The sequence below is a fragment of the Pithys albifrons genome, chromosome Z (assembly GCF_047495875.1).
Source record: "Pithys albifrons albifrons isolate INPA30051 chromosome Z, PitAlb_v1, whole genome shotgun sequence".
Taxonomy (NCBI): Eukaryota; Metazoa; Chordata; class Aves; order Passeriformes; family Thamnophilidae; genus Pithys; species Pithys albifrons.
This window is the reverse complement of record NC_092497.1, coordinates 26,237,870-26,474,888: the sequence shown is the minus strand read 5'-3', so window position 1 is coordinate 26,474,888 and position 237,019 is coordinate 26,237,870. Positions and strand designations below refer to the sequence as shown.

Genomic DNA, 237,019 nt, shown 5'->3' with positions numbered 1-237,019 from the left:
CTCTCAGAATACATCTTTAAAACACAGTGAGGCACTTAAAAGAATGACAGCCTGTCTGAGTAAGACTAACAGGAGATAGTGACATTCAGACTGTAAATGCCCTCTTATGTTTCCCTACACTGAGCCAACTTTACAGTAACCAAGGATTTCCCTTAAAATATGAACTCTCCAAATAACTGCTACTTAAGCATTCAGGGAAGTCTTTGTTTCTCTAGTGCCTAAAGTAAGATCCATAGAATGTGTCAGAAGTAACAGTTTTGGTTTTATTGGCAATATGCCACCCTTAGTTTGGAATTGTAAAGATAAACATGATTTGGTGTAAATTGCAAATAAAGTGTTAGTTTGAGCCTCCAATCTCTCCTTTCTTTATCTCTCTATTGTGGTCCTCATTTCTCAGTTAATTTTTGGTTGGAAATAAAAGGAAGGGACCAGAATGCTGAAAGGTTTTCTCCAGCAGTGTGTGTATATACTTATGTGCATTATGAAAGCCTATGCTGATTGCAACAGCAGGAGCCAACCTCAGGGAACAAAAGCTGTTTTCTCTCCCAGCCATTTCCTCTTCAGGAATTAATCTTTCATGAGTGAGTGTGCGCACATACACATACACATGCATAATGGGGTCTGGAATTCACTACATAAATGTGTTCCTCAAAGCTCTGTGGGAGGTAATCTCAGCTGCAATACTCTTTTTTTCCCTTTTCTTTTTTTTTTTTCCCCTCTTCCAACTTTTATTTTCAATAATCTTCTGATTTTGTGTTTCGGGAAACTTTTTTTTTTTTTAACCTAGAATATAATTTATTCTAAAGCAGCAAATCACTGATTCTTCTCAGACAGAAGGAGATGTACATGTTTTTCCTTTCTTTTTTGATGAAGTTTTCTGTTTGACAGCCCAGAATGAGAAAGTTAAGATAAAAGTGCCATGAATCAGCCTGTTAGTATCAGGGGAAACTGGAGAGCAACATCAAAACGAGACTTTAGAGATGTGAAATGTATCACTTGTGGCAGTGTCCGAATCAAATGAACACTGTTAAAACTTCCATCTTGAAAGGCTATGTGTAAAAACTTGCAGGCATGCCAACTATGCCTATGAAACTACAGCCATGTTGACATTCTTAACACAAATTTTAAATTTGTACTTCTTCAGTTAATGTAATGGTGAAAAATCTTATGTTAATGGCAAACATTAAACATTTATGGACATTAAGATAAGGCACTGAATGAGCATTTCATAGGCGTTCAAGTTCAATGTGTCCTTTTGTTTGAAGTCTTGTTCCATACTTGGGGTGGAAGGCTACATGTGCAACTGGTACTGGAGAAGAGACAGTGAACTCTTCCTTTATAGTTGTAGGATTAATTAAAATACAAAAGTGATGGGCAGGAATGGTGAAAAATAGCCTGTAGTAACTGAAGGACCTTGTCCTCTGAATTCTGGGCAGGATAATAGTACATGGGTTTAGTTTTTGCTTTTCAGTGGCAATGTGCATGAACCTTTTTATGAAAAATTTAGTCAGCATTTCTACTTCCACAAAGGCATCTGTGAGTGATTTCTTAAAGCCCTGAGCTGTAATAGATAGTACCTCTTGTGGGTTTCTTTTGTTACTAAAACTGACGTTCCTGATGTGGAGAGAGATGAGAAGGAAAAAAGGTAGTAGGTACACCAAAAGATTCTCCTTGCTTTAAACAAGAGATGAAAAAGTGGTGAAATTACAGTATTCAAAGGTGCTGCTGCTTTCAGCTTTTCATAGGGCATTACAGGTGTTTGAAATCCATCCACAAACTGATTTTTATGATGTGAAATGCGGTTCTGCAATGCAGCTTTTTTCTTTCTCTAATATAAGGCACATGGGAACAGAATATTAACTAAAGATAGCTCCAGTATTAGTGTCAAGAAATGAGGCTTTGCAGTGAGGTTGTGTAGGAATTAGCTTGTTGGTTTCCAGTTGGGTTTTGGAAAAATCTGCCAGCCAGTCCTTGGTCAAATTGAAATTGCAACCAAGGGTCTAATATCTTTCCTATGAACAGTTGCTGGAAAAAAAATTTCTTTAGTCTCAGTTGTCTTACAAAATTCACTTTGTCAACTTTTGCAGTGTGTGATGCCAACTGAGGATTTCTTGGCTGAAGCAATTAAATGAATTATAAAATGAATGTTTACAAAGGTTTTTGTTTATTTTCTAGCATGCTCACATATGTCTGTGTTCAGACTTCCATCTGATAAGAATCTGAATGTAGAAAAGAGAAAAACTGAAAGGAGAACATACTGAGGTTCTGCACTTGTAAAAGTGTATCTTATGTTGTCTATCAATTTCTGCCTCCCCTGTAATCACCTGCCTCAAGTGGAAATTTTCAAAAACTATAGTAATGCAAATTATTTTTATCACTAGAAAGAACCTGAACAAATTCTTATGTTATACTGGGGACAATTTACTTTAAGCATATGAGATTTTAAGGAGTATTTTTGAGTCATTGCTGAAGAGTTTTTTCAGGTTTATATTTTCCCACTACATTTTAGGTTTAGAAATGCCCATTCAAAACTTTTTAGTGGCATACTGGTAATACAGTTTTGCCATGCAGATTGTGGAAGACTGGAACTAAATCAGAATTCAACTGCTGCTGGTACATTTAAGGAAAGAAAAAGGTGAAAAGTGGGCTGTAAATTGAAGAGGGAGTTCTGGAGAGTCAATATCTCAAAAGAAAGATTCAAAAATTCTATTTGTAGCTACTAGAGGAGATAATTTTCCTTCCTGTCTTTCTCCTAGTAGTAGTTGCTGATTCATCTTTCAATGGTTGTAGCAGTAATAAATATTTTTCAGGGCTCAAATCAACTAGGAGAATTTTACTGTCTCTTAACTTGTCAGCTTGAAAGTTTGTTTGTGACTAGCATAAGTCCTGCATTTATATCTAACACTTTGTTTGTTTTAGGTTGGTTAGTATACATGTATTGGATAGGTTTTACCTCATTTTTGATGGATCAATTTGTTGCAGGTTGTACCACATACAAATGGATATATAAAAACATGTCCTTCTTGGAAAGTGCCATTACTTGTTCAGCTAGCTAATTTGATACTGTAACAGGGTTCATTTTGCCCGAGGCCCCCTTTAAAGAAGAAGTGACATATGCAGGGTCAAAAAGTAGCCATGTAATGGGGTGCCTAATAGCAAAAAGAATATGTACTTGTGAAAGTACTTCTCTTGTCATCTGGTTCCCTGCTCCTATCTGGTCCTGCTTCTGACCTTTTCAAATATGTCTCTCTTTGAAAACATGAACATGTCCAGTTCCCAGTATTCTTCTTTGTGCTATCTGTCAAGGTGCACTGGTATTAGGTTGCTCATATCCATTAAAATGTATTAGTTTTCAGAAATACTTCCTAGTATTCAGAGTGTAGTTTTGGTAGAATTAGGCTCAACCTTTAGCATTTGTATTAAGAGTTTTTTGTCATGTCTAAATTTTAAAAATTCTTCTTTCATCTTTGTCCTGCTACTTTCTAAATTTTCATGGGCCATTTTTCAGACATGGTGGATTGATCAGAATATATCTAAAATTAAAATTGGTTTACACAGTCCCCAAATTTGAAATATTCAGAGTAAGTACAGTTTTCTGTGGATTATTATAATATCTTCCTGAAAAGGACCAAAATATTTACCTTCTAAATAGTTAGATTTAATTTTTTTTCCCCTTGGGGAAGTTCTGACTGTCTTGCAGAATAACGGGGAAAAGATAATCACTGTAAATTATATTACTTCCCTGAAGGTTATAAAATGTATTATAATTATCATATTTTTAACTGATCCTTGTACTGAGTAATAAGAAGAGATTCCTCTTGCAAAGGAGAAACCTCCTTTGCACAATGTATTCTTTTTTTAATGTGTACACATTTTTGTTTGCTCTAGATTTCTTTCCCTGATCCTTCTTGTTCATTACATATCAAGTCCAAGTAAAATTTGGGCTTCCTTTTATACCTCGAGCTCCTCCTGTCTAATCTCAATAATAATAATATGTCTAGAACTTTGTTTTTCTGGATCACTATGAAAATTTAAGTCCTTACCAATTGGGCAAAGATGTTAAACACTTGCAAATCTGTGAAAAAAACCCCCACCAAACCTGTTGGCGAATCTTCTAGGAAAAAACCCCATCTGATAGAAAATGTTGCAAGGTTTTCCAGGTAGTATGTATTTCCCTTGTCTGTGATGTGTCTCTCTGCATGATGTGTAGCTGTAATTTTCCCCCCAGTTTTAAGCATTATCACAGATTGTGTTTTGATTTTCTTTCTACCAAGCATATGTATTGTTTGTTCATAGTCACGTTACTTGTGTTGATTTTAAGTGTGTTTATATAGTCCATGGAGATAACACAAGTTAACCTGAGTCACTCTGAGACTCAGGCCTTCAGGGAGACACAAGCTGAGAAACATCATTTTAAAATTCTGAGTGAAATACTTCACTCAGAAAAGAATGCAGCAAACCTAATTCATCCTTCCTATGATGTAAATGAAGTTCTGTCACAGAAGAATTTGGATCAACTTGTCTCAAAAGTCACAAGATTATCTCCCACCCCCACTGATTGTAGAAATATTCATATGTAATGGAAACTATGAAATGGCAAGAAAATAAGTTTTTAATTAGTCCCATATCAATACTGAAGATTTTAAAGTAAAGCATTAATGGTACACTACCCTCTCCATCTTTTTCAAGTTGTCTGTTCACAAAACGTTTAGAGGAAGGTTAAATTTGACCAAAAATGATGGATTTCTTCAATGTTCATGTTTTTGTAGTATTGTTTGGCAAGAAGTATTCCTGTACTGTGCATTTGAAGATGATGCTGTGTTCTGTCTCTGGCATCTTCTGTTGCTTGTGCCTATGCCTGAATCTTATCTTCCCGTGTACTAGCAGAGGTCCTGATTTCCTGTTTACTAGGCAGTATATGGTCCAGTTCTCTTTCAGCCAGCCCTTGCATTCAGGCCCCTTTTGTCACAAGGGAATGGGACAGGAAGAGTCTAAAAAGTGACATTTACTGGAATCTTGCCCCAGTGTGGATTGAGGCTGCAAAACTCTATATGTAGGCTGCCAGCACTCGAGAATACTTATGTGTTCTGGTCATTTGGTATAGCCTACTATGTAGTAAGAGAGAATACTTTTCCATTATTCCTAGTCCCATCCAACGTGCTTGTTGTTCCAATTTTTGTTATCATAGTTCTGTATTTTACTATTCATTATTTGGAAAGTAATATTCTTTTTCATGCTGTTGAGCAGAGAAATAATATCTTTTTCTTAAATTGTCTGGAAGAATGTTTTGTATGTTTAAAGGTGGCAGTTCTCACATTTAATTTCTGTAAACAAAGTGTATGCTCTGCAAAGAGACACTTTACAGCCTTGTTCCTGTGTATTATGTTGTATTTTAGATAACTGATTGACCTTTTAAGTAGTGTGACATTAACAAAGCTGGAGAAGGGAAGAGACACATCTGATAATCAGGACTGCTCATTAAATGACTAATGTGCAGCTAGCACAGAAAGTGTATATTGACCACTTGTGAGGAATGCTTTTGTCTTCCTGCTCAATCTGTTCTTACTATTCTTTTACCCTGCAGAGGCGCAAGTTATTTGAAAAACTTTCTGGAAGTGTGGGCCCAGTTTTATGCCTCTAGTTCTAAAGGTGTAATAAATTTGGCTGAGTCTGGCTTGGATACAGAATGAACTGAAGGCCTCTTTAGGAAAGGCATGTGGTTTTAGACAGGAAAAGGACCACAGATTTGATTAGACATCACTTCTGTATGAAGTGGAACAGAACTAGTGCATATTAGAGAAGAAATCAGGAAATTTTTGTTTGTTTATTTGTAACAGTCTTGTAAATAAAACTCACCATTCCCCTACTTTGCATGACTGTGAGAGGTTCAATGCAGTTTTCACCCAGAAAACTGCTTTTGGTAAAATTTAACTGCTACTATTTTTTACTGAGCTTTTTCTGAATGTTTCTTCTTAGGTATTGGAGATAGTCAACCTTTTTCAGGTTTTGGAGGCTTAATGTTCTAATGAAATTTAGATTAAGATTGTACTGAAAGAAGTATGTAGATTTCTAATTGTCAGAGTACCTTTCACTCTTTAAAAGCATTGCCATGATACTAAAAATTAAATTGTTTAGAAGATGCCATATTAAAACATTATTTGTGCCTATTATTTGTTCTTATTATTCATAAAGAATCTTTCTGTGAAACTGTGAACTTTTAAGTACATAATTTATTCCTTTCTCTGCGTGTGTGAAGTCTCTTATTCTCAGATTAATCTAGTCATTGAACCTACTTTCCAGCTCTACTTCTGCAGGGTTCTTCAAGGTTTCAAGATTTGAAAAACAAGACCGAGAAGTGAAAAGAGAGAGAAATTAATAGTATGAAACCTCTAGTCTGCTTTATATGTTGGAGAAATCCCAAGCTCCATCTGGGACTATTAGCCCTCAGCTACCTATCGATAAAATGGATTCTCTGTAAGTCAAGTGAAATAAACTCTAAGCCAGAGATCTAATGCTCTGAAAAGACTCAATGCTCAATTTGTCTTCCATTCTAGGTCTAATGTGGTAAGAAAAGCTTAATGTTGAACACCAATAATGCATTTTTTCCCTACAAAATCAGGGTTTGGAAACTAAATAGAGGAAAGCAGGGAAGACACTTTCCAGGATCTTTTGTTTCATTGTTTTCTCCAATTCACCACCTGGGTTGAGAACATAAGACTGTCTTTGCAACAGCTGCTGTTGATTCACACGGCTAGCTCATCTCTAATTAGAATAAAATACTTTCTCAGCAGCGGTAAATCTGTAATAACTTAAAAATAGATAATGAAAGTAGAGAATGAACATATGTCCTGCTGCTTGCTCTTGCTCTGGCCTTCTACTATTTAAGGAAATACTTGAAAAAAATTATTCTACTGGTCATTTCATAGCAACAGCTGTTACCCAGATGTTTTCTGTAGGGGATACATCTCTGCCTCACTATGAGTTAACGCTACAGTTCTGTAAGTTTAAGAAATTTAATTTAATGCAATTAATCTGTAAAAAAACTCAGCCACAGTGGTTTTTATTTTATAACTATTTTTATACTTTAAAGAAAGTCTTTCTGTTAGTATGTTTGAATTGGCAACTTATTCATGACATGAAAACAACAAACACAGTAGCCATGTGTTTATCATAATAGAGTTGTTACATATCTTGGCAAAGTTAACTCTCAGAAGAGTCTCCTCAGATGCTTTAAGTCACAACCTAACAAGTGAAAAAAAAGTGCAAATGTCTAGGGTAAAGGCAACACTTGTCATCTAAGTATTTCTACTAAGGAGCACCATTTTCACTTCTTTGCGGCATCCAGAATTTTCCATAAAAGCAATTAACCTTGGAAAGGAGACAGAAGTTGAATACGAGTTGTGCTGATGAGGCATTACAGGGCATGGATTTGTATCATATACAGATCATATGTACTTAATAGCTGTAAGAAGGAGCTGACCATGAAGTGCTGCCACTAAAAGAGAAGGAATGAAAATTCTTTTGCACTATATGGAAGATTGTAAAATAGGGTTAATTCCTCTTTAAATTTTTGAAGTGGACTCTACTCTCAAAAATTGTACAAAAAATGTAGTAGGCTTTTTTGTGTATGAGGTATCTTTTTGTCTTGTTAATCCATTCCTACTCCTCTTCTGGGCCCACTGGTCACTGGTTACTGACCATTCTTTATCATTTATTTGCATCCTTTGAACATGCAGCCATAGGTGATTCCACTGCCTTTCCTTCATAATCTCCTCTCTCTTGAACCAAGCCCTCTCCTTTGTAGAAAAAAGCACATCATTTATTAGTATAAAAAAGGATGGAAAACACTGCTGTTCCAGGAGTTGAAAAGAGCTAATTTTTTTTCTGAATGGACAAAGTTGCATTACTCCAGTAATAAGGAAAAGTAGTTAAGATCAAAGGATTTTTTTCTGCAATCAGAGGAGGAAAGACTGGAAAGGATATTAAATGAGCTCGCAGATGACACAAAACTGGGAGGAACTGATGACTCTCTCAAAGGCAGGGAGGTCCAGCAGAGAGACCTCGAAAAATTAGAGGGGCTGGGCAATCACCAATCATATGAATTTCAATGAGGGCAAGTGCCAGATTTTGCACCTGGGATGGGGCAACCCTGGATGTTTGTACAGACTGGGGAATGAGAGGCTGGAAAGCAGTGCCATGGAAAGGGACCTGGGGGTCCTGGTTGATGGCAAGTTGAAAATGAGTCAACAGAGTCCTGGCAGCCAGGAGGGCCAGCTGTGTCCTGGAGGGCATCAGGCACAGCATCACCAGCTGGTTGAGGAGGTGATTGTCCCACTCTGCTCTGCACTGGGGCGGCCTCACCTTGAATATTGTGTGCAGTTTGGGGCACTGCAATATACGGAAGATACTAGTTACTGGAGAGGGTCCAAATGAGGGCAGCGATGATGGTGAAGGGCCTTGAAGGGGAGCCGTGTGAGGAGCAGCTGAGGACACTTGGTCTGTTCAGCCTGGAGAAGAGGAGACAGAGGGGAGACCTCACTGCAGTTACAACTTCCTTGTGTGGGGAAGAGGGGGGCAGGCACTGTTCCCTTCTCTGTGGTGACCAGTGACAGGACTGAGGGAATGGCCTGGAGTTGTGACAGAGGAGGTTTAGGTTGGATATTAAAAGGCGGTTCTTCCCCCAGGGGGTGGCACTGGAACAGAGTCCCCAGCGAAGCAGTCACAACACCAAGGCTGACAGAGTTCAAAAAGTGCTTAGATGATACTCTCAGGCACATAGTGTGACTCTTCGGAATGGTCCTGTGCAGAGTCAGGAGCTGGACTTGATGGTCCTTGTAGGACCCTTCCAACATGGCCTCTTCTGTGATTCTGTGAATGAAAAATAAGAATGAAGCCCATGTTCTAAAGACAAGCAAAAGTTGATCTCATTTCTTTATCTTTCGGATTACTTAGTCATATTAGTGGTTTTTTGGGTTTGCTGCAATATAGAAGAAGATACTGCCTTCATTTCCTTCAATTAACTAACTAATAAGCAAACTATTTTCACATGTGTTATTTCTTTTTGGTCTAGACAAGGGGAATCTATTCAGGAAAACCGGGGGAAAAGACAGTACAATAAAATAAGGTGTTTTTACAAAATTTAAAATTTTGCTGTTGACAGTGAGAATCATGTTGCCTGAGTATATATTCAAATACTTTTGTCATCATTGTAGCAGAGGAATCAGTTCTTTTTATTCCAGTCATATTGATAAAAGTGCAGCAATATCAGCTTTTAGGATTTCAGGCTTTTTCTTTTTTATTTTTTCCAATTTGATTTTAAAGTAAATGTCCCCTAATCTCATGGTTCTTTTAGACATAAAGATCATGAAGAAATTAAAGAAGTTGTCAAAGTTAATGGTTGAATTCTTACTGATTTAATTTACACTTAAATTCTGCCACGTATTCAGAGAGTTTCCAAGAATCACCCTTGGGAAAGTGTTATATTATTATTTATTAGAAGCCCAGAACCATAGGCCCTGGTCCCCTAATTTACCATGTATAGACTGAAGGTTACATTCATGCAGAGCCTTAGTGAAGTTAACAGTGTTTCATGCTGGCACAGCAATCTGCCCATCTTCCATAACTGCAGGATCAAGACAATGACTTGTAAATTACAAAATTGATGGGCCAAACAGAAATGCTAGTTCTACCTCTGACACTATGGGGGAACCCAGTCTGGTCTTTACCCAGACAGCTATGCAAGAGATGCTTGTCCAGCCTGGTAGTGATATTTTCATGGTAAGTGGTTATTTATTTGGAAGCATTCTTACTGCATTGTATGACTACTCTGAGATATCCTAATATTTCAAACTTACAGCAGTTATTTAACCTCATCAGTGTATGTAGGATATAATTCCTTTCTCTCCTGTAGGACGTAGCACAGGAAAGAACCGGCATAATTCAGCACTTCTCTCTTCTGTAATGACAGCCTGTCATTTCCTGTACTCTGCTAAGGATTATGATAGACAATGTATGCAGGCTGAACATAGTTGCTTGGTAACCATCTTTTTTACTTTCTTAAATGTAATGGCCTGTCTTCAGAAAAACATCATTTAGTTTAATTTCTTTTGATTTTGAAGCAATAAATTTGCTTTTAACTCCTCTGTGTATCTCAGTAAATAGAAGGGAGGCTATTTATTGAAATGTCAAGCTATTAATTTGCTTGGACTTTTTAAGTCACCTAATAAATGCTAGTGTGGTCATCATCATAATCAGATTTTTTTCACTCAAGGAGAGATTATATATAACATACAATAAACTTTGGAATTATTATAATCTGGATCATTTTTGTGATACAGGAGTGAAATGTGCACAAATTTGAAAGCCTTCTCTTTAAAATCCTGTTCATTTACCACTGGTATATTATGACTGCAAAACCACAGAGATATTTGCAACCTACCATAAATGTTAAGGAAAGACACCAGGTTAAAAAACTTGGAATTAAACTCTGAAAGCTGTGGGAAAGAATTGCTTAATCTGATGTATTAAAAGCCCTAAGATGTTAAAAGCCTACTTCCCAAGTTTAGAAGGAGTCAGAGGCTGTGGTTCAAAGTGGCAATGCTCATGCAACTGCAATCAACTGGAAATAAGGCAGATCAATCAGAGAAGTGAGAAATGCTTCTTAGCTGCCTTCCAAGATGAAAACCAGAAGACCAACCACATCAAGTGTATGCACAGAGCCAGGAAACAAACGCAAGGGACTGGAGCTCTACACCTAGTCCGAAAGTCATACGAGTAACTGTAACATGTTGGGACAACTCATCTGACTGGAGGATTATGATAGATGGCTATAGGGTGCTTCATAAAGACAGGATGGGAAGAGCAGGAGGAGTTGGAATCTATGTATTCTATATATCTATTTATTGAATGTACAGAAGTCATCTATGGGGATTGTGGAACCTCTAACAAATGCCGCTGGGTCCACATCAGAGGGGTCATCTTCAAGGGGAAGTCTTACAGTAAGAGTCTGCTGCCCATCTCCAAATGAAGGCAGTAAGACCAGTGCATTAATATTTGGGTCACTTAAGCAAGATTAATCAACAGAACCTGGTTCTTATGGGTGACTTCAGATGTTTCTTGGAATAAAAATAGAGCAACTCACATGTCACCCATGAAGTTCCTGGCATACATAGAGGACTGCTTCCTCATACAAATGTTATGTGTGACAACAAGTACTGATGAGTTGATGGACTTTTTACTTATAAACCAAGGAAGTATGCTTTATAATCCTTCATTTAGTGGTAGCCTTGGCTGCAGCGATCACAGTATTGGGGTGTCTGGAATCAGGCTGAGCATGCAGGTTAGTACTAACACCAAGATTTTAGATCTAGAAGAGCAAAACTGAGTTCACTCAGAGTTCACTTGGGAGGAATTCCATGGGAAACTGCCATGTAGGACAGTGGAGCTTGCAAGTACTGGGAGTTTTTTGAGAACACTCTCCTGCAAGTGCAAAACCAGTTCATGACCTTTCATGGTAAGAGAAGTAGGTGCAGCAAGAGACCCCTTGGCTTAACTGTGAGCTCCTGGGTGTGCTCAAAACTGAAAGAAAAACATACCAGAAATGGAAAAGTGGAAATTACCAGAGTGTGTAGAGGTGCAGTTAGAAAAACAAAAGCTAAGTATAAATTAAAATTGGTCAGAAATGTCAAAAACCACAAGCAAGTGTTCTTCAGGTGCATTAATAACAAGGAAAAACTGAAGGACAATACTGGCCTGCTGTTGGACAGGAGAAATGAATCAGTCTCCAGCAATGTTGAATGAGCAGTCTCTTAACACTTCCTTCACCTCCATCTTTATCTGCACTGCTAGACCCCTGGCCTAGGGTGTAACAGTCCAGGTTGCTGCAAACCTGCCATCAGAGGTGAAAGAGTGGTGTGTGAGCTATTACAGGAACCTGGTCTCCACACATCAATGGACCTTGATGATATCTACCCTAGAGCATTACAAGAGATGGCTAACACTTTTACTTCAGGTCCTGGGAAAGTTATGGAACAAATCCTCCTGGAGGCTACCCCAAGTCAGAGGAAGCATGTGAGCAGAAAAAGCCAGGACTGATTTGCCACAGGCAAATCACACTTGACAAACACAGTCACCTTCTATGCCAAAGTAATCTGATTGATGTGGGTTGATGTGGGGTGTACATTGTCCACCCAGATTTCTCCAAGACTTTCAATACGATTTCCCACAGCTTCTTCCTGGAGAAACTGTTGTGTTGCGGTCTGGACAACTGGTCAGTGTGGCGTGTGAGCAACTGGCTGACAGGCAACACTCAGGGGTGCTGGTAAATAGTTCCTTTTCAAACTGGAAATCTATGAAAATTGGGGTCAATATTGTGCCGAATGCTGTTTAATATCTTCATATATGATCTGAGAGATGGGATGAAATATTCCCTGACAAAGTTTTCTGATGATTCCACACTGAATGGGGAAGTGGACACTTGGGAAGGGACACCCACCCTGCAGGAAGACCTGGATAGGCTGGAAGAGTTGGGTAACAAGAACCTTATGAAGCTCAACAAGGAGAAGTGCAAGGTCTTGCCCCTGGAAAAGCATAATCCAGGAGTGCAGCAGAAGCTGGGATCTACTCATTTGGGGAGCAGCTCTGTGGAAAGGAACTGGGGTTCCTGGTGGGTAAAGCTCAGTGTGAGGGACCAGTGTGCTGCTGTGGTTCAGCAAGGTGACAGGGTGGGTGGCATCAGGGCCATCACCAGCAGACATGAAGAAATCTTTATCCCGCTCTACTCAGTGCTTGACAGGCCTCACCTGGGGTGATATTTTCAGTTTTGGTCCCTGCTGTACAAAAAAGGAGAGGACAGGCTGGAGAGGGTCCAGAGGAGGGCCACAAAGATGATCAAAGGCCTGGGAAGCCTGAAAACGGGGTTTGTTCAGCCTTGAGAAAGGAAGGCTTAGGAGACACCTTTTCCCCCTGTTCCAGTATTTAAGGTGTGGCTGCAGAAAAGATGGAGGCTCTTTTTTTGTAGGGAGTCATATGCTAAAAGACATGATGGGTAGAAGTTACTCCTGGGGAGATTCAAATTGGACACAAGAGGAGTATTTTGCAAAATAAGAAGAGACAGCCATTGGAATAAACTCCCCAGGGAAGTGATGAATTCCCCAAAACTGAACACTTCTAAATTTGAGTTGTACAGGGTGCTGGGCCATCTTGTCAAGACCATGCTTTTACCAAGGAAGATTGAACCAGATGATCCTTCAGGTCCCCTTCCAACCTGATATTATGTGAATCTATAAGTTCTTTTGTTTACAAAACTGATTATGTCCTGCACAAGAAATCTAGGGGAGTAAACTCTGGGACACAAAGTACAATAATTTTGGCAGAATATGGAAAACAGACTTCAGTAAAATCTACTAGTTTTCGTCAGTGAAGGATTAAACTCAAGATATTTTGAGAGTATTCTTGGTGATTTCAATGGCAGTAGAATTCTGTTTGGGGTTGCTTTTTAAATTATTATTATTGATACCAGTGCAAACAAACTCTCTACATAGAATTTTGATAAGTAAGAAGTAGCTAGAAATAAAATGCTGAAATTTAAATAATTTACCCTTGCAAAAACCTAGGTTAGTGCCCAGTGCTTACATCTTTTCCAATGGCTCATTTGGAATGTTTATACATTTAATGGGAAGAATTCTATATTTTTTTATTAAAAGCATCATTGTAGTGTGGACCATGGAATTTACATTTCAGATGATCATCAAAAAAGTATTGTGAATGAAAATAAGCCTTTGTCAAAGATTGATGAACTATTTTGCTACTCTTTGTTTCTGGTTACTTATACTTTCAATACTTCATCAACATTTCTGTTGTTTCGAGCCTATTACCTTCTGGATAGTTAAATGCCTCCCTGACATCCGATCCCGTCAGATCTCGGAAGCTAAGCAGGGTCAGCCCCGGATTAGTACTTGGATGGGAGACCTCCTGGAAAATGCCGGGTGCTGTAGGTTCTAGTCCTGAAGACTTCATTGGCACTGTCCAAGCTCGCTCGGCCGTGGCAGATGAACCTCAGGACTGAAACGGTGGGGCCAGTTCTGCGCACGCTGAGCCTCACCTAAAATCCACTGCGCAGGCTGGAAGGACACACCCACGTGGGGACAGCCCTTCCCAAATCTTCGTTTGCGAAGATGAGCCACACACCTTCTTGATATTAAGTGCTTGTACCCACTAATCATCTGATAAAATCTTAAAAGATGTAAGGAAGATAACATTTTATGTTATCCACAAACTGTAAGACACAGTTGCAGACAATTTTACTCTACTTTTACTATTGTCATGCCTAAGAGTTACCATCAAGCACTGCAAAAGGGGGCATTTTGAAAGAAGGTGGCAGTTATTTTAGTATTCTAGTATTGGTCAGGACACATCACTGAGTGTTCAGCTGTCAAAAGATTTCTACAGACTGTCACAGAAGATCATTATTTTAAAAACTTCACTTATCTTGTAAGTATAAATTAAGGACTGTCAGGGGATTATTAGGAGGCAGAGAAAAGGGTTGACTTGAAATGCCCGCATATGTTTGCGCAATACAAAAAGTAAAGTTAGGAGCGCTTTCTGAAATAGAAAATTCCAGGATGTGATATCAAATTGCAGGGTTTTGTAAACCCGTTTCTAGGGAATTCAGAACCATATACTGCAAAAAATCACCTGTGGCTAATCCACTGTCCCTCACACATTCTGTGAGTATGTATTCTGTGGCAAGAGAGTATTTCAACCCAGGTAGACTGAGGATTCTAGACTTCTGAACTGAAAAGTCATGTATTAGTGCTTATCAAAAAGTTCATGTGAATTCCACAGAATGTGCTTCAAATAATTTTTTCTGATCTCTGAAATACTTTCCAGCTCTCCTCACAGAGGCCTTGGTGGACTTTGCAATTCTACCAAAATACAATGTTATTTTTGAAAATGGTAATGTGGTGGGCTAGGAACTCTTAAAAGATTGTCAGGATTGTATGTCACAGTATATTGGTCTATTCAGTGCTACCTACTTCTTTACATGGAAGTTATATGTCTAAATGCCTTTGAGGACCTTGACCATGAACTACCTGTATTATATATACAGCACTGTATATGGATGTCTTCTTTTCTTAGTTAGTCATAGAATTCCTTTTTGTTATTTGTAAGTAGCTTTGTGAAATATTTTGCAGCTTGAAAATATCTGATCCTTTGAGTGCCTATTGAGGGTCCAGTAGAAGTCATTAATAACATTTGAAATGTGCCCTTGGTTTGTGAGCTGGTATTTTGTGTCATGGCTTTTTATGTTTTTACTTCACTATGATGTGGAGAATGAAATGTACCCTGTGTTCTTGTCTTTGTTGTGAAAAAATGAGAGAAAATGTTTGGACTTCTTTTTCTCTATGTATTCTCATTATGAAGCCACTGAAGTTTTTTCTCAAGTAGATGCTCTCGAGGATCCTCTGGCTTGCACACTCTGTGTTGGAGGGGCACTCAGCAATGGAATGAAATTTCTGCTTACAATGGAAATGCCTTCTCAAAATCACACCTCTACTGTGAATTATGTGCTTCCATAATATGCTGTTTCTCCTTGAGGAGTGACAAGAAGCCAGCTATGATTTTTAGCAGTAATTGCATTCTTAAAGATATTCATACACCAAGCAGACAACTGGTCTCCTATAAATAACAACAGAAAGAAAGAGGAATACTTCAGTATTGATCCCCTTCTGTCCCTACATCTTTAGCTATATGCTGTATCTTTGGAGTTTTTGAGTTTGCTCCTGGCAGATGACATGTGTATACTGAAAATATATTTTAAAAAAAGGTAGAGAAATGTTACAGTTAATTGGCACTGCCTGTCAAGATTACATTGTACAGGGCAGAAGAATAGTACATATAATTAAACCTCACTGCCTTTATGGTTTCTAATTCCACCTACAAAGATCTCTAGGGCAATTTTTCTTATAATCACAAATATAATCAGTTTCCAACAGGGTTTTATTTCTGCAATGTCCTCCCAACCCCTGCAGAAGCAGTGCTTCTACACCAAAACCAGTAGACTTAAAAAATCCTTTCCAGAGAATAAGAAACTACTCTCTAAATAGACCTTATCACGAAGAAGCCAAGGACTTCAAATGGCAAAGTGTAGATTTTGACTTCATAAACTGCATAATCTATGCTTCTCTTTCTAAATACAGGGAGTTTTTCCATTTCCTTCTCTCCTACTGTTCTGATATTTGTTTCCTCTTTTACTTATGTGCTGAGAGATAAAAAAAAATAAAAAAGAAAAATATGTTGTGTCTGTGCAAAAAACCATTTCATTAAATATTTTGTGTGAAATTTGCAAGGAATGCTTGAAGGAAAGTTAAAAACCCCCATTAGAAATAGTGAGTATTTTCATTCTAAATGTATCAATTGTGATTTTTACTTGTGACCCTGTTCCTAAAATCAACCACAGCCACCAAATCAGAACAATCACTTTTGGGGGCTTAGCACTGGCTACTTTCTCTTCAGCTGGGTTAGTGCCATGAAACTACTCTTTCATTCATAAACCTTTAGTGATTCCAGTTGCATTCCTATGTACATATGCATAGAAGCTGATGTATTATAGAACCCAAAGGTAACCATATAGTACAATCATATTATTATTTTTAAAAAGTCACATAATTAACTGTAAGTATTTATATGTGGAGTTGTGACAAGGGAAGAGCACAATATTTCTGAGAACAAATATATTCATGATGTGTCAGATATTATGAGAATAATTATGAGAAGAGCACATAAATATCCGTCCATCTCCAGATGACTTATCAGGAGACCTTAAAATTAGAGGTTGAGTGTAGAGTGAGAATATGTACAAATCTTTCACTTCAACTCCAAGTATATACTGTAATGTGGATTAAACCTATGCATAGATATCTAACAATTTTTACATCTCTGAGAAATTTCTGATGGATTTAGAGACAGAAAAAGGAGCTCCTACTTGCTAGTTGTATTTTATTTTCTATCATAATCAGTGGACTGAGTTTAGAGCAGTGTCCAGCACAGGGACAAGTTGTGGCTCTGATGGGAGAGGCCAGGGAAGCTGTAAATCTGGGGGCCAGTGCTATGGCAATAGCAGATGCCAGTGCAGACACTGGTGCAGCCGAGACCCTGCCCTACTGACAACCTCTCTAATGCTGTTCCTTATAGTCCCTTATAGTTCCTGCGCTGACCAGGCAGGGGATATGGACACCTCATCCTGGTATGCAGGATTCCCCACCGAGCAGGCAGGCAGCTTGGTCATCCTGACTCTCCTGCCTTGGTATGCAACATTTCCAACTGCAGGAAAAGCTGGGGGTGAAGGGTTGCCCCACTCCCACCAGGGCATTCCCAGCCTTTGCCCTTACCCCTGTTACTAAGATCCTTTATCCTGTATAAGTTTAATTCACTGGGGTATAACAATTCTGTCTGTTTCTCATTTTCTCATTTCCCTCTTTAGAGAAGCCTGAACATCTGATACACCAAGACAGATTGACAAAGCAAGAGACTTTCTGTGTTGGCCTCTGTGTTCTCCATCTTGTAACAGGTCTGTGCCTCAGCTTGGCTCTGGGGACCAGGACCAGTGCTGTATTAGTGCAGAAAGCGATCAGTAGTTGTCATTTATGTATTTTTGTCCTTACGTAAAGTAACCATTTGCTATTAGAGTATGACTATTTGCAGACCACCAAAGAAGTCTATGCCACCACCAGACCTGAAGGACACGTTTCTGAAAATCCAAACTGAGAGCAAAGTTGATGAAGGTAAACTTGTGCAAGTATTGTATAGAATGACCATGTCTTCCCTCTGATTGCTGCATGTGAGAGGAATTTCTCTGGATCTGGTTTGAGAATGCTACACTGGGGTTTGTGTAATTGCAACATCAAATTTGTCTATTTTGAATTTATCTCTAATATGTCTTACCTTCTAGTGTCTGTCACAGTGTGTGAGGTACTGAGTCTCACAAAAGAAAACAAGTTCTGTGTTAGAAGACCAGAAGATATCTGGTTTGCAACACTGCAGCTGAAAGATTTAATTGATGGTCTGTTATAGGGGGAGCCCCCTACACGGAGCTAGGTGTGGACTGATGATCAGAAGAGCTCACGCACAGCAGTTATCAGAAGGCTTGATCAGAAGGCTTGATCAGAAGGCTCACAACTTAGGAAGTTTATTCAGATAGGTTAACAGACAGTTCTTTTAGCTCATAGTAGAAGTAGTTAGTTCCTATTACATCAGTAGATTTAGATCTGACTCACTCTCACATCCTAGTAAATCTCTCTCTCACGCAGTAATGTCCACACCTTTTAAGCACTCTCATATCCAACATGCCAACACATAATTGGTTAACCAATTCACCTTGCATACACCACAGCCTCTCATTGGTTACAAGCCATACTCCAGGTAGCTCTGTTCTCTTTAAGGTAGAATCTCCAAACAGCTTTCCTTAAGGGATTCGCTCACACTCACCCCCACAGACTCTCTCATGGACATTGGCTTACATCTAAGCTTGCAAACTTTGTGATGAACTGGTAACATCATAACATCATAACTGGATAGCTTCTTGAATTTGTTTAAATGATTTGTTTAGCTTGTACCTTACTCTGGCCTAGTTAAGTGAATTTCAACCATGTGCTGGATACTTTCTTCATGCTCTTATGTCTGTTGGATTTCTTTCAGTAAAATAGTTTTTAGAAACCCCATACTATGTTTTACAGTATGTGAAGAGGCCATTGTTATTTAACATGTTAAGATACAAATACAAATTGTTGAAGAGGACTCTTTTATAAATGAAGGCAAGAGGCTTCTGCACAGCCACTTCATGAGATGAAGAGAACTGACTGGGGTCAGAAGACAGGCTGTGGCAGGATAGCCTGTCCTCAACGAGGCTAGAATCAATTCAGAGAATGCAAGCATTCGGTGGGGAGTAATTAGTGCTGCCAAGATGTTGTTTGGTGTTGCAGAGGCTCCAGACACACCTTTCATGTGGTGAGCTCCTGACTGGCTTGTGACTTTGTGGCTGACAGTCAACCGCTTCACATTATAAAAGCTGAATCCCTTTTATATTGTCAAAATGCAAGAATTCTGAAATTCAAAATCCCTTTGAAAATTGGTTGAGATTTGCAAAACTGCACATTCCTTATGCAGCTTAACTGAACACTGAAGTATGGAATAGTCCTAAAACATACCTAAGCAAAATTTGTCAAGAAACATAAGTGACATCTGAAATATAAGAGACATCTGAGACACCTTTGTCATGTATTCAAGCCTTGCCTATAGCTAAGGAAAAGGAACAACATAAGTTTCAATGTCTCCTCATGTTCACATAAGAGAAATTTGGTTTGCAAAATTATTAAATCCTCTAGGGTTTATTTTACAGAAACTTCAAAGACCCATAAAATTGAACATTCCTGTTCCAGCCTAAGAACCATTGGAGGATGGGACACTGACCCCTGCACACTAACTGGAAAGAGCAATTTCAAATACTGTCAACTAACTACACCACAGTGAAAGAGACAGAAGTCTACCCCTGAGATTCACCCTTCATCCTAAGCAATAAAATGGACTGTTTTCTTTGCATAACAGGTTTTCTGGACTTACTACAGGACAGAAGTCCTCTGCCCTGGAATGAGAGCAACAGCAGAGACTATTATAAATAGAAAATGTGTTTTAAATTACTTTTTCTGTATGCATTGTTTGTTGCTAGTAACCACAAATTAAGTTTAGAACCAGAAATTGCAGTTGCATATAGCTGTAGTCAAATACCAAAATGTTGTTAAATTTGTGTTATGAATTTAGCTGAAATTTGGAATCAAAACTTGCATGTGACCCTAGTCCAAAATGTATCTAAAATGCTTCAAAAAAATGACTGCTGGATTTTTACTCAAATGCCAGCAATTGATGATGAAGAAAGCAATTGGTCCCCAATTGGCATTTTGATGAATGAGACAAACTTTGGAGAGTCCTCTGGAATCCCAGGGACCTGGAGACCAGTTAAGAAAGACTATTATCCAGTATCCCTAAGCAATATATTCCTTAACCAAGACAATCATGCTGTTCCCTCCCTCTTTGTTAATATTTCAGTGAGAAGGAACAAGGGCTAATACCCAAACCCCCTCCACAAGTTTTAGGCCTGTTTGCTCTAGCTTTATCACCAAGCATGTTCTGTTCTCTTTACCAGGACTTGGTTATCACTGAGTTCGCTGTACCATAGCCTAGAGTCAATTAATCAGGTAGTGGTAGACATTTGAATAGAGCAAAATGGTAGCTAGCCAAGATTTTTTCTACTAGTTTTGGCTGGGTCACCTATGAAAAGGGCAAGCTGGGTCAGAGAGAGGAAGACTCACTGGGACCCTTATTTTGGGGATGAAGAACAGAAGGACCCCTCCCCAAAATTGATGCCAGAAGAAAACAACGCCCCAGCTCCGCCCAGACCCTGCCTGTAATCAATATGTAATGAGATGTTGTAATCACTTATGTTCAAATGTATAAATTAACTTGCTTTGACACCTGTTGGGTAAGCAAGCTTTTGAAGCATTTTGCTGTCTTGTTTCCTGCACAGAAATAAATACCTGCTGCTAATGGATACAAAAACCTTCTCTTAGCAGTTCTTTTGCGGTGTTTTCACTTATCATTCAGGAAAGATCCCCTTCCCTTCCTATTGTGATAAAGACACATCTACTAAAGGGTTAACCCCAAGTATGGCAATAAAGATGGCAGGGTGACCCTGAAGAATAGTTCCTGCACAGGGCTCAGGGTGGTACTAGATTTGTGAAAATGAGGCCTGGAAAGTCTTGCCCCTTGATAAAGATTGGGCCTGTGCTTTGGGGGTGATAATCCCAAACATAAGACTCCTCGACCAAACTGATGAACAGGAGGAATGGGAAAGAACATATCCAAAAAGGATAAAAAGAACCAACAGTCCCCTTGTTGATCATCCCACACTTTTCTACAGTATGGTCAGGGCCATGATCCTGCCTCTAGGAGTAAGTGAATTGGAAAAAGCAATTGTTAACATCTCAGCTGTCACTGAAATCATCCAAAACCAGACCTCAGATGCTATTGCAGCTTCACAAGAGGAAGTCCATAGTTTGTCTCATGTGGTTCTACAAAACTGAATGGCCCTCAATTTCTTACCATCCTCACAAGAACATGTGTGTAAGGTCATCAACACTAGTTGCTGTTCTTACATAGACTAAAGTGGAAAAATTAACAAAGATTTGCCTGCAATTCAGAAGCAAACCAAAATTCTAAATCAGGTAACTCTTGAAAATGTCCCATTAGGCTTGGAAATGTCTCCACAAACTTACTTCATGGTTATTGAACCTGGATAAAACAACTATTTAGTTATGTTTATCATTAGTGTTTTGCATAATAGTTAGCTGTATAATTTAATATTGTAATAGTTGTTTATCTTTTTAGTGTAATGCTAAGTATAAGTAGGAGAAACTAGATAAAATTTTTGAGCTTTGTTGTTTCTAAAAGGGTGGTCTGATGCCTAAGAGTTTTTTTGATTTTTGTGGACTTTAGAAGTAATAGTAATTGTATGAAAATGTAGATTTTAGTGTGTTAGTATTCCTAGCACTTAAGCTTAATATTTATACATTCTAACTCCTACCTCATATCAATGCGTCAAATTCCATTAGCTATTTAGTCTTCTTTTCAAGGTAGAAGGCTGAATAATATCTTAAAACCTGCACCACAAGACATGAACAGTGGCACAGTGACCTCAAAGCCAGAACACTGGAAGACCTCCAAATATCTCTATGTGGTAGGAAGATGAAGGATTATGAACACAGGGTCCCACTCTCCCTCAGACTCATTTCCTGACAGGGTGTGCCTGAGGCAGGATGGGGCAGGACAGAGGGATGTGTAAACAGAAGAGTGGGTGGACAATATTATAAAAACCATAGAAACTAGGGTTTGGATGCACCAGTATATATTCCTGTGGGCCTTAGGCCTGAACATTAAAGGACCTTTGCTTTTTATCTTATCCCACACTAACTTGGCTCAGACCCCTGTTTTCTGTGGTCTCTCAAGGCACCAATACATTGAATGATGCGTGAACATTTTATTTATTTTTATGGCTTACAGATTTGTGACAGAATAGAAGCTGCTTAATGGAAAATTAGAACTGGGGCGAAACTGCAAAGTTCTCCAAATGTGTTAGCAGAGATGATTGCTTTTGTGAGGAGTCTCACATATAGAAAAATAGTGACAGAAGTTGACAAGTATTGAAGAGCAAGGCATCTTCTCATAAATAGTACCTGTTTGTACTGTCTAACTGAAAAACCAGTTGGAGAAAAGGATGAGTTATTGCTATTTGTACTTATGCTATTGTGCACTTTACTTCCTTTAAATGTCTTTAGTGATGCTTTTGAGAACAGTTCCTGCCTTCACTTCTATGAACTGTTTGTATAATTGTGTAACTGTATAATGACCTCATTATTCAGTTGAATGGTCTCATAAAGAAGCAAAACTAAATGTAGATTTAGTAGACTGAATCATTCTACATGAACTGCAAATCTTAGTGCATAATTTAGGGAGATATTTTTTGTCATCCTTTCAAATATTAAAAATTATCACAGGTAAGTGTGCATGTGCATGTGTATTCACATAAGTATGTATGTTTCTAGTATGCTGAATAACCAACAAACATCTGGTTGATTTGTGCTCCTTGTACATTTATGATTAATGGCCCAGACTTGGATGATATTAAAAGGTAAAAAGCTCATTTGAGAAGTAAAAAACTATAGTACCAGTAGTGTGAAGTGTTATATTGCCAAGACTAGCTTCTTGGGTGTTTGCTGTCATGTTATTACACTGCTCCTCAGAGAGGACTGTGAACATATACTTTGATCAGGAAAAATGTAGATACCCCATTCTTAATACAGAAGTGCATTTTATGTGTTAATTCACAAGGGAACTTGCTATTATTATTACTGTTCAATGCCGTAACTCTGTAGCTGTGTGAACTTGTCTGCCTTTAATTCATCTTTACATCCATGCACTATTGTTATAAGCAAAAATGACTCATGGAACTGTGGAAATAACCCTAGAATAAATGCTCTAATTTATAGTCTCCTCAAAATAACGGCAGCACAATGGTTTAGTACTACTTCAGATGAATGCACAAAACACAAAAAAAACTCCCTTGTTGATCTGTTGCTCTGTCAAATTCCAGGTTTTGCTCTCTGTGGAGCAGCTTAAGGTCTCTAGGCACTTCACCCACAAAGTCAGTGAAGTAGAGCAGATACAAAGACTGTTTCTCCTGTAATATGATTGCATACTCTTTTCAAAGCAGTCAAAGTTAAAAGAAGGGTCCGGAAGTAGAGTAGAGAAACCATCTTTACTGGTACAACATAATCCAGTTTAAAAATGGGACCCAGATTTTTTCTGATGTAAAATTATCCATAGTATGGCTCTGGTTTTCTAAATGTAAAGAAGATATGAGTGGCAGAGGCATGTGCTAGGGAGCATGAAACTAAAACACTCATAATACATTTGGTTCCTTGTTTCAAACTCATAGATTTAAAATATTTTAAGTGGTATTTTTAAGGTAGATTGAGAATTTTTTTACCTAGTGCCCTGATTTACCAAGCTCTTTTCAAATTTGCAGCCCATACTCATTCAAACAATGTCAAAAAAAAACCCCCTGTATACCAGCAGAGTTTTGTGATGAGTCACAGAGTCCCTCTGGAAAACCCATTTTTCTATGTGAAAGGCTTTTGGAGTTTTAAGAAAACTGCAATGGTACTGAAATTCTGCAGAAGATATAAAAGTAGTTCACAAGGGCTCAATGTAAATTGTACATATAATCTGGCTTTGTAATCTGTTAGAAAATAAGTTCATCATAGTTTGTAGCCTGCACTTCAGCGAATCATTTCCACTGAAGATGTTAGAGTTGTATGTAGGTGAAACATTGACTCACTTGAAGTTCAATTAAATAATTCTGTTGTGTTCCAGCAGCTTTTTAAAATGAGATAATTTGATTCTGTTTTAAAACTTGGTGCTCTGCAGATTTGGCTAGACCATGAGATTCCAAGATCTAATGATTGTGACACGTGGAATACATAGCAAGATGATTTTCCTGCTGTCTTCTTTTTTTCATTTTTAACAATAATTTTTAAACACCAGGCAGGTGCACATTGCTAGAACCATAATATTATAAGGGTTATTACATATTGCTAGTAGTTTGTAAATAAACAAAATATTGTAGCTGACTGATTTTGTTGTATTGAGTTCATCTTATGAAATAAATCACTGGTTTTAAAAGTTCCATCAACTTCAATGCGGTCAATAAAAATAGCTTGGGTTTGTAATCTTATGTTATGGGTTCACCTAGGTGGGCCTAGATTTGGGCTCTGAAGTTTGGACTAGGCCGAGGCTGTCAGCTGACTTGAGCTGGGCTGGGCTAACAGCTGACCTCTTCTAGCCAGTAAGTTTGTATTCCATACCACATTATGACATCATCTCCAGGGAAGTAGGAACCAGTGTGGGAGTGGTTAAGGCAGTCGCTTCTCAGCCCTCCTCTTGGGAGGACGCACAATGCTGCCCCAGGGGGGATGGAGAGGACCAGGCCCACCACTGGCTCACAGGGTACCTCAGGAAAGTAAAATGTGTTGTTCTGGGTCTCTCCTTTCTGCTTGAGTTTGTCTCCCTGGGGAATAAGCTTCTTCTTAAGTAATGTGTAGTTAGGACAGTAGAATTTGTGTGTTCGTTATGAAGTTGAGGTGGGGAACTTGTTGTTGCAGACTTGTGTGAGTGTATATTTGTACTCTCTTCTAATTGTCTCTTCCTGTGAAAAATATATGTAGATTTAGTATAAACGTGGTTTGAAGTGTTCTTTTTTCTTTCCCCTCTCTTTTCCTCCCTTTCCCTGGTGTTAGGAGGGAGGCTTTTCTCTCTGTGCTTGGGGGGGTTGGCAGTTGCTTATCTCAAACCAAGACATCTTATTTTGGTTGGTTGGTTTTCTTAATATGGATTTCAAAAATCATGCACAAGCTGCAGTTTATGCTGTCTGATATGTTCTTAGACAGTACTGTATTTATGCTTTAAAATGTTCTTTCACTGTTCATCTGCATTGAATGAGACACAGTCCCTTTTCCAACAGAAAATAAATATGCGAGAAGATTTTAGGCATTATTTTTCTTCTAGTCAGAAACTGGAAATTCATCTGTGCAAATGGCTTTTGAATTAGCATGAGGATTCAAAAAAAAGATGGTTCTGTCGAAATCTGAAGTATTTCTGAAGTGGTCTGAAGAAGACTACAGTAATTGTATAACAGGAGATCAAAACCTGCATCCAGTAAAAGTACATTCATGTGAGGAAATGACATTTGTCCAATAAAATGGACCTGAACTTCTGGCTCAACTTCAAATGTTGAAATAAACTTGATTTATTGTTTTCTTGTTTTAACTCTTCATCTCCAAGAGGTGTATATTTACTGAGACAATTACATTCTTGTTTTAAGTATGTGTAGCTTATTGTGCTGTGGAAGTATGTTCTCTCTTCTTCATTTGCCCTGGTTTACAGAAACACTCTGGTATCCACCTTTTATCTTTCCCCCACATATGCCAACTAATTTAGACTGTGGGGAGGAACTTAAGACAAGGGTGGTACTCTGTTATTCTAGAAGAAGAACCTATCTATAAGTGTGAAAAGCCTGGAATGCTGATGACTCAGACAATCCAGGTGTTGAGGGCCTTGCAAACCCACCCTCTCAGGCTGTGAGCTGCATGTTGTTTCTTTGTGCTTACAGAAATCACTCATTTGTGAAAACTCCCCTTGAAGATGCATCAGGACAATTCCTACACATGGTCTGAAGATATTCATCCCTGCTGATGGTCATAATGGATCCACCTGTGCTGACATAACAGGCAGCTATAACATCTTTGAAATGTCCCGTGATCCAGTATTAGTCATCCAGTAAAGAACTCCCCACCCCAGGGAAGGAACCAGAGGCTTTCCCACCTACCCTGAGCCAATAAAAGACCATACTTGGACTTCACTTGGCAGATTGAGTGACTCCTTCCCTCACTCCATAGGCCTTCTACTGCTCAGGGCTTCTCCCACCACCTCAGCAGATCAAGGGTATAACCGTCAGAGCTGCAGTGACCAGGTTTCACCACTGGATCCATCTGGTGTCTTGTGGGTCCTTCTAGTTGCCTGGGGGTCCGCAGCCCTGCTCCAACTGCCTGGGCTGGCACTGTACCCTCACTCTCATACTGACCCTCCACACCATTCCTGCTAGGTTTTCACAGGTGGAGGGAGGCCAGCTGTCATCTTGTTTTGGTCCAGTGGGCAAGAACTTGGTGATTTTCTGTTTAGTTTAATCCAGTTTTATCAGTATTGCTGTTTAGCATTCTTCTTCATAAAGAGTTATTTTTCCCACTTACATCCAGGTGTATATGATCTCTCTCTCTGTATTGGGGACAACCAGAGGTATTGAATTGGAGAAAAGAGAATTCCGTTTGAGATCTCCATCCCTCCAAATTCTCTTAAACCAAGTCACCGTTGTAACTTGAAATAATATTGGATGGCAGGCAACTTTTTATATATATATTTTTAAACAAATCACATTTGCAATAGAATACATCATTTAAATATAATGGTAGTAAGGTGTTGGAGGACAGCAAATAGATGAGGACTTTATTAAATGGCAGAAATATTATAAAAGATGGGTTGATGAAGACGCCGAAGTGCAGGAACCGGGAAGAAACTATTTAGATATTTCCCCAGTTTAACCGTCATGAATCCTAAGATGGCTACCCTTGTCTTTTTCCCTTAGTCATCCCTATCCAAGTTTCTTCTCCCCACAAACCCTCAGGGCATTTTCCCGCCAAGCCTTCCCTGATTGGTCCCCAGTTGGTGCAGTGCACCATTTTCCATATATGGTTATGTTCTCTGATTGGTTCTTCCCTTGTTCCTCCCCTTCATTTGCATGCTCACCAATCCTATGCCTCTCTCCTCCTTATCTCCACCCCTAACTCCACCCATGTTCTAGAAAGTTCCATGCTCTGCTATATAAGTCGGTGCCTTCCAATAAACCTTGCTTCTCTGCGTTGACTCCTGACTCGTGTGGACCTCTTCCTTCGGGGGATCGTCGCCGGGTTGGGAGCGGGAGGAGCCTTCCCTTAGCTTCCAAGGAGTTGGTTTCTCGAGAGCACTTGCCTTTGCTCTTCGAGCCCTGCTCCTGGGAGCTGTCCTCTCTCCGCCGCATCGGTGAAAGACAATCATCCATCGATAGTAAGGATCACTCAGGGTATGTTTTCAACCATGCATATTGTTGCAAATTCTTCTATTTTACCACTGCTCCCAGGATATTTCATTAAATAGCATTACTGTGAAATTTGTTATGAAGTCTACTGATAATACATACACTTTCTCAGTTGATTTTTACGGATCCAAGTACAATGGTTTATATTTGAGGTTTATTATGTTTTGACAGCTGTAGACCAAAAAGAATGTTCAGACTTGACTGTGGCATTACTTTATTTGCAGTGTTGCAATGACTCATGGGGTTTCTACAGCTGAGCGTCATAGAATTATTTGAAAGGTATAATAGGGCACCATTCTGTTCTGAGTGTATTTTTACATTCTATGTTATTTCATCTTAAAATGTTTACCTATCTCATCATTACTGTCTTCTCACCGCAGTACCAAGTTCTGCTGTTGAGCAAACCATCCTAAGATAATGAGATAAGGGACCTGAGGAGATTGGCAGTCCCTTCTCCTGCTGAAAACAGGGTCAGCTGTGAGTTTAGATTAGCTTGCTCAGGGATTTATCCAGTCTAATCATAATCACAAAACACACAAGAGAATTGCACAGAATCACACTTGAGCTGGGTTTTGACGGATCTTCTAGAGATTGTACATCGAGGCCCCATCCCAGCTCAAAGTTGAGTAGGTTGCTCAGGGATGTGTCCAGTTGGGTTTTGAGTATCTCCACGTGTATTGTTTTTAGACGGGACAGAGTTGGTTTTCTTCATAGTAGCTTGTATGGGGCTATGGTTTGGATTTGTGCTGAAAACAGCGCTGATAACAAGGATGTTTTAGGTACTGCTGAGTAGCACTTACACAGTACCAAGGCCTTTTCTGCTCATCACCCCACCTCATCAGTGAGTTGGGAGTTGACGCAGCTGCGACATTTGACCCCTGATGACCCAAGTGATATTCTGGACCACATGACATCATGTTCAGCATATATAAAGTTGAGGGCAGAAGAGTGGGATATTTGGAGTCGTGGCTTTTGTCTTCCCATGTAACTCTTAGATGTGATGGAACCCTGTATCTCTGTGGCTGCAAGGGGGTGGAAATTGCATTCACCTTTGCTGAAATTAATGCAGTCCCCCTTGGCACTTTATATCAACCTGTGTAGGTCTTTTCGGACTTTGTTCCTCTGACTTGCCCTTCAGTGTATTCACTGACTTGTCTTGAGACCCCCTCTGATATGAAGCTACATAGAACTGAGACCATCGATGCCCAGTCCTGTCAGGGGTTTTGCCTCCTATCAGTTTACTTACTGGTTTACTTATTTACTTGTTTTACTTATTATTATTACTTATTTGGGACTGGATTAATATTTAGATGTAGCTTTCTCTTGCTTTTCAATGGCTAATGAAACAATCTTCAATTTCTCCTATGCTACTTGCTTCCTGACACTTTTCTACTCTCTCCTGTCACAGATGTACTATAGCTAGTCACATAGTAGTCCTTAGATTTTTAAAAGCTGCATCAAGAACCTTTTGTATTTATTTGCCTGTGAGATGTTTAGCAGACATTGGGTCAGCCTGTGAACTCTATTGACATTACTGAACCCTTATGCATACAGTTAGCATTGCTGGCTTCAAAAGCTTGAAGCATTTACATATCAGGGATTTGATCCTGTCAGTCTCTGATTATGCAGAGTCAAAGGACATATCTCAAATAAGGTAAGTTGGATACAGTCCTTCAAAAAACTACCCAGAAAAGCTCAATACACACTCCAGGGGGTGGAATCATTTTAAAAGAAGAAAGAAACTGCTCACAAATGAGGTTTTTCAAGATCAAATTCAGTAACAGTGAACTGAAATCTGACTACGAAAAAGTGATGGAGGGTAACTGGCAGGGAAATGCAGACTTCTAAGTACTAAGAAGCACTCTGTCCGGCATTCACTGAGCAGTGAGCAACATGAACTAGACCTCATCATCATCATAAGGTCCATCAACATGGACGCTGAACACAGAAGTGTAATGGGAATTTCCACCCAGTTTTGCTAAATAGTTACTTACTGCTTTGAAATAACCCACAGTATGGATGCCTTGAAAATATTAATCAGGAAAAATCAATTTTATTTCTCTGCAAAATTTAACAAATATTGCAGCATTCCCTGGCATATGAGCACAACACTGGTTTCTTTTCTTTCCTTTATTTGGGATAGGAGGGACAACAGATGGAATATAATGACTGTACTATATGTATGCTGAATTTGCTGATTTTATGAAACTTCTAGAGATTCATCTAAAAAGATGTGCTATCAAACATATCCTGGAGAAATTTGCTCTTAGACCTACTAGCGCAGTTATGCTTATTCTAAGCTAATAGCATAAGCCTAAATTTATAACACAAAATAGAATTTCTGCTCTCTGTTATTATCCCATAGTCAGGAGACTGGCAGTGGTCAGTAAAAAATGTAACTCTGTGAAGGTATTTTAACTGTAGTTATATTCATATTGGGACAGTGATAAGAACAACAGTGTAAATTAAACTGGGTGTAAAATAATTGTTCCTGGTAACAGTGTATCCACCAGAGGAAATAAAACAGTCATGAAGCAAGATAAATAAACGTGCCGTAACTTCACTGTGTGTCTATACCATGGCATTTAATATAGACTATCATCTGTTTTCACTGTGATGCCTAAGTTTAAGAGAGCTCATGGTGGTCCTTGAGTAAGATCCTGCCCTCTAGTACGTACACAACAGCACCTAGAACCTGCCAGCACAGAACAACTATTGGCAGGTGACATAAATTTTTCATTTCTCTGTCAGACTGGGAGACCTAAATCAACATTGCCTGTCCACAGTAGTCTGTTTAAATGTGCTCTTTTGATTAGTTCACTCTGCACAGAACAGACTTGTGTTGTAGCAGAATAAGGAAAAGGAAAGATGGAGATCTTAGTAATTGAAAGGAAACTTCACCATTATTTTTGGGACACAGAAAGAGCAAGACCTTGAAGTGGCTTCTCCCCAGCTATGCTTGTTATTAATGTTTAGTTTCTTCTCATAGGTTCATAAGTTTGCTAAAGGAATTTCCTATCTTTGACTTTTAGAGTCTTGTGCCTACATGTGACACCAAAAGCTGTCCCTTTACCACAATTAGCATTTCTTGAAATATTGAACTTCATTAATGGCATTAGATCTTTCCATAAATGGTGGGAAAATAACAGCAGTGAATTGTCACTATGAATTCCACTCTGAGTTAATTTCCACTTCAAATCACCATCCTTGCAAGTAGTCTGTTTAATGCCAGGTACTATCAACTCCCTTTAAAGGGCAAGAAATCCGCAATGTAAATTCACCACTTTTGACTTTTGATTCTGTTGCACTTGAAAACTCACAAAGATTCACTGCAAATGGAGAGAAAGGAAAGTTTTATTTATACCTTAATAGGAGTATTTATAATGTCGTTTTGCCTAGCTGGAAGAGTTGAACAGTTTGTCACAGTCTATCTGACTGGCTAATTGTTCAAGTTCAGTACATGTGCTTTCTTTTCTGAGTAGGTGTGAGTGGGGGCTGAAAACAAAATGTTATGCTTTCCAGCATTGAGCAAGGAATGTTTTCAGCCACACTTTAACAAAAAATTTGTCTCACAATTCAGCAGTGAAGTTTATTTTAGTACCACATTGCTCTCAGACTGATGTAATTATGGGTCAGACAAAACTTTAAGGTAAAGCTTTTTTTTAGAAATACTTTTGCCTAGTATTTTCCCCCACGGTCTTCATCAAAAGTCATAGTTTTTAACAGGAAAATTAGAAGAGAATCCTTTCAAATTGTTTGAGTTATGTGAGCATAATGAAAAAAGAGTTTTCTCCTGCTATTAAAAAAAAAAAAGGGAAAGGAAGACCTTTTTTTTAAGCTGGAATGCTTTGAAAAACGTATACATTTTTTCAGTAAGACTGAATATTCACAGCCCAAGAAAGTGTAGCCTTAAATGAAAGGTTTGACACAGATATTGTAGTCAAATATTAATGCACTTCCTTACTGCTCTTCTTTAGGACTGCAACTAACTTCACCATGAGGAAAAGAAAACACACACACACAAAAGGAGTGAAGAAAACACAAATTGAATGTCGTTAGCAAAATTCAACTCTTCTGCATGTCAGTCAGCCACCATAAATATAAAGATCACAAATTTTTCTCATCCCACTAAAGACAGAAGGAGTTATGTGTTATGAAAAAGAAAAAATTGCCTTCAGTAAAATCCCACAACAGACTCTATCACAAAGATGAGAAAAGTACAAAAAGAGAGTCGAGTCATAATTTGTAGTCACATCTCATTAAACAGAGAAACCTAGAAAAAGAGCAGATCATAAGTTAACATTAGAACTGGGGGGTTTATTAAGTACAACCCAAAGAGTTTATAATTGAAAAATCTAGAACGCATATAGATCTTCCCTTAAATTGTTTTTCCATCTCAGTTTATGGAAATGGAATTTTCAAATCCACTATAGTGATAAATAAGCTTATAGATACCTTAGAAAGGAAGTGCCTGAGATTAACAATTCGCATGTAGTGGAACACAATCATAACACAAAAGGGCCAATCAGAAATGTCAACATTCCTGTACTTCTTGTTATCTGTTAGAGAAGAGGGAGATATCTGGGATATACTTTAAAAATTGTAGGTATACCATTAGACAATTGAAGGAGTAAATAATGGGTCTGAATGAAAGAGCTTTCATGTAGAAAACATGTTGAGAAAGAAACTTTTAAGCAGAAAGGAAGTTCTAGGAACAGTCCATATGAGAAATAGATTAGTTAATATCCCTGAAAAACTTTAGAAGCCTGTTTCTTGTGTAGGTTTTCTTGAATATGGGTTTCAATTTCTGAGTCAAGTATGAAAAATTAATATAAATTATGTGGTACAGAAAATTTTAATAAGCATAACTAGACTCTCAGTGCTGTTAAGAGAAAACAGTGTTAGCCTTTGCTTCTTTCAGTCAATGTAGTGCTTTGGGAAAAAAACCTGCTTTGCCCTGTTAGTGTGATATCTTGATACAGTGTGTATTATTATAATAACAGCTGCTACATTAACTGTTTTAGAGGTTAGGGGAAGCAGTCAAAGACATCTGCATTTTATTCAATACTGACAAATGCTAACCCAGTGTAATTCTGATTTTCTTAAGTTCCATGGCAGGTTTGCCACTTACTTTATTGAGCCCATGCTTTGACCTTGCTCATGCATCAACAAACCCTGGACAGATTCTTTGCTGACAAACCAATTGGGGCTGAACTTCCAGTTAAGAGCTTCAAATAAAAGATGCAGGAGTTTACACAGTCATTGATTATGAAGCCAGACAGTACCTTTGTAGTTACACTGACTGTCTCTGCTCTTTGGGTTATGAGTCTTCCTTTGATTAATTGCTATGCAAACTTCAGAAGAGTGTCTAAACTTAACATAAATATGTCAGGGGTGGAAAAGGCAACTGAAGTTTTTGATGCTACTCCAGCTTTTAATTATTCTTCCTGCTAAAATGTTATACCTATTTGCATAATGTTACCTAGTCTGAAGCTTTAGGTTTTAGGTCATATTGTCTCCATATACATGAAAATTAATCAGATCATATCCCTTTTTCTTTTCTGGTGAATCATTGATCTCTTGTAGTCTTTCATCAGAAGAGCTTTTTTTTGCCATTTTAAGGACTTCTATGGGTTTTTCTCTCAACTTTTCAGCACTTCTGTATATGAAAGCCACAATATTAATTTCTTTCCAGAAACTTAACTTAGGTGGTTTATAGCCTTTCCCATGGCTAGTGAAAAGACTTCACTTTTGATTAGAACAGCAGCAATTGTTTCAATTCTGACTCAAACCCATCCAGAACTATACAACCCTGCTAGGACATGCCATCATTCAAAATAATCCTGTTTTCATATAGACTTTTATAAAATACTGTGGTTTAGAGTATGAAAAATGCAGTCATTGAAAGGCAGATGATCAGCAGATTTTTAGTGTGTTTATCTAAATGAGGCTGCCACTTAACATGACTATTACTGGGGGAAGAAAGACTATTATTTGGGGAGGAAAGAAAAGATATTTTTGTTCATGTTTTAATGAAGTGTAGGCCTTAGCTTGAATTTACATGTTTTCCTGTTTATAAGCTCCTATGTTAGTGAGTTATTGTAAGGCTTGCATGAAAACCATATAAGTATTTCTCCATTTCCAAATATCACAGTCTTAATATTCAATATGTTTTACAAAATTAAAAGGTATGTATATTGTTAAAATATCTATTTTTTGTATATACAACTCAGCAAAATGATATATTTATGCTTGTTTTATTCACTCATGTTTAAAGACAAGTACTTAATTTAATTTTCATTTTTAATTAAGGAGTTATTCCACAGTAATGACAGCTTATATTCAGATTTTCATAGCTGTTTATTTAAAAGAATCATGAAGAAAAACTCACTAACTACAAGAATATTTATGAGACAGGATGCAAAGATGTGCTTTTTTGGGGAAGAGTCTGTGTAGCACAGGTTTTGTTATGCCTGATAGGAGGTCAGATGAATATTTGCCAACTTCTAATGAACATTTTGTTCTCAAATTTGTGGTTGAATATTCAGATTGCTTAGGTTAGTTCCCTGCTGACCATGCTGAGAATGATTTATGAGACTGTACCTATTAATACTTCAGGCCCTTCTCAAACCCTTTTCTTGGTGTGTTTTTTCTAAGAAACAAGTTGTGTTAAATCAATTGTAAGTCTACTAACTGCAAAGAAGTTGGACCAAGGCTCTGGTCACAGCCTGAGTGAAAGATGGGAATCGATACCTTAAGTATGATTGGAATATTTGATTGCATGTCACACATAATGGATAATGTTGGAAGGGGTCTATGGAGATGATGAGTCCAAGGCCCTGTTCAAAGCAGGGTCATCTAGAGCAGGTTGCTCAGGGCTATATCTAGCTGAGTTTAAAACATCTCCAGGAACAAGAGACTCCCCAGCCTCTCTGAGCAATCTGCAACAGGGTTTGAAAACACTCTCAGTAAGATATATATTTATTTTGCTTATGTCTTTATATATTTATTTAAACAAATCTTAATTGAATGTTTGGTACTTGTCTCTTTATTGATTTCTTTTGCTCTTTTTCTTAATGGTGCTGATAGAAATAGCTTATTTTACAAAGTAGAATCAGAAAATATCGCTGAAGATAAATTTTAGCATCTCCAAGCAAGATAAATTCTATTTAACTGATTACTCATAAATATTTGTGTAAGAAAAATGTTTTTGAAAAATCCTCCAATCATGAGAATTTTATAGTCTTCGACCACATGTCTCAGAGGTACAATGTCTTACCTCTGAGGATGTTTTCCCAATGCTTAAGGTAATGTCACTATGGTTAGCACAGTACTTCTTGTCTGTTTTTACAGGGCCATTGAGAAATTGTTGTTCCATTGTGGAAAAAAATTCTTGCACATTTCAAGAATGTCATCCTGATTCTGCCAGTCTTCTCTCATATCAATCCAGTTCTAAGTTTTTCTCCCTATGTCATTTTTCCTAATCCTCTGATCATTCAAGATACTTTTCTTTGAGCATTACATTCTGAAAGAGTTGTGTCCTTCAGGTACTATGCAGAATACAACATGGTACTCCAGCTGAAGCCATACTGATAATAAATAGAATAATTTCCTTCTCTGTCCTGTACATTGGTTTACTCTTCTTTGCATTTCATATGATATTCATACATGTGAGTTTAGGTTTAATTTCAGATTAGCAGTGGGAAACAGAAAATAAGATGCAAACAATTGTCTATGTGAAATGCCTGTTATGCTGTGGACATGCCACTTTAGGCTTTTCCATTGTTGATACATGGTTTATGATTTGCATGTATTTGAACTTAACAAAAGTAAGGTAGCAGTATTCATAGGGTATCTGGACTTCAGAAAATCTGGAGACAAGTGATGGGAGGTTAATTGCTAACTGAGTCATGCAGACATGGAGAAAAATCCCAAAAATTTTATTCCTGATTTTTTGCTAAGTAATGTTCATGTTGATAATGTGATGTGAAAGCATTTCTTATATTCTATCATTAAAGAGGGGAGCAAAGACTAATGTCTTGATTGATGTAGACAAGGGAAAGATACAGTCCTGCATGATGGGTAAATCAGAGTGAAGCAAAAATAACAAAAAAGAGGCAAAAGAAAATAAAAATATTCCAAAGTTATAATTCAGAGGCTCCCATGGTGTTCCCAGACTGGATGCACACTGAGATTTCCCAGGAATTTTGCAAGTATAGGCTTACACTAGGTTTTCTTGAAACTGTTTCATTTTCCTCCAGTCCTCTCTTCTTCAGAGTTTCAATATTATGCTTCCAAGATTTCTAGCTGCTGTTGCCTAGAGATCACTTCCACCTATACAATGGATACTCATTTAATTGGAGATGCTTCTTATCTGGCCTGAATTGCTGTGTTGCCAAAGCTGGAAGCAGACAGGGATTTTTTTAAAAATACAGTTTTATTTGTCTTCTTTGGAAGGATGGGTATGTTAGTTTTCATCTGCTGTTTGGAAGTGGAATGTTGATTCTGCTTTACTTTGAAGTAATCACCAGGAGTAAAGTAATGACAGATGCACTTCAGATAAAACTGATATTCACTACCAAAGTAATGATTCATTGATGCCTTGCATGTGGACTGAAAGAGATTATTACAGGAAAATGTAAAAATCACTGTTGTAACACTGAATACATCGTCTGGGAAATAACACCTTATTGTTGCAAATTATAACCTGAGCTTGTCACTTTTACCCACTCAGGTATAACTCGAGTCAGACCATCAGGTACTTAATTTCTAAATTACACTGATACCTCTTATCTCAATTCCCAGAAACATACTTTGATTAAAAGAAGGTAATAATTTTAATTCCAGGTTAAAAACTCACATACTGACACAGGAAAAAGCACATATGCTCGGAAGAGGCAGCTCAGAATAAAAAAAGAGAAGATCTGAGAATATCGAGTCCTTCCTTGGTGGTACACTTAAGGTCATCACAGAAACAACCATGAAGAGCAGTTTTATACAAAGTCCTATTTTATGCATGAAGTATTCAGAACATAAGAAAAAGTCTGTATTTATCCATTTTATTTTCTGAAAGACAGAGAACCTTTAATTCATTAACCCTTGTAATCTGAATTTTTTTCTCATAGTCCTATGGATTTATTTTTCTGACACTTCTGACCTTCTTGCTTTCATTTTATAGTTTTGTACTTTGTAAAAAATGTCTTTCCACTAGAGTATTTGCCATAAAAGATTTAGAGACAGGCAAAAATTAAAGAGGTAGTCTCAAAGATGCAAAGAAAGCAGAAAGCACAATGGAAAATAAACTGTGGCAAGCAAGGTAGTTCATGACAAAGAATCTACCCAGGGAAATCAATATGTTGCAGTGAAAACTTCTTTTTCTTTACTTTTCTTTATTCTTACACTTCACATTCTTGATTCTGAGTGGAGTAGAAAGGCGTGTGGCAGGTCAGTGCCTGGTTACACAGCTGATGTCTCAAGCAAGACAGGAAGACTAAGCTATATTTGTCAGGGAATGATGACCAGAGCCTGAAGAAAGGTGTAGTGAGGTATAAGAGGCACTAAGGAAGTGCCTGGGGACACAGCATGGGAAAGGCTGTCATATTTCCACTTAGTCTCATTGGGATCATTGCTTCTGTACAGTGCTGTGAAGAATGGACATGGAGTCTTTAGGTAGTACTGATCAGAAGGTAAGGAGGAGGACTTGCATTTTGCACAAAGGCATAAAGGCCATTTCCTGTTCTAGCGAGAAACACGAGTTCCTCCAACAACTACTAAAACAGCAGCCATCCAGGAGATTCCTGGATTCTGCTTCCTGGATTTAATCCAATTTCTTGACAAACGAGCTGAATAGGGAAGATAATCTCAGAAAGAACTTGTTGGGAGTGTGAAAGTCCTGGCAGTCTTGGCTTTAGCCATCATTAAGTGGTACAATCTAAGAGACTAAGATAATGAGAAAAGTGAGAAAATATTAATAACGGAATTACAAACATGGAACTGAGAAAAGTAGAAACATCATGGACTAATGTCTTACTGTTTTAACTTGACACCAAGCACCAGTTCTCTGGGTGGTAACTCATTCTATTTGGCTGTGTTTGTGTAATTTATCAGAGAGACAATTAGACCTAAAGCTTTAAATTCAGACTCCTGCTCACATTTTTACAATTGAATATGTCCACTAAAAACAAAGCCACTTCAAAACTCTATTATTACTATTGAAACATTATTTATTACTCTTTTTCCATTTTATAGCTAGTATTTTCCTAACTTCTTTGTGGATTTATTTAAAAAGAAAGAATTTTGTCCCATATGTAAAAATAGGGGGATACGAGTCCTTGGTATGAGTTTTCTAGTTCCAAATCATGTCTGCACACATAATGAAATGTCGCTGAGAAGAATGAATTAAGAGGTCAACAGGTAAAATATGGAAATGAGATTTTATAATCCTGAAAAAACTACACAGTGAATTTACCTGGTTTATGAGGCTGTTGTACCTTCTAACATTTGGAACCAAACTATGGGATGTGATCAAATGGTGCTGTATGTCAACTCAAAAGAGTTGCATATGTTTTGTTCCAACCTCTTTTTCTCCACAGACTTTTGGTATGGAATGAAATCAACAAAGTCTCACTTAAAAGACCCATGGATTTTCTCTTTCTTTCCTGGTCTCTAATTTATATTTGAGAAGCTAAGGCACAGAAAACTTGAGGTGAGACATTTAACATTACAATTAGAATAAATTCAGGTTTCATCAGTCTGTCTAGCACATAGATCTTAAGATCAGACTTTCAAGGGTGCTTAGGACACCTTCATAACCTGTTAGCCTAATCTGCTTTTATGCTGGTGCTGCACCACTGAGAACTTTAACATAACTTTTAAACACCCTCTTATTCAAGTTAAGATACTCTCTCTCCCTATCCATGCTTTTGGGAATGTCAGGTAGACACAGTATTCATGGGGAGGTTAGACTAATGTGTGAAGAATATCATAAGTTTATGTGTCACCCAGAGCACACAGGATGCAGGCACAACTACAAAATGAAAACCGTAAATTTGTTTTGTTACCTCTCCAGCTGGAGGAACCCCCAGAGCAGCACCCATGCAAAGGAGCACAAGTGGGAACGCGGGCACCACATAGCTCTGTCTGTGCAAGGAGATCACCACACATGTTGCATTCACCCACACATGAGGGGTTCACACAGGTGTATCATGCACTTTGATCTTCCCTACAGCAGGGCATGAATCTCAAACATGTTTGATAAGATGCCTCTAAATCTATCATAGGCCCACATTATTTAAACACAGATGTTTGGCTTGTCAAACACATAAGCCAAACCAATAATGAGTTTCTTGACACCTCAACTACGAGTTACTTGGGCAGGTTTACAATCAGCTTTACCAGCCTTCCATTATTTTCCCACAGGGTAATGTACAGAACCTGTGCTGAGGCTACATTTCTAAGTGAAAGATTTATATCCTGACAGGAGAAATTTCAGCTTCTTCTAGCTTCTGAATAAGTGCTCTATTTGGAAGTGGAGGTGAAGAAGCAGAGTGCTGTTCTTTTTGACTGTGTTTTCTGGGACTGTTCATAATTTTCTAAGCTCTACTAATAGGATTTGGATCCCAGAGGTAACTTATGTGTGAAATTTCTTCTATGTGACTCCTGATTGAGTTCAAAATGAGATAAACGATCATGCTCAGACCATAGATGGTTCTGCAGTTCCCCACGAGCAGAAATTTAAAAGCTTGACAATTATGAGAAAACTCATGGGCCTCCCTGTTTAGATGGTAAATTTTAAGGGACGTATTTTGAACATGAATGCTCATGGTGTCAGATAAATACCTTTAACCTCCTTGAAGGTAGAACTTGAAGTGGATAGAGTACTCTGTCATCTAAACAAAGATAAGAGAATTTAGAAAAGTAAGATATATGAAGGAAAAATATAACTTTAATATATCAACTTTATATGTCATTTTCTCCTCATCTAAGCCACTTACAGATATCAGTGTTTCCTTTTTTTTTTTTTTTTGATGGAATACATGGGGTTGGGAAGGCTACAGTTTTCTGAGAGAAATTCTGTGGCAAAGACAAAAGATGTCCTGATACCAGTAGCTCAGAGGCAATTCTGTGAAACTCTAAAGAATAAACTGTCAACTTCAAGTGATTCCATCCACCCACATACTTCCTACAGTCCATGGTGGGAATAAGAGGAATGGGACTAAACACACATTCCAGTAAGTTTAGACCTTCAGTATGATGCTACAACTTCTCAGTTGTTCTCAGGTGCTCCTCTTACAGTTCACTGACTTTTTGGAGTAAATTACCTTAAGAAAAAAAAGGAAAGTATTATGGCCTTTGACCAAAGAAAATGAAAACAAAATGAATGTTTTTTGTCTGAATGATAGTTACATATTGTGTCACACCTTGGAGTCCTGATGCTCTGAGGCAAGTTGTGGATGTTTCCTGGCACATATTCACACTTCCTTTTGGTAGAAGGCAATGTCTGCGGAGAGGGAAGTTTGTATCCCTGGTACCTGATGAAGACAAAAACTTTCATGTGTTACAGATGTTGATGAAATGTGCACTATGTAAGCTGGTTGGACTCAGTCTGTTGTCAAGGAAAAGCCTAATGAACAACCTCATCTTTCCTCCTGCAGTCTAATGGAAAGAAGGTGATTCTAATCATTTGAGAACACTAAATCCCTTATCCAGAGGTTCAGGTCAAGTTCATCAAACAAGGTGTGTCCAAATAAACTATATTAACTCAGGGGAAGTGTTTTCAGTAGTTTTTTGTTTTCAGACAGAAGACATTTTAAACTGTTTGGCTTAAATATATTTAATCTGAATGAATGGTAAAATGCAAGATCAAGTCGCAATAATCAATGAAATAACCAAGAGTAGCGGTTGATGTGAACCTGATAAAAATTACTTGTCTAGCCAGTAGAAGTAACATCATTATATACTCAATTCAGCTGAGAAATACTTGGTAAGTCAATACAAAAGCGCATAAGATAAAATGGTGTTTTCTAAATACCATACTGTGTTCCTTTTGCTAGCCTGTATCGGATTTGTGGTGGAGTGATCCTGTCTGGATGACAGCTGCCTGCCAAAGCAGGACAGAGTAAAGAAGATATGATGAAAGGCTCAAGGGATGTGATAAGGATAAGGAGCCAATTACTATTATGGGGGAAACAGACTTGGGGAAAATAGTTTAATTTATTGACAGCCATTTAATGAGATACTTATTTGAGAGTAGTAATGAGAAGTAAACCCAAATCTCAAGAACACCTTCCTTCTTCCTGAGGCCAACCTCATTCCTGATTTTGTCTAACTCCTCTCCACTAGTGGTGTTGCATGATAGAGAACTGGGGTTGTGGTTCATTCATCATGTGTTGACTCTGCAACTTGTTACTCCTTACAGGAAAGACTCCTAACACTGTTTCCTTGTTCCAATGTGGGACCCCAAAGTGAGCCCTTCTCCTGTGATGCAGTTCTTCACAAAGTGTTGCAGTGTGGGTCCCTCCTACTGGATGCAGGAACAGGGTGGTCTACTGTTAGTTTCCCACAGGGTCACAAGTCCTTCCAGAAAATCCACTCTAGCATGGACTCCTCTCTCCAGCATGGGTCCACAGAATCTGCCAGCAAACCAGTTCCATCGTGGATTCCTTTCTTCACAGGGCCACTGACCTCATCAGGATCCTCCTCCAACATAGGCTTTCTATGGGGCCACAGCCTCCTTCAGAGGGCATCTTCCTGCTTTGGCATGGGATACTTCATGGACTGCAGGTGGGATATCTGTTCCACTGTGGATCTCCATGGGCTGCAGGGCCACAGCCTGCCTCACCATGGGCTTCGCCATGAGCTGTAGGGGAGTCTCAACTCTGTCATCTGGAGCACCTCCTGCCCCTCCTTTTTCACTGACCTTGGTGTCTGAAGAGTTCATATACCCTCGCTCTTCTCTTGGTCTGCAGTTACTGTTGCACAGTTTTTCCCCTCTCTTCTTAACTACATTATCCCAGAAGCGCTGCCACCATTGCTGATGAGCTCAACTTTGGCCAGCAGTGGGTCTGTCTTGAAGGTTGCTGGCACTGGCTCACTTGGCTATCACTTTAAATTCATCCTTCACCTCTTCCACCCACCCTCACCCCCAAACCTTGTCACTCAAATTCAGCACAACAGTAGGTAAATAAAATACCTGCTCCAGGGTCCCAAACATTATGTTAATGCAGTACTGTGGTACACCCTGTTTATATACTGATGATTGCTACCAACTTTGAAGACTCTTCACAATTGTTGAGCGAACAAGCACATACTCACAACTGAATACGCCTATATTATGACTGGTGTCTTCAGACATTTGAGTGTGGCATTAAAATACCTCCCCCATCCCCCCAAAAACCCCCCCAACAAACAACAACTTCAAATGTGAATTATAAAACTATTTGGGTTTAGTAAGTCTTGTTATATGTAACATACACAGCTCTGTTATTTAAAAGTTAAGAAAGTATGTCTAGATGAGTGGATTGCCAGGTAGACTGAAAATTGGCTGGACATCAAATTCCATGACATGATATCTAATTGGCAGTTAGTAAGTAACAAGTAGAGTATCCAGGGGTCAATGCTCTTCACCAGCAGCCTGAAGGATGAGATAAAATAAATGTTTAGCACATACTAAGAGAAGTTACTATTCCTTTGCAGTTGATGAGACTGGACCTTCTGGAATACTCTGTCTGTGTCTGGATGCCCTGCTCAAAAAAGATACAGGAAATGGGGAAAAGTCCAGCAGAGTGCAGCAAAGATGGACAGGGTCCTAGAACATATTGACCTGTGGAGGGAGCTTGAGGGAAGAGGGTTGGTTTGGTTTGAATAGAAACCTAAGGGACAATTTAATAGCAGTTTGCAAGTAGCAGTTGTTATAATAAGGAGTAATGACCACAATTTGCAGCTTGGGAGACTCAGGTTATGCATTAGGAAAAAGTTTTTTCACCCTAAGGTTAAAGAAAGACTAGAGTGGCTTGCCCAGGGGAGTTTGTGGAAACTCTATCCTGACAGATTTCCAAAATTCATCTGAAGGTATCCACAGCTATTTAGCATTGAAGTTGGGAATAATCCTACTATGAGCCAGAGGCTACTGTAGATGTCTTCTAGAGGTCCTGCACAGATAATATTGCCATGATTCTGTGATTCGGTCTGAACAATTCAACTGATAATATTTTTTTACAATTATTGTTAAGATACTTCTGGTCACCATGGCTTTCCATTTTCACAACTAAAAAGTAATTAATCAAACCTCAAAACAAGATAGTAACTTAGAGCACTTAACAAAAAAAAGAAACAAAGAAGCTGAAGCCAAAAGGCTCTCATCTCTTATTTCTGTTCTTAAAATTGCAGGCCTAGTCTCCTTCCTAAACTGTGTTAATGACAGAAAGATTTCACACTGAATCATTAATGATGCATTAGAGAATATGTACAAAATCATGTAACACAGCTCAGTTTTAATTGTGTGTACCACAAAAAGACATACACTCATTGCTGAAATAATTTCATACACACAGTTTTGGACATCCATGTAGAACAGTTTTTCTCTTCTTTTTCTTAGGTAATATTAGCTCATTCCATAACTCATTAGTTACAAGATCATTAGTCCATGTAGTTTTACACAATTTTTTTAAATTACTTTGAAAATTTTTTTAATTAATAACTTCAGTTTTTTATATGAAACAACAGTGATGCTGAATCACTAATCTGTGAGGCCTTGCTTCAAGTTAATGTTACTCGCAAAAGTTAGACATGGCAACTCGTACGTGCAAACCCCAGTACTTGTAATTTTCGAGAACTCAAAATAATGCCAAGGGCTGCAACATCAACCTTCTTTAAAATATTTTAATATTTGTAACAACAACAAGAATTAAAAATTACAATAACATATTGCTTAACAGAAAAGCACTCCATGAGACTAAAAAACCCAAGCTATGGAACCACAAGAAATGTAAAGACAGTCCAGTAATTTATTTTTTAGTACTTTGTCAGTTGGAAACACTTGGTTGATCAGATGTGTCATGTGATACACAAAGCCAAAACGCTCCTATGACCTATGCTATGGTCGCTAGTGGTATACACTGTGATAAAGGTCACTTCACTCTGATCAGGTCGGATTGAAGATGGAATCCTTGGTCCATGTTGTATTTGAATATATACTTTCCTACAATGTTTGTCTGTGATGTAACATCAAACATAATTTTTTTTGTATAAGGCTAAATCGTATTCTTGGAACACTCCGGAAAGATCTCTTTGAAGATTGGACAGGGATTTCAGTGTTGATTCACTGCTTTACAAAATGAGAGATTTATTGTCATGGCTTTATTTTTCATATTTTGATGTAATGTCTGGGGGCTTTTTTGCCATTATCTAGTAATTTTTAATTTTTAAAGCTGAGTTATTCCCATTCTTTTGAAATTCTATGAAATTTCGGAGCAGAATATAGTTTATTTAGATTTCTTAGAGAATACCAACAGTTTATTTTTGTAACCAAGAACGATATAGGTACATATAAATATTCTGTTTAGTATTTACAGCTGCTAAGAACGTTTGGTATTTTAGTGAGATGAGCCCTAAAGAAAAGAAAAATGGTAAATTAGTTGTCCTTAGAACTGACTTTGGGTTTAGATATAAATGGGTATGAGAGCCAGGCTTATTTTAACCTTCAAGCTTGGTTGAAACTCTGTTATGGATAGAAGATGAAATGCACCCAGTAGTCATTACTATAATGTCTGAAAAGAGGCATTTCTACAGTGCTAAGTGTCAGGGTGAGGAAAGAGAAGAAATCTGTCTGCTTCAGAAAATCTATTTCTAGCCTTATATTGCAGGACGTCTTGTATGTATCCTGAGGGCCTTCATCTAAGGAGAAAAGGGAGTGATGCCTCCTTTTCACTTACTTACATTTTCTTTTTTTTTTTTTTTTTTTTTTTGCTACCCACAGTGTTGTGCTCACATAGTTTAGCAAAGTCAGCAGCAAAATTCATAGTTACTTATCTTTTCATGGAGTCAAAATATTGTGGTGAGTCATGTCTTAAAATGTGCTGTTTTACCAGAAAACTTTCACAAGGAGCAATGACTTGCTGGCTTAATTGCTTGCTTCACTTGTCAGACTTAAAGGCTGATATGTCTAACAAACCATCTATTTACAAATCAGTTCCAAATGGAATAATGAAATATGTTTGTATTTCTGCGAAGAATCTTTGAGCAGTTCATAGTCATTGCAAACTATTTTGTTGTGCTGTCTAAGGCCCATAAAACTTTATGTATGTATGTATATATGTATGTATCTATCTATCTATCTATCTATCTATCTATCTATCTATCTATCTATCTATCTATCTAATGGACAAGTATGTTTGTTGTGCATCAGGTTAGCTACATTTTGTCCTCACGGGGTTTATTTTTAAAGAATGGACCATTTTTTTCTATTAGTCCTGTGGTACACTAGAACTGAAGAGTTTTGGATTTTATGCTCCACAAATTTAGTGAAAAAGTAAAGTACATTTGTTTGAGAATATGTGCTCAAATGTAGAATTCAAAATCATAGGAAAGATCTACCAGCAATATAGATGGCTATATATTGATCACTCTGTGAAATAAAAGTCAAACAAATAATGACCAATAATTATAAAAATCCCATTTGACTAGTTACAAATGTAGTTTTAGAAAATAGGACTGAAAATCTAAGTTCCTTTTCTTTGTCTGCTCCTTTTTATGATTGTTCAGGATATTTGTAATTACAAAATTATTTTTCTTTGAAAGTTTATGTATAAACTTTTGAATAAGTATTGGTTGGTTCTTCAAAGCACGGATACAGATCAGAATCTGCATTGTGATGGATGAGTTAGGTTTCAGTAAATGTGGGATGTCAAGTCACTAAGATCATAAAACTTTGAATTTCAGCTTTGCATTCTTATTTCCACTGACTAATAAATGATAAGAGGACATTTTCCCCTTCTCTATAAATATAATACCATAGAATCATGGTATGATTTGGCTTGGAAGAGAACTTAAATATCACCTAGTTTCAACCCCTTTGCTGTGGGCAGTGGCATCTTCCATTAGAGAGGTTGCTCAGAGGCCTTATCCAGCCTGGTTTTGCACACTTCCAGAGATGGATTTGAACCATTGCATGGCATTTAGATCTCAAGAAAATGGTAGAAAATTATAGGATAAACATCAATGCCTTTCCATCTGTGTAAACAGTTTAAGTTTATGTAAGGACTTAAAGAGTCATTTAGATTAAATATTTTGTGTAGCATATAATAGAAAACATGACAAAAGCATTTCTAGCTAAGGTGCAAGTGTAGTTGTGAGGTACTGTCCTGCCTTCAGCTGGGATAGAGTTCATTATTTTCTTAGTAGGTGGTACAGGTTTTAACTTTTTCCAGTTTTCCTCTCTATTCCTCCAGAGATGGCGAGGGGAGGAGAAGTGAGGGAGTGCTATGTAGTGATTAATTGTCAGCTGGGACTGAACCATTGCAGGTCCAAATTAGAGACCTATGGCATTACTAGTTGTTCTGTTAATTTATTCTCTGTGACTTAGCAACAGGAGTAATTCTTCAAATTGCTTTGTTTATCCTTACACAGTATTTTAGGTAAGTTAGTAAAACTATGTTCTTTTTTCCACTTGCATAACTGGGGGGGGTCCTGTGTAATTTCTAGGTTAGCTTTCATTTAACTTCAGGCCTACCTTTCCTGTGCAGGCACTTAGTCATATTTGCATATTTATTCAACTTATGTATCTTAGGGCTCCATTACACAGAATTGATTGAAATATATAAAAACCCGTCCCAAACTAACACGAAATATAGAATCATAGAATCATAGAATTGATTGGGTTGGAAAAGATCTCCAAGATCATCGAGTCGAACCCTTGGTCCAACTCTAGTCCATTTACTAGATCATGGCACCCAGCGCCACGTCCAATCTGTGTTTAAAAATCTCTAGGGATGGTGAATCCACCACCTCTCTGGCCAGCCCATTCCAATGCCTGATTACTCTCTCTGGAAAGAATTCTTTTCTGATATCCAACTTAAATTTCCCCTGGCAGAGCTTAAGCCCGTGCCCCCTTGTCCTATTGCTGAGTGCCTGGGAGAAGAGACCAGCCCCCACCTGGCTAGAACTTCCCTTCAGGTAGTTCTAGACAGTGACGAGGTCACCTCTGAGCCTCCTCTTCTCCAGGCTAAACAACCCCAGCTCCCTCAGCCTCTCCCCATAGGGCTTGTGCTCCAGTCCCTTCACCAGCCTTGTTGCTCTTCTCTGGACTCGCTCCAGCACCTCAATATCCTTTCTGAACTGAGGGGCCCAGAACTGAACACAGTACTCAAGGTGTGGCCTCACCAACGTAGAGTACAGGGGAAGGATCACTGCCCTGGTCCTGCTGGCCACGCTATTTTTGATACAGAACAGGATCCCATTGGCCTTCTTGGCCACCTGGGCACACTGTTGGCTCATGTTGAGCTTCCTGTCAATTGGTACTCCAAGGTCCCTTTCTGCCTGGCTGCTCTCCAGCCACTCTGTGCCCAGCCTGTAGCGCTGCAGGGGGTTGTTGTGGCCAAAGTGCAGGACCCGGCACTTGGCCTTATTGAACTTCATCCCATTGGAATCAGCCCATCTCTCAAGTCTGTCCAGATCCCTCTGCAGAGCCCTCCTGCCTTCCAGCAGTTCAACACTCCCTCCCAGCTTGGTGTCATCAGCAAATTTGCTGATGATGGACTCAATCCCCTCATCTGAATCATCAATAAAGATGTTCAACAGGACGGGACCCAACACAGACCCCTGGGGAACACCACTGGTGACTGGCCGCCAGCTGGATGCAGCTCCGTTCACCAGCACTCTCTGGGCCCGGCCCTCCAGCCAGCTCTTAATCCAGGAGAGGGTACACTTGTCCAGGCCATGGGCTACCAGCTTTTCCAGGAGTATATTATGGGAGATAGTGTCAAAGGCCTTGCTGAAGTCCAGATAGACACATCCACAGCCTTCCCCTCATCCACCAGGTGGGTCACCAGATTGTAAAAAGAGATCAGGTTGGTGAGACAGGATCTGCCCCTCCTAAACCCATGCTGGCTGGGTCTAATCCCTTGTCCACCCTGAAGATGCTATGTGATTGCATTCAGGATGAACTGTTCCATAACCCTGCCAGGCATGGAGGTCAGGCTGACCGGCCTGTAGTTTCCAGGGTCCTGCTTGCAACCCTTTTTGTGGATTGGGGTGACATTTGCCAACCTCCAATCATCTGGGACCTCCCCAGAGAGCCAGGACTGTTGGAAGATGATGGAGAGCAGTTTGGCAAGCTCTTCTGTCAGCTCCTTCATCACCCTGGGATGGATCCCATCTGGTCCCATAGACTTGTTAGGATCCAGCTGGCTCAGTAAGTCAGTAACTATATCCTCCTGGAATACAGGAGGGCTATTCAGCTCCCTCTCCCTGTCTACCAGCTCCAGAGGCCAGTTGTCTTGAGGGCCACCTGTCTTACTGGTGAAAACTGAGGCAAAGTAGGTGTTAAGTACCTCAGCCTTCTCCTCATCTTCCTTAACTATATTTCCCTCCAAGTCCAACAGAGAATGGAGGTTTTTCTTGCCCCTCCTTTTGTTATTCATGTATTTATAAAAGGACTTTTTGTTATCCCTAACTGAAATAGCCAAATTTACTTCAAATTCCACGTTTCTTTCCCTAATTTTTTTCCTGCATGACCTGGCTCTATCTGTAAATTCTTTGTAAGTAGCCAGCCCTTTTTTCCATAGTCTGTAAACTTTCTTTTTATCCCTGATTTCTTTCAGAATCTCCCTATTTAACCAAGACGGCCGTCTTCCCCTTCGGCTGGCCTTTCGGCACACTGTATAGTCTGTTGCTGTGCACTCAAAATTTCCTTCTTAATACATGTCCATCTCTCCTGGACCCCCTTGCCTTTAAGGGTTGTTTCCCAGTGTATGGTCTGAATCAGGTTTTTGAATAGGCCAAAATCTGCTCTCTGGAAGTCCAAACTAGAGGTTTTAATGGTGGCTCTCCTTACATCCCTGAGGACTGGAAATTCTATTATTTCATGGTCACTATGCCCCAGGCGGCCTCCAACCACTACATCATCTACCAGCCCCTCTCTGTTTGTAAACAGTAGGTCTAGCGGGGCCTTACCCCTGGTAGGCTCATTTACCAGTTGATGAAGGAAATTGTCCTCTATACACTCCAGGAACCTCCTTGACTGCCTCTTCTCTGCAGTATGAAGCTCCCAGCAGATATCTGGCAGGTTAAAGTCACCCACAAGAACAAGGGCTGGAGATTTTGAGACATCTGCCAGGTGCTTGTAGAACAATTCATCTCCTTCATCATCCTGGTTGGGTGGTCTGTAACAGACTCCCACAAGGTTGTCAGCCTTGTTGGCCTTGCCCCTGATTCTGGCCCACAGGCACTCAACCTTGTCACTCCTGACCTCAACTTCAACAGAGTCAAGAGACTCTCTAACATATAAAGCCACCCCTCCACCTCTCCTTCCCTGCCTGTCCTTTCTGAAGAGCTTGTAGCCCCCCATAGCAGCACTCCAGTCATGTGAGTCATCCCACCACATTTCTGTGACAGCAACTATGTCATAGTTTTCCTGGTGCACTATGGCTTCCAGCTCCTCTTGTTTGTTTCCCATACTGCGTGCATTGGTGTACATGCACTTCAGCTGGGCCACTGATTTCATTCTCAACTAGGGCTCTTATGCCCTTAGGCTTATCTCTGGAGAGCCCAGTTGCCATCCCTTCCCCCTTCAAACCTAGTTTAAAGCCCTCCTAACCAACCGTGTCAACTTATGGGCTACAGTTCTTTTGCCCTCCCTAGATAAATGGAGCCCATCTGGTTTGACGAGACTGGGCAACATGGAGTTTCCCCCATGATCAAAAAACCCAAAATTTTGACGATAGCACCATCCCCTAAGCCACCTATTGGTAAGCTGGGCTTTCCTAAACCTCTCCTCATTCATCCCAGCTAGCACAGGAACTGAGGCAATTACTACCTGTGTTCCTGTCCCATGAAGATGTCGGGTCAGTGCCTTGAAATCTTTTTTAATTACTCTGGTACTCCTTTTATTAATGTCTTCACTTCCAACCTGGACAACCAACAGCGGGTAATAGTCTGAGGGTTGGATAAACTTAGGAAGTCTTTTGGTAATATCCCTCACCCTGGTCCCGGGAAGGCAGCAACCTTCCCTATGGGACGGGTCTGGCAGACATATAGGGCCCTCAGTTTCCCTCAGAAGGGAGTCACCAATTACAGCAACCCTTCTGTTTTTCCTCTTACATGTAGTTGTAACCCGTCCGGTAGACTGGGGGTAACCAGAAGACCTTGTAGACAGATCCTCCTCCTGACTGTTCTCCAACAGACTGTCCGAGTCCAGAGCCATATACCTGTTTTTTAAGGGCACCCTGGTAGGTGAAAGGGGTCGAGAGGGGGTGTTTTTGCCTCTACGACCAGGCACCTGTTTCCATTCGTCCCCATCCCTATGGTCTGTTCTGTCTGCCTGATGACAGGAGGGGCTGGGCTTTACCACTTCCTGCTGGGCTTCCTTAGGAGTGGAAAGGGTGTGACTCCACCAGTCAATTTCTCTTTCACTCTCCCTTATGTTTCTGAGCCTATCCACCTCTTCCTTTAGCTCTGCCACCAGACACAGCAAATCGTTCACCTGCTCACATCGTATGCAGGTGCTTCTCACACTGTCCTCTGGTAGTAGGTCCAGGCTCAAACAGTTTATGCAGCCGGAGGCCTGAGTGGCTGCATCCTTTTTAGTGGGTTCTGTCTGCATTGACACCCCTCTACTGGTAACAGGAGCAACAGCTTTCATTTTTCTGGGAGGCATGACTGCCTTGAGCTGTGGAGAAAGGTAGAAAAGAGAAACAAACAAACAGAAAAAAAAAAAACAGGGCTGCAGAAATACCTAGGCTTCTGCCCTGCCTGTTCGAACTGCCGTGCAAACTGCCGTGCCACGCCCTCACTGCCGTGCCACGCCCGTTTGCCCGCTCCTGTTCCCTGCGCTCCAGGTCGCTTGTGCTCCCTAGAGATGTTTTAAAGCCTTCTCACTCTCCTGCTACGAGCAAGCCATGCCTCCAAGTCCCCTCTGAGTCACCTGCTGATAGCTGAAGGAGCAGCAAACAAAGCCTGCCAGGGAATATGATTCAGTTTATGAAATAATATGGTTATACACTCTTAGTTCAGAAAAAATCAAGAATCATTTGTCACTGTATGAAAGCATATTTATGGGCATATCCAGTATATTGTCATTTTAAGAATAAAATGCTTGATTTACTAGCTGGAAAACACAGAAAGTCTAGCAGTAACTGCAGGCAGTGGCTTTTCCAGGTTTTTGGTTCAGATTTTTTTCCAGGGCTCCTATATGAAGTTCTACATAGTAATTATGAAACCCAGACAGTAAGAAAGCGAATAGGTGGAAGAATCATTTCAGATCTATTATTTATGACTTACTCAAGACATTTTAAAATGAGGTTTAGAGAAAAAAAAATTGATCAGGTCCTTGTTACTTAAAATTGGACAATGTTCATACAGCTATTACTACTAGTCTATGATTATGGATAATCAATCAGAATACAGCTTTTCTGTATCTTCATACTGAAAGAATGAAATGCCCTTTTCCTATTGCATATTTCATAAGACTATGATTCTTTTTAGGTACATGTCTTGGGTTGAGCTGGCAAAACGCCAAGTGACCAAGACAGAGAGAAAGGGTTCCTTCTCCCCCCAACCGGCCAAGGGAAAAAGAAGAGGGAGAGGAAAAAAAGAACCTCTAAACCAGGTTTATGCTGAAACTAACTTCATGTATATTTACAGAAAAGAGAAAATGAAGAGAAAACTACAATATAACACACACTTACACAAGTTATCTATCTATCTATCTATCTATCTATCTATCTATCTATCTATCTATCTATCTATCTATCTCTATAACAAGTAATAACTTCCCACTCCCCAATTAATACAAAGCAAAGTCTATTACACTAGATCTGTAAGTACTCTAAGAGACACATAGCAAAAAACAGAAAGAGTAACAACAAAATATTTCTACTTCCCTGAAACTAAACCAAAATAATGATGTAGCAGCAGCAGGAGCAGGGCCTAATGGAAGAGAAGAACTGCAGCAGTCCTCTCCATACTCCAGCCGTGGTGGAACTGACCAAGCCACTCCCACACACTGGATTTTACACCCTTTCAGATGATGTAGTATGGTATGGAATACAATATTATTGGCTAGAAGAAGTCAGCCGTTAGCTAGCTCAGCCTAGCTTAAGTCAGCTGACAATTTCAGGCCTAGTCTGAATTTAAAACCTAGATTTAGGCCTACCTGACCAAACCCATAACAGTACAGAACCTCATATGTTAGAAGTGTTCATTTTTAAATGTTTTTAATACTAATATAAAGTCAGGAATCAGTAGTGTTTGGCTATATCTGCACAGAAGAAAAAGGGACTGTTGGCTGCTGTGCATGAATGTCTCCTAGAAATATGGAAGTCTGGAATAGAAAATAATTGTGTAATTTGGCAACAGTTGCAACCATGCAAAATCCAAACCATACCAATGGATTATTACCAATGTCAGTTTTCTGTTAGTTGTTAGAGTTTCTTGTTTCTGCTAAGACCTTCAACAAAATGTGTCGTGGGAGAAATAATCAGCAGCTTTTTGATAAGTTGTAGAATAGCACAGTTTGGTGGTTCCTGATTCACTACCTCATACTTGATGATGATGTCTTCAGATTTCAGTCAGTCTAACCTAGTTGTCTGAGTTCCTCCAATACCTAAAGGCGAGAGAGGCAATTATGTCTAGGATGGGAATCACTACATCCTGTGTCTATGAGAGATCACGTGTCTATGAGACATAGGAGGAATCATCTTACAATTATCCCTGCCTTACTTAGTTAACTGCAAAGAAAACTTACACAACAAATAAAAATGCAAATGTATATGCAAGTGTTAGGTGTGCTGAATTCACTTGTGATAGAACGTTAGTAGAAAGATTAATGTTAAGAACATAATTTGTTGAATCTAGACATTTATGTCTTCAGTAAAAACTTGAATTGATTTTCAGATGAACAGAGATCATAAATTTGTTTGCTGGGTCCAGAGCAACTGTTCATTTCACTCCCAAGCAGTAAGAAATAATCTTATTTTTTGTTGAGTTCCACTGTTCTTAGAAGTTACCATATCATCATAAAATGTAGAGCAAGCAGGTCACCCTTCAACTGGCAAATTGAGCAAACAAACTTTGTACCCTGACACTCATATAAAGAATCCAGAGTCCTCCCCATACATCTGTAAATCTCAATTTCAATCCCTCTGACCAGTCTTAGCTTGGGCAACAGCTTACCTTCTCTGTGTTACAGTTCCTCTATCTGGATATACTTTTCCTGTGTGGTGTTGGACATCTGACATGGATGTCCTCCTGATTTCTATCACTGACACTTTCACAGTCAGATGTTCCTAGAGACCACCAAAAAGATCAGCTCCTGATGATATTGCTGCATCCCTTTGAAGATCCTTCACCTGTTGGTTGTTGCTGATTACACTCTCCTCCTTCTTGCCATGGTTTATTTATTATATTCATCCTCTTCTCACTTTATATTTGGCTCTTGACCTAGACAAAGCCATGGAACTACCTTGTCACAAGAAGACAAAAGTAGCTCGTAAGAAACCAGCATTCATCACAATGAAGTCATATTCGTACCACACATTTGATAGATGTGTAAGGTCAATCCCAGAAACCCAGTCCCCACATCTTTGCTTCAGATGTCTGTACAGCTACATGGATGTCTTTCATGCTGTTTCATAAATAGCATTATTGGTCTTAGAATTCTACACAAAATACTATGCTTTCAGGAAGTCTGCCCATAGCAAATCATACATGTCAGTAATCTTGCCAGTGATATATTGCCACCACAGCAGAAAATGCATAATGATCAATGAGTCATCATCGTTGAGATTTTCTTTCTGTTGTCTTTATTAAGTAAATATGATATCTTACATTGCTGTCAGTTCTGTGAGTCAACTGATTTGTTCCCTTAATATTAATTGGTTCTCTGAATTAATTCACAGTATATTTGATTCCTTGAGCAAATATCAGAGCAACTTTCTCCCTTATAATACTCTTCTGTGAACTCTGTAGAAGAATGAACTCATTCCCAATAGTAATTCTGTTCCATATGCCTCCCAAATATATCACAGATCTAACTACTACTTATTTCTGAAGCATCCTTCTGAGTTTCCTACGGTCTGTCATAAACAAGGGCTTTCTGTCACACATACAGTTTAACCCCTTTGGTAGTGGAATCCTTATGTCTGAATTGTGATGTCACGATAATCCATCTTTCAAAAGATTATGGTTAAGCAGTGTAATGTCTAGAATCCACAGTGTTAAATGGAAAAATCCTTAGTTTCAAGTTGGGCCTTCTGACATGTCTTCAGAAGCGTATCTGTGAAAGAAAAACCTGCTATTAAAATGCATTATCTGGTGTGATAATGAAAGAATGTAGTAAATACTACAGTAATGAATGCTTTTTTTCAATAAGAAATAGCCTTCATCTGTCAGATGTATGCTACTAGACTGTGACATAACAGGGTAGTCTTCTCCACACCTCTGTGTAGCAGAGGGGTGAGAAACTCCTGGATGGTGTGAGGTGAGGTATAATATGTTTGAGATTCCTAAGTAACTTGATGAGTGGCCTTGATTAAATACAACTGTGTATGCAGAAGATTGCTTTCAAGGATGTGATGGGAAGTATTCTTTGTTCCATTTTCCAAAAATAAGGAGGTTTAGGACCACAGGGCCTTGACATACTCTTGTAGCTTGGAGGAGACAGGGGGTTGTTGTTGTAAGCAATAGACAAATCTAGTCAGGCATGGAAATATGGGGGAACTTTATCCCTTCCAGAATGACAAACCCTGATCATACAAACATGCTAGCTATTTTTTTTACCATTACAACCATGAGACTATTTTCTCTTATCAGCAGAATGCCTAAAATATGTCTTTAAGAGCTAAATACCAATTCCCCAAAAATTCAGTTTCAGTAAGACATCTACTCTTCAGGTGTAAAGTGAACCACTCTAATGTCTCAATAGCAAAATGTTATCATGAAAGAAGTAACAACAAAGAGAAGATGCAATGCAAAATTTTAGGTATTTCTGTACCTTGTGGAAGTTGGAGTAATAAATACTATGAGGCATTTTCCCCCAGATTCTTCATTACAACAAATACATCTATTTAGCACAAAAACTATGTTTACAGCTTATGTCAGGAGGAGAGTCTGCATCAGTTTTTAGTTCATCCTTTGATATTTGATATGAATGAAAATACATTGTAGTTGTATACTGGCACACATAGGCCTTTTCATATATAGTGTCCTATGAATTTGTTGTGTGGGGGACACATTAATCTGTTTGATTGTCAGATATTCTTTCAGTTCTTACCTGATTATTTCTGGAGTACTGAGAAGTCTGTTGAATTGTAATTCAGCATGTAAAATCAAGCATTCTGACAAGATATCCCTGCATGTGGAGCTGAACATCATTGTATGATGGAATAGTGTCTGGCAATTGCAATATATGAAAAAAACGTAAGAATTATATTTATTTATTTATTTATCTATAATTTTTAATGGTCTATTGTTGTGCACTAACCCTGTGGTGAGCTTTTTGTTGTAGTCTGCCATTCTCTGGTATAGCACAGAATCCTAAGGTGGCAGTATTTGCTATAACTTGCCATGGGATGAAACAAGGCTCTGGAGTCTGTTTTGCTCTTCTGTCCTCAGTTTAGACTGCTGTACCAGCAGCCATAATGAATAGTGTGTCAGAGATGCTTCTTCCTTAAATTTAGGCTCTAGTAGATAATTGTCAATAGACTATCCTGAATGTAGTTACATAGAAAAACCACCATGAGTACATATCTTGTCTGTTCATTTTGACAAAAAGCATTTCAGTAGAGGAAAAACAAAAACAAACCACTTTCTGAAAACATAAAGCATTTATATTTTGTGATATTGTGGTCTGGCTTCTCTCTCAGCAGGTGAGGTGCATTTAATCTGCTGTGAGCAAAGAACATTCAAAAGCACTATCTGTGTCCTTTCATTGCTCTCAAGTTAAATGGATGTGCCTTCCTACTATCATTTTTAGCTATACTCAACCAATCATGCACGTTTTTCAACTTTATCTAGGAAAGAGAGAAGAGTTGACTGCTCAATAGCCTTCATTTGAATATAATGAAATTCTTAAATAGTTTTAAAGATTTCTTAAACCTGTCTGACTCTTTCACTAAGGTATTAATTTTCTGCTTTTGATTTTTGTAGAAATGTTTCTGTATTTTCCATTATGGCTTCATCAAACATACATTTATGTTAACTTGTTTAATGATGCAGCTCAATTGGGGTAATTAATGTGTTTATTCTTCCACTTACTCAAGACTATGCAATGACAGAATTGTTTTCCTGTTACAGGTACTTCATCCAACAATTATTTTAGTGTGTGCTGGTTTTTTAGGTATTCTTTCATGGGAAATGATTTGCAATTAGATAGTACCATTCAAAGAAGGAATGCATTTTTAACACAATTTCACAGAAAAGTCCCATCATCTCTTGTAATATTTGCCCTCTGGCCTTTATTCTACATTTTCTTAATTTTGTTTATGACAGAAATTTTCATATACTTGTAACTGTATATTTAAAAATTATGGCTTAAGCATGTGGTCGGTACAGGGGAGTTTAGATGACCTATGTAACTTGAGTATGTTTTGAAGTATCAGAATCTTTCAAGGGCAATTTAGTTTAATGAAGGATCTCTTTTAATTCATATTGATAAGGAAGTATCAGTACTAACTTCATAAGCATCACATATACTTTTGTGGATTTCAGACAACAATGGAAATAATAACAAACATTGGTCTGTCAGCTTGTTCACAAATAGGATAGGTCACTATTGTGAAGCCAATAATTGGAACTTTTAAGAGTTGTAGGATCTGTTACAGGGTTAGAGTAGGAAGAGAGTTTTTGACAGAACAGGTCAGACAACTTATGCTGGTATCAGTCCATCTGATAGAATGCCTTTGACCCACAGACAGGTGGCATGCCATGGTCTGTCTGCTTCATATAACCATTGTTGCTGCCCACTGACTCCAGTGAGTCCAGAGGAACCACGTGACACCGGACTCAGAGGTCAAACAACTACAAGCCCAGCATCTCATCCGGAAAGGGCTTCGGACTTTACCTTATAAGTACATGTTTCTAACCTCAGCCTATGGAGTCAGATGTGTTGTGCCCGGGGCGGGGTTACCTCGGGTTATATATGTTATCTAATTTGAATAAAGTTGGGATTTGCCTGAGTACACCATATTGGTGTGTGCGATCTCCTTGGACCCATCCATGACAAACCACAGATGGGTTTAGCTGGGGGAAGGAGATCATAGAAGCAGTCAGGGAAACTTTTAAAAATGTAATTAAGATGCAAAATAGAATTATTTGGCTTTTTATTTTCTTTATCTGTGGGGAGGCTTGCATGTTTTGGCTTTGTTTTGCATGGACATTGTGGATTTTTTGAGAGAGGTACAGTGGAAAGAGATGCCCAGAGATGAAAGGACATAGAGGTCTACTCAAATTTGCCTTTTTGTATTAGCTTATCTGAGGAAATCAGAGTGATGAATCACTGGAATAACCAAAGAAGTTTTGAGCTACGTGGCTAGATGGAGCTGAGTACCTACAGAATGTACCTAAACCCCACTGTTTTCACACTCAGGTGTGGTTTGTCCTTTTGCCATGACAGCATCTTCAGAGACTCATAAGCAAATTAACCATGACCAGAAAACGATGTCAGGTCAGTTGACAAAAGTTGCAATGAGTGTGGTGAGAGGTATCAACTTTTAGAAAAGAGAAAGCTTGTGAGATGTTCTACAACCTGAAATATGAGAATTCTAGCCTGTGTTTGTCCCTCATGGTTCTTCAGCCACTTCACTGAATTACAGTTGACTGTCATGACAGTTTTATTCTGCTTCTCAGTAGAAAGATAGGTCTGACAAAGGGAACTAAAATTATATGGGAAGAAAAATGTAAGAATCATCAAGGCTGTTTCTCCCACCTTTCCAAAGAACTTTTCTATAAATGGAAATCCTATCTGATACTCAAAGGTGATTTTGCTGAGGCATGTCAGTGATTACCAATGAAGAGCTGTGAGGTAGGACAAAAATGGAGTAGCATAAACACACCAAGAAACGTATTGTTATTGAAAGAAGGTAAGCTCTGCCATAGTCTTACTGTTATAAGCTGAAGAGCACAGTGTAATTACTTTACTTTTGTTCTAAATATTATTTATATAAAAAATTACAAAATTTAACTAGAACTGACAATATCAAGAAAGTAAAATTTTGCCTTTTTCGCTCATGCCTCTTAAAGCAATACAGGTGTTTTCATTTTAATTTAGTGTGCTAGAAATTTCACTTATAGCAGTACCTTGCAAGATTCCATATTTTGTTTTATAACTTTTCAAAGAGTATCAGTCAGATTTTGTCTGAGATAAAAATAACAATAAACTACTTTTTCTTCACTTAGATAATGACGGAATTTTTGTATTGAAAATCACAGCTCTGTGGGTTATGAAGCAGTGAAAAAAACCTAATATTTTTAGTATCTTTTAAATCAATATTACTCCTCTTTTACATTCTTTATATTCATATAAAATTAATATGAGCGAGATACTAATCTCCTGTATTTTGCTAGAAGTTAATGGTAGCTCTGCCTTTCTCATGTTTTTGTGACTGATTCTGACTTTTTCAAATAATTTTCCCCTGTAATTCTCAAAATGTCAAAATAAACCCCAGCAAAACAGTAATTTCAAAATCTGTTTGACCTTTTAAATATGGGCCTAAACTGCAATTTATAATGAAGTTGTTTGTGTCAGAAGCAAGACCCAGAGATCAGGTTTATTATGAATTTCATGTTGAACCATAGCTCTAACCAAGATGTGTAGGAGTTATGACAACAGCTAGCCTCCTAAATGACATATGTTTCTATAGCACTGATGAACTCTTTAACTGCTCGTTGTATTTGCATAGTGAGTGATAGGAATCAGTGATACATACCCCTTCAGGAAGGATGCGACACATTCATATTACACTGAACCGTCTTAAATACGGAACAGGATGTGTTGCTAAGGATACAAGAAAAAGCAGAACTCTGCAACCACTGCTGAGCTGGAAGATTATCATTTTAAGGGGAAAACAAGAATATTAATGTTGTTATACAGTTTTAGGTGATCATCCAGTTATTCACTGAAAAAAAAAAAGACACTGGTTTGATGTTTTTTATATTAAATTGTTTTTGCAGAATAACCTTCTAGACAGGAGTGGATGCAAAACTGCCTCAAGTATGAAACAGAATAATTTTTAAAAATGTAATTTTGATTACACTAGTTGTAATAATTACAGTAAATCTTACAAAATATGGTTTTGGCCCTCAAAAAGGAGCTTGTTGCATTTGAAAAGCTGGAGATTCAATATTTGAAAAATTCCAGTAGCTCCAGTTATTCTGTTCTGATTCTCCTTTCCAGTACAAAAGATCATAAGCTAAATCATATCTATGGGCATGCTTCTCATGACTAACATTTTTACCTTTGTTTGTTGGTCTTTTTTCCCAATGGACAGCCTGCATCAAATTAGATACAGCACTGAGAGAAGCAGAACACATAAGACTGTGCAATAGCATTTACAAGATCCATGGATATGCAGGCAACTAAGCACCTCAACTGTTTAAACACACAAGAGGAAAGGGTGTAAATGACTTTCACTTACTTCAGGCTGTTCCTGTGACTGAAAAGAAGACCAGAAACAAACAAACAAAAAAGACAGACATTCTCACAGTGATGGCATGTTAATAGCCCTATCTGACCATATTAGTAAAGGAATAATAACAAACAATCATCAGTCTGTACATTCTGTTCTCTCAGATGTTGATCTCCAGGCATGCTTCATAATTGCTTTACATTAAGCTATTTATTTTGCCATTAGAATCTAAAATATTGTTTATGGCCTCTGATTTGGCTCATACTACCAGGTGTCTGGTGCTCACGGTATTTTAATTTATATTCTAGCAACAAGAGAACATATACATTAACCAAAAATCAGGCAACATAAAACCAAAAGGATAGAAATGAAGAATCCTGGGAAAAAAGGGCCCAAAGAGAAATTAGAATTTCAGTATCATGAATGCTTTTAATTAACTTTGCCATAGAAGAAGAAATCACCTCCTGAAAATTGGGACAGTCATGTTCTCTTCATACATAGTTTGTTTTTAACTTTCTGCTGCTCCTAGATAGGCCATCATACTATTGTTTTTGCTTACCAAATCAGCTGATAGACCTTGAACTTTACAAGCCCGTCGCTGTTCTAAATTAACTATTGCCTTCAGTACTCCTAATTTGTATTTATTTACATGATTATTTAGTATATTTGTGAGAGAAGGAGAAGAATTTCCATATAAGAGCAGAAAAGATAATGTTTCTCTGGCAAATAGGCCTTAAATAATTAGACTCTGCACAGCTTTTATTTCCAGTATTGTATGCATAGAAAAAGTCAACTTAGAGGTCAACTCTGAATGTTGTTTTTAAATAAATCTTTAGACCTTTCATGATCCAATATTGTCCAGAAAGCCTGCCAAGTCTGAGAGTCAAAATGTCCATTATTTGCTAATTTTCTTGTGGTTATACAACTAGTTAAAGTTGAGGTGACTTTTACAAGCTTGGAAATTAAATTACTTCCTTTTTAAAATTGTCATTGTGCTAAAATTTTCCTTGGGCTCTTAAGGTTCTCTTTTATGTAAATTCTAGAAGTGTTTCAGGATCTAAGGGAATTATAACCAATTAATATTATTATTTTGATTTGAAGACTGTGAAGCAGTTGCATGGTTCAGACTGAAAGTCATCAGCATATTAGTCTTGCAAAGGTAACAATTTTAATGCTTTTAACTAGGTGTGACTGCCCCTTGCACTTGCCAGCAGGTTCAATATTTTGAAAGTGTAAGAAAGCAAGTGAGGGAACATAATATTTGGAAAAAGACAAAATAAAAGTTCAGAAAAGGCTAGATTCTTTTGTTCTCAAAGAGATGATTAGTTTTCCATCATGTTGTGATGAGTTGATTTTTAACACACTTTCTTATATTGTAATTCTAACTTTTAATTTGTTCTTGTATTTTTCCTCTCTTATGGTTACTGGGCCACTTCCAAGGGATCTGAACATTTGACAACAAAATTATACTGACCTTTGCCCTATATTATGATATCTCAGCGTTTTTTTGATTTTTGATTTTTTCATTTTTATAAATTTTAGAGATACTTGTAACTGTAGTAAAATGCAGATTTAGTGGGTTGATATTTCTAGCAGCTTAAGTCCAATATATATGTATTCTAATCCCTATCCCCTATCAATGTCTAGAATTCCATTAGTTATTTAGACTTTTCAAGGTAGAAGGCTGAATAATATCTTAAGGCCTGTGTTACGAGACATAAACATAAGCCAACAACCTTGAAACCAGAACACTCCAACACATGCTGAGGAAGAGAAAGATGATGAAGAAGAGGTCCCACTGTCTCCCAGACTCAAATCCTGAAAGGGTGTTGCGGGGGCAGGATGGGGCTGGACCAAGAGATGTGTGAACCAGGGATTGGGTAGACAATGTTATAAAAACAATGGAAATCAGAGTTTGAGGTGCATGTCATCATGTATTCCTGAAGACCCTAAGCCTAGACATTAAAGAATCTACTTTTTTATCTTATCCCACACTAACTTGACTCTGAGTCCTGCTTTCTGGGGTGTCTCAAGGCATTGATTACTGCGAGCAGAGTTTATCAATTTCAGACATCTAGGGAAATATAAGGAGTTTTTTAATCTATATAGTGGACATTGATAATAACTATTTTGGTTTACAGAAGTTTATGTAGAAAAAATTTATATAGCAATATTTTGGGTTTTGTTTATTTGTTTGATTTGCATATACACAGAATTATTTTATTATGAACCTCATCTTTGATCAGTTTTATAAGGTAGCCCTAATTATATCATACCATGTGTCCCAGTTCCAAAGCCATTTTAGAATACTCCAATGTGGCCATCTTTAAAATTACAAATTCCTCTTTTTAATAGGGAGATCTATTTTTGTAATATAAGAGGAAGGGTAAACAGATAAAGACAGTATATAAGATGGAGATTCAAGACCTCTTCAAGAAACTGGGAGCTCTTTTCAAACAAATACAGGAAAAAGCACCCCTCAAAAAGACTCAACAGAATTTGAAGGTGTACAGGTTTAATACAGAACACTCAGAATACAAGATGACTGTTTCATCATCCTCTTTAGAGTGTGTTCATTTGGCTTCTAAAATCAAAATTATTGGGTTACAAGAAACATTTTTGTAAATATACAGGATGTCAGCTAAGAGCACAGAGTTCTGCTGCTAAATGACTGTTTCAAATCTACTTTTCTTCACACTGACTAATGCAATTTTGGACAAGGTATATTGCCAGCATATAAACCTATTAAACAAAGACCAAAATGGGTGAGCGTCTCTCTTAGTCTGGTTCTGATTTTGCCATAGGTCTTTCTCCCAAGTTGAGAAGAATAGTTCAGCATTCATATTAAGGAAAGTTAGTCTTATTGCACATGCTGTAGTTCTTACTTGTTTTCACCTACACTGGCTGTCAGTTTCTTCAGGACTTAACATGCAAACATTGTTGATGTATCAGATTCACCAGGATCTTTTCCCTATGGTGAATGTTGAGTATCAGTATATTAGTTAGTACATCATGCTCATTTGATTCATACCTTCTAAATATTCTGTGGGTTCATTTTTCCAGTAAATTTTTTGAATATATATCATTGCATTTCTCTCCAACAGAAGGAACTGACAGTAAAAGGATACTTTGTTTCTAAATACTTGTCCTACAGTGTTTGTTTAAATTATGTTTTTATGTGGAGTGCCTGGGGATATGTGTGTTACAGACACTATAAAACAGAGATTGGATTAGAGTGTCAGGAAAGCAATGGAAGTTTCATATTGCAGCTGTCTGGAGTCAAATCAGTGCAGTAAGTGGCTGGAACAGGTCAGTTTTATTATAACCTCTTTAAGCTGCATTAGCACTGATGTGAAAAACACGACCAAGTTTCTTTTTTTCACAGACGATATAAGACAGCAGACTTGTGTCAATGACCCAGTTGTAGTTTCTCACTTGATGCCTAATACAAATTACTGAGCTAATAGAAATCAGTGCAATCAATGACTCTTTTCTGCAATTTTAAACTTGTCTTTAGGAACAGGATAAGAAGTAATGAACTGAAATTGTAAAGAAAGATTCTTTGGTTACACATTGGAAAGACTCTTCTAACTCTTCAGAATGAATTATATAAGGAAATTATGACTATTCTAAAAATATTAGGCAAGACACACATGCTGCCTATTATGACATAGAAATATTTTGGTTCAGCATGGTGGGAAAGATGATACTCTGAAATCCCTTTTTTAGAGTGAAATGAATATTTTCAGGACACTCTACTAAGGATTGCCCAAATAGTGTCCTTTTAAGTTTGCATTTTGAATTATTGAATCGTGTTATAGAGTGTAAGAGAAGCAAGTGGAAATCAGAATAAATAAATAATATCTATAAGGCAATAAATCAATCACAGATTCTTCTGCATAGGGTCTGGTAGCTTTTCCTCTCTAATCTTGCTGCCCTAGTTTAAGAGAAACCAAAGTGTTTACCAAGACCAGAGGAGAGGATTCCTCCTCAATAACCATGTCACCCCTTACTAAATAAAAAAAACCAAACCCACAACATTAATTAGAAAATGTATATAAGAAGGATAACTGTTCTTAACTACTATAGATTAGATATAGATGTAACTATAAACAGATCAGAGCAAACTACTCCCCCAGCACCAAAAAAAACCAGCCTCTCTGTAGGTTCCTCCTGGTGCAGTTGTATTTACAGACAGTGTCAGTGTCACACCTCAGCTGGCTGCGAGGTGAATTCTCAGTCTTTTTCCAGTGAGGCAGAGACAAGGGGGGTGTATGACTCATTTGGGGGAGGATGGAGCCTTTTCAGTGGGGAAGAGCAAGACTCTCCCTCCTTGTCCTTTGTTCAAGGGAGGAAACACTGGGAGTTGAGGAGTGGTGGTAGTTCACACAAATCTCCTTGCAGTCAAAGTCGGTCCCCAGGAAAAAAAAGGTCTGCAGCATATCCTGAAGCAGCCATGACCCTCCTCTCTCTTCTCTCTCTCTCTGACGCTCAGGGTGCCCAGAGATGGAGGGGGGAGGGCGAAGAGCAGAGCTCTCACCAGATCAGCAAAACAGTGGCTTCTCCCCAGCAGCTGCCCAAAATGAACTGAAGACAGCACACAGAAAAAGCCTCTCCACCTCCCAGGTCCTGGGACTCTCTTCCTCATCGCTGCTTCACCATTAAGTTGGAATCTAGAGTCATTGACCACTCATTTGTTCTTGGTCCTGATACTTCAACTCCCAAAACCTTTGAGTTGGTAGGGAGAGAAAAATTCCCTGAAGGAACCCTCCCCCAACCACCTTTCTTTGTTTGAACCTTTGACACTCGCAGAGAGCGACACAGGTTTCTAGGGCCTTGAGATTTCCTTTCCAAGAGCAACACCATTCAGAATCATGTGTGAGGAATTTCAGTTCTTTTACCTCTACAGCTGTGTCTTCAAACACACTGAGCCATTATTCCCTACAGTTCAAAAATACTTAGCAAATATGAGTTGATTGTCTGTTAACTAGAAAATCCTGATTTCTGAATTTAGCAGTGAGTTCAGTTTTCTCAGCCATTCCATCATGACCCTTATAATTTGCTCCATGGTAAGACTGAAGCTCTTTATGTTTTGGCTGGGTGTTTTTTCTGTTTTGTTTTTGATTTTGTTTGTTTGGTTGGTTGCTTTTTGGGGCTTTTTTGTAGCAACAAAAACCTTCTTGGTGTGAGCATGTTTTTGCACAGTGAATTTCTTAGTATTTGAACACATCCTCCCACTGGCTTATTTTAATAACCTTTTCCTAGTAAGCTACAGGAGCTGATTCTTTAAAAATTCTTAAAAGAATTATTATATTTTCTAGTTTTCAAAGTGCATCCATATAAAAAATCACAAGTAACAACTCAAACATCCTGGCATACAGACCTGGCTGGGCTTTGCATTTCATATAATAATAGTGTTAAGAGTTGTAAGGGGCCTTAAAGATCATCTAGTCTTAACCATCCTTGCCATAGGCAGGGACACCTCCCACTAGACCAGGTTGCTCAAGGCCTTGTCCAACCTGTCCTTTAGCTCTGCCATTTCTGGGGTATCTACAGCCTGCCTTGGCAACCTGTTCCAGTGGATCACTATCCACACAGTAAAAAATATCTTTCTAATATTTAGCCTAAATTCCACTCTTTCAGTTTGTACTCATTACTCCTTGTCTACCAATACAGTTCCTGATGAAGAGTCCTTCTCCAGCTTCCCTGTAGGCCCCATTCAGATATTAGAAGATGGCTATGAGATCTCCATGCCACAGACTTTGCCTGGGATTGCCACAACCCAGCTGTAGGACCTTGTACTTCACTTTGTTGAACTTCATGAGGTTTTCATTGGCCTATCTCTCATGCCTGTCAAAGTCCCTCTGTATGGCATCCCTTCCCTCCAGAGTGTGACTGAACTACACAGCTTACTGCTGTCAGTGAACTTTCCGAGGGTGCCCTTGATTTCGCTGTCAGAACCACCCGGTGGGAGTGCATGTGCGTGTATATGTGTGCCTGTATATGTGTGTGTGTGTGTGTCTGTGTCTGTGTATGTGTGTCTGTGTCTGTGTCTGCATGTGTGTGCCTCTGTGTCTGTGTGTGTGTGTGTGTGTGTGTGTGCCTCTGTGTGTGTGTGTGTGTGTGTGTGTGCCTGTATATGTGTGTGTCTGTGTGTGTATGTCTGTGTGTGTTAGAGGAGGGGACCAGGCCTTCAGCACTGGTATCTACATGGTCAGCCAAGGTGGCCATCAGAGTCAGCAGTCACATGGCACAGAACCAGCATGGGGGGGCCTGTCAATCTGGAAGATCTGCCTGGTATCCCACCCACACCATGCCCCTGGAGCTCATGATTGACTGTGTCACCCCTCACTTTGCCTAGAGGGTCAGTATGTGGCCAGTAAACAAAAGGTCCTGCCTGGGGGGAGTGACTATGATGGCCAAACTCTATAAATAGACATGCATGAGCTCTCCATCTTGCCTTGTCCTGCCCTCTCTCAGTTGCTTTACCCTATGAACCAGTACTGTTGTCCAGCCACAGAAGATCACCAGATTTGTCAGGCATGACTTGCCCTTAGTAAAGTCATGTTGGCTGTTACCGATCATCTCGTTGTTTTCCATGTGCCTTGACACAGTTTCCAGAAGAATCTGCTCCAGGATCATGCCTGGCACAGAGATAAGACCGAATGGTCTTTGGTTCCCTGGGTCTTCCACCCTTTAAAAGTGGGAGTCATATTTCCATTTTTGCAGTCATTGGGAACTTCACCTGACTGCCACAACTCTTCAAAAATTATGGATTGTGGCTTAGCAATTTCACTTGCCAGCTCCCTTAGAATCCATAAATGAATATCATCAGGTCCCATGGGCTTATGCACATTCAGGTTCCTTAGATGGTCTCAAACCTTATTTGCAGTAATAAACATTTTCAAATTAAGGAGGAGGCACATCTTCAGTGTCCGTTATGCACAGTTCACTGCTTTATGTGTTTTGACCTTTTTCGCAATGCAGAATTAAGAAGAAAGACATATTTTTCAAAAAGAAACTCAATGAAATCTAAAACCTGAGACTCCTCTTTTCAATTTTAGAGACCATCAGCTCAAAGACTCCCAGTTGTTACTCTAGTTCCTGGCAGCCAGAACACATACAAGAGACACTGCTGTAAGAGAAAAAAAAATCCAGATATTGTGTTGCAGTTTATCAAGACAATAAATTTTTCATCCTATACCATATGATATGAAATAGTGTTTCAAAATCAAGCTGATTTAAGCAGAAAAACCTGAATATCAGCACAACAGTGCAATGCTGTCACTCCAGCCACTCTACTAGAAATTAAGACCAATGATGTTCTGGGTCATTAGAAAGCAATTTCTTATATTTTTTAATGAAAAGCAAAAAACAAAAAACATCAGTAGAAGTGTAGAATATATTTACACTTTCATACAGTCTGGGAATCGTACATATGCCACCAATTTTTCAGGGGGATTGAAATGAGTTTCTGTTTTAGTTTATCTCCTTTAAGTTACTCTCTTTCTACAAAGCCAAAGGAGTTTTTGCAGCTTGAGTACTGTAGATTTCATAAGCTAAGTAGGATTATTTCTGTCAAGTATTGCAAAAGACTTGGGCTTCTCCTTATGCATTTCACAGAATTTGTGTTTTGGAATAGTTTTATCTTGGTGTGGGCTTCCCTCACACATGCTGACTAGAAACTTTCATATATTCTGTCCCTATCTGGCTTTCACAGAGGCTGGGATATTTTAGCAATGACTCATAATAATTTTTGTCTTTTATGTTTCTTACTGTCTCAGTGCAAAGAAAGATATTTTTAGTATTTTTTTGCCTACTGATCTAAAAGTGTTGGTCTTTGATTTCCTAATTATTGTGCATAGCATATGGTATCTGAATTGTACCGGCCAGAAAATGCTGTATAATTCATAAAGTCTATGAGACACCCTCTGATGTACTTCTTTGTTGAAGATTCTCTTCTACTGGCTCAAAAATGTATTGTTATTGCAGTCATTATGATAGTTATACTACAGGAATGGCTTCTTATCTGTCTAAAATTAGCTGTTACATTTTACACATGAACATGGACAGAAGAACAAGTCCCATTTTTGCTGTCTTTCTGTGTTTCCATAAATGTATGTGATTACAGACCCAAACAGCACCACACACTAACACGTTCTTCCCAAACTGCAGTTCAGAAGTGTCTGTATTATGTGGTGGGGATAAGTTCTTATCTGGAGCACAGGAACATCATAACATGTACACCTGTCATAAGGGAATGATGTGTGATCATTTCCTTGGCGGTGAAAGTAAGAGTATTGATATGCATTAAAGCGGAGACATTTATACGTATTTGCTTATCTTTAGGAATCCAGTTTAATATTTCAGGAAAATGGATGTTAATTTCCCCTCTTTTCTCTCTGCATTTGTATTTGATTTTGGAAGGGATGGATGCTTTGAAACATGAGCCTGTAATACAAGGGTAAGGAGAGTGAGGCAGAATTGTACACTAGGTAGCTGAGTGATCAGTGATACTTATTTTTATATGTTATATTACCTTATTTAAAAGGCAGCCTCATATATAACAAATACTTGTGCTTTACATTAAAGTCACTGTTCTCTGTATACTCAGTGCCTAGACCATTTAGGCCTAAACTGATTTATAGCTAAATACTACCAGGTCTGGAAACCACTATTCTGAAAACCTGACTAACTTTTGAACATAGAAATAAGTACTGCAAATTATAAGGCATTAGATTGGTTCAAGAAAAGTACATAGACAATATAAATTTTCCTATAAGCGAACTGAAGTCCTCGAAGTCTGAGGCAAAATAACAGAAAAGCTGCTACAGTATTCAGATGACAAAGGATTAGAATACAATTGATTAGAATACAATTATCTCCATAATACTAATTTAATTAAAATAAATCTTGTCAAGCATGACTTTTTTTTTGAGAGGATATAAGTTAAATTAATTTAAAAATGACCGAGTTGTAATAAATAAGTCTTTATAAGACATTAATTCATTACTAAATATAATCCTATTTTAAAATGTTGTTCTTTAGTACTGATAGATCAAAGATTGGTGAACATTAGAAACTGACCGGTGGATCTCAAAAAATGTTGGGGTATTCATCACTGAAAGGTTCATATTTCTTTACCACATTTCTGTCAAAGACTTGGAATAATCCCATTCTGGGATTATTTAAAGGGGAGAAAGAGTAAACAGTGAAAATAATCACTTACATAACTTGGTAAAATGTAGGTCTTTTAAGTAAAGTGTGGATTCATACATGCAGTTACAATGTCAAGAAGCTGGAGATGGGGGTAGGATTGATATGCACAATCTCTAACAGGGAAACTCGGGGAAATTCATAGACAAGTAAGTTTACATGAGCTCCTTGGACGATACTATGTAAATAAATGCAAATGAAATTTTTTGTTATTTAACTACAAGGAGAAGGGCAATGACTGGTTGCCTCTGTGTGCATTACTGGTGATACTGATGTTAGAATACTGCAGTTCTGTCCTTCACAGATTAAAATGTGGAAGCATCACAGAAATGATTTCTGAGTGGATGACTTAAATGTAAAGACCTCAAATGCAGATCCTATGATACATTGAATCAGATGAGGTGACCCAGTCCTATCTAACTTTAGCTCTCTGAATGTGAATCATTAGCTGTGACTTCTTCCCTGGACTGAAATATAGTGTAGATATGAAGTGCTTTCTCCTGCTGCTCTCACATTTACTACATTTGATTATACGGAGCAGTGAAGAAAGGTACACATGACTGCCAAAGCAAAGCCCTGCTCTTCCCATGGAAGCTGGTGGAGATTTCAGTATATAAGGAAGCCTTACCTTCAGTCTTGGAGTATTTTTCAGACCTGTGTATAAATCAGAGGACACAGAGAAAACCACAGTAAAACAGCACTGATTTTCAAAACATTTTCTTTAGTTGTTCTTGACAAGATAATATTTTTTTCTAATGGCACTGTAGGTTACTATCTGAAAAAATGCAGTAACATTTGTGACTTTTAAATCCTGCCACCTTAAATTTAGACACTCTCTCCTAGCAAAAGAAAGTCCTTTTTCATATTTTGATTTTCAAATGCAGTTTCAGTTTTATTCAACTTTACTTCATCCGTACAGACTGAGATATTTAAATAGTGTTTTCTGTTGGCCTGTTGAGTCACCTTGACATCACGGCAAGATACTATACTCGCCTATACAGTACAATCTGCAGTCTGTTGTCAGTCAATTATATCAATGAATATTGTAATTCTAATTCAGATTCTTCAGTCTGAAGTCAGCCATGCTACTTAATCTTTTAGAACAGTTACACAATGAAACCTACTCAGCCTAATGGACTCAGGCATATCTTTCCTTGGCTGATACCCAGAAATTGATTATTAGTTTCTTTCTTCTTTTGTTCTCCCTTTAACTGAGAGAAGTGCCTTAGAGCAAAAAAACCTCTTTTCCATCCTCAGGTAATGCTTCCTTTATCCCTACCAGACCAACTCCTCCAGATGTAGGAACCATACTAGGAATTACAAGGAGGAGTCATCTTTTTCTCACCCTTAAAAAGCATAATTTCTTTGTATGACCTGCAATGCCCAGGAAAATCAGTCCCCAGTGTGATTCTTCAGTTAGAAGCCATTTTCAGGATGAAAGGAATGAAACATATTTCAAAAAGAACATATTTTCAAAAGAAGACTGTTCTTCCCAATGATTAATTTGAGCTAAAATAACTCTACTCAAAACTAGAGCAGAGTGCAATATTTAGGTTTCTCAGCACATCAGAGCTACTGAGGGAGAGCAACAATGATTTTAAGACACAGAGGTAGGCAGAAATTATTGCAGAAATGTTTACTGAACATTAATTAATTAGTGAAGCCAAGTGTGTGATTCTTGCATCTTGTGCATTGAAAATCTGTGCCTTTGACCTTTATTCTTCCTTCCACTGGGACCTATTTCTCCTCCATTACAGAGTGAGCACTTTATTCTATTAGAAGCACTCTCTTACCACTATCAAAATGACTGATGGAGTTTTTTCCACTTTTTATGTGTCTTCATAACTCCTAATATTAATTCTTTCCATATATTGAGCCCCAATTTATGCATCAATGCTTAGATGTATAAATAAAACTTGAATGCTGAAGGGGAAAACATCTATCTCCAATTTCCAGTTCATCTCCTGAGTTCATGAGTACCTGATTGAATGACCAACATTTTCCTTACATAACTGCAAAGTGCTTGAATAGCTGTTAAAGAGCATACACCTAAAGACCTCAGGGTTTGCCTATGGGAATAAGCTGGCTGTCTGGCTTCTAAACAGCTTACTGAAGTCTGAAAGTAGATACTGTCCTGTGTCATAGACTACACTACTCTGGTTCAACACTGTACCAGGAGAAGTGACCATCGTTTACCTTGATACCCAGGATCAGATGACACAGTGTGGATGTGCGAGGTTTAATTGTAAGCCAATCTGCCTATAAAGAGACTGAAGTTTATGTTTTCCATTTCTCAGAACTATTCCCTGTCTGTAGGATTAGTAGGATGTATGAGGTGAAAAAGCTCTGTGGTCCCCAATACGACAACCTGTTGCAACAAGTCCAGAGGAGAGCATTAAGCTGATCAGAGGTCTGGAGCTGTCCTCCTGTGAGGACAGCTGAGAGAGTTGGGGCTCTTTGGCCTGGAGAAGGGAAGGCTCCTGGGAGCCCTTATTGCAGCCTTTTAGTACTCAAAGGGAGCCTACAAGAAGGCTGGAGAGGGACTTTTCATAGTGGGATGTAGTAATATAGGACAAAGGGGAATGGACTTAAGCTGAGGGACAGTAGATTTAGACTAGATATAAAAAGGAATTCTTTACTGTGAAGGTGGTGAGGTGAGACACTGGAACGTGCCCAGGGAAGCTGTGGATGCGTCATCACTGGAGGTGTTCAAGGCCAGGTTGGATGGGGTTGTGAATAATCTAATCCAGCGGAAAGTGACCTTGGCCATGGAACTAGAAGACTTTTCAAGTCTTCTCTAATTTATTTGAATCCTCGATTCCAAAATATTTAGTTTTGTCTGTGAAAAAAAAGAACCTTGATGTTTGCACTTCCAGAGATAGTTATTTTGCTTCTAGGTAGTTGTATGTACTTTAGTATGCTGAGACAATTAGGTAATAAAATTCAGTAAGTCATCTGTACAAAGTGCAACTTCACGCTTGTCAGTGATTTTTATTAGAACTTTGATATTTACTATTACTAACACATATTATTATTGTTGTTCAAGTGTATTATACTCTCAACTTCTGTAAGTTCTGGGCTGCATAATCAAATAAATACATATTGCTGTATTAAGGTCTCTGTTCAGTATGTTTTGAGGCCTTAATAGAATTTCTTGGTAGGTTTTCTTTTCCTCAGACCAGTGATCTCTAATTTCAAAATTTTCTGATTTCCAGAAAGTAGATGAGATGGGCCGTGTGGGATATGGCATTTAAAAAATTGACCTTCTGTTGCCATTGTGTCCAGAATTGTCAGCAACATGTCCATCATTTTTAAGACTTTTGACCTAATTCAATGCCATAGTGGAATTGAGCTTTTCCACTTGAACTGCTGTGTCATCATTTCACCCTTTCATTTATGATTTTGTTCTGCAACCTCTTAGCTTGCACCAAATCTTAAGGAAGCTCTTCAAAACTGGAAGCAAATAAAACTAAAGAAAGCAATTTCATCCCACTGGGCAAGGGCTTCTGCTATCTTGTAGTATATCTTGTAACCTCATTGTGGAAGAGAAGTGGGTTTAATCATTTTAAAATTATTGATGTGAATACAGATGTGAGCAGTAGGTGTCCTTCATCTTCACTTTAGCAACACTTCTGACACTGTCTCCTACCATACCGCTGCAGTCTAGTTAGAATATTGGACTTTATATAGATGTGAACCTCAATGAATTAAAAACAGTTTGGGTGACCAGGCTCTAAGGTGGGTGGTCAATGGATTGTATTCTACCTCAATGTTTATAACAAATGCAGTACTTCCAGGATCTGTCCTGAGTCATGTCCTGTTCAACATCTTCATCCAGGTTCAAAGAGGGTGCGAGAGTGCATTCTTGTCAAGTCTGCAGGTGACACCAAGTTAGGACACCTGCTGATATGTTTGAGGTCAGGGCTGTCGTTCAGCTATATCCAGACCGGTTGGTGGGATGGGCTGATAGAAGATATAATGAAGATAAACAAGGACAAATGCAAATTCTTCTGCTGGAAAAGACAGCCTGAGGGCTGACTAACTTGAGAGCAGCTCTGTTGAAAAGGACCTGTGTGCTGGTTTTGGCTGGAGTAGAGTTAACTGTCTTTACAGCAGCTGGTGTGGGGCTATGTTTTGGATTTATGTTGACCACAGAGTTGCTGACATAGAGATGGTTTTATTACTGCTGAGCAGCACTTACGCAGAGCCAAGGCTTTATAGGCTTTTTGTGCAGGGCACGCTTGTGAGGAGGCTGGGGGCATGTCACAGTCCAGTCAGAGACGGAACTTGAAACATGGTTCTTTCAATTGGTTACTCGAAGGTAAGATTAAGGTACACAATACCAGATGTTCACGCTTAAACTGGTAATTTGCTTTATTTTAACAATAAATGCAAGCAAAGGGGAAATGCTTGGGGCAGGCGGGGGTGGGGGCCGGGGGGGGGGAGAGAGGTAATAAAAACCGAAAGGCCATCTTAAAAGCACAGAAAAGTTACCACCAGTGAGAAACTGCAAGCTGTTGGGCACTCTGTGGTAAGGATATCTCCTCAACGGCGGCTGTCAGGAGATCGCAGGGGAAGCAGATGGTTATTTGCAATTAAGGGTAAAAGCGGGAACCAACAAACCAGGCAGGAACCGAGAGAGGCAGGAGACACAGGCAGGTGGGACGTAGGAAGGCAAGACCAGCAGGACAGAGGCAGGCAGGACAGAGTGACGAGGAGCAGGACCAGCAGTCAGCACAGAACTCTGGGCCGACCTGGGCTGGCCACTGGGCAACTCTGGGCATTGCCTTAAATACCCTCTGCTGGACGGCCCCTGGCTATCTTGGTTCCGGGCAAACTTTTCCTTGGTACCGATTGGTCTGGCTGCTGGTATCCAGACAGGGTTTGCTCTGCATTCCATGTTTTGTGAGCTGAGTTTTCCCGCCGAGGCAGGAAGATGTAGCAGCTTTCTCACGCTTTTCTGCTGTCAGTCACTTTCTGGGAGTTCCTCAAGACGTCTGCGAGCGGCCTAAAATGTCCCATGGATTGGCGAAGAGCAGTGCAGAGAGCTGAGCTTGGTGCAAAGAGCTATGTGCAAAACAAGCTCCCCCCACTTTTGCATGGCCGCTGAACTCCGAGGTGTGTTCCAAGGGGTCTGCAAGGAGCTTAGCTAGCACTTTGCAAGTGCCTCAGCCAGTAAAAACAGCTCGGTTGGTGTGAACTGGCTGGGTGCCTCTGCGAATTCAAAACGGCTGCAACAAGCTTTTGCCTGAGGCGAATAGAGAAGTCGGCTTAATTGGCTCATTAGCGGCTAAGCGAGCTATTGAGAACTGACTGAATAGGTTGTTAGAGGGTAATTGTTTATCGCACTGGGCAATGTAAAAACAAACTGGCTAGTTAGAGATGAACTAGTCTCTTACGTGGTACATGCGAGGTTGGGAGGAGACATAGCCTGCACAGGTGACCCAAACTGATCAAAGGGATATTGCATGCAATATGAAACTATGCTTACCATATAAAGGGGGGAGAAGAAGGAGGTACACTTGGAGTGATGGAATTGTCTTCCCAAGTAGCTGTTATGCGTGATGGGGCCGTGCTCTCCTGGAGTTGGCAGAACACCTGCCTGCCCACGGAAAGCAGTGAATTAATTCTTTGTTTTTCTTTAGTTGTGTGCACGACTTTTGCTTTTCCTGTTAAACTGTCTTTATATCCATCCGCAAGTTTTCTGGCTTTTACCCTTCCAATTCTCTCCCTGATCCTGCTGGTGGAGGAGTGCGCGAGGGGCTGTGTGGTGTTTGGTTACGTGCTGGGGTGAAGCCATGGCACTCTACAAGTCTTGGAAGGCAACAAACAAGCTGAATGTTAGCCAGCAGTGTTGCCCTGGGAGCAAAAAATGCCAAGAGTATCCAGGGCTGTGTTCACAGCCCATAGACCAAGGGAAACGATTATCCCTCTACTTGGCACTTACTAGATTTCGTTAGAGTACTCCATCTAGTTTGAGCGCCCCCTAAAAGAACATCACTAAACTGGCCTGAGTTCAGCATCAAGCCACCAAGATAGAGGGGTTTTCATAGCCAGTCTATTTTTGTGCAAAAAATGATGTCCCGGCGCATTTTTGATCCTTTTTTTATTTGCTGAGCACTACTGTCCTTTCTGATGACACCTTTTGACTGTCGCATGCTTTACTAATTTTATTTTATTTACTTTTGTCTTTATTATTCTTGCTGTTGCAGCTGTGGTAGTTAATATGTGTATCATTTACCTCCTATTTCGGATTTCACCATACAGTGAAGTAATTCAGTGTGGTGCACTGTGCAAAAATTGTAGCAGCTACATCCTGACTTGTGTCATCCACCAGCTACCAATTTTTTGTGGCTCCCAGTTCTCTGATGGATGATATGCAGAAGTCTGGACACTTGTACTCTAGTGACGATTGGATGAGAAGATCTAAATGAGCTTATCTTTTCAGTCATCTGTAGTATGCAGAGCTGAAGATCTATAAACCCTGAAGAACTGGGGAGAAAATTATTAGCTTTCAGAACATGTCGTTCCATTTCAGGAAGAGGGGTGCAATATTCAGAGAGAGCAGAGGAGTCATTAAGGCTTGTTACTCATTTAGTTTTTATCATGGATACTTTCTGACTGTGTGATGTACAGGTATGAATTTTCCTCAGACTGGAGTTAAAATCACTTAGGGTACCTAATCTTGCAATACAGTCTTGAACTGACCAATAGCAGCAGTATATGTGAAAAAATAATAATCACAGGAATTAACAGTACAACCACTAGATGGATGTAAGAGGATATTATTTATATACAAATATATACTTAATCGGCAAAATTGTCTCTAAACCTTAACTTAGGTACCCTATTCTTGAAAATGCTATTCCCTTCTTAAACATTTAAGGCAAATATCTGTCACATTGACTTTATTTTGAAATGGAGTAGTTAAAATTTAATTAAAATTGAAGTTAAATGATTCAATACTTGTAAAAATAATTGAATACATATTCATGAATAACAATACCTCTGAGCAGAGTGAGCCCATTCTTTGAGTGGGTACATGCTGTTCTTCATTAGTCAGATGCAGTATGACCTGCACTTGGGCAATATGAATGTAAGCATTAGCAGAAAAGTTACTGGAAACTGACATTGGGAATGATGCTGCACTGTGTCATCTGCTGTGTGACAAATGTACTTAGCCATATCCTGAAGTAAATGGAGGTAGCTTATCTCTCAATGTACATGACTCTGCCTAAAAAAGTGATCTTAGATTCTTTGCTAAAACAAGTCTGTACAAAGCATCAGCAATACATTTTTTGTGTAAAACATGACTAGAAATTTAGAAAGAAAAGAAAAGAAAGGAAAGGTGTGGGGAGGGAAGGTGCGGGGAGGGGAGGGAGGGAAGGAAGGGAGGGAGGAAGGGAGGGAGGAAGGGAGGAAGGGAGGAAGGGAGGAAGGGAGGAAGGGAGGAAGGGAGGAAGGAAGGAAGGAAGGAAGGAAGGAAGGAAGGAAGGAAGGAAGGAAGGAAGGAAGGAAGGAAGGAAGGAAGGAAGGAAGGAAGGAAGGAAGGAAGGAAGGAAGGAAGGAAGGAAGGAAGGAAGGAAGGAAGGAAGGAAGGGAGGGGGGAAGGAAGGAAGGAAGGGAGGGGGGAAGGAAGGAAGGAAGGGAGGGGGGAAGGAAGGAAGGAAGGGAGGGAGGGGGGAAGGAAGGAAGGGAGGGAGGGGGGAAGGAAGGAAAGGAAGGAAGGGAAGGGAGGGGGGAAGGAAGGAAAGGAAGGAAGGGAAGGGAGGGGGGAAGGAAGGAAAGGAAGGAAGGGAAGGGAGGGGGGAAGGAAGGAAAGGAAGGAAGGGAAGGGAGGGGGGAAGGAAGGGAGGGAGGGAGGGAGGGAGGGAGGGAGGGAACGAAAAGGGGGAAATATAGGAATATACAGATGGAGATAATTTCAAGTTATTTGTCTTGTCCAAATGATCTGAGCAGTAAAAACATAAGAACTTTGCATCTTTTGGACTACTTTGCCTTTTCAAATTTTAAGTTCTCACAGTAATTTTATCCCTAAGCATTTACCTGCATCTTCCTTGTTGATACTACTTTGTGTTCAAAGCAATGTGGCAACAAAGAGAAGTTGAGAAGGAGTACATGACTAGGATCTGTGTCATGGATCTGTGAAAAAATTTTGTCACATAGCAATTACTGTGAAACAGCTTGTTTCTAAAACACTGTTTCTAACTAGAGACCAAGACTCTTCTACGTAAGTCTTCCCTAAAACCCAAATGCTTGCACTGGTGACAGCTGTTATTTACTTTAAATCTGCCATGTGCAAGCACTACATTAGTAGCAGCCTGTTTTATCAACTAGAGATGTATTTCTGAAGAAAAAAACAAGATAAGGATACATTTCACTGGGAATTTTACCAGCAACAACAGAAACAAAAGAAATTAAATAAATATGTAATTCCTGTAGGTACTCTGTAGCTCTTCTGAGTTTATTCCAAATCTACCCCAAAATGTTTAATTACAACATCTGATCTCAGTCAAGAACTGGTAATCAGATACTTATGTATGTCTTATTTAAATAAATGATGGAGAGAATTCTAGGTTGGGAGGGACCTCTGTAATCTAATGTGTTTCTCAAAGCAGACCTCACTTCAAAGTTAGAAAATGTTGCTCGAGGCTTTGAAATATCTCCAAGGATGGATGTTACACAACCTTGCTGTGAAACTTCTTCCAGGGTTGCACTACTCTCTCACAGAATATTTTCCTAATGTCCTTATGCTGAGACAATTCATTAATTTACAAGCTAATACAAAATCGGCATTTTATGGTAAAAGTCCTTTGCATCTATGTGCAACAACAACCTACCCAGCTTTTTTATTGACTTCTACTTGAATTCTCTAGTTTCATACAAAGTAAATACAGCCAGTCAAGTAAAGTTAACCCAATAGAGTAATCATAGACACATAGAATGGCTTGAGTTGGAAGGGACCTTCAAAGGTCGTCTATTCCAACACCCTGCCCATGGGCAGGGGCATCTTCACAGAATCATAGAATCAATCGGGTTGGAAGAGACCTCCAAGATCATAAAGTTCAACCCTTGATCAAACACTACTGTGATTACTAGATCATGGCTACATCCAGTCTCATCTTAAAAACCTCCAGGGACAGAGAATCCACCACCTCTGGGCAGGCCATTCCAATGCCTGATTCCTCTCTCTGTAAAGGATTTCTTTCTAATATCCAATCTAAACCTCCCCTGGCAGAGCTTAAGCCCATGAATTCTTGGTCTACTGCTGGTTGCCTGGAAGAAGAGACCAACCCCCACCTGGCTACAATCTCCTTTCAGGTAGTTTTAGAGAGTGATAAGGTCACCCCTGAGCCTTCTCTTCTCCAGAGTAAACAACCCAAGTGCCCTCAGCCTCTCCTGATAGGACTTGTGCTCAAGTCCTTTCACCAGCCTCATTGCTCCACTCTCGACCTGCTCCAGTATCTGAACAGCCTTGCTGAACTGAGGGGCCCAGAACTGAACACAATACTCAAGGTGTGGCTTCACCAGCACTGAGTACAGGGAAGGCTCACTTCCCTGGCCCTGCTGGCCGCACTATTCTTGATACAGGCCAGGATCCTGTTGACCTTCTTGGCCACCTGTGCACACTGTTGGCTCATGTTCAGCCTTCTGTCAATGCAGAGTTCCAGGTCCCTTTCTGCCTGGCTGCTCTCCAGCCACTCTGTCCCCAGCCTGTAGTGCTGCATGGGATTGTTGTGGCCAAAGTGCAGGACCTGGCACTTGGCCTTGTTAAACCTCATCCCGTTGGAATTAATCCGTCTCTCCACCCTATCCAGGTCCCTCTGCAGAGCCCGTCTGCCTTACAGCTGATCGACACTTGGTGTCTTCTGCAAATCTGCTAATGATGTAGTCAATCCCCCCATCTAAATCATCAGTAAAGATGTTAAACAAAACTGGTCACAACACTGACCCCTGGGGGACACTGCTAATGACTGGCTGCCAGCTGGATGCAGCCCCATTCACCAGCACTCTCTAGGCTTGGCCATCCAGTCATCTTAAGCTAGATCAGGTTGCTCAGAGCTCCATCAAACCTGACCTTGAATGTTTCCAGGGATGGGGCACCTACCACATCTCTAGGCAACCTGTCCCAGTGTTTCGTTGCCCCCCATTTAAAAAATTCTTGCTTGTATCTAGTTTGAATCTACCCTGTTTTATTTTAAAACATTACCCTTTCTCCTATCACAACAGGCCCTGCTAAAATGTCTGTCCTTATCTTGCTTATAGGCCCCCTTTAAATACTGGTAAGCTGCTATGAGCTCAGCCTGGACCCTCCTCTTCTCCAGACTAAACAACCCGAACTCTGTTAGCCTTTCTTCATAGGAGAAGTGCTTCAGCCCTCTGATCATCATTGTGGCCCTCCTCTGGACCTGCTCCAACAGGTTCATGTCCTTCCTGTGCTGAGGACTCCAGAGCTGGGTGCCATGCTCCAGCTGGGGTCACACTGGTGCCGAGTAGCTAGAGAGAATGACTTCCCTGAACCTGCTGGCCATGCTGCTTTTGATACAGCTCAGGATATGATTGGATTTCTAGGCTGTAAGTGCACATTTCTGGGTCATGTCCAGCATTTTATCGTCATTAGCGGTGTCTCTCAAGGTTCAGTATTGGGGCCCATATTTTTAACCTGTTCATGTATGACTTGGATGAAGGGACAGATGCCTCCTCAGGAAGTTCACTGATGATACAAAGCTGGGAGGAGTGGCCAATACCCCAGAGGTCTGTGCAGCCCTTCAGAAGGACCTCAGCAGGTTGGAGAGATGGGCAGGGAAGAACTGCCTGAAGTTCAACAAGAGCAAGTGCAGAGTCCTGCACCTGGGGAGGAATAATCCCCTGCAGCAGCACAGGCTGGGGGCTGACCAGCTGGAAAGCAGCTCTGTGGAGAAGGACTTAGGTGTCCTGGTGGACAACAGGCTGTCCATGAGCCTTGTGGCCAAGAAGGGCAATGGGATCCTGGGTGCATTAGAACATTGCCATCAGGTAGAGGATGCTGATCCTGCCCCTCTACTCAGCCCTGGTGAGACCTCACTTGGAGTGCTGTGCTCCTCAAGACAAGAGAGACATGGAGCTCCTGGAGCAGGTCCAGTGAAGCACTACAAAGATGATTGGGGAACTGGAGCATCTCTCTGATAAGGAAAGACTGAGGGAGTTGAGCCTGGTCAGCCTTGAGAAGAGATGACTGAGAGGGGACCTCATCAATGTCTATCAGTACCTGAAGGAAGGGTGTCAAGAGGATGGAGGCAGACTCTTCTTGGTGATGCAGAGCAATAGGACAAGAGGCAATAGTCAGGAACTGGTATACAGAAAGTTCCATCTGAATATGAGGAGGAACTTTTTTACTTTGTGGGTGACCGCACACTGGAACAGATTGCCCAGAAAGGGTGTGGAGTCTCCCTCAATGAAGATACTCACAAATTGTCTGGACACAATCCTGTGCCACGGGCTCTAGGATGATCCTGCTTGAGCAGGGAGGTTGTCCCTTTCAACATTACCCATTCTGTGACTTCATCCACCAGGACCTCTAAGCCCTTCTTGGCAGAGCTGTTCTCAAGTCTTTTATCCTCCAGCCTGTATTGATAGTGGGGATTGTGCTAACCCACTATCTTGGCCTTGTTGAACCCATGAGGTTCACAAGATTGTCCCATGGGCCCACTCCTCAAACTTGCCCAGATTCCTCTGGATGGCATCCCATCCCTCAGGCATGTCAACCACACCATTCAGCTTGGTGTCATCTGCAAATTTCATTTATGAAGACATTAAACAGTACTCATCTCAATGCAGACCACTGAGGGAGGCCACTCATCACTGATCTCCTTCCAGACGTGGAGACATTGACCACAACCTTCTGGATATGCCCACCCATGTTAATTCCTTATCCATTAAATAGTTCATCCATCAAATCTATAACTGTCCAATTTAGGAGTGATGTAGTGGGGAACCATATCAAAGGCCTTGCAGAAGTCCAGATAGATGGCATCTGTAGCAGTTCCCTTGCCTACTGATGAGATCTTTATACAATAATACTGAAAAAAAGAAAAAGGTCTTTTAAATTCTCAGATCAGCTCCTATAGAAAGGCTGTATCTGTCAGGATATCTTAAGATTACAAAGGATAGCATCATATATTCAGTTAAAACAGAAGAATTTGATAAGGCTTTTAAAAAAACTCTTTGAAAGAAATTCTTTTTGGAAGGCCTCCTCTCCTAGATGACTTCTCTCATGGAAGTATTTTCTCATATAAATACATGCTGACCCACAAGCTGTTGTCTTGGTTTGAGAGAAGCAACTGCCAACCCCCCCAAGCACAGAGAGAAAAGCCTCCCTCCTAACACCAGGGAAAGGGAGGAAAAGAGAGGGGAAAGAAAAAAACACTTCAAATTGCATTTATACTAAATCTACATATATTTTTCACAGAAAGAAAGAGACAATTAGGAGAGAGTACAAGTATACACTCACACAAGTCTGCAACAACAAGTTCCCCACCTCAATTCTTAACGAACACACAAATTCTACTGTCTTAACTACACATTACTTAAGAAGAAGCTTATTCCCCAGGGAGACAAACCCAAGCAGAAAGGAGAGACCCAGAACAACACATTTTACTTTCCTGAGATACCCTGTGAGCCAGTGGTGGGCCTGGTCCTCTCCATCCCCCCTGGGACAGCATCGTGCATCCTCCCAAGAGGAGGCTGAGAAGCGACTGCCTTAACCACTCCCACACTGGTTCCTACTTCCCTGGAGATGATGTCATAATGTGGTATGGAATACAAACTTACTGGCTAGAAGAGGTCAGCTGTTGGCTCAGCCCAGCTCAAGTCAGCTGACAGCTTCGGCCTAGTCCAGACTTCAGAGCCCAAATCTAGGCCCACCTAGGTGAACCCATAACAGCTGTACACAGAAATGGAAACCATGACTGGAGCCTAGGGAGAAGCAAGGAGGAAAACAGTGGGGAAAGACGCTTTCTAATATAGGTTTGCCATAAGTAGTTTCAATTATTCTGTACCTTTACCTATGTCTGTTAGAAATATTAAACACACCGTTTTCAATATTGTACGTAAATGTTTTGGGATTTTATTAATTTGAACAAGAAGTGGCTTCAGATAAGCATGATGTAAATTTGCTTGGCAACAACAGGGCAGTCTTCTCTCCAAAGTGTTACAAGCACATAAAAAGTTGTTCCCTAACTTACTAGAACACCCCTTATTATGTCCAAAGGATGCTGCAATGAACCTCTTTTTCATCTGTGAAGGCTGGAGAGAGAAAACAAGAGGGAAGCAAGAGGGGAAATATTCTCTGATGAACATTAAGATGAAGGCTTTAAGATGTCAGAGTGCATGTTTGAATCATAAAGCTCAGAGAGAATATGTTTCCATTGTGTATGTCTCACAGCCTCAGATTTTGCCAGGATATTTTCAGGAGACAGCTGAAGTGACAAAATCTTCAAAATCAATGGGGAAACTTGACAACTGTGGTTTTAGCTTGTACCTCTGTAGGTTAATAAGTTCACTAGAAATCTTCTTAAAAAAAAAACAAAACAAACCAACAAAACCCCCAAAACGACACCCCCACAAAAAAACCCCAAAACAACAAAACCCAAACCCAAAGAAAAGGCAGATAGGTGTTCTGTAAATTCAGATATAAAACATCCAGAAATCAGTTTTCACTAAGCTGATATGTTAATGCATATCATAGCAAGGATTCACAGCATCACTAAAGATTTTTAGTCATAATAATGAGATTGAGGTTCATAATTTTGAAAGAATTCACCATCTTTATCATAACATCTCAAAACAAATGTCCAAATATTCCTTTCCTCACTTCTTTTTATCCTTGTCATCTATATATTTTATATTGTGCTATTGTAACGTGTCTTTTTATACAATCTGTGCATATAAGAGCCATTTATCTCTACACAGCCTTTTTCTTGAATAGTCCTATTAAAGTAGTAGGGTTTCTCCAGGTAAAACAGATCTAAGTACTTGATCTTGGGTTAAGGATTATGTAAGATTAAAAAAGGGCACTGCATTGTAGATAGATGCAATCTATAAATCAAAGTATTGAAAATGTAGGCTATTATTATATGGACTTCTCTGAGGTACTCTGCCAGAGATAGGCAGAAGCATGTAAGTGTGAAACTAAAGAAAAAGCAGATACAATACAGAAATTACCTAAGCGTACGCAAAGATTCCATTCACTCTGCTTTCAAAGTAGATGTTATATAATGTCCTGAGGACTAGGATAAGTAAATTAATTAAACTCAAATACAGTAATCCACAGGAAAGATCAAAAGTCCATCTGCCAAAGACATCATCCACATTCAGGAAGATGCTTGGAGCATAAGGGGTGCAATTTCCTAAGCTTCTAACTTTTGAGGAAGATGCTGTCTGTTTCTTAACTTACTAGTGAGATTAAAATAATGATGTTGCTTTTTCCTGTCAAAATATCTAAATATATATAATCTGGACAAACAACAGTGATCAATCAAAAAGAAACCTGACTTGGTTAATTACTTCGCTTTGCCAAATCCTCCTTTTTCGAAGAAAACGTGCAGAAAGTATTCTGCGAGTCTAAATACAGGAGATATAAGAGACTTGGCACAATCTGGATTTGGATCAAAACATAGGACAGCAGCAACATTGTCTCACTGTTGGATGCTCTCCTGACATTGGTAAAGAGTACACAAACGTTTTTGAATCAGTCATTCCTGAGCTAGTAATAACAGGTCTGAGGGAGATTGAGGAATCCCATAGAAACAGATTGGCTAATTTTCGTATGGAAGACATGTATTAGTTAAGCTGAGAACCTGTACCTCCCTTACCTCTAGAGTCCCATAATTAGTTTTCTCTATGGCCCTTTCGAACATTCATAAACATAGGATTTACTGATTTGGCACTATAGACTGAGTGTAAATTTGCATGCTTCTTTCTATCTTCTATAACACAGAATAATTCTAGACCACCCTCAATATAGCAAAATACTTGGCCAAGAAATACAGGAGAATATTGATCAGCTGGGTACAACAGAAGCCACAAAAGACAAACTATGCTGATTGTCAGAAGAAGGGCAAGAAAGGCCTTGGAGTTTGTTTCGGACACAATATTTTTCCTTTTAATGGAAGAAAATTATCTCCTTAGTTACTTGCTTACTGGTAGATAGTCTTTTGCTGATCTTGGTGTAGAATGACTTGTTGACAGTGTTAAGCATGGGATTAGGTCTATTCAGAGAGCAAATGAAGGGTAAAAGAAGACCAACTGTATTAGGTAGCTTTGAATACTTCTGTTGCTGATGGCTGGTGCGAAGACTACAACCTCTTTCAGACTTTCAATTTTTCTCTAGCTGACTTTGCTTATATATTATCATAGCTTTTGTTTGATTCAAAGACTATTTTTTAAGAGTTATTAGAAGGGCATAAGAACACGCCACTTGATTCCTGAATTTTGTACTGTTTATGAAGGTCTGGCAGATTTTAAACAGACTAGGATATTTTTGTAGTTTAAGCATATGGCCCATCAATGTTGTTTATACTCTAATTTTAAAAGTCCTGTGCCAGTGACATGTAGTGATCTCCCTGCAGTATTTAATGGTGCACCATACTTTATTAAGTGGAAGTTTCAAAAGATCTGGCTAACTTTTATAAGTGCTGTCTCGTTGGCATAATTATCTTGCAGCTGCTTAAATATTTCAATTGTGGTAGTAAAGCCTAGAATAGGCCTTAGTTTTTCAGTAGACTCTAACAGGCTGTCAGTTGCCTTTAGACATGGGTTGTCAGCTGACCTGGAGACACAGGTTGTCAGCTAACTTTAAGCAACCAAATAAATATTTCATACTATATGATGTAAACTCAAGTATAAAAGATAGCGTGGGAGGTATTTGCTTTCTCTTTTCTCATGGCCAGCCTTCTGAAGGACATGCTGTGACTATATTGGAGAGCTGGGTTTGCTGTTGCCTCACTGCTGTTTTATCCCAGGAAAGTAAACATTTATTGTTAGTTTTCTCTCCTGCTTGGCTAGATCTCTCTCTCTCAGGAGGTGCGTTCTCTTGGGTAGTTTGTGGAGTCAGAATTGTGGAGTTTGCCACTTGGGTGGAGGAATGGAGAATTGTTATGTTTTACTCTTGGATATGTGTATATATTGTGCTGGTTTTGCTTTAATTTTCCTTTTTCCATGTAAACAACTAATACATAAACCATTCTGGTTTAAGTTTCAGATTATTTTCCCCTCTCCCTTTCCCTTGGGAGGAGAGAGCCTGTATTGCTGTGGTGAATACTTGGTGTTTTACCAAGGTCAAACCAAAACAATTTTGGTGTTTCTTTCTGGTTTTGTGGTGGAGGTTCCTCAATCTGATCCACCTGTTTTTCCTCTTCATCTGCCAAACTGAAGTTCTCACCTTTGGCTCAATTTGTTATGATCTCTAGGATCCCAAGGTGACTTGGTTTTGCAATTTGAGCATGCTGTGTGATCAGAGCAATCCATTTGCTCCATGTAGTATCAGTGGCATGATGAGTGGAGGACACCTTTCCCTTGAACATCCAGCTCAGTAATGGTAGTCAGGGTGCCAGGAGAAGCTGTGCTTCTGTGCCAATCACCTCTGAGGCTGCTTGTATCCCTTCATAAGCTGCCAAGATCTCTTTCTCTGTGGAGTTATAGTTGGCTTTGGATCCTCTGTAGCCTCGGCTCCAGAATCCGAGTGGTCAGCCTCTGGCCTCACCAGGCACCTTTTGCCAGAGGCTCCAGGAAGGAGCAGTAACTCCAACTGCAGAATAAAGTATGTTTTTCATGTCTAATCCTGTCCTAACTGTTCCAAGGACCACATGCAATATCTTGCTTGATCTGCTTAAAAGCTTGCTGCCGTTCAGGGCCCCAGTGGAAATTGTACTTATGAGTTACTAAGTAGAGTGGGCTCACAATCTGACAGTATTCTGCAATACGCATCCTTCAGTAGCCTATGGCCCCCAGGAAAGCTTGCATTTCCTTGGAGGTTGGTGGAGCCTTCACGCCAATCTTGTTGATGACTTCTGTTGGGATTTGTCGCTGTCCATCCTGCCACTTCACCCCCAGGAACTGGATCTCTTTGGCAGGTCCCTTGATCTTGCTCTGTTTGATGGCAAAACCAGCTTTGAGGAGAATCTGGATAATTTTCTTTCCTTTTTCCAAAACTTCCTCTGCTGTGTCCCCCCACACAAAGATATCATCAATGTATTGCAGATGTTCTGGGGCCTCAGCCTTCTCTAGTGCAGCCTGAATTAATCCATGGTAAATTGTAGGACTGTGTTTCCACCCCTGGGGCAGTGGATTCCAGGTGTACTGCACACCCCTTCACATAAAAGCAAACTGCAGCCTGCCCTCTGCTGCCAGGGGGATGGAGAAGAATGCATTAGCAATGTCAGTAGTGGCATACCACTTTGCTGCTTTGGACTCCAGCTCATACTGGAACTCTAGCGTGTCTGGCACTCAGCGGTGGGGTAATTACATTCAAACAATGATAGTCCACAGTCAATCTCCATTCTCCATCAGACTTAGGTACAGACCAGACGGGGCTATTGAAGGGTAAATGAGTCTTACTGACCACCCCTTAACTCTCCAGCTCTTGGACCATCTTATGGATGGGGAATCACAGAGTCTCTGTTCATTCGGTATTGTCATCAATGCACAGTTGTAGTGGCAATTGACACCTGTTCTTTGACTTGCAACAATCCCACAACACAGGGATCTTCTAACGACCAGGCAGGGTAGATAATTGTTTAAGTCTCTCGGTAGCCACTGTGGCTACACTGAAAGCCCATAGATACCCCTTTGAATCTTTGAAGTATCATCTCCTGAGGTAGTCTACGCCAAGGATGCAAGGGGCCTCTGGGCCAGTCACAATGGGGTACTTCTCCAATTTATTTCCTGTTAAACTCATTCCAGTTTCTAGCACTAATAATTCCTGGTGTCCCCCTGTCACTCCAGAGATCCAGATGGGCTCTGCACTTCTATGCCTTGAAGGCATCAATGTGCATTGTGCACCTGTATCAACTAAAGCTCTGTATGTCTGTGGATCACATGTGCCAGGCCATCTAATCCACACAGTGCAGTAAACTGGTTATTCTGTTCCTCCTCCTGGCCAGAGGCAGGGCCACCCTGTTGGTGTTCATGGTCAGAGTATTCACTGTCTGACCTCAGTGATGCTCTGTCAGAAGCTCCTCCATCAGAATTAATTTTGCATCTCGGAGATTGCTGTATCTTTTCTGGATTCTCTGCCTCAGCTATGTGGACAACCTTTTTACCAGTTTTCTTCCATTTTAATTCTCGTACCCAGGCTTCAAGCTTTGAACTAGATTCACTGTGCCACTTCTTCATGTCTTCCCCCTGGTCATGCAAAAAAGAGCATGTGACCCATGCTTGGGGTTTGCTCTTCTTCTGGGTGGGGCAGGAGAAAAAGGCTGGTTTCTTGGGCTATAGGACTTCTTTCTAATATAGATACGCTCTGGAGTATAGTCACACTGATGGCAGGTAAGATCGATACAATTGTAGCTGTCTTTAGGATCTAATGTGTTGGCCCATGAGGCTTCTATACCTTCTGCTACAGTCTGTATGCAGGTGGACATTATGCCTACAGTTGCGTCGTCCACATGTGGATGAAGTAGTGTTACGAGGCCATTCGCATATACTGCAGGGACACTTTGAACCACTTTCCTCCACATGGGCATTATGCAAACAACTTCCTCCACACTGTCATAGATGTTATCAAATTGCCTGTAATTGGTATCTATGGAATGGTAAAGAATTTTCAGCAATGCCAATTCCTGCAAATACTGAATACCTTCATCTGTGGTATTCCACCTTTGTAGGTGTAGGGAACTCAAATTTATTAGATCTTCTTTAAATTGATACTTTTCTCTCACACTGAGAAGAAGCCATCTCTCAAGACTGCAAATATCCCTTTTTCTTTCAATGTGTCTTTCAAGCTCACAATCTCTGGCAATAGATCCTAATTGCTGTGCTTCTTGGCTTTCTAACAATTGGCCCCAGTATCCCAACACTGAAGGAACCAGGTAAGAATCTGTTCATCAGGCTGACAACTGTAATCTCTGCTAAAGTCTCGGAGTTCTGCTGGTGCTAGGGAGCTGATAACTTTGCTCTTCTGATTTGTTTGGCTTCCTCTGATGAAGTACTGGGTCTTGGACCTGCCCCCTGCTTCTTCTAATAATCTTGCTATTCCTTCTAATGCCTCTTCTTTTGTTGGACTTGTAGATTGCCTTATCCATGTCTTCTTTTTCACTAGGGGGGCAATAATTATGTCAGGTACTGTGGTCTGGGTACCTATCTCAAACAGAGTGTCCTTAGTGTCCTCCATTTCAGTTTGTCTCCCTGCCTCCTCCATAGTTTAGGTCTCTACTTTCATTTCAGTTTGGGTCCCTGCCTCTTCCATGACCTTTTGGGCATATTGTATTGCAGCCTGGTAGGCACAGGCCAAACTCCAATATTTTTATTTTACTTTAGGATTTGTTGTTCTTTCAGCATTTGAGTCTGGTATAGTGTTGGGGGTAAGTAAATGTTCACAATTTTGTCAAATATTTTTAAAGTGAATTAAGTGCTACTAAGTTTAAAATCCTTTTGTATTTGCTTCTGCAAGTGTTAAAGCAAGTAAAACTGCTGACTGAAATGTTCATGAAGGTAGCAAATATTAAGTAAATACTAGAGACTGCTGACAAAAAGTAAATCCTGATTGTAAGAACTCAAATAACCTTCAGAGAAACATGCCCCTGAGAACCTTCTGTCAGGAAGGAAATAGAAAGTGTTTGTATGGTTCCTCCACACACTTTGACTTGCATTTAAAATATCATCAATGGAAAAATGTTTGTAAAAAATCTCAAAAAATGCAAGACACATAGATCATCAAGTAAATAGCTAAATAGCTAAATCAACATAGTCATAGTTCCATCAAAAGATACATTTCTATACATCTTGCCTCATTTGTTCTCAGTCTTCCTTTGAATTATATTTGCCTCATGTTCATTTTTTTCCTCCTGTGTGGTATGACTTATGGTTTAACGGTATGATAATGAGGCCTTCCCGTAGCTCGTGTGGAGAGTATGGACTCTTGGTCACTGTTGGTACTGGATTTATATGCATATTTCTCTATTGAGGTAGATCCCATGGATCTTGCCCATTGGAGCCTCATGAAGTTCAACAAGACCAAGTGCAAGATGTTGCACCTGGGTCAGAGCAGCCCTGGTATCAGTCCAGGCTGGGGGATGAACAGATCAAGAGCAGACCTGCCGAGAAGCACTTGGGGGTGCTGATGGATTGAGAGGCTGGACATGATCCAGCGATGTGCACTGACAGCCCAGAAAGCCAATTGTGTCCTGGGCTGCATCAAAAGCAGAGTAGCCAACAGGGTGAGGGAGGGGATTCCACCCTTCTACTCTGCAGTGGTGAGACCCCACATGGAGTGCTGCTTCTAGCTCTGGGGTCCTCAGCACAGAAAAGACATGAACTTGTTGGAGTGAGTCCAGAGGAGGGACTAGGCAGAGGAAATGATGAGAGGAATGAGAGTACCTCTTCTGTGAGGAAAGACTGAGAGAATTGGGTTTGTTTAACTTGGAGAAGAGAAGGCCTGAAGGTGACCTAATTGCAACCTTCCAGTACCTGAACGGAGCCTACAAGAAAGAAGGAAGGAGACCTTTTACAAGAAAATGTAGTGACAGGACAAGGGGAAATGGATTCAAACTGAAAGAGGATAGGTTTACATTAGATACTAGGAAGAAATGCTTTGTTGTGAGTTACTGCAAGAAGCTGCACAGGGAAGTTGTAGATGTCCTAACCCTGCAATGTTCAAGGCCAGGCTGGATGAATCTCTGAGCAATCTGATCTAAAGACTGGTGTCCCTTCCCATGACAGGGGAGATAGAACTAGGTCTTTAATGTCCCTTCCAACCCCAAACATTCTATGATTCTATGATCCTGCACTGCAGTAGATAGGATCAGGTGTTCTCTTAACCTTGCTTCCAGACCTGTTTTTCTGGGATTCTAAACTCCTTCTCTCCAGTATGCAGCCCAGTAGTGTTATCTTTGAGTAATATTTTTATTTGCATGTAGCAACTCTGAGTCATTACATAAACAAATAGAATTCATAAATTGCAAAAATCAGAGCATTTAGTTTCAGAAAATCTGATTTATTATAGAAAAAAGGTAATTTTGTATAATTAGTTCATCAAGAGCAAGCTTGACTTTTGTCTTCTGAAGAACAGTATCCATCCAATGTATACAACTTCTATTAAGAACAAAATTAAGTGTGATGAAAATTTGTCCTTGTACTCTTTCTCAGTGTGCCACAACTCTATCAAAGAAAGTACCAGTGACTTTGGGATGGGGGAGAACAGGATGTTTACTTCATTCCCAGTCTGCTGTATCTGTTCTAGCTGTTAACCAAATGAAAAGACTGTAACCTTGCTTGCCTTTGTATTTAAGCTCTTGAAATACTTTCCATGACTTTGCCTATTATGAAATTAAAAAAGGTCACATTTTATTTTTTTATTCATATTAAGTAATAATATTATATTTGTGTTTTTCCACTGTCCAGTGCTTGCCCTGAAATGAGCATATCTACCAAAGTTCCTACTGAAACTAGTTCTGTTTCTAAACATGTAAGTCAAGGTCTTCAAAATGTTTAATAATTTGGTGTCATCAATATTTTAACATTCAGCACGTTCTGACTCTGGTCCTCTTAGTGGTGTTTCACAATTTGTATTTCATATATGGTGATTGTTTTCTGAATACTGTTGTGGTTAATAAAGACATTTTATGATGAGACAAAAAATCTGTCATCCTATATAGTCACATAAACAAAAGGATGTTGCATTCAGTGAAAACTGAAGAAACACACATCTCCTATATGTATACTCAGTGCTTTCAAAGGCTAGTTGTCATAGACTGAGGAGGGACATATTGATGAGCTGGGAAAGTTGAGACAAAAATATGCCAGTTTGCTGCTAAGACAATTTGAAAATATGGTCTGTACTTCTAATTTTCGTACTAATATTATTATCCACATAGTCTTCAAATTATATATTGACAATATTTTAAACTGTATAATGCTCCTTAAAATTTCATGTTAATCAAAACCCTTTAGAAGAAGTTCAAGTTGGGCAAGGGTAATGAAATACTTTCTGATTGTCAAGAATACAAAATCTCACTGCTTACTCTACAAGCATTCTTTGGATGGCATCTTGCAGTCCAAAGTGCTACATCTTGGCCTATTTTTTTCCAGGAATGGGAATGTTTCTAGTATTTTGGGACACAAGTTCTTCACCTCAACATGGCATATTAGACTACCTGAGTTTAAAAGGTAATGAAGTGTGGAAGTGCTTAGATAAACATACAATGCAAAAAATAGGTATAGTCATGGAAAAAATATCATAATCTTGAAGGGGAGTGTGTTGTTATCATTAATTTATTCTTAGTGTCATCTTAGGTATCTGTCAGTTGCTTTTACTCATCTGTCTAGTAAGTTGTTCATGTCTGCTGCAAAAAAACCCCAAACCTTTAAGATAACCTTAATAAATTTTAAACAACTATTATGCTTGTAATAAGAGTCCTGTTACTGAAGACCTGACTGTTTGCTAATGAACACAGTTGTTTTGACCTAAGTAGTTGGTGACACAATAACATTTAAACTACAGTTAGATGAAATAAATACAACAGACACATTGAGCATCCAATCATGTGTGGGTAATCCTGTGCAGGTAACCTCACAACACGTATTTTAATATACATGTGCCTGGTCATTGATAACCTTGCTGGTTTATGGTAGAATTAATTCACTTTCTGGCCTGTTTTGTTTTACCTTTGGTTTTGTTTTTTTGGTTGTTGTTTTTTTTTTTTTAGTAGAATAACCAATACCCTGTTATACAGACTTAAGTGTATTTGACTTACAGTATTTTCTATTTGTATATGTGTTAGTCTGCCCATTCTTCCTTGGCCCACTTATTCCACATCCACAAAATTCAGCTTTGCTTTAAGGAATTTGCTAAGTTGTTTTTATTTCCGTAGATTTTTTTTTCTACAACTGTGCAAACATCTTTGTAATCCCATTCAACAATTAACACTGCACTATGGCATTAATGTTTGTTTTAAGAGTATCTGTGAATTATATGCTGTACCTATTAAAATTGGGTAGAATGAGAAAAAAAGATGTTCATTATGCCAGCAAAAGTTTAAATTGGGAGTTGGGTTTATTAATCTTCTGTGAAGTGTACATGATCTTAAAAATAAAGAGAAGGTAAGAACGAGCCATGATCTACATTTAGCTTTAACTTTTTCCCAAATTCTTTGTGATCCTATTTATTAATAGATGCAAGATATATGAGAAAAGTAGCCTTCAGAATTCCATAACAAGAAATATCAAAGCTGACAATATCATACAGAGTAAGACTGAATTTTCATTGGGTATGTGTTTAGTATGATGCCTCCAAATGTTGTGAAGTGAAAACAGGCCTTTCATAATCCGTCACACTGATATATCATTAGCCATCTGTGATGAAGGAATGCAGTAGTTATATCTAGGGATAGTAGAGCTTGTTACTGCAAAACAATAAGAATTTGGCCTTAAATATCCTCTCTTAAACAGACTCTTCTTTGTGGTAACTGGATGTCTCGGTCATTAGGGTACTTCCACTTCCTTAACCTGCTCAAGTAGGAAGTGCTATAGTCTCCATTTTGGAGATACAAAGCAGATGATGAAGCAGATGAAGGCTTGCTTGTCAGATGGTACAGGGGAATTTGTGGACAGAGTCAATTGTATCACATTTCTATAACTGGATGACAGCCTTCAGTTCTGATTTCAAGTCTCTTGTAGCCTACCCACCCAACATCAGCTTCCCGTTTTCCTTGTGCAGAAATACGGCTCGAAGAGATGTCACATTACTCTTGGTGTTTAGGATTCTCAGGGGCTAGAGTGTTCCCTATCCACTAACCTGCAATGGTCAGTTTAGGAACTGCTAACACTAAAATCTGAGTTAATGGAAAGAAGTGTTCCCTTTGCCACTTGGCAGGAAATAAGCAGCAGAGAGGCAGCTGCCACTGAATCTGGGGAAACACAATATAAAAAGACAACTAGAAATATCAGAGATTAATACAGTTTGCACACAGGGGACCTCAGTGACAGCTCTGTATGAAACAGGATGTTTTAGAAATTAGTGTTTTGATCAGAAACCCAGCTGTCTGTGTTTTTTGCTAAATTTTGCAAGATAAAATGGTTAAAAATTTGCAGTCGAGAAAACACACCTGAGGCTTTTTGTTATGAAAAAATATTTCTTGGCCGTTTCCAAGTCTAACTCTTTGACTCCCTTTCTTTGAATTCAACTTTACTCTGAAAAGTGCACAAAAGTTGGAACAAGAATTAGATTTTTAACAGAAGAAATTCTTTTAGATATGCTTATTCATTTTCATTACATATGTTTCTATCTGTTAAGCTTTTGAATTCTGTAGTGTTTTGAAAGCCATTAGTGATATTTTTTTCTGGTTTTGTTTCCCCTCTCCAGTTTCTAAAAAAGGGTGTATTTAGAAAAAAATAAAAATATCACTTTCACAAAACAAACTGGTTATTTTCGTCATTATGAGCTAGTATTGTACTAGCAATTGTATCATTCCCACTACTTTACAATGCACTACTAATTACTGTTAACATATAGCTTTTATGTTTTTTGTTGGTATATTGGTTATTGCTTTACAACTCCATAGTTTTCTGCCAGTACTACCAGCTGCTCCTTTAAAGTTTTACCAGGCAAAGAACTCATATTTTCTGTGAAATGTCAAGAAATGCAATTAACCTTGGTTTGACCTTTTCTCTGCCTTAAGTATACTGCTTTGGATTCTGTGTATAGCAATGGATTGTCTTTCACATTGCACAAATAAACTGAAATGCTGAGAATAACCCTTGACACAAATAGGATATATGTCAGGTTATGCATTAATATGTGTGTATATATACATTTTTTGTGCAATATAGATAAATATAGGTATGTATATATATGTTTACATAATATGAAGTGACGAGCAGAAAACCAAACCTTCCCCCACCAAAATGCTCTCCCAAGCAGTTAGGTTGGTGTGTGTGTGGCTCAGCTTCGTGAACGAAGATTTGGGAAGGGCTGTCCCCACTTGAGTGTGCCCTTCCAGCCTGCACAGTGGATTTTTAGGTGAGGCTCAGCGTGCGCAGAACTGGCCCCACCGTTTAAGTCCTGAGGTTCATCTGCCACGGCCGAGCGAGCTTGGACAGTGACAGTGAAGTCCTCAGGACTAGAACCTACAGCATCCGGCATTTCCCAGGAGGTCTCCCATCCAAGTACTAATCCGGGACTGACCTTGCTTAGCTTCTGAGATCTGATGGGATCGGATTACAGGGAGGCAATTCAGAGCTTAAGTCAGTCTAGCAGTTCACCTATCTGGGAAGTATCATTTCCTCAGACGGTAAGATTGACAAAGAGATAGACAACAGACTGGCAAAGGCATACAAAGCCTTCAGAAAACTCCATAAAAGAGTCTGGTCCAATAAACACCTGAAGAAAAGTACAAAGATCAGTGTCTACAGCGCCATTGTACTGTCTACCCTTTTATATGGGTCTGAATCATGGGTCATCTACCGCCACCACCTGCAGCTTCTCAAACGCTTCCATCAGCGCTGCCTCTGTTCAATCCTAAACATCCACAGGTCTGATTACGTGACCAATGTGTCTATTCTTGAACAGGCAGGGGTCAGCAGTATCGAGGCCATGCTGATGAGAACGCAGCTGCACTGGGCAGGGCACATCTCCAGGATGGAGGATCACCGCCTTCCAAAGATTGTGCTCTATGGTGAACTCGCCACTGGCTGCCGCAAGAGAGGAGCCCCGAAGAAGAGATACAAGGACTCCCTGAAAAAACACCTCAGCCTTGGCCATATTGACTGCCACCAATGGTCCACTCTGGCCTCCAATCGGCATTCATGGAGACACACCATTCGTGATGCTGCTGCTTCCTTTGAGAATGCATGGAGAGTCAGTCTCGAGGAGAAAAGACAACGCAGAAAGAACCGTTCTTTGCCAATGTCACCTAGGGAGACGTTCCGCTCTGCCTTCTGTGACCGGACCTGCCTATCCCGTATCGGCCTTTTTAGCCACCAGCACGCTTGCAGCAAGCGTGGGTAGTGCCCTTCTCAAATCTTCGTTCACAAAGCCTAGCCATGAGTGACATAATATAATGCATGTGAGTATGATGTATATCACACACATAAAACATGCAGATATATTAATAGTATCTATTGTTAGAAGGAAACATGTTTTGGAACTTTCTCCCTAAATTCTCTGGTTCTGTTACTGCGCAAACCATTTTTTCCTCAAACACATATCCTAAACTCACAAAGCAGATTGTAAGTAACTATTAGATGACAAAAAATAAGAGTATGCCTAGTGTGCAGTATGTCAGCTGACACCCCACTTTCCTGGTAGAGATGGAAATTGGGTGCCAGGGACCTGAATATACTCTCCGTTCTGGGCGAGTTGGCTGTTGGGACTTGGCCAACAGCTAGACAGAGCTGTCCAGCCTTGAACCAGAGAAATTGCTGTGTGAGAGAAAGCTGAGAGAAGTGAGAACCTGTGTCCCCCTTTGCTTGGGAACTCCTTTTAAGCCTGGACCCTTGCCTTCAGTCTCTACCATATCCTCACCTCCCATTAGGGACTATATGCCTCTATGACTACAACCCTGACCTGCCGACCTGCCTTTATCCCAGACTTGCCTTATCTCTTGTCTGTCAATTGGACTGTCATTGGACTGTCTGTCAATGGACTGTGTCTGGTTTTGTTTACTGTCTCCGGACCTGATCCTGTCACTCACTTGCTGACTCAGTTTCCTGGCTTGACCTTGGACCGACCTCATAGCTGTGAACTTGTCTGAGGATTGGGATTCTTAGCTGAACCTTTTTACTGTCACTGGACCTGTCCTGCCTGCCTTGTTAAGGTGCTCTGAACCTGTGCTCCTTGTCATTGCCATTGGCTGCCTTATTGTCAGATTTAGCTCCCAGTTTCCCTTGCTTAGCAGCCTGCTTCTGCTACTCCTGACATTAGTCCTAATAATTTTTGTAATCCAGACTTAGTCACAGACATAATTTACCTTCATTTGGATTTTTGGGCATTCAGACTGATTATCAGATTCCTAGAAACTTTTCAAGTTGAACATCCTAACGTGGGAATTTAAGTTTAGACCAAATTCTATTCCTTAATATATCTGAAGGACTTGAAGGAGTAGTAAGTACGTTTGCTGATGATATGAAATTGGGAGGAGCTGTTGACTCCCTTGAGGGCAGGGAGGCCCTTCAGAGAGACCTCTACAAATTAGAGATGGACTGTCACCAAGTGTATGAAGATTAACAAGGGCAAGTGCCAGATTCTGCACCTGGAATGGAGGAACTCTGGTTGTGTGTAACAGACTCGGGAATGAGAGGCTGGAGAGCAGCACTGCAAAAAGGGTCCTGTGGATCCTGGTTAATGGCAAGGTGAATATGACTCAGCAGTGCCCTGGCAGCCAGGAGGGCCAACCATGTTCTGGGGGGCATCAGGCACAGGATTCCCAGCTGGTCAAGGGAGGGGATTGTCCCACTCTGCTCTACACTGGGGCAGCCTCACCTTGAATATTGTGTGCAGTTTGGGGAACCACAATACAAGAAGGATAATGTGCTATTTGAGAGCAGGCAAAGGAAGGCAATGAAGATGGTGAAGGGTCTGGAGAGGAAGTCTTATGAAGAGCAGCTGAGGTCACTTGGTTTGTTCAGCCTGGAGAAGAGGAAACTAAGACGAGACCTCATTGGGTTCTTCAATATCTTCATGAGGGATATCAGAAGGGCAAGTCCTGATCTTCTCACTATCACAACTACTGATAGAACTTGAGGTAACAGCATGAAGCTGAGTGAGGGGAGATATAGGTTAGATATCAGGAAAAGGTTTTTGAACATCCATGGTGTGGTTGAATCATAGAATAGAATCATAGAATCATAAAATCATAGAATCAATTGGGTTGGAAAAGACATTTGAGATCATCAAGTCCAACACTTGGTCCAACTCCAGTCCATTTACTAGATCATGGCACTTAGTGCCATGTCCAATCTCAGTTTAAAAACCTCCAGGGATGGTGAATCCACCACCTCTCTGGGAAGGCCACTCTAATGCCTGATTACTCTCTCTGGAAAGAATTCTTTTCTGATATCCAACTTACACTTCCCCTGGAAGAGCTTGAGCCTGTGCCCCCTTGTCCTAGTGCTGAGTGCCCGGGAGAAGAGACCAACCCCCACCTGGCTAGAACTTTCCTTCAGGTATAGACAGTGATGAGGTCACCTTTAAGCCTCCTCTTCTCCAGGCTAAACAATCCCAGCTCCCTCAGCCTCTCCCCATAGGACTTCTGCTCCAGTCCCTTCACCAGCCTTGTTGCTCTTCTCTGGACCTGCTCCAGCCCCTCAATATCTTTCCTGAACTGAGGGGCCCAGAACTGAACACAGTACTCAAGGTGTGGCCTCACCAACGCAGAGTACAGGGGAAGGATCACTGACCTGGTCCTGCTGGCCATGTTATTTTTGATACAGGACAGGATCCCATTGGCCTTCTTGGCCACCTGGAAACACTGTTGGCTCGTGTTGAGCTTCCTGTCAATTAGTACCTCAAGGTCCCTTTCTGCCTGGCTGCTTTCCAGCCACTCTGTGCCCAGCCTGTAGCGCTGCAGGGGGTTGTTGTGGCCAAAGTGCAGGACCCGGCACTTGGCCTTATTGAACTTCATCCCATTGGAATCAGCCCATCTCTCAAGTCTATCCACATCCCTCTGCAGAGCCCTCCTGCCTTCCAGCAGTTCAACATTCCCTCCCAGCTTGGTGTCATCAGCAAATTTGCTGATGATGGACTCAATCCCCTCATCTAAATCATCAATAAAGATGTTAAACAGGACTGGACCCAACACAGACCCCTGGGGAACACCACTGGTGACCAGCTGCCAGCTGGATGCAGCTCCGTTCACCAGCACTCTCTGGGCCCGGCCCTCCAGCCTGTTCCTAACACAGCAGAGGGTACACTTGTCCAGGCCATGGGCTACCAGCTTTTCCAGGAGTATATTATGGGAGACAGTGTCAAAGGCCTTGCTGAAGTCCAGATAGACCACATCCACAGCCTTCCCCTCATCCACCAGGTGGGTCACCTGATAGTAAAAAGAGATCAGGTTGGTGAGACAGGATCTGCCCCTCCTAAACCCATGCTGGCTGGGTCTAATCCCTTGTCCATCCTGAAGGTGCTGTGTGATTGCACTCAGGATGATCTGCTCCATAAGCCTGCCAGGCACCGAGGCTGACAGGCCTATAGTTGCCAGGGTCCTGCTTGCAACCCTTTTGTGGATTGGGGTGACATTTGCCAACTTCCAATCAACTGAGACCTCCTTAGAGAGCCAGGACTGTTGAGAGATGATGGAGAGCGGCTTGGCAAGCTCTTCTGCCAGCTCCCCCATGAACATTGGAACAGGCTGCCCAGGGACAGCACCAAGCCTGTCTGCGTTCAAGAAGCAATTGGACAATGTTCTCAGGAACATAGTGTGATTCTTGGGGTGGTGATGTGCAGGGCAAGGAGTTGGACTTGATGATACAGATGGATCATATTACCTATCAGTAACTTCCCAGAATTCCCCAGATCCAGCAGTCCCAGTTTTCTTAGAGTAGTTGACTCCTTTTACTTTGGCAATAAGCTCTTGAATGTGTATTCATGCAGCACATCTGCCAAAATACTCAATGTCAGTCAAAAGCTCCTCCATTTTAGAGCCAGAGAATTTCAAATAGAAGCATATAGGTGCTATTTTTAGTGTCCTAGAAAAAAAAATTATTAACTAAACTCTGTTGTTTTCTGCTTTTGTTCTTCTCTGACATCATTCATTTCCGAATATGTTACTCAAACGGGGCAACTATTTGGATGTCTCTGTGGGTTTTCTGGAAGGAACTGTTGTCTTGGAAGGTTATGAAAATAAAATTAGTAGTGAGTACGTTATATGTAGAGAATACATATGATGATAAGTAGACAGAGCTGTAATGACTAAAGCAGCTGAGAGAATACTTTGTATGGTGTTGCTCCTAGCAACAAAATTCACAATTTGAATGTGTGTTTTCAGAAAAACATCATTAGATGAAGAAAACTGTATCTTCTCTTCCTGTAATCATATTTATATACTACTATATTTTATGTATGTGATCTCAACCAAAAATGAAATTAGCTCAATAATTTGTAAGTTGTTAAGTAGGAGAAAAGTTGCAGCTGCATATCTCTGTAAAAACAGTGATTAATCTAAATAAAGTCATTGACTTGTGTACGAAACATCACAAGTCAGAAATCTTTCAGGAGAATACTTCCTATTTGGTGCTTTATTTCCCTAGATTTTTTTATTTAAAATTGCCACTTTCCTCTTTTTAAAAATAGAGACTTATGTAAAATTGTAATGCTCCATTATGAGTTCATCAGTTTTGGTTATAAAACCTGTGACACCCTTGAGGTAAAATAAATTTGACTTCAGATGAGCTTTTCATACAAGTTTTCCCATTTTGAGAACTAAGCGTTCCTAATATTAAAAATAGTATCAGAGAAAAAAACTAATTGAAAAACTGTAAAAGACAGTTGGAAGAATTATTCAAGGAAAAGGTAAAACAAATTGTATTGCCTAGAAGTAGAATAATCTTAATACGTGTATTGGGAACATGTATTAGTTAATTATCTAAACTAGAAAATACTTACTAGGCACTTTTAGATTTATTTTGCCAACTATTTGGCTAGGCACAATTTTATAATTTGTATATGACAAGACATCCTCAGGGAAGGAAGACTGAAAAATAAACATCCTTTAGAAATGCCAGTGTGAAGTATCTACTCATATTGGTGGGTTGCTAGTCATGTGAATATTTACTTAGAAACATCCCCTCTCCTTCCCCCTTACATGAATAATTGATCACTGGGAGAAACCAGATGTTTCAAGTCTGTCTTTCAGAGATGACATGGTAACTGTAGCTTTGTAAATGTGGGCTTGGTGCTGTGACCACTTCCCTAGGGAAGAGGATGTGTCTATATATATATATATATATCTATATATCTATATATATATATATACACACATACACACACACACACACACACACATAAATATAGTTATTTATTTATTTATTTATTTATTTATTTATTTTAATTATATTTATATTTATATAATTTATATTTACATATGGGTGCGGGTTTTTAATTTATATTTTATTCGTTTGGAAGGTTTTAGATTTATGTTGGTGACTCAGATAGAATTTTGCGTAAACCATTACGAGCTTCCTTATTCTTTGAATCAGAAGTAGGTTAATGAATGGACTCTACAGGCATGCCTAACTTCACTCTATTTTTTAAGTGCTTTACTGAATTACATTTAAAAGGAGACATTTTCTTGGAACATGTTATTTGCACACAACCACAAGTACTCATTACTCCTAAGCAGTTTTGCTGATCAGCTCTACTCCTGCCAAAATGCAAAATCTCTGCTAATTTAAATGGCATCAAGATTTGGCTCCTGGTACTAGAGTAGAAAGCATTTCTAGAGTTGCTGTCCATTACATCACTCCTAACTTGCTTATAACTCACAGCCCTTCTCCTGGGGTCTTGTAAAATGTCTTTGTTTCCAGGGCTCATGAATGCTTCTAGGATGTTTGCAAACTGGATGTGACTTACAAAACAAGGAGGATTGCATGAAGTGTCCTAGAAAGAAGTATGAAAATAGGATGCTGTGATGCTTACTTAGTTTCACTGTAATTTCAGCTTTTGCTTATATGCTTCCACATTCATGTTAATTTGGCCAATAGAATAGTACTACCACGTACAATATTTTCCATATTTTCCATCAGCGTGTGCAAACTAGCATGTTTTGCTGGTTTGCACCTCTGACATAATTGTCTGTGTGTTGTACAAAAATATAAAATCACAGCAACTAGAACGTCTCTTGCTGCATAATTTAGTACAGATTTTCACCTATTTGCACCAAGTCTATGCTTTTACTTCCCTTTGTACAGAGAAAAAATTAATTATTTAGTTCTATAAATAGTGGCAGCACAGGATAAAAGACCTGTTTCAAGGATTCACTTTGTGTTTATGGATGGAAATTCTAAACCAAATTTTATGTTCTTTCCTGTTTCTTTCAGCTACTGTAGGTTTTTTTTGAACACTTCCCTTCAAAGTGAACAGCCATAAGGTCTTTGCCCTTATGCTGCAGAAACTACTTCCAATTCCAAGTGATAATTAATCAAAAGAGAGCAAGATTTGATTCATGTATTTGATTCCTTTGAACGGAATTGCCTTAATAAAAGCAGCATTCTATACTCTACAGCAGATACACTTGGTTGTGCCTTTCCACACCAGTACAAATAGCATCAGCTATTCCACTTAGAATGGACAAACTCCAGATAAAAACAATACAAAAATGGAATTTCATCTTTCCTGTAAGGAGAAAATTATGTGTCTAATGGGGGAGTCACCTGATCCAATTGTAACATGGATGTGGTGTTCATGAATTTCATGAACTCTTTGTTTCTTTGTTTCATGGAGCATTTTTTATCTTAAACAGTAATGGTTTTTAGCTTATGAGCAAGTAGAATGTATTCTCTTTCTAAATACAGTTTTTGACATTTAAAATCACTCAATGGAATATATATTATTTCTTGATATTTTAGCCCTGTTAGTGTAGGGTAAGAGCATGAGAAAGGAAGGGGAGGGGAGGTTCAGAGAGGTTTGGAGAGGAGAGGTTTGGTGAGTTTCAGAGGGGTTTGGTTTGGAGAGATTCAGAGAGGAGAGGTTTGGAGAGGAGAGGAGAGGGGAGGGAAAGGGAGGGGAGAACAATTCCAGGAAAATCAGATTATTTTAATTAATTTAATGCAGAATGAGCAATGCCAGTGCAAAGCACACTTGATGTGTTTAATGATGCTCATTTTCTTCCACTTCTTACACAAAACTCTATTGTAGACCACAGTGAATCATCCATTTTCACTGCTGTGTATTTTATATAGACCTACTTTTAACTCCTGTCATTATCTTCAGAATTGGAGTTTGTTCTTGCTTGATTCTGGTCTCTTGCTGTTACTTATTTGAAATAAAGGGATGTCCAAATTACTCTTTCTGCACTGTTAAGTCACTGTGCATGGATGTAGTCTGAAATGTTTATACACTTTATAGAATAGAATACTGAAGTGCTTTTGTGTTTGACGTAAGCTGTTTACCACAGCAGCTCAGAGGACTCCTGTGGGTCCTTGACCTCTTGCTGAAGAGTAACATTAAATACTTCTATGCACTTTACATCTGTATTCTATTCATTTCACATTAGCCAGGAAATTACTTGTGGGATTGAATTTGTGATAAACGTGGAACTTGTGGAAAAGAAACATGTAGTGTACTGTGAGATCCTGGTTCTGTGAAGCATTTATCTTTGGTTTCAAGGGAAATGCTATAAATTGTTGCTAGTTGCTATTTTAAGTCATGGTTCTATAGCTAGATATTACTTTATATTTATATCCTGAAAAAGAAATAATGGAGAAACAAAACTAATGTATCACAGAAAAGCATTTAAAGTGCAAGTTAAAATAAATAAAAAATTAGTAATGGTAACAAAGTATCTACAGTATTTTAACACAGACTTTTTTTTTTGCCATGTACTTTTAAAACCAGTATGGAATAAATAATTTTTTAGAGTCATAGGTCTGCATTTTTCAATTCCTTTACAAAATAATGTTAGTAAGGGGTTTTTTTGCGTTTTGATCGGTTGGAGACAACATATTTGGTTTGGTCCTGTTGGAGGAATGCAATGAGTATGTGCTCATATTCTAGGGTCATTCACTAGGAATAAATACTGTGTTGTTGAGTCTGTGATAGATGTAAATGGAAAAGTCTAGATGTGTTGTACAGTCTCTACAGAAAACTGGCAGAGCAGGAAGTATGAGCTTAATTGAATGCATATAAAGATAAAATTTTATGTCTGATATGAAAGAGTACTCTTGGAGGTAAATTTCAGAAAGGTCTAAGCCATCACATCCAGAAACAAGGAAAACAGAGATATTCTACATAAAATTCTCAAACTTGAGAGACATTTTTTCCATCTATTTGGAAGACTTGCTGGTATGCAGGTAGCATTTCCTGATGGTAGGAATGAGACCTGCTTCCTCCCAGTCTGAAGTGGGGGAGAAATTTTTTCCTTTCATACAAATACTCCCTGTGGACAGGAAACAGAGTGAAGAGACATTATGCAGTTGTATGTCAGTCATGCTTCACATTCCCACAGCAACGTATCTCAGCTGGGACAATCAGTCCTATATGTGTTCTGAAGGCTCAGGACTGGCTTAACTCGATCTGAGACAAGTGAATCAGTCACTGATTCACTAGCTGAAAACTCATCCCAATTTGACATACTTTCCTTTGGTTTCCAGTTTTATACTATTCATCAACCCATTTTAACCTGAAGCTACACAAACAATAAAGCTGGTGATAAGAAAGTGACAGAATGAAGTATAAATGGAAGAACTGATCTCTGCAGTAGAAGCACAGTGGTAGCATCAGTTTAACTATGAAACTGCACACCTTTCCTTCTGTGGACAAAACTCTTTGTATAATCCTATGTGCCTTTTTACTAAAAAATGCCCACAAACCTATCTTATGAACATCCTTCTCTCTAATGCTGTAGATGAGGAGAGAGGTGGCTGCTGTAGTGGCCCTTTCTCAGTGGAATCTGAAGGTAAGGTTAAAAAAAATCTTGTGTCTTTTCATTGTGCTTTTATCACAGTGATTTCTTAATATTTTAGTCCTATATAATCAAAACCTAAATGTAGTTGTGGTGTTTTTTTCCTTTGTAGTTGTTAGGTTTTCTCAGGAACTTGGTCCTAGTAATTTCATTTTAGTAAATACAGTAGGGTTGGCTTAAGATACATTTCATACAGAGAAATGTTCCTTTTAGATAATCAACAGTAAATGGATGGAAATAACATTTTACCTCTGTTCTTATTTTTGTAGCACCAATAGTCTTTTCTTTTGCTGTTGTAGGAAAAATTTGGAATATATGTTCTTCTTGTGTATTGTACATGACAAGTTTAGTGTATTTACTGTTTTGTGACACAAGGTGCAATTTTCTAATGGTTGGATTACTGAAAGGGACAGAAAAGTAATAGGTATTTCTTTTCTGTTTCTCTGCTTGTGTTTCACACCTGACAGCACTCCATGCATAGTTCATTTAGTTTTCCCCTGGGTAACCAATCAATAAGCTAGTTTCCTTTGCTGTTTGACTCTCTTGCTTAACAACAGAGGACAAGAAAACTATATCAAAGCATACAAAAATATGCATATAAGCTCACAAATATTGACAGGAAGACTGAAAGGCAGATGAGCTATAAAAAATTACAACTCTGTAGAAGACACGCTAGGCATGTGCAGGGGCAATGATGGTACCTGCCCATTATCCTACCTTTCTACTGCAGGTATTAATCATGGTGTAACACATTTTGGAAAGGTGAATCAAAGTCCCATGTTTGTTAGTAGAACTCATTGAATATTTGCTGATTTTTAGAAGTAGTTTCAATATCGAGTCCAACCTGCTCTCTTCACTTTCACTTTTTGGCAATACCACTGTGTTTGTCATATTACATACTTTACCAGTGCAATTGCAGGTAAATGTACATAATCATAAAGGAAGAACTAAATTAATTTTCTTTGCTCTGCAGTGGGTATTAACACAGTGTGACAAAGTTATGATATAGCTTTCAGTCTTTGATACCACTGCATTAAAAATATGTTGATCATGGTAATAAACATAGTAACTTTATATGGTCCAAAAAAAGACTTCACAAGCTAATCTTAATTACCCATTTGTGTCAAAATGAATAATTAGTCTATCCATATATGCTTTTCTGATGTTTTCTTAGAAGCCATGTATCATTTGGGTCCACCATCACTCTGGGCAATCAGTTCTAATGCTTCACACTTCTCCTAGTCAGGAATTTTTCCACTCAGGAAAGTGAATATCACTCCTGGGACTTCCTACATCACTTATTTTCACCCTGGTCTTCACTCTCAGTCTTTGCATTTGGATCATACATTCACACTGTTGGTGCAAAGTGTTCATGGCCCGCACTCTGGGACGAGAGTAAGGGGGAAGGATACAGTGATCTCTGGGTGATCATCTGGCCTGTTGCAACCTGTTCTGAAACAAACAATTTCATATCCTCTTTCCTATCCTCATCTCTCATCAAACACTGTCTTCTGAAATAAACTGCATGCGTGAGAGTCACTATCTTTGTTTTTCCCTTCTGGTGGGAAAAAGGGCCCTGTTTTCACGGAGGCTTCCTAGCCTTGCCCGCGCTGGGGGTGGTTCTGTGCCTCCCCTCCGCCGGCTCGGGCCGCTGCGTGCAGTGGGGATCGCCCTCCCCATATCCCACGCCTCCGGCTATTGATGGTGGCGGCCGCCGCCCGCCCCGCGCCTCCCGCCGCGCGCGCCCGCTCCCTCTCTCTCCCTGGCAGTGCCGCAGAGGCTCCACCGCAACGCGAAGCCCACACAGCCCTCCAGTCCGCCCCTCCTCTGGTCTGTCACGCTTGGCGGCTCCTCCGGGAGGCTTCTCGTTCCCTCCCGCAGCCTCTCGCCGCGAGAAGGGAGGCAGCGGTAGCGGTAGCGGAGGGAGCTGCCACGATTCTCCGCCGCCTGCCCGTGGTAAGTGATGCTCCGGGCACTCGGGCTGCCGTGACTGCTCCCGGGCAACTTTTCCTTTTCTTTTTAAAATTTTTTTTCCTTTTCTTTTTTGCATGCTTGACTTAGACTTTTCCACGGAACTTATAGGGGAGGGGACACAGAGCTATTTCGGGGCAGGTCGAGCGTTGGACAGGAGTGCAGGGATCCCTGTCACCTCCACGGTGAGCGTGAGCAGTCTGTGCTCGGCTGCTGCTCACTCCAGCTCCATCCAGATATCGCTCGCTCTTTGTACCGAGAGAGCAGTTTGCACAAATTCGAGGCGGTGTGAGCGTCTAACCTCTGCTTTAGAAGCTGACTGGCATATTAAAGCTGGCAGAACTTTTGCACGCTAGGGGGGCAAAAACAAGGGATGTCGAGGTTCGCAGACTCTAGATGCTTGAAGAAACAAGTTTGTAGATGTCCTAGCGGTAAGGATGGCGAGGAAAATCAGAGGTACCGAAACACTGTCAATTCCAGCTCCTGAGGGAACTAAGATCTGTTAAGAAGGGAACAGTCAGGGTTTCAGACCTTGCAACAGAAAAGGAAGGGGGTGGGAAAAGAGAGAAGAAAGAAAACAATCAATTTAAGTGGTTTTGAAAACACTGTTGCTTTTCTCACGGTGGATTTCCTTCAAGGATTGTAACTCACATTGACTGCATTGGGAGAATAGTTTAGCATTCGTGACCCTTAAGGGCCAGCGGGGAACTCCCTTCCCTGCAGCTTTAGGAGAGGACTTTCCCAAAACACACCAAGTTCCTGCTTTCCTGGGTGCTTTGGGAATTTACGTCTCGACATGCCTCCGATAGTGTGTGGGTAGGGGAGTGGGGACAAGTCACAGTCAGGAAAATTATAATCCAAGTCCCAGGGTTAGGAAGAACTATGGGATGGTGAGTTTTTTTGAAACAACCTTCACCTAATTTAAAGACTATTGAGGATCTCAACGAGGCATAGGAGCTGGTCTCACAGTGCTGAGCGGAGGCAGGGCACCACAGGGACTGGAGGGCTGGGTAACATGGAGGTAAAAGAACATGGAGGTCACTGATTAGTCTTGGGACCCTAATCCTGTAAAACACTGTGGACGCATTGTGAGTGGGGAGTGAGGGTGGGAGCTGAGTCATGCTGGCTGGGGCGGCCAGGACACGTCTGTACCGAAAGGAGGGGGCTGAGGAGAGAAGGAAGAGATGAGAAAGAAGCATATAAAGATAGGTAGGGAGGAGGGAGATCTTCTGATGGAAAGCTGCTGAGATCATCCAGAGGCTTCTCTGTGACTGATAGTATCCTGCTCTCCCTCCCTTAAAGGATTAGGACGCTGATGAGTCTATCTCTGATGGAGGCGGGAGGGATGGATTGCAGAGGTTAGTACAACACAAGAGAAACATATTCAGATAAACACACTTGGTACTGCTGGTTCTTAGGCTGCATTGCACTGCAGTGCAGGGAGCTAACAGCAACTTCTGCCTTAGAAGAGAGAGGGAGCTGCTGAATTGATCTGTAAAGGTGGTACAAACTATGCCAAAAATTACTGCTTTGCAAGAGAATTGCAAGTAGAGCTGTAACGAGATAACGGAAGGATCTTCCTGATGAATTCAAAATTAGCTACAAGAGGTTTCAGAAAAAAACCCACCAACACTCAAACCAAATAAAGGTCTCTGATTGGATTAATTGCAAATAAAATACTTATGTTGGAAATTGTTTTCCTTCAAGTTCTCTATGTGAAAAAGTCCTGTTTTAACTGTACCATATATCCTCCCAAACTGAAGTTTTACAATGGTTGTTCTTTTCACAGATCAAGGTGAGAATGAAAATTACTGTTTCGCTGTTTCATGCAATATTCAGAGTTTTCCCTGTGATGAACCATTTTTTCAGTATTTTCATAGAGAACAAGGCACCATGGTAAACCACAGACCCCATTCTTTCCCTCTCACCTAGGAATTTTCTGCAATTTCCCTGAATTACAACATGCTTACTGTTCTGTTTTGTTTTGTTTTGTTTTAAATCGGTTTCCATAATGTGGGAGCAAGAAGAATTGCTTTTCTATATTCCAAAGAAACATAGAATTCACCAAAATATACCCACAGTAAATTCCAAGTGGACTTTTATTTATATTTGGAGGAAAGCTTTGCGTAAGCCATATATTGAGAAAAAAGCAATCTGTCAATTAAAATTACTGACACACGTTGAGCCCTCAAACATCTTGAAACAATACTTGAAAAAAAGAAGAAACAAACTATTTAATACCTATATTTCTGAAGCTGTATTCCTACTGCTTATTCTATAAAGATGACCCAGAATATCAGTGGCACAGAGTAGACACAGAGTTTCTCTGGTGTGTCATTGCTTTCCAGAAAAATATATTTGAATTTGGAGAAATGTTATAAAATCAACTCTTTTCTGATCATATATTTGAGAAATCTAATTTATTTTCATTAATAATAAAGCAAAGGTGTTAGCTTTTTCTCAGTTCTGAGCAACATGCAAGAAAGATGTTTGCAACAAAGCAAAATCACATGAAGAATTGTTATGTTTGCAAATCATGGTGTTATCTCAGGTGACAATGTGAAATATATAATTTTTACATGTGCCTGAGCATGTAAGATTGTGTCAGTTGCTTGCAGTAATGGCAGATTTCAAATCAGGTTTTTAAATTGTGTGTTCCAAAACACAGAGGATAAATGTTTGTCCACAGTGATCCTGATCATTCTGTTAAAATTGGTATGAATTGAATGGTAGGTTTCAATGGAAACTAGAATGAGCCCAGTGATATATAATTATTTAGCGATCTTGGTTAGGTTTTTTGCTATTGGGTTCTTTTTTTGTGTGAAAGTAGTATTAATAAAGATATTTCATATCCTCAGTCATATAAAGTTGTTTCAGCATCACAGGCAGATCACTTGGGCCGTATATTGCTGTGATCCTTTGCAACTATATGCATCACAGGATGCATATCAATGCATGTTTAAACAAAAGCTCATCAATTAGATTAGATGTGTTTGCAAACCTCTGTTAGAGAACTCACAGCTGCTGCCACCACTTTCGTATTATGTAGTGCATAACATTTTCCTATTAAAACAGAATGGCATCCTTTTTAAAATGGTTTAGGGGACTAGATTTACAGCATGTCTTCTTTTAAGTGTTTGTAAGCAGTATAGCAGAAAATATTAATTGAAAGTGTGCTCAAAGTATTGACACTGGGAAGAAAAAGGTAGTTAAATTTTTCTTCTAAATTAACAAAGTGTTTCATTTTTTAATTAAATGTTATATATTCTCTAGTGTCTGTGCTATAACCTTTTTTCATAAAACAGTAGCTGAAAACCTAAAAAGCTTTAATTGATCTTTAATTTGTGTATTGCTACATGCATCTTCTAGCGACATTCTAAATATGCAGAGTACCTATTCTCATGTAAATATATATGATGCAGTTCAGTGATACATTAGTCATGTTTGTTTTCATATTAACATTGTTATGTCAGCAAGAGATAAATAACTGTGCATTAAAAATAATCAAATGCAGATTTCTTTAGCATAGTTATGATCGAAGCTGTTGCTCTCTGGTTAAAAAAAAAAAAACAACAAATATAGGGGATAATGCAACACTGAAGCACATCCTTTCCCTCTGTGCTGTTCCAACTCTCAGTCATTTTCCCACCCAGAGAGGTTAATATAAGTTTAAAAGTTGCATACACAACTAAAGAAATTACCTAAAGCATAATACACTGCAATATAATTAAGGTATCACTGAGGTAATTTCATTTTTAAGACTAAATTCTTATCTCTGTTTGTCTGTGTTTCTGCTGATCGACTGCTGACAGTAAAGACTTGTATTGATAAAATGATTAGGTGGGCATTCCATCCAAATATTTCTAATTGAACTAAAGATAAACCATATTAAAAATACAAATGACACCTACCACTGAATGTAGCTGCTTCAACATACAAGGCATATAGCTTTATATTGATCTGGAACTCTTCAAATATATGGTGTTACTGTAGCTTCATGTTTACTTGTCAGCCACAAGATTTTTTATTTCTTTTAAGATAAAGCAGTACTCCAGTAGCTGACTCTCTTTTTCTCTGAAGGTTAATTTTGTGGTCATGCCTGTGTGGGTCTAGTTATGTACTTTGTTCTAGAATGGTAGTCTGTGTTTCACAAACATGTCTTGATTTTTGACTGAAAATCCATGTTACAATGAATACAGCTGGTAGCAGCATTAAAGTACACTGCAGGATCTTTTCCCCTTTAACGGTCATATAGGGGTTTGTGTAGGAAAGAGCTTCATGAAATAAAGCATGGAAACTAATTATTTAATCAGTATTTTACCATTTAACCATAGTAACCATGGAGCGGGGAGATGAATTGGCTCATAGCATCTTGTAAGGCATCTGGGTCTTTCAGTGGCACCATTTTCATTCCCCATGGACCTGGAGGAAAACCTATCCTTTCCGTAAGTATGGCAGTGCTTATCCCAAGAAAGTGGTTTCACAGACTGAATTCCATCACTCCCGCCTCCCTTCACAATGTGTAGGTATTGCTTTTATACACGAATCCCAGCCATTGCTGCAGCCTTACTAGTGAAGTGGTCCCCTGTACTGTTCCTAAGGCTGAGAAATAAGCGATTACTTGTCCATGAGCCAGCAGTGTGCTCCTGTGGCCAGGAACATCAATGTTATCCTGAAGTGCATCAAGAAGAACATTTCCAGCAGATTGCAGGAGGTGATCCTACCCCTCTAGTCACCCCCAGTGGGGCCACATCTGGAGTGCTGTGTCCAGTTCTGGGCTTAAGAGAGACATGGAGCCCCTGAAGCTGGTTCTGCAGAGGGCTACATAGATGGTCAGGGAACTGAAGCATCTCTCTTAGGACGAAAGACTGAGGGAGTCGAGCCTCTTCAGCCCTGAGAAGAGATGACTTGAGAGGGAGGCTCATCAATGTCTGTCAGTATCTGAAGCGAGGGTGTCAATAAGATGGAGTCAGGCTTTCCTTGGTCATGCCAAGAAATAGGACAACATGCAATGGGCGGGAACAGACTCATAGGAGGTTCCACCTGAATATGTGGTACAGACTATGGAAGGTTCTGCAGTGGTGGCTTGTTAGTGCTTTTTGAGGGGATTTATGGAACTGTGAATGATTGGGGTCCTTCTTCAGAAGTTATATGAGGCTGGTTGTGAAAGAAAAGTTAAGACCAAGTGTTGCCATGGTCTCCCGTGAGTTTAGAAGATGCATATTCTTAATTTAACAGTGAAAATTTTTGTGTTTTTACTGAGTTGCTTTTGACCTGATTTTAGTCAACAAGATAATTCTAAACGCATTAGATGAAGGCACCAAATATTAGCATTTCACATGTCTTGTTCTACTTTTCATATCAACACATAGCTGTACGGTCAATGTTGGCCTTTTTGGGGGCCAGTATTCTTGTCTAGACATCACTTCTTGTGAGCAGAACTCACTGACTTCTTCTGTAGATGGTGCACAGTTTACAACTGACACTGGATTCACTTACCCTTTTAACATCAATTCTCAGTGTGAGTGCAGCACCTATTTCAAACAACTCAACTGTTATTTCCTGTTAACTTTGTTAAATAAATCAAATTCAGTAGAGGGCATGAGATGAAAATGTACTTGGTGATAGAAGACATGTAACTAAAAATATTCTTACTGTGCCTGGACATTTTGCCAGGGTGATCTGTTCAGGGAAAAGAAAAAAAAAAAGGTGTACTAAGGCTCATGGAAGTCTCTGCTATGCAGATGTAATCTGTTCTTTTCCTTGGTATGCCTTCTCATCACTGACTGCAGTATACTGCAGATATAATGAAGATGTTTAAAATGGTGAGTTTCTGTTGCAGTCTAATACACCAGTACGATGCTCTAAATGAAGTACACACATGCTTGAGATTATCCTACAATGTGGATCATGATGCTGGTAGACTGTGTTCCATTCAGAGCTAATTAGTTTAAAACATGCAGGAATGTTTCTTCACAACACTGCTGAAATGCAAAAGAATCATGGAGCAATGTACGTTTGAAGGGACTCTTTGACATTGTTTCATCCAGTCCACTTCTAAAACCAGGAACAAGTTTAACAGTTAGACTGGGTTGCTCAGGGCCTTTCCCAATCAGAATTTTAATATCTCCAGGGATGGGGACCTCAAGGCTTCTCTGTGCAACCATTCCCATGCTTCACTGGTCTCATGAGGACTTTCTTCCTTATAATTAGGTGTTGCTAAGAGGGGCAAAATTGGACATAGTGGTATCTGTAGCTTTACAAACAGAGGAAAATAGTTGCCACATGTAAAACTCTTGCTAATGCTTTTTAGGATGTGGTTATCCTTCATCACCAGATGCTACACTGCTGTATAGCAGCATGAATTAAAATGACCTTCCTTTGCCAAACAACTGATTTTGGTGCAGAGGCCCTGATTTTTCTTGGAGAAAATATTTCCCATTATGTCTCAGAAAGATGTCAACTGTGCATGATTTTTGAAGTGTGATAATCCATGAAAAATATTTTGAGACATGACTATCTATAAAGAGTATGGAGATAAGTGTCCCGTTGAGCTTTTGGATATGATGTAGGGGCTCAATTGTCAATTAACAAAGGTGTTCTCCACAGATGACTTCCCTCCAACTCTGAGAGCAGGGCCACCTATTACACGTCTACATACTTACAGGTAAGGACTAGTTTAGATTCCAGTAAATCTCACTGTAATTCAAATGAGGTTAGTGCAATTACATTTAATGTGAATTTGGCTCAGAATCTCCATTGCTGGAGAAAAAATAGTTATGAAAGTAATTGATCTTTTTTTCTCTAGTAATTATTTTCTCTTTGGTTTTAAATAGCCCTGGTTACATTGATCAATAAATAAGGATTGACTAGAAAATTTGTTACCTTCTAAGATTTCAAGTATCCAATATCTAAAATTTTTGTTTAGATAGGACCTATGTGGTGAGCCTTGGCAGATACTGTCATGTTAATCAGCACAGAAAATTTCAGGTGGGTGTGTTTTTCAGTACCATAAATGAAAAAAAAAATCACATCTTCTTTGTGGGTGTATACCTAACTCATAGAACCTTATATAGGTTATAAAGGCCTAACTTCACCCTTGAAGATAAAAAATGTATTTTCTGTATGTAACTTTTAACTGTTTCATAGACACTACTTTTGCTTATTCAGAAAATAGTCTCTATGTACAGTTACAAGTTCATTCTTCACTGTTCTAAACTAACAGATAGATACTTAATATATTCTATAGGACCTTCCAAGTTGAGTAGTCCAAGATCATTGCAGCAAAAATTCAGCCCACTTACTGGGCAAATTGGAAAAGCATTTTATAGTAGTCTTTGATAATTTCTTTAGTACATTTACGTTGAATACTACTTACTTTCCAGTGCTCTTCTTGCCTTTGAATGAAATCCTGGAAAGAAAAAAAAGAAACAACTTGGACATGGAGAAATGAGCATACTTTTCCTAAAAAAAAAACATTAAAGGGTGGTACCTATCTATACTGTTAGACACCATACAGAAACAGCTAGCTGTTGCCTGCTTAAGTGAATTAATTGTTGTTTAATTTTTTGTTTCTTCAGATGAAATTCCATATTCAGTTCACATCTGAACTTGGGAGAATCCAAATCCTAATTAATTATAAGAGTCTTAAGACTTTTGCTTAGTACTTGATATTAAGGGTCTGAGCCATCTTCTACTCCATAAATTAACTCATTAAACTTTGAATATCTAAACAGATAACTTTAGGCCCATATTTATGATCATTCTCACTAGAAGACATATTCCACTTGAATGCAGTATATATCTGTATTAAAAAAATAATTAAGATATCAGACCTTGTACACCTTGAACAACCAATCACAAAGGTCCAGAGGTTGAAAGATAATGCCACCATGGTAGTTCTGTGAATTTGCTCATAAAACTTTAAGGGGAAGGAAAAAAAAACCCCAAACAACTGGTCAAACACATTTTTAAAAAATGGATGACTAGGAAATGGGTATTAGTTAGCTAAAATGATTTTTTTTACAAAGATCATTATTTTTTAAGCCCCATATTGAACAGAGCAAAACTTGTTCCTCAGCAGCTAAAATCCAAATTAACAAAACATAAACATCTCATATGGCATTTGTTGGAGTTATGGATTGTCCATGAAAATATCTGTCCATGAAGAGATGTCCAAGATGTGGCACTACTCATTGGTAGTCTGGATGCAACCTAAATGCTGTGGTCCTGGAAGCCATGACTCCTCACAGCAGTTTTGTGTGAAGTTCTGCTAATTTCGGACTAACTTCCTTTGTAGGAATAAGTGGACTTCTGAAAATTCTATTTCAGTTCATATTTGTTCAATGGTTAAAACAATGACCTTTTTTTGTGTCATGAAATAGCATTACAGTATTGATTACAAAACTGGAACAACTGATTAAAAACATTAAAAAATAAATACTGAGAATTGCTCTGAGACATATTCTGACTGAAGGGACTAAGGAACAATTCAAGAGTAACCCATTAAGGGTGGTTCCCTCTACTATGTAACATTCACTTTAGAAAATACTAGTGTGCTTCGATTTCTGAAAATTCAGAAAATATCTCTCAGATCCTTCTCTGGAATTGAACTTCATAAGACCTATGAGTAATGATTATTTCTCATATCTGGCTGACCCTTTTGCTTAGGAAGATGACAATTGCCTCCTGTATACTGTTTTATCTCCACATAGCATGCAAGACTTTAAATGTCACATACCATAATCCTCCTCAATTTCAATGTTTCAGTGTCATTCCAGCTACAGTTTCATGGCAGAAAACTACCAGAAATCATAAAATTGATTTCAGTTCTTTAATTTTCTGTGTTCAGTGAATGGTTATCATTCATGTGGTACAATATAGAAGATTCCTTGCTATAATCAGCTGTACAAAATGATTAAGTAAAATAGCACACTGCTGCCATTCTACTTAATCATTTAGCAGATAGGAAAACAGTTTCTTACTAGGAAATAAGTTATTTCTCAGAACAAATTTTCACTGGATAAATTGCTTGCTAATTTCTTTATTATAGTAACAAATGAGTATGATGACTCCCTGCTCATTAGTCTAAATGAAGAAAACACATTTTCCAGTATCTGAAAAACTATTGCAAACCAACTTCTTTTGATATGTTTACTGCTCTCTGCCATAGATTTTGCTTGTAGAAATTACCAAAGAGTCACTTGATTTTTTATATTTGCTGAAATATGTGCAACTTAAGGATATGACCTGAAATGTGCATAACATCCCACTTGGCGTTTTAAGGCATGCGTCTTGTTGTGGCAGGGACAGGAAGAAAATATTTACTAAATGTTGTAGGGTTCCCCTGTACATGCTCTAGGTACAGTGTTTCAGAATAACTGCAGTCACCACGCTGCAGAGAAAGACACTGGCAGACTGACAGTCTAGCGGATGGTTGGGGCAGACAGTGCATAAGGAGAGGCTATGGGTTTGCTCAGCGGGGAAGAGAAAGCCAAAGGAAGAAGCGAAATCTAACTGCTGTCTTCCATCATCTAATGAGTGATTTTTAAGATGGAGGCAGGAAATAGAATGGAAATTTGAGTAAGACAGAAGGAAATAATTCTTCTCTTTGTGGGTGGTAAAGTACTAGAATAGGTGCACAGGAATGCTGTGAACATCTCTGTCCTTGGACATGCTCAAAATTTTCATGGACATGGGCCTGGGCAACCTGATCTAATTTTGAGGCTAATCTGGCTTTCTGCAGAAGGCTGGAGTAGATCTCTGGAAGTCCCTTCGCTTTCATTATTCTATAACTCTACTAATGTAAGAAACTACTAGTATAAAGACTATATACTACTGAAAGTTAATAAATCCTCTAACTTAGCCTCCCTCTTCCGTGAGCCCTTCTATGCACACCATAATAGTATCTCGCCAAGATCAGGAGTTATTTTTACAATTGTATATAAATTCAGAAGTTATACACCTAGGAGTGATGAATTCATGACTTGAGATGAAAATTGATTACTAACAACAAAATAATCCATCCTGTTAATCTGTATTCTGTAAAATTTCTCTTATTTGGCTAGAAATTTTTGTAGTGGCATGGACCGAGAGGCAAAATCTAGATAATCCAGATTACAAATTAATCCAGATTAATCCAGAAAACAAGTTTAGTTGATAAATGTTATTTGTTCTACTGTTAAAAGGCCAAATTGTAGAACTGCAGAATCATTTAATTCTCTATTTATGGAGATGTTGTAGCCTATAGTGGCCATGATTAACTTTCTGGATACTTTTCCCTTCCTAAGGAACTGTACTTCGTAATACATGGAGAGAATTTGAATAGACGTTACCAGACTTCATAGTAAAATACAGTTATTCCAAGATGGAAACAATACATTGAATAAATCGCCTCACATAGAATCAGAAAAACCATAAGGACTGCAGTGTCATCAACATTCATTTTTACTAGCTTTATGGGCAATGTTGTACAGAAGGAGATTGTAAGAATTCAAAACAAGAAATGTCATTTCCAAAGAAACATCTAGAGAAAATTCATCCCCATATATGTGCACATCTACATTCATACACAGACACAGACACACAGACACATAGACACACAGACACACACACTGACACACAGACACACACACATATATTTATGTCACACACACACACATACATATGTGTGTGTGTGTGTGTGTGTGTGTGTGTGTGTAATATATATAGTCTTATTTATTCCTATAGGGTTGTTTATATGAATTATATACTCAAGGGCATAGGTTCTTGTAGAATAAGACATCTTGGCTAATAAAGTGAAACTCTAGTAACAAATAAGTGTTGACAGAGAAGGTCCCTGTTGGGAGATTCATAGGAAATATAGCTGAATTATCAATTAAAACTTTTTCATTGAATGTTGTTGATATTTGTGGTTATTGGGTGAAAAAAGTATTTTTCCTAGTTGGAAAAAATTGGTGTCTATTATACCTCTTATGTGTGAAATGAATGGAAGCTATTAGGTATGTCTGTATTTCAATATGTAAGAAGAGGAATGAGTCACAGGTTCCAGTACACTGCTCTCCTCCCCTCATGTGACTGGGAAAATCAATTTCTGTGAGCAGAAGTATCCTTTCATTGGCTGAGCTTTATGCTAGCAGTTTTCTTTAAATTATTGCTTTTGTTAGAATATTAGATAAATTTGAATTGAACTTTATTTAATATTCTAAAGTAGTGGAAGTAGTAATTCCATGATGTCTTCTGTCTTTAATATTTTAGTAATGTTAGTTTTGATTTAATTTAATTTTAAGGTATTTTTAATCAATAAGTTTTTGAGAAAGTGTATGGCATAACTGGAATAGGATTAATATAAAAGGAACTGTTGCTGTAGTTCATAAGGACTCTGTAAACATGCAGAGGTTTTTAAAAAGATCTTAGTAAGTGCTAAAAATGCCACTAAGTAAAAATCTGTTACCTGCTGGTCTAACAGTGCTAGAACAGCATGGAACACAAGGGTTATGGACTGAGTGTGTGAATTGTACCACTGAAAGCTATGGAGAGATCAGGAGAGCAAGAACACATGCACAAGCCCATGTACAGAAAAGATATATGGATTCACCTTCCTGTGAAATTTTAGGTGAAATTAAAAACTGTATTTCCTTAATCAGAAGGTCCTTGCTTTAGGGATGCAAGCACTGAACATTGTATCAACTACACAATCTGCAAAACTGTTTTCAGTGAAAGCCAATGCACATACATTCACAGAACTAAGCACTTAATCAATGTGATGTGTATCCTGAGGCTACCACAATATGATACTTTAAACAAGCTTGTTGTAAACTGTAGTTAAGAAGTAATTGGCTGATGAAGCAAGAATTTATTTTCTAAAATTGCTTTGATTATTAAATTTAAAAATTTATGACATCTGATGTTTTCTTCTATTTTCTTTGTTTGTCTGTTTGGTTTTTTTTCCCAAGAAAAAGAAAATTATTTTTAGAGCATGGCTGCTGTGGTATACTGGTCCTTAATTTGAACTTAATTTGCTGTTTATTTTGCCTGTTTTGGACCTATACCTCTACACACACAAGAGTAGGTTGTTCCTTCGTACACTCTCTTTGGATTTCCCAGCCATAGGGTAGTCCAGAGACCTGCTTGAAGTGTAACACCAATTTCCTCCATTATAAAGCTGACACTGGTGGCATACAGGTAATTTTCTATCTTTGAACAAAAAGTATAATCTGATTTGAGTCATCCAAGGCCCCCACTGTGGGCGAGTAAATGGGGAGGTTTTACTGTTCCTTTTGAATAAGAAAAGTGATAATATAAGAACCAACTCTGAAGAGAAGAAAAATGAAAATTTTTATAAATGCCTTTTAGTAATCTGGTACATTTAAATAGTGTGTGCCCAAGCATGAAGGTAAATGAGAACCCACTGGAGGAGCCATCCAAATGCAAATAGTTGTTCTTCAATATGCTCTGTGAATGTGTGTATTTGAAGTGCTGCTAAGGATATGATCCACTTCATCTGTGGCATTCAAGTGGCGTTATTGATGTGGCATTGCTTCCCTGATTCACTAATGGCAGCAATATCTTCAGGTAAACAAAAAGCACATGTGAACATCATGCTTTTATGGAGGCTTTTGTTCTTGAATACCTGTTGAAGAGCCTCTCTCATGTTTGGTTGAGGGTGGTATTAGTGAAGAGCCAGAGTGCAAAAGAAGGATAATGATTAATCAAGTTGAACACATAAATTCAAGAGAAATTACTTCAGGACACAGCCAGGCCAGGATGGTACCTTACTGACCCTTGCAGTGTCAGAGAGCAAAAACACTTGCTATAAGTCTAGCAAAGATAAAACAAAGATAAAAGTTCGAAAAAACTAAAGCAATTCTTACATCTTGGGGAATGTATGATTTTTAAGGACTGAACCAGTGCCAGGTTAGGCTTCAGGAAATTGCCTGATACATTTTATTTTGTAATATGTTCTCTTAACATATTTTTTGCCTTCCCGACTGTTAGATTTAAATATCACCAATAATCCATGTTTTAAAACTTGGAAATAACATGAAAAATTAAGTAAGGATTTAGTATACAATCTCTCTTGATAGAGATTTGATAAATCTCTTTGATTTATCAAATTATACTGAACCTTGTTAGGGTGTAGAAGAAAACTGTTAATATGACTGTGTAGCTCCTACATGTAGTCCATATTGCTATATTAAATAAGTACCTCTTTTAGCCAATTAGAAGGAGGGATCTTTTCATTATTAAGCAGGTATTACTGATTTTAACTTCCCCACCACCACCATGTTTTATTCCTTTTAATGAAAATCCTTCTAATGTGAATCAAGAAAGCAGAAGAATTCATACATTCAATCTTAGCAGCTGATGGAAGTAGTTGTTATGCTCCCTTCAGAACTGTGAGGTTAATAGTTTTTCTAAGTGTGCTCCATACCAAAGACTCAATCAGCTTAAGATTTTTGACACCACCTCCTCCAGAAAATGTCAAAGGGCTCCTACTCTCATTACATATGACAGAATACGTCCTGCTATGATAATATTTCTGATATGCTATTTGAATAGCAACACAGGAAATCAAACCCATGGTCCCCAAGTGTGGCAGTGTCAGAGATCCTGCTCATTTAGCCCTTGTCCTTTTAAGGATTTCTTTCAATGAAACCCCTATCATTGAATATTCATTCATGATAGAAAAAATATTGAACTGCTACAAATACATAATCCCATTCAATGTTAAAAGTTATGCAGAATTTTGAATTGTTTCTTATTTGCTTTTAGCATGCACTCCTAGCAAACTGCTGAAGATAATCATTCCATAAAAGGTGGTACCTGTTCATTCCAAATCCCACTGGCTTCAGTGCAAGCATTTTAATTCATTCTAATCCAGTCCTAAACATTCATCCTTAGTGTTTCTTGCAAAAAGCCTTTCAGACTTGAAGGGTGTGTTGCTGCTCCATGTGGCAGAACACAAAAACAAGATCACAGATATGTAACAGAGGCTTAATGCTAAGAAGGGCAGTTTGGCAGCTGAAATGCCATGTGTGTTCCCCTTGTGTTGCCAGAAAGGAGAACTAAACCAAAGTTGGTTTGTAGATTAGATTTACTACATATTCCAAAAGTGAGGTTTCTACTCACCATTCTGGTAACAGCTGCAGTAAATGATTGTTAATGAATAATAGTGCCACCTTTTCCAATGTGTGTCTTTGGCCATTGCTCTTTGAGATCATAGTTTTGGTCCAGGCTTCGTATTTTTGATTATACCATTCTGTGTGCATAAAGCCATTTTCAAACTTTTGGTGTCTAGAGATGCTTTCAGATTTTCCAGTGGAGGGAAGGATCTATGTGTTGAGAATTTCAGCCTCCTAGCACTAGTCTTATGGTCTGCTTTCAGTGAGGTTTCATGGTCCTAAGGTTAGTGTGCAATTCAGGCACATACACTCAGTCTCTGTGAGGATGCTGAATGGTCAGAGAGACCCCATTTGCCCTGATGAGTCGCAACAGGAGTACTCCCACAAGCACCTTCTGCCTGATGGCTCAGGACTTTATCTCAGGCTTTAGCCTTTGTGAGAGCTTCCAGGGAGTAGCAACCATAAGACTGCTCCAGGTGGGAAGGGAAGGCAGGATCTGAGGACCACAGTGCAGGCAGGGCAGTGCCTTCACTAATGAAGCATGGCATGGTACTCAGGCAGAGTGTACAGAGATGGTGAAAGCAACAGTTCTTCATCAACAGTCTGATGCTCATCAGACAAGGTGGGGCAGGGGTTACTCCAGGATCAATCAGGAAAATCCAGTCTGAGATTCAGAACCAACATGGGATAGGAGGCAAAAACCCTACAGAGAAGGTCAGGCAGACCTGGGGCAGCCAAGTCTGAGTTTAAAAGGGAGGTTGAGCTCATGGCATTGGATCTGAGTGCCTGGAAGTGGTCCCAGGTGAGGAACTTGGAGTCCTGACAGTCAATCAAAACACTACAAGGGAGGAAAGACAATCAATTTCAAAGTAGGGAGCCCCAGGAAGATGGTAAACTCCACTGGTGGATGTCAAACACTTTAAGAACCAGACTAAGAATTAGGCTCAGGATAAACTGGAATACTAAGGGTCTCAATGACCCAGAGAATTGTCCATGTCCACAAAGCATACAGAGAAAAAAGGCTGCCAGCTCCTTTAAAATAAAATAGAGATTGTTTTACATGGCAAGATTTATTTATTTGATGTTTCAGGCCACTACAACTTTTTTTCTGTGCAGATTCAAACACAAGGAGCAGAAGATTTTTTTGAGATAGGCAAGTAGGTTGTTTTCAAAACAAGCTGCAGGAAGCTGACTGGAATTGAAAAAAAATGTTCACCAGCTCTTCTATCTTCATTTTGCTGTTTTTTCTGTGCTTTCAGTGGCAGAGCACTGTGCTTATTCAGTTTTGCCATCCGCCTTTACATATTCTACCCAAGGGAAGAAAGCCACAGTGAGGAAGTGTTCAGATTGCATAATGTACTCTGAGATACAGATAAACCCCATTTTGTCAGAAGTCTAAGTTACAGAATCTGAAAAGCTAGAGACTGCTGCATTTTTAGCACGCACTCTTCATCTGTCTATCATTTTAGTATCTTTTTTGCTTCCTTCTCACCTATGTTATCAAATCTACAAAATAAAGCCTTAATGTAGTTTATTGAATGAAGCAGCAACTGAAAATACAGGCTGCTAAAATATTAGATTTGGGATTTAATGGATGCTGTACACCCACAGGCACTTGGGTTCATTTACTTGAGGAGCAAAGTTTTCTTACACTTGCTGAAAACCTGCATATGCACTGTGCAACTTGCAATAACAGTATGATTCAGGTTAAAAAACTGAAGATGTGCTGTCAGCATATGATGCAGTTTGAATAATACTAAAGCATGAGTTTATGGTAATCTTTATAAAGTCTTCTTTTTCCAGTGTGGAATAAAATTATATAATCAATTTGTACAATTATGTCAGTGCAGCCTTTAAAAAATTGCAGTCAGATTTTTAGCAGTAGTGCTTGTATTTGGGGAGGTTAGAGCACTCATTATTTCCTTTTTTACCTAGTTGAGGCCTGATAGACAATGAGTCAGCCTTAATTGTGAAAAAAGTAATTTCCACCTGAAACTTTACATTTTCCCGTGGGGATATGTAAGATTTCATAAGTGTGCAGAATCACCTTTTTTTAGTGCAGCAGAACTGGCACTTTACAGGTTCCATAATCTTTAATAGATCAGGCATATTTGAAGAAGAGCAATAGATTCCTGTGATCACAGGCCTCCAATATAAATACTGCACATGGCACAGTGCAGGAAATAGTCCTAGGAAAATCCCTAAAGAAACAGGATGAAATAGAAAAGATTGGTGTACAACATTTGGAACATACACAGTACAGGTTTTTTCAGCCAAATAATTTAGAATGCACTCTCTTCTTCAAGAATAATAGAGAAAAACTAATGTGGATTTGTAAACAAATCACTTTGCAAGAAGAAATCTAGCAGTCTTGGTTGTAGTTCTACAGAAGTGAAATAATAGTAGGATTGCCTGCTACTTATAAAGTAGGATTGCCATAATGTAGGGTTGCCCACTACTTTTAAAGTACTGTAATCTGTACGTTAACCTCCTCCTTCCTTTATATGAGATGGCAAAATGTTTGAAGAGAGATCATAAGCTTTTAATTATTTCAGAATGAAAAATAAAGTAAAACTATGTAAAGCTTTTAAATTCAATCCCTACTTACACCTGTAGGAATTTTTTAATCGTTGTTTATAAATCTATTTTGAAAACCCTGACAATATGTTTTGCCTAGGTACCTGTTATCTGTATGTTACCAGGCTGTTTTACTTACAGCGGTCCATGAATGTTCTTTATGTCATTCTTGATTATAGCTGAGCTTCCATATTGTTGAATTTCCATGTCACAGACTCCTAAAGTCATTGTTATTTCTTATGTGCAAGTGTACTTATCAACTTTGTTACGGCCTTATTCTGTATAATTATCTCTACCTGACACAGCTTTTACTTCTGTAGTTATGCAGCTTTCTATTTTTAGTTTGGATTTTTCTGAGTTGTTTTCTCTCAGAGGAAGTAAGTTTATGGAAAAGCACAGTTCAAAGAGCAATGTGCTGAAATTACCAAATACAAATTTAAAGACATATTTTGATGTCTGCTCATGTCAAGTTGGGCAAGTGAACTAGCTTTTCTGTGTTTCAAAGCAGGAAAAAGAAAATTATTAAATGCTCTGCCTGTGCAGTTTGTGTACAATGCTTATCGAAAATTCTTGCAGTTTTTAACATTTATAGTCTAAAGCATTTATGGCATATTTCCTATATATGCTAGTTCATTAGCAGCAAGAAATATAAAGACCATATGCCATCTAATTTTTCTTTTCAAAACTGAGCAAAAATAACAGGGATGGCATTATTTTACATTTCAAAATCACTAGAGAGCCAACCTTTTGAACCAGAGCAAGAGCACAAAGAAGTTGGCATTTTTATGGGGATGTGACAGGGATGTGACAAATACCTAACATATATTTCAGATCTATTCTACTCTTACATCTTTGGCCAAAGGTTCTCCAAAATCAAACTTGTACGAAAGCAGAGGACTATTTTCTTTTCTCATATGGGCAGTGGTTGTTTAATCAGTTTTATCTAACTATTTAGGCTTTGTGATGTTTGAGTAGGTATGTACCACCTGTCTTCTACAGTCCGCTGAGATGTCCCTTGTGTTCTCTCTAGTTTTCCATACTGGCTTCTAAACCTTTTAGCTATTCTGTGAAAGGCATGTTTGTACACCAACGTATTCAATACTTGATGCTTAATTTTAGTTTCTCAGAAAAGAACTCTTCATTTAATGTGGGAAGACTGATTTTTTTAAATTATTATTATTATGTGTTAGAACAGTAGAGTAATTTGGGTGAAGAAGGACCTCTGGAGCTCATCTAGTCTCAAACTTGGATTTAAGTAATTCAAAGTCTTGCCCAGTTGTATTTTGAATACCTGCAATCTGGGAACCTCAGAGCTCATCTTTGTAGCCATGTAGGTCTGGAGATTTACTGCAAAGAATTTCTTCCTTAGAACTGGCTGGTATGTCCCTTGCTGAAGCTTGCAGCTGTTTCCTCTTTTCTTTTTTTTTTTTTTTTTTTTTTTACTTCTGTAAAGAACCTATTCCCATTGTCTTCATAATCCCTCATATCCCTCATTAGGCAATGGGAGATGGTGAATGCATTCCTCCCTAAGACTTCTCTGAAGACCGAGCACAAATTGTTCCCTCCTTGTGCATCATGCATTCCAGAGCTCTAACCACCCTGATGGTCCTCTCAATCTCCAGATTGCCATTGTTTTATTTAGACTGCGGTGGTGGTGAGGTGCATGATGTGTGGTAGTTGATGTGGCTACAAAGTTAGAGGGGAAGAATTCCCTTTGGCCAATGGGCAACATTCCTGCTAAAGCACAGACTTAAGGCAGTGACTTAAATCTAAACTATGTAAATATTAATTTAATTCAAATAATTTATTCCTCATCTTAAATTTGTATTTTGGTGCAACTAGATCTATGAGATGTGGAATTAATATACCTCTTTATTAATATAGTTTCCAGACAACTCTTTGTTTGTTCATTTCCTTCATTGCTTGTGGCCAGAAGGCCAATGATACCTGGGGTGGCTTAGGAACAGCTCTACCAGCAGGTCGAGTGAGGTGATCCTGACCCTCCTCTAGTCAGCCTAAGTGGGGCTGGAGTGCTGTGTCTAGTTCTGGGCTTCTCTGGACAAGAGAGATATGATGCTCCTGGAGCAAGTTCAGCAAAGGGCTACAGTCACTTATGTGATGATCCAAGTGGGGACCTTATCAATATATACCAGTACCTGAAAGGCCAGTGCCAAGAGGGTGGAGCCAGGCTCCTCTTGGTGGTGCTGAGCAATAAGACAAGAGGCAAGGGGCAAAAACTGATGCACAGAAAGTTGCCCCTGAATGAGGAAGAACTTTACTGTGCAGGTGACTAGGCACTGGAACAGATTGCCCAGAGAGGTTGCAGAGTCTCCCTACCAGGGGCTATTCAAGAAGTGTCTGGATGAAATCCTGTGCAATGTGCTCTAGGATGACCCTGCTTGAGCAGGGAGGTTAGACCAAATGCCCTGCAGTGGTCCCTTCTAACTTTACCCATTATTGGTTCTGTGATTTCATTATATACATGTATGCATATGTATACCTAAAATATTAATTATGCATATATATTAATAGAGTTGTACATAGCTTTACCTATATAGTTTTTTTTAAAGCTAGAATCACTGGTGTACTTCATGTTTTCCAATCAGGCTCATTTAATTTTAGTATTCACCTGGAATTATTCCACTTTTCCCCTTACTTTTTAGGTCAAATTGATGAATGCCCAGTTTTTTCTCAGATTCCTGTAGCTGAAGCAGTTCCTCACCAGAAAGGCTTACTATGTCATTCTTGCTTTTAGTACTTACCTATTTTTGCAACATATTTTGATAAGGATTTTGGCCAAAGTTCAATGAGGAAATGGACTTTCAGTCACAGAAAGCACTGTGTATAGTTTGTTACTCTGCTCACTCAAGAGAGGCAATCTTTCACTGAAGGAGAAGTAAGTTCACATGACTGTTTGGGATTCTCAGGTCTAGCATCAGTCTGGTGTCAAGCTTGTGAAACAAAATAAAAAGGTGAAGTAGCAAGTTAAGCAGCTGCTGCCCTGAAATTGTAGCAAACCAAAACATTTGGGAAACAAGAATTACAGAATTCTAAAAAGGATTTTTTTCCCCTAACCGTTCATATCCTGTTACAAACAGTAAGAAGTAACAGATGTTAAAGATAAAGAAAAAATAATATGTTTTGAGTGAAGAGCAAAGTGCCTGGAAGGAAGCATGGATTAAAAACCCAGCATGCTGAAGTACCTTTTAATATTGTGCCAAGAAGCCACTATGCTCTTACCAAGGTTTATTGACTGTAACAGCTGATTCCCCATGAGGGGGCCAGCATCAGGTAAAGATAGAATTGGCAGAGCTGAGTAGAGTCTTGGAATTCTCACAGGGATGAAGTACCCCATCAGAACATTGGCTGAATGGGAAGCTGATTCTTTTTAGAAAGTTTTTCCCACTGAGATCTGAGACTGTGACACTATATTTCCTCCTAAAATGTATACAACACTTGCTTCTTTTATTCCAGGAAGAAAGTTTCTTAATTCCAGCCTGTAATACAGCTTACCCTACCAGATACCCTTCAACTTTCTTGAGTTTTCCCAAGTTCCAGCATTATTCTGTGGCATCACTCAGTCTAGTATTTGTACAGTTGTTTCATGGTATCTGCACAGGTATTATGATTACAGATTTGTGCAGAGCAATTTCAGAAATTCAGTGGTGGAGGCTTTTTTGATTGCCAGCACTGAGCAGTGAGAACTTGCTTGTCCAAATGCTCTGTGCTGCTCCTCATTATTGAAATGACGGTTGATAATTTTACTGTGATTCTGAAAACTGAAAAGCAAAAAACATACTAGAAAGACATATCCTAATGAAGAAAGTGAATTTTCCAGAGAAGGAGGTATGAAGAGGATAGCTCTTGGCTCCAGAGTGAAATCTAATTTTCTTTTACTGAGGCAGCCTTATGTTTAAATATGTTTGGTTAAAAAGAAAGTTTTAAAAATAATGAAATTTCAATTTTCCTAAGATTAGTTTTGTCAATACAGGTAATGTGGGTACAGTATGAAATCTCTTTAACTTTTACTGAAGAGACTTAGTTTATGACATCCAGTCTGGGTGAAATTTCTCCTTGCTTGATTCTTGTCAATACTTATTGAACAAGTTGATGGATTACAGTAACCATCAGTCGACATAGATCCTGGAAATACTGATTTAAGTGGTCCACAGGAAACATGATAAAATATTCAAAGTGCAAGTCAAAACCACAGTGTTGGAGGAACAATCCAATGATCCTCCCTTTGTGAGAAAAATCTCGGCTCAAAGAATTTTTAGAGAGACGAGAGTAAGGAGCAAAGCAAAATAGGGTTTAATGGCCAAACTGCGCGCACAGAGTGCCTCGCCACAGCGAAGTCTCCGGGAAGCACATGGGGGAGGGGGAGGTCACTCCCATTTATTTCCTTCACGTCACGCTCTCTTCCCTCCCCTCCAGGAGTCCATCCCTCTGTAGTCCATGTATGGTCCCATGCACGCTGATTCGAGGTTACTCCATCACTTCACTTCTTCACTGCCTTCTTTGGGCAATTCCTTGCTGCGTCATCAATGCTGATTTGCCCATCCAGTCGCCCTATCAGGCCCTACCACCGTCCGCAGGCCCTGACAACAGCCCCCCTTTCTGAGGCTGCTGCCTCACAGACTGCCTGCCAAATTCGCCTGTCTAACCTGCATGTGGAGAAATCCCCCCCTTAAAGGGCCATTCCGCTTTTCCAAAAAGCAATTAACACAGAACCTTTTAATTCAACTGTTTAAATCAACCAAAACCCCTTCCTTCCACACCTCCCACAACAAGCCCTCTCTTTTTATTTCTCACACCTTGTCTTTAATGAGGCTGAATTTTTTAGTATTTGCCAGGTAAAAGAAACATGTAGAAACTTCAAGTAGCCAGATAATGATCAGCCTGATTGCAAAACTGACACAAGCAATCAAAATTCTACTATTTCAATACAATAAGACAAAATAAGTAACAAGCATAGGATTAAAAAAAAACAACAAATAACAACAAAAACAAAAACAAAAAACCCAAACAACTGACTAATAAAATTATTTTCTTTGTATGTGCTATTATTCTCTGTTATTAGTCCATTCTGTGAAAGATGGCAAGAAATTTCAAAGGATACCTTGCGTTTTGTTCAGTCACTAATTCCTAGAAAAGAAGATTTTGATTAAAAATGATTGAAGGAAAGGATCATTCTACTGTAGAGTCATAACAGTTTGGCTGCTATAATTTAATGAAGAATTTACAGATAGAGCTATGTCATGCAGGAAAAAAATTAGGGAAAGAAAAGTGGAATTTGAAGTAAATTTGGCTATTTCAGTTAGGGATAACAAAAAGTCCTTTTATAAATACATAAATAACAAAAGGAGGGGCAAGGAAAACCTCCATTCTCTGTTGGACTTGGAGGGAAATATAGTTAAGGAAGATGAGGAGAAGGCTGAGGTACTTAACACCTACTTTGCCTCAGTTTTCACCAGTAAGACAGGTGGCCCTCAAGACAACTGGCCTCTGGAGCTGGTGGACAGGGAGAGGGAGCTGAATACCCCTCCTGTATTCCAGGAGGAAATAGTGACTGACTTACTGAGCCAGCTGGATCCTAACAAGTCTATGGGACCAGATGGGATCCATCCCAGGGTGATGAAGGAGCTGGCAGAAGAGCTTGCCAAACTGCTCTCCATCATCTTCCAACAGTCCTGGCTCACTGGGGAGGTCCCAGATGATTGGAGGTTGGCGAATGTCACCCCAATCCACAGAAAGTGCTGCAAGCAGGACCCTGGCAACTACAGGCCTGTCAGCCTGACCTCCGTGCCTGGCAGGGTTATGGAACAGTTCATCCTGAGTGCAATCCCACAGCATCTTCAGGGTGGACAAGGGATTAGACCCAGCCAGCATTGGTTTAGGAGGGGCAGGTCCTGTCTCACCAACCTGATCTCTTTCTACGATCAGGTGACCCACCTGGTGGATGAGGGGAAGGCTGTGGATGTGGTCTATCTGGACTTCAGCAAGGCCTTTGATACTGTCTCCCATAATATACTCCTGGAAAAGCTGGTAGCCCATGGCCTGGACAAGTGTACCCTCTCCTGGATTAAGAGCTGGCTGGAGGGTCGGGCCCAGAGAGTGCTGGTGAACGGAGCTGCATCCAGCTGGCGGCCGGTCACTAGTGGTGTTCTCCAGGGGTCTGTGTTGGGTCCCGTCCTGTTTAACATCTTTATTGATGATTTAGATGAGGAGATTGAATCCATCATCAGCAAATTTGCTGATGACACCAAGCTGGGAGGGAGTGTTGAACTGCTGGAAGGCAGGAGGGCTCTGCAGAGGGATGTGGATAGACTTGAGAGATGGGCTGATTCCAATGGGATGAAGTTCAATAAGGCCAAGTGCCGGGTCCTGCACTTTGGCCACAACAACCCCCTGCAGCGCTACAGGCTGGGCACAGAGTGGCTGGAGAGCAGCCAGGCAGAAAGGGACCTTGGAGTACTAATTGACAGGAAGCTCAACATGAGTCAACAGTGTGCCCAGGTGGCCAAGAAGGCCAATGGGATCCTGTCCTGTATCAAAAATAGCGTGGCCAGCAGGACCAGGGCAGTGATCCTTCCCCTGTACTCTGCATTGGTGAGGCCACACCTTGAGTACTGTGTTCAGGTCTGAACCCTCAGTTCAGAAAGGATATTGAGGTGCTGGAGCGGGTCCAGAGAAGAGCAACAAGGCTGGTGAAGGGACTGGAGCACAAGTCCTATGCGGAGAGGCTGAGGGAGCTGGCGTTGTTTAGCCTGGAGAAGAGGAGGTTCAGAGGTGACCTCATCACTGTCTAGAACTACCTGAAGGGAAGTTCTAGCCAGGTGGGGACTGGTCTCTTCTCCCAGGCACTCAGCAATAGGACAAGGGGGCACGGGCTCAAGCTCTGCCAGGGGAAATTTAAGTTGGATATCAGAAAAGAATTCTTTCCAGAGAGAGTAATCAGGCATTGGAGTGGCCTTCCCAGAGAGGTGGTGGATTCACCATCCCTAGAGATTTTTAAACACAGATTGGACGTGGCGCTGGGTGCCATGATCTAGTAAATGGACTGGAGTTGGACCAAGGGTTGGACTTGATGATCTTGGAGGTCTTTTCCAACCCAATCGATTCTATGATTCTATGATTCTATATGGCTATTTCAGTTTTGTAACTGTCTAGCCTTACTGTTAGGGCTGCATGGAGCTGAGTCTTACTCTAAGGAATTAGATGCTATTACAACTAGAGAGTAGATAACATCTTCCCTCGCTGTCAGTAATAAAGCTACTTTGTATGTCAAAAGAAAACAGGAAAAAAACCTTAATAATAGAGGGTGGACCACAGACTAATCTTCAGTCCAAACTGTGACCTTAGGTAGAGCTGTGGATTAGAGGGGTTTAGAAGACTGAATGTTTCTAATGTCAATGAGCTGAATTAGACATCTCTACATCACTGTTAAAAGGATGGTGGTGCTCATAAAACTTATCAGCATTGTGGCACCCCAAGAGTATGTGATATGCTGTAGCTACATTTGAGTGTGACTTCTAGATTTATTCTGAAAACTTTATTATATGAAGATATGCATATAGTTAATATCTCTTGTAATGTTTAGTGAGTCCTCTTATAGCAAAGATATAAATCTTTGTGGGAATGAGTTTTCCAACATGTCATAGTTTTATGTCTTCATAGGATCTCTCTTATTTAGTTTTTAATGTCCAAACTTTATTTCAAATGTAGCAAAATATATACAAAGTGCTATGTTTATTGAAATTTGTAAATGCAATAAAATGGGAAGAATAAATATTAGACCAAAAAGAACAATTTGATTGTGTGTGTGTGCACGTGTGTGTGTGCGTCTGTGAGTGCCTGGAAAAAAATGTTTTTGTAGATATTTCTTGAAGTGTTGTTTCCTGGTATTTTTTTAAATTGAAAGAATTGAATAGGAATGTGGCACTTAGTTTGATGAAAGCCAACAAACATGTTGGTTAAAGTGGTACAAACAACCATGTATATCTTCACTATCATCTGTGGTTTTGCTGCTTTATGCTGCTCAGGAAGTCATTAGTCCTCACTCTTTCAGACTTTCCAGTTACTTACTCATAGCCAATCAGTCAGAATTAAAAGGGTGGGCAGCTATCATGCATGGGCTGTAAATTATTTCTCTGTAATTACCACCTTAAGGCAGGGATTTCAGTTCATTGAGAAAGAAAGCTGTATAAAATAACAGTGTTCAATTGAGGTATTCTGCTTGGAAACTTAGACAAGATAAAGAAAAATTTCTGATTTCTGGCCAGACAGAAATTTTTCCTGGTCTATGTGCAGGTTTTTACTGGCAGAATTATGCTATTAATGAGATAGAATAGGCGTTATTCCTTCTTGACGTACCTGGTCTATCATAAGCTACAGTGTAAGTTCAGTTTCTTTTTGCCAGTTCATGTTTTTAGAGCCTGCTGAACTCATGAGGTAGGTGTTCTACAGAAGAGCAAAGCATGGTTTTACCAGCACTGGCACTTAGACTTTCTTGTTTATTTGGTATTCCTAAACTCCTGCTGTCATCCATGTATATATACACACATATCTCTATATATCTATATCTACATCTATATATCTACACACACACCCTGCAGTAATAGGGAATTTTACAACTACGAATCCTTAAAGGAAGACAGTACTCATTGGAAAAACAAAACAAACTAACAAAACCGCCCCAAACATTAGTCTAAGAATTAGAGGAATTCAGAGTTCAGGTTAACTAGATTGTATGAATACTACAAAATAGACTGTAATTATCAAAATCTAGGAACACACTGTAATCATTAACCCTCATAAGAGTGCCTGTTATAAGTTCATTAAGTTCTTGAAAGCATTTCTAGAAGGCTTCACCAGACTCAGTGATTGTTTTGATGCATTGTATGTTCGTTAGCAGGTAGTAGATACTGCAGTCACACACAAGTAAGGATCAGATACACACCTTGAAAACTGAAAGCTGTAATTAGAGAAACTGCTTTAGCATAAAAGTTTCACCAGGATGACCTACTTAGAAGGATCATCAGGTACCTAAAGTCAGCTACAGTTTGCAGTCATAAATATTACATCATGTCTTTTTTTAAGACTGCATTTCTCATCCAGTAAATGCTTCAGTTCTCATTAATAGTTGAATAATGCCATCACATCTGATTTCTTCAAGATACATTCAAAGTGCATGAAAATAATTTTAAAAAAGAGACTAAAAATAAAGGCATTTTTCCACTACAGGTAAATTTCTATTACTAAAAAGCTAGGAAAATATCTTTTACCTTCTTATGTCATACCTGTGTGATTTTTAAGATTTTTTTTCTTTTATCAGAAGTACATCATGCCCTTAGTTTTTCTAATGCAGTCTAGAATTCTTCCTGTTCCACAAAACAATACCAGTCTTAAAACTGATGTCTAGAATATACTTCTGGAATATACTGCAGACAGTATCTACAACAGAATGAATAAAGGACAACTTTTAAAGCAATGGTCTGGTCTTCTCCCATGTAACTTGGAATGTAGTTCACACTACTTTAGAAAGGGGAGTAGGATTTGCTGCAGAAATTTCCAGCCATTTTTACTCCTCTATCATATCTCACTGCCTCCTTAGTTGTATTACTGCAGTTTTTCTGAGGTAATGCTGCAAAATAGATCATTGAAATTATCATGGTTAAAAATAACCTTTTCCCCAAGCTGGAAACAGGCAGTGTTTTCTTAGAAGCACTGCTACAGATATTTTAGCCTGTTCTCTTCCAGAGGAGAGGCTTCTGCAATCTGTTGCAGTGCCCAGATTCAGACACGCACCATCCCCCCCCCTCTTAACTTTAGACACATGAGTAATGGTGCAGATTTGTAATTGATTTTAGCTGTTCTAACTATTGACTCTTGGCAAAGAAGTATCCTGCATTTTTTCCTTCCCTTTGCTCGCATGTTGCTCCCATTTCTTTCTCCTGCCCCAGGTGCAGATGTGTGATGAGCAAATTGCCTTGTAGATATGCCTGAAAACTGCGCAGAAAAGGGAATGGCTAGTCTTCAGTCTAATAAGCAAACTGCTTTTGACTCATTATGTCTGCATTTGTGATCTTGGGGTTGCACCAGATGGAAAGGTACAGCAGAGAAGCAGGGAGGAGAACTGGGGCAAAATATCTTTGTGCTTGCATAAAGCCAATTCAGCAGGAACTCATGCTAGATTTACATAGTCTGTGGTGAATTAACTGATGATATAGAGTTGTTCCAGTCTGCTTCTACTGGCACAGTGGACAGGGAAGAAAGGAAAGTGTCTGTCCATGATTCAGGTATTGGGAATTTCCAAAGCATTGAAGTGCCACCACTTCCATCCATATTGCTCTCTGAGCTGAATTTTTTAGCATGGGACTCCATATTGTTAAGACTCAGTGTGAATGCAATGGCCACATTCAGTCAGCTTTGAGACACTGGTACCGATGTGAAGAATATTAACTTCCTTCAGGATTTGTGTTAAGCAGCAGGCTGGACAGAGAACAGATATTTCATGGTCACTCATCAAGAGAAATGTTAGTAGTCCTTTTTTACAAAACAGAGAGTTCAAATGGGGAAGGACACTGCAGACAGAGTCAATGTGATTTATAGTTCATGGAATTGCTTTCTATCTTTCAGAATAAAACCTTGTATCCAAGACTAGAGAGTAATAAATTGAATTATGAAAACTAGTAGAGATACTAAATTTATGTTCAGCATGTTTTCTATGTAATCAGGGATATTTGTATCTCTGAAGAAGATAAAGGTTTATATATTCAAAAGCCTTGTACTTTGGTGTCCAGTGTTTAAATGAAGATTGGTATGGTAGTGTGTCAGTGTGAAGAGGCATCTAAAAAGGAGTAAACTTTTTCCTCTTTTATTTTGCAGGTTGAATATTAAAGCTTCACATGTATTTAAACTTTTTCTACTGATGTCCAACACTCAATAGATATTTCAAACAGTATTCAGCAGGTGCCACTGCAGCATAACAACAGCCCTTCTTTGACACAAGATGGAGGACACATATAAAGATAGGACTTCACTAGTTAAAGGGGCCAAAGATATTGCCAAAGAAGTGAAGAGGCAAGCAGTGAAAAAAGTGAATAAAGCTGTCGACAAAGCCCAGGATGGTTACACACAGAGGTCCTACAATCGATTCCAGGATGAGGAAGATGAAGATGATTACTATGTCCAAGCAGGAAATTATGGTGCAGAAGCTAATGATGATGAAGGATCAAGTGAAGCAACTGAAGGACATGATGAAGATGATGAAATTTATGAAGGGGAGTATCAGGGAATCCCCAGCATGGGGCAGGGTAAGGATGACATGGTAGCCTTAGGTCAGACTATGCGTGATGAATATAAAGATCATCATGAACTGGAAAGAGAGAGGAAAGCTGATGAAGAAGAGCTAGCACAGCAGTATGAATTAATAATACAAGAGTGTGGCCATGGTCGTTTCCAGTGGGCCCTCTTCTTTGTGTTGGGAATGGCCCTAATGGCTGATGGGGTTGAAGTTTTTGTAGTTGGATTTGTGTTGCCCAGTGCTGAAACTGATATGTGCATACCCAATTCTGGATCAGGATGGCTTGGTAAGTAAAGTCTTTCCTTTGTCTTTGTGCTATTACAAGAGTTGGCTCCAGAAAGCCTAAATACATATTTTTCAACACCAATAGTTACATAAAAATATGTGTGTATTGAACGTAAAGAAGAAATCAGTGACGTGCATGTGCATTAACAATAATTAACAATAAATATTGTTTCAATTAAGATTATAGTTTTATGTTTTAGATAGTTGTTTTCTTATTCAGTCAGTAAATAAATCACTAAGGAGGAAGACTGCACAACAAAACTGAAGAGGAGAAGGACGCATGTTTTTCTCATATACAAGAGTAGACATACAAATGCATTAAACCAAACTACAAAACTATCCCACAGGAGGAGATTTGGAGTTCTGTTGGGTTTATATGGGATAATAAAAAGGATAGGATAAAACCGTCTAGAAACATCATCATACTGTATGGAAGCCTTCCCACTGGTCAGGTAGAATACAATCTGGAAAACACAGGAATTCCAGAGAAAATGCTGTATAGTATATAGCCTTTTCCTCTTTTTGTCTTTAGGCCTTTTATACCAATGGCTGTTCTCTAGCCATCCAAAAAGAATAATGTTTCCTTTGAGTCAGGGGGCAAATGACTGAAGATGAGCTTGGGGTATGCTTTTTGTGTCCATCCTGTTGATAGAGATGGGCTGTGTCTCATCCTCTTCCCTGTTCCCTCCCATGGTGCTGCAAACAGGCAAGCTGAGCCAGCCTTGCATGATTTGGTGAGAGCAGCAGTGTTGCAAGCAGGTCCGTGCTTACCCTTCTGGGGCATATCTGGGCACAACAGGTAAAAGAAAGCTCTCGTGGGACAGGACTGCGAAGAAAACATGTAGAAATGATTGCACAAGGAGAAGGGAAGGGACTTGCTTTTTTAATGTGGTTTTGTTGTCCAGTCCTTGAAAGTTGAGGACATCTTTAACTTCTACTCATCAATATTTATGATTTTTTGCAATTCTTATATTTCTGGAACAAAAAGGATTGATCTCAATCCCATTTTAAAATTATTTATAAACCTGTTTGTTTTATCAAATGCCCCCTCTCACCAAATGGAACAGTCAGAGTTGTCTTTATTCTCCAGGATGGTAATAATATAAGGGTAGCCAACAAGTCTCTTGCCAATTAATTTGTACTACAATATATTTTTTTAAAATAGTGCTTTATTTAAACAACTGCAATAAGCATTATGGAGTATTATTCCCAGAGTATCAGGGGCCATGAGGATTCAAATCTACCCGTTGTCGTCTGGCCCTTGTCAGGAAGAGAGAATTGCCCTTTCACTAGACCTTTCATGATGCTGTCTTGTGATATATTGGAATGACTCTGTCAATGTTTAACTAAAATTCAGTACAGAAGCTGTTAAATATTTCATAATTATAAATATATATGCATATGTATGTGTATAAATGATGATTGTTACAGCTTTGGAAATCTTAGGTGTGCAAGCAATGTATTTTTATGCCTAAAGATATAGAAATTGTAATGTATCTTCCTTTTGTAATAATATAATACTAACATCTGTGTTGTGGTATTAACAAACAAATAATTCTGTGCTCAACGTACAAAAGCAGGAAAGAACAGAGATAAGCAATTTCTCTCCCAGTGTGTGTTGAAAACATTGCAACACATGGTTATTTTATCAATTATTTCACCAAAAAGATTGTGTTACTTGCCCATTGTTATTAGAAATATATCATAAGCTGCAATTCATGAGTACACTGATGTACATATTGCTTATAAACAGAGTAGATATAATACTTGTCAACAGCATAACCTTAATTCCAGTAATACAAAATATTCATTGTAGCAGTGAATGCTCAGTGAAAGCAGTTTTATAGTCATAACTAGACCCTCAAAGCCATGCATTTAAATTATTTTGCTGTTGTGATTTCGCTTCATAATTACATTCCAGCCAGGGTCTTCCATACAAGCATTATTTTTTTTCTGATGATCATAATTCCACAATCCAGAGGGCTTTAATGTTGTTAGAATACTAAAGGCATAGGACCAGCACTAGAAGTCATAAGGTAGAATTCATACACATACACATTATTTATTTTTCAGGCAATTTTCCAGATTGTTAAGATACTTTCTAAGAAAATAATTATTTGTCTTTGAAAAAGCACTGACTGATTTGGTTGTAAAAAGTTATTTCTCATAGATCATTCCATTATAGTTTACTAGGGAACATGAGCTAATTAAAACATGTGACAGTATTCATCAAACCTCCCTACTGCATGTTTTATGTTTTTTAAAAATTTACTTACGGTTGGACAGTTTCCCAAATTCCTTACCTATTGACCCTTGTATGAGTTTGAGGTCTTTCTTGATTGATCAGCAGGAGCACTTCAGGGCCTATAAAGTCACATGATGACTGTGGTGATCAGAGTAATGAACCGGCTTCTGATTGGCTTTGGATTCAAATAATAAAATAGTACTTTTTTTCCTCTCCAACAAAATAGGGAAACCGACCTGCATAAATTCTCCAAGTTCATAGTGACATATCACTAAGCATGAGGGAAAGGTGTCCTTTCCCTACTGTATAACCTTGCTGTACTTGCCAACTCCTACATGCAAGTGAATTGACATTGTCCTCTAGGGTTCTGGCACTAAGCAGACAGGACTGTACCTTCTTGAGGCAGAGTGTAGGCTTAGGCCTAAAGATCATGTTTTAACTCCTTTACCACCTGCATCTTATCTCTTTGGGTTTATGTGCAGCTCAGAAGTGGACTGATTTTAAGTTCGTTCTCTCGTCTTTGACTAGAGTATACTTTTCATATGTGTTTTTGCAGTTAGATTGTTCTTAAGTCTTACTGAGGGCTTTGTGGGGTTTTTGTGTGTGAAATTTAAACTATGGTCTTATCTGAAATACCGAAATACTGTTTTCTAAGCTAAGCAAAGCTAGTTCTTCCCAGTATATCTACTCCTGAGTAGATGCCATGCCACTTACAACCATCCTCTCACTGGTTCTCCCATGGGACCTGTAAGTGCCCATCCTCATACCTTTGACAGCTATGCTGCTGTCACCAATTCTATCAGTATCTGCCAGCTGACTCCTACTTGATTGACACTATTTGGCAAAAGACAGATACCTCCATCCCTTTTTCGTACTTTATCATAGAATTGTGTCACAGTTTGAGCTGGAAGTTTTAAAGGTCATCTAGTCCAAGTTCCCTGCAACAAGCAGGGACATCTTCAACCGCATCAGGTTCCTCAGAGGCCTGTCCACCTAAGTACTAGAGTGGTCTATCTTTAAATGTTGGGAGGGGGTGGGTGTTGTGTTTGTTTGTTTGTTTGTTTGTTTTTTGTTTTTTTTGCTTCACACCAATAAAACCTGGCAACTGATTAGCTACTTGTATACACTGATTGCCATGCTTTCCACAGACCAATGTTCCTCGATTTCTGATAGTCTCCCTGGTCTGTTTTTGAATCTCTATATGATTCTCTGTACAAAGTTAGACTAAATGGTCTCTTGAGGGTGAAGAGTCTTTTATTTTGCTCTGCCTTACTTACCATTGGGTTAAGCAATATGTTAGCCAAGACTTTGACACAGTTTCATAGACAGTAACAAACAGTTTTGTACAGTAACAAACCCAAAAATAATTTTTATATGTTAAGGATATTCTCAGTCAATGAGTCAGTCATACAGAAAGTTTCTTCCATCTAAAATACTCAAGTATTTTGGTAAATCGCCGGACTGATAATGCAGGTATTGTAAATATAAATAGCAACCAACTTACTCTGGAAATCAAATTATTTTCTGAAATCCCACATTTAGTATCAAATAATGCCTTGATGTAAGTTTTTTCTGGTATTACCTGAATCTCATAATCAAATTTTGTGTAATATTTGTAGAAAGAATGGTATCAGAGGCATAACGAGATCTTCTGGGTTGAAGTGGTTTTCATTCTGGAACAACAGCCTACAAATTCTACATTGATTGCCAACTTGCGTATTAGTTGTTTTAATTAGCTCAGTTGGTTAAAACTTGGTTGTAATAACACCAAGGTCATGGGTTCAACCCCCTGTATGGACCACTGACTGAAGAGTTGGGCTCGATGATCCTTGTGGGTCCCTTCCAACTCTGAATAGCCTGTGATTCTGGAATTATGTCTCATCATCACCATGGCTAGGTTTCGAGAACAAAGATTTGGGAATGGCTCTACCCATGCTAGCTGCAAGTGTGGTGGTGGCTAACTTCTGCCTGAAAGCCAATGTGGTTTCAGAGCCAATATGAATACCACAGACTTCGCATTTGTTCACAGGCAACTGCAAGAGAAATGTAGGGAACAGGACAAAGGACTCTATATAACTTTTGCTGACCTCACCAAAGCTTCTGACACTGTGAGAAGAAGAGACGTGTGGCAGATCTTGGAACAATTAGGATGTCGCCCCAGGTTCTCCAAAATTATCATCCTGCTACATGAGGATCAGCATGGACAAGTGAGATATGGCTTCCCATGTCTACTCTGTCTTAAAACCTACCAAAGATGACCCAGCATCCACAGAGTCCTTTCTCTTACGTGGGATGAAGTCTTACCCAGAGGTTGAGTAGCTGATACAATACGCTTATAAGCTCTGCTGAGAATACCAGATGGCTAGTGAATTTTCTCCTAGCTTAGTTTTAAAAAGTCCTGGCTTCCCAGGTCCTTGCTACTTAATCTGATTCTGGGTTAGCACTGATCATTTTTGACAACTTTATATTCAACAAATACCTTCCTTGAAATTTACCATTGACAAATACAAGTCCTTCACCTGAAACCCAAATCACTGGTACAGGCTAAGCACTTAACTGATGGCCAGCAAACAGCTCTGCAGCAGAGGATCTTGGATTTTTAGTAGGAAGGAAGTTGAATAGGATAGCAGTGCCTTACGACTGCATTGGCAAGGGTGACCAGTAAGAAGAGAGGAGTGTTTATTTTTAACCATGATCATTTTAATGATCTATTTTGCAGCATTACCTCAGAAAAACTACAGTAATACAACCTAAATGTATTTTTTAGCAATCAATTACAATTCTTTCTGTTTGTAAGTTCATTAAAGCTGTTTTTTTTAATTACCCTTGTTTACACCAACTTATGTTACACTTGTGCCTTAAGTGAAATTCTATCTTCAGGGCCAAGTCCAGAATTCAAAGATTGAAAATCAGGGGAATATAATACTCAGAAACTGATTTTTTTGCTTTGCATTTCTTCTTAAAATTCAGATATTTCAGACTTTATTTCAAAACAAAATCATCATTGGGCATGATGGTTTCTTCTTATCTGCTCAATTCCAATAATGCTTAACTTTTGACATCACAGTTTCTGTATTTACTATCATGCATAAGACATGAACAGTTAGCTATGTATTTGACTCTTTTTCACTGCTTAAAATTTAGAATTTTAATAGATTGTCACAAACTGTCTTTACACAGGAATGAGTAAAATGCCTTCTGCCACTGTAAGTGGTTTTCTCTGTGTAGCACTGTTGTTTTTTATTCCTAAATATTACCATATGTTATTAGAGACAGGTGAGATTTATTGCATGTTCCTGCAAAGAAAGTGTCTTCTGGTTATATTCCAATTACTAGCAGGGTACCACTTTTGTGATAACATAATAGACCACAAGTGATATAGAATAAAGGAAAACCAGCTCTGTTGCTCTGTCTTTTACTATTAGGTGCAGCTAGTAGATGTGCTCTTACACAGTGGAAACTTCCAGAGGCAGATCCATTTTTTATTATGGAAACCCTGTCGAAGTTGGTTTTTAAAATTATTTTAGACTTCAGGAGTAGGGGAAGACATTAAGATCTAGTTTTTAAAGTGGACATTTGATCAAGGTATAAAATTTCTTCTTCAAGACAGCAAAAGAGATAGCATGTCTGGGAATTACTTTGTTCACAAGCAAAATATCTAGAGAAAGAACTGCTCCTGAAGCCATATCAGACCTTTGTGTATGAGGAATCTCATTGAAATAACCGTGAGAGTTCATTGCACTTATAGATAATAGTAGTAATAAATCTTTAGCAGCAATAGAAATATTTGGAAATAGAGCTGCAGTCATTGAAACAGGTGCTAAATATTCTGGAGCAGGGTGAAAATTGGTCTGTAGGATTAATGTCTTACTTTTTCAGAAGGAGATGCCAGAAATACAAATACCATCATGCATGCCGTTCACCTTTGGTGCAGTTCAGTTCCCTTGCAATCACATTATTAAAGTCCTTGTACTGCAGTGCTTTTCCTGCCTTCCAAATACAGTTATTTGACGGACAAAAATTAAGAGACAGATCTTTATCCTTTCTAAGCTGTTATGATGTGTGGACCAGTGAAAATGGTGGTTACAGTTGTTTTTATTTTCTATGGGGAGAAAAGAAACAGAGGAGAGAGTATGCAATGTAATTTTGTCTGTTATGAATGGGTCTAAACCTGTATCACATGGGACATTAAGGGATTGTGACAAGACAGGAACTGGGAGCACAGATTTGAATCATTAATGAAATGCAGTGTTCCAAGTCCTTTGCACTGCTACAGGCTCCCATTATAAACCATTTTTTGAGGTGCGTCATAACTGCCCTCCCTTTCTGAGTATGATGCTGTTCCCAATCCACAGCAAGTGTTCACAGGACCAACAGACCCATTTCAAAAGTTTTTCTTCTTTCAGATTGCATCTACATGCAGCTTTACTGGGTTGGAAGGGACCTACAAAGGGTCCAACTCTTGGTGATGGACAGCACAACCCCAAAAATCTCAGCATATGCTTGAGAGCATTGTCCAAACACTTCTTAAATCCAGACAGGCTTGGTGCTATGGCAGCTTCCCTGGGGAGTCTGTTCCAGTGCCCAACCACCCTTGGGTGGGGGGAGAAACATTTTTAAACACCCTCCCTGACACAACTTCAGATCATTCCCTTGTGACCTCTCACTGGACACCACAGAGAAGAGACCAGTGCCTGCCTCTCCTTTTCCCTGCACAAGCAAGTTGTAGACTGAAAAGGCCCCTCAGCCTCCACTTCTCCAGGCTGAACAGACCAAGTGACCTCAGCCACTCCTCATATGCCTTCCCCTTAAGGCCCTTCACCATCTTTGTTGCCTTCCTTTGGACACTCTCTAAGAGCTTAGTATCTTTCATATATTGTGGTGCCCAAAACTGCACACAATATCTAAGGTGAAGCCATCCCAGTGCAGAGCAGAGTAGGACAATCCCCTCCCTCAACCAGCTGGAGATGCTTTGCCCTCCTGGCTGCCAGGGCACTGTTGACTCAGTCAACTCCAATATCCCTTTCTAAGGGGCTGTTCTCCAGCCTCTTGTACCTTTTATTTGCAAAGAAAATTAAACAGTTACGTGCTTATAGTTATCTTCAAATCTCAGTCTCAGAGATCGATTGTGTCTAAAATAGTTAAAAATCTTTGGACTGTTTTTTTGCTCATGATGGGTTATTTTCTGGTTTTGCCTATCCCCTCACAGATTAGCAATTTTACCACGTGTGTCACACAAAAGTGTCAAAAAGAAGGGAATGCCTCCCAAAGGAAAAGCTTGAGGGCTCCATTGATTTCACACATTTAATTTGGCTGTCATCTTCACTTTTTCGTCCCTTTTAACTGCCCTGGGATCTCTGACTGACAATATATCAGTTCTTAAATCAATGTGTCAAATGGTGTTTTTAAACCAAACTGAATATTTAAAATCTGATGGTGCACTCTCTTGCAAGTTTCTGTTTGGTTAATTCTGCAGCACAGTTTGGTTATATTCTCCAAGCTTTTGCATTTGTTGTGCACTTGTATTTCTGAATTTTGCGTCTTGAATAAAATGCTGAGGTATGAAATGAAAGAGGATGTATGAGTTCCTTGTCAAGAAGAAGAAATATTTTCACAGAGAAAGTGTTAATGAACTTCATTAAGACATGGAACAAACAAAATTTAATGGCTCTTCATCAGAGCTAAGTAAATCTCTTCCTATGCACTGTATCCATGAATTTAATCAATCAAGGATTTTAGCACCTTTCAAAGTTTGACTTGTCATTTTATATTACACTTATTAGTATTTTGAAGAATTGAAAGAAAATAATATATTATTATAGATACAGTTTGAAATAGCTTCTTATTCTAGACCTTTGGTTTCTTTAAGGGAATGTCAGTGTTGAAAAGTGTGGAACACAATTAATTTTTGAATCTACTCTAACTGCATTTTATTGCAGATATAATTCTTTCCTTACAAGGGGTACACTGTACACACCTGATTGATTTGTTTGAAGTACCAGTTTAGTATTGTTTTAAATATATGGAATATCACTACTTTCATAGTTGATGCAGAATCAAAGTCACTATATTATGTAAGTAGAAATATTTAAATGAAAGACTAATACAAGGCTACTGCTAGAATAGATAAATGAATATGGCATATGTACACTTTAAAAATTGTTCCTGCAGAAACTTGTTTAGCAACAGATATAATGATAGGTAACAGTTTGGCCAGGATACTCTTAGTCACTGACATTTATAATGAAGTCTAGCTTTTCATTTATTCCTATCCATTTGTTGATGCTTTGTCAGCCCTATAGAGAATTGAAAGTCTTGATAGGAGGCAAAAATGTAAGACTTTGTAGTTTTACATGCTACAAAAAAACCTAACATATCATAGGAGTCTGGGAGGAGATGCTCACAGATGTATTATGTGGGCAGAACTATGGGTGACTTAGAGGAGTTCTAGCCATTTTCTTTTTTTCTTTAAAGAAACTCCGATATTACATCCAGAACAATTCTACTTACTACTCACACTGCTAGATGGGCACTTCTCTGCTGCTAGCTGGAAATGTTTACTAGCTCTGCTAAACCTGTGACACCTTTACCCAGCATCTATCAGTCTTTGTTTCAGCTATTGAAAACAAAACAAAGTGTTTTTGATGACACACTATCTATGTCAAGTTATTCTAGCTTTTCTTAACAAGTAAGCTTTTCTCAGGATAAACATGTAATGGACAAAATGTTTTCAAAGACTCACAGAAACCTGTGTAACAGGCAGACAGATGTTTTTGTATTACTTTTTGAGAGGATTGTAGAACATTGGGAGAGTACTGTAAAGTAGAAAAATTAAGAAAATAGTGTAAACTGAAACTGACTGTACATCCAGTGTTGAAAAAGGTCCGCATACTCAACAATAGACAAGGGTGGCCCATTTGCAAATTTCTTTATGTTGTATTACCTGGACTAAAATTATTTACTTTATTCTGGTTAGCAGTGGAGAGTCTCACATGAATTTGAGGAAGGATGGATGAATATAACCCATGTGATGCGTGACTATATTGTTCTGCTTATTTCTTTTGTCTGACATTTGTCAGACCTACTTATTTTCACAGAGCACAAGTACTTTCCTAATCCAATAGGGTTCAAGGCAATTTTCAAGGTTGTTTCTGAAGTTGCCACTAGCAAGTTTTGTTAAATGGTTATCAGAAACTCATAGATATAGTAATCTAAACAATTTATCATCTAGATATTATAATAGTGCCTCCTGGTGCTATTGTAAATATGTAATTGAAAAGCCTGTTTAACTCCATCAGCACCTACAAGTGTGTTGGCACCACACAGAAGATTTGTTATTCTTAATTCTGTCATTGGATTGTTTAATCTGTTTCACTGACTCTAAATAGGAAAGCAGAATGAAGACATGGGATCATTAGCAATAGAAGTTTCCTTTTTCACCTTCACAAAGCTGCGTGATAGGTGGGGTAGACCAGATATCTTGTCAGGTACATTCAGAGATACGAGTTTCAGACTCTTCATTAATTTTGGTAACCAGTTCCTGAATAAGTTAGGCCTAATTCCATGTCTCTTTCTGAAATCATGAGTTTTGGTTTGGTTTTAGTTTTGTTTCTTTTATTTTTGTTTGCTTTTGTTCTATTTTGGGGATTTTTTTAGTATAATTTCTCTTCCCCATCAATTTCAATTCATTGGAACAGTGGTGGTAACAGTCACAGTATGGATGAAACAAAATAAAAAAAAATTACTTCCTCCCATTTACAAGGAAGGAAGTTTTCCACAGTAGTGGAAGTTACGCAAAAGAGTTAGTAGCTGATTAAACACTGAAGAAACAGTAAATTGTTAGCTTTAATGTTGATAACAAACTTTCAATAGGACCATTTTACTAACTAGTTTTTAGTATCACATGCTTTGTTGTGCTGAGTTGGATGTATCTATTAGTAAATGAATCTATGTACTATGGGATTTTTGTTTTAATTCAACACTAATTAAAACTTAGTGATATTCATGGGTTGGGCTGTGTTTAGAGCTAGAAGCAGGACTAGTTGAATAAGAAATTAACATTCAGGCAATAAAACATGTAGTCAAAATGAAAAGTTTTTGATATGAAATGAGATGGTTAATGTAGATGACTGCATGGGCATTTTAAAGCTTTAGTGAAATAAATTTTTAGGCTTTGAAATTTAATTAATCTGAGCTCATTGCACAGTGTGAACTGTTCAATCATATGCAGCATTTATAATCATTCTGATTCTCAGGATTGCCATGAAAGTGCATTTCAAATTTTAAAGTCATGGCAATTTCTGCCATGACAGGGTCAATTCAGAGATGGACAACGAGTGCATTGAATTTAGTATCTAAATCTGAGAGCGGAAAAATCCAGAGGAACCTCCACAGTTGCAGTGGGATAAAACAGGAATTAGGGGGGTTAGGACAGCTTAACTAGGTGCATTTTATCCAAAGCTTGTCTGTTAGGATTTTCCTCCTAATGCCTAAGGGAATTGTTGGATCAAAGGAAAAGATAGTGTGAAAACAGTGTCTTCAGTGACAGCACCTAAGCAATCTGTCAACAGCTTCACGTCAACACCTGGGATTATGTGAGTTTATGTTAATGTCTGTGCTCTATATATTGCATATTGGTAACCTGTAAAATAATGTTTATATGGGAAGAAAAATATCATGTTGGTTGGTTTTTATGGTTCCATGTTGTTAAATCTGAATGCTGATTGATTATTTCTGTTGTGATTATCAAGGAAACAGTGTGTCCAGTAGCCTATCTGCACTAGGAAAAGAGGCCTCTTCCCAAAACCCACCACAACCTTTGAAATTAAGAGACTTTAATCAGAAAATGTGTAGAGAAAGATAACAGTTCTTAACTACAAATATATGTATAACTAAAACAAGAACAGAGTAAACAGCAACACCTTCACCAAACCCTCCAAATGAATTAAATTCTCTCACGCTCTTCCCCTTCGGTGCAGTTCTATTTACAAACAGAGGGGGGCGATGCTGTGCCTCGGGAGACCGCAACCACAAAGCGTCACTCCCGGACATCGGCGAGGCACAGATGGGACCAGGGAGAGGTGGTGACTCCGAAAAGAGAACTCACATGGAAAAATGGGTCACAAGGGATGAGATGGAACCTTTCTCGCGGGCAGTGTAGAGTTCTTCCTCTTGGTGGGGAGGTTAAGGACTCCCTACAAATGGTGTCGGCCGTCTAGGGGTGTGTAGCAAATCCAGGCATCTCTCTCCGACGGGCAGTACAGAGCGCACAGAGTTGGGGAGCTGAACCAGGGCAGCTCCCTCCAAGCGCTTCCACCAGCTCAGCAAACGGTGACTCGCCCCACATCTCAGTTGGAGCCAAGAAGAAGTGTGGCAAAAACCTGGAAAAACATCTCTCCTCCTTCCCCACCCCAACTCTCCAGCCATTACGTTGGAATGCAAAGCAATTGGCCACCCTTTTGTTAGCTGGTAGTGGGGGGTTGGGCGTTAGCTCCCAAATTGTTGTGTTGGTAAGGGAAAGAGAAATTCCATGAAAGATTTTGTAACTATAACAATGGTTTAGTATTTTTCTCTATAATGAATTGTTGATTTATCTAGCCAAGCAATAGCTGTGTGAAATAGCAGAGTGCTGCTGTCTGCTCGAATAATCAGTATCAGTATTCAATCTGTAAATTATTCCAATGAAGAAATGGAATAACTCCAGATCAGTTTTTTCTTAGAGATCTGTTATGGAATAAATAAAAATAATGCTAGCATCTGGTAATAGATGACACTTTTTAAAAGACTTAGTTATTGACATGACAACATTTTTAAAGCAGAAGTGATGATGACAATATATTGCTGCCTTATCAGAAAACGCAGCTGTGAAGAAAATTCCTCATCCTAGCAAGTAATCTATTACCTGTCACAATCTCTGCAGCTACTGAGCTTCTTGTATTAATTTATTAATTTATTTAATTTGGATGTGAGGATAAACAGAGGCAGTTACTCCTTTTGTTATTGCAGTATTTCAATTAAAGCAGCATCTGAGAAATGTATATTACTAATAAATTAATACTCTGAAACAAAACCTCCCACATATCAGCACACCTGCTTGTGTAAATTTCAGATGTATTGTAAGATGCATGTCACTGGGAATATAAGGAGAGTTAATAGCATATAGAAATTTAGAGCAAGAAAGTATTATGTTTTTCAAAACCAACAGGTAACATAAAGGTCCAGAGTCATATCACCTTGTTCTGCACTAAATATATAAAGCAGAATTAGTTTCATTAGCCCAAGGAAAGGAAACATGGTGGCAAAATGCCAATTTTTTTCCTGATAGAATTAAATTGAGCCTTAAACTACAAGCACTTCAGGTTGTAAATCTCACAACTGAGGTACAGGAAACACATTGAAATTAGGCATATTAGACACATAAATTTAATACCAGCATGCCAGAGGAAGCAAAACAAATCACAAATACTTGAATGAAATTTGTGTGAATGATTGTTGTGGGACCCACTGGCTTTCTCATGGACAGTATTTCTTAACAGCACTAGAAAAACTTTGATCAAACCTTTCCAGTGATGAGTTTTTATCTCTGGAATTTTCCTCAGGGTGGAACCACACTGCAGTAGATTCCTGATTTGGAAATAAATGTGAGTTGTTTTTCTGGAGGAAAAAAAGAAAAATTGCTGGTTTTTTTTTGGTTTGGTTTTGGGTTTTGGTTTTCTTGTTTGTTTGTTTGTTTCTTTATTTCCTGGAGAGGACAGAACTGTTCTCAATTCTTTTTTCCTTCCAAGAAAAAAAAAATTCTTGGCTCATCTTTGACCTTTAGAAAAGTACAGCAAGGTGATGAGTTTGGGTAGCCATGCCATGAGATTATTTTTACTTCAGTCTCAATGAGAAATAAGTTGTAGGTGTTTGTTGGTCTAAAATTTTGGTGCCCTAAAATTTGTGTAGCCAAATTTTGTCTTCCATTAGGTGCTTTTTGCTTTCTAAATATGCCAGAAGTCCCATTCACTTGATTTCATTTGTCTTTCAACTGTCTTGGAGGTTCCATACTAGCTTCAACATCTACTTCCCTTTTTGAGTTAAATTCTGTGGAAAATATGGACTCGATTTTTTTAAAAAGGAAAAAAGCATAGAATAAACCCTCATTTTTGTATTCTTTTAATTTTACAATTAATGTTTTGTACTTTTTAAGGCTCTATGTTTGTGTTGTACTTGTGAGACTTCTCTTTAGAAGTACAGTGCTTGCCTATCTCACAGCTATTTTTCCTTGACTAAAACAATCATCAAATTATGCCTGTCATATTATTACAAATCTATGTTCGTGTTGGTTATGCTGCAAATAATGATTTTTCTCAGTACCTTAAAAATTGTAAATAGGTTTGCATGAAGAACTGTTGACTTACCTGCTCTTTTCTTTTTCTGTCTATGCTGGTCAGCTGAGTATGATACTAATTTTGTTCAGCTTTGCTTTAAGTTTTATTTTCCTTTTGTTCATGTCTGAGTTCCTCTATTGCAGGTCATCAGTATTGTTTGAGGACAGGATAATTTTGTCTGAACACCAGACAGAGTTAACTTGATTTTTTTTTTGTTGGGAGTTTCTGGGTTGGTATCCAGCTGAATGTCATCAGATATTTTGTAGGCGTGTTTGAAATTGATGCTTGGGTTTTTAGGGGTAGGGGGTTGTTTGGATTTTTTTCCTATTGATGGATCAAAGGATCTATTTCTTGTAAAATTTAAATTGATTGATCTGAGCTGTGAGTTCTGTGCTGCGTAATTTTTTGTAGCTTTTACATCAGAGCATTTCCCTAAGTTGTTTTCCTGTGTAAATACTGAAAACCCCAGGATTTTATAAATTAATAAGTATTTTTTAAAATTTGTTTTGCATTGAAAAAATATTATTTGCTTTTCTTGCCTTCATGAAAACCCTGATGTTTTTGTATTGCTCAGTGTGTTTCAGAAGGGGACATGAGGTTGTCTTTAGTTTTCCACTGATCTCACTGGAATTTGTTTTTTTCCTTTGTGTGAATTTGCATCTTTCTTTACTTATTATGGAGATAAAGTTGTCCTCTTCTACTGACTGTGAAAGATATCCAGAATGTCTTGTGCACTAAGCAGCTAAAAAAATTTTCAAAAGCATAATGGTCTGCCATGCAGAGGATAGTCACTTTTGAACAATTACTATTAGAGAACTAAGCATGCAGGTTAGTCTGGTGCAAGTCACACTTGAAGGCTCAAGAATCACTGCAGTGTAATAGACACTGCACAAACTTTTATATTGAGTTTGAGGTGTTTCAGCATTCATTTCAAAATGGCTTTAGACCTTTCATGTATTTAAACAGATAAACCCTGTTACCATGATTTCTAAAAAGAATTCTAATAATGCAAGTAGAACTTGACTGTTTGTAAATACGTATTAAGGCAAAGTGCAGAAAGCTTCTAAACAAGTGTGTAACTAGGAATTTGCACTAAAAGAGTATGAAATTTCATATTGAATGAAGTCTATCTGCAGCTGTCCTGAAGGTGAAGGCAGGAGGAATGGATTAGTTGCAATAATAGTAATAGAAAAAAAGCCTGATATGCTGTGGCATTTGGGGATTTGCATACTTTGCATATAATTAGGCAAGAGGAGTCATTTAACATCTGAAGTTAAGACACAAAATGATTGCTGTGAGAAACAGCTAGCATTTAGATAAAGAAAATCCATAGCTTGAAAAGGCTTGAACTTACAAAGACTCATGCAAAATTTTAATTTTGGTTAATACAGTGGCTGTCACATACATTTGTTGGAAAACAGTACCCATCAACTTTTTCATATGGCTGAACAATTGGTATTTTACTTTAACTACTTAGTTCTACACCTTAAAAATATATAGAGAGGTTGCTGTTCCACCACTACAAGCACCATTTAGAGAAAAGAAAAAGTAGTCATTATGGAGGAATATTAGTTTGTGGAAGTTCTTTATGTAAAAATATTGGAGTAATGGCATATCTGAGGAGATGAATGGCATAATATAACAAAGAAGAAGTGAGGATCTAATATGCTCATATGGTTTTAGAGACATCTAAAGACAGGGTCTGTAGAAAATTTGAATCCTTTAGTCAATTCTGGAGTTATTACTGCTTTCTTGTATTTATTGTCTTAATGGAAAATCATTTGCTTCAATTACGAACAATTAATTAGAAGTTATGTTTGACAGTTCCTGCAGGGATTATGATTCTTTTCAGTCTTTTCTGATCAAAGAAACTATTAATGACATTACAGTTAAGTATAGGTCTGAAAGATTATCATCTCTAAAGTACAAATATACTGTTTATCAGGGTTAAAAAAAGATAAATCTGGATATTCTTATTCTTATATTCATTAGGCTACTTATAGGCATTGCAGTCCTTCATTATGAATTGTTATATTCTAAACAATAGCATATCCTAATACAAGTAAGTGAAACACTGATTACAATGTAATTCTCACCAAAGGTGTTTTTCTTCTTATGAAGCTGCCTTAGGACCACATTTATAATCATATTTTCCAGAATACAAGTAGTATTTTAATCTTAACTTTTAAAGTATTTTTATAATGACATTACTTTTTCCAGCTGTCTGAAATATGTTTCTAATTCAGACAAATGCCCTAAACAACAGAACAGGAAAACCCCCAACTTTTTAAACTAATTTATAATAGGTCTGCTCATTAAAAACAAACAAACAAAAAAACAACAAAAAAACAGCCACTAGTGAATCCCACAGCCTCTGAGTCTCTCTGTTGCAAGGAAGTCTGACTTTACTTTTATTGCAGTATTTTTGCCTGGTGAAGTATACTTACAAAATCTTTTCTCAGAAGGTTATGTCTATCACTTAGATATGAGGCTATGAATTGCAACAGATGATTGGCAAGTAATGAACTTCTGGCAGCATAAGGAGTAAAAGACTGTTTAACTAAATCTCAGTGACTGATCATGCATGTATTGTTATATCATTGTTTAAATTGCCCACAACTAGCATTTGAATACTGAGGGAATTCTTGATCAGCTGCTTTTTAAGGATAAGCTGCTGCTAGCAGTCTGAAAGATATAAAAAATACCTAGCCACCTGGTAGCCAAGATGTGTGCATAGTGAAAAACAGTTCCAGACTCAGGTTCCCTCATCTGAAGAGGATTCAAGTGGCATTTTGTACATTTGTGCAATGGGGCAAAATCATTGAAGTATGTAGAATTTCTGTTGTGGAAAGTAAATACAGGTTGTTAAAACCTGGCAAAAGAACAATAGAAGAGAATATTTTAGCATGGCATAAGTTTCCTTTCAGCTGCCATTTCCCTCTTTTCAGTGCTTTTCCATTAACTAAAAGTTTCACATTATCCATTACCTTATGGAGAAAATAAAAAATGTGTTATTGATATAATTAGAAGTCTCTGTATTTTAAAATAATTTTAATTTTAAAAAATATGTTCTAAGATCAGGCTGGATGTCAAATCAATGTGTCCCTTGTGCTGTATTAACTAATTTCCTTAGAGGCACAAATGTACCAAAAAGAAAAGCAGCCAATCTTGTGTTCTTTAATAGCTGCTTGAAAAGAGAACATCAACCTCAGGATGACATACTAGATTGAAATCTATATACATGTATGTCAACCATACAACTATTTTGTTTTGTGATCAGTGTTTAATGGCAATGAGAAAAAGGAGTAAAGTTGGACCAGCAAAAGATTATTTAGTTTATATATATATAAAATTATGCAAAATGTAATATGTTATTTATGAAAGATGTACCAAAAATTTAGTGTTATTCCCAAGAGATTTATGTTCTGACCAGTGGAAAGCATAATAAACAAGAGCAACACAAAGGATGACTGCATGATAATGCAGTGATATTAAAATGATAATCTGATCTCTCTGGTTACTTGCATGTGCTGGGTGGTTGTTCAGCTACTTTAAGTGTTCACAGTTAGATTTCTCCTTTGCCATTTGTCACTTTATGAATTATTGTGAACATTGGTGCAGCAGAAAAAGTTCTTAAGGAACAATTTGAAAGCTAAGAGGAAGGGGACTTTCATTACAGGCTGCAAGCAGGGCTTAGTCTAGAGTTTACAGGGGAGGGGAACCTCAGTCTATCCTACTCCTAACAGTTTGATACCAGTGACAACAAGAGATGCCCAGAGCCTGGAGAAGGGTCAGAAGCCAGTAGATTCAGATAAGGAAGAAATTCTTCACTGTGAGGGTAGTGAGGCATTGAAAGAGGTTGCCCAGAGAAGCTGTGGATGCCACATTCCTGGAAGTGCTAAAGGCCAGGTTGTATGGAACTCTGAGCTACCTGGTCTGATGGTAGATGTCTGTGCCAATGACAGGAGTATTGGAACCAGAGGAGCTTTAAGGTTACTTCCAATTCAGACCATTCTATGATTCTATGATGTTCTGTACAAAGAGAGACAGAAAATATGAAGACAGGAAAATGCACTAAAACAGGTATCACTGGTAGGTTCACAATGGAAGGGATACAGGTCTTTGGTCAGGGAGAGGGATTGTACAGGGCCTGCAAGGTAATTAGCAAAAAATTCAAAGTAAATATAATGGGAAAGAATAAGCTAATGCTGCAGCTCAGAGAGCAGCTTATTTATAGCAGTTTATTGACAGGATGAGAATATTATTTTTAGCAGCATCTTTTGAATCCTTTTCAGGAGAATTACATCAACATAAGAGTCCAAAGCACAGTACAATGACCAAAGGATTTCTCATCTAAAAGAAAGGTTCATGTTTTTAAACTCCCAAGACTTGGAATCATTTTTCTTTCATGCTTCATAGTATTTCGATATTTCTATGCATCTTAAGGAAAGTAGTTACTTGGTAAAGTTAAGATTATTGGCATAAAAATATTTCAGTTATGTATATAAAGAAATATTTCATTGGCTTTCTCTATTTCTTATGTTACAGTGTTGACAGTGAAAACCAAACAATATTTATATGTGAAAGAATATAAAGAATTTCACTTTAAGAGTAAAAATCAACCTGTTTTTTTAAAAGTAGTCTGCTGGCAATGCAACAGTTTAACAGTCTTTGTTGTGTTCTTTCAACTGCTATTGACAAACAAACAAGCACCAGATCTGCAGAATGGAGTTTCCAGGCTGCTAATAAGAAGTGATCCACCTGCAGCATGATAACAGTAACCTTGACCACAGGAGAGATTGTAAAGTGATCGAGTGAATATGCTAAGTCACTCGCCAATCTTTGTCTCTTCAGGATAAGTAAATGTGTGAGCTCTGTGCATTCTCAGGAAAATCTCAACTGACGAAATAAAAATTTCTGATCAGAATGAAGGAGCTATCTGATAAATGTCTGCTCCTAAACATCTCTAAATGAAAAACAAATATTGTAATGTCTGTGTCCTTCCTGGGCTAAGAGAAAAGTAAACAAAGATATCTTAGTAATTCTGCAAATTTTGTATTTACCCACATCCTCATTAGGATTTTTTAATGAAGGACTAAGAAGCCAGGAACATCTAGAAAATGTCCATTGACAAAAATTACTTTGAGAAGAGACTTAATTTGTTCTTAGAGTTTGTTGCTTTTGCAATGCTCATGTGTTGAGCAACAATGGATCTGCTATCCTGCCCCGAGATTGGATGGGGCTATTAACAATCTGGTCCACTGGAAGGTGTTTGTGCCCTTGGGAGAGGGATTGGAACTGGGTGATCTTTGAGAAGGCTTTTTAACATAAGCCGTTCTATGATTCTATGATCTTGCTGTTATATATAATTAACATAATGTGTGTTTTATCAAATATTCTTAAATTATGTCTCATAAGGAAGGAACAGTGAAAACTACCAGTACAAAACTCAAGAGGGAACAGAGACATTTTTGGGGTGCATAAGACTGTGCAAATGTAAGCACTTCAGATGTTATCATCTGGAATTCCAAGCATGCAAATACTGATGAGTGACCTCTACACTACTATGTGTTTAACCAAGCCCAGGCACTGAAATGTTTTATTTCAGCTTCGTTTACCATCCAACTACCTTCTTCAGGGCAGATGTGATTCTTTGGTAGGCCAGAATTTTACATAACAGGAATTAAAGTCCATCAGAGATGCTGGAGTACTTGTCCATTCCTGAGACAAATCAAAAAGATACACAAAGCAATAGTTAGTATTTTAACTGCTTCCAGCACCTTCGTAGTTAATGTCTGCTCTAGTAGATGTGCAAGATGGTAGCATCATGCCAGGTATATAAAACCCAACCTGGGAAGTTCAATAAGAAAGTAGTTGGAAAAAGAATTACGTATATCAAACAAAATACAGATTTGTTCTGTCCTAAACTTGGGAATTATTTTTTCCTGCTGACAGTTTGCTCAATGTGTTGTGCATCTTCTCCAACTGTTCCACAGGGGTTTGGTTCTTGAAAAAGAAATGCTAAGATGTGAATGTTCAAAATGTTAAATATTTCATCTTATCTTTGTGACATAGTGAGAAAATACTTCATATGGAAAACATCATTAACATTAAGAGAAATCACTCCGAAATTATTTTTACCTATGTAATTTTAATATGTGTAGCTAAACTCTATGTATCTGCTCAAAAATTTTTGTAAGGCAAAAACAATAAAAAGATCCTGAACAACAAATCAAGAACATTATGTGGTTTTGTTTATAAAGATATTCCTTTTTTAAATAAAGCAGTACACTGAAGTAGGAGGGAGAAAAAGACAATCAAGCTGGACATCTTCAATTCTATAGATCTCAAGTGGAAAGTATTTGTTTCATAATCAGTTTTCTTTAGATTTAGTACCTATTACTCCCTGTGTTTAATCCCCTGCAAGACTGCTTATTTTCTAGAAATGTTCAGATAAATTATTTCTGTAGGGAAAGCTAAATTTTTTAGCAATATTTAACATGAATGCAGGTTATTACTGAGGAAATAGTGGTATTTTTTCTCCTATTTAGACTTATTTGTTTGCAATTTTATTGTTTTATCTAGAAGTACCTTGTTTAATATTTATGTTAAGTTTCAATATACCTGGTAACAGATGACAAAGGCACAATAGGAAATCTGTTCTCTCTAGATACATTTACAAAGTTATACATATAATTTCTGTGCAGTGAGAAAAGACAAAATTATCTCTGTATACTATTTGTTTTGTAAATATAGAAGATTAAATGGTTTTGGTGTGGTCAGCTTGGTCAGTTATGTAGCTCACCAAACAATATCTTTTTTTCTGTATTACAGGTAGCATAGTGTACCTTGGGATGATGGTGGGGGCGTTCTTCTGGGGAGGCTTGGCAGACAAGGTGGGAAGGAGACAGTCACTCCTGATATGCATGTCTGTCAATGGATTCTTTGCCTTCCTTTCATCATTTGTCCAGGGCTATGGCTTCTTCCTCTTCTGTCGCTTGTTTTCTGGATTTGGGTAAGCTCCTCTGGTTTTGTTCACTTTCACAATTCCCTGTATTAATAAAACTTTACTGTTTGCAAAAGTAATCATTTAGTGTACAAATGCACTATGTATCAGGGGTGAAAGAATTAACAAGGTTGCTACTACACTCCTAACAACTGACAGGGGAAGAATAATGACTTTAAGGGAAAGAGAGACTGAAAACTGTGAGATAGAGTTTGGTTGTTTTTTTTTTTTTTTTTGCAAAGGATTTGCTTTGTGAAATTGATCAACTTGCTTAGCTGTTTTATGTCTGAGCTTCTCTATATACAATGTCTTGTTCATTCAAGAAAATGATTCCCTCCCCACAAGTGTACTTTCAGATTTTAGTAGTCTTCATTAAGTTTCCAAAGTGTTTGTGTGAGTAATGGTTTTTATAATATCACTGCAGTCAAGATTGTAAAATTTAAAATGGGGTCCTAGACTGTACCAAATGTTGTTCTTTTCAGAAGAACGGTGTTTGCAGTAGTTTTCTTTAGTTTTCATTTAAATAACTTCTCAGTTGTTGGAAAAGCTTAAGATATTTCTAATGGTTGATTAAGTTTAAAATTTTAAACTTCCATGAGCAGAGATTGAGGTACACAAGTAAATTTTTATGAGAAAGCTTCTACCTCTACAGCACCCCTGGATAATCAAGAGCTCTGTTCACCAGAGTTCTTAGTTTAGGACTTCTGGTAATTGCTTTATTCAGATCAAAACTCCTGATTGCAGTTCCAGTTCAGGTCATTATCAATAATCAGGATGCTGAGCAGGCAGCAGCTCGTGAGAGTACAGTAGCCATGTTGTACAGTCATGCACACGAACTCCACTGTTTGTATGGTTTGTTGACTGTATGTTATGTAGCCACTGTACTGAAGAAGGCTAGGGCTAAGCAATCATACAAAAAACAAATTACAAAGTAGTTTTAAACTGATTTAGGAAGGAGAATGGAAGGGCAAGAGGAGAGAAGAAGATAGGAGCAGTCTTTGAACTAGAAGGATCTTCTTAGTCTGTCACCATATTTTTAGATATGACTATGAAAGGCAACAAGGGGAAACGGCAATGTACTAATTATTAAAAGGAAAAAATCTTAGAAAAACAAAGTCAAAAAATCCTGTATCATAGGTCACCGTGAGTTCCAGGTGCTATGTTTTGACACTGCACAGAGAAATACTGCAGATCAAGTTTCATGACACTTTCGCTCTCCTAGGATCCTGACAAAGTCCAGAAGCTGGTTGCAATACTACTTAGCCTTCCAAGTTCACTGGGGCAGTATTGAACCCTTGTGGTACAAAGTTTTGTCATTTGTCAGACAGGTTTGTGACACTGTTGGCTTTCACCCAGATTGACCCTCTTGAGTCATACTGCTAAATAGGTATTTATTATGCATCATGACACACATACCTGCCAGGTCTCCTCACCTGTCACAGTAGCTTTTACACTAATGATCAGTGCCTGTAGCTCTCCTCATGATAGATGTATGACCTGCATTGAGAACTGTGTTCTATTTTGTACCCAGCTTATGGTTAATGGTCTTTGAAGGAGCTGGCCCTTCATATCTGTATCCTACACCCCTGTGAGGGGCCCCACTCTGTCCAAAATCCTCCCACTCAATCTTTGAGAGTTACATGAGTAGATCATAGATTATTTATCACCATGTACTACATTTCAAATTGACCCTGCAAAACAAACTAAAACCAACAAACCAGCAACAACAAAAAAGACAGGATGAGCTGCAGAGTCATTCCTCATGACAATTACAACAGAGAAAGATGCACGGTTGGCTCACATTTGCTGTATTCTTCAAAGACTGAATTTTTCCCTTGAATAATCTCCTTCAGCTGACATCAGAGCTGCAGTGTAAAAGCTATGAGGTTTCTGGAAAAGAATCTGTTCCTCACCCTCAAGATGAAGGAAAGCTCATCTTCATGACATGTTTCCTCTTTTTTTTCAGTCAATGGGAAATTCACCAAACTATCACTGTTTCTCAAATATGGTGGATACTGGCTTAGAAATTTCATGTTTCAGTTTCTTCAGGAAAAACTACTGTATCTCATCAGGTCACATCAACTTCTGCACGTTCAGGTTTCTTACATGGTCTCGAACCTGATCTTCTCCTACAGTGCAATATTGTTTTTCTCCCAGCCCCTGCTTTGCTTCTGCGATTGCTATGTCTGGCTGGAGCACACAATGATGAAGACTGAGGCACACATTTTCCCTGGTCTTCATTTTCTTAATGATGTACCACTGTACCTTTGTTATCAAGGAAGGAATCTTTGCTCCAGGAATTTTGTCTGAATCAAAGAGTTCAAATATGAAATTGGAATAATTTTAGGCAAAGAACTGAATGTTATGTTTTAAAGGCAAAATAGTATTACTCAGATTGGAGAACAGTTTTCTAAAGGGATGGAGAGTTATCTGGAAAATTTCATTAAATTAAAAATCAATAAAATATTAAGTATTCAAATTATACAAAACCATTTAGGTATATAGAAATTTAAACTGGTCTGTTATCTTCTAGACAATAAAAAAAAGGGTAAGAACCATTAAAAATAAAACCTGTATCTGATAGAAGATTTCATTTATTTAAAAATACTATAAATTAGTATCTTATATCCTCTTTGTAGTAAAAATGTGTTCACAGAAGTAAACTTCTCAATGAAAAAAATACGCCTTTACATGTTTTATTTTTAAATTTTATCTTTCATCTGAAAAAAACCTAAAACTAGTAAATACAAAGCAGTATAATTAATATTAAGATATTGCTATGTAAAGGGCATTGATACGTATGAAAGTCTAAAAGGTGAACTTAAGCTAGATGAAAAAATGAAGAAATGTTGAAAAGTCTGCAAAATCATTTCCTTTTACAGAAAATAATATCATAACCATGATTCTTCCATTGATTAATCCAAAATCACAAAGGAAATTGAATCCAAAAGTCTGATGAGAGTCGGGCAGAGGGCTTTAGACATGGTTTCCTAAAAAGTAAAGACACTTAGGTGTGAAAGTGTGAGCTGTTATTCATCATTAGCCATTGAGTGAAGGTGCAAAGATTTATCATGGAAAAGCATCTTGTTATGTGTGTCTGAAATTGTCAAAGAAATGTTTCTCTGATATAGAACATGACTCACAGCATTGCTGTTAAATGGAACTGGAGTTGTTTGTTGAACACTGCCACTATGAAATATAATTTTCAGCTACAGAGTTTTATCAAATATAAAAAAATCTAAGATATTAGTTTATTATTTTTGATACTTATAGATAGTCTTATTTTATCCCCAGCAAGTTTTGGTTGCTTTGAAATAACCAGAGATTATAAAATTTGGGAAAACATATCATGCTTATGCAGCTCAACTGTTAATTTCTAAAAGTAATCATAGTTTCCATGCAGTAAAAAGCTAGCTTCAATAAATATCCTGAGATGAACTAAGGCCTGAAATTTTGCAGAAAACCTCAGTTGTTTGCTTCTAGAAGAAACTTACTCTTTTGCATGGGCAAAGAAAAAAGTGCTAAATAAATGTTTCTTATTTTAAAACTACACATTATTCTTAGACTACAGAGATTACTTTCAATTTGCAGAATTCCCAGACTGACCTTCAAACAGCTTTCCTCATCCTTCCTCAGACAATATTTCCAAATCTTCCTGCAGTACTCCTTCACATTATTGGAAACTAGCACATAGTACTGGTGTCACTGTAGTAGCACTAAATTCGTAATTCAGATATTTTCTCAAATTCTTCACCCTTTAGGGGGAATCAAAAGTTAGGAAAAATCATAAACTGCGGATGTAGTTTCTTGTAACTTGTAGTTTTGAGGTGATTGTCTGCAAGTCTCCATATGCTTTTACCATCCATTTTGTGTGTTATGTGTAGTAGTAAGAAACTCTTTGAGTTGTATAACCACTTCTTGAAGGCCAAGACAGGAAGGGTGTGCAAGTAGTCCATATATATAACAATGTAGAAATGTTCCAACAGAGATATAGACCATGTGGACACAGCGCAAGATAGTTATCCTACACAAGCAGTTGCCTTTAGGGACTTAGATCTAGACCTAGAGCCTGCCTTTGTGTGTCTTTAGTACTTAGTATCATGTTGCATTTATTTTTTACCTCTTCATATGTACTTATTCCACTTCTTTTTCATGAAAGCACTTTGTGTTCTCTCACCCTCAAGAGATCATAATCTTTCTGCCTCTAATTCCTCTGCAGCATCCAGCTGTCTCCCACCCAGGGCTTATCAGTGTTCTTACACTGCAAGCTAATAAATACCTCTACAGGTGACTATCTTCAAAGCTGATAGCCTATGCCAAAAGGGATATATGCTTCTCAGTGAAGCCAAGGAAGCAGTTGGCAAGGTCTGAGTTTTCCAAAGAGCTTTTGATTCATCCTTTGCAGCTTCAGATGTGGGTAAAAGTTGACTAATCTAAACCTTGGATAGCCAGGCAAGAAGTGTTCTTCCCTTTACTGTTAAGAGAACAGGTCAGTTTCTTATGAGGAAATGAAAATTATACAAAAGGAAGAGAAAGACTAGATAAGTGAATTACATAAATAATGTACAGAGACTACATGACAGAAAAAAATCAAAAGAAAAATTATAGGGTCATAGAATCATTCATGTTGAAAAGGATCTTTAAAATCACTGAGACCAGCCATCAAGGTAACACTGCCAAGTCTACCACTTGTTCCTAAGCTCCTCGCCTACTGTCACATGAAAAGGGGCAGACATACAAAGATTTCTTTTCCCAGCTGTATTAATATGTTTTTTTATAGGCTATAACTGTCCACAGAATATCAAAGCCTCTTAAAGGCCCAAACAGTCTGTCCGCGTCTCACCTAAAGAAACCCTTTGTTAGACAGATTGACTGTGATGGATGGGACTTTTGATACTCTGATATGGGGCAGCACATAACAGGAAGGGGTAACCTTCTCTAAAGTTCTCCTACAAGTTATGAGTCTGCCAGGATCAGACACAAACCAGGACTAACTCTAATAGTTCACAAAATGTGTGTGTGTGGCTCAGCTTCGCGAACGAAGATTTGGGAAGGGCTGTCCACACGTGGGTGTGTCCTTCCAGCCTGCACAGTGGATTTTAGGTGAGGCTCAGCATGCGCAGAACTGGCCCCACCATTTCAGTCCTGAGGTTCATCTGCCATGGCCGAGCAAGCTTGGACAGTGCCAGTGTAGTCCTCAGGACTAGAACCTACAGCACCAGGCATTTCCCAGGAGGTCTCCCATCCAAGTACTAATGTGGGGCTGACCCTGCTTAGCTTCAGAGATCTGATGGGATCGGATGTCAGGGAGGCATTTAACTGCCTAGTTCACAAAATAACATACAAGTATATGACAACTACTGTAGGGTTTGCGTTGCTAGTGATAATGCTTAACTAAATTTAACTAATAATAAAAACCCCAAATCCAGAAGCACACTCCACAAAACAGCACAACTACCTAAGCCTCAATACAAAACTCAAGCAACCCTCCCTTCAAGACAGATCAATTTACAAAGACTAGAACAAAATCTAAACACACTGGTTAACACAAATCAAAAAAGAATATAGCTGCCTCACACTAACACACATTTTAACTCACCAAGATAAGGAACCACAAATGTGAAAGCAAACCATGAACAATGAGTCAGCAATAAAGTAGTGTGGGATAATTAAAAAAAAAAGTATAAAGTAAGATACATACCTAGTAAGTTGCAAGGTATATGGTAGGGTAAAATTAGTATCAAAGTAGCTGTGCTGGTTTAAAGGCGAACCAGCAGTGGAAATGAACTGACCATGAGAGAGATTATATGTCAGACCTAAAATTTAATAATAATATTACAATAGAAACACTGACACAAAAAGGGAAATCGCTTTCAACTCACAAAAACCCAGCAGTATAACCCAGTGTCCTGGGGCACAAACCCAAGGGGGTTTGTTTGCCCTTGTGCTGAGACCTCTGTGGCTCCCCCAAGTCCAGAGCAAAAGGAAATGAAAAACCTGTTGGTGCAGGCAAGGGCTGTGATCTGGGCGAGAGCGGTGATCTCCTCCTGTCAAGGTCCTGCTGCTCCTCTGGATCTGCCGAGAAGTTACCAAAGTCTTCTTACCTACCTCTTATGTACCCTCAGGGAGCACCCAGTCCCTCCCCCTGGGCAGGGACTCACACAATGGGTGATTAACTCTGGGAGCCAGGGGGTGTTGAACTGTTGATGGCCCATTAGCAGCTCCGCCCCCCCAGGCTGAGTGTGAAGGTGATAATGACTCCCTGGGCAGCTGCTGCTAATGGCCCATTGTCCTTGGGAATGAATAGAGGGGGTAGAATACACAGCTTTGATCACCCCCACACAGGGTTAGCTGGTCCCTCCTGCTCAACTAGAACAGTAGCAAAGTTAAATTACTAAAAAAAGTATCTGTGTGGTAAAGATGAAAACCAGTAATCTATAAGGTATAATGCATAGAAAAGCAGCGTAAATGGTTTCTCACCCCTACAATGTTCAATGGAGTGGGAGGAGACAGGGCAGCTCATTGGTTACCCCACAGAGATGATGGAACTTCTCCCCCAGTTTTGCTCATGTCCAGTCTCTTATACCTTTTTTTCTTAGGTAGTTTGAGTGACTATAGTCAATAATAATTTTTGGGATAGTTAGATGACATAGGCCTAAGGTTTGGCTCCCTGTGGTCCCATAGGATGTTGTGAAGAAAGGCCATGCTATTTCTGTAATACTCCATTCTTCATTAATCCCATGAGGCTGTTGCTGGAAAGTCTCATTTTGATGAGGACTTTCAAGAAGCCACTGGGATCTTTTTGTCCCTTCTCGTATAACCCATTATCATCTGACAATGGGTTTATGGGAATGCCTACTCCAGGTGCTGAGGTGTTTCCCGTAACCAATCAGGATGGTCATCCTGGTCTTGACTTGGTCTATCATCCTACCTACATATCTTTTAAATCTCTCCAGGGATGGAGACTCCACAGTTCGCTGGGCAGCCTGTTTAAATGTTTTGCAAATGTTTCCATGAAGAAATTTTTCTTTTTATACAATCTAAATTTCCCCTGGCACAACTTAAATCTGTTTCTCTATCCTATTGTTACTTGGAAAAGGAGAGGCTGACCCCCACCCATCTACAACCTCAGGGAGTTCAGATAGTTGTAGGGAGCAATAAAGTCCCACCCTGAGCCTTATTTTCTCCAGCGTAGATGTCGCCAGTTCCTTCAGGCACTCCTTATAAGAATTGTGCTCCAGATGCTTTGCCAACTTTGTTGCCTTCTCTAGATATGCTGCAGCACTTTCATGTCCTTCTAGTGAGGGCCCCAAAACCGAGCACAGCACTTGAGGTGAGGCCTCACTAGTGCCAAGTACAGGGGAAAATCACTACCCTTAACCTGCTGGTTACACTATTTATGATCCCAGCCAGGATGCTGGTGGTGTCCTTGGCCACCTGAGCATACTACTGGTCATGTCCAAACAATACCCCAAGTCCCTTCCCAGTGGCAGCTTTCCAGCCTCTCTTCCTTCAGCCTGTAGCACTGTCTGAGGTTGTTGTGACCCAAGGGCAGGACCCAGCACTTGGCTTTGTTGAACCTCTTACTATTGGCCTCAGCCCATCAATCCAGCCTGTCCAGATCCCTCTTCTGAACCTTCTTAACCTCCACCATGTTCCACTCCTCCCCAGCATGGTGTCAACCACAGATCAACTGAGGCTGCACTCGATTCCCTCACCCAAATCACTGATGAAGATATTAAACAGGGCTGGCCCCAAACTGAGCCCTGGGGAACCCCACTGGTGCCAGCTGTGTGTCAATCCATTCACGACCACACTCTGGGCCCAGCCATTCAGAAAGTTTTTAACCAAGAGAAGAATGTACCTGTCCAAGCCTTGAGCAGTTGGTTACTCTGGGAGAATGCTATGGCAAACAGTGTCAAAGGCTTTGCTAAAGTCCAGTTACACAGCATCTGCAGTCTTTGCCTCATCCCCTAAGTTAGTCACCCTGACATTGACAGAGATCATGTTGGTCAAGCAGGATCTGCCTTTTGTAAATCAGGCCCAGTTGGCTGGGCCCAGTTGGCTGGGCGTGATCCTGTTGTTGTCCTATATGTGCTGTGTCATGGCACTCAGGATGATCTGCTCCATGACCTTTCCCAGCTCTGAGTTCAGGCCTGTAGTTCCCCAGATCCTCCTCCTGGCCCTCCTTGTAGATGAGTATCACTTCTTCCCAACCTCCAGTCAACTGGGACTTCCCCAATTAGCCAGGACTGACAATAAATCATGGAAAGTGGCTTGGTGAGCACTTCATTCTCCCTCCTTGTACCTAGTACATTACACACTAGGTATATTAAGTTCCAGTTAGGCTTCAGCCCTTCTGATTTTCTCCCTTCATAATATCATGACATCCTTGTAGTCCTCCTGAGTGGCCTGTCTGTTCTTTCAAAGGTCATAAACTCTTGGATTTTTTCCGAAGTTCAACTCTCTCTCCATCAGTCTGGTCTTTCCTGCTAGCTAACTTTCAGCAAATGGGATCAACTTGCTTCTGCAACTTTAGGATTTTTTTTCTTGAAGAATGTCCAGTGTTCTTGAACTCGTTTGTCCACCATGACTGCCTCTCAGTGAGGTCTCTCAACCAATTATAAACAGGCCAGCCTGCCTATCAGGAGCCCAAGGTACCAGTTCTCCTTGATGCTCCTCCTTAATTCTCTGAGAATCAAAAACTCTGCCATTTTGTGATCACTTTGCCCCAGGTGGTGTCCAACCATCTTATCACACTACCCAGCAGTCCTTACCTCTTCACAAACTACATATCCAGCAGGGTGTCCTCCCTTGCTGGAATCTTGTCCAGCTGGGTCAGGACATTATCTTCCACATATCTCCTGGTTTGTTTCCGCTTTGCTGTGTTGCTTTTCCAGCAGACATCTGGTAAGTTGAAGTCTTCCACATGACCGATGGCTAGTGATTGTGAGACTTCTCCCAGATGCTTATGGGCTATTTCACCTGCCTTTTCTTCCTAGTTGGATGATCTATAACAGATGCCAACCATGGTATCTCTATACCAATTAAAAACTTGAAAAAGGAATGAAAAAGAAGATCTACAAAAGAGTGATTTTGTGATTACCAATACTGACAGCAATGAAAGCAATTTGTCTGACATATTTAGTAAATTCTTTGCAATTATATGCTTGAATTTGACATCATGTTAGAGCATATTTTTTTAATAGTGTTGGGTAAATTTAAGGAATGAATTATTTACTCATCAGTTCAGCTTTCATCAGAACTGATAGTATTGTAGAGTTCAGTCAATAATCAGGTAAATATTTTTTATAAGAACTCTCTTGCTATTAACAGCATACAGGACCCTTGTGTACCTGCAGGACAGCTTCTTTTGTATCCATAGTCCAAAGAAACACTTGTACTTAAACATGGATGGGATGACCAGCAAAGCTTAATCTATAGTGTACTGCAGTTTTCTAGAGTTGTATCCAGCAATTCTCAAGGAGAACTGGTCAGTCTGCCTACTCACCCTTAGGTACTTTGCCTGTCTAATGGCAGTTCTGAAAGGAAAATAACAGATATCTTTTTCAGTGAGACTTCTGGTAGTGAACTGTTAATAGAAAGAGAGAAGAGTAGATGCAATAGAATAGAAGGACAAGGGGTGATGGGCTGTTTCCAAATCTCTGAATCTGTGTTTTGAGCTCTACCAGTTTTTAACAAATTGCAAATAACATGGTGACAAGTTGCAAATGTCATCTTCCACAGACACTGTCTTTATTTTCAGACTGGACATTGCCCAAGTTTGAAAGAGAACACAACATATTTCAGAACATCATCCTACCTTGTGCACTTAGTAATCTGCAGGGTTTGGGTTTTTTCCTAATTATCTCTATTTCTTGTATGCTTTTGCATTCAAGCCCCTTTGGCTAGTGAATCTGCAAATAAACAAAAACTTCTATCTGAAGCCAGAGGTTGGTGAATGCCTCACAGAGGTGTTTTCATTCCAGCTGTCACACTGTGCAGTTGCCAAAGTCTGTTGTGACAAATCACTGCTCTGAAGGTAGATTAGCAGACGTTTATCATCTTTGTTTGTGACAAAGAAAATGCAAATGTATCTTAGCTGATTGTTTCTTTCGCTGAATCCTACTCTCCTAAGTTGTATCACTTACATCTCAACTTGGTTTCTTCTTACCCATGATTTTCCAGACAAGCATGAATGGAGAGTGTATATAAATATATAAATATGCATTCTGTCTTGCTCTGTCTACTTTTGATCAGGTTTATCACATAGATTGAAAAGTAACTGGAAAGATTGTAGCTGACATTTGTCATTCTTTTAACTGATATTTATGCTATTCTCTCACATGTGGAGCAGTATGTGCAGCAGCAAAATAGCTCCTGCTCTTTATTAAGTATTGTTCTTTCATATATTCCCACATAGTCATGGAAAAAAAAAAACAAGGCTGAAGGCATGCATCCTGTTGTATTAGATGCAGAGACTGATACTGAGAGTGAATCTTTTATGATCTTGAGCCAACCTCAACAAAGTTTTGCTTCCTGCTGTTATTGGATTGTACTTCATTACAGAGTCTGTTATTTTGGAGATAGTTATCCCTCATGATCATCAATCCACAGGTTTAGATCAGTGATTTTTTTAATCTTTTTTAAAAAAAATTCTGATTCCACACAGTTCATCTGTAGAGGTGCAAAAAAAGTGCATACAATATGTTTGCACATTGTAGACACTTTTTGTCACTCTTTAGGAAATAATGCATGGACTCTCTGCTGTGATATGTGTATAACAAGCTTATCTCCACTGCTTTGGCTATAACGACTAAATAACTAATATACACGAATAACAGACGAGATGTAAAAACCTCAGTTTGCTTGAATAATTTGTATTTAGGAAAGTTAAACTTCTTATTTTTAGAATGAACTTTCTTCAAAAGTCAGGACATTTTCCACAGGCTTTTCATCTGCACATGCAGACGTATCAAGAGAAGAATATAGGTTCATGTATCAAAGTATTTCCTACAAATGAGGATGAGCCATGTAATTTGCAAACACAATAACAGCAAATAGCCTACTATATTAAACCAATTAATTGCCAGAAGCAGACTTAATCCAGTGGAAAAATAGTGTTTGCAGTTCCCTTAAACTAAAGATGAAGTTTTCCTACTTAAAAATCAGTAGCAACTCTGCTTTATTTTTATTTGGAATTCCCTTCTATGCATTTCACTATCCATTCCACAGAATTATGGTGGGCAGCAAAGAGGCAGTCTGCTTTCAAACTTACAGTATAAAAACATTGAGAATCAAATTCTGTTTCTTCCACGAATTTTTTTCCCCTTATTTTATTATAAACAATGCATTCTTCTTTGCAACTGTAGGGTGATATGGTAGGAGGGGGGGGTTGTCTGTTTGGTTTCGGTTAGTTTTTTTTTAATATGAACACTTGATAAATTAATCCATGTTGTGCAATTGCTGATCAAGCAACTGAAAAATCCTCACAAGGGAGTGATAGAAGAAGTCAGAGGTACTCTGATCCCCTTTTGTCCAAATCTTCAAGAGGTATTTTATGCTTCTGCTAGCAATGTTCAGTGTTCCAGATACCACATTAGTTCTATAATAGTAAGCAACTGTAGTACCCAGCATATATTAAGATTTCTGCAAGAGTCTGGCAAAAAGTTCTTTGCTCCTTAAAAAAATTTCTCTAAGTCCATTCAGTTTTTAAGGAGTTTTCTCGTTGTTTCTTGTGATAGCAGTTATAGCCATTCCTGCTCTACCTTACTTCTGTCGCTTGACCTGAATTTAGGAGCAAGTTTTTGGGAGTGGAGACATGGCTACCACAATCTTCAGACTGTCCAGCAGAAGAGCAAAAGGATCTACTTCTGCAGTAGGATCTATCTCCTTCCCTGCTCCTCCAATTTCACTGTTAGCCTTCCTAAGATTTTCATAATAGTTTTTTAGTCCTTGTAATACATTTAGAATCATAGAATCATAGAATCGACTGGGTTGGAAAAGATCTCCAAGATCATCGAGTCCAACCCTTGATCCAACTCTAGTCCATTTACTAGATCATGGCACTCACCACCATGTCCAATTTGTGTTTAAAAATCTCTAGGGATGGTGAATCCACCACCTCTCTGGTTAGCCCACTCCAATGCCTGATTACTCTCTCTGGAAAGAATTCTTTTCTGATATCCAACTTAAATTTCCCCTGGCAGAGCTTAAGCCCATGCCCCCTTGTCCTATTGCTGAGTGCCTGGGAGAAGAGACCAGCCCCCACCTGGTCAGAACTTCCCTTCAGGTAGTTCTAGACAGTGATGAGGTCACCTCTGAGCCTCCTCTTCTCCAGGCTAAACAACCCCAGCTCCCTCAGCCTCTCCGCATAGGACTTATGCTCCAGTCCCTTCACCAGCCTTGTTGCTCTTCTCTGGACTCGTTCCAGCCCCTCAATATCTTTCCTGAACTGAGGGGCCCAGAACTGAACACAGTACTCAAGGTGTGGCCTCACCAACGCAGAGTACAGGGGAAGGATCACTTCCCTGGTCCTGCTGGCCATACTATTTTTGATACAGGACAGGATCCCATTGGCATTCCTTGCCCCCTGGGCACACTGTTGGCTCATGTTGAGCTTCTTGTCAATTAGTACCCCCAGGTCCCTTTCTGCCTAGCTGCTTTCCAGCCGCTCTGTGCTGAGCCTGTAGCGCTGCAGGGGGTTGTTGTGGTCAAAGTGCAGGACCCGGCACTTGGCCTTATTGAACTTCATCCCATTGGAATCAGCCCATCTCTCAAGTCTATCCACATCCCTCTGCAGAGCCCTCCTGCCTTCCAGCAGTTCAACACTCCCTCCCAACTTGGTGTCATCAGCAAATTTGTTGATGATGGACTCAATCCCCTCATCTAAATCATCAATAAAGATGTTAAACAGGACTGGACCCAACACAGACCCCTGGGGAACACCACTGGTGACCGGCCGCCAGCTGGATGCAGCTCCGTTCACCAGCACTCTCTGGGCCCGACCCTCCAGCCAGCTCCTAATCCAGGAGAGGGTACACTTGTCCAAGCCATGGGCTACCAGCTTTTCCAGGAGTATATTATGGGAGACAGTGTCAAAGGCCTTGCTGAAGTCCAGATAGACCACATCCACAGGCTTCCCCTCATCCACCAGGTGGGTCACCTGATCGTAGAAAGAGATCAGGTTGGTCAGACAGGACCTGCCCCTCCTAAACCCATGCTGGCTGGATCTAATTCCTTGTCCACCCTGAAGGTGCTGTGGGATTGCACTCAGGATGAACTGCTCCGTAAGCCTGCCAGGCATGGAGGTCAGGCTGACAGGCCTGTAGTTGCCAGGGTCCTGCTTGCAGCCCTTTTTGTGGATTGGGGTGACATTGGCCAACTTCCAATCATCTGGGACCTCCCCAGAGAGCCAGGACTGTTGGAAGATGATGGAGAGTGGTTTGGCAAGCTCTTCTGCCAGCTCCTTCATCACCCTGGAATGGATCCTGTCTGGTCCCATAGACTTGTTAGGATCCAGCTGGCTCAGTAAGTCACTAATATATCCTCCTGGAATACAGGAGGGCTATTCAGCTCCCTCTCTCTGTCCACCAGCTCCAGAGGCCAGTTGTCTTGAGGGCCACCTGTCTTACTGGTGAAAACTGAGGCAAAGTAGGTGTTAAGTACCTCATCTTCCTTAACTATATTTCTCTCCAAGTCGAACAGAGAATGGAGGTTTTCCTTGCCCCTCCTTTTGTTATTAATGTATTTATAAAAGGACTTTTTGTTATCCCTAACTGAATTGGCCAAATTTTCTTCAAATTCCACTTTTCTTTCCCTAATTTTTTTCCTGCATGACATAGCTCTATCTGTAAATTTTCATAAGTAGCCAGCCCTTTTTTCTGTAGTCTGTAAACTTTCTTTTTATCCCTGATTTCTTTCAGAATCTCCCTATTTAACCAAGCTGGCCGTCTTCCCCTCCGGCTGGCCTTTCAGCACACTGTATAGTCTGTTGCTGTGCACTCAAAATTTCCTTCTTAAAACATGTCCAATCCTCCTAGACCCCCTTGCCTTTAAGGGTTTTTTCCCAGGATATGCTCTGAATCAGTTCTTTGAATAGGCCAAAATCTGCCCTCTGGAAGTCCAGAGTAGAAGTTTTAATGGTGGCTCTCCTTACATCCCTGAGGACTAAAATTCTATTATTTCATGGTCGCTGTGCCCCAGGCAGCCTCCAACCACTACATCATCTACCAGCCCCTCTCTGTTTGTAAACAGTAGATCTAGCGGGGCCTTACCCCTGGTAGGCTCATTTACCAGTTAATTAAGGAAATTGTCCTCTAGGCACTCCAGGAACCTCCTTGACTGCCTCTTCTCTGCAGTATTAAGCTCCCAGCAGATATCTGACAGGTTAAGGTCACCCACAAGAACAAGGGCTGGAGACTTGTGATATATAAGGAGCTTCCTGGCTACCAGTATCCTAAAACCTTGTAGCAGTATCACTCTGCATTACATGAGGCCAGGAAGAAGAGTTTAATCAACAAAGAAGTAAATTTTTTGTTCACAGAATATTTTGAGTTGGAAGGGACCCAGAAGGATAACTGCATCCTGCTCTTGAGTGAATAGTCCACACAAGGATTGAACCTGCAGTCTTGGTGTTATTGGCACCATTCTCTAACCAATTGAGTTAATCTCAGGATTTAAGGTGCAAAAAAGTGCACAACACACTTTACTACATTACTGCTATGAAACAAAGACCTACAGCTATAAATAGCAGCATTTGTCTGTATGATGGAAGTAAAATCCCTTCTTTCTCCTTCTTATAGTAGACAGGTTATTTTCACTGCTCAATCAATATGAATGTAGTATCTCAATTTTTAAGCTTTGCTTATCCTGTTGATGTACTCACTGGAAATGCCAACTTAATCAAATCAGTTGAAACAGAAAAACTGTGAGTTTTCAAAGCTGATTTTTTTTCCTTATTCTTTGCATATCCTAAATAACATTTTCGTTTGCTGGCTCTAAAATTCCTCTTATATGTCTTTTGCTAGAAAAGTTATCCTATTAATTTTGTCAGTGCAGATGATGTTTCTTCTGTTGCCTTGGAGAATCTTTAGGATGCAGCAAATATGCCAACCCACCTGATTCAGTTTTAGCTGCTAAAGCAGCATCAGTTCCCATCCTCCATGATACGGTTGATTCATGCTGAAAGGTAGGAGATGTGTTTTTTGCTGCCTTTGGTCAGGCTCCCTGTGTGTTTTGTGACATGGAGGCAGGGTGGGTTCTTTTCTACTGAATACATTCCACGAGCAACCAATTAAATTATGTCTTTTTGAAACTGAGCACCTATAACTACCCTTCAGCACTTTCTGGATATGTCAGGAAAGAGGAAGATGCTGATTCTTGTTCTGCTAGTGAATTTTCAACATAAGAAAAGGAACTGTAGTTAGATCTGTGAGTATTGTATTTGGGCATGATTTGGGAGTGCAGTTCAAAGCTGTCTCTCAGCCCAGAAGCCCAAGACATCACTGTTTTAATCCATTTATATTTTGGCAACTGTAGAGCCCTGAATCTGTAGCAGTACTGAGACAGCAGGTCTTCCCCAACACCGAAAAATGTGATACCACCCTTAGCCATGCCTCCTGCATCATTCCTCTCCCTGTATGTCCAGGAGGTGCTCCAAGGATGATGTGTCCTGTTGCCTGTGACAGGGCAGTTTGCCAGGGAGGGCTATCAGCATTTTGACCCATGAGAAGAAATAGGTTACAGCCCCTGTTAGCTGAGTATGTAGCAAGAGTTCCTGGAGGCATAAACCTTTGCATTATTGGCAAAACCTGTAAGAGCTAGCAGACTCAACTATGAGAAACTTCCATTGTAAAATTAAATGTTGCCCAGCATTATTTCATGAGAAGACAAGGTTTAGGGATGACTTAGTTGGACCCTCCATCAGCTGAAGGGAGCCTAGGAGAAAAATGGAGAGACTTTTTACAGACACATATAGTGATAGGACAAGAAGTAATGGCTTTAAACTAACAGAGAGTAGGTTTAAGTTGCATATTAGGAAGAAATTCTTTCCTATGAGCGTGGGAATGGGTTGGAACAGATTTCCCAGGGCAGTTGTGGATGAGCCATTCCTTGAAGTGTTCAAGGTCAGTTTGGATGGGGCTTTGAGCAGCCTGGCCTAGTGGAAGTGTCTCTGGCCATGACAGAGGTTTGGAACCAGATGATCTTTAAGGTCCCTTCCAACCGAAACTATTCTATGATTCTATGAAGATCTGGATAAGGTCAGTGAGAAAAAAGCAGTCCCCTAAACAAGCATAACAGCTCAATCCAATATTTCACCATGGTATCTAAAGATATCTTAAAATAAAATGTGTGACTATAGCACTGAATTTTCTTAGTCATGAAATACCATTTGTGTATTCATGTTTTCATTATTAGTAATTTTTTAAATCTATGTTGATGTTCATTCTTTGCTTCCAGTTCAGCAGCTCCCAGATGACATTGTAAATATGCATTTATGTTTAAAATTCATATAAAAAAATCAAACCATACCATATAGTGCTTTGAAGTATGTAATCTGATATGTAAGAAGGTACTTTCTTCATCGAGAGAAGTGAAGTTCACAAGGACTTGTCCTGTTTCACAACGCTTGACAGCTTGCATTGGTAGCAAGCAGATAGTAAAAGATGATTTGGACACTGGTACCAAAAGTGATACATATTTTGAGTTACTTCAAGTTTTGTAAAATCAACTTGAATCTTTCATTTTTTTTTTGGTCCAACTGACTTTCAGAGAGTGTTTATTTTACCATGTAAAAAAATTGATATTGTATGAATGCATAGGCTTTTCATAAAAGATTAAGTAGAAAGCCAACATGAGCTTAGTGCAACTGAAAGGAATATATATTTTAAATATGTGTGATTAAAACCCACTCACATTTAGTTACTTCTTGATTACCTAAATCATGGGGCATAAGAGAAATATCAATTATTCTTTGGGAAAATGATTAATATTTTTGCATTAAAGGCAACCTATTTTGACACTTGTCAGTAGGCTGCCATGTTTTTATAATGGTGAAAGTCAAGACTTTCTGATGGTTTCTGTTCCAGTAACTGACATATTGACAATTCCCTTGAAACACTGAATGCAACAAAGAGTGCATAGAATTTTCAAGGAATTATTTGACAAAATTTGTGTCCAAACTGATGAAAATTTCCTCTAGAGTTCCTCAATATATGGTGCAATTTGAGAAAAATTCACTCTTGCCAGAGAAGCTGCTTGTAGATTGGCTTTGTGATGACTGTGGCTATGTCTTGCTCAAACTTCAGCTACCTGTTATTCTCTTATTTAATCGGTGATCTGTATCTCCTTTTAGGATTGGTGGGGCAGTGCCAACAGTCTTCTCCTATTTTTCGGAAGTGCTTGCTCGGGAGAAACGAGGTGAACACCTGAGCTGGCTCTGTATGTTTTGGATGATTGGTGGCATTTATGCTTCTGCAATGGCTTGGGCAATAATTCCTCATTATGGTAAGAAAAAAACAGCTCCTTGTGATTTGTGGCTCCTCTAGTATGAAAGTAAAGCTCTTAAAGTATAGATTTAGGAGTGGTATTCATGTCTGTTCTCAAAATACTGACCCCACTTTTGGTGGATATTGTGAGAATAGGTTGTTCCCAAAATAATATAAAAGAAGTAATTTATTAAAAGATGCAAAAATTAACCAATGCTCATGTTTGATCAGATGTTTACTTAAAACCTGGACACATGAAAATACAATGGGTTTTATTGTTGAATCTGGATAAAATAGATGATGTGGAGACTTGCATCAGAGAAAATAAATTTTAAATTGCTGGATGTAAAATTGGTGCTACTTTTGATATGGAGATAATTTGTCAATTATACATTCTTGACAAGAAGAGCAAGAACTTTCTTAATGTTTGCAGTGCTGAAATCTGAAATTAGTCTGAAAATAAAACTGTGCTGAGTGTTCATAAATATTTTTTGAAGTGCAAAATCAGATATAGGGAACAGAGTGCATTTAAATGCTGTAGGGATGCATGAGGGCAATGGCTGAAGTTATATACACATGGAATATAAGCTACTTTGTGAAAGAGCTCTTCAATTGACCTGACATGGTTAAACATAATGTGGAAGTACAGATTGAATTTAGTCTCCTGGCCTTGCCTTTTAGAAGAGTTAAGTGCTCACTGGTCTCCAGAGTTGCTGAGACTGCTCAGGGGTTCTTAAAAATCAACCTCTCAAGCACTTCTGCCTGGCAGTTCCCAAGTGAAGTGAAGCAGCACAGTGAGTTAGCTGGCATTCAAAGCAGCTTCCTTGCCAAGCAATGAGGTTTATTGCAGTTAGGTTGTGAAACAGAGGACAACTTCATAAGGTTTGCCCAAAGTGTTTCAAACATTTAGCAAGTGGTAATGTCCAGAAATAAATTACAATAATGCAGACTAATCAAATACCTAGACTGTTGCATTAAAAGTAATTTTAGGGTCCAGTACACTCACTCTGAATCTATGTCTTCAACCTTGCCTTTTGACTTTGAATTCCTGGAATCAAAGAGAGGAATTTGTGCTGACAAGGCACCATGTGGATTTTTTTTCTCAATTAGTAATTTGCTCTGGATGCCAAGTACATTTGCTTTCTAATGGACTTTTCTTTATCTTTCAGTGAAAAATGCAAACATTATGACAGACTGATTTACATAGGTTGTCTAAATATAAAATTGTAGATTTTATAAATAACTTAATATTCTTTACTGAGGTGCTTTTAAAACATCACATGACCGTATCTCTCAATGAATAATAATACAATTCATTACACCAAAACAGTGGCATTAGAAGGAAAAGCTTTTTTCTTTTATTAGCAGGGAAAGAATATCAGCAACAAAAAGCAATGCTGCACTAATTTTTTTTGTTGTTTTTTTTTCCACCTGCAAAAATATTTGTTAAATAACATAAGAGAAAAGAACGTAAAAAAGAATTGTAAAAAGCAGTGTTCTTCAGTACTAGCCATAAAAATCACTGCTTGCAGATTGTTAAAGAAAGTTGCAATGGTCAAAAAGAGGCCAGAAAAAGCAAGCTATGGACAACAGACTTTCTCACAGTAAAAGAAGCAAGTTCATACATCATTTTGGCAAAATTGTGTTTATGGGTTTTGATGAGATCTTAAAGTTTGTCTTTACTTGTAAACCAGACTTTTTTGTTATGTTGTTAAGTTTAAAACCTGAGTTTTAGTTCCTAGCACAAACGTGAAATCACTCAAGTTCAGGCAAAATGTTTTGTTGTCATGCTGCTGTGCTGAGCTCAGGCACTGCCAAGGGCTCCCAGGGCAAACCCTGCTCAAGCATTTGAAGGATGTGGTCACATGTTGCTATGTCCTCCTGGAAACACTTTAGGTCAGATGAATACCCATGCAGATCTCTGCACCATTTGTATCACATGTATTTATGAGGAGGTTCTTATGGTATTTTTTCTTTTACAATTTTCACATGGTTTCCATGGATTTATTTTGCCAGAATTAATCAAAGATAAAGATTTTTCTCCAAATCACTTCCAGTCCTTCTCATCATTCACATCTTCACCGATCAGGAAGCAAAACATAGTTATAAACAAAACACTTACTTCTAAACCTCATTTAAATTGCATAGGGATTTCTGAGCTCTCTGCTTCTTGCTTAAGGTGTAAACAGCGTTGATTTTTTCAACTGGACTCAGAAGTTACTGAACAGCAGTGAATGATGTTGTCTCTGCAGTAAATTATTCTTGAGCATAGTGGAATTATTCTTAAATTAACAGAAGACAGCAGGTCAACACAATAGAATAATTTCAAATATTGCTATTTCCTGCCTGAGTGTGGCTACTCATTGGGAACCGATTCAGGTGAGTGAGGGATGGAGTAGGGTCATTAGCAGGTGCTAGGGGAGGCTATATCAGAGCCTCCAAAGGAGCCCAAGAGACTGTTGCACAAGCACCCAAGAGGAGAGCAAAAAGGGGCATGGCAGGGCTAGCCGATAGGGCAGAACCAGCCCTCATAGGTGAGTTTGTTGTTGGGGTTTTCTGTTGGGTTTTTGTTGTTGGGTTTTCTTTGTTGTTGTTGTTTTTTCTCTCTCCCCAGCTTAACTAAAGCCAATAATGGTTTCCAGAAAAATGAAAACCATTGTTGCTGTTAATACAAGGAGTGTGTCTACAGAGACACTATCCTCCAAGAAGGATGCAGCCACCCAGGTCTCTGGCTGTGCAAAGTGTTTGAGCCTGACATTGGTACCAGAGAATGGTATAGGAGGCATCTGTGTACGATGTGAGCAGGTCAATGACTTGCTGTGCCTAGTGGCAGAGCTTACGGAAGAGTTAGAGAGACTAAGATGCATTAGGGGGAGTGAAAAGGAAATTGACTGGTGGAGTCAAACCCTTTTGACCCCTAAAGGAGTCCAACAAGAGGTAGCAAAGCCCTGCCTCTCCTGTCATAGGGCAGATGGAGCACACCAAATTGATGGAGGGGGAATGGAAACAGGTCCCTGACTGGAGAGGTAAAAGAACCCTCTCTCAAACCCCATCACCACCCTGGGTGTCCATAAAAAATAAATATGAGGATCTGGACCCAGAAATTCAGTGAGAGAACAGCCAAGAAGGTTTACCTGGAGAGCCTCCTGGCTCAACACCATCTACAAGATGGATTACATCTGCAGCTACAAGGAAAAAAAGAAGGGTGACTGTAATTGCTGACTCCCTTCTCAGGGAACAGAGGGCCCTATATGTCACCCACATCCATCCCACAGCAAGGTCTGCTGCCTTCCTGGGGTCAGGGTGAGGGATATTAGTAGGAGACTTCCTCAGATAATTCAGTCCTCAGACTATTATCCCTTGTTAGTAGTCCAAGCTGGCAGTGAGGACATTAATGAAAGTGCCAGGATAATTAAAAAAGACTTTAAAGCACTGGGTTGGTCAGTTCATGGGACAGGAGCACAGGTGATATTTGCCTCAGTTCTTGTGGTATCTGGGACACATGAGGAGTTAAATAATGAGAGGAGTAAAAAAGCTCATCTCATCAACAGGTGGCTAAAGGACTGGTGCCACCATCAAAATTTTTGGGATTTTGACCATGGGGCAAAATCCATGGTTCCTAGCCTCTGTAGGTCAGATGGGCTTCATCCTTCTAGGAAGAGCAAGAGGACTGTAGCCCATAATTTGGTGGGGCTAATCGGGAGGGCTTTAAACTGGGTTTGAAGGGGGAAGGGTTTGAAACTGGGCTCTACAAAGATCAGCCTGAGAATGGAAAGCCTGAGTTAAGAGTGAAATCAGCAGCCCACCTCAAGTGCACATACACTAATGCACGTAGTAGGGGCAACAAACAAGAGCAGCAGGAAGCCATCGTGCAACAGGAAAGCTTTAGTGTCGTTGCCATCACAGAAACATGGTGGGATGACTCGCCTGACTGGGGCGCTGCTATGGGGGGTACAAGCTCTTTAGAAAGGACAGGCAGGGTAGGAGAGTTGGAGGGATGGCTTTATATGTTACAGAGTCTCTTGACTCTGTTGAATTTGTGGTCAGCAGTGACAAGGTTGAGTGCCTGTGGACCAGAATCAGGGGGAAAGCCAACAAGGCTGACACCCTTGTGGGTGTCTTTTATAGATTGCCTTACCAGGATGATGAAGGAGATGAATTATTCTACAAGAAGTTGGCAGATGTCTCAAAATCTCCAGCCCTTGTTCTTGTGGGTGACTTTAACCTGTCAGATATTTGCTGGGAGCTTCATACTGCAGAGATGAGGCAGTCTAGGAGGTTCCTGGAGTGTATAGAAGACAATTTCCTTCATCAACTGGTAAATGAGCCTACCAGGGGTAAGGCCCTGCTAGACCTACTGTTTACAAACAGAGAGGGGCTGATAGATGATGTAGTGGTTGGAGGCTGCCTGGGGCACAGCAACCATGAAATAATAGAATTTGCAATACTCAGAGATGCAAGAAGAGCCATCATTAAAACCTCTACACTGGAGTTCTGGAGGGCAGATTTTGGCCTATTCAAAAGACTAATTCAGAGCATACCCTGGGAAACAACCCTTAAAAACAAGTGGGTCCATGAGGGATGGACGTGTTTTAAGAAGGAAATTTTGAGTGCACAGCAACAGGCTATACCAGTGTACCGAAAGGCCAGCCAGCAGGGAAGCCAGCAGCCAATTAAACAGGGAGATTCTGAAGGAAATCAGGAAAAAAAGAAAGTTTACAAACCGTGGAAAAAAGGGCTGGCTACTTATGAAGAATTTATGAAGAGAGCTAGGTCATGTAGAAAAATAATCAGGGAAAGAAAAGTGGAATTTGAAGAAAATTTGGCCAATTCAGTTAGGGATAACAAAAAGTCCTTCCAAAAATATATTAATAACAAAAGGAGGGGCAAGGAAAACCTCCATTCTCTGTTCGACTTGAAGGGAAATGAAGTTAACAAAAACGAGGAGAAGGCTGAGGTACTTAACACCTACTTTGCCTCAATTTTTAGCAGTAAGACAGGTGACCCTCAAGAAAACTGGCCTCTGGAGCTGATAAACAGAGATAGGAAGCCAAATAGCCCCCCTGTATTCCAGGAGGAAATAGTGACTTACTGAGCCAGCTGGATCTTAACAAGTCTATGGGACCAGATGGGATCCATCCCAGGGTGATGAGGGAGCTGGCAGAAGAGCTTGTCAAGCCTCTCTCCTTCATCTTCCAACAATCCTGGCTCTCTGGGGAGGCCCCAGATATTGGAGGTTGGCCAATGTCACCCCAATCCACAAAAAGGGCTGCAAGCAGGACCCTGGCAACTACAGGCCTGTCAGCCTGACCTTCGTGCCTGGCAGGGTTATGGAGCAGTTCATCCTGAGTGCAATCCCACAGCACCTTCAGGGTGGACAAGGAATTAGATCCAGCCAGCATGGGTTTAGGAGGGGGCAGGTCCTGTCTGACCAACCTGATCTCTTTTTACTATCAGGTGACCCACCTGGTGGATGAGGGGAAGGCTGTGGATGTGGTCTATCTGGACTTCAGCAAGGCCTTTGACACTGTCTCCCATAATATACTCCTGGAAAAGCTGGTAGCCCATGGCCTGGACAAGTGTACCCTCTCCTGGATTAAGAGCTGGCTGGAGGGCCAGGCCCAGAGAGTGCTGGTGAATGGAGCTGCATCCAGCTGGCGGCCGGTCACCAGTGGTGTTCCCCAGGGGTCTGTGTTGGGTCCAGTCCTGTTTAACATCTTTATTGATGATTTAGATGAGGGGATTGAGTCCATCATCAGCAAATTTGCTGATGACAACAAGCTGGGAGGGAGTGTTGAACTGCTGGAAGGCAGGAGGGCTCTGCAGAGGGATGTGGATAGACTTGAGGGATGGGCTGATTCCAATGGGATGAAGTTCAATAAGGCCAAGTGCCGGGTCCTGCACTATGGCCACAACAACCCCCTGCAGTGCTACAGGCTGGGCACAGAGTGACTGGAGAGCAGCCAGGCAGAAAGGGACCTGGGGGTACTAATTGACAGGAAGCTCAACATGAGCCAACAGTGTTTCCAGGTGGCTAAGAAGGCCAATGGGATCCTGTCCTGTATCAAAAATAGTATGGCCAGCAGGACCAGGGAAGTGATCCTTCCCCTGTACTCTGCGTTGGTGAGGCCACACCTTGAGTACTGTGTTCAGTTCTGGGCCCCTCAGTTCAGGAAAGATATTGAGAGGCTGGAACGAGTCCAGAGAAGAGCAACAAGGCTGGTGAAGGGACTGGAGCATAAGTCCTATGGGGAGAGGCTGAGGGAGCTGGGGTTGTTTAGCCTGGAGAAGAGGAGGCTCAGAGGTGACCTCATCACTGTCTAGAACTACCTGAAGGGAAGTTCTGACCAGGTGGGGGTTGGTCTCTTCTCCCAGGCACTCAGCAATAGGACAAGGGGGCACGGGCTCAAGCTCTGCCAGGGGAAGTTTAAGTTGGATATTAGAAAAAAATTCTTTCCAGAGAGCGTAATCAGGCATTGGAATGGCCTGCCCATCCCTGGAGGTTTATAAACTGGGACTGAACATGGCATTGACTGCCATGATCTAGTAAATGGACTAGAGCTGGACCACGGGTTGGACTCGATGATCTTGGAGGTATTTTCCAACCCAATCGATTCTATGATTCTATGCTTTTTTTTTCTCTTTTTACAGAATTATTCCTTCATTTTTAATCACTTCTTGTATTAGCCACTTAAAGTCCTAGATTCCAAAATACACCTTATCTAGCCCAAGGCAGTCAAGAAAGCTATGTGTATGTATGTATTTACCAGTTGACTATTTAGCTGTGTCTTTCAGTGAAGAAAGCAAAGATTACATTCTCTTTGTATAAGTTTATTTCTGTGGTTCAAGCAGTGCAGCAGTAGTGTCTAAAAGATGAGTAAGGCTCTGAAACATAAAGTGTAACTAACCGTTGTTTTGGCACCTGCATGTTGTTAAGCGAGGAATTAGTGTAATGTACTGTTGCAGTGACAACATATGGAAAGGCTAATATGTGGAAGACAAACGTCTACAGCAGGACTTTTTGATTTATATATGTGTTGACTATTGTTTAAAAACTGAACATTAGTGTTCAGGGTCTCTTTCCAAGTTCAGCAGTTAGGACCAGTTTATCACTGTGTGGGTGTGACCAAAGCTGTGTCTTCTATACCAACTGTGTCATGTCCCATGAACTGTTAACAATGGACCATTTGCAGCAGCTGCCCAGAGCACACCTGACCCCTCAGGCTGCAAGCTGGGTGTTAAATAACCCTGTAAGACAGGAGCTGTGCCAGCTCCCCTCCAGGAAGTTGTTAGCACCTTCACACCCAGTCTGAGGCGTCATGTCTGCTAATGGGCCAACAATGATTCTAAAAGTACCCCACTGACTCAGAGTTCGATCACTTATGGTGGAACTCCCTGCCCTGGGGGACGTACTGGGTGTTCCCATTTGAACCTGAGGGTATATAATCTTGGGATTTCGAGACTTCTCGAACCACTAGCTGGATCCAGAGGAGCACCGGAACCTCAACAGGACTGCAACCATCATCTGCACCACAACAGGGTTTTCTTTCCCTTCTTTTTATTTTGGACTCAGAGGAACCATGTGGGTCTCAGCACCGGGGCTAATGAACACCACTCTGTTTGTACCCCAGGGGGCTGGGTTATACTTCTGGGTTTTGTGCATTAAAACTGATGCCGTGAGTGCCTCCAAAAACAGGACTCTGAGCCAAGTTAATGTGGGATGAGATAAAAAGGTACATTCTTTAATGTCCAGGCTTAGGGCTTTTAGGAATACATGATGACATCTCCATGCGCCCTCTCCCGAACACTGATTTCCATGGTTTTTATAATATTGCCCACACAATCCCCAGTTTACACATCTTAGTCCAGCCCCAGTCCCACCCCTGTGCCGTCCCCCAGGATTTTGGAGCTGGGGTCACTGGGACCCTCTGTTCTTCATTCTCTTCTTCCTCGGGCTTTGGATTTATTCCAGTGTTCTTATGCTCAAGGTTGTTGGTTTATGTTTGGTCTTGTTCTTCAGGCCTTTCTGATAGTCTTCAGCTCTTGTACCTTGAAGAGAGCCTAAATAGCTAAAAGAATTTGAACTACTAATCTGTAGTAGGGGTTAGGATGTATAAACAATGAACTTAATCAGTTACAAATATGAACACTACATTTGCTACAGTATGTTCCTAAAATCTATAAAAATCAGAAACCCCTTTGGCATCAAAACCAATTCCTCTTTGTGCTATTGCATTTATTGTAATATTTTTACTAAATTGTAACTTGGAGTTATAATGTCCTTTGTGTTGGGTTTACCTTTAAACCAGCACAAGTCTCCTAAACCGGAACTCAGGCCATGGACAAGTTATTAGAAGAAATGCCTGAATAGAAATGCTTCTAATTGCAACTAACTAACAAAGTTCCAGATTAGGCTGCTACAAAGAAACCACTTTATGCACTAAGATCAGGCTGGATAAGGAGAATAATAGTAATTTTATAAATACTTTTGCATGTGCAACTTTAAATTTAGTATCAAGTTTGAGGTAGGTTAGTTCGAAGACTGTTCAATGTATCAACTGTGTTTTATAATAGTCTTTAAAAATGTTCATTTTCCAAATAACGAAGAATCCTAAAACTGAGAATTTTCCATTTAAAATTAAGACAGTAATGTCTTACAATTTTTTATAGCAAGTTTCTATGTTAGTCTGAGAACGTAAATGAAAAGGAATTATGAAAGTTGCTTTATCGGTTACTAAAAAAAAAGAAAAAAGTTTTGTGCCATTGCTGTCATATGTCCCTACAGCATTTAAGTGCACTCTGTTCCATATACCAGTTTTTAATGGGCATTGTAAAAATAAGTCTCAATTTTTACTCTAATATATTTTCAAACTAAGCATCTGAGGAAGTCGGATAAGGATTTCCGTGTATGATTGACCTCATAGGTTCTTAAATGAGAAGGGAATACTTGGCCAAAAAGAAATTAAATTGCAAGAGAAGGAACAGGATGGTCTAAGTGTTCAGACTGTTGCAGCACAAGCTGCACATGAATCAGAAGCTTTTACCACACTCTTAACAATCCACTTCTAGTATGGACCAGAGGAGAGAGGAGACAGGCATGTCAAACTATTTTAGTGAGCAAGTCTCCACAGTATAATCAGAGACATTACTTCCCTGTATATGCACAAAATTCATATTAAATTAGACTGGCTTACTCCCTAAAAGACTGCAATTTTAATAATACGGAATCAAGGAAATAGTAAAAATACTTCTTTGTAGCGCACTCAATGCAAAAAGCAGATTCAAGTCTAAACATTTTTTCAGACCAGTGTAATCACATTGCATAACAGATCTTCATCTAAAGTATTCATTTTTCATCACTAGAGTCTTTTTTCCCCCCACTGAATTGAGGACCTCCTACTTATGTTCATAAGAGAGGTATTTAGCACCATTCAGGAAACACAAATTTGGAGTAGAAAGAAGTACAATAAGAAACTTAAGGGGAAAATATTCTATTTCAGAATATTTCTTGCCTAGATGCAATGTGGCTCTCTAGGTGTAAGTAGGAATGAAGTAATATGCTCTCTATTCCAGAAGATTTTTCTATTGCATTGGCAAACAACTGGTGTTTTATTCTGCAACTGAAAGAGGACTAATTACAAATTATATTTTTACTTCAGTCACTAGAATTTTACTAAACCAAAGAAAGCTATTTTTCTGAAGGTGTTTTTTCTTTTTTAAAGAATCACTTCTTTACAGTGAAACAGACCTTAAAATTCAGACAGGGAAGTGTTCAAAAGATGTGCTCATACTTGACTTGCAAGACATTGTTTTTAAAATATTAACAGTAACATCTATTTTTAACATGTTTAACTATCTCTCCCACTGAAAATTTTGCATTATTTTCTTGGTCTGTAGAATCTATTATTTCTACTTCCCTCTGAACATCTTTGCCTATTAGTTTTCTTCTGTGAATGTTATTAAAATAGTTTTAAAGGGTAGAAATAGGATTTAGTTTAGGTAAGGAAGAAGTTGAGTTTTATATACAGATGTAATATAGTACTAACATAAACTGTAAAATACATTTACAGAATCTCCATCACTGGAGGTTAAGGGCACATCAAACCACAGCCTGTCCTCAATAGTTCAGAACCACACTAAATTCACCAGACCTACTGCTGTATACTTGCTGACTGTTCTTCTTCTTTCCATAAGTAGATAAGTCTTTGTGTAGGCACAAGGGTCCATAAATGGCTTCTGTTTCTATCCAAGTGGAAATGTGATGAAAGTGGACCTATCTGTTTTTCTTTTGAGTAGAAAGTGACTTGCAAAGTGGCCTGAAAAACATTTTTCAGTTTATAGCAGGAGATTATTGAGGTGAAGCAGACGAATTCATCTGAAGAAAATTACTGGCAATGGAAATGATCTTTTTATTACCTTTTTGAGTAGGTGGCTTGAGAATAGTTTTTGTAGTATTTTACATGTCATGTTTGCTGTGTTCTTGTGTCATCCAGTTGGAGATTAAAAAAGTAAACATATCTTCAAAACTGCAATAAAATCACCTTCTGTATGAAACTATCAGGAAATGTACTGTAGTAAAACAGGCAAGGAAGTAAGCAGAACTGCATGGAGCAACTATGCAGCCAAAAAATATAGATCTACTGGCTCACTGTCAAACTCATAGGATGTACAACACCAGGCAGTGTTAATGGATGAATTACTCTCTCAGCCTGATGCAAATTTAACTGAGAACATGACAGTCTAAAATTGTTGAGTGACAAGGAAGTCCTTATTCTATGTTGTTTTCCACTGGGTTAGAGGGTTTCTCAGTGGTGCATGGCAGCAGCAGTATTGGGATAAGATATCCTATGCCAGTGCTATGTATTATCAATGGGTTTATAGGTTTAGAGCATAGCAAGTACTAGTCCATGATGAGTCATAAAAGCAGAAACATCTGAGGACCATCCATCTTCCAGCACTTCTGATGAGCAGAACTGGATCCTTTTGAGTGGTGGGAGCTCTAAGTGTGGATTTACGGAGATTTCAGTCTAGCCTGCTGGTCTCCTGCTATTATGAGTCAAGAAGAAATTTTGTACTGCAGCAAAGTGGAGCCAAAATGTTGCACTGTTGTGGTGATGATTATTCCAAGATGAATGCCATGACAAAATTTTTCCCCAGTACCTGAATTCTAGATGGTATATTTTTCAGTTGAGCTTTTTATGTTGTCAACCTTATCTTTGTAGAAATTAGAAGGCTGATGAATGACTTCATTATTGAAATGAAGGACTAGAAGATAGAGACTTTCCTAGTAGGTTGTATAGGCTGAAATTTTTCAACAGTAACCCATGAACTTGGGTATCTCAAGGTCCAGTGAAGGATTGTACCTGAATGAGCATAAAAAATTCTCAACTACTCTGAAAAGTTAGGGTCTTAACCTCATTATTACTTGTCTTTAAAAAAGACCCCAAAATCCCACTCTTTGCTACTTTGTTGAGATTGTACAAATTGACATCTGTGAAGCATCTTTAGACACAGTTTGTCTGTTCTAATCTAAAACCTTCAAAGTGTCAAAGTTGATGGTGATGCTGTAAATAAGTCGCTGTTACTTTTACAGTAATCACTGCATTTCAGATATTTATTGTAGACCTTCTAAATTTTAAATTGTGTGTTAAAAGTGGATCTGAACATCACAGGAACAGCTTGATTTCACTCATGGCTATTTCATCAGCTGCTCCCAGCACTTCCCAGCTTATAAATGTATTATAAATCATGGTTTAGTCTTGAGAAAAGGATGATCAAATTCTTTCTTCCACCCTTACTTTGCTGTAATCCATAGAGAGGAATCTGACCCTTTCTGATGCATTGTACCCAAACAATCAAAAGACAAAGTTGCACCTACATGATTTATTATTTAAAAAATCACACTTGATGACACTGGTTTCATATTGCTGCATCAATGTGGTTACTGTGACCTAAACAATCAATGAAAGGAAATATACTCAGTAGTCATATCTACTTAAGTGATTTACTGTTGTTCCTTGGATGTCAGCATCTGATTAATCTGAGTTAGAAACAGGAAAACCAGTTATGTTTGGTTTCTTTGTTCAAAGCTGTAATGTGTTGAAATAGGATAGCATCAGTGATTTAGGCATGGAAGTGGTGCATCAGTGATGTCTTCTTTAATCTTGCAGAAGGCAAATGAAATTTCAGTCTAGGGGAGGTAGTACAGATAACAAGAAAGATTTTATAATGGTATGCTAGTTAAGCATCTAAATAAAACTGCTACGGAAGTAGTGAAATCCCAGTCACTGAAATTCTTTAAGAACATACCTTGAGAATACTGCAGGGGCCATTACTGATTCTGATTTGGAGCAAGTTGATGCACTGGATGCCCCCTCAAAGTCCCCTCACCCCACTTCTATTAAACAGATACTGTTGGTCCAGGGTTTGTTGGGGTAGGCCAGGAAAGAGCAAATGAAGAAAAAAAAGATAATGAGAAAACTTCATAAATTAGAATTAAAGAAAAAAATATAATCAGAGAAGGAGACAGCTTTAGACTTTCCCAGCACATGTAGGAAAATGCTTGTCTATCAAACTATTCTAGCTAGTAGCTACAAAAGGAAGACAGAAGGCTTCTCAGCCAAATAACCTTGTACTGATAGAGACAGAAATTTACAAGTCTACCCTTGTTTAATTATTAAAATTCTGGACTCTCAATTAAAAAAAAAACAACACCACCAAACCCAACAAACATATTGCCTTTCTTACTTTCCTCAAACATTTCTCTAAAAGTCTGCCTTTTTGTGCTAGCTTAGAATAAATTCAAACCATAGCAACAGCTGTTTGGGAAAAATCTGAGCCCAAGGCTCCGTTTCTTATTATATGGTAGCTTCCATTCTTTGCAGAAGATAATCAGATTTTTATCAGTTGGCCAGAACAAAGAGAAATACTAAAGAAGATGGCCTTGGGAAGAGTTCTGTGTTTCTTTTCTCAGTTGTGAAAAGCCCATCAATACACCAATAAATCTGCAGAATTTGAAATCAATTTATTGCCCTTATTTTTTTAGACTTGGAGGAAAATTGTGATCCAAATGTCAAACCCAGAACTGATCTTCATATTTCCTTTCTTCATACAATTGCCTTTCTGATACATCTTCTGTCTTCAGAGTCAGCCTTAACCAACAAAAAATACTGTTCGGGATTGAAAGAAGATGGAGCTTTGTTAAGGTTGCATCTACATTTGCTCTGAGACTGTCATGCTGAATAAATGGAATAGATCATATATAAAGGCATCTACTACATAATGCAACATCTGTTGATCTGTTTTGCATTCCTTTGAGACAAAATGATCCCCAATGTGCTGCAAATACTTAATGCACTTCCATTAATCTGGTATTCTGCAGATGAAGCTATAGCTATACTTTTTAAATTTGAATTAATTGAAGTGCATACAAGGCAGTTTTAATGTGACCTTGCATTATAAACTTCTACTCTGATTTGTTCATTTCAAATAACCCTATGAAATTATATTACAGTGTGTACTTTTATAAAGTCTTCATCTTTGGGCACAAGAAGAATTACAGAACACAGTGGAATTTAGAACATCTGCTTATGCAAATCTAGGTAGGAATGCAAAACAAACCACTTTATCAGCTCACTATTTTCTGAACTCTAATGTAGGGTTTGATATGGTCATTTCAGTGTGTTTGCAAGTGTTAGAAGCTTAAGTAGCTTTTAGCACATCTACTTAATGAGCACTTAGGGCCCTCATTAGTGTACTCCAAATATAACCTTTTCCAGGGATCGTTAGAATGAGGGCAAAAGAGAAAATTTGTTTGAGAGGTTCAGTAAAAGTCTAGCATATTGTTTTGAGAGCAAAGAATTTATGAGGCCCAGGGTCCTGGGGTTTTCTGTCAACGATCCTGTGATCCTGGCAAACTCCTTTCTCCCCTCCCTCCACACTCCTTATAAGGCACCATGATATTACCTCAAGAATGTCCTTGCCTTTTCTAGATCCCTTTCTGCTATAGTCTCTACAGTTGCCCTTTCTTTTCCTCAAAACTGTGCTATAAGAAGCATTTGGATTTGCAGTCTCTCACAATGCTCTCTACTGTGTTACAGCCCCGCTCGGCTCTAGCTGCTGGCAGGGAGAAAGCAACACATTGTGACTTGGGACAGACCAGTGCTTAAGCCAGTGAATAGTGTGGCTACATTGCAGTCCCAGTCCCCAGGTTGGCTGCAGCATCCTTGAGGGACCACCGATATCTCCTGCGTTTTCCTCCATCTTCTGATGGGTTCTCTCTCCTCTGCCTGGGCAGTATATTTCACAACACTGTGCAGAATGCAATTATCTTTAAGACTATTTCTTCCTGTGATATTTGATTGAAGTAGGTTAATGGCTTTAAAGGATGCTAGTGGAGGAACTGATAGACAGGTGAACAGGCTGTTTCTATAAACATCATTGTTCAATGCCATAAACATAATAGTCCACAGAAACCATAGTAATAGTCAATCATTCTTAGAACAATAAAAAATGTCACTTTCTCAGCCTCTGTTTCAATGAAAATTCAGTTTCACACAATGAATTGGCTATTAGTATAATTTAAGGAAAATTACACCCGAGTTACTGACGTTGCCTTAGAACCCTGGCCAGACTAGCCAACAAAAATATTTGCAGTGTCAGGCATTAACCTTGTTTTTCCCTTCTAGAAATACATAAGGTGCTAATCTGATAAGATTTCTTTATCAAAATTTTGTGTTAGAATGACAAAAAACCTTTTGGTTTTGTGATGGGTCTACAACAGATGAAAAATTCATGTGATTATTCATATGCAAAAATACGTTCATTTTCTCTTGAACATAATACGGCAGTAAAAATTTTTCAACCATACTTCCATATTGTTTCTGCTTTGAAGAAGTTGATTATTGCCTTTTTTGGAAACAGTTTATTTTCAGTTTAATATATATTCTGTCCATGGATTGGATATGCAATTGGAATATAATTTTTCAATTTGCAATGGTATTAGATTTTTTTTTCCAGGAAGCTTGTGCACACTTTTCCTCAAAGAAAAATATTTTATGTTTCTTTTGAAAATCATGCCTACTTCAGTAAAAGTAATTTCATCGAAGTCTATTCAAATACACATGCCTACCCAAGTGTCGGAATACAGCATCTGACCATATTCTTTCTGCTCATACCTAGAGGTCTGGAAACTGTATGAATAAATGGAAAGACCTGATCTACCTTTGTTACAGTGTTCGTGTGCTTAGTATTTCCAAAACAGTTGTATTTTTACACCTTACAAAGATGCAAACAGAAACCAGTATAAAATCAGCAATGAGAAAGATCAGCATCTCATAGTGAGGTCTCTGGGCTGGATTTTCCATTCCTGGTCTGCTCAGTTTCAATGATGCCCAAGGTGAGGTGGTGCTGCTTTCTACTACTCTCTGTTCCTCCCTTGGTGTTTGAGTCGGTATTATCTTGTTCCTGTGACTGTCCATAGGCAAAATCCACCTCCCTGCTATCACTCTTCAAATAGCTATGACGGGCTGTTACTGAGAATCATTAGTATTGATTTGTGAGTGCAAATAGTATTTTGTTGAAAGTGTTTGGCCAAAGTTTGAATTCAAGACTTCTAAAACCTGTGGTTCACAGAATGTACAGATAAGTTCCACATATTCAGCTGACCAGATTTGTTTAATTCACTGCTGTTAGATTAGAAGACAATTCCTTGAATGCACATTTGGTCTGGTTATTAGATCACATAAAGTGCCTGTTTAGTCTATCTGTTTCTCTTGGAGTAATACAGTATTGCTCCTTTTCATTCAAAATTTTTAAAAAAGATAAAAAGAGGCAAATTGAATCAAGAAAAGGAAACAGGACTTCAATCACAGCACTGAAATGCTCATCGAAGAAAGATTTTTCTTGACACATCTTTCAACCTAATAAAATATAATTAAGTTAAATTTCAAAAGAGTTTCTTGAATTGCAGAGATGTTTTGTTGATAAACTGCAGAAGCACACAAAAGGTAAAATGTGTATCACTGGTAAAAGACATGTCCTCTTGGTATTCTTCAAAAATTCTTCCAGCATTTCAATTAATGTTTTGTTTCTAAGTTAAACTAGATAAGGAGACCTCTCTTTCTTTTCATAAACAGCAGTGTTCTATTGTACCTTTTTCTGAATGTCTCTTTTGATTAATTGCTTCTCTTTTCTTCTTCTCCATGAGCCTGTGCCTTAAATATCCTTAGTCCAGATGCACATAAATCACAGGGACCAGGATAAGAACACATTTTCAATTAGTTTCCATATCTAACAGCACTGTTAGTGTCTACAACAACTCATCACATCAAACATAGCACAATTTCTGAGCTCAAAGCTATGGAGGGTGCCTCACAAAAAATACATAGATATCATTTTATCTATATTTTGCATATGGGTAGGACGACAATATGAAGTAACTTTGTTGCGGACAAGTGCTCTCTTTTAGTCTCTGCTCATAATGGCTATTGCACAGGACATATGACCATTTTCCACTGTCTACTTGTAAAAGTGTGCTTTGTCTGCTCTTGATGATTAACTCTTATTGTATTCTTCAGCAATGTCTCAAAATTCATACACAAGTCTTTTTCCAATTCTTAAATAAAGTAGTGTAAAACACTAAGTACATTCAGGAGGTTAGAGATAGAAACCTTAACAACAAATTAAAAGTTAGGTCATATAAACAAAATTTGAAGTGCGTATTAATGACATTTGATTGCACAACCTCAGTGCTGACACTAGACATGGTATTTTGAAGATCTGACAGCAGCATCTTTTAACATGTCGTATCCCACCCTTTTCTTCTGGCATTAATTGCACCTGTTTGGACCATCATTTGTGCAAAGCTTGACATGACCTTTTCTTCTTAGACTGACAATCTAACTTATGATATTCTTAGAGTTGTGGCTGGCAGATTTTACCTCTTTGTTTTGCAGATTGTGAAGTGTCTTCACTGAACAGCTGCACAGAGCCAGACCCAAGCCAGGACTTTGCAGAGATGCATGAGTACATAAATCTCTGGGGCCACTGACTCAGTCAGCCAAACAGTCAGATCAATTATGTGCCTCAGCCCTTGTAATGAGATTTTCAATGGTATCAGCTAAATATTAACCCTTGGTGGCCTATTCTGGGTTGAATGGGTAATTTTTCTTTAGGTTTGGCAGTTTTGTGAGTGGGAGGGAGGGGGCTGTGTGTGTTTTTGGTTGGTTGGGGTTTCATTTGTTTGTTTGTTTCTGGTTTTGAGGCTTTTTTATATCTCAGTACTTAGAACATCATCTTTTCAGTTAAGTCTCTGTTGTAAAATTAGCATAGTTACTGGGTAGATCTTGTTTGTACTGGAGAAACACATTTCAATTTTTATACTTGCTCTATATCTGATTGCCAAGCTAAGAAAATTCAGCTACTGCTCTAGTGTTTGATAGCAGGGATTTCATAGAATGCTTCTAGACTATATGGCCATAAAAAAAATTCACCCATAGGCCATAATTAGCCATGTATTACTCTACAGATCCATATGAAAAATGTCTAATCATCATATTCAGGAAAGTCGTACAGCACTGACCTATTGCATCCCACCACTACTTCCGATTTTTTTTTCTGACTTAATGGTATTACAAAGGCATTGGAAAGACCACAAATGTATATATAAAAGAATCTTGCATCAGAGTACTTACAGCAAGTGTTGGTTTCCAAAGGACTGAGAATGATGCCATATGATGTAGCTTTATATCAGATCTTTAACTGAAATGGGAAATTTTTCAAAATCTGATTTAGATGCAGAAATGTGACTAAATAGGTATCTAAAGGAAAATTAAACATTTGTGTTTTTGATTATATATCACGACTCTTTTCATGTTTTGCATTAGAACCCTGGACAAAAGATGACTTGTGTCCATCTAAGTAAATTTCTAGTAGTCTTAGGCAGTTTTCTCTGAATAAGGGTCATGAATGCACATAAGTGAAGTACAGAACATTCTAGCCCATAATATGTGTATTTACTTACTTGATTTCAATTGCAACATGGTGTTTCTCATTTTAGATTTCAGGACTGTTCAATTAACATAAGTTTTTTGAGAGTTTTTGCACTGATTTTTGTTTTATAAACTATTAGGTAGAGAGGAAGAAAGTTATTTTGAGGATACATGAAGTAGAATATTTTAGAAACACTGATTTAATATCTAAGCAGAAAATTACAGATTTGCCCTGGCAAGCATTCAAAATCTATGGTCATTATCCAGAAATTGTAATGAGTGAGGATATACCCACTTCTGAAGGAGTATAATGATGCTTGCATTCAGAATGAAGCCATGTTGAAGTTATTCAGCCTTGATTCCTGGTAATAGGTCTATGAAATCTGGTAAAATGACTTAGGACTGAGGCAAAACTCCAAATGGTGATCAAAGCCAAGATGTTGCAGTGATGTGTTGAGGTGCTTTGAGGTTGGGCAGATTTCCACTCCTATAGGATAGTTGCATTGCAATTGTGTTCAGAATTCCAAAGATGCAAAATTGGCTTCTGCATGGTGATGGAGAGATCTTAGAGAAGTGCATTTGCAGAGGATTGCAGAGCTGTCTCCAGTCCTCATCAGTGATGTCCTTTATTCCTTTCCTGTAAGTGGAATTCTTTACTCTTAGCCCCTATTTTAATGACAAGTCATACTGATGGGTGCAATGAACAGGTTAAGTTAGGTGATCAACCTAGGAAAGCCTCCCGAAGTTCTGTACGATGATCACTTGTCCATCAAGCACATCTCCAGGGTCAAAAGGGTATGGGAGAACAGCTGTAATTCCTTTAGAAATATCAAGAAACCATGTAGAAGGTTTTGTATGAATTTGATGTCTATCTCTTCCTGCTCTGCTTATGAGGTGATGGCTCTGCATTTCATGTCAATGTCTTCCTTTATGGATTTTAACAGTATGGTCTTCTCCCAAACACTCTATCTTTTGGCTGTGATTTTTCTCTTATTTTCACACCTCTTCAGTGTTACTGAGGTCTTTTGACACTGATTTTAGAGTTAACCTGCATATGTATTACCGTTTCTGTTTTACAGATAGAGCACATCAACTCAGAGAAAACCACAATAAAACACTACAGATAGGCAATAGCTTGCCATGTAATTGGATATTTTGAAGAATGGTGGCTTGTTCACTAACTAAAGTGAATAAACAAAAATGTATACCTCTGTATAAGGACAACTGTTTTGTTGTCAGCTGATTCTTACAGCTTTTGTTCAAACCAGAATGTTTCCTGCTAAATGTAGGATAATGTGGGATGATGGATAGAGTTAAATATAGAGGAGATTCAGAATTCTAGGGTAAAAAGCAGCTGCAACTCACTGAACAGACTGATGTCAGCATCCTTGCCAATACAATGATAAACATCTGCTCAGAGGAACAGAACAGAGCATGTAACTGTGATGTTCAGATGTGCTTAATTTTGATGCAGGTTGAACTACAAGTTCGAATCATTCTCTTGAGCAAAATTAAAACTCAAACAAGTTATCTGTAAATACCAAAAACTGATTTTTACTAATTGATTGCTAGAGAGATGCGAAAGGAAAAGAGGAAAAATAAGAAAAGTTAGGAAAATGCTTAAGATTATTTATAGAAGCAGAGAAAAGATACCACCATGAAAAAACTACTTGAGTGCCTTATCGATGTAACAGAGAGGAGGGGGGGGGGGGGGGCGGGAAACGCAGTTTCTCCTTCAGTATCTGTTGACTGCAGGAAGATGGTAAGTTTTTGAAATGCAAAATGCCTGTTATTTCCCCTCACAACTGGACCGGCTGGCTTCTGGTGTAGCTGCAAAAGAGGGTGCTTTATTTTAGCCTGTAAGAGAAAAATTCAGAGAAAGGATATACCTCCACAGACAGTCACAGACTATTCAGTCTGCCAGGCAGTCTCGCTCTAGGCCGATGCTCTCTCTCCAGGCTGATAAGCAGTCTCTCTCTCTCTCGGCAGATGACGGCTGGTGGTGTTGGAAGGAAGGTAAGATGAGCTGAGAGGAGAGATCAGAAGAAAACTAGGCGAGATTCCCTATTTTCTCCTTGTCTCTTGTTCCTCCAACTTCTGAATTCATCTTCAGGTTTTTATAATGCTTTTCCAACTTCTACACATGTTTTTTGGCACGTAGTCAGGTCCAGATGTGGGAAACCGATCACAAAGGCAGGATCTTCTGGCAGGAAATATTTCCTTGAGAAAGCTTTTCCACTAAAGCTGACGTAGCAATGTTAGCAGAATGTATTGAGAGACAGAAAACAATGTAGAAACATATTTTTGACTTGTTTGCATGTTACATATTCTACCCCGATGATTTGACATTGTTTTTTGGCGCATCAATGTAACTTTCTTCTGTGGTGGTAATATGAATATAGCGAACAGAGGGAGAGAATGAAATAAGCAAACGATTGATCATGCATTTAACTAGGCCAATGCTAATAATTAAGAATACAATTCCAATGACAATTGCTATTCCAATTTGTATAATCCATTTTCCCCATCCCATGAGTCCAAAAGAGTCCAGGATGTTAGTAGTCCACGATTCACTAAACACTTCATGTGGTTGCATTGCATAACACAAATTTCTAGTGTGATTACTTATTTCTCTCATTGTGGTTCGTGCTTCATCAGTGGAGGCTGAAGCATTATAAATTGTTATACAGCATTCAGTTTCTGACAAATTTAACATTTCACATACACCTTGTTCTTTTAACAGTAATTAATGCTAATTGGTTTTGCAATGTCATCTTAGAAGTTTGCTGGACTTGAGTGTTTAATTCTCCAAAAGCATGCTGTGTCCAATTGCTTAAAACACTTAATTGCCAGGTAATATCTTCTAATATAAATTGGTGTCTTTTTAAGGTGACAAAGGGGGTAAAGAAATTTTCAAGAAAAAGGGAGGCTTTTTGTCCAGTTGTATAATAATCTGGAAAGTCAATTCCTTTAATTGCCCATTGTGGTCTTTGTTTTGCTTTTGGAGAGGGAATAACACTGCGTTCGTGACGTTCTTTAAACTCTTTAGCAAAAGTAAAGACACGTCTGGGGCAGAGAGGGAATTCCGGGTCCACACCTAAGCCCAGCATGCTGCTGTAGTGACAAATGCGAATAAAACTTCCCATCAGAGCACCCCCAGGCCATTCCCAGAGGGGCTATATATTTTGCAGTTTTACAATCAGTATTGTCTACATGATCAAGGATAATGATTTTAAGTTTAGTATTTATTGGAGTACCGTGGATTGGGTAGTGAGTATAGGGAATACCACAGTGATTAAGGAGATATTTGGAGGTTGAGTTACAGGATTCATCCTGATTTTTCCAGCCTTTAGAGGGGTATCTCCAACAAGTACACATGTCTCTTATTAATGTTCTAATTCTAAGCATAAACCAGGTTTCTGGGGGATCTCCTGGTCCTTCTTTGCATGTTATAACCTTTGAGCAATTGAATAGAGGACTGTCTTCTACTTGAGACACAGTAAATTTGGGTTCTTTAAATTTGGATTTAAGAAATTGTTGTACACACCATGCCCACATTAAGTTTTTTCAGTCAATTGGGGTTATATTTGTTATATTAGGGAGTTGTACACACTGGGAGGGACTAAAAAATGTGGCATACTTACTTTCATATACATCTGGCATGTATAAGGGGCCAAAGAGGGGATCCCATGAATAAACAAGGCAGGGTTGTTTAGCATTGTATTCCTCAAAGGTTATTGTTCCAGGTTTAAATTCACCTTTACTTGATTTAATAGATGGGTGAGGGGATTCAATTTGAGATAAGATAGTTACATTTACTTCTGGACGATTAGTTTTGCAATATTTGCTCTGTGACAACCAGTTAAGAGTTATATTAGGAGGTGGGATGTAAGTTTGGTATAGGTCATGCACTATAGGAATACCTTTCCAGAGTATTTGAGCTCCATTGGTCTTGTTTGTCCACTGCTCAGATAGGGGTAAAGGGGCTGTCACACTTGTCATGTTAAAAACAAAAGATAAATTCAATGGTATCATAAAAAACCGCAATCCTTGTTCAGTAGATTCAGGTAAAGTGATACAAATACCTTGATCAGTATGATTCCATACTTTTGCAAACCCTTTGATTAGCTCCCAGGCAAGATTTTTCTGATTTTCACCTTTAACAGTTAGTTCTGATGAGCATACATACAAGGTAAATAACCATACAAACATAACTAACAACTTATAACTACAGTTACCCATAAACTCAAACATAGTCCAAATTTGAGGTTCTTTCTTTCACCGTTCTGAAAAGTTTTCTTTGTTGAACAGTTACCTGTAAAAGAAAAAAGAAAAATCTGTCCAGCCCCTTTTAGGGCCAACATTAAAATGTAGGAACAATCCATCGTGAGCTTATTTTGTGTTCTTTGCCATAAGCATCTTTAGCTTTCCAGGAGTACATGTTCAAGGGTGTGTCTAGTGCCATCGGTACAGCTCCCACGGTAGGCAGTTCTACTAATACAGGCTGCCCAGGAAGGTGAGAGGGTTTTTGATTACTCTCAGGTTTTGATGTTGCTGGTAGCAGAGAGGGAGGCTGTGGATAAAAAGCTGTGAGTCTGGGACAACCATTTACCCCCCATCTGTCATTTATTACTTTTACAGCATCACAGAGTCATTCAGTCCAATTGGGTTTTTGAGATTTTAGAAGTCGTTTTAGCAGGCCATTTGTTCTCTCCACTATGCCATTTGCTTGTGGATAATAAGGTGTGTGGAATATCCACTGGATTCCTTCTTCCTTGGCCCACTCCTGGACGATGGCAGCTGTGAAGTGTGACCCGTTATCTGGTTGGATAGATACAGGTTTGGGGAAAAAACTGAACCACATTTTAAGAGCTTCCAGAGTGTTTGTACTGGTTGCCCGAGGGAAAGCTTCTGCTTGCACCAATCCTGACCTAACTTCTACTCCTACTAACACATACTGTTTTCCCTCAGATTTTCTAAAGGGTCCAATATAGTCTATTTGCCATGTGTCCCGTAGACCTTTTTTGTCTCTTATATGTAACGGGGGTTGTCCTAAAGGGTGACGCTCAAGTCGGGTTCTGCACTGCTCACATGAGGATATGCAGCTGCGGCACATCTCTCATGTGACTGGCCATTCCCTGCTTCCTGCTTCTCTGTAAAGGTCTTGTGCTCCTGTGTGCTGTCCCTTTAAATGGAGCCACTCTAACAGTCTATCCAGTTCTCAGCAGGAGCTTTCACACTTACTGGGGATAGTTTGGCTAGTTCATCTACTTTGATGTTCCAGTGGCTAGCTGGAGTTTTATTTTCCTGGTGAGAGGCTACCCACCCGACTAAAAAATTCCCTTTCTTTGCTATAGCAAGAATTTCCTGCCACTTTTCCTTTTGCCAAACAAGGACTCTCTTCACCTCCCAGTCATTTTTGTCCCAGAAGGGGAGCCACTCAGTACACCCTTTGAACACAGCAAAAGAATCTGTGTAAACATACACAGAGTCAGAGGTTTCAGCTTCATGGTTAAATACACTCCAAACTGCTACTAATTCTCCTACCTGTGCACTGCCTTCTCCTTCGGTTACTATTTTGTTTCCAGTGTTTACTTCTAAAGCTGCAGCACGGTATTTCCAAACTTTACCCTCCCGCTTAGCTGAGGCATCCGTAAACCACACATGCTGCAATTGCTCTGAATATGGGGGTGCTACTGGGGTCACAGAAGGTAGAGAGTCAGCAGTGCTATTTAAAGTTACTTCATCCTGTAAGGGAAGATTTTTCCGAGCTCCTTCTGTTACCTGAAAAATGGTGCAATAATGTTCAATTTGAGCATACCATTTCCGAACAGGGGCTCGCTGGGCCACCCTGCCAGGGGGTGGGGTTCCTGCCAAAACAGGCATAATGACCTTAAAGGGTCCCCTTAGAATTAGGGCTTGCTGACGAACAATTTTTTCTGTTTCACGGAAAGCAGTACTCACCACAAACAAGCCTTTTTCCCAGGTAGAATATCATTTTTAGCATCTTTAAAGCTGTGGGAATAAAATCCTATGGGGCTGGTGGGACCATCAGGTCCTCTCTGCCATAAGTGTATGGACAGTCCAGAACTTGCAAATCCCCACTCAATTTGTACTGGATCGCTGGGGTGTATGGGACCCAGTGAGTGGTATGTGTTGGCCTCAAAAATTAGGAGTTGCAAGGCTTCATCATGAAGGGGAGTCCATTCCCACTTTGCTTTTTTCCTCAGCAAATCATATAAAGGCTGTGCAATTATTGAAAAATCAGGAATGTGTTTTCTCCAAAAAATTAGCAGGCCTAAAGCATGCTGTAAATCTTTTTTGTTTTCTGGTGTTTTAAGTTGGTGTAGGCAGGTGAGTGTATCTGGAGGAATACAAACCATTCCTCCTTTTCACCAAATTCCTAGGAATTTTACTTCTTGTGCAGGAGTTTGTACTTTTTCAGGAGGGATATGTAAGTCTACAGACTCAAGGTGCCTGATAATGTTTGTTTGACTTGTTTGCACAGATGTAATTTCAAATCCTCCCACTAAAATATCATCAACGAATTGGTACACTTTTACTCCTGGTACAGGAGGAATAAGTGACAGCTCTTGTGCTAGTGCATGATGTGCTAGAGTGGGTGAGTGTTTGAATCCTTGTGGGAGTCGGGTAAAAGTGTATTGCTGACCCTCCCATGTAAAAGCAAAGCGCTCTTGATCCTGCTCCTGTAGGGGAACCATGAAAAACATGTCTTTTATGTCAATAGTGGCCATAATTTTATGGGCTTGTTCTTGGATGGTAGCTATTAACTCAGCTAGATTTGGGACTGCTGCAGTGAGAGGTCCTGTATTTGCATTCAGGCATCGGTAGTCTACTGTCAGTCTCCAGTTACCATTTGGTTTACGGACAGGCCAAATAGGTGAATTGTAAGGAGAATGTGTTGCAACCACTATTCCCTTTTCTTTTAAGTCTGTAATAACTGGAGTGATACCTTGTCTGGCTCCTAAGGGTAAAGGGTAAGGTTTGACATTGGTTATCAGGGAGAGAGGAAGAGCAGGGGCAGATGTAGTAAACAGAGATGTGAGATTTCCTTTCCAAAAGTCCATATGTTTCCTTCTTCATCAGTCCAAGACTTTCCTTTAAGGAGGTCTAACCCCAGTAAATTGGTAGGAACTTTACCTAAAATCATGATGGTTTCAACTGCTTTCTCCTCCCCTGGTAACCAGCATCTTACCTTTGCTGTTATCTGGGGCTGTATGTTTCCAAAAGCGTCTGCAACAAACATTCCTTTATGTGAGGGAGTGATTCCACATGCAGATGCATCTTCAAGTTTCAAAGCAGATATCTGAGCACCAGTATCTACTAGAAAAGTGACAGGAGTTTTACGAGGACCAATAGGACAGGTTATTAGCAAGTCACCTTTAGAATTTTTGGTAAGCTTTCTATTGTAAATCCAACCTTCACCGCCCAGCTCACCTATTGAGGATGAAGTGAGGAGTTTCCCATCACCTCCTCTATTTTTAGTTCCTCCAGGGGAGGGGCGGTAGCAGCTTTAAGGGATCCCCCTTTTGCTGGCCAGTCTTGAATTAATATTTCTAATTTATCTGTGGGTTGGCCATCCATTAGGGATTTAGGGATTCCCTTTTGCAAGCCTGCAATCCACAGGGTATTCCATTTTTCCCTGTGAGTCCCTGTATTTGTGGGTGTTCCCTGCCCAGAAGAAAATGTTACTTTTCGGAGTTTTACTGGAGGAATAGTTGTTTTGCATTCTGTTCATCAAATTGATTTAGAATCAATAGTAACTGAAGGTACTGGACCATATTTTCTTCCATAATTAATTAACTCTTGTGCTACCTCCCCCCAGGTCCAGATTTTATTTTTATTTTCTCCACGGTAAGCGCCAGGGCTTAAAGCAGCTTCTAAAGTGGCTGCAGCCCTTTCTTCTTTGGTGAGACTTTTTATTTGTCCCTTTAGCTGTATGCCTATGGGTTTCAAAGATTCAGGGAGGCCTCTGATAAGAGGGATCATTCTTTCAGGGTTTACTGTCAGCATCATAGGAGATTCACGTCTTGGTGTTAATTCTCTGTCATGCATCATTTGTAAACAAGCTGCCTTTTGAACACTCTCCACAATTTGATTAACATTTCCCACTATTGCCAGAGGATCTCCCCTCTCTAGGGGGCTGAGCCCCCCAGCCCAATAGGCTGCTCTTTGGGTTATAGACCATGGAGCACGGTTATCTCCTGTGGTCAGAAAAACTCCAGCTCCCCAAAATCCCTCAGCTTCTTTTTCTGATAACAAAATTTGATCACCTCCTGTGAGAGAGACTCTCCAAACATACTCAGCTTCAGATTCTCTAGGGGTTCTGCTGTATTCCTTTTTCAACTTAGCCAATTCAGTTGCTGTATAAGGAATTTCTTTCGTAGTTATTTGGGGTGTGTCATCATCTGACCCCTCATATGTATATTCGGTTTTAATCAGGGGTCGTAGGGCAATAGCCTGCTTTTCAACTTGGTCACACAAAGGTTTTAGATCAGAGATGTGATATATTTTTTTAGATGACTCCAGCTCTGTTTCTTTTTTCCCTTCTTTCATTATTCTTGCGTATAACTCTTCTCTGAGTACTCTAGTGGTGGCTTTTTCATTCCTTATTTCTTCTTGGAGGACATTAACAGTCGTTTTCTGTTCCTCCAGCTGCGTCTGCAAGGATTTAACTAAATCTTGCAGGGAGTTAACCACTTTTGTGTGACTTTCTTGCTGTTGTACTTTGTGGTTAACTGCCATAATTAATGCAGCACCTAATACTGAACACACAATAGGTTTTCCTTTACCTTTTCTAGCTCTTACCCCGGCCCGCAGGGTAGAGATCCTATGAACAATTGCTTGAATATTATACCAATTATCTTGTGCCCACTCCATTCCTGGAGGAGATAGCTTGGCCTGAAATTCATCTAATAGATTTATAAGCGCTTGCACATCATTTTCCATATTACCACAAATTTGGGGTGAATATGTTTCCAGGGGGTACCTCTTGAAAGTTACAGCAAAATTTCCCCAAATTTTTCACTCCTCTCCCTGGAAAGGCCCCTCTTAAAAGATAATTTCTAAAATTACACAACAAGTTCGAGCGATCTTTTCCAGGGAGCCCCTCTTAAAAGTTACAGAAAATTTTTCATAATCTCACTTCTTTCCCTGAAGACTTACCTCTTAAAAAGTTACCATGTGCATATTAACGTCAAAAAACAAGACAAAAACCAACCAAACACACAAACAAACAAACTTGTAATGTCACAGTCCTAAAGTCAGAAAGGAAGGTACTTTTACTCTGTTTGTCAGATATCTTACTCTGTTTGTGTTATCACAAAAAATGATCAATCATAAAAAATTAACAATTATCAAATTTTTGGGATAAACAGTTTTGCTTCAAGAGAATCCTGCCGACTACGCCAAATTAATGTGACGTTCAGATCTGCTTAATTTTGATGCAGATTGAATTACAAGTTCGAATCATTCTCTTGAGCAAAACTAAAACTCAAACAAGTTATCTGTAAATACCAAAAACTGATTTTTACTAATTGATTGCTAGAGAGATGCGAAAGGAAAAGAGGAAAAATAAGAAAAGTTAGGAAAATGCTTAAAATTATTTATAGAAGCAGAGAAAAGATACCACCATGAAAAAACTACTTGAGTGCCTTATCCATGTAACTGAGAGGAAGGAGGGGGGGTGGGGGGGGATGGGGAATGCAGTTTCTCCTTCAGTATCTGTTGACTGCAGGAAGATGGTGAGTTTTTGAAATGCAAAATGCCTGTTATTTCCCCTCACGACCAGACCGGCTGGCTTCTGGTGTAGCTGCAAAAGAGGGTACTTTATTTTAGCCTGTAAGAGAAAAATTCAGAGAAAGGATATACCTCCACAGACAGTCACAGACTATTCAGTCTGCCAGGCAGTCTCGCTCTAGGCCGATGCTCTCTCTCCAGGCTGACAAGCAGTCTCTCTCTCGAGGCAGATGACGGCTGGTGGGAAACCGATCACAAGGGCAGGATCTTCTGGCAGGAATATTTCCTTGAGAAAGCTTTTCCACGAAAGCTGACATAGCAATGTTAGCACAATGTATTGAGAGGCAGAAAACCATGGAGAAACATATTTTTGACTTGTTTGCATGTTACAGTAACAAAGTGGAGACTGCATTGCCTCCCTCCATTCAAATCACAGCAGAATGAGGGAATACTGTGTTACTGAGACTGTAAAGTATCTGTCTGCCAAGGCAGAAAATCAAGGTGTTCTGCTGCTGAAGCTGATAACCATGTCCAAACTCCTCCTCAGGTGCCAAGCCACGATCACACTCCTCCCATTAGGTATAGTGAGATAACTCTACTCCAATCAGAAATTAAAGGTATTTATGACTAGAATCACTGAAACTCCACTCAGACATAAAGAAATAGTATAAAAGTGAGTTTGGCATAGAGGGAAAGCAAGAGAAGACCTCCACTAAAGCTGCTGGGATCAGTCTACAGGCTGAGTCCATCTTCTTCCCCTGCGAGAGGTGAGAAACTCTGTATGTGTGTTAAATGCTGCTTTTAGGAGTAGAACTTTCATTTGTGCTTACCCCATAGCAGTAAATTGCTTCGTGTTAGAGTTTGTGTTTGCTTGATATATGCATCATTAAATTGCTCTAGAACATATTTTTACAGTTAGAAATCATCTTTGAGAACATCCAAACCTTATTAATCTGTCATAATTTGTATTAATAAAGAGTGTTACTCTACAAACTATTAGAGTGAGTCCTTACAGTTGCCAGCAGCAGAAAACAACCTGAGAGGACCCACTGGGAGGTTTTTGCTCTGTTGAGTCACCCCAAAATGGTGGTCAAAGTACTCTCCAATGGTCTCCATTGCTCTCCAGTGTTGGTGAAGGATCTTGTTATGAGGCACCAACAGACACTATGATCTCAATTTTCCTGGGGATACCAATAGGCAAAATCTAAACTCCCACTTTTCATGTGACATTAGCCAACACCTTTTTTTTTCTTTTTAGCATACTTTCTATAAAGAAAGGTAACCATTAAAATATATTTGTTTCAGTGATGCTTTACATAGTAAAAAGGGAATTTGTCCAGCTCTGTGAACTGCACATGAATCCTTTTCTAATCACACCTTTCTCATATAATAAGGGCCAAAGAGTCAAAACCATTTCTGAAAATGCCATAAACTGCCTCTTGTGAAAGCTCTTTACTCTTCTGCCGCCATTTGTTATAACTATTGGAATAGTTATAACTTGGGGATAGTTGGAATGGTCCACTGAGTGTGACTGATAAGTATGTACAAAATTTACAATGGTCAGTTTAGTTTACAAGTCCTTTCTCTCTGGTTCTGTACATCTTCTCTTCTGCCCTGTTAGACTTCATAAAATGTGAACAGATAATAACTGATTTTGTCATATTCGTGTCTCTATTATTTAGTTTGGCCATATCTGTCCCAGTAAAGAAAATTGCAGTGCAAGAATAGCTTCCTTTGTTCAAGTAAAGATATTGACATGTCATTTCCATTAGGTTCAGTAGTGGAACAGCCTACTTCCAGACCCTGTGTGTTTTAATATTTATCTACTAGGGATGCAAGTGAGATCCTGGCTTCGTAATAATAAATAGACCACTAATTAGACATCCTTTGGCATCTTTAGCAGCTGCAAAGATCAGACAGATACCATTCTGTACTTGCAGTTTTCATACTATGAATTTCTACTTTAATTCATCTATATGATTACATCTGTTCATGTCTTCTGCTATTTTAGAAATTAACTTCTTAGCTATAATGGCTACTGTGAGTCACAGCATCATGATACAGCCATACTTCAGAGCCAAATGAAAATCAAATTTCAGAAAGATCATTGAAAACAATGCAGATGATGACTTACAGGTTTCCTTTACCTTCTCACACTCACCATCACTACAGAATTTCCAAATATTCTGATTTGAAACTAATTTTTATGCCTTTTTTTCTTCCTATCACAACTCGCATATTAGCATTTCCACAGTAAGGAAACAAACATAGTGGCTCTGTATTCTGCAGAGTATGCGTAGGGTTAAGTGAAAGGCTGACAAATCATTACTAAACCTCAAATTTTGGGTGCGTATCATGCCATCTGAAGTATGGGGATACCCATATTCCCTCCTCAATGAAAAGTAAAGCTAGGCAGTACTACAGCAGGTATTAAGAAACATTTAAAAATTGGTGTCATCGTTCAGATGTACTACAGTGCTGTGCAGGAATTATGTTTGATTGTATTAGAGAACAAATTATTTTTTATGCAAGATCAGTGCTGCTTGCTGCTGTCCTGGAGAGTATCTGAATAAAATATATTGTCACCAGAGTGATCAGAGACCTGGTAATCTCAAGTCCTCACATAAAAATCAATGCCGGCACAGAGAAGTGGTGAGTGCCTGTGATTACCAACCCTCTCCCCTGTGGCAGAGAAAACATGTCTTGAGAAAATTCCTTGTTCCTTTTAATCACAGTTTTAAGGGTCAGCAGACCAAGTGTTTTTAAAACACATCTGTGGAACACTATTACTATCTTCTGTCATTGGTGATCCTCAAGGCTCTCAGAGAGTAGTAGCGTCAGCTAGAGAGCCATGCACCTTTGTTAAGTTACGTCCATCATGGCCTGTCACAATTCAGCTATTTAATTTCCAAATTCCTTCTTCAGGAATTAACAGAGATGACCTGCAGAGGCAGTGGGTGTGTAGAGTATCTAACTATCTATATAGGCTAAAAATAGCACTTCTTTTCCCATGTGACATTAATAATTTAATCGCAGGAAATACAAGTGTTCTATTTTGTGTTACTGAAATTTCACATTGCTGCAACACAGAATAATTCTGAAAAACATTATATCTGTAATTCTTTAAAACATTTTCATTCAGTTTTGTAAAAATGTCTATCACAACTTCCTCAGCTACATAATTTACCTGAACTTTTCATTTTTTCCTTTTATGTTTCAGTGATGTTTTACTATTATTTTGATAACTAGCACTACATATATATATACACACGCACACATATACGTATGCATCTACATATACACATATATATACATACGTTTATATAAAACTTGGTAATGCAAGGACAGACAAAATAGAAGTTCAATAATAATGTATTTAAGGGCTGCTTCAAAATATTTCAAGGCTTCTTTATAATTTTGCTTTTAGATTTGGGAATTACTGAAAACAACAATTGATAGTAAAAGTCTGCAAAAATTTTTAGACATTTTTATTACGTGCAGTAACAGTGCCATCAAGTGGCAATTTACAGCAATCACGCTTTTTAGTTACAGCAAGTGTTTCAAACTACATTAAAACCGGAGGCTAGAAAGCTGATTTCTGATCAAAGATTATGTGGTAAAGCAGAAATAAGGAAAGTTATAAAGTTATATTAAAGATTCTTCAGAAGAATCTATTGAGTTTATTAGTTCCTATAAATTCCTTGATCATCTTACTCCTTCATCCTTAATTTTTACATATATTCCTGCATCTACTTCCTCTTTGATCTACTGAAATACAGAAATGTATGATAATTTGGCTTTTGAAAATTTCTAACACTGCTATGAAACTGGTTCTTCTTATTCCTACTGAATCACTAACAAAAATTGTCAGGATGCTCAGACTTTCTCTGACCCCGCCATAAAATCCCAATGTGTGATTGGACATTCTTTGCCAACTTCAGTGTCTTAGAAAGGGTTTCACAACTTTATTGCCCCACTATTTAGAAACTGTCCCCTTGCCAGCCAGTATTTATACAGAGTCTGTAGGCGCACATCGTTTTCATGGACCACATTGCACTTCAGTGTAACATGAATTAATTTGTAGAGATCTATCAAGTGTCCTTTCAGCCTTGATTTTGGAAAGTGAAGCAAATAGTTCCCACAAATCTGCTCTCTAATAACCTACCTACTGTTGAAGATGATCTTTGTGCTTGAAGATGCTTGTTGTTTATCAGGTATTATACATTTATAAAATCCATTCTAATGTGGACAGGTTTACCTTTAAAAACGTTTTCAGAAAGTCTGTGATATAAATGTTCTTTTCTGTTCTTTGGAGCGAGAACTTTATAATATAATTTTAATACAGTAATATAATGAAGCAGTTGAAATGCTGTGTTGGAGAGGGAAAATTTTCCTGGCATTGAATTCAACTTATAAATTAATGATTAGATACAGATTAGTATCTTGTAGATTTTGGTTTTGCTCTGCTGTGTGCTCCTGTGTTTCTGTAATCAGCAATTGCCATGTCCATGATTCACTTGGTCTTTTCCTGCAGTCAGGAAAGCAGGAGTGTGGTATTCAGCATGAAGCATCCTGCAGCAGCTTCAGATTCAGTCATTGCAGGTTTGGGGTTGTTCTATAGTACAGCATTCCCAAGATCCATTTAGGCCAAGTGCTTTGCAATTCATAGAACATTGGGACTCCAGCCCCATTTTCAAGATTAATGACTCTCAAATACAGCATAGCCAGGGAGCAATGGTGAAGGTTAACTCCAGGTTGCTGAGAGTGTGCTGAACACAACCGTATAGAGCTGCTGTGTCCTTGCTATTGTAACATAAATCAGGGAAGAGAGGAGATTGAAGTACAGCCAGGAACACACATTTATTTTCAAGAATTACATACAGTAGGAATCAAAGCAACTTTGTGAACTAAATTCAGAGCTACTCTAATGGCTCCATTTTCCAGATTAGCTCATGATCTGGGAAAAAAAAAGGAAGTGTTAAATAGAAGAATAAGTCTAAACTTGCTCTGCATTAGAAATGTATGTTTGTTTTGCTGATCAGGTGATGGTGCTGAAATAGATGGAAGCAGCAGACTCAAGAAAGCTGTATTGCAGCTGACCTTTTTTTTTCCCCTAGAAATTTCTTCTTATCATCCCAACATTCACTTTTTTCATTATTCAGCCCATACATTAAATCACAAGATAAATTGCATCAGCTAATACAGTGCATAGAGAAAAAGATGGAATAAGAGTAATAAAAACCATAATGAACACTTCACTTGACATGTCACGCAGATATTTTGAGAAGTTAAAAAGATGTTTTGTAGGTTGACAGGATGACGACAGGATTACCAGTGCACTCATTGCTTTTCATTAATTGTAGTATGGTTCACTTACCTTAATAAATGATACCTAAAAACAAGTTACCACCTGCATTTTCCAGGACTGGTGACAGAGCGCAAGATGTTGCTGTTTCTTTATAACAGGTATAAAGCCAGGTTGGTTTCATTTATTGCAAACTGCCCTTTATACAGCTCAATCTCATAAAACATAATCTACAGCAGTGAAAGACAGATTGCCTAGTCATACCAGTGCCTCTGTGTATTTCTGGAACAGTTTCTAATACCGACAAAAGCCAGTACCATGGACTGATACTGAAAGTTCTGGGAGATGAAAATCCCCATCCTGTACTGTGTTCCATGCACCTCTGGCAGTTGCATGACTGCCCAAAGAGTCAGATCCACTCACTGCTCTGACCGAACATCAACTTCACCAAAAGGAAATTATTTTGCAAATTCTTCATCAAAGGATTGTGTTCTAAATTTCCAATTATGCAATGAAGAATATTATTCTAATTATGAGAATAAAATATGTACACAATACCTGAAACACAGATATAGTTCCTACTTTGTTCATTAGGTAATTGTAAACTTCTCCTTCTTTATTTCCTTCTCTTCACAATTTAGATGTAAAGTATGTATATATTAAGATGTGAAATTCAGTAAGATCAAAAGTTGACATTTTCCAAAAATCAATAGAGCAAATCTTAATACACTTTTAGACATTTTCTTTGCTTACAGGTTTGTTCTTAAATTTTAATGCTAAGTTCTATTTTGGAATAAAATTTAACATTAGACAACCTTGTTTTGTTGGAGGCAAATTTGAAAGGATAAGGTAGGTCTTTTTAAGCCTTACTTAAAAAATAATATGGAATCCCAAGATCGTTGCCAACAGAGTTACTGATTTTACTCCTTTCTTCCTGGGGTAAAGATGGCAGTGCTAAGTGGAGCTGTAGAGCAAGCTGATACAAAAGTGCAGAATGTTTGTAGGAGAGCAGAATAAACTATTGATTTCCTGATCAAAATGTTTCATGGAACCATTGATAAAGAACAAAAATAAATCGTGTCTTGACTGTATTTTTCATACAGTCACATATAAGTACTTCTATATGAGAAAAAAGTTTTCCCTACAATGTGTTTATGATCCACAGCGTAGGATCTTTAAATTCCAAAATACACTTTATATTTCACAGATAAATACCTCCTTTGAAGAACTATTTAATAGGCAATTTGGTAGTATGTTCTACCAGTTGTTTACCAACATTCAGAAAGATTTAATTAGCCATGTCTTTTGTCTAGAAAATTCAGTTCACAAAGAATATATCAGATCAATCCAGCAGCAGCTCTTTCATTAGACAGGATTCTATTTTCTTCCAATAACCTCTTCTGTCATTCTGATCTTCCGCTCATCTTTTGGTAAGCTATCCTTGGAAATGTTACTTTTCTGCTGATTGAAGCCAGAATAAAAGGCCAGGTAGTTATCCAAATAATATATTCTCTTTTGCAAGATAAATTATTAAGTTTCTTACAGTAATAGCATTTTAATAATCCCATCATAATATACCATTCAATCATATATTTTGTTAAAAGCTGAACTACTAGCCCTCCATGAAATCGCTATTAAGAACATTAAAATTAAATCTGTAGAAAAAGTTACTAATAAGGAAAGTTATACAATTGCATAAAATATATAATATGAGTGAAAATGTTTAAGTCTCTTTTCTTCCAGTGTTGTTCTGCATGGTGATGATGTCTCTGTGTGGTTCATGTAACTACCTCCACACAAATTTTGCTAAGAGAATTGAAATTCATCTTTGTGTAAGGAAGTCTCTCACCCTGAGTAACACTGTCATTTTCTGGTCACATACAAGAGGCTGAAATTCATTGTGTAAGGTTACTTGTTAGTTGATCGATATTTGTGGAAATATATCAGTATGGTTTCATTTAAATGTAGGTATCATCTTGCATCTCCAAGAAGCTGCAGTATAACATGCATGATACTTCTTCTCTACATTTTGGGAATTTCTGCTTCCACAGGATGGAGTTTCAGCATGGGCTCTGCCTACCAGTTCCACAGCTGGCGAGTATTTGTGATCGTCTGTGCACTGCCTTGTGTCTCTTCTGTGGTAGCCCTCACCTTTATGCCAGAAAGCCCACGATTCCTGCTCGAGGTATAATTTTCAGAACAGTTTTTATATTCCAGCCAAAATTATTTCTGTGTATACATCATGACTTCTACATACCAGACATTTAGATTGTTCAGGAACTATGGAGAGTATCTTAATTTGCATGTATGTTGCACTTATGTTTTGATCTAACTTTTAGATTGGAAAACATGATGAAGCTTGGATGATACTGAAGCAAATTCATGACACAAACATGCGTGCTCGTGGTCAGCCTGAGAAAGTCTTTACAGTGAGTATTGTTTTTAGAGCTAATTACCCAACACATCAGCAAACCTGACTGACAAAGTCTGGAGGGATTAAGAAATCAATATTAACACTCTGCATGAGAAGACAAATTATTTGCATTCTAAATATCTAAATATAAGATACTGTGAATTCCTACTGAAATTGTTGTATATACAACAGATGTTAAGATATCAGCCTTTGACCTGAAAGTTCTTGAGTATATGAACCCACGGAGTGATAATTTTATCTGGTGTAGCAGGATTCCATCTGTGTTTTATTTCTTGAGTTTATGTTGCCTTTAGTAATAGCAGTAGGGACATGGAAGTCCAAATTAGTTAGCTATTTTGTGTTTAAAGCTTTGGATTTTTTCTCCCTTTATCAGGTAAAATAATAATTTATAAAAATGCTTCCTTCTGTGAAATAGTAATTCCAGACATTTAATATTCTCAAAATATCTTGGAAGCTCAGCTCCATCTTTTTGAGGTCTAATGGTAAGGCCCTAATTAAAGTATTGATGTGTTGTTCCTTTTGAAGGAGAAATTTGCAATGAAGAAATGTGACATTATGTCATCTTTATGAAGACAATACCTAACAATCTTGTCTTCCTGGGTACAGTAGGACCAAATAGCAATTTCTTGCTTTGAAATTCAGTCTGCCTTTTCAGCTTGCGCTGTGCTTTTGTAGTACAGACACTCTGCTCCCTCATAGAGCCATGTGCAGCAGGATGTTCTTCTTCTTCCAGAGTCTTCTTTCTCACTATAATGCACATATAACTCAGTTAAGAAATCCTCTTAAAGGTTCTACTTTTGCAGGCAGTCTTGAAGATTGACCGTATAACTTTATTCCATTGAGACCTGAAGTTTGTTGGGTGTAGTTTCCATTGCTTCCTTTTAAATCTTTCTACAAAGAAGCTCAAGAATTCCTATATTTAGCTTGAAAGAAGGTTGGCTAGCACACTTCTCATGTTAAATCCACCTTCATTTTTATACCAGTGACCTACTTCTAATCCCATCTAACCTAATATTTTATTTTCTGATTTAATTTGTGAGTAAAGGGATTTGCCTAACACCATAGCTAGGGTGTAATTTCACAATTGGCTCTTGCTGATCTGAGCTACTTTTAGACAGAATATGCCTGCTTCTAGTAACTCAGAGGTTTTGCATGCCAGCATTGATACTCATTCACTGATTTCACAGTCAGCCATAGCACAGATCCTGACTGCCTCAGTACTGGTTTAGGCACAAGGAATAAGAAAAAAATGTACTGGGACAAAATGTGGGAAGAAGGATAAGCCTCTCATGTCATTTAGACATAACTGTAATTGTGTCCTGAAGCAGCTGTGGAGACAAAAACAAAGCTCATGCTTGTTGTTTCCAGTTCTTGTGGTCTAACAAGTCTTTCTATGGTTGTTAAAATGTGAGACTCAATCACTTTATTTACAGTTAGTTTTGTTAATTGTTCAGCCATTAATATTGCCAGTTTCTGTCTGGAACCTTTGGGAAACTCAATTCCAGATATCAAGGAGAGGAAAGATTATAACTACTGTACTGTATGTCAAGGTTAGACATATATAGAAATCCCTATTTTTAGCCTGCATTAGTATGATTAGAAAATGCATAATTCTCCTGTTATTATACAACACCAGCACTTTATATTGTAAAACTCAGAAAGCAAAGAACTTATGCATAATTTGTTTGGCATGTCCTTTTAGTATTGTTTTTTATTTGTTTGTTTGTGGGTTTTTTTAGGTTAGTCCTGGGTATTGTGATATTTTGCCTCAGCAATTTATTCACATACCTCTCCCAAATCTTTTTGTTTACCCAATAACATTCTATGACTTAGGCTTTACTATTTCCTTCCTCTTCATATTACTAGTTACATCAGACACACTTTGATAGTGTTTTCTAACTCTACAGATGATGTAACCTTTTCTCCATTACTCCTACAGTTTTAGTGTCATTTCCTTTTATATATTTTCCTGTATTATATTATATTGACTAAATCTTTTTCTAGAAGCCTTTTTTCACAAACCATATTTATTCTTGTTACTCATGTTGTTAGGGGACTACCTTCAAACCTTTAGAAAGAGAAGTAATTCACTGATAACAGTTGGTTTTAGAGTTAGGAACTACAAAATGGAATTCTGGTTACTAAATTGATGGAGTTTATGGCTCTTCGTACTTTTGAGCATTTCTCCGGAAAGCAGTGACACTAACAGAGATGACAATAATTTAATAGTGTCTTCTGTCACGGTACTACCGAAGTTAAATGTTTACGTACATGCTTAATTATCTTGCTGAATAAATATTCATTAGATCTCTTGGTTTAAATAGTAACTAAAAAATCTTTGTATCCTTAAAAGCAAAAATTTCTCCACTCTTTAATTACCATGTATTAATTAACTATTTTTTCCTGCAAATATTTTCCTTTGAAGCAAGTCTTGATTTTGCAAAATTTAAAACATTGCGTATTGCTAGTCATTTCTTTTAAACAGAAGTGTTATTTTCATTAAAATAGGTATTCTTTATTACTTGGTCGTGGTTTTTTTCTTTTCATCCTTTATATACTAACAGCTGAACTTGCATGGTCCAGATGGACTATTGTCCTGACTCAATGGGACTTGCCATATGTTAAAGAAGCATCAAGTCAGGGAACTTTTCTCCCCAGTCACGTACAGTGGTCCAAGGACACATAAACCTCCCCAAACCTCCGCATCTCCAAACTAGTCAGGTGGCCAGTATAGTGAAAAGCCTGTCCTTAAGCCCACAGTGGTGGTACTGGTTTACACAATATAATTCAAAAGGCATGCCCTTTCTGCTCAGGGGTGTGTTCTGTAAGGACTTCTGCATATAGGAAATCACAGATGATATTTGAGAACTTAATCCAGTCCTTTGAATAACGTGTTTCATGAAAGCAAATTAAAAGCTTAAAATCAATGGAATGATACAGACAGGATTATTGGAAGAGGCCTGACAAGGTTACAAGCTTTTGATAAAGTACAAGATTTGGCAAGATGTTGAGCTGCAGTACTTCAGAAATGAGAGTGGTTATAGCTAAAACTGCTTAGTGGGCTTTTCTTTGTTCTTGTTCATGAGATGAGGATACTGGTGCATCTGTAAAAGATATGAGCTCAGAACTAGAGATTTACCATCAATCTTGCTGTTCCCTGATGTCCTGTAATCCTCTGGGATCCACTAGAGGTAGGGGAGAGGGGTGTCCTTGTTCTGTTAAGAAGAAACACAAGCCATATCTACCTTCAGAAACTGCAGTCAAACACTGAACGCTCAGTCTTTTGCTCTCTCCTTCCTTCTATGTCAGATCTTTCCCCCATTTTATTAGTTTTCTTTCCAATCTCTACTTTTCTTCTTTTAAAATAAACTGTGGATGAATATTCTGCCTTTTGTGGTACTGCTTTTAACCTGGGACCAGGAGCAGAAGCCAAAACCAAAATCATACAATGGTACAAGTTTGTCAGGTCCTGTGTCTGGAAAGACCATGTAACACATTCTTGTTCCACTATCCAAGGAAGTGCAAGTGAAAATTAACGTTGTGGGCAACATCACACCACTGTATTTTACCCTGATATCTGTTTATATTATTGTACTTTTTATGAAGTATCTGATTGTTTGTAGCAACAAAAATATGCATGGTTCCAGATCATTTCACCTCACTTTTTCTCTCTTCATTAAGTTCTCTGATTAACACTACACAAAATAAGAACAAAATAAAAGGATTTTTCAGCTACTATTTCATAACATTTTGAATACTTCTGTTTTTATTGCTGTCTCTTTAATCAACAGACTTCCAACAATGTTGTGATACCAAGTCAGAAACAAACTCTGAACAGGTTTAACTGATGGTTTTAATCATGTTTTATCTTTTGTGGCATTAGGGATATATGCAACTACACCCTAGAAGAATCTGAACAATAGGTTATCATAGCCAGAGGAAATGTATTTTCTTTATGCTTTGAAAGTTGAGCTTTTCTGATACAGTTGCATTCATAATGGTCTTTGTCATTACAGTGTGCTACTATTCCTTTATATATTTAAAGCATTCTGTAGACACAAGTTTAATAGCTGCTAATTTTTAGCAGATGGGATTTAATAAACTCTGCCAATACTCCTCTATAGGTAATTAATGATTTCGGAAAACACAGATATTTGTGTTCTGTTTGTATTACCAGGTTACCAGAATCAAAACACCAAAGCAGATAGATGAGCTCATAGAAATAGAGAGTGATACTGGAACATGGTACAGGAGGTGTTTTGTAAGAATTCGCACGGAGCTCTATGGTGTAAGTAACAACATCTTCTTTCATTCTGTAATTACCTTTCTTCTATTTAACTAGCATTTTGAAATGGGAAGAATTCACTGAGCTCATGCTGTTGGTAGCTGCAATGCTACATTTTCCATGCAACTGAGAGATTCAGGAACAAGTAAAGTTTTGTTTTCCTGACCCAGGAAAGATGCAAGTGAATCACACAGGCTGGTCCCAGTTTCTGAGGAAGAAAATGTTACATTGATCCTTACACAAGTGATAGCTACTAATTACACAGCCTTATCCATAAGCACCACAAAATAAATTTGTAGTGGGAATGACTATCAATATATACCTATGGAAAGAGGTGGCACATGATGAGAAGAAAAATTATCAGGAGGAACCTGAGACAGCCACATAATTAGAAATAGTAAATTAATGAGTAACTTGTGTAAATGATTGTCAATGAAACCTTTATAAGAGGGCACTATATCTGCATGAATTTTTGTCAAATGTTTTAACAGAAAACCATTCCAGAGATATTTCAGACTTTAATACAAACTTGCTGGAACTATGCTCCTATTTCTTTGGTTTGTTTTTTTGGTGTTGTTTTTGTTGGGTTTTTTTGGTAAAAACAAAATTACACAGTGCCTTTGAATCTTACAATGAAAAATAAAAAACAAAATACTCATTGATTAATTTAAAAAAATCAAAACTGACTTTTTACAGCTGTTAATAATCTAATATCTTAAATCTCTCCAAAACTATTATCAAGTGTTGTAAACTGAGGTTTGTCACAAAATTGCTTAACTAGGAAAAGACACATTTTCCTCACAGAAAAAAAAAAAAGAGTACTTTCATAGTTATTGACCAGACATGGAGTGTTGTGATTAGGCCTGTTACTAAATCAGCTTTAAAGGAGCTGCAGCTTTGTTGTCTCACGACCTTGTTATCTCTCTGATCTTGAGTCAGAGGACTTACCTTGTTGCCTGATGTGTGCTGGGACTCCTAGAACAGACTGCCTGTTCTCTTTTCAAAAGAAGAGACCATCTTGAGATGACAGAGATGAGAACACCAGTCTCAGTGAGCTTTGCTATAGTGTCTCTGGCCTGGGGTTACTCCCACATTTTCCTCATACAGTACAGATATGAATTTCTAGCCATGGTAGGTTAGAGCAAACTCTGATTGTATCACTGTTGAATCATGCAATACAGTTTGCCTAAACTTAAAATAGTGCAGTACTGGGAAGTGAGGAAAGCATTTCTGAGAAGATCCCTGGTTTATCTGAGATGTTGAAATGAAGGTGTCTAGAGATTAAGAAAGTTTGAGGTGATCACACCAGGGATGAGTTAATGGACACGGTCCACATTGGTTACAAAAAAATTGATATGACGCTGCAATATGTGCTTGCAGCCAGGAAAGTGAATAATATCCTGGGCTGCATCAAAGGAGATGTGGCCAAAGATCTGATCTGCTCTCTCTCGTGCCCCAAAGAAGCAAACAAATCAGAATCAAAAATCTTCTATCTTTTAACAAAATGGTTTGAACTGAGTTGCAAATAAATGTGTTTCCTGATGATTTACAGATTTGGTTGACGTTTATGAGATGCTTCAACTACCCAGTGAAGGACAATACGATCAAACTTACAGCTGTATGGTTCACCCTGTCTTTTGGGTAAGAGTGTTTGAGATTAAACTGTTTTTTATATTCTTGACAGATAGAAGAGTCATCTGCATATAAATTTCTGTCACGATGATTATCTGTTTTATTCAAAATCTTTTTACAGAATGTTATATTTGTCAGTCTATTCTTGGTTGCAAGCTTGATTCATCAGAAATGTCTGCTTCAGAAAACTGGAATCTTCTGGTGTCAGCATCTTTTGATAAATTTATTTTTGGAGGATTTATTATGATGGAGCAACTTCATCACATAAGTGGCCAAGGGAGCTGCTCGTCCACACCTCACACAGCTTTCTGAATGAGTGAGATTGGTGCCTAATGTTTTTCTGTTTTTCACAGCTACTACGGCTTATCTGTCTGGTTTCCTGATGTCATTAAACATCTGCAGTCAGATGAGTATGCATCCCGAGTAAAACATTTCCGCAATGAGGAGGTTTCACATTTCGTCTTCAACTTCACACTGGAAAATCAGATTCACAGCAATGGAGAATACATCAATGACAGGTTTAGAGATTTCCTAATATCCTGGTTTAGCTGGAAGAAACAGATACATGTTTTAAAGCACATTGTAATAACCTTTGGGTCGGGGTTTTTTTTTCCTTTAGGTAATGATAGAATATTTTTGTTGCTTTTTAGTGAGAATTTATTTCAGTTCTTGAATTCTTGTGGTTCAGGAGCATGTGGAGAAATGGACCTGTACATGGTTCCTGGGAGAGGATCCCCCATGCAAACCCAGCTTCTTTGTCATCCTGAAAAACAGACCAAAAAGCCTAAGTCAACGGTACTTCCTTTCACAGTGAGATTCAAAGGTTTTCAAATCCAACATATGGAGCATATTGCAGCTGTCTGGCAAAGGATGTACTTTCATCTCTGTTGCTGGTTCTTTTTTTATATTGAAGAAAGATGCCTCTGTGAAAATGGTGAATATTGAGAGTTTAGGATCTTATCACAGAAAAATGGAAGCTAAACATTGTTGTAAAGCAACAAAAGACATGCACAGCTCTAAAATGGGAAACAACACTCTGGCAAGGCCTTTTGTGATTTCTTTAGCTGAAGCCAAATATATTAAGGCTTTATCTCTTGACAGAAAACTAGATAACTTAGAGGAAAATTAAATACAGCTGTTTTAGGTATCTGGTTTCTATTAAGAAATATACAGAATACCCATGTGAATGGTCTCCTGGAAGTCATGGTGAAAAGTAATTATTATTTCCATATGAAAATCTATATCTAAGTGAATCAAATTAATTATTTTGTAATACTTTATTATCATTATTGTTGTTGTTGTTATTGTTGTTGTTGTTATTATTATTATTATTTGACTTTTGACTTTTGACACATTTAAAGGCTTATGCTTTGCAGAAGAAAAATAGCAGTTATTTAATTTTTAAACTAGCCACAACTTCCAAGTTGCACTCCTTTCCAAATGTCAGATGTTCTCCTAAAATCAAAGAACCATTTGCTGTCAGTAACTGACAGCATAGTCTCATCTGAGATCTTATCAATTTAAACAGAATATTCTTGTGAAATACTAAATCTAACATTAATCTATGCTAAATCACTACTTTACTCTTTCAAATGTGCAAACTTATTATGCCTCAGACAGTTACTTGAGATTCACAAAACATTTTCCAAGAAGTATGAACTCTTTTGGTAGCCTTCCTTCCCAAATTGTTCAGTACTCTACTCACCCTCAATCTCAGTGCTCCTTTCCTGACTTTCTTAACTAGAAGATCCATCAATACTTGACTTTTTACTACATTGCATTCCTGTTAGGTTCTAATTCAAGTCATCACAACACCAATTTTAATGTAGTCACATGCTTCCTGTCCAAGTGTAAAAAGTGCATCAGAAGAGCGTAGAACACATCTGTCATTTCTCTTCTAACTGACTAATCTAACTGCTAAATTTTCTTCTTTTTCCTCTGGAATTGGGCTACAAATTTTAATGGAAAGTGTAATATGAAAAGTGATAATGAGTTAAAACTGAACTCCAGCCTGATTTAAATCAGTCTGTCACAAATGAGAAGTAATATAGTAACTAAAACTAATGAACTGAAAACACTATTCTTATGACCAATACATAAAGAGAATTTGTTAGTCAGCAAATCGCTTACAGTGATAAACACCACTGTCTTTTTCTCTCCTTTCTCATAACAATGTGATTCCAACAATGTTGTTCATGAGAAAGTTTAATTCCTACTGCTTTGTAGTTAGCATAATTTTTGTGTTGCTATTCCTACTGTTACTCTTATAATAATAAAAATACTTAGCTAATCACACCAGGTTTAATTGAAAGACTTTGCCATTTTGACAGTTCTTCCTGCCATATAATAATTAAAGCTCTGCTTTTTAAACTTGCCGTTTTGTGTGAATTCTGCCAGCAAAATTGCTGTTTTCCACTCCTTCATGTGAAATAAAGGACATCATAAAAATAGTTATATATTTCTATAGCTTTTGTTGTTGTTAGCATAATAATATTATTTTTTACTAAAAAAGGTTTACAGCATTATTTTAGTTTAGTGACATTTATGTTGATAGTTCTGTAATATACTTTGTCATTGATTTTTTTTTCTATTAATGTCTTGATTGACAGTCATGATCAAAGACCTGGGTGTTAAATGAGAGACAGTAGGAAGGAAGATGTTCAGAAATAAAGAAAGCTACCAACAAATGGTTTATGCTTGTTTTATGTACACAATAATTGTAATTGCATCCCCAGGCACAGGAGTAATGAAGACATACTTACAGTTAGATAGCGAGCTGTGTAAATGACAATGTAATTTTTTATTCATGCTATTTTGTGAAAGCATTTTTTAACACATCTATACAATATACATACACCAGTGTTTTGCATTTTAGCTTAACATGGTAACCTGTGTGATCATTTTTCAGCTTGTTGGTATTAGCAGATGCTTTTTTCTTCCAAGCAATGGAGTTTCTGAAGCATCTCCCAGTTTCGAGCTGTACTGTCAATAATGATTTTACAAAGCTGTTCCATGAATGTTTCTGTGATGATTACTACAGAAATATTATCAAAGAAGTTATATTACCAATTAGGGCCAGTAACTATGTGGAGCTATTTGTCTTATTCATATTCTGAAAAATAGTATTTTAGAATGAGCTAATCATTAATAACATCTGCAAAATTCATTTAAGAAATCATTGTTACTGGGCTTGAGATTTTTAAGAACTAAATAGCTGCGTCGACTTGATCTATTGCTGTTTCTAAACTATTAAGGTAGACTGACAGGAATTGTTTGTATTGGGCAGGTTTATTATGATGAAGTTTAAATCAGTAACCTTTGAAGATTCACTTTTTAAGAACTGTGTGTTTGAAGACATTACTTCACTGAACACATACTTCAGGAACTGTACTTTCATGAATACCACCTTCTACAACACAGGTATTACGAGAAAAAGCCCTGAATGCCCATTGCTTAGATGTATGTTCTCTTCTTAGATTTATAATTTCTGGATTTCTAATGAGGCATACAGAAAGTCTTCTTCCAGGGAATAAAAATTTATAAAAAGCAACAGGTCTTCATAGTGTTACAACTAAGTGAAAGGATCTCAATGCACAAGAGATATCACAAGCCTAATATTGATTCAGATAATAAAAATCTCTTTGATTTCAACTATCTCTAAAGAGATTCAGTCTGGAGAGATGAAAATATATTTAGTGCTTTACCTGTAGCTTGAACTACTGTAATTTTATTTAGTCCAAATGGGACTGGTGAAATACTTTGTTTATTGTGCTTGCTGTGGCAGGAGAGTCTGAGTTCAAGATTCAACCTACCTAATCTATAATCATTCCCACTCTACTAAGTATTGTAACAAAAATACAGATTCCTTTTAATCAGAAGACTTTTTTTTCCCCAGTTAAATAAAACATTACTGAAAGCAGAATATGGCCAACTAAGCTTGTGGGAAACATGGGTCCCTTCTTGCTGCTTTCCTGTCACTACAGAAATACTACTACTAGTACTACTACTACTACTACTACTACTACTACTACTACTACTACTAGGTTTCAGACCAAGCAGTGCCCAGATTTCTTTGTATGGAAGGAAGGTGTTCTTCATTCAGATTTATAGGGCTGACAGGAGGAACAAAAACAAAGTGGAAATACACAGAGAGATCTCTGAAATTGTTGTGGCAAAAGAATGGCCTGCACAAAGTAATATCTATGCATGATCTGAAGAGCACAAGGGCTTCTCAGAAATGAAAATCAGTTTAAACTGAATTCTGCAGGAGTATTTCCCTTAAAGGAAGTCAAAGCATACTGAGCACAATTGCCAGTCTCATCTAAAAGGAATTAGAAGGCCTGATCCAGAGCAAGACCAAGTGATAGAAATTTGCAGGTACCTAGTGCTTTTTATGCAGCTGGTGCTGAAAGGCTTTAAACAAATAGAATCCTAACAGGGCTAAAATATATCAATATAACTTTCTAATACCAGGCTTTTTCATGAGCTTTGCAAATCTTTATACTAAGATAAAAAGCTATCAAAATTAACAGCAATAACTAGTCCCCTTTTACAAAGATGTGAAAGCTCCAAGTTGTCATTAAAGTTGCTTGAACTTGAAATGTTTTTAATCAAAAGCTGCACATGAAGTTGGCTACTAGCTGAAATGCTTCTTTTTCTTTTTTCCACAGATCTCGAGCAGTATAAATTTGTTGACAGTGAATTGATAAATTGCACATTTTTTCACGTCAGGACAGGATGCCAGATTTCTTTTGATGATGACTACAGTGCCTACTGGATCTACTTTGTTAATTTCCTGGGAACTTTGGCAGTGTTACCAGGGAATATTGTGTCTGCTCTCCTGATGGATAGAATAGGACGGTTAACGATGCTAGGTAGGGACTTCACTCTGAAACAGGGAAGTATCCCAAAAGTAACATATTCTCTTCTCAAGAAATTTTTCTCAGAGAAATGCAAAATACTCCTTCTGTAGATGCTTCATCTATGTGACATTTTAAGTGCTGTTTTTAAAGGCCCTCATTTTAGAAACACTAGGAAAAAAGGGTTCTGTAGTCACCTCTGCTATGCCACATTATCAGTCATTGCTGTTCTACACTGATGTTACAGAACCATTACTTAGGCATGTAGAGTGAGATTTTGGAGAGTGATAACCATTGACTTATCCTTGCTTCAGCTGAAAGGTGACTGTCAGCTAGTGGATCAGAATTGAAAGATATCTCCAGTCAATTGTCTGCAATGAGAAATCCATTTTCAATTTACTTTAAAAACTATGTGATAGTTCATTGTCTTCATTTTCTATGAGACTCTCTATATAAATACAATTCCCAGTCACTGTTTTTGTTGTTATAATATATGAACAAGTTTCATGGCATTACAAAGATGATGAACAAAGAAGAATGGGGAACATCTCCATGCAGCTTGCTTTGGGAGTTCAGAGAGGGTTTCAGCTTAATACTTTCTGGTGCCACCTAATATTTGAGGAGTTATGTATTGTTCTACAAGCTCCTTCATCATTTGTTTTCCTGACTAGTCTTACCAGCAGAAGAGGTCTCGTTAGTTTTTGTCTCAAATATTTTAGTTGCTTATTTAGCTACTCTGTGTGTATAGAAACATTAGACAACACAAAGATTATTCTTCAAAAGCATCTCCACTTCATGCTTTTTTCACCTGCCTTGTACCTAGGTGGCTCCATGGTTCTTTCTGGCATCAGCTGTTTTTTCCTGTGGTTTGGAACCAGTGAATCCATGATGATAGGTATGCTGTGCCTCTACAACGGCCTCACCATCTCAGCATGGAACTCTCTAGATGTCATTACTGTGGAGCTGTATCCTACAGACAGAAGGTATGTACAAATACATCTCCGCTAACTTCACTGATGCTATCTCTGCATACCAGCAGAAATGGTAATTAGAAATATTATGTATGAGCTTTATGGAGGTAGCAATGTTTCAAGTGGATCAAACAAATAGTTGTTCTTACAAAAACCAAGCAGAGAAAATGAGGATATTAGCTATTTGGTATGTATTTGGCATCAGATATCACCTAATCAGGAAAATACCACAAATGTAGTTTCACATGAAAGACAGAAGGTCTAACCACTACTCTAATTTTAAAAAAAAGCTCATGAGTAGTATTTCTGAAAACAATAATGGAATATTTCCGAGTTTTCTCTAGTTCAACTTGCTATGAAGGCAGTGCTTGGTTCAAATAAGCAATATAGCTGCATTTGTCTGTTAACTATGAAAGGGGGAGAATCATAAATAAAAATCATTGGCCCAAACATCCTAAACTGCTAATCAGGCTGCTACAAATTTGTATGCAGGGCCACCAGGAGTGTACATGCTCAGCATTAACTGGGTACAAAATTGTCTCAGGCACTACTTTTGACTCTTCAGGTCTTTTGCAGGAAATTTTGGGACAGTTTTCATGTCCTGCAAGCATTTCTGTTAGATGACACAAGCTGGGTTTTCTTCAGATACAGGGTACTTTTTAATCTTGATCTTATGTCACTTAATGGACTAAAAGAACTGCTGAGTCATATTCTGTTGTATGTGGAAAGTAAAAATGTGAAAGCTGCATTGTCTTCATTAGACTGGGTTATTTCTCCCCTCTCAACTCCCTAAAAGGAATTTTACATAAAATTGCCCAGATTCCTGCCAAATGACAGTCTGTCCTTTCTCCTATTGCAGTGCCACTTTTTATGTTAGTCATTGGAAGTGAAAAAACCTTCTACTTTAAAACTGTGTGATGCCTAGCTGGCAAGCATAAATTTTTGGAAAGAGATGCAACAGGCTTTAGTATTGCCCATCAGGAGAGGAAAAGTGTTGACTGCCTTCTGTTTTCTTTTCATCAACATTTTAAAAAGGCATGCTTCTTGAGACAAGAAATTGTTGTCCACAGTTGTGATTGTATTGAATAGCAATACCAGGCTACTTATGAATCCCAAGCACTAAGCTTTAATATTAAGTGCTAGTACTTTTATTGCACTTCAGGAAATTGCTCTTCTGACAAGGTTTATTCCATCATCCAAACTTTATGATATAATTCTCATAAGTATTCTGTAGAAATGGCTGTCTTTTTTGTATTCCTGGATGTAGCAGCTACATATGTTTTCTTAAAAAGAAGTCAAGAAAAATAATTGGAAAACCATTGGTGTTAATGGAAGAAAAAAAAATAATCATTACTAGGAATGATGAAAAGAATGTATTTTAAATATATCTCTATATATATTTATACAGATGCTAGGGCATGTGTATTTGTAGCTATGGTTGCTTTTAATAGTTCTTGCTAATATTGGCATTGTAGCATGTTCTTACTAATATCTTCTTAAAAAAAAAATAAATACCCCTTGTATATGCAGGAATAACTGCCTGGAAGGCCACCTCAGAAACTTATTTGAAGCTGAATTGCTGTGGGGTTTTTTTTGCAACAAGTCAGAGAGAAAACTTCTGTCTTTGTACTATCAATACAAAAAAAGCTGATATGCCAAATGTACCTGTGCCAGGAAAGACATTGTTGACAAACAGTGTAGATGACATTTTTTCTAAAGTTACAAAAGTAACGGAACCATGACTGCCAGTTTTTGCCAGCTGGATTATAAGTAAACTACGTGTGGGATTTTCAGACCAGGACAAAGCTACTTCATGTTTTGTACAACAATTTGAACATCACTATCTTCAGGAACTCAGATAACATGTTTACATGGTATTTTTTTAATCCGGGCCAGCTACAGCTTAGTGATTAGTGTTGCCCACCTCTGGTTGTCCTGTTTTTATATCTGAGACTCCTCTGATCTCTCTAGCTGGGCACAGCTTGCCACAATTTGCTGGGAATTTCCAGCTTCTGCAGGTAATTGTAGGACCGAACAGCCTTTCCAGGCATACATAAGGCACAGAGCTACCTGATCTGTTTTTGCATAAGAAGTCTTTCTTGCTTAAGGTTATGCCCTCTTTCACTACAAAGTCACATCTGGAGTGAGTCTGATCCTGAAGTTGGCTTCCAGTTCCCTGTAAAGGCAATCTAGGCACAAAATTTTTGCTCACTCTGTCAGTTTTACACTTTTTCTTACTCCCCATCAGTGAAATGACCACAAACAAGCAGCAAAGGGCAGGTGCAGGTTGGGGTGGAAGCAAAGTGGGTGGAAGGAGGCCAGTTCATGCTACTGTGCACCACAGACTGGGCTGGGTAGCCCTTCCCTTTCCTCCTGCATGACTCTTCTTGAAGACTAACCAGTTGCTGAACTGCTGGGGCTTTACCAGTGTTGTGTAGTGTAATACAGAAGGTGTTTCATAAATTGTACTCTAGGTTATTTAGGGATCATACTGGCTTTTTGCCAGGTAGAAGCGTCATGAGCAATTTGGCAATGTGCAGTCCATGTGACACAGGGCATACATTTTAATTTCTTCTTCATCAACTGCTGGCATGGCAGAGTTAAGTTTGCTTCAAAATCTAAACAGATTGGATTTCATTATGAATTCACACTTATCTATATATTTATATTTTAGTTTACTAATGTCTGGAACTGTGGTAATCACATAGTTTGTTCTGCTTTCTAGATGAGTAGTTTCATACTTTATGCCATTTTACCGTAGTTTGTGCTTTCATGTTCTTCAGAAAACCTCATTTGGTTTATACAAGTACTAAAATAAGAGATGTTAGAGGATGTTTAGATTTCAAATGGTTGTTGGGAAGATGATGTTGTTTTAAACCCAGGTATTATGTTACTAATGCTAGTCAAAGGTAGGTTTCTGTCTTCCAGATAACACACATGGAATAATGAATAATGATTTGGTAATACATTACAATACTATGTTTTAAACTTTTGAATACACAGTTTTTAAAGAACACTCATGATGACTGGGAATAAACTAGGTGATTTCCAGTAAGTAAGTAAATTAATCCAGCTCCACAATGTAAAGGACTTGTGTTTGCCTCATCTTTAGTCTTGTCTTTTGCCTTATCTTCTTAAGGGCCTCTCTGACTCTGGACTAGTCAGCAGGTTCTGAAGTCTTTGGTCAGTCATAAAGGCCTCTTAAAAGCCAAACCAAACTATTCTATAACCTTGGAAGTGCTGCTCTGAAGCAGCAATGTTTGCAATATCTTGTGAACATTCTTGAGTGCTCCTAAAGTGCTTTCCTAATTATAAACTTTCCATATTTTCCTAAACCTACTTTGAAAGATGTTAAGTAGAAATTGAGGCATCAAGGAAAAAGTTATTGTTAGAAGTGACTTCAGTATTGTCCATCTGGGGAGGGGAAAACTATAGACTGGGATGTGCAGTACCAACTCCAGTCACTGAGCATTTTAGGAGAAGTAATGGGCTGAAAGTCTAACTTCCACTACAGCTGTAAGTGCCTAGCATTTTAGCAACACAAACCTGAACGTGCTAAGCTAAGCACCCAGAAAATGTGAAGTGCATGATCATGAACATTTAGTTAGCTTTAAGTGACGAGTTTGCATCATATATGAATTCTATGGAAGGAGTAGGGATTTTATCCTTTCTCCCAACAGAACTTTGGTACCTCAGCCATGAAACTGCTTCCTCATGTTGCAGTCCCCAAGCTTATTCACAGTGCACCTTTCAACTTCTGCAGCAGATGAGGGAAACCAAGTATCCTCTACCTCATTTATATTTTACCCTCAAGCTCTCTTTGTTCTCTGCATTGGCAGAGTGATGTGGAAAAAAATATTGTGTGATGAGGTAATTATAGCTTGTGTTGTAATGTGTGTGTTCAAGGGGCCTGCAATAACATTGCAGTTTCCTAGCTCTGCATGTAATATAAATATGAATGGAGGAGAGTTAAAGTTCTCTGAAGAAGGAACATTAGGATGTTTTGATGACTTCAAAATGCAGTTGTTACATTTGGATAAATGGTAAGTATCTTCTTGTGAACTAACTTGGGATCCACCAACTTTATAAACCAATATTATCATTAGGGACTTGGTACAACAAATAACCAAAACCTAAACAGAAAGCAGAATAGAAATAGATTATTTCCCACAGAGCAAATCAAGGTCAGATTGCATCAGATAACCAACAATTCATAATTTTACTATAGATGCTAGACATCTGGGTTTGAATCTTGTCCAGGAATACTTAGAAGTCAAGATGTGTTATAAAATGAAGTCATCCTGTTTTACCTTTTTTTACTACCTCTGAAATAAGTTTATAAGGGCTAAGTCTCCTATCTTCAGTTCATTATATTTAATTTTTTCACTTCTTGAAACCTGAGGATCTATCCCCAGACTAATAAATACTATTCACATGACCCAACTTTGTATTGTTGTGGCTGTCAGAAGAGCCATAACAGCAGTCATCAGCTTGGAGTAGATTTCTTGACAGCTATTTTCTACTGCCATCCTGTGGATGTGGTTCAATTGCATTTTGCAGAAATTTCATGTTAACGTTTTTAAGGCATGACATGCCAAGTCTATGCAATGCTTCGGGCAGTAGTCCAAGGCAGGAGGGCAAATTCCGCAGTCTCACTTGCACATTAAGCACTATAATTGGTCAGGCTATGATGCACATCTTTGGACTCACTTTTTAAAAGAATATAAAAGACCTGTAAATTAGAAAATTGTCCACAGAACATTCTGAAACTCTGTTTTAATATTTTGCATATTATCAACTCTAACAAAAGTGATAGTCGCATGTTTTTTGTAACTTGCTGGATAGGCTCAACCTTAGCTCTGGCAAGAAAGTTAACAGATATTTGTGTTACTCATTCAGTAGCACAACACTGCAGGATAATGAAGTTTTGTCAATACTCTTATCAGTAATAGAAAAGTGGATCTGAATATTTTATGTAGGAATATAAGCACCTGGTCTAAGAAGGAGCGTATGTGGCAATCAGGAAACAAGCTCTTTTAATCTAAAGTCTTGGATAATCCCTCTATTTTTAACTGTTTGGACTCTTGCCATTTTTGTGTGGGGCTTGGGTGAAAGGAAGCTAATCTTTTTTTTTTTTTGTCACAGCTCTCTCAGCAGCAGAAGTAAAATACATTGGGGAAAATTCATTTTCAGTAACACCCAGATTTCTCTCAGCCCTGATATTTTTATAAAAGGCTTCTGCCTTTTTCTCCTATCACTACTAAATTCTGTATCTGTTGGGTTTGGGTTGGGTTGGGTGATTTTGGTTGTTGTTGTTTCATTGTTTTTTGGGGGGGCTGTGTGTGGGGGTTGTCTTTGTTTTTTATTTTAAGACAATTTCAAATTGATTCACCAGCATTTTCTTGTTAATGTGCCTGAAGGTTTTAAGGGCATTCTCTAGCTGGACAAGAGATTCTTGCTACTGGTCTCCCTGGACCTGTAATAGCGACTGTTCCTGGAGTCAAAATCACATTTTTGTTTAAGTGTTTGCCCAATAACTCATCAATGTGAAGAAAATATGTGTATATACAAATATCCCTATGCTCTTGCAATTTTTCATTTCATCAGTCCATGATGCTGAGATGGCACATCACATACATTTGATCATTTGTAGACACTCTAGATCTCTCATAAGACATTGTAGCAGAGACTGTACTAATGCTGCAAGAGATGACTATGGTCACATGTGTGTGATATATTGCATCATATTTTTTCCTGCCTATTTTTGCTCCACTGGCTTGAGTAAAATTCAGTACCGAGGCATGAATTAATACAGATTTGAACTGATTTGAATCACAACCTGTTCTAAGAAAGATGTTTAAAAAACCATGGACCCTGAATTTGTTATCCCTGGAGCTCAACAATTGTTTGGACACTTTGTTCTGACTGTAAACACACAACAAATCACATTAAAACACAGTATTAAAGTTGAGGGGTATGAAGACAGGAGGTGAACAGTGACAGTGCTTTTCAGATACAGGTCATAACAACATTTTATTTAAGCCTGTAAAAACCTTATTGTCATGCCAATGATGTGCTTATTTTAGGCAAAAGGGTATGCCTGAAACCAGTTTAAAGATTAAAATATTTAACTTTTACTAGGTTCATTTTGTATCATCAGGACAACCAAGGGCAATGAAAAGGGGCTTATTTTGTTTTGCTATTATTTCCTTGTAATTTGATAGTACTAATGGAATTAGACTAATAATGACCCCTTCCAATTGGTGAAATTCTATGAGTCTGTATTATAAACAGAACTGTTTTCTCAGTGCCAAATTATTATCTTAATTTTGCTTAGATACAAGAGGTATTGAGAAAATATTACATAAAATTACTTTAAGCTTTAATAAAGTAATTTCTGGTATATAAACCATAATAGATCTAAGGCACAGTGGCATTTGTAAAGCCCAGCATATGAAAATAGGTGGTTCTAATTGCTCAGAAAATTATATTCAGACCCCTGTTATACTAGTCTGTATAGGCAGCTAACATCTGTGAAACATCTTACCTTTATAAGGTAGTATAAAACAACACTAATCATAAGTAAAGCATCCCCATATGTTTTGTGCTATTGCTTTTCCAAAGATTTCCTGCCTGTATCTACCCAAATTTGCTTTAGCCAGATGTGTGTATTCTTTGGGGAGTTCTGTATCTCTCTGCATATACTGAGGCTGCTGACAACTAGGTGTCTAATTTCTCTATGAGATCACTGTTTTGGTTTTTTTCCTGTTACAGTTATTTGGTAACGAGTTTGATTTTACATCAGCACTGGCAACTGAAGAAGTTGTATTTACATGCATGGACACTGTTCACAACCAGTCCCCACCATAAGTTTAGAAATTTTTTCTGTGCATAAACAAAGCTGAAGTTAGAACTATTGTAACTAGTTTCTTCTCCTTTCCCTGACTTCTTCAGAATAGCTGCAGTCTATTGTTGTGCTATCACATGGACTCAATTTTCCAGTCCAATTTTGTTGCCTTTAGCCTCTTTCTACCTGCTTGCCATACAGTCTGTTTTAACACAGACTTTTCTCTTCATGATTCTTTCCACCTGCATGCTCTGTGTAGCTCTTCAGAAGGACTTCAGCAGGTTGGAGAGATGGGCAGAGAAGAACTGCCTGAAATTCAACAAGGGCAAGTGCAGGGTCCTTCAGCTGGGGAAGAATAACCCTCTGCACCAGATCAGGCTGGGAGCTGACCTGCTGGACTAGGACAGCCCTGCAATAAGCAGGGAGGCTGGACAAAATAACACACTGTGGCCCCTTTAAACCTTACCCATTCTGTGATTATATGAACTCTAGAAGATGCATCAGTCTGGAGTTCCTTCCTTCTCAGTGGCTATCCACCCTCCAGATATGTTGGGCGTTACCTGCCCTTGTATTGCAAATGTTTCTGTACTAGAGATTTGACTTCTCATAGTCTTTGGAAGATTAGTCCAGTAGGGTGGCTCTCTGCTGCTTCCTTCGGTGTATCTCATGTTTCTCCTTCTGACTGATTCCTGCAAAGGTCATGCATAAAATGGGCAAGTTTTAACTTGCTCAATCTTCCTCTGAGGAGGGCATTTTCAAGGAGATGCTGCAAATTTTTCTCTGTCAGAAATGTAAGGGCTTTGAACATTCAGAAGGCATATTGGAGTGTCTTCTGCTTGTTTTTTTCCTTTTCTTCACACAGTTTTCTGGATAGTTTCTACTCTGCCATTGCTATAACCTGTCTCTTCTTCCTTAGTTATCATCAATACTTATTGTCATGCAATATCTGGATGGATGCCACGTTTTACACAAAGAGGAACTGTGCTTACTTCAGGCAAATTAGTAATTTCTTTGCTAAGTATTAGGTACTTGAAGAGATTAAAATACTGATGTGGATTGCAAGAGATGTATTGCCAAACTAATAATGAATATATTAGTATTATAATCACTCAGTAAAAAATAGTAATTTTTGTTTTGTCCTAGGCATGTAATGCATGTAATGCACAGAGCTGACACTGGAACATCTGATTTTATTTTCATAAGGTTTTGGGCCAGTGAGGTGACTTTGGTCTGCAACCATGGAAAAATAAATATTTAACATACTAGAAAGAAGGTTTTTGAAGGTGCATTAATTAGTCTGTTCCATGTCTTAATTCTGTTCTGCAGACATCCTTTTAACTGATTTAAGAATCTGACCATAAAAGTACCATAATTGCAAAACAGCACATTCAGAATCTTGTTCAGATTCTGAAGCTGATTCTGTGGGTGAACTAAAATTATGCTTCTTAGAACAAACTAGAATTATTTAGAAATATACCAGAAGGATCTAGACCTACCTTACATCATTCTTTTGATTCAAAGTTCTCAAATATATGAGGACTGGTGTTATTCAGAAGCACAATATTACAGATAGGGCATGGACAGCACTGAAAAATCCAAGCTGATTCTCTGGACTGCTCTTTAGGAGCTCCAGTAGAAGTTTTTCAAACTTCCTAGAAATTCAGTCTATATCTGAGCATGACACTTCTTCCTTTCTCTCACATGTACCTCAGTAGAATCTTTTTAGTCACTCAGATCACTACCATTTCTGTTAATCCCTGTTGTTTAGACTCGGGCCTTTTAATCACAGTAGAAGATAGAAACATTTTGTTCTGAAAATTAGAATATGTCTCTTCCTGATTTTTATTATTTTATCCTGCAAGCACAATGTGATCTCTATATAGTCTGTCTCTCTTTCATTTCTAAGAGATTTGAGAAGGGTTAGAGATTCTACCAGCATATAGATACTCTTCTTAAGATGCTTGTGGAAGTGGGAGTTTATTTTGCAACTATGAATCGTATGGTCATGTCAAAACGCTACTTATGAAAATGATTGCAATTTGCATAATGCATCTGTTAGTGAGACACCAAACAATTAAAAGACTGTACTTCAGGCTAGTAGTATCACACCCCTGCAATGCAAGAGCACACCTGAATTACTTATGTCATACTTTCTGTTGGCAATCTTTTCCTTTCACTTTTCTCCAAACTTTCTCAGATATCTCTTTTGCACCAAACAGATTTTTATATGCCCTATCTTCTTTACCTCTAAGAGATGAACATCCCATTATTATTGGGAGTCTTTTAGCCTTTTGGCAAAACATTGGTTCATGTAACACGTAACATGTAAGAAATCCATTTTTATTCAAAGCCTTAAAGTGGTCATCTTTTAATTCTGGCAACCTCTTTCCCAGATCACCAAGGAGTTCTCTTTTGAGAGGTTCTTCATATATCTCTTTTCTCCTAATCCAGCTTTTCAAGTCTTACTGAATTTCCATTTGCAAGTCCCATGTTCTGCTCTAGACCTGCAAACTCACCCATTCAGTCATTCATTTTATATTTTGGTCCCTGAGGCAGCAGAATGAGTTTGCCTCAAGTGAGTACTGTTGATTTTGCATTATAAATACAAGCCCAAAATGATTATTGGCATAGCTTGTGTGTAAAATATTGGGGTTGTACTGTTTACTCCTTCACTCATTTTAAAAATTTTCTTCTGTTTTCTCTTCTAGGGCCACAGGCTTTGGCTTTTTGAATGCACTATGCAAAGCTGCAGCTGTACTTGGCAACTTAATATTTGGTTCCCTTGTTGGTATCACCAAAGCAATCCCTATTCTCCTTGCTTCTACTGTTCTAGTATGTGGAGGTCTGGTAGGACTTCGACTTCCTGACACAAGAACACAGGTGTTGATGTAACTGGAAAAAACCATTTACTATTTATTTCCTTCTTTGTACAAATGTCAACTCTCCTGACCAATGGTGCAAAGGCTTCAGATTTTCAACACACAGTAGAGTGCTCAAATGATAGAAATCAAACTCAAGAAAATATTTTGGAGTAGCGGAGATTTGGAAACCTCTGCATGAAAATTTTAAATTTCACTTTTGTTTGCTTGCATACATCGCTATTCAAAACCATTTACCTTGAAATTGCAAAGCTACCTCTTAAAACAGATATTTAAAATACAAGCAGTCACATTATTTAAAAAACATATACTAAATCTGGCCACAGCATTGTGAGCTTTTGTAACATACAGACATGCAAGTCAATTACTTAGCAGTATTGGTGCAAACAATGCTAATGTATCAATGCATGCAGCATTTATCAGGAAACTCTACAGACTGCATCACAGAGATCTTCTGCAGTTGTGCATAGGTGGTAAAACTCATGACAGTGGTTCTTGGTAAACATTTTAAGGCAGATTCAATCTATAGTAAAGATCACCAACTACACCCCATATTGACTGAGGAGAAGGCAAGAGCTGCTGCAGGGAATTTGAAAGTCCATATGATTATGCAGTAAAAAGAATAACAAAATTAACATTTTTACTCTTTGCTGCTGATCCTTCAGAAAAATTTTACTTTATTCTCAGTTGTGGCATCTGGAGTATTTTTTTCATTTTTAAACAGTGAATTTGCCTTATTCCAGGAGTGAATTAGTGCAAATATTTTTGCTCTTTAAAGTAGGAATAAATGAAGAAGCTGGCTCATGAACTACATGATAAGGAAGATAATTTCAGAGGGTTTTTTGGTATTTATATGTATGTTTATGTCAGTAAAGTAAGGCCACGTACACGTAAGATCACTTAATACATTTAAAGTTCACTGTTTAATATACTGGTTCTAGAAATTACATTTTCAGTTACTAGCAAAGGCGTGTGCTACACATTGTAGCACAAAAAATATTAGTCCAAGGTGAGATTTTCTGCTACTAAATGAGAAAAGAGGCAGAATTCAAAAAGCATGAGTATGAAAACTAGGGGGCATTATTTTGATGTCGATAATTTAGATATGTTATAATGAGAAAAAAAGTTTAGGAAGTGTAATTAATTTTGTATATTGATGGTCTAGCTATTTGAAATTAAATATTCTGTGTTTAAATCTGACTTAAACATGTCTTTTTAATTTCTAGACTATGCTAATATAGGAGGAAGAATTATTTTTTACTAAATTCTGGGGTAAGAACAAAATTCTGGCCTTATTTTTGCATCTGTGGCTTTTGTCCAGTAGTCATAGCCTTAGTATCATTTCAAGGCTCTTTTCTGAAATGAGTATTGCATTTGAGCCCTATTTAGTAACACATGTTCACATCCTTGTACTTACTACACAAGTTATTTTGAAATCTGAAGCCTTTGTACATATTTGGAGTAAACATTAACAGCAATGGTAAAATATTGCATTGTATTGCTATGCACTGTCCTCTTGCAGTAAAATGTTCTGTTCATCTCTGCACGTAATTCCAAAAAACTTTCAGAGACAACACTTCATGATACCTGACCAGCTTGGAGGAAATGGACCACAGAAACATAAGATTCAACTTTTGAGGGCTGTGGTTCAATTGTAATGTTCTAAAATCTCATGACATGTAAAACTATGTTGATTTCAATGCTGGTTCTCACTCTATGTCCTGACTATATCTTAAATATGTGATTAAGTCTGGATAAAATGGAATATAGCAATAGCAGGAATTTGTAAAGATTAAAAATATTGGGACTATGGGGACCTTGCATGATCCAAAATAAAAGTGAATGTTCTAAGGTAGGAAAAAGAAATAAGAGGAATAGTGGGTAGGAATTGGAAGAAAAAGAAAATGGAAGAGATGAACAAAATAAAAATCCACCAACATTTCCAACATATGAAACAAAACCTAAAGTTAGAATTTCTCTACATGGTGAGCTGATTGGCTCAACAGATTTGAACTAGTATGCAAGCCAGAGTCAAAGTTGTTTGAACAATCAATAGCTTTTATTTAAATGCAGTAAAGATTTATCTCACATCGACAAAAGAAATTACTACAATTTCAGCTATAACTTGGTGAAATGGGTGCAATCCACAGACTGGATCAGAAACCCTTAATTTATGGGGGTCTGGACACAAATTATATTCACATTATAAGCAGAAGTAATTTGACCAATCTTTCATGAATCTGTCTTGTTTTACAACCTCCAAAGCAATCTCAGGTAATAAATATTGGATGGTAGGAATGGCATTTCTGTTCCATGTCTATTCATTTATATTTCAAAGAATCACTTAGTGGCCTGGTTAGATCCCTTATACACTTGATAGCATTCATGTAACACAGGTATAAAACATACACAATCAAAACAGTTATTTGTCTGTTTTAGTCACAGAACTGACAGAGTACTAACTGGAAATTCCTGTCAGTCTGAACTGAAGTAGGTTATAATGTCTAGCATTATCCTGTACAAATGAAAAGCTCATCCCAACAGCAGCAATGACAAAAAGTACAATGACCCCTGAAAACATTAGATTAGTAGTATTTAGAATGTTATTAACCATGATGATCAACTACTTTGAAATTAGAAAATTGCCCACAAAAGAGACCACATGTTTTCATTTTTGGCAAAGAAATTTTATTTGAATTAATTTTATTCGAATTAATTTTATTCCTTACAGGTTGTCTAATAGTAGAGCTTGACTTAGCAGACTATAATTTCTCAAAACTATCTTACTCATTATGTTTGTACATTTTAACCAGGTTGGCTGTATCCATATTAGGACCTTATTGCTTGAAAGCATGCACTACAGCATTTGGCATGTGTTGCATGGACTGCTGAGTGCAGGCTCCTAGCAAGGGAACCAAGAATAGGTATAAATTGTGGAGTACTGAAGAGGATTGATAATGAGTAATGCACTAGGAAACTTTCTCTGTGTGTCATTTTAACCAGTTCCCTTATAGAGTTGTGTACTACGGAACCTGGACACTGGTGAAAAAGAGTTAGCCCTCCTTTCTGATGGCTCCAGTAGTCTACTCCTCCATAATCATCTAGGGAAAGTGCAGCAAAGTTAAGATTGCTAGCTCCAGCTCTCCTTACTTTCTCTTCATGCCATTCCATTCATTCTATCCCAAATTACTTTTCTTGCTAGAGGACTGATCTCAAAGAAAGTCAAAACTCTCTCCTTGTGTTCTCACCAGATTCTGACTTCCTAGTAACATTCAGAAAGAAGTTTTGTCACACATCTTTTGCAATTTGGCCGTATCTTTTTAAAACAATGTGGAAAACAACCTCAAATGTTCTTCTGTTTGTCTTATCCTTTTGGATCAGCTAGAATCCACATTTCCCAACATATACAGAAGGCTGACCTAATACAAGGAGAGGTCTCCTCTCAGAATGGCCTATGTCAGGGTCTTGCTGTGGGTACAGGTATGGCAGGATATTCTTGTCTGTGCACTTAGCTCAGCTCCATTTGGAGGAAACACTACTCCATATTCTTTTTTTTTTCTTTTTCTACCACTAGGGAGCCTTATCTTCATCTTACTGCTCTTGAGGCACAATTGCTGATTCCAATTCTTAGCAATGTAATATAGTCCTCAGTTCCTCATAAGGACAGCCTCTGTGTGCTAGGCTTTTGCTCTCTTTCCTATGGTGAGTTATAAATTAGTCTTCATTAGTCAAAGAAAGATGTTTACACCCAGTCACACCTATTTACCTAAACAAGATGATATCATGTTAATGCAATGTACAAGCCATGTTTCCTGTTTAATATCCTGGAAATGCCATTGAAATTTCAATCACAATGTTATGAAATGAATCCTTGCACTCAAGGGGTCAAAGACACAAGAAGTGAAAATAGAAATGCTCCACTTCCTCTAGTGTTTTGAAAGAAAACACATGTTCAGTAATCATACTCCAGAAGAAAACATGTCTGAGAAACTGCTTTTCCTCCATATTTCCAGCTTTCTTTTTCATTAAACTTACTGTGAAATAATAGGTATTTGCCAGCATTAGTACTTTCCAATGCTGCTAGTCCAGGAAATGTAGTGTAAAAATACAGATTTTTGTGTCTAGTTTCAAGGTAAGACAGGGACCAGAACATAATATGGAATTAGAAGAGACACGTTAGCCAGAAAATCTGGACCTCAGTTCAAAACTGAGTTAAATAGAAAGCATCATTTTATAATGCTACTTGCAGATCTCTTGTACCTTCACTTAACTTCAGGCAGTCTACAATCAGTCCATATGCTGAAATCAGCCTCATTTGCTTTCTTCTAATGTCAGTAATTTCAAATAAGTGCTGCAAAATATTTTTGGATCCACTATCATCATCTGCATTCTTTATTTTTGTTGTAGTGGCGAATTCCCTACTTCTTTCTGCAAAGGAAGGACCCGTCCACATTTAGTCCAACTGTAGAAGTATAAGATGAGTGCACCCACATTCAGGACCTGTCTTTGATGCAGTGACTTATCATGACAAAAAGGAAAAAGACAAATTGGGCCTCAGTGATTTACTTTTTTATTTAGTAGTATACTGAATTATCTACGAAGATGCTGGCCTAAAATATATAACTCTGTCATTTGAGTACATCCTGTACAACTGAAAATTATTAAAGCAGTAATTTTTAGCAGTCTTCTCCCACAACATACACACAATTTACCTTTACTAGGATTAAAATGCTTAGGGAAAAATATGATGTAGTTGCTTTCTGGGTTAAACAATCTACTCTGCTTGACAAAGTCCTAGAATATGTTGCTGAGTTCTGACTAGTACACAGTCCAATAACCAAAGATAGAAGTTTATTTGGATGAAGATGACCTGACATAAACGTATTTTTCTTTCCACCCAAGTTATTTATGAATATATATTTTAATGCCACATAACCAAGAAGATTTGTAGAGGCCTTGCCCCCACTCTGGCCATCAACACCATCTGAGTTGTAGCCAGACACATCAGTCCACAAGTGAGAGAGAAAGTGAGAGAGAAAGAGAGCTGGCAGGCTGGCTTTCAGCACTCTCTCCACAGGAAGCCACCTAAGCTCATTTTGCTTGGATCCTAAGGATCTGCTTTTTTGGTTAGCTTCCTACTTTCTAATTTTGGCATTCGATTTTCACCAGTAATCCTGACCAAACAATCTGAAACTAGTTGTTGCTGAAGGACAGCACTCATAACTCACTGCAAGCAGAGTACTCTGCAAAAGTCCAATGTCTTGGGTGTTGTTCCAGTTTCATTTGTTGTCTAGACCTAGAGTTGTCAGCTAGCATATCTTTTTTGATACTGCATGTATTCTTCCCTATAAGATATGTCTTATGACCTCTTAATGTCTGCCTTGTAAATATATGCCTGTCCCTTGCTGAGTATGTGATAAAAGTAATTTGTGAGTCTTACATAGGTCTGTCATACCCAGTGAAAAGATGATCCTTCAAAAGAAGGAAAAATAATGAAATGGAATCAAATTAAATGCAAACCATGAAAACTAAGAAGTCAAGATCTGGCCTTCAATTACTTTTATTTTTTTCAGATGTTTTACTTAAATCGTAGCCTGTAGCTACATAATATCGGATATCATAAAGTAGCATTACAGTTAGAGGTGAATACATATACAGACACACATGTGGGTAAGTATACACACATACATACACACCTCTCTATAATGCAGGTGGATGTAAGACTTGAAAACCATGTTCTCATTTAATTCTCAATGATGGTGTTACTTTCTGCATTGTCCTTCAGACACAAATAACATCCTGCTCTGCTCCTTGTACAGAAACCTTTACTTCATCTTGTGCAAAGTTATTGGATGCAAAGATTCATCTCAGCTGGCCATTACCTTTCAAACATTGGAAGGGAATTCCTGAGATGGTCTGATAAATGAGCTTTGACTTAGCTGTTGCCTTCCCCTGCCTGCCCAACCTTCTTGCCCTGCTACACTGTGCCAAATAGCACATCATGCAAAGGCACTGGTTGTATTCCAGTGACTAGGAAACACAGCACACTCAGATACATAAACTCCTAAAAGCTATGACTTTTGTCTTATTCAACCAAAAGGCCTTCAAAATGGTCCATGGGGATATCAACATGCTAACATCTGTGTAATGTATGGAAAAATGTCTGATTTTCTGTATTTTATGTTTTTCATTGTTTCTGAATATGTAGTTGCAGTCGTTCTAGAGTTGCGGTTAAGCAATTTTTGCTTCTGTTCTTATCAGCAATCTTGTCCAGCCTGAAACAGAGCCATTGCCAGGGTGAAGATCTACATTAATTAGTGCCATATAAAGTCATGGTGGTGGTAATTCAAGCAAATTCAGAGTTAAAACATCAGCCCGTGCACACAGATCAGTGATGATGGAAAGAGCTCTTTCAAAAGCTCTGATGTCTGCTACATTGTTTCTTCACGCTTTACAAGATGCTCACTCTGTGCAGTGTGCTTCCTCTGAGAGGGGACAAGCACTCATTCTACAGCAGTAAGAAAGCAGAAGAAAGGGAATATTCCTTCCAAAGGAAGAAATGTATATTTGCTATAGGAAAGCCAACTCTTCAAGAAGAGTACAACGAACAAACCAACCAACCCACTCAAGCAGCTTGCAATTATTTTTAACCCCCATGTGTTCCATGAGTTCCATGAGTTGATATAAACTGAATACAAACCTGAATACAAAACACATTCAGTAGCATATAGTTTCTAATTGTGGTCATGAACAGACAGTTATTAAGTGGAAAACTGTCATTCACACCTATAGTAGCAGTAGATAATACTGCCTTCTAATGTGGAAATGACAGCTCAATTGTATCTTCTACTTGGCCTCAAATATGTATAAGAATACACTATACATAATTATGTATACTTTTAAGTGGGTAGTTTCCACTGCAGTGTAATGACATGTATTTATAATTTGGATATCAAGGATGAACTACAGAAAGTAGAGTTCTTTGCCTTCACTGCAATTCTTTGACATTGTCAGGTTACTGATTTTCTTAGCAACTTGTTAGCATTTTTTGATGCTAAGTAACAGGAGGTAAACATGCATTCTTTCCTAGGTTTTTTGTGGTTATTTTCTGTTCCCAGTTTCTCCTTCTAAACTTTCATTCAAATTTACAGCTGCTCTGAGCCAAATGGCAATACAATTTTTCAAAGAGTCTTCAGTGCAAACACACAGGTATGTTTGTGTGCATATGTTGTGAACAAAATCATAATCATTTCTGACATCTCCCATTTCTCAGTGCAAGGTAACATGTACATATTGTATATACGGGTAACAAGCTGCTTTGAAGTTGAATTGCCACTTATACATGGGAATTCGATTTCAGATCTGCTAATCTGCAACAAGATCTTGGCAATGGTCCTGACCTTTCTCTGTTTCCTTTACTGCTCTATGTGATCTCCTGTAAAGCAAGTTACAGCCATCACTACTGTATATATGTGCTTGCATGTGTGTGCCTTGATAAATTTTCTCTTTTGGAGGTCTGAGTTTTTCATTTCAAGTCCAGTTAGTACAATTGTGAACTCATCTTTCCAGTATCCTCCTCTGTGTCACATTGCCAGCTTCCAAAATGTTTGGTCAAGTGTTTTTGATTAAGTCCCTTGAGGAAAGCTGTCTGTATATTTGTGAAAGGGCATGCTCTGTGTAGGATAACTGTGTACAGTACAAATCTATAAAATGTGGAAGTGTTTATAAACTTATCTGCAAAATATTTATCATCTGTGTAACAAATGCAAAGTTATTTAGTGTACATCAGATTAATAAATGGGGATGATTTTTTGCTCCGCTGTATTAAAATAAAGATTTGTTCTCTGCAATGAACACATACCAGGTGTGATGTAGCAAGAATATAGTTTTTTTCACAAGACAGCACACTATCCACTGTAACAAACCCCTGTTTTTTTACCTTAATTAGGTCTTTTACGAAGTTTCTCTACATATCTCATTTTTAGTGCCTGTAATAGAGGTTGAACATGCAGTAAAAGTAAACAAATGGAACAAGTTAATATAGTGAAATGAATTTAAATTATTGTAAATAATAATAATAATAATAATAATAATAATAATAATAATAATAATAATAATAATAATGAGTAAAAGTAACTGTAGTTGCAAGAGGCAAAGTTCTTTTGTTAGCCATCTGGGATTCATATTTTTTTGGTACATAACTACACAAAGTAGACATCTGACCTTTAACTATGTAACTGCGCTGCAGGAGGACATTATCACCCAAAGGGTCTAGTCTAACTCTATGTGAAAAGTATACTGCTGCAAGGTGTGATCATCCATGCATCTGAAAGGCCAATGGGAATTAATACAGTAAACTGTGGTTCCATAAGAACTTAGTGTTCACAGAAAAAAAGAATAAAACTAAACCAACCAACCAACAAAAAAACACCACACACACAACTGAAAAACAACCCAGAAGCCCCAGAAACTGAAACAGCACTGAAACAATGTTAAATTCCTTGTATTTGCACACTAGGGACTTCCAAAAA

At 38.7% G+C, this 237,019-nt stretch overlaps 2 protein-coding genes across 3 annotated transcripts; one reads left to right on the top strand and one right to left on the bottom strand.

Moving 5' to 3' along the window:
* Positions 1–105,024: 105,024 nt before the first annotated feature.
* On the top strand, positions 105,025–236,425 carry SV2C (synaptic vesicle glycoprotein 2C). Of its 2 annotated transcripts, XM_071581200.1 has the most exons (13): positions 105,025–105,113; positions 132,716–133,419; positions 153,867–154,047; positions 171,395–171,546; positions 206,633–206,766; positions 206,921–207,010; positions 211,193–211,303; positions 212,853–212,941; positions 213,286–213,450; positions 216,219–216,352; positions 217,603–217,806; positions 218,615–218,774; positions 228,318–236,425. In XM_071581200.1, the coding sequence occupies exons 2-13, from the start codon at positions 132,840–132,842 to the stop codon at positions 228,499–228,501; spliced, it is 2,184 nt and encodes a 727-aa protein (XP_071437301.1). In that variant the 5' UTR covers positions 105,025–105,113; positions 132,716–132,839; the 3' UTR covers positions 228,502–236,425. The 2 variants fall into 2 exon arrangements, with proteins under 2 accessions (XP_071437301.1, XP_071437302.1); XM_071581201.1 differs by lacking the exon at positions 132,716–133,419 and having other exon boundaries at positions 105,086–105,113.
* On the bottom strand, positions 196,976–198,487 carry LOC139684595 (uncharacterized). The gene is given in 1 exon segment (XM_071580701.1): positions 196,976–198,487. A coding segment is annotated over 1 exon segment (1,512 nt).
* Positions 236,426–237,019: the final 594 nt, after the last annotated feature.

What these genes read in the sequence shown, in the direction of transcription:
- SV2C (XM_071581200.1), top strand. Translation starts at nt 132,840, where the DNA reads ATGGAGGACACATATAAAGATAGGACTTCACTAGTTAAAGGGGCCAAA. An exon ending in AGCCTGAGAAAGTCTTTACA is followed by an intron (nt 207,011 to 211,192) that starts GTGAGTATTGTT and finishes TTGTATTACCAG; the next exon opens with GTTACCAGAATCAAAACACC. An exon ending in TGGTTCACCCTGTCTTTTGG is followed by an intron (nt 212,942 to 213,285) that starts GTAAGAGTGTTT and finishes TGTTTTTCACAG; the next exon opens with CTACTACGGCTTATCTGTCT.